General features: G+C 47.4%; 2 protein-coding genes, 1 long non-coding RNA gene and 1 other non-coding gene across 16 annotated transcripts; 1 reads left to right on the forward strand and 3 right to left on the reverse strand.

The window, feature by feature from the left end:
- Window positions 1–17,258: 17,258 nt before the first annotated feature.
- Window positions 17,259–131,864, reverse strand: Trrap (transformation/transcription domain associated protein). 12 transcript variants are annotated; one of them, XM_058582425.1, is made up of 72 exons: window positions 131,734–131,864; window positions 129,418–129,580; window positions 128,955–129,004; window positions 123,421–123,531; window positions 122,047–122,151; window positions 120,645–120,728; window positions 118,639–118,695; window positions 117,932–118,057; window positions 116,509–116,586; window positions 116,247–116,335; window positions 115,321–115,417; window positions 113,203–113,341; window positions 110,017–110,095; window positions 107,798–108,032; window positions 106,689–107,055; window positions 106,502–106,596; window positions 105,855–106,049; window positions 105,161–105,352; window positions 102,606–102,771; window positions 100,872–101,128; window positions 96,741–96,941; window positions 95,274–95,425; window positions 90,646–90,845; window positions 89,099–89,316; window positions 88,800–88,997; window positions 87,894–88,154; window positions 87,263–87,424; window positions 85,084–85,180; window positions 83,676–83,797; window positions 83,212–83,382; window positions 80,175–80,243; window positions 77,741–77,794; window positions 75,821–75,940; window positions 75,481–75,600; window positions 74,912–75,076; window positions 74,653–74,834; window positions 74,212–74,410; window positions 73,639–73,767; window positions 72,108–72,374; window positions 69,681–69,887; window positions 68,738–68,896; window positions 68,503–68,637; window positions 67,603–67,713; window positions 66,524–66,670; window positions 64,758–64,971; window positions 63,970–64,095; window positions 62,100–62,246; window positions 61,247–61,446; window positions 60,509–60,630; window positions 60,002–60,215; window positions 57,464–57,643; window positions 55,462–55,608; window positions 54,146–54,265; window positions 53,662–53,949; window positions 53,372–53,509; window positions 52,500–52,612; window positions 52,018–52,153; window positions 51,013–51,204; window positions 44,291–44,519; window positions 43,419–43,684; window positions 42,823–42,923; window positions 37,781–37,982; window positions 36,661–36,825; window positions 35,058–35,148; window positions 33,754–33,953; window positions 32,621–32,882; window positions 27,621–27,846; window positions 26,781–26,998; window positions 25,258–25,442; window positions 20,973–21,176; window positions 20,689–20,883; window positions 17,259–18,278 (listed from the first exon to the last, which is right to left on the reverse strand). In XM_058582425.1, exons 2-72 carry the CDS (start codon window positions 129,515–129,517, stop codon window positions 17,994–17,996), a joined length of 11,634 nt encoding a protein of 3,877 aa, XP_058438408.1. In that variant the 5' UTR covers window positions 129,518–129,580; window positions 131,734–131,864; the 3' UTR covers window positions 17,259–17,993. The 12 variants fall into 12 exon arrangements, with proteins under 12 accessions (XP_058438408.1, XP_058438409.1, XP_058438410.1 ...); XM_058582426.1 differs by having other exon boundaries at window positions 87,278–87,424; window positions 106,502–106,599; XM_058582427.1 differs by having other exon boundaries at window positions 44,324–44,519; window positions 106,502–106,599.
- Window positions 129,088–129,304, reverse strand: LOC131424518 (small nucleolar RNA ZL1). The gene has a single exon (XR_009227683.1). It is a non-coding gene; the product is annotated as a small nucleolar RNA ZL1 (small nucleolar RNA).
- A 7,873-nt stretch (window positions 131,865–139,737) lies between the features above and the next one.
- Tmem130 (transmembrane protein 130) lies at window positions 139,738–158,247 on the forward strand. Of its 2 annotated transcripts, none has more exons than XM_058582430.1 (8): window positions 139,738–139,957; window positions 145,159–145,464; window positions 147,157–147,316; window positions 152,157–152,323; window positions 152,889–152,973; window positions 154,348–154,550; window positions 156,374–156,486; window positions 156,827–158,247. In XM_058582430.1, exons 1-8 carry the CDS (start codon window positions 139,873–139,875, stop codon window positions 157,013–157,015), a joined length of 1,308 nt encoding a protein of 435 aa, XP_058438413.1. In that variant the 5' UTR covers window positions 139,738–139,872; the 3' UTR covers window positions 157,016–158,247. The 2 variants fall into 2 exon arrangements, with proteins under 2 accessions (XP_058438413.1, XP_058438414.1); XM_058582431.1 differs by having other exon boundaries at window positions 139,741–139,957; window positions 156,863–158,247.
- A 1,177-nt stretch (window positions 158,248–159,424) lies between these two features.
- Window positions 159,425–169,406, reverse strand: LOC124098791 (uncharacterized). The gene is made up of 3 exons (XR_006853694.2): window positions 169,267–169,406; window positions 167,296–167,398; window positions 159,425–161,390 (listed from the first exon to the last, which is right to left on the reverse strand). It is a non-coding gene; the product is annotated as an uncharacterized LOC124098791 (long non-coding RNA).
- Window positions 169,407–288,358: the final 118,952 nt, after the last annotated feature.

Genomic DNA, 288,358 nt, shown 5'->3' on the forward strand with positions numbered 1-288,358 from the left:
CCATCTTTTCTCCAAGATATTATTTTGCCACCTTTGCTGAATATCAGATGGCTCTAGATTTCTTCCTGTCTTCTGTTCTGTTCCACTGGTCATCATGTCTATTTTGATGACAGTGCTATGTTTTGTTACCACAGCTCTGGAGTGTAGTTTTATATCAGGTGTTGGGATGCCTCCTGCTTCACTTTTCTTGCTGAGTATTGCTTTGGCTATTCTGGTTCTTTTATTCTTCCAAATGAATTTAATAATTAGTTTTTTTAAATATTTCTGTGAAGAGTGTCATTGGTATTTCGATGGGGATTGCATTGAATCTGTATATTGCTTTTGTATATGGCCATTTTGACAGTATTAATTCTGCCTGTTCAAGAACATGGATTGTTTTTCCATCTTCTAAGGGCTTCAGTTTCTTCAGTGTTCTATGATTTTCATTTCATTCTTCACTTTCTATGATTTTCATTCTTTTACCTCCATGGTTAATTTCCAAGTTTTTTCTTTTTTTGGGGGGGGGTGGTGGTGGTTTACTGTGAATGGAATGGTTTTCCTGATTTCTTCCTTGACTGAATCACTCTTGGAGTATAGGAAAGCTATTGATTTATGGGTGTTGATCTTATGTCCTACTTTGCTAAATTCATTTCTAAGCTCTAGAAATCTGGTGGAGTAATTGGGTGCATCAACATGTATAGGAACACAATTGATTTATGGGTGGTTAATTTTATATCCTGCTACTTTACTGAATTCTTTGAGTTTACTATGGTTTTATCTTCTTGTTGGACTGTTCCCTTTGCTAAGATGTAATGTCCTCCTTTGTCTCTTTTATTTATTTATTTGTTCATTCATTCATTCATTTTAGTTATACATGTCTGTATAACTAGACTGTATTTTGACACATCATAATACATGAAGTATAACTTCCCATTCTTCTGGTTGTACCTGATGTAAAGTTACACTGGTCATGTAATTATATATGTGCATAGGGTAATAATGTCCAATTCATTCTACCTACCCCCATACCCCTCTCCTCCCTTCACTCCCCTCTATCTAATCGAGTACCTCTATTCTTCCCTAGTTCACCCTCTTATTTTCAGTTAGCATCTGCATATAAAAGAGAAATTCAGCTTTTGATTCTTTGGGATTGGCTTATTTCACTTAGCATGAGAGTCTCCAGGGCAATAATTTCATTCTTCTTTATGGCTGAGTAACATTCCACTGTGTATATATAACACATTTTCTTAATCCATACATCTATGGGGGGGCACCTAAGTTGGTTCCATAACTTTGCTATTGTGAATTGAGCTATTTGAACATTGATGTGACTGTGTCACTAAATATGCTGAGCCACATCCCCAGCCCTATTTTGTATTTTATTTAGTGACAGAGGTCTCACTGAGTTGCTCAGCCCTTGCTTTTGCTGAGCCTGGCTATGAACTTGTGATCCTCCTGCTTCAGAGGCCTCCAGAGTCACTGGGATTACAGGTATACAGCACTAAACCTGGCCCATGCCAGTTTTTTTTTTTAAACTATAGCTCTGTAGTATAATTTGAAGTCTGGTATTGTGATGCTTCCTGCTTCACTTTTCTCTCTGAGGATTACTTTGGCTATTCTGGGATTCTTATTTTTCCAAATGAATTTCATGATTGCTTTTTCTATTTCTATGAAGAACATCATTAGAACCTTAATAGGAATTTGCATTAAATCTCTATAGCACTTTTGGTAGTATTGCTATTTTGACAGTATTAATTCTCCCTGTCCAAGAACATGGGAGATCTTTCCATCTTCTAAGGTGGTCTTTAATTTCTTTCTTTAGTGTTCTGTAATTTTAATTGTAGGGGTCTTTCACCTCTTTTGTTGGATTGATGTCCAAATAATTTATTTTCTTTGAGGCATTGTGAATGGGATAGTTTTCCTAATTTATCTTTCAGTGGATTCATCACTGATGTATAGGAACATGATTTATAGGTGTCAATTTTATATCCTGCTACTACTGAATTCATTTATGTAAGTTTTCTGGTGAAGTTTTTTGGATCTTTAACTATAAGCTCATGTCATCAGCAAATAAGGATAGTGTGAGTTCTTTTCCTATTTGTATCCCTTTAATTTCTTTCTTCATCTATCCCAATAAATCTTAAAGTTGGTCTTTTTGGGTTATTCCATATTTCTTCGTCTCTCACACCTTTTCTCCATGGTCAACTTTGTTTTCAGGATTATTTATTTTGTCTTCATTGCCTGAAACTCTGTCTTACAAGTGACCTAGTCTGTTGGTGATATACTTTGAATTATTAATTTGGTTTAGTGATTCCTTCATTTCAAGGATTTTTGCTTGTCTTTTTCCTCCTAGAATCTCTATTGATCTTTCACTTCCTGTATTTTCTGATTTCACTCTTTATACCGTCCTTTACTTTGCAGGTCAGTTTAACTGTGTGTGTTCTGAACTCCTTATCTGACATCTCTTCCACTGTGGTGTTGATGGATTCTGTTATTGGAGTATCTTGGTTTTGGGGGGTGATTTGTTCCCTTGCTTCTTCATGTTGTTTGTGTGTCTAACCATCTCAACAGTATGGAGCTGAGGCAATAGAATTTCTACCATGGACTTATGTCCTTGAAGGTTTCTAGGACCTCACTTGCTGAGAAGCTGCCTGTCTGCTTTCTTGGTTTCACGCCTTGGAACAGGCAGGAAAGCGGCCTCCTCTATTCCGCCATCTTGAAAACATCAGCCTTTCTTTGAAATCTATCTACTTTGTCAGATATGAGAATAGATACTCTTGCTTGTTTTCTTGAACCATATGCCCAGAATATTTTTTGCCATCCTTTTTACTTGAGCCTGTGGGTGTCTTTGCCTGTGGGTCTCTTGTAAATCGTAATAGTTGGACTTTGTTCTTTGATCCAGTCTGCTGATCTGTGTATTTGATTCAGCATTATTAGTATGGACATGTGTTTGTGGTTTCCTGCCATTTTGGTTTTTTGCTATATTTTATCCTGTCTTGATTCTCACTTAGTGGATTACTCTTCTGTTGAACTTCCTGTGTGGGCTTTGAGAATTGTTTTTTCATTCCTCTGTGTGAAGTTTATCTTTGTAGTGCTGGTTTGCTACTTCTGAGTTTTTTTTAGTTTATCTTGCCATGGAATGTCTTTCCCCCTTAACTTTTGCTAGGTATAGTAACCTTGGCTGACAGTTGTTTTCTTTTGGGGCTTAGAATATCTCATTCCAGGCCCTCCTTGATTTTAGGGTTTGAGCAGAGAAATCAGAAGAGAGCCTTGTTTGTCTCAACATGTGAGCTGTTGTTTCTCTCTTGCAGGTTTTACTATTCTTCCCTTGTTAGGCATTTTGATCATGCTGGTGTCAGTGAACTTCTCATTCGGCCTACGAGCTTCCTGTATGTTGATGTCTACCTTGTGTCTGATATGGGAGAAGTTTTCTGTAACCATCTCATTGAGAATGTTCTTTACGCCTTTAGTTTGTATCTCCATGTTCTCTTCTATCCTAATGATTCTCAGGTCATATAAAGTTGCCCCAGAGTTCTGATTTCTGGTCAAGTTCCATAATTTTTTCCCCTTTACAGCCTGTCTTCAATGCCTGAGGTTCTGTTTTCTACATCATCTTGTCCTTTGTTGATACCTTCAGGTGAGTCTGAAATTTGATTGATCTTGTCTTTCATTTCCAGAAGACCTGCTTGGTTTCTCTTCACTATTTCTATTTCTTTATTAAAATGGTCTATCATCTCCTGTAATTGCTCTCTTTTCATTGAACATTTTGATAATCAGTATTTTATAATCTTTCTCTGGGTTTTTGTCTACCTCACTATCAGTGAGTTCCCTTGTTGGGGGATTTGTTTGCCTGTTTTCTCAGGTGCTCAGAGGTCTTGGTCTTGTGTGTCAACTGGATTCCTCCACCTCTTTTTTTTTAGGCACCATCTTCAGTTGCTCGAGTCCTGGAGCGATCTGGATTGTGATCCCCTTGCCAGAGTGGGATCCACAGTCTTTGTGTTATTTCCCCATTTCTGCTGTAGGCGGGACCTGGGGGCCCACCCCTGGCTCTTTGTACTTGGGGCCTGGTCATTAGTTTGGGTTTTTGTCTCTTCTACTCTTTGTGTTAAAGTACAGCTGAAGATTGAGTGTAATTAATTTGTGTGTAGAGCAGGTGCACTGTCTTTCGGTTTAGTTCAGCAGAGTTTCTACCCCATGAACTTGTAGTGTCCCTGTAGGTTTCCAGTATCTCTCAGATTAGGGGACAACGAATAACTGCAACAACCAATGCAAACAATATAAAGCATTAAACTAAATTCTTAGTTCCTTCTGATGTCCACAATGTCAATTACCAGAAAAAGCAGAAATGACAGCAATTGCCATAGGTAACCATGTATAATATGTGGCATTAAATCAAACAACGGGTGTCAACTCTGGCATCCACAGCAGTAATGATGGGGCAAGCACTATGTAAACCAACTAGTGCTAAAAGACGGCAAGAATTCAGTTGATTAAGAGAAAATGTGACAGGAAGGTAGAAAGGAGTTCAACGTCAAAAAATGAACCCAAGGAATGCAGAAGAGATGTAGGATGTGGCTGTTATAAGGAAGGAGAAAAACTTGAAGTAAAAAAGAATGAAAGAGCAATAGAATTTGGCTGTTAACAGCACAACACAAAACCAAAATATTCTGACCAAACTCTAACCCTCGCAAGACTGCATTTTAAAAATACTACAAGTGAGAATAAAAAGAAACATGTCCATGAACCAATCAGCACATGCGCGAGCGCACACGGAAAAGAGAAGATTCCTAATGAGCAATTAAGGAGCCTGTTCCACTGGGGCGGAATAAACATGATCTCTGCCCAACTACCTGAGCCCAGCCCAGCGGAAGAGTAAGGGCTAGGGGCTGTTAAGCCCTTCTTTTTGTGTAGCTCACCAAATTGCCAGTTGGAGTTCAAAAATTCTCAGCTTCTCTTCTCCCCAGTGTGAGGAAGGGTGGGAGGAGAAGCATTGCCCGCTAGTTTTGTCTGCACAGGCCAGGCCCCCACCCCCCCACCCCCCCTCCCCGTGGGGCCTGCAGAGTTCTGAATGGAGTCCCCCAGGTGGGGCTTTTGCTGGGTGGTGACCATTCTGGTGAAGTAAGGTCAGCACACCCAGGGCCGGGCAGCTCTGCTTCCCAGCAGAGATCTGGATCTCAGGAGCCTCCCTGGGATCCTACTCCCAGGGCCGGGGAGCCCAACCTTCACCCTGGTTGCTGCCCACACACAGCCTTTGCAGCCTCCCAGGCTTAGTCCCCAAACATGTCCACCCACCTCCTGTGCAATCCCCGACCCGCTTCAGCTGGTCTCCCCGCTTCAGCTGGTCTCGGGTGCTGAGAGCCATAGCCGAGTCAGAATGACGCATGGCATTTTTGCCAGAACAGAGTGGTTGAGAGGTGACGCCAGCAAGCCATTGAGATGGTGATGGTTATGTTAAGCTGTGTATTCAATTGTATATTAGATCCCTCAAGTCCGCCTCAGGCTCTGCGCTACTTTGGAGTTCTTGCGGGGATTCCTCTGGGGAGTTCGTGTTGGTTGGGGAAGTGCCGGAGGGGGGATTTCCGTTTGGTGTGTTAGTGTGGTTTGAAGGAGTTCGGAAATAAAGTTTGTTCCTGCCTTGAACCCCCTGGGTTAAATCTCTGAGCCTGTCCTGCTTTCACCTTCGAGGGATGGCAGGTCCTGCGGCAGGGACCCTGCAGGGACCCTGCTGTGCAGCAGCAGTGCAGTGTGGCTGCCTCAGCTCCCGTGGCCAGGTGAGGATGGGGGGCTTTTCACCTCTAAGGGACAATGCAGCCTCTGGGTCAGCTGTGGGCAGGCTGCTTGTCTGATCTGGGGACTTTCTGTACTAACTCTGAGTTTCTCTGCATTCTCCCTGTGCTGAGCCAGGGCCTCTAAGGCTATGGTACTCCCAGTGTTACCGCTGTTGACCGGTGACGAGTTCTTGCTTCCCCAATGTTGAAAAATAACACCAAAGAAGCACGCCGAGGCAAGGTCAGAGTAGAAATTAGAAGTTTATTAAAGGACAGCAGAAAAGACTTCTCCTGGAGGAAGAAGGGGACCCAAGAGGTGGAATCCGTGGAAGTGCGGTTGTTTCCCCTTTTTATAGTTTTGGTGATGGAAGGTAGGTTGGAAGGCCCAAGGGGTGGGACACAGGTGGGCCAAAGAAGTAATCTGGTCAGGAAGGACTTCTGAGTCAGCACCTTTTTGCTGGGGGCTGTTCATTAACATTTCTTTGAGGTGGACTTTGGCCTAGGGCCTTTTTGGGACTTCATTAACATTCCATGAGTTGTCCTGTGTTTTCCCTGAGTCATTCTCCGCACAGCCTCCATTTTAGATTTCACTCGATATTAGACCCGATTTACCTAACTACACTGACTACCTAACTTTAAATCTGGCTTCACCAGCTGGGATCCAATGGAGTCTCTCTGTTTAATGTACCCAAACTCCCGAGTCTCCAAGACACTGTCCAAAATTGAGTATTAGTGAAATCCCTCTTTCACCCACCTCACAGAGTAGTGTCCCCACTGCCTGAATCCCGGCTCTCCAGCTGGCTGATGGTCACCTCGACTAGGAGCCCTAGGCCGTATTTCAACCTGAGGGTCTCCATCATGTCCTGCAAGGAAGCGCTAATGGACATTAACTTAGGAATGTCTTAATTTCTCATTTTCAAAGGACAGTTTTGCTGGGTATGAATTGCTGATAGTTTTTTTCCCCTTCAGCATTTTGAACATGATCAGCTTGTTGCCACGGCTCCCAGTGTTTCTGATGAAAAATATGCTGAATTACCCTGCAGCTGCAGCCAAGGCACAGCCTGCCTTCCCGCTGTGACTGAGGGACCTGGCCTCCTCCTGCTTGTTGGCTGGAGCCACCCTCAGGTCACAGAGGTTGCCCACACAGTTGCTTTTCATTCCTTAAATGTCTGGCTCCCAAACAAGGGAGGCCACTCCTCTAGACTGGGAAGCCACTTCAGGCTGGGGCGGGGGAGGTGGCAGAGCCTGCCCGTGTCTGCTCCTGGTGATCAAAACACCAAGCCTCATATTCGTAGGATGAAGTCCTTATTGCTCACCTGGCTGCTAGCTGGTCACCTCTGGGGACCCTGTCAGTCTACGCTGAAGTGGTGGAGAGAGCTTTGGTGCCAGCTCTGCCATCTTTCTGGTGTCACTCTGTGCCACAGTCTGGCTGGGCACAATTCAGGAGCCACTTGTCAAAAGAAACGAACTTTATTTTTAGAACCACACAGGCCAAACAAAACAGCTCCTCAGGAAAAACTTTCAGAGCCCAACTGCCACCACCGGCTTCCCACAAGCCTCTCAACCTCCCCCACTCCTCCTGCTCTTGAGGCCAATTGGCTGGGTCGCGCGGGCAGAGCCAAAAATGTCCCCCAATGAGCAGCTCCGTAGTCTGAAAGGGCGGGGAAACAGCCCAATGAGCATCACCGCAGAGGAGCCAATCAGCTAGAAGTTGCTGGGGCCTTTGTGAGCCAATCATCAGCTGGCAGTCTGAAAGTTTGCTGGGGCCCCTTTGGCTGTGGCTCTCAACAACTCTGGTCATGTTTATTTTGATCTCCCTCCTGGGAACAGTCACAGGAACACAGTGTATCCAGACTCAGCGGACTAGTCCTGTGCTCCACTTCTGAGGGGACACTGTGCTCCAGATGACAGACAGGTGTCTGGTTCATCACGGTTTTTACAATTCAGAATATTTTCAGGTTTTGATCCCGGTGTTGTGGGTGCTCAAGTTTTAAACAGATGCTTGCTATGAAGAGGCCACATTCCGACACGCACATCCTCCACTGGAAATCCCCAATCACCTCTCCCCAGCCTCACTGCTCAGCACCACCGTGTCTGCTGTGCTCCTGGTGGTCGTGTCGCTGGGGAGCGGTGGCTCCTGCCTCCTCTCAGTGTCCCAGGAGGGCATCACTGTACAAAGGACCAACAGGCAGTTTCTCCCAAGTTCACTTTTTTTTCCTGTGAAGTCGGCCCCTGTTGCCTGCCCCTCACTTCCCGGCCTAGCTGCCAGCTATCCTGAGACATCGAGTTTGTTCCTTCACCCTCTGATCTCCCAACACGAGCTTTGTGCCCCTGAGGGCAGCTGCACTAACAGCTTCCGGCTCCCGTGTTTTACCTGATGATCACACCCAGATCCGAATGTGGACAGATGTTTTCCACGTCTATGTCATGACGTTATCAAAGGCAGAGCTGGAACCTGGGACCAATTCCTGGCTTTGTTACTTGACCCTGGACACATTATTTAACTGGTGCCTCAGTTTCCTTGTTTGTAAACTTGAGGCTCGCCCACGTAATTCCCAGGGCTGTGTGTTCTATGGGAAGGGCCTGTCAATCACGGCTGTCACTCTCATACATGCAAGTCCGTGCTCCTTTCCAAAAGGAGCAGAACCCGGGAGGCTGGAAAGCAGCAGATGTTTTTGTTACAGTTCTGATATCTGACAAGTCCAAGGTCAAGTCTCCAGCAGGTTTGGTGTCTGGTGAGGGCCGCTTCTTGGGTCATGGTTGGTGTCTTCTCACTGTGTCCTCCCCTGGAGGGGGTAAGGGTTTTTCTGGGCCCCTTATCTAAGGGCACAAACCCCGTTCTCAAGGACTCCTATCATAATCCAATCACCTCCCAAGGCCCCATTTTCTGAGACCACAGCCTTGAAGGCAAGGGGCTCACCATGCAGGTGAGACATCCTGAGGGAGTCACCAGCTCTCTGTCTCTAAGCCTATTGGTGCACCTGTGGTCAGAGTAGCAGGCAGGGCCACTCAACTCCACCACGTCTGTGTCTCTTCTCCATGGCAGAAGCTCTTGTGGGAACCGGGTGATGGCTCAGCATCTCCACCCAGCCAGGCGGCCCCTGGGGAACACAGGGGACCAGGCAAGGGCTCTCAGCTGCCCAATGGCTCTCAGCCTGGTCCTGCTGGCACCTACCAGAACCAGTCTCCAGACACAGGCACGGCCATGCTCCTGAGCCCCCAGGGATGGAGGCTCTGTCCTTGGCGACTTTGTGGGAGCAGTAGAGTTGGGAGGGTCTTGAATCCAGTCCACAGGTCACAGCTGGAACTCTAGGGCATGACTGGGCCTCTGTTGTCTTACCTACAAAATTAGATTCACATAAATAAGAAGGGGGAATGATACAGGAAGCAAAAGTTCTAGAAAAACAAGGTTGACTAGAGAATGAGACCCCAAATGACCTCCTGCCCTGGGAGGTCTGGTGATGCTGGACAAGCAGCCCAGGCGCAGACCACAGCAAGTCCAGAGAAACACACCTGCCCTGCAGAGAAAGGCCACCGGGACATGTGTCCTCACCCTGCCCCTGCCTGACCAGGCTTTCTTGCTGCCCGATGCCCTGGACACAGGCAGTGCTGGGTGACTTGGACAGACCTTTCTGCTCCTGTGTTGCATTTAGTCCCCCTTATTATTTTTTTTTTTTGTAATACTGTGGATTGAAACTAGGGTCTTGCACGTGCTAGGCAAGCCGTCCACTCCTGAGCTACGCCCCAAATTTAAGACAGGGTCTAAGTGGCCTCGGCTGGCCGTGAACTTGCAATCCTCCTGCTTCTGTCTCCTGCGTCACTGGGATCACAGGCCTGCATCCCTGAGTCCTCTCCGAAATTCTGTAACATGAGCGAGTTGTCACTTTCCCACCCTGCCCAGGGCTCTGCTCTCCACCTCTGCTCTCCTGGGGTCCTGCAGCCTTCCCTGCTCCATGCACCTTCCTGGGCAGCCTCCTGTTCCTGAGGCCCTGCTCTGGCTCTGGCCAAGTGTGGCAGGCGCTAAGGTAGGCGCTGCTGGGGAGCGGGGCGCTGGATGGATGCTGATGACCAGACCCCAGTACATCCAAGCACCCTGGTCTCTCCCAGATGCCGCCTCGACCCTCTAACAGGGCTGCCCCTGACTCTGTCCCTTATTCCACTCACTGTGGGCAGGCACTCCTGAGAGAGTCAGGTGGGCAGCTCGAGTCCCGAATGCCACCTCTGCCTCCTAGGGGCCTGTTCTCATCCAGCAGATGAGAAACCACCACCTGCTTGTCAACAACTGCAGTGCTGTGTTGTGCTGCCTTGGGGACAAGGTTCCAGGTAGTGACACTGCTACAGGAGACTGCAGCAAGCCATGCCCTCCGTCTCACACAGTGGTGGTGACAGTGAGGGCTGTCCTTCATTTGTCATCATGAAAGTCTGTTTGCCTAGGAGCTGCCACCAGAGCCTCTGCCCTTTGGAGGGAGGGACACGCTTGAGTCCAGCTTCAAGTGAAACCGATCTGGAGGCCCCAGGGCAATATTGGGGTAGCCAGGCAGGGAGAAAGACCAAAAGAAATGTACCACGAGGCCACCAGTGGTAAAGTCCCAAATCTTCACTGGGCTTAAAGTCAAGAGTTTTGCAAAGAACTGTCGGAGTCCAGCTCCAACAGGGGGTCTCAGGAGACTAACAGATGATGAGGAGTCGGCGAAAGTGGGGGTGGAGAAACAACACAGACACCAAAGTGAAGGTGCTGAATCCCAATCTTTACTTGTGAAGTTAGTCATATATACTTTTCATTTTGGCAGGCTCACAGTGCTTTGTGGTTACAAAACAGGAATCATTATTCAAAGAAACAAAGTATTACGCAGCTACAATTAGAAGAATGTATCTTGGCTTATGCATAAGCAAGCATTTTTCCTTTCAGTTCGTGTTTTGCTTTGAGCTGTTTCTGCTTAGTTAGCTTTTAATTATAGTTAGAAATGTCCCAGACTATTGGCCTATACCTTGACTATTCTTTCTTGACTTACTGACTGGAACCGGTGCCATGATTACGGCAAGTGGTTAACTTGTTATTAATTTTAATCAAACAAGAGTAAGAACACAAACCATTGTGCACAGGAACAAGAACAAATTGCCCAGTACCAAGCACTAATCTGTCTTCTTAACATTAATTCTTCTTCTCTAGATTTTAATTTTATTTCTCAAAAACTTCCTTGACAGGAATACAAGGAGTTTTTCATTAAACATTAACAATTTACGCTCCACAGCTGAATCATTTCATTTAGAGCAAACAGATCTATTCTTTAGAAGTAGTTGCATTAATTGGGAAAGTCATGTTTTTTCCTTCATACTTAATGGTCATATGAGAAGTCGCGACTATACTTATTAAAGGAATACAAAAACAAACCAGCCCATTCCCAGAAACATACTGTGCTCCTCCAGAGGATGGACGCCTTGGGCCATCCACCTCAGTAGGGCCTTGCCATTGCCTGAGTCAGGGGAGGGGCGCAGCAAAGAACTAAATAACCAACTCTAGAAGAGCTGAAGGCGGTGTGAGAAGGTCTGGCCTTCATGAGACGCCTTCCAGCACACCCTGCAGCGACCACGACTAAGCAGCCTGTGAAACTCAGCGAAGGGAGGAGCCCAACTTCAGATGGCATCAGAAAGGCTCCAATCAAAATTCTGGACTTCAGGGAAGCACAAGGCTGCTGTCAAAAGAAGCCCAAGGTCAGGAGAGAAGAGGGGACAGGTGTACTGAATACACAGACGTGAACAGGCCCAAGCAGCCTGAGGGTGGCCTCCTGGTGACTCTGAGGCGGGTGGGGGAGTGGCCGAGCCCTGGGTCAGCCCTGCTGCCACTGAGACAGGATCAATGTATGCTGGGCCCAGGAGGCAGCAGCCAGTCCCTGCAGAGCTCCTGGCGGGAACTCAGACCTGGACACAACGGCTACTCGGGAAACAGAGCCCTCAGTCGAGCAGAAGGGTCTTCTGAAAAAACTGACGGGAGGATTATATTCTTTTTTTTTTTTCATATATTTAGTTAAAAATAAGTAACTAAATATATGCTGAAATAGCGAAGAGCAATAAAGATACTGGTGCCATTAAGGGACTGCATTAAGGAGGGCACGGTGGTCCATGCGCCTCAGGAGGCTGAGGCAGGAGGATCAAGGCCAGACTCAGCAACTTCGCAAGGTCCCATCTCAAAATAAAAAGGGCTGGGATGTCGCTCAGTGATTAAGCACCCTGGTTTCAATCCCTGGTACCAAAATAAACAAAGGAAAACAAACAACAAAAAAAACCCGAAACAAAGACCACATTAAAAGTCCACCACAAAACGTTTCCACTGTGGTCAAAACAGAGTAGGAAGCAGAACGTACCGAGTTCTCTTTTTCCATCTGGCCTCGTGCAGGCTGGGCGAGCACCTAGCACTGAGCCACAGCCCAGCCCAAAGTATTAAGTTCTGACAGAAAGTCCACCAGGTATGGGAAGGAATCTGCTGGATATTCAACCAAAGTGCGTTTCCTGTGGAGAGACTACCTGCAGCAATTTCAAAGGTCAGCCACACATGGGACAAGCTGGACACGGGCAAAGAGACCACAATTCTCCCAGACACCCTGATGGCCTCAGTAGCCACTCTCAACACCAGCTGATTTTCCACAAGAGAAATATGCGTGATAACTTAGGAGTAGAAAATGGAGATTTCACACAAAAATTACCAGGAAGGAATAAAAAGTAGAGCATTTTGAGAATTCCTGCATCCTGGGTGTTCCAGGCGAAGCCCTGGCTGGAGGCGGAGGTGGCCGTCAAGGAACCCTGTGGACACCAGGCTCTGGAGGGGAAAGAGCGTCCATTACTGCCAGGGTACAAGGACACGGTGAGCTGCTGGGCCCAGCAGTGTCCCCACAGGTTCAGGCCTCCAGAGAAGGTACTCTCCACCGGCCACGGCCACCTCTGAGTGTCAGGCCACGCCCATGGGCAGGGCTCTGGTCCTCTTCCTTGTCTCTTCCCGAGCAAGAGAGCCCAGTCCTGCCCACATTCTGGAAAATGAAGACAGTGCTCCCAAGGACTCTCCTCCAGGGGCCTTGCTGGCCCAGCACACCTTGCACTGGCCACGGGAAGGTCTACACCAGGCAGTGGAGTCTACCTGGCGTTCGCACGGCCTGGGCCAGAGCCACCACCCTTCCCATGTGTTGCCACCTCTCTGCTAAAGTAATCGTGGTTTCTGTCAGTGCCACTGACTTTACATCAGGGACCTCCAGTGGTTCCAGTTAGGATCTTGGTAGACGACTCTCAGAGCCATGATGAGCAACTGAAGACACTTACGCGTGAACCTGTAAGCTCACCACGTCTGTGTCCTCCTGTTGGGGGCAGCTCAAGATACGGTTTATAAGTGCACATTATGATAATGTGAATCTTTTTTATTTTTTTAAAGAGAGAGAGAATTTTTTAATATTTATTTTTCAGTTTTTCCGTGGACACACATCTTTATTTAATTTTTATGTGGTGCTGAGGATCGAACCCAGCGCCCCGCACATGCCAGGCGAGCGCTCTGCCACTGAGTCACAACTTCAGCCCCAAAATGTGAATCTCTCTCTCTCTCTTTTTTTTTTTTTTTTGTATAAGAGATTGAACTCGGGGGCTCTCAACCACTGAACCACATCCCCAGCCCTATTTTGTATTTTATTGAGAGACAGGGTCTCACTGTTAGCGCCTTGCTAAGTTGCTGAGGCTGACTTTGAACTCCTGATCCTCCTGCCTGGGTTACAGGCCTGTGCCACTATGCCTGGCCTGAAAATGTTGATCTTCATGCTGACTTACCTCCGTCTTACTTCTAGCATTATGATAATATTTTGTTTTGCTACTTAATGAGTTTCTTCTATTGACTTAGAGCAATTTCTTGTCATCTCTAAGGTGATTTTGGATTTTCTCTTTAGTCCAACGTACAGTTAAATGACTCTCCAAGTGCTTAAATGAAACTTGACAACAATTTTAATTCTTTGGGGCTTACTTTACAAATAGACTTTATTTAAGGGGCCTGAGGACACGGGGCCTGGGTCACCAAGGAGAGGACCGACTGAGGAAGCACTAACCCATGAGAAGCAGCCAAGACGCAGCTGTGCCTGTGGAAGAATAAAAACAAACACAAAACCACAAAGGCCGCAGGAGGAGCCCGGAGGAGCCACCTGCAGAGACAGGTAAGGTGGCGGTTTCCTCAAGTACCCAGCTGTCAACGAACGATCAAAAGATACAGACAAGAAAACCAGGGGAAATTCAGGGGAACAAAACCTATCTACAGAGATCGCCCCTGAAGACAGACACACAGCTTTAGCCATTCCACAATTTACCTCATAACCCTGGGCTGTACACAGATACACATCCATGAACAAAATGGCAACATCAACAAAGAGATTGTGATAAAGAGCCATTCAGACATCCTGGAGCTGAGAACTGCAGCACTGAAGCTGTGACATCACCACGGGGCAACAGCAGTTCTCAACCAGCAGGAGGGACACCAGTGAGCTCCAAGACAGCACCTGAAATCACTACGCAGGGGAGGAGAAGGGGAAAGGAACAGAGACAAGCGAGCGAGCCCAGGGGATTGTGGGACACACGAAAGTCAGAGGCTTGATAAACTCCAAGAGACCCACGCCAAGGCCCACGCCGATCATACTGCTGAAGGACAAAGAGGACATCTTGAAAGCAAGAGCTGAGAAAAGCAGGTCACCCCATGTGAGCGATCAATAAGACCATGAAGATTTCCAAGAGAAATCCTGCAAGGCCGGAGGCAGGGGAATAAGAGTTCTCTGCTGACAGAGAACAAAATGGCTCTTCACTGGGAGGAAAAACTGCCAGGTGCGGTGGCCCCTGCCTGCTATCCCAGGGACTCAGAGGCTGGCAAGTTCAAGGCCAGCTTCAGCAACTCAAGGAGACTTTACCTTAAGATAAAGAATAAAAAAGACAGGGATGTGGCTGATTGGTTAAAGCACCCTGGGTTCAATCCACAGTACAAATTATATATATATATATATAAATAAATTTTTTTATTTGCACAAAAAGGAATACTACCAAGAGGGAAAAGGTGGTCCATGCAGTGAGCATTTCCAAGTCACGTATCTACCTGGGGCTCATTCTCATCCCTAGTCCTTCGAGACATAGAAGATATATAATTAACTGGCTAATAAGCACATGAAAGTTGTTCAACATCATTCATTAGAAAACGCAAATCCAAACCACCAGAGATACAATTTCATATCCATTAGGATGCCTTCTTTAAAAAAAAAAAAAGTCAAGCCAGGCAGGGTGGAGCACGCCTATAATCCCAGCAAGCCAGGAGGCTGAGGCAGGAGGGTCTCAGGTTCAAGGCCAGCCTGCCAACTTAGTGAGACCCTGGCTTAATAAAAAAAAACAAACAACAACAACAAAAAAAAACTGGAGATCAGCTCAATGGGAAAGTGCCCCTGGGCTCAATCCCCAGAACCACATCAACAAGTAAATAAAATACAGACAAAAACCAGAAAATAACTGTTGCCAGGGGTGTGGAGAAACGAGAACGAGAAGCCTCCTGTATTCCTGGAGGGAACATGAAGGGCACAACTGCCCTGGAAAACGGTGGTCACTGCACGATTACGCAATTCTGCATATGTGACCACAAGGATTAGAAGCAGGGACTTAAACAAACACTCCCACCTACATCCCTAGCAGCATTATTCACAGTGGTCAAGGACGGAACCAACCCAAGTGTCCATCAATGATAAGCAGATAAAAGAAATGTGGCTTAAGCAGCCAAAGGACACTATGTAGCTTTTCAAAAAAAACCTCGCCACTGTTAACAGGATGAATGCTGAGGACGTCATGTGAGATCAGTCAGTCACCAACAAGACATGAGGTCCCCAGAGTGGTCAAGTGATGTGACAGAAAGCAGGTGGTGGTGGTGAGGAGCTGGGCGTGGGGAAGACAGGGTTGCAGTTTCAGTGTGGGAGGCTGAGGAAGGCCTGGAGGGGACGTGGCGATGGCCGCATAGCAGTGTGAACTACTCAAAGCCAGTGGGCTGGACACTTAAAGGTCAAAATGATCAACTTTGTTGTGTATATTTCATCACTATAAAAACCAAAAGCTTAGCAGTACCTCAAAATGATAGTTGGTGAACCTTAGAACACATGTGGGCCTGTGACTGAGCCCTTTACCGGGCTGTCCCCAACTGGGTGAGGAAGCCGACTCGTGGTCAGGAGGTGCTGGCTCCAGGCCTCCCAACTCCGGGTCCTCACTCCTTCCTCTTCTTGAAACACAGAAGATGTGTCCCTGGCAAGACTCTGCACTGGCTATGGTTTGGGTGTTGCCTGGGGCAGATTGGCTGAACCTGGCAAGGAACCCCGGGTGACTCTGGCCCTCCAAGGTAGGGAGCCAGTGCTCCTGCACCCCGACAGCCCGGGTCCTCTCTGTGTACACCTCACTGCACAGCAGGCTCAGCGAGGGCACAGGGCGACCGCCCCAGTGAGACACCTGGGACACCAGTCCTCAATCACAGCTCCTGTCACTCCAAAATCCGAGACCTGGTCTGACGAAGCCAGCTGTCACAAAGAAATGGGAAACACAAATTAGCTGCTAAGACAGAGAGGGAGAGTCCCATCAGACGGCAGAGTTGGCCCTCAGCCCCTGACTGCGTCCGGGGTACAGCTTGGTACGTGGAGTCAAACTGGAGGAGGTTCAAGCCTGGTCTCCTCTGTTGGCTCTGGGACCCTGGACAAGCTACTCACCCTCGGAGCTGGAAATCCCTTTTCTCAAGTGGACGGACAGTCCACCTATCTCCTGAGGCCTGGGAACCAATGTGGACTTCCAGGGTCGCAGCTGCGGCCCCTGCTGCAAAGGAGCCTGCACCTAGGTCACATCCAGCAACACAACCGCGGTTGACACCTGCCTTGGGGACAGCAGCCATGCTCCCCAGAACCCAGGCCAGTGAGGGTCACCAGGGAAGAGAAGGAAGGCTGTGAGAATCCAGAGTGCACACAGGGTGGCCTTGCTGACTGGCCACAAGGCATGCCCAGAGTTGCGTTTGTTCCTCGTGGGGACCTTGTACTTCAGTGGGAAGCCCTCCTCGGCCGCAGTGCGTGTTGGAATGGAGTGAGGCCTTCTCCCCGTCCCATGGGTGTCACCGCCTGTGCCAGAGACTGTCCCGTGTCCGCCAGGTCAGGGGCTCTGTGCTCTGTCCATGCTGCTGCCCTGGAGTGACTGGCCTGGCCAGGTCCACACCAGATGAAGGGGTGGGGCTGGTGGAACCAAGCAGCTGAGGTCTTGGCGAGCTCTGTGCACACCACGCAGCAGCAGCAGCCATGAAGCATGGGAACTGGGTGCGCTGCCAACGTCAGGCACAGACTCCCGCCCCTGTGACCACAGGGTCGCTGCGCCTGCCCAGGCAGCTTGTGCCTTCACCAAGAAGCCACACCCCTCACTGTTCCTGGGGCCCCAAGTCCCCGAGGAGCTGAGGGATGTCAAGGCAGAAAAAACAACTCACAGAAACAGGACGACAAACCCTTTTATAAAATATTTATTCTAAAAAAATCACGCTGTACAAATTTAGAACAATGCTCAGATTTATAAAAATGTGAACATAACAGAAGACTAAAGGGACAAATTTTCATTGCTGTTTTCTTTTTAAATTAGGAAGAATGATTTTTTCAGGTACAGTGATAGTAAAGATCTAAGAGACATTGAGCCAGGAGTGAAGAGCCCAAGACCCGCTGCCAACCTACAGGGTTGGTGTCCACTCCGCCGAATCCAAACCTGTGCTCAAGCGGGGAAGGGCCTTCCCCACAGTGGACACCGCGCAGATTCCCCAAGCTGGCGGGGATGGGCGCTCTGGCTCGGATTCTCTGGCTCTCCTGCACCGCCAGGGTCTCTTGCGCAGGAGCAGGGCTGCATGGCGCTCTGGGGAGCTGCGGGAAGACAGCGCTGGCTCCTGCAGTCCAGCTGCCGCCCACAGGGAGGGGCTCCGTAAAAAAGAACTCACAAAAACTCCAGGCCAGGGATCCTGGCTCCTTAAAAAGGCGTTTAAAAAGCTTAGGTAAGTTTGGCTCCGTCATTTCTAGTGGCCCGAGCCACAGTGTGGCTCCCTTCTTTCACACACACACTTCCAGGAAAATAACTGCAACTCAGCAAACCTGCAAGACTGTTGTAAGATGAACAAGGCAGACAGAGGCCACAGCAGCCAGCGGCACAGAGCCCGAGAGGCGCCTTCACATTCCAGACGGTGGGGCAGCCCAACGGTCACAGCCATGGGTGCCAGGCGGGGTCCATGCGGCACAGATTGTCCAGGCTGTTTGCAGCGGCCACCAGGGTGTTCACCTTGCTCTCCCCGCCTTCAAACTGGGCCAGGTTGTGCAGGCGGGTCATGATGGCGGTGACAGCTTTCTGCACCAGGGTGACCAGCTGCTGGCTGTCCATGTTCTCAGGCTGTCCGGCGGCCGAGAGAGGAGAGGAGGTGTCCTCCTGGGTTTTTTTGTGCCAAGCAATGATCTCGTCCCGGAGCACAGTCTTCAGAATGCCGTCCACCTGTGCGAAGGAGAGAAGGCAATGACTCCTGCTCACCAGGGACACCCAGGGCAGCTCCACAGCAGGCCACCAGGGCCCTGCCTAGCCTGGGCACCACAGCCCCTCCTCTACTGGGAACCGTGGCCACACACAACACTTCCAACCAGTCTCCGCAGCACCAGGCAACAGCGTCCAGGTGGAACGTGCGGCCTTGCCTGACCGGCTCTACTTACCACATCTGCAGGCCGGCCGAGTGCTGGCCAAGAGTGAAGAGGACAGAAAACCCATGTGCTGGCTTATGGGCTCCCACTCCAACCAACTACACATCATGAGGTGGGGCCATGGGCATTGCGGAAAGCAGGGCAGGGTGGGCAGGAGGGGGAGAGGTTCTCCCAGGAGCACCAGGAGGCTCTCACCCAAGACCAGAAGGAAGTGAGGGTGCCACAGGCAGAGCAGCCGAGCGAGGCCGTGGACGCCATGCTGCCCTGGTTAGCTTGGAGGGTCAGCAACAGGTGGCTACTGCCTGGGTCTCACTCAGCACATCAGGTTGGTAGCTCAGGTCCATCACCTCCCACCTGGTGGCCTTGGGGAAGTCACTTAGACCCTGTACCTCAGCCTCCCCATTTGTGAGCAGGGCTTAGTATTAAGTTCCCTCCCCACAAAACAGGCAAAGGTAAAGGAGTTGGCAAGCGTCAAGGGCAGAGACCAGTGTCTGCCAGGCTCTGCTGGCCCGACTCGTCAGTGGCCCTTACTCTGACCAAGTCCTCCAGTGACTTACAGGAGGGTCTTGGGAAGAGTGGCAAGACCTGGTTCCTGTCTAAAAGGATCACTCCAGCTGCCAGTGGGGAGCAGGGCAAAGGTGAAGGGCCTGGCCAGTGGAGCTTCGTCCCCAGGCAGGCACTTTCAGCCGACAGGTCGCAGGCGTTATTGCACCTTACTCTGGTGTCAACAGAGTGTGATTTTTAGCACAGCCACTCACAGCTCCCACCATGGCCTGCATCTGAGCGAGACTTAAAGGCACTCACTAAATACAGATTGTTAAGAAATCTGAGCCCAGAGCTAGAGCTAAAATCCCATCAATGCCACCACGTTCTGCAAACTCCCAGGGTGGTGACAGGCCCTCTGGTGGAGAGCCCTCTTCCGACTTTCCAAATGAAATGCCACCTAGGGATCATCCTATGGCTGTTCGCAGAAGCGTAACAGTTCAACCCGAGCAAGCGCTTCCTGGTCCCCGAACCAGGCAAGAATTCGCCACGTCAGAACAGACCCCCTCCTGGAGCCGCCCATGGCCTGGAACCTTCTCTCAGTCCTGTAGGTGGACGGCTGTGGCCAGAACAGCACGCAGCACCAAGGGATGTGCGCGGCTGGACACTAGTTAGAGCAGGGGGTGTGCGAGGCACTTGAGAGAACTTAAAGCCTTCCAAGGCGCTGCCTTCTGGACAGCAGTGAGTTCTGAACCCTCCCTGGTGGACACTGCTGAAGGAGCGGAGAGCGGGAAAGGCCACGCACAACAGGCCGAGTCCTCCCACCAGCAGTGAGGCTGCTGGTTTTGATTCTCCCGAGGCCTATAACGTGCACCACCTACTGCTGGGCCTTCTCTCCCTGTACTCATGAGAGAAGGTGAGGCTGGGCTCAGCCCCCGCTTTTTTTTTTTTTGTACCAGGGACTGAAACTTGGGGTGCTTAACCACCGAGCCACACCCCCAGCACTTTTTTATGTCTTATTTTGAGACAGGGCCTCACTAAGTTGCTGAGGCTGGCTTTGAACTCACAACCCTCCTGCCTTAGCCGCTGAGCTGCAGGGATTCCAGGTGTGCACCGGGGTGCACTGGCTCAGCACTATTATCAAGAGAGCGGAGCCCTTGGGAGTGACGCTGGACAGGCTGCATCAGGAGGGACCCACTTCACGTGCAGCCTCCACAGCCTCGCAGCTCCTGGACCTCTGCTGTGCCTGCTGCCCAAGCCTCAGCTCCGCTTCCACAGGGCTAGGAGAAACTGAGAGCCCGCTGAGGCAGCCAGTGCACTGCCAAGCACAGGGATGGCACCCTGGAAATGGCAGATTTGGCTGTCCTGTCCCCATGGACAGAGCTGCCAGATGCTCTCAGGTGGCTTCACGCTTGCCAGGGTGCCCGGGGTGTCCTGCTCCCTGGAGTCTGAGCAGTCTGAGCAGCCTCACTCCAGCCCCACAGAGAAGCTCTGCCCTCTAATGCCAGGAGGGGGTGCCAAGGGGGAAGGGAGGGTGACAGGCAGCAGAACTGCTAGGGAAGGCATCCCACAGAGGACTCTAGACTGAGAGCCTTGACATTCTGAACACGTCAGCACAGGGAATGTCCCAGGGCCTTTCCACAGGATTCTACCTCAGCACTGGGTCCTGTTAGCAGCTCAGCAGGAACCTGAGGCCTGGGTTCCCACAGGACGACTCCATGACCCACCTTGAAGTTGGGCTGGGCGAAGCACCGTGCAACAGCAATCATGGAGGCAGTCAACGGGCCAGAGACGCCGATGGTGGTCAGAAACTCAGAAATGTTGGGTGTGAGGCGGAAAGGGACGGGACGGTTGGCATCTAAGTCCCCAGTTGCATCATTTATATCAAATCGAAAGTAGGCAACATTCAGCTTGCCGGTGTCCTGCATTTCACAGGAGGAGATGCATTAGGGACTCAGCAGCGGAAGGGAGAAGTTGGAAGAAGAGGGTCTGGCGGTTCAAGCCACGCTACCTGAGCGATTTGCAGCATCTCGGGGTTCAGTCTATTTAAATGCAGGACGAACTCAGCGAAGCCAATCAGAGCCAGCTGGATGGTGAACATCTTCCTGAAGGTCCAGTAGTCCGTGGCATTGGGGAACGTGTGCAGGGCCCACTCCTTGAGCATGCTGCGGGGCACCATGTTGCTCTGTACCTCCTTGAGAATGTCTCGAAGGACCTGAAACACATCACTTCATGACTCCTCCATCCAACTGGCTTATTTTTTTCCCCCTACAAATTGCAACGGTTTATTTAATAAGAACCCGTAAAGAGGACTTTGCTGCCAATGTTATTTGACTAAACTAAACACAAGGATATACAAGATTGCTCCATTTCCCTCTGGGGCTCAATGTCTTGTGGTCTAACTGCCAATGGGACTGTCTGAATAAAAGCTTTAGTTATGTGATGTGTGGTTATCTGTCCTACAGAAACGGAGGTAATGATCTGAAAACTTCCACCCATGCCAACTGCAGAATGTACCAGGCCATTAACAGGAAGAACAAAACAGCTGGGCCTCAACCACACCTCTCCAGCTTCATGAACTGGGGAGCTAGTCTAAGAAGAGCAGGTGTTTGGCAACGCAGAACTGAATTTCATCCTGGAAGACTCGAAAACAGGGGCTTCCAACGCCTGCTCCTGGCGCAGTAAAAAAGCTGAGAAAATCAAAACCATTTTCAGAACTTTCCAGACTCCTCCCAGTCAGAGGAGCTCTTGTTCAGGAGAACAGGCGAGTCCTGCCACCAGCAGTGAGGCTGGTGGCTTTGATTCTCCTGAGGCCCACAGGCGTGCACCACCTACTGCTGGGCCTCTCCCCACCTCTCTGGTGGCTGAGAGCCAAGAGCCACATGACCAGGCTGGCCGTGGAAACAGTAACCTGACAGCCACTGGAGTGGGCAAAATGAGTTTGGTGACCCCCCAAAAAAGACTTGCCCCCAGAGAACTGTCCCTATTTGAATTGCCTGGAAGCTAACCACAAAAAGCCCCATTCGCGGGGCTTCTCTCCATCTTACTGAACCCTGAGTTCACACGGCGAGGACAGCATTTCTGAAGCGCATCTGCAAAAACAGTCAATGACAACTGTTCAATATCGCTGGTGTCAGAGGAAAAGACACCCACAAGACTGGCCAAGCAAAAGAGCAGGGGAATGGCATGCCCACAGGGGCTCGGAGAAGCACTGTACACTCAGGGACCTAGAAGGCCACGTGTGTGCTCATAAAAAACCTCGGAAAGCTGATGCACTCGTCTGGTTGACCCTGAGACTCTGCATAAGTAGGGAGCGAAGGCAAAGGCAGAGCTGAAAACTGCTGAGCCCTGAGGAAGGCATGCCCCTCCACAGACAGACAGAGAGAGAGACAGACACACACACCCTCAAAAAAGATGCAAGATCCACTGGCTGAGACATTCAACAGAGTCTCTGTTAAACCATTAGCCAGACACTAAACTGAGCAGACATCAGGGCTGCCCCCGACAAAGCCTGGACTGCAGTTAGTCCAGGAGGTCACTATGACCACCACCAAACCCGACAGGTCTTCAAGGGAGGATGTGATGTCTAGAGTCGCCAAATCATGTTGCTACAACAACTCCCAGTTCCGACATTATATTGTAAGAGACACAGAATCAGGAAAACACGCTGACACAAAGGGGAAAGGGGTGAAGTCTTCTGAGTTTACATTAAAAACACAAATGATCCAATTTAAAAGTGGGTGAAGCACCTGCAGGCATTTCTCCAAGGAAAATAGCCAAAAAGGACATGAAAAGGTATCAACTACGTTGAAAGAGGACTTCACACCCACCAGCCAGGACGGCTTCCATCAAAAAGATGGGCAGTGGTAAGTGTTGGCAAGAACGTGAAGAAACTACAAAAGAAATAAAAGTACACACAAAGACACAGACCCCAACATTCACAGTAATGCTGGTCATACTAGCCAGAAAATGTAAATAATCTAGAAGTCCATCAACTGATGAATGCATAAATTATATGTGGATATTCATGTAATGGAATATCATTTGACAATAAAAAGGAAGTATGAAAACATGTTACAAAATGGGTGAACCCTGGAAATATAAAAAAAATTCACTGAAGTCCATATATTATAGCCAGACATGGTGGCACACACCTATAATCCCAGTGACTCAGGAAGTTGAGGTAGGAAGATCAAGTTTGAGGTAACCTCAGTAACTTAGCAAAACCCTATCTCAAAATAAAAAGGCTGGGAATGTGGCTCAATGGTAGAGTGCAGTGCCCAGTACCAAAAACTCCCCCCTAAAACAAACAAACAAATTTTAAAAATCCTGTATGTAGAATTCCATGTCCAGAATAGACAAATCCAGAGGCAGAAAGATCTGTGGTCCCCAGGGTTGGGAGTAGAGAAGAACATGGAGGGACTAGCAAACGGGGAAGATGTTTTAAAGACAGCAGTAGTGACTGCGGCACAACGCTGTGATACTAGGAACCCTTAAATGTGAACTTTAAAGGTGAGTTTCATGGTATACGAACCATATCTCAACCGAGGTGCTATCCCAAGTGAAAGATGAAGGAGCAGAGAAGCAGCCCACAAGGAGGCAGAGAGAGGACAGCACACAGCTGGGCTATTCCACATGGTCAGCATCTAGCTCAGCAGGACCCACAGCACCTTCTTCTTTTTTTTTTTTTTTTGGTACTAGGGATTTAACCCAGGGGAGCTAGACCACTGAGCACAGCCTCAGCCCTTTTTATTTTTTATTTTGAGATAGGGTCTCACTAAGTTGCCTTGGGCCCCACTCAATTGCAGAGATTGGCCTCAAACTCATGATCGCCCTGCCTCATTCTTCTGAGTGGCTGGGATTTTAGGCGTGCACCACCACGCCTGGCTCATGTGGCATTTTTAAGATGTGAGTGCACACGTGCAGACAGAAGTCACCGGTTTCCACTGTTAGAGACAAGTGATGAGCTGAAGAACACAATCCATTCCTCTCCTGTGAGTACCTCCAAGCTGTCCTCAGTCCACAGAATGACCAAGCCATAACTTGTGTCACAAAAAAATCCCTGGAGCCGGGCACAGTGGCCACACCTATAATCCCAGCAGCTCGGGAGGCTGAGACAGGAGGATCATGAGTTCAAAGCCAGCCTCAGCAATGGTGAGGCTTACTAAGCAACTCAGTGAGACCCTGTCTCTAAATAAAATACAAAATAGGGCTGGGTGTGGCTCAGTGGCTGAGTGTCCCTAAGTTTATCTCTAGCAACACCCCCCCCCCCACAAAAAAATCCCTGGCACCAGTTCACAAAGGAGGCTACACTTTTGTGCACAGAGGTCAATCAGAAAACAGGATCTGTTCCTTCTGCCTGCACACAAAGGTGGGAAGCTGCCCTGGACCACCCGGGGCCTTGCCTGTACCCCAGGCCCTGCCTTGGAGGTCAAACACACAGCTATGGGTTGACTCTTCATAAACAAGACCAAGTGCTCCAGGACACGGCCAAGTTGAAATGAGCCCCAAGCGACACCGGGCAAGTCCTGGCTTCCGCCCTTTGGCCTCCCTTTGCAATGCACAGCAGTACCACAGGGCACTTGGAGAGTCCAAAATGGCCGCCTCAGGACGCTCCTCACAAACCTAGACCAACACCTTCTCCGGCAAGGACAGGAACCTGCAAACCCCGAAAGGGCCCTCTGCCCCAGAGGGATGTAGGCGGGTCTACCCAGGATCCTGTGGTCTGCCCGGGACTCCTACCCAAGGCCAGTCACTCAGCTGGCTCCCCATCTCAGAGCTCCCCACTCTGTTTCAGGCAATACACACACAGTATAGACACGCGTGTCACCTAATATCCCAGGAGTGCACCAGGGTCCTGTCAGCAGCTCAGGACAGACAGAGACAACAGACAGTCCACACCACTTCACATGGGAACCAGCCGCCCAGTGAGAAGTGAGTCTGATGTAAACTGATTGGGGGGGGGGGGGTGCTGGGGGTGGAACCCAGGGCCTCATGCTGCATGAAAACTGATTTTTAGATTCCAGTTTCTGAGCTTTGTAAGGGAGAAAGACAGTACTTTCTCGAGGAGGAGAACTTACCTCCAACTGGTCACAGCAAACCCTCTGCAGAAACGTCCCCTCATCCAGGTCACTGGCTGATTCCTACCATCTCATAAGTCTAATGAAGTTACTTTACATGAGAGAAGTACCCTCAAAGAACGCTCCACTCATCTCCTAGGTCCCCACATCAGCCAGGACCACAAGAAAGCGGCCACAGGTGGAGGCCTTGGGCAGCAGCCTGGCCCTGCTTGGTACCTGGTGGCTGGCCTGGGTCCCCCGTGCCTGCACTGTGGCCAGCCTGTCGTAGTAACGGGAAATGGGGTTGTCGTGCTCGATGCCCTTCTTGGCACAGCGCTGTTTGTAAATCTCCACGAGGGAAAGTGAAGAGGGGTTGTCTTCCACGAGGCGCATCTGCGGGGACACAGCGACCACCCGGGGAACTGGGGGAAAGAAACAGGGCAGGTTGAGAGGGCAAAACCCGGGGCTAGTGCTCGACCCCACCTTCTGCACTGGCTGAGGGCCGAGAGAACTTGGCTGTGTGAGGAGAGGAGGAACCCTGGGTCACACCCCGGGTACTCAGCAGATGGCATCAAGCTCAGTACACATGAGCCAAGTTCTTCAGAGGCCATCTCAAAAACACAAAGTGACGACCACCCTGTTCGCTCTTCAGATGCCTTCCCAGCTGGAGTCCACAGAGGAACCCAGCTCCTGGCTCACCTTGCGACCCTGTCTTCCTGCAGCTGGAATGGCGACACTCAGGTAAATATCACCTGGGTTGTGTTCTGTTCTACAGTTCAGATAGGCCCCATGGGGCTATCTATGGGTGAAATGAGAAAATACTTCAAGATGTTAGATTTAAGTTTCTATGGAATTTGGCCAAATAAAGTTGGAAACAGCTGAGAGATTCCAAAAGAGAGAGGTCACTCCAGAAGACAACATCAAAGCCCAGACTGCCCAGTCCGGACCCCATGATGGCCTGCACTGGCCATGCTGAAAAGGCAGGCAGCAGCAATGTCCCGCTCTGGCTCTCATCTGTGTCCAGGCCACTGAGACAACAGAGGCAATTCTAACTTCTGATGAACGAGGCTGGCCGACTCAGTCTACCATCCACTAAACCACAGCTGCTGGCTGGCCACCCTGGCTTCAGTCCATGAAAAAATTCCAAGATGACTCCAGGGCACACACTTGACTGTCACTCATTGCTAACTGAAGTGTGTGGAAGAAACAAAAGAACACTCTGCACCTCATGACTGGGTCAACAGTCATGACTGGGTCAGCACTGCAGCCCATGCTGCATCCGTGAGAAAACACACACAGCTTTCTATGAAGCACTGCAGCAAGCTGGCCCCTGACCTGTTTCTAATCTACCTCCTGTCTGGAGATACTACACTTGAAGGTCAGGATGGACTGGACTACACCTGAGCTGTCAGGAGAGCACCACACAGAACTGGACGAATGCCCTGTGGCAGGCTCCAGCCTCAGGGATTGCAGCTAAAGTGACTGTGGCAACTTGGGAAGAAAAGACTTCACTCAGTGGTTGCTACTGGGGCCATTTAGAAACGAACTCTGTAGTCTTCATGGAGACTCAGCTCAGCTCAGAGCCTTCACCTCGCAGGGAGCAGTCTGAAGGTGGGGACACCGTCCATAGGAGGGCCATCAGGGCTGCTCTTCATCCCACAGCCTTTTTCTCAGTGCCGTCTGGAACCCTCCCTGGGCCAACACACACAACACACACAAGGCCTGAGCTGCTGCACCCCCAGGCATAGTTATCATGATACCTGTGAAAAACAGATGCCGCTTGGTCGTTTCTTTCCTCTTCTCCAAGCAGGGGTTCAGCAGGCGGAGCAGCTGCAGGACACGCTCCTCCCTCCGAGACTCTGTGAGGCAGGCATCATTCATGACCAGGTACGGGTAGATTTTGCCATTATGCCCACGGATGTACAGTCTGCGGGCAGCTGTGTTGTGCTTCTGGACAATTTCCACCCTGGGCATAAACCTACCAAAGCAAGCAAACAATGAAGCATGAACTCCAAGTCCTGGTTCCCCAACCTTTTCTTCGGAAGAAAACAGAGTATTCAGAATGGCCATGAAGAAGCAGGCTGTGCAGTTCCACAGTCGCTAATGATTCGTGTGACCCCGTCCCACTCTGACAAGATGTGTAGATGGGCCAGTATTTCACATTGCAGCAGGCACTGCTAGGAAGTCAGGGAGGATGGCTAGTCGGACACAATGTGAAGGAAAAGCAGTGCACTGCATCTAATTTAGAAATAAATACAAAACACCACCACCACTGCTGTCCTCTTGAACAGCTTACATGCCAAGCGAGGTGCGGCCGCTCTAGTAAGCGCTGGGCTGTCCAGTTTTGCTTGGGCTAGGAAAGCCTGGGAGACTCTGCATTTTGTCAGATCGTATGGTGATTCAGAAAAGGTTCCCCAGGAGGCAACCCAACCCTCATTCAGGACATTGGACTTTCAAGTCAGATCAAGCTCTTTCAAGGTGCCCAATTACTCTCCTGCTAATAATAATCAGTATTCTCCCAATCTAGGGAATTAATGTCTGCAATCCTGCTCAGACTCTACCCCGGAGCCCCCTCCAAATGCCAGGCCATGCTCACTCACCGAGCAATCTTGATGTAATAATGTGTTGGCTTTGGCATCAGAAATTCCCCAGGAATTTCTACTTCAGCTGTTTGTGCTGAGAAATTGCTTAAAAATCGGCACTTTTCTTCTATGAGGAAGAATTTTGGAAGTTGCTTTGTTTTAGCCTCTAAGATTTTGATCCACTTTTTCAATTTGGAAATAAGATTATGAAGTTTCATGGATCCTGGAACACTGAAGTCAAAATCTGGAAAATAAAACATGATTAAAAACATTTCAATCGCCACTACAAAATTACCACTCAAACATCTACCAACTGCATTAGGCATGCTCTATATGTGATGAGGAGCACAGAACCGTAAGCCCACATGCTCTTCAAAGTGAAGGTGTAAACCTGAGAGAGCAGCTCTTGTCCAGGACCTCTCACAACATTGAGAGGAGGAAGAAAGATGAACCCAACATCAAACTGCATCCCCCGTCACAACAGGCTCCTTTCAGAGGGCTGAGGCCACACAGGCCCCTGCATGTCCACCTCACAATGACAGCCTGTGAATACCCACAACAGCTCGGGAGCTCGTGTCGCCAGGACCTAAGGATTACATCACAAGGGCAGCCCCACTTCTGAGTATGAATGTCAATCACACCAAGAAATGAAGTCCCCTGCGATAAAAACAGAGTGATTGATGTGACAATAAGGGTGTACCCAGAAGGCACTAAAGGATGAGTTCTCAGAAGGATCATGGCAAGAAATCTAAATGACAAAACAGAAAACATTTTCACTTAAGCAATTTAAAAAATCCCTGGGTCACTGGTACGGGGGTACATGCCTGGAGTCCCAGTGGCTTGGGTGGCTGAGGCAGAACTCAAGTTTGAGGCCAGCCTCGACAACTTAGTAAGAACCTATGTTCAAAATAGGGTCTTACTAAGTTGTCGAGGCTGGCCTCAGTGGCAATGTGCCTCTAGGTTCAATCTCTAGTACCTGACTCAATAAAAATCAATCAACCAATCCCTGGGTAATGTATTTGTCAGGTTTTACTGAGACTCAATAAATTCAAAAAAGTTCAAATAAATTGTCCTTTAAAAGCCATCAATTTCCTTCCAGATTAGCACCAGTGCTGGGAGAGACCCCTCTGTCACTCTAAGTTACCCTTTTTGTGTGTCAAGTAAGGACCCCAGGGCAGGCATAGGGAGGCCCTGTTCTAGGCCTAGGGAAGTGCAGGCTGCATGATGGTCAGAGACCACGGGGAGGCCTGGGTCTCCACAGCACCTCCTACCCAAGATGCTCTCGACATTCCCCTGCATGATCACTGGCTTGTGGGCCACCTTCTCTCAGTCCCACTTGGTCCGAGTCTGCTGTGGGCTTGGCAGAGACAGCCTCTTGCCCACCTCTCCCTTCCCAGGGCAGCCACATAGCAGGAGCTACCAAGTCAGACAGAGTCAAGCCCAAGAAAGCGACTGAAGGGCGAATAGCAGGAGTTTGGAACCAAAAGCTGGCAAAGGCCCACTGGATGCTGAGCTCAGGTGCCCCACATAGGAAAGGCTCCAGAGGGCATGGCTGGCCAAGGGCAGACCTGCCCTGTCTCTTCCCACACCAAGTATCACTTTGAACCTGCCCAAAGTCAACTCTTGGTGCTCAGCAAATAAGCCCAGCAACATCCCATCACATTCTCTGTGCGAAACGGCCTCGAGGAACAATGGCACTAGATGGTGTTCAGCCCAGAAGTGACTCAAGGCTGGGGAAACTAATGAAGAGCAGGCACAGTATGCAGGCTACCCTGGAGACCGTATTTCACAGGCTGGTTCAAGACCGCCATGGTGCGTTTTGTTAGGTGGTATGAAGCTGGCTGTGTGGTGCAGCTCCTCCCAGCCGAGGAATTCCCCAAGTTCAGCCCCAGCTCCAGCCCTCACCAGCTGAACAGCTTTACACCCACAGACCCTCCACCTCCTGAGGCCTCAGATTTTTCACCCACACACTGGAACACAGAGGTGCACCCCATCCTGTAAGGATCAGCTGAGCTAGCACACATAGGCACCCCGGCACGAGACCTGGCAGTTCTAACTGCCCAGTCCTCACGGCCCGCCTATGAACTTCACTGGGGTCAATGTACTTACTTGTGCATGTGCTTTCTTCCCCCGTGACATTTCCCCCGGCTTTCTTTTCTTTTGTTTGTTTCAGAGTTGGGGTGGAGTAGGATTTGGGAGTGACTGACCCCAGGGCCTCAGCATGTGCTCTACCACTGAGCTACACTGCCAGCCCCTGATTTTCCTTTCATTTTAAGCACTGTCATGTCCTTTCTCAGAATTCCCCACGGGGCCACAATTTCACACAAACAGGTAGCCAGAGAGGCCAGCATACATGGTGCAAAATGAGAGACTCCCTAGCAAGGCCGGGTCGGGCTCCACCGTCCAGGACATGGGCAGCTTCACGCAGGGGCTATTCCTTCTCCACTAGATCAAGAAGGAGCTACTGGGCTTGTGTTTCTGGTCTACTCCTTTTTAAACTGTTGCTGTGGAATAACCAGACTTCCAGCAGGTTGCAGAAACATACAGGAAAGCCTAGCCCCCCTCCTATGCCAACATCCTGCACAACCACAGTTCTACGCAGAACCAAGAGTGACACTGGCATAGTCCACACAGCTGACGCAGATCACTGGCCATACGTGTGTGTGTGTGTTGCGGGGGGGGGGGGGGGGGGGGGGTCCTGTCCTGTGAGCAACTCTGCATGACCTTTGACCTCTACTATCAAGATGCTCAACTGTGCTGTCAACTCCCCTCTACTACCCCTTGATAGCCACATCCACTCCTTAATCCCTGACACCCAGCCACCACTAATTTATTACCCATCTCTATAATTACTTTACAAATATTTCATAAATCTGCTGGGTGCAGTGGTGCACACCTGTAATCCCAGCGGCTTGGGAGGCTGGGGCAGGATGACTGTGAGTCCAAAGCCAGCATCAGCAACAGTGAGGTGCTAAGCAACTTGCTGAGACCCTGTCTCTAAATAAAAAATATGAAATAGGGCTGGGGATGTGGCTCAGTGGCTGAGTACCCCTGAATTCAACTCCTGGTATCCCCCCAACAAAAAAGTTTCATAAATTGAAACAATGCAGTGTGTATCCTTCTTGTATAGTATCTCTGAGGTTCATCCAAGTTGCTCTGAGCATCAATACTTAACTTTTTATTTTTGCGGAGAATGAATAAATTATACCTTGTTATTCAAGAAGGGGGTATGGGTGGTTTCCAGTCTGGGGATAAAAATGGCTATGAATATTTGTGTATAAGTTCCTATATGAAAATACTGTTTTACTTCTCTGAAATACATCAATAGACTCTTTTAGACTCTTCCTAAACTTTCTTCCACCTCCCTATGGGTATCTGAGACTAGAAGCACATTCCATAGAAGGAGTCAGAACCGAGATCAGAAATGGCCTCCCCAGGAGCAGGGGAAGGAGGGCAGGAGCTTGATCTACACATCTGAAACCTGTGGGGGTTTGAGGGGGGCTGGAAGACTCACAGCAACTACTTTTGAGTTTACATCAAAATCCATGTGTTTCATCCCATTTCTAATTCTATATTTCAGACTTTATTTGATGAAATGAGCTGACGTTTTAAGATGAAGACATACTGAATACCGTTTCTAGTAAAATACGGTTTCCACAAGACTTTCATCCCAGGCGCTTCCTTTTTCAGAGAAAGGGGAAGGCACACAAGAACCCCACAAAGGTAACAATCAAGATGATGAAAGCTCCCAGCACGAAAGGCAGACCTTGTACTTGATTTTCCTGGTGCAGGTCCATGGTGTGGAAAGCTCAACCTAGGCCGGTCGTGTTACCTTAAATGCCCAACCAACATACCAAGAGCAGAAGCCCCGCACCGGGGACCATCTGGATGATGGAGGGTATGTGCTGCACTCTGATGGATTCAAGGTAAGCCATGGCTATCCCTGCAAAGTATCCTTTATGATTAATGGGATAGGATCTTTTACATTATTTCAATCTACGTATCTGTATGTGTGTTTGTATGTGTATTCTCAATTGTATTCTCTAAGACACAATTAGTCTTTTCTTTACCTGGGGCTGGGGATACAGCTCAGGGGTAGAGCACTTGCCTAGCAGTATGAGGCCCTGGGTTTGATCCAGGCATAGGACGGTGAGCGGGAGAAGATACTTCTAAAAATATCTAAAAATGTGGACTATTTATGCTAACCTATCAATGAAGAAACAATGTTTTAAACAGCTATAAAAACAGGAATGATCAGGCAGAACTCTGTCCTTTAACTCTGGAAAATTGTATATGACAAAACTTGCTTTCACATGAAAAATCACTCAGGCCTGTAGAAGTCATTAGGATGGCTAAAGTGACTTGTTTGGAACCAAGCACTCCTGGTGGGAGTGGGTATGCAGGAATGACATTTGTGTGTGTGCAAAAGCACAAATGTGTGTGCACTGTGAGGGCTGGGGAGCGTCTGGCAAGGGTCGCTATTGGACACATAAAAACACCTGGGCTACCAGAATCCGCAGATCCCTTCAGATCACGGGTAAGTGGCTAAGCCAGGACTCGAACTCCTCTGGGCCTAGGAAAATGCACTCAGCTAACTCGGGACACAGTGCTGAAGACACAGGCTCTCAGTTATTCTGCCTTCAGAGTCTAGTTTGTACTTGTCACTGTAAGCCTTGCACACTTAAATCTAACCACTTCACCCAACTCTGTTTCCCACCAAAACCAAGTAAGGTAAAGGCTGAGGGAAGGGTCAAAGGAGAGGATTTGATCTGAAAATCTCCCATTTTCTAATCCCTGTCTCGCAGCTCAGAGTCCTGAGCATTCTGTAGCAGGAAGGAGGCACGAGTAGTCCCACACTGGTGGCAGTCTTGGGTTCCTCATGTTCTGAGGTCTGTATTTTTATACAGTCTAACGAGTATCCTGGGTTCAGTGATAAGAAAATGAATGAATACAATCAGCTGATATTAAAGACCAAGGGAAAATAGGAACTTTACTCGGGAAAAGAGAGTGAGACTCACCCGTTGTGAACTGCCCTTTCAGCTTCTGGAAAACGGGGTCCTGCGCTGTGGCCTGCGCCCGACGGGCCAGAGACTCAGAGGCGGCACTGGAGAACATGGTTGAGACATTGGACACATTCTCCAGGCCCACTCCAAACGTGCTCACCAACTTCTTGACAAAATTGAGAGTGTGGGGGGTGATTTTGGCATCAGACACTGCTCCGCTTTTCTCAAAGGCGACGGAGTAACATTTTGCCAGGCCCTGTTGGAGCTGTCTGAGCACCTAATAGGAGAGGGATCATCAAGGAAGCCAGGAATCATCAACCAAGCAGAGCAACCAGCCAGCCAAGTGGCTGCACACACAGCTCCTTGCCCCAGGGTTATCTGCACCCACGGCACACTGGCACATGGTAGGTGTAAATCAGCATGCACAGAACAGATGAAGACCCGTGTGCGTGACACTGTGAGCTGGTGTGGTTTTGTTTTGTTTTTACCCATGAGTAAGGGTTCCGAATACTCAAACACAAACAAAAACCAGAGAACCCCACTGTCTCAGGACGTGCACATACTGCCTCCTGATTAACCATGAAAGCCTGGTTTTCAAGCGGTTTGGCTGTTATCACTATGTTCACCTTCACACACAAAACCTGCGCATAAATTCCAGCTAGCCCCAGGACCCAGCCAGGTGAATCACAGACAGTCAAGTGGGTATGACTTTATCATCCGCTGAAGCAAACCTCAAGGAGGTGGCCCAGCTGCTGAAGAGACACCTGGTTCAGTGATAAGAAAATGAATGATTTCCTGTTTCTGGAAATCAGAACTTCCTGCTGCCTATGCCACCACTCTTGCTCACACACACAGCTGCCACCAGGTCAACCAGTGGCACTTAAGTAACTGAGGTCATTGAAGTAGAAAAAACAAGTATTTTAAAAGCAAGAAATGGCTTTCTTATTTCTTCAGAAGTCTTCTTCAAATATTTGAGGCTGACCTAGTGTGCAGAGATGAACTCTTCACCTGGTCCATGGTTAAATTCAATAGCCAACATAAATCGACCAGGCAGCTAAATATGAAGATGATGAGACAACCACAGAAGCATACAGAACGATTCATTCCCTCCACAAGTAACCAGCAGTTGCAAAATGAGATCCAAATACCTCTTCATGCCAGTTTTCTCTGAACCAGACCATCTGATCGACGATGCCTTCCAGGGAAGACAGAAGAGTGGGGTGGAGCTCTCGCTGCATGTGCATGATTCGGCTGCAGCGCCACATGGGTGCTGTGGCTCTTATGGGCCCTGGATCTGATGCAGAATGGGACTGGTTACCCACTGAACTTGGCTGCTGCTGTCCAGAATCTGAGAGCAACACACACAACGCCATTGTCAGCGCAAAACCGACCGATGCCGAGCTCGGAGCTCTACAGGACCCACCGGGCAAAGGAACGCTGGTTCCTGCCGGTGTGGGGACCTCCAGGAGACGCTTCCCCACGGAAGATGGAGAATGCCCTGGTTCTAAGAGTAGCTGTGCAACTGATTTAGGGACAGAAGACATGGTGGTCTACAACTTGGCTTCAGATGGTTGAGAGAAGAAGCCAGTGTGCGAGCTGAGTGCCAAGGCAAGTTGCCCAGAACAGCTGGCGAGGGCAGGAGGGGCCCACAGTGTGCTGGTGCTCCTCTCACCTTCTCTGTAAGTTTGAAGGTTTATAAGAAAATTTGGGGGGAAACGTTCTCTGAGCTTGCTATTAAAGCTCAAAGAATCTAAAAGTAGATGATAAGCAAGTCTCCACTTTTCATCTAGAAAAGACAAACCTACGTTTGTAAAATGACATTACAAGAAAATATATTTATTTACCCTGTGAGAAAACACATGGGAACTCTCACTGTGCACGGTCCTCATCTCACTGCCCTGTGATGCTCCCGTGGCCCAGAGAGTGAATCACTCCCTTAGGAAGACTCTGGGTGTTAGGAACACTGTGAAGCAAACGGACCTTTAGCTGTTTACAAAGGTACCGTTAGTTATTTCTTTACATGCCAAAGAGTCTATCCAATTTAGATTAAAGTCTTATGCTCTGAGTCAAGTTTTTGAAACAACTAATAAGACTGACTCGGATTCTTCTGACAGCTGAAGATGTTCCTTCCAACCTCAACAACACACATGCACAGCAACTGACAAACTGCTCACAGGGGTGTCTTTATTACCAAGATGGAAGGTAAACTTCATAATTCTCTGTAACTAAAAATATAGAACTTTTCTACCTATGGGTCACTCAGATGAACACCCTACCACACTGTAACATTAATCAGGCCTCAGGCTTTGACCTTGGGGCCCTGATTAAAGAAAAGACCGGCCATGTGCGGAGGGATTTGCAGGGCGGGAGAGGGTCCACAGCAGTTGAGACACAGGACTCTCCAGGGAACAAGCCCTTCAAGACCAGCCAGCCAGCCCCACCCAAGACGTACCACTCTTGTAGCGTTCCCGCTGTTCTATTTTGAGGGTCAGGTACAAAGTCCGGATGGGAAAGTAGACCGCTTGGGGATACACTCGTCCAACCTGCTCAGAGATAAGAAATCATAAACTACATGCTGTGCTTTCTGAATAAAGATAATTTATACTGAAAATAACTGTTGTCAAGTTGGAAATGGGTTTCTGATCCGCATTTGTTCCAAGGAAGCAAGTACTGTGTCACTGATCTAATGCACACGGCCATATTAAATAGCAGGTGAGATATCCTGTTCACCTTTTAAAGACCCAAAATAGCCAAGCGTGGTGGCACTTGCCTGTAATCCCAGCAGTTCAGGAGGCTGAGGCGGGAGGATCTTAAGATCAAAGCCAGCCTCAGAAACTTAGCAAGGCTCTAAGCAACTCAGTGAAACTCTGTCTTTAAATAAAATACAAAACAGGGCTGGGAATGTGGCTCAGTGGTTAAGTGCCTCTGGGTTCAACCCTGGTATCAAAAATAAAAAAAGACCCAAGACAAATCAACATGTGAATTTCATCAATTTTGTCAGAGAAACTACGCTTCTGAGGAAAGCAAAAGATATCTGTCCCTGGATGCCTCTGGAAGAAATAGAATTGTAAATACCAGATAATCATTACATTGGGAATTCTTTATTTGCAGTGAATTGTTAGTTTATCCCATTATCAAATAGTTTTTATTCTGTGTAATTGCAGGAAGAAGGAGATCGAGAAATGCCTATTTAGGATGAGACCCATCAGCTTTACCAAACTGGAATTTTGTGGCCAAGCTGACATTATCATGAAGAAAACAGTAATGTTTGACTCTGCCACAGGCCAGTGGTGCCTGGCTAACACCATTTTAAGAGATGTTCTGTGAGTGTCAGTATCAAACAGGCTGAGTCTGTATCCTGGCAGATAACTATAAGCAAAACGCTAGGACCCAGGAAGACAGCAACACCCTCGAGGAAAAAAGAAAGTCCTTTCTGGGCAAACATGAATGATGTCCACACATAAAGAGCAAGTAAAATGAGCATATACTCCAAAACATGCAGCTGCTGTGCTATTCTTTCACAAAAAGTCCCTTAATACTTTGACAGTTATGAAAGAGCCATCTATGGGACCAGGGTCTGCCCAATTCCCAGCCTCACCCCCAGACAGCAAGAACTGTCCTCGCTTACAGGTGCAGCTTAACTGCACGAAGGAGGAGTGTCACAAGCAAGTGCTACTTTCAAAGGAGCTCTGAAGGACTCCTAGGACAGGACAGGAAATCGGATGCAAAATTCCAACCAGATTCTCATTTCACTATAATTCTCAGAGAAACACTAACAATCTTGCTTAACTTGCATCCTCTGTAGAACAATAACCAAGCAAAAAATTTACAATTTTAATACTGTACTGTGTTATTAGCTATTTCATTTCAACCCTGATGTGTTCTTCTGCAACTTTTAATTATGCTTTATATTAAGTGACATCTAAATGTTAAAATCTTATTGCCTCTTGGACTATCTTCAATACTTTTGAGCATTCAAACATGCTTTATGGAAGAAAAGAATGTAAAATAAAGACAAAATTATTTTGTGAACACAAACAACTTCTGAAGCCCACCTGGCTGATGAGGTTCAAAAGCAGCTTGCCCTCAGAGCCAACCAGGCAGGTGAGGAGCTGCGGGATCCAGGCCAGCCACTGGATGGGCGGCACGCCGATGCAGTACTTGTCAATAGCATCTGCCAGGGTGTTTTTGTCATCGTCAAAGCTCAAAAGCCACAGCACCTAATGCAGAGGGGAGGGGCCTAGAGGTGAGCAACAATCGAGGCCCTCAATCAAATGACTTTTTTTTGCCCAACTTTAAGATTCCACATTGTATAGCTTTACTGGACATGTGGAAAAATATGGAGGCCAATACTATGGCTAAATATACGCAAAAATCTTATAATTACGTAAACCCACAATTTGAATAGTATATTTTTTCTTGACTTAGCTTTAATGACAATTACTAGCTGATCCAATTTCCTGGTTAGCAGTGACCAGTGACTACAAGGCCGTGACAGGCAGATGGTCAGGGCTTGCCAACCTGCTAATTCACCACACAAGCAGATTTTTACTAAAATCTCAAATCAACATCACCCTAGCCCTGGTAGGACAAAGGCTGGCAGCCTGGAATCCACAGATGCCTTTCTTTTAGATATAAATAGTTATATCTCAGAGCAAGCAATCTCAGAGTCAGGTATTTAGGTGTTTGGGTGTCCATGCACATGTGCTGAGGTTCATTCCAAATGTTGATGTTAAATCAAGAAACTGCACATGCCCAATAGCCCCCTGCACTCAGGGCTATGGTGGGCACTGTGTGAAGAGACTACCAGCAATCAAAGGACACAAGCCTTGCAGCTGCTGGAGAGATGCTAACATTAGACAGGTGTCCAGGAGTTAAGCCCTAACTCCAGTGCTCTTCTGCAGAATGGGAGTCTCAGTCTCACAGAAAGCACTGGACTCTAAGTGAAGCTTTGTCATTCAGAAAGTCCTGGGGCCCTAAGGATGTCCAGGCCTCGATTTCCTTATTTTAAAATGGAACTGTGAAAGACACTTGAAGGAGATAGGGAATTAGGAGTTAAGGCATGAAATCAATCCTCTCAGACCCAGCATGAATCAGTGATTTAGAGCTAGATTTTGATCCAAACTGAAAGGCTACCAGATGGTCTTTGATCAAAGACAATTCCTTGGATCTCACCTTGGCCAAGTATTTCCTGGATTTGCTCTCATTCTGATGCCGGCAAGCGTGCAGGTAACAAGTAATGGCAGAAACCCCAAGATGCAGCTGTCGCTCCTTCACAAAGATATTCTCCAGATAGTCACCCCACATGGCCCAGGCTTTCACCAGCACATCATGCATCTGCACAGCTGCAGAAAAAGCTTTGTTTGCTTCCTCAGACCTGTGAGGAGATGCAAAACCAAATCATAATTCACATTGTAAAATTAGCCTTTTTTTTTTTTTTTTGTACCAGGGATTGAACCCAGAGGCACTGAACCACTAAGCCACATCCCCAGCCCTTTTTTGTATTTTATTTAGAGACAGGGTCTCACTGAGTTGTTTAGGGCCTTACTAAGTTGCCGAGGCTGACTCTAAACTCATGATCCTCCTGCCTCAGCCCCGGAGCCACTGGGATTGCAGGTGTGCGCCACCAAGCCTGACAAAATTAACCATTTTGAAGTGAATGTTTCAGTGTTATTTAACATATTCATGATGCTCTACAACCACTTCCTAGGCAGTCACTCTGAACTCCCCAAATCCAAGCCCCTGAGGACCACCAATCTACTATCTCCATTGATTTACCGACTCTGCATATTTCATAAAAATTAAATCATATATCCTATGATATTTTGAATCTAGCTTCTTTCATTTAGCATACTATTTCTAAGGTTCATCCATATTGGAGCACAGGTCAGAACTTCATTCCCTTCTTATAACTGAATAATATTCCACGGAGTATAAAGATGACACTTCCCTTATCAATCCATTTGTGTTCTTTTCATGTTCTGGCTATCGGAACTAGTATTGCTATAAAAATTTCTGATCAAGTAACTGTTCCAATTCTTTTAGATAGATACCAAGGAACAGACTCACTGGATCATATGGTAACTTTTACTTTCTTGTGAACGGTCAAATAGTTTTCCATAGCAAAGACACCATTTTTATATCCCACCAGAGATGAACAAGATATACAAGGAAATCTATAGGCCCATCTCCTTTATGAATATAAATGCAAACACCTCCAACAAAAAACTGGCAAACCAGTTCCAGCAGCATATGAAAAGGATTATACACCGTGACCATGGGGGATTTACCCAGAAATATATAGATAGTTCTGCATTAAAAAAAAAAAAAAATCAGTGTGATACACATTAACAGAATGAAAGAGAAAAACACGATCACCTCAGTACCCTTGGAATAAAAGGAACATCTTTAACCTGGTAAAGGGCATAGACGAAATACCCAAAGCCCACACTACTTAACAGTGAAAGACCAAAAGCCTGTCCCCAAGATGGACAAAGAGACAAGGGTCTCATCATTCTAACTCAACACTGTACTTGAGATTCTAGTCAGGACAATTAGTTAAGAAAGTAAATGCCTCTGGACTAAAAAAAAAAAAAAAAAAGGATGTAAAAACTAGCTCTATTTGCAGATGACATGATTTTTTTTTCTTAACTTCATGAAATTGTTTTTTTGTGCATCAAAAATATAAGAAAGTCAAAAGACAACAGACACATTGGAAAAATTATGCGAATCACATAGGATTATTTTCTCTTTTTTTGGTACCAGGGATTGAACTCAGCCACAAAGCCACATCCCCAGTTCTATTTTATATTTTATTTAGAGACAGGTCTCACTGAGTTAGTTGCTCAGCACCTCACTTTTGCTGAGGCTGGCTTTGAACTTGTGTCCCCTGCCTCTGCCTGCCAAGCCGCTGGGATCACAGCTGTGCACCACTGTGTCCGGCCTTTTTCTCCTTTTAATTAGAGTGTGATATTTATATAATGCTCTGACAAAATCATACATGCATGGAACCTGACCCACTCCATCTCAGTTCCCATTCCTCCCCCCTCTTTCCTTTGTCCCCCACTGCCTCCTCCACTGCACTATTCCTCCCCTGCTCATCCCTTGTCTATCCTTGAATGTTGTCTTCCACACACACAGAAAGGTGAGATTCCCTGTGGCATGTCTATGTATGCACTTGACGTGCCTTTGTGATTTCACTGAGCATTTCCTTCTTCTTCCTGTCCCTCCTCCTTTTCCTCCACTGATCTTCACGGTTATCTGATCTTCCCCTACTTCTTTTCCTTATTTTGTTCTAGCTTCCACAGATGAGAGAAAACATTCAACCCTTGATTTTCTGAGTCTGGCTTATTTCACTCAGCATGATGTTCTCCATTTCCATCCGGTTACTGGCAAATGCTATAATTTTATTCTTCTTTATACTGAGTAAAATTCCATTGTGGTGTGTTCTTATATTCAGAAACCCCCCCACACACAAACACCTCTCTCTCTCTCTCTCTCACACACACACACACACACACACACACTACAGCTAATAAATTCAGCCCAGTTGAAAAATAGAAAATCAATAGCCAAAATCAACTGTATTTCTATACATTAGTAACAAACAATCTGAAAATGAAATTAAGACAAAAACTCATGAGCCAGGTGCAGTGTCACATGTCTGTAATCCCAGAGGCTTGAGAGGGGGAAGCAGAGGGATCGAAAGTTCAAAGCCAGACTCAGCAAAAGTAAGGCTGCTAAGCAATTCAGTGAGACTCTATCTCTAAATGAAAATATAAAATAGAGCTGGGGATGTGGCTCAGTAGCTGAGTGACCCTGAGTTCAATTCCTGGAATAAAAAAAAAAAGAAAAGAAAGAAAGCAACTCAAAAAGGATCAAATGAAATAAAAATATTTAGGAATAAATTCAACATAAGAATTGCAAGGTTTGAGCCCAGGGATATAGCTCAGTAGTTAAGAGGGCTCGCCTAGCATGTGTGAAAGCCTGTGTTCTATTCCCATCATTGCCTCCTCCACACTGCCCCCCCACAAAAGGGTACAAAACTTATACACTGAAAACTATAAAACTTGTGCACTAAAAACTATGTTTGGAATGGTTTGTTTTATATTTGAATAAAATTAAAGATGACCTAAATTACTAGAAAGACATCTGTGTTCATGAACTGGAAAACTTAATATTGTGAAGATGGCACCCCCCCCCCCAAAACTGACCTAGAGTCAATGCAATTTCAATCACAATCCCACCTCCTTTTCCCTGCCACAGAAATGGTCAGACTAAAATAATCTAAAATTCACATGAAAGTATAAGGGACCCCAAATAATAGATCAACAGAATAGAAATGACAGTCCAGAAACAACAACCCACACATGTCTGGTCAACTGATTTGACAAGAGTGCCAAGGCAATTCAATGGAGGAAGATTAGACTTCTCAAGAGATGCCACCAGGACAATAGGACGGTCACATGCAAAATGAATCTGGAAGCCTACCTCACACCACATACAAAAATTACTCAGAATGGACAAAAGATAAGTGTAAGAGTCGAATCTATAAAACTCTTAGAATAAAACCTAGGAGTAAATGTTTGTGACCTTGTATTAGACCATAGTTTCTTAGGTGACACCAAAAATTTGGGCAGCATGAGAAATAAAGATAAAAAGTGGACTTTGTCACAATTAAAATCTTTGTGTATTAAAGGACACTATCAAGAAAGTGAAAAGGCAATCCGCAGAATGTGAGAAATACTAATATATCTAAAGGAAATTTTTATCCAGACATATCATGAATTACAATTCAATTATATCATTAGTCATTATGGAAATGCAAGTCAAAACCACAATATGATGTAACTTTACGCTCATTAGGATGGCTATAATCGGCTAAAAGATAAGAAAACAACAAGTGCTAGTGAGGCTGTGGAGAAACTGGGAACCTCAAACATCATGATGGGAATGTAAAATGGTACAGATAGCCACTGGGAAAAACTGGTATTTTCTCAAGAGGATAAACGTAATACCACATGTGATCCAGCAATTCCACTCCTAGACTTATACCCAAGAGAAATGAAAACATGCTCACATGAAGCCTTGTATGTGAACGTCCAAAGCAGCATTATTCATAATAGCAAAAAGAAACAACCCAATTTCCATCTATTGTTTAATGGGTAAAGAAAAAAAAAATATGGAAAAATGATGGAATTATTCAGCCATGAAAAGAAATGGGTACTAATGCATGATTCAACACTGAAAAAAGCCACAAAAGGTCACACATTGTATGAAATGTTCAGAACAAGCAAATCCATGGGGACAGAAACAGGTGTCAAGGGAGAGGGAGAAGGGGGGCGCGGGTAACAGCTAATAGACATGGGATTTCTTCTGGGGATGACAGAGTGTTCTATAATTCACTCTTGGGGATGATTGTACAACATCATAAATACACTAAAACCCATAGACTGTACACTTTCAGATAGAGTATTTTGTCTTGTAAATGTAAAACATCATTTAAAAAAATGACAAAACTCTTTATCATGACAAAATTGCTTCCTTATTTTAAAATAAGCTAAAAACGCAACCCATATACGCTGAAAATGTGGAAGTGGGCGTGAGAGTTTACACAGCAATCAGTAGCATCTTGTAAGGATACCTCATTTGCATAGTATTTACAAAATTTCATTTGATGTTTATTTCCTTCTTCTGCCAGGAGCCAGATAGTGAATTGTTTGAGTTTTGCAGACCATACAATTTCTACAACATTACTTAATTCTGCAGCCACAGGGTGAAAGCAGTGATAGAATGGTCAGTGGGTATGGAAGTGCTCCTATACAACTTAATTTCCAAAACCTGTCTACTGTATGGATTTGGCTTACTGGCCATTACTGAATGACTTCTGCTCTAAATCAAGAATCATTCTCATGAAAGGAGCCAACTCTGTTCCATCCCGGCAGGCTAAGGAAGTATCAAAATGACCCCCTGTTATCAGCAGTTCCGTGATCAGCAGCTCATCTTTAATAAACTTTTTAGTTCTACACATCGAACTGGCTTATCAATCCGCTGCAAGTTACTATTTGTGCAGAGGTATACCACCCCCCAAAAAATCATACCAAACAACTGTCATGAAATCAAATTAACTTCTAGTTTGCATTTCCCACTGGCATTAAGTTCTAAATATTTGCTTTGGAGGGCTTTCCTATTACCCTATTCCAATATAAGATACATACTTGTTGATCTGAGCCAAGAACATTCCCTTCAGTGCGTAAAATTCAGCTGTCATCTCTTTTGTGAAGTATTTTAAGTTTGTAGATTCAATAACTTCAAGGCCCTATTTTAAAAAAGAAAATGAAACAAGTTGAAAAGAAGCTCTTGAAATTCTAGATAATATAAAAATGTCATGAAAGTATTTATCTAGGTAATAAGTCTTAAAAGCCATTGACAAGAGTGGATTGAGAATGGAATTGTCTACCTCGAATATTTTGATTGATAAGTAGTATTTACACTGACTCATGAAAAGCCAAACTTAATCTTAGACATTTAAGGGTATTCTTCTCAACATAGCCAAAAATCTAACTCATGCCCTTATAGTTCATAATTCTATAGTTTTTTTCTTTCCTTAAACACACTAAGCATACATCATAATCAAGAACGTAGAATCATAACTCAAATACTCAAGTGTTTTTCCTTCAATTTCTTGTTTTGGAAGGATTGTCTCCCACTATTAAAGCTATTTGTAAACTCTAATCCTTCTCCTTATTATCTGACCTAGGAGCCCTCACCTGAACCTCCTCGACGGGAGGGAGAGTGTCCCTTGGAACCCTACCTGCATGCACTCATTTTTGCCCATCACTCCTGCCAGCTGAAGATAGCATTTAACTTGCTGTCGAATCTTCTGGAAGCAATCCACAATAGGAACAGTGGGAATAGTATGAATACGACTTAATATGTCCAGTGCTACGTTGACCAGTCCTTGTTTTCGAGCAATTTTTCCATATTGGATGATTGCTGAAGCTGACGCGTGAACCCCAAGCATAGCATTATTTGAACTTGGATCATGCTGGGAACTATTTTCATATGCAGTTACAATAGCTAAAGAGCAAAGAAATGAATTATCAGTCCCTGTCAAACATTTTTCAAAGTATTCCACAATAAGGCTTAAATAAAAAATGAAAACACACAAACATGGTTATGAAAACAAGAAGCTCTGTGATAAACCCTTGTTGCATTTCCTTGTATTTTATGTCACAAGTAAGTCATAAAAGGTGCTACAGAGTTTAGTGTTGCTGTGTTAGATATCAAATCATAAAATCACAAAGTTTGTCCTAAAAACAGGTGGGTGGCAGGTTTGGGTGGTAAGCTGGGGACCAGGAGAACCAGATGGCTCAACAGAGCCAGCCGAGAGCAGCCATTCCTGGCAAGGGCACTGAGATAGAGTGCCATCACTGAAGCCCCGGCTTGCCCCGCTGGTGCAACAGGCAGTGTCCAGCAGCAATTCTCTTCTAACTAGAAAAAATGGAACAGGTAGGAAAAGACAAACAACAAAAAAAGTCCCACCATCCTTCCTACCTTCATCTACCCTCACCATTACCACCACTACCTGTCTTACCCATTCCAAAACAGAAAATCTGGAAAAGGGAAAAAAACCAAACAAAACAAAGACATGAAACCAGCACAGCGGGGCGTCTGGAAAATTACATGATGAATGCATGCCGGACCAGGTCGGTTTACCCTGGTAATGGTGCTGCCTCCACATGAAGATGCTGCTCCAGTGGGACAAGTCGTCAGACACGATGGGCAGCCGGTTCCTCCAGGTCTTCACCACTGTCTTCATGTCGTGCAGGCTGTTGTTCCTCCCGAGGTTGGTTGGCTGCAAACCTGCATTGATCTGTGCAGCCTCCTGAAGCTCAATGATTTGCTGGGCTGCCTAACACGACCAAAATAAGACATTCCACAGTAAGCACTCCTAACAACCAAGGAGAAAACCAAACCACCGAGTCAATCAAGAGTCTGACCACTGGGAACACCTCCTGACACCATTACCAAGGGAAGCACCTCACACAGGCACCAGAGATTCCACACTCAATTTAGTCTTCATCCAAACATTGACCTGCTTAAGATTCCCCATGATAGGAGATTGGGAGAACAGAGTGCAGACAAGACGCCTTGCTGTCGAGGGGTCCCTAAACCTCTCTTCCACTTTTCAATGCCCTTTGGCTGCCCACTTCATTTGGCTCTATCTACCAATGCAGAGCAAACCCACCTCCCCTGACTGCAGGCCCTTCTTCACCAACTTCGGATTCAAATCCCCAAAGATCTAAAACATGGTTCTTAAGATCTCTCTAGGCAGAAAAGTACAAGTTTGCCACATCCCTTCAAAGTCTATCCAGTTTTCCATCCTAAACCTCAGGAGTATTGCTGGCCCCAAACTTCTGAGGCCCTCCCCTTATCTGTACCACTCTGGCCACAATTCTGAGCCTATCCAAACATACCCATCAAATTCTATCTCCACCGTCCCCTTCCCTCTTCTCTTATGGTCCACATGGATTTCTCCTTCCCCAAATCTCATTATTGTTCTTTGTACTAGGATTGAACCAAGGGGGACTTTCCCACTGAGCTACATCCCTTGCCCTTTTACTTTTTTATTTTGAGACATCCCTCAGATGAGAGGCTCCTTTGAGGAAGAATCTATTAGTTTTGCCAGTCTCTCACAGCATGTAGTTCAGTATTCTGAATCTTGTTTGCTCTTTTCAAAATTGCCTTGAAGAACTTGTGCTTTTTATCTACATTTCAAGTTTAGTTCGGAACATTCAGATTTCCAGAACCTTCCTTAAGTCCTGCCTTGCCACAATAAAGAATCAAAGCTTACTAAAACATAGGTCAATAAGCTGTTTTATAAAAGCTTTACTAAGATGTAGTTAAAATACCATTAAGTTCACCCTTTAAAATATGCAATTCATTATTTTGTAGCATATTCCCAGGATTGTACAAACATCACCATTAGCTAATGAGAGAACATTAACATCACTCTCCAAAGAAACTCTATATCCATTAGCACTCTCCATTCTCCCTCCCCAGCCCCTCAAATCACAATTTACTTTCTGTCTCTACAGATCTGCCTGTTCTGGGTATTTCATATAAGTGGAATCATACAGTATGTCTGGTTTCTTCACTTAGCATAATGCTTTCAAGGTTCACCCATGCTGTAAGTTATCAGTACTTCATTCCTTCTGATAGCTGAATTATTTCATTATGTGCATGTATCACATTTGAGCTATCATGAATGCTTCAATCAACAATCCTGGGCAATATTTGTGGTCATGCTTTTATTTCTCTTAGATATACACCTACGAGTAGAAGTGCAGGATTATAAGGTAACTCCATGTTTAATACCTTGAGCTGGTAGACTGTTTGCAAAGAAGTCACAATATTTTACAGTACCACCAGCACTGTAAGGATTCCAATTTCTCCACATTCTCATCAATGTGTTGTCTTTTTAATTCTATTCAACCTACTAGGTACGAAATGATATCTTGTTATTGTTTTAATTTGCATTTCCAAGGCTTAATGGTTATTTGTATATGTTCTTTGGGGAAATGATCATTCAAATCTGTTGCCATTTTAAAACTGGGTTATCTTTTATTGTTGATTTTTATAAGAGTTCTTTATATATTCTGGATAAAATTTCCTTATTAGGGCTAAAATCTACATTTTCTCCCATTCTGCATAAGTTTTTTTTTTTTTTACTTTGATGTTGTCCATTGAAGCGAAAGTTTAAATTTACTTCTAAATATTTCATTCCTTTTGACCTTATTATAAATGGAATCGGTTTATTAATTTCATCAGATTTGGGTAAATTTTTGGCCACTATTTTTTTCAAATATTCTTTCTGCCCTTTTCTTTCAATCTACTTTTGGGATACGTTGGTATACCTGTGGGGTCCCCAGGTCCCTGGGCTCTGTTCATTCACCTCACTGTTCTTGCTTTGTTTCTTGGACTATATAATGTTAACTAACCTATTTTCAAGTTTGCTTATCCTTGTCTCTGCTTACTGACAGCTGCTCTGAAGCCCTTCTAGTGAATTTTTTCATTTCAGTATAACTCTTAAGCTCTGCAATGTTTATTTGGTTCCCTTTAAAAAAATAATTTCTGTTTACTAATATTCTCTATTTGGTGAGGCATCATTCTTGTATTGTCTTTACATACAATTTCCTTAGTTTTTGAACATGATTACAAGAGTTGGTTTAAAGTTAATGTCTGTTAAGCTCAACATCTGGGTTTTCTTTAAAGACAGTTTATACTGATTGCTTTTCTTTCTTGAATATGGGACATATTTTCTTTTCGTGTCTAAATTATTTTTTAAAACTGGACATTCTGAATATTATAATATGCCAGTTCTGGAAATTATGTCTTTCCTCCGAGGTTTTTTCCTTTTTTTCCCCGTTGTTATTGTTGCTATTTGTTAAATAACTTTTCTAAACTAATTCTATAAAATCTAAATTATTTGAAGACTATAACCACTGAAGTCTCTACTCAGTTAACTTAATGGTCAGCTAATGATTAAACAGAAATTCACTACCTGAACCAGAATGTCACATAGCCTGTGCTGTGGGGCTGTGTGTGCCTGTTGGCGCATGCCATCAATACTCAGCTAGGGAGCCTACAACTCTACCTTAGCCTTCACTTCCTGCTTGTGCACAGGAAGGTGAGAAACAAGAGGTGAACACTCAGGGACTCCTCAGGTTTTTCCTGAACACGTACACAGGCTGTGCATGGCCCTCAAGATTCTCAGGAAAAGGTAGAGCTTTTAAGATATTCTTTATTGATACCTTACCTTTACCTGTTCTAGTCTCTCTTGTGTGTCAGCTGATATTGCTGCTTCAGGCAGCTTTGGTGTTAAACAACTGCTGCTAATTATTTCTGACAAATGCATTTGGAAATGGCTTTTCCCTAAGTCAAGTCAAATAAGAGACAAAACCTATGAATAGGGCTTGCTAGAAAGCTTCAATGCTGGTCAAATAGTTCTAATTCTCTGGGACCAGGATGTTTGGGGGTTTATAAAACTGTTCTGCTCTCCATAGTTGGCTCCTGGGCCAAAAACTGGGTTTTGATATCAACTGCAGGATTGGGAAAAGGGAGAATAGGAACAGGAAAACTAAAATGGTATACAGCTTGCTATTCTTTCTGAAATAAATTTTTTCTTTAATAAGTAATGCTCCTTGGGTTGCTGCAAATCTTTTGCTTAATGTTTGATCCAGGAAAACTGGTGTTTCCAGTATGCCAATGGAATAGGCCATCACCTGAAATCTCTAGCAAAATTCTGGGGTCCACAAATCAGCATGAAAGATAGTTCTGAATAAGAGCACCAAGACTGTTTCTTTGGAGATTTTCTTTTCATAGAGTAGGAAAGGGTGGAGGGGTCCCACTACAAGCCATAATTCCAAATACGTATTTTAAAACAGTGTAAAACACTATAAAGATTTTGTTTAAAACTTAGTAATTGCTTTTAAAATTTGAATGTTTGGAAAAAAGGTATGTACATCGTTTAACTTTTTTTAAGGAAGTATTTCTCTCTCGTTTCTTCATTTTCCTTTTCTCAAGTTCTATAGAAATTTACCTTTAAACAAGGAGTAGTAAAAAGGACCCAAGTAGATATTTCTCAAAAGAAGCTATATAAGTGGCCAACAAATATATGAAAAAAAAAGGTGTTCATCATCATTAATCATCAGGAAAATACAAATCAAGACCACAATGGGTTATTACCTCACACGTATTAGAATGGCTATGATCTAAAAGTTGATAACAAGTGTTGGTGAGAATGCTGAGAAAAGGAAAGCCTTATGCGTTGTTGATGGTGCTCATATAAATTAATATAGTCATTACAGGAAAAAAAAAATGGAGGTTCCGTGGAATCTAAAAGCAGGATTACCATATGGTCCAGCAATCCCACTGCAGGATATTCAGCTACAGGACTGAAATCAATATCAATGACACATCTGCCCTCTCATGTTGACTGCAGCATTATTCATAACAGCTACTGCATATAAATACCACATTTTCTTTAGTCATCTTTTGATAGACATTTAGGTTGATTCCCTATCTTGGATATTGTGAAAAATGCTGATTTTATGACTTCACTTACAAGCAGAATCCAAAAAAGTCAAATTCATAGAAAATAGAGCAGTGGTTATCAGAAGCTGGGAGAGGAGATGGGAGAGGTTGATCAAAGGGTAGAAAATTTTAGTTGGAAATTTTCTATCAGGAAAAATAAGCTGCACTGAACTACTGCACAAAAGGGCAACTATGATAAATAATAATGAATTATAAAAAGTTTTACCACAGACACCCATAAGTATGTGAGGTAATGGATTTGTTAACTGATACAATCAATCACTTCCACACTGTTAACATACCAAAACATCACACCCCATAAATATAAAATATATACAATTATCATTGGTCATTTAAAAAAAAAAATCTAGTAGCTGGGTGTGGTGGTGCACGCCTGTAGTCCCAGCTACTCACAAGGCTGAAGCAGGAAGATCACAAGTTTCAGGTCAACCTCAGCAACTCAGTGAGACCCTGTCTCAAAACAAACAATTAAAGGGGCTGGAGATGCAGCTCAGTAGTAGCGCATCCCTGGGTTTAATCCCCAGTACAGCAAAAAAGAATTTTTTTTAAATCAAAATGATTAAAAAGATGAAGTGCTGTTAAATGGCTTCCTTTTAAAAGGAAGTTTTCTTTTAGATTTCTTTATTAGGTTGGTTAGCAGTGCTACTGCGAGGTAGAAACCATCTGGAACAAGGAAGTCACATTTGTCCATAACCAAACTAATTTACAAATGCTTAGATTATTAACCATAAGCTAAGCAGTAAAAAAAGAAATAAAACTGCCTTTAATTATACCTACATTATACTTGAGTCCGAATTATGTCTGAAATTCTGCACTTTATACTTCATGTTTTAAATATATATAAACTGCATAATAATTCCTATTTATTCATAATCAGCTTATTCAAAAATGATACTTGTATGTATTTGCACAATTAATAGCTTATAAATGCAACCTTTTTTTGTTTTTATACAAAAATAACTTTTTCCTAACAGCTATACAAATAGGCGACACACTTTTGCACTTTTATAGGAAAGTCTACTCTTAAAAAGAAGCTTTAAGATATTTTAATGATCTAGATTAAAAGTACTATGTATTTGTGAAATCAATATTACTTTAGGGTACAGTTTCAAAAAGCAAAAACATCAAAATAAACAATTATTTCACTAACTTTCTGGCCCACTGTGACGAAGACAGGAAAATCTGCTATGGCTTTTATAGCCATAAGTTGCTTTTATAAGCAACTACACTACTATGGTATGAATATGGTTTGTTGCCCCGCAAAACTCATTTTGGAAATTTAATCCCCAATGTGAGGTATCAAGAGGGCGAAAATTCAAACTACTACAGCACTGTGGGGTAGGGTCTTTGGGAGGAGACTGGGATTAGAAAGGGTCATCAGGTGGAACCCCATAAGTGAATACAGGTGCACACTTGCACACTATAATCATCTGATGACCCACACCTCATCAGGACTCTGCCAGCAAGAACCCCATCAAAATATGTGGTCCCTCAATGTTGGACATCCAGAAATATGAACCAAAATAAACCTCATTTCTTTATTACCTCCCAGGGTGGTGTTGTGTTTTCAGTAACAGAAAGCAGACCAATCTATACATTATGATAAAAATCAATGTATCAGATAAGTTTCAAAACTCCTCTTTTAAGAGAAATAAAAGTGAGACCCTGTGGAATTACTGCTGTAACATCAGCCTCATTTCACTTGGGTAGTATTACAGTAACACCAGTAGCCGCTCTGTGCCAGGTACCAGGGGACAAAGGATGGCAAAGGCCCGGGGATGCACACGCTGTGTGTGTGTGTGTGTGTGTGTGTTATGCAGGGGACACCCTGAGATTTGAGAAGCTTAATGGTCGCTAGTGTGGCTAAACAAATTGTTAGGAAAAGAGCAGATGACACACAGAGTGTCAGGAAGAGAGTCAGGCGTGGCCACTGATCAGCAGTTATGAGTCTCAAGTTGGGATCTTTGGGGGCCTAATAGTCGTATCACACCCATGATGGTAGACAGGGGCACCAAAGAAAATTTCTAAAGCAAAAAATCAAAAATCATCACACTCATTTGTGAGAACATCTTCAGTTACTAGGACCTTAGATCCTCCAGCAATTCCCAAATGAGAAGCAGTATTTCCCACCCTCCTTGAGTTTTTGAACCTAAGGATGAGTTTAAGTGGAAAACAAGAAGAAGAGAAGGTGCTTCCTCTGCCACCGGCTCAGGCTTCAGCTTGGGCCCAGCTGCCCTGCTGTGGTGGCCCTGAAGCCGTGCACAGAGGGCAGCACTCACTGCACTCACCTGCAGAAGGGGCGTGTGCACGTGGGATACCACATGGGGCAGCCGCCGCCACTCACGAATGGCTAAGCTGCTGGCCATTTCCACCAGGCGCTCAATGAAGCTGAGCTGCTGCTCCTCAGGGTGGCAGATGGCCAGGTACCCTCGATACATGTTGACTTTCCAAGCCATCTCTTTTGGGCAACTTACTTCTACCTATAGTTAAAGAAATTACAGAGACAGTGATGGGTAGTCTTCTCCTAAATGTAAAGAAACAGGAAAAAGCTCACTTTCTTGTGGCCAATTATGCAAAGTAATAAACAGAAATTTGCCTATAAGGAAAACTATAATTTCTTTACAGAAGTCATTCATTTAAACTACCTTTCTGGATACTCTCCTTTCCTGAATTCCCATGAGTGGCCAATCTCTCTAGCTATAAAAGTATACCACAGAAGCTTCCTAGTAGGAAAAAAGGAGCTATACTCTGTATAGCTTCTCCCATTGTCCACTAAATTCTTCAGAATGAAATTAATTTAGTTTTTTTAAAAAAATGTGCAACCCAACCAAGTTCATGACTCAACCTCAGATAACACTACACATTTATAAATTCCATCACACACAACAGATTTTGAATAGGAGACCATTTCACTCAATTGCCTGATGGACAATAGCAAACACACCCCGTCCTGGGCTGGCCCAGCTCACCCTCTCATCTCTGTCAGTCAGTTCTAGTGTTTCTGACAACACCATCCAATCTGTTCTTTCAGTCTCTGTGGAGATTGAGGACTCCACATCTGACACTCATAACAGAATAATGAACTAAGACTTGGTTTATAATTTCATTCAAATTTAGGGGAAAAAAACCAAGAGGAGTATTTCTTTCCCAAGAGCTATCTTTCAATTGTCAAATCACCCAGCTCGGACTACTTGAAAAGAAACCTCCAGGAGGCATAAGCATGTCCAGTGAAGGAAGCCCAGTGGCCTAGTCCTCACTGACATCACAGCCAGGGGGATGGGAGGACAGCTCACCTGCACCAGCGCCTCCTTCATGGCGGTCCAGTTGGACACCCGCCAGGCACACTCCAAGACGAGGTAGGGGTTTATGTGGCCTTTGGACTGGCCGTACTCGGTCAAGGCCTCCCACTGGTTCAGTTCCTTGGAACACCTAAAGGACAGGGGTGTGAAAGCCAGAGCTCAGTCACCAGAGCACTGGTGCGTTGCAAAGACAGGACAGGATTTTCAGTAGCATATTTTCACTACAAACGAAATGCAACACCATGTGGGACAGACTGCTGCAGGATGCCCGGCAGCTCTACAGGGTGAACTCCCTATCCACGGTCACCAAGAGCGACTACCATGCAGACAAGAGCCCATTTAATTACTCAAGATTTTATACACTGTTTTTGGATTTTGGTTTTATAAAAAAACACTCATTATAAGGAACTCTCAGATTTTTTCCCTTTTTTTGTTTAACCAGCCCTTGACTATACCAAATCCTGTGTTCATCTTACCGAATCCAGTGGTCTTCCCAGAGCTGGTACTCAGGGAAAATGGCAGGGGATGCGTTACTCCTCTCATGTTCTTTTTTGGCCTTATCCATTGCCTTTTCATAGGATTCTTGTGCCTAAAAGGCCAATAATACTTTTTTACCAGTGTTTAAGACCAAGATCACGTGATGCCATGCCCCCAACTCACTATTCAGATAGAACAGGAGTCAGCAGGAGAGGAAGGAGGTAGGGTGGCCCCTGCACAGAAGGGAGGGGAGGCCATCCACGCCTGGAACTAAGTCTCTGACCTTTAGTAACCTCAGCCACAAGGCAGTGCCTGCACTTTTGAGTTTCTGTGCCTTGGTGTCCTATACAGCACTCAGATTGTGATCATGCCCCTTGCCACAGGACAAACTTCAGGACTGAAATTTTAGCACTAAAAGCAATCCACCTTCTAGCAGATAAAAAGCACCCATATCAGCATCAGGACTGTGATCAGGACTGTGCTTTTTGGTTATGTCACCTGGGCACAGGGGCCATGTCTCGTCATCCCAGCTACGCAAGAGGGTGAGGCAGGAGGATCAAAAGCTTGAGGCCAGCCTCAACAACTTAGTGACATTTGTCTCAAAATAAAATAAAAAGGTCTAGGGATGTAGCTCAGTGGTAGAGCAACTCTGGGTGCAATCCCCAATACCAAAGCAGTAAGATAAAACAAAATGTGTGTCATATATGTAGGTTCCTCTCGAGACTTCAGTTGAAGGACTTCTATGTAGAGGATTTGAATTCTTCAAATAAAACAGTAAACTTCTTGTTCCAATGTGAATTCTAACTTGAGAACCCCTAAAAATGACCTCTTTGCAATCACGCATCCAGGCATTTCATCCAACAGTAGCTACCTGTTCAAAGAATCCGTGCTGCTCATAAGCAATGGCAGTTGCTGTCTCTGAATATTTGCAACGCTTCTGCCATAAACCAGCCCACATGTCTTCCTCTTGTAGCAGAGAATAAAGTTCAGCAAGAGAGTCCAATATCTCCTGAAAGCAGATCACAGTTTCTAAGTGCTCGTGACAAACTTTTTTCCAATAAAGGGACTTCATGGTACTCTAATTTAAAGTCTCTTGGGAGATGTACTTACTGAAAGCCTGACATCACTGACAAGAATTAACAAAGCAAGACAGGTCCTTACCTGCTGAGGCGGCGTTATGCTCTCTTGCTCATAGAACTCCGTAGTCTGCTTTGGCTTAATCTGTAGGCTCAGACCCTTTTCAAAGGCCTGGTGCTCCAACATCAGTGTGGAGCGGAACCAGAGGTTGTGGGTCTTCCCCAGGTACTTCAGAACACAGGGTCTGATGGGTATCGGGGGGACGCACTGGGACATGGCTTCCACGAAGCAGTTCAACGCGCTGGGCTGACAGTCCCGCTGTACCTGGTGACTGCCACTGCACAGGAATGGGCTTATCTCACCTGCAAGGGCCTGGAACCCAAGCACATGCTGTTTTAGGTCTTTTAAAAAATTGGCAAGTCCTGTTCTTTCTCTCAAGGCATCTAGGAATGAAACAGCTAGCAATTTCCTCATTCTCTAAAATTTAAAAGACTATATTCTTTCATGAATGCTTATCAAGAATTAAAACTATACTTTTCCAAAACAGGATTTTAAAAAATATACTCACATGCTGCTGTCTATCAGATAGGATTTTCCACAATCTGGGAAAAAGTTGGACCCAGGTCTTCTCTGCTAGTGTTGTAGAAATGTGGCATAATTGTACAAAGGCACTGAGCAGTGCTCCAGTCTGGGGACAGAAAAGAACAAGCTTAGATGGCTGTGGTCCAGGATTCCTGCATCTGTGCTCAGAAGACACCAGTCAGGCCAAAGCAACTAGTATGTCAGTTTCCATGTGGTACCTATCACCACAGAAGGCCTCTGGGTTTGGGGACATGGACAGACAGTCCTTTCTGGCAGTGGTATCAGAACAGGGGACTATAAAGGTGACTAACCTATGATGAGAGTGTCATTTACATATGTAAGGATGCTCTGCTTCCTGCTCTATCCAACATAAGACCAAGCATTTTATGCTTATCTTAGACAACAATGGTGTCAGACACAAGTTTGAGGATTGATTTAATGCAGAAATTCAGGATCAGTAAAAAAAAAAAAAAAATTACATAAAAACTATTTATGGTACATAATTTATGGTTTTTCTTCACATAGGTCCTGCAATGAATGTGATGTGGGGTAGGGGGCCTTGACAGCTTCCTTTATTACATGAAAACGATCACGCCCATGGCGACTGCAAAGTGTGTGGAAGCCAGACTTTTTATTTGGGTAAATCTCAAAATGAAGATGCATTTGGGGTCCCTGACCCCACAGAGGAAACTTGATTTACCATATTAACTAGTTCTTCCTTCTTTCTTTCTTTTTTTTTTTTTGGTACCAGGGATTGAACCCAGGGGCACTTAACCATGGAGCCACATTTTTTTGTTTTAATTTTATTCTGAGACAGGGTCTTGCTAAGTTTCTTAGAACTTCAAAGTTGCTGAGGCTGGCTTTGAACTTATGATCCTCCTGCCTCAACAACTCAAGTTTCTGGGATTACAGACATGCACCACCATGCCTGGCTATTCTTCCATAGCACACGGAAATAATTCAACACTATGCCATCGCATACTCTTAGTAATTATTTTTACCATTTCTTCCAAGGAAGAGTAGCGGAGAAATTGCCTCTTTTTTTGTCCCCCATAAGATACTGTAACTCCTTTCTCAAATATTTATATTAGATATCTGTTTTGGAGTCTCACTGCACTATAAAAGTTTCAGTTGAGATAGGGAAGAAAATTATTAGATATTTTGGAATCTCACTGCACTATAAAAGTTTCAGTTGAGATAGGGAAGGAAATTAAAATCTATACTGCAATGAGATAACCCTGATTTAGGTTTCAAAATATTCAGGAGGGAAAAATAACTTCCCTCCTAAACTCACATACAGACCTTCACTTCACGAAGCGTATCAAGAAATTTGTCATGTCTGTTGGTTAACATGTGCAGCTGGTTTCCAATGTCCTTTTCAGAAAGTTCTTTGGTTTTGGGTGTGCTGGTCTGATCCCCAGGAGCTAGCTCAATATCTATTTCTACATCCTAAAAAACAAAAACAAGCAAAGCCAAAAAGCCAAAGAATTAAAAAGCAACAAACACAATGCCTAGCCACACTTTTGGCAAGTAAAATTTGTACTAGTTTCCTAGAAATTTGCAAGTACAGGCTAAGAATCCCTAATCAGAAATTCTAAAATCTAAAGTGCTCCAAAATTCAAAAATTTTTTTAGCACAAAGCTTGGGATTTTGAAGCATGTAAGATTTTAGAATTTTGGATTTAAGGATGCACAACCATGGTGAAGTTTATTTAACTATTTCAACATCCCCAAATCTCCAAAATCTGAAACACTTCTGTCCCAAGCTCTTCAGATAAGGAATACTAGATTTACACTTAAATAATCTTAAATTTTGAAATAAACAAAACCCAGATTAACAAGTCCTTTTCTTTCTCTCAAGGCATCTAGGAATGAAACAGCTAGCAATTTCCTCATTTACTAAAATTTAAAATAACTATGAAAATATCACCATTTTGCTTTCATATTTAGGTTACAGAAAGCAAAATAAAATAGTACAAACTTCAAAAAGTAAAAACAATAAAGACTATTAAGAGTCATGGCCCCATCATTTCTCAAAATGCACTATAGATGCCTAATTCATTCAGATTAATACTGTTAGGGTCACCATGTAGGATGTGGTTGGTACAATGTTTTCTTTCTTTCTTTCTTTTTTTTTTTTGGTGGTGGTGGTACTGGCGATTGAACCCAGGGCCTTGTGCATGCGAGGCAAGCACTCTACCAACCGAGCTACATCCGTCCCCTGGTGCAATGTTTTCTATGACTCGGTTCCAAACAGGAATGGACCTTATTTCTGTGGGAAGCTTCTGGAAACAATCATCAAACTATTCCTACAAAGCAATAGATCAACAATTTGATATATGCCCTTGAGAACACAGAATCCATGACAATTTATTTCACACAGAAGATTGTAGTAAAGAAAGAGAAAACCACCAAGATTTCGTGTTTAGCAGCAGTGCAGAAAATTTTAAATTCTTCTTTGTTAATGTAGGATATCTCCTCCTTTCATTGGGGGAGGGGGAAGAAACTCCTCCTTTTAGAGCATGGAAAGTCAGTGCTCAACCCTTCACTGCTGAGTGACTATCTTCTAAGACTCCACACAGACTGAGCTTCCCAAAGCCAACAACCTGAAGGAAGCAGCATCTAAAACTCCTGCCTGCAGCCAGGCATGGTGGCACACACCTGCAAGCCCAGCAATTCCAGAAGCAGAGGCAGGAAGATGGCCAAGTTTGAGGGTGGCCTCAGTAACTTAGTAAGACCCTGACTTGAAAATAAAAAATAAAAAGAGCTGAGGGTGTAGTTCAGTGATAAAATGCTCCTGGGTTCAATCACTGGTACAAAAAAAAAGTCTGATGTCATGACAGCCCCTCCCCGAGGGAGGATCAAAAGCCATCAAGACTAAAGCATCCGCCTTGGCGGAGAGATTCCTGGGGAGCCAAAGGCTCCACACTGCCCATCCTAAGACTAAGTTAAGCAGAGACCCGGAAGGTTCTTAGCAGGCGTCTGGTGAGACCAGTTAGAGGAGGGTTCCTTTATGGCAGGTACCACTCCCCCAAGCACAGCTTTATAGTGCAACACACTGCTGACATGGGGAAAGAAGTCGCAACGGTGAAACATCCTGTCCTAAGCAGTATAATAGCTCATGAAAAAGTGATCTATCCCAAAATGAATGGCAATACAAGATGCTTCTCAATTTTAATCTAACTGAATGTAGTCAGGCGCCGTATTTGGAGTTTTGGGGTGGAAAATTTTTAATATACTGCTCTCTCCATTACCAAATTCCCCAGCAGGATTAGAAATTCTGCCTGTGGAATCCAGAGCCTCACCTCCTCTTTGGACTCGCTGTTCTCTCGCTCCCGAGGCTCCTGCTTGACATGCGTGACCATGGCGAAGGCGGCGCGGTCATGGCTGTCAGCCAGGTTGATGACGTTGGTTATGGATGGAAGCATAGCTCCCTGGCAGCTAGTCCCAATGGGAGTGCTCTTCTCACACACCGCCAGGAGGAGCTGGAGGGGTTTGTGAAAAAGGAGATCAGCCTAAAGTAGACACATGGTTAATACCTGATCATCTCAACAGGTGCATGTGGTTAGTGGGGGTCTAAATCAGCAGGTCCAGGGCGGCTCAGCACCCTTCACCAGTTTCCACACTAGACGGATTCCATCTTCTTCCAGACATAGAAACCAGAAGCCCTGTGCTTCACTGTCTGCTTTTTGTTCTCTCTCATTGCCCACATCCCATCCACAAGCCCTGCCAATGTCACCTACTACAGGATAGAATCTCCTAACTCATCTCTAGACCCACCCTCTCAAGCCCATCTCCTTCCACTCCCCTGGGATCACTGTAATCCCACCAGGGCCATGCGCAAGACCTCTGTGATGGGACTCCTTACTTGCTTCTGTACTCAGACCACGTCCCACCTGCTCTTAGCACTTCCAAGACTGTTCTCCATACAGTACCACCTCACGCTCTTCACCACAGGATGTCTGCTTAAGTTGCACAGGACCAAACCACTCTTGCAATCTGCAAATTAACTGAGCACCCACTGGGTACTACAGAGGCCCTGGACATTCATCTACTTCAGAGATAGCAGCAAAATCCTCATGAAGCTGAAGTGTCAAAGGCAAAGAGAAGCCTGGCCAAATGCCCACTGGATAATGCAGCCAAAGAACAGGCAGACTGACAGAGAGCAGAGGGTGCCAGAGTGGCAGGGAGTTTTCTTGAGATCTGCGTCACATGTTGAATGCAGCTAAGAATAGAGTATTGTATATTTCAAAGTTGTTGAGTGTGCAAATTTCAAATTTTCTCACCACAGAAAATGTTGCTCCTTAGAAGTTGTGGATTTTACTTTGCATTGTATGCAGAAATTATGATATCATCCTGTCCTCCACACGTCCAATTATTATAAAATTTATCAATTTATAATTTTTATTAAAAGGACCAATAAAAGTGGAAAGACTATGAAAGTCAAGACTAATGGGGGAGGGAGCGAGGGGCAGGATGGGGCTGGAAAGGGAGGCAACAGCACAGTCACTTGGGGCACATGAGAACTAACCTGGAGCCTGGGTTTTATGTCAAGTACAAAATTGTTAGGAACAATTTTACAGCAACAGAGGAAACAGAGGAAGGGTAGGGGGTGAGGAAACTGACTACAGCATGGCCTTGAACTGGTACCTCCAGGGACAGACCAGATGTGGGGAAGGCTCAGGGATCCTGGCTGAGCCCTTCCTCTAATCAATTCTTGTGTACCTGTCCACAATGTCTTATTCATCTTTGCATTTTTATTACCAGGCCCAGTGCCTGGTGCCTACTCAGCAATTGACAGACCTCCAGAATGAAGGAGGGGCAAAGCAAGAAACTTTGCTCACTGTGTTGCCATTAGCAAAATTCCAAATCCACGCTGCATTTGGCAGTGATAAAACTTCCTTTCAACCAAAGAGAACCCAATGCCATAATTCCTTTCCTTTGCATTAGAGAGAACCTAATGACCTCTGTCTCAGTTTTATTAAAATGGTTTCATTCATTCTAGGTATGCAGACGAGGACTGGTTACCTGCTATAGGAGATTCAAGTTGCTGGTGCCTTAAGTTGATGAATAAGCCCAAGAGAGGAGGACAGCTGATTCCCATGACCAACAAACAGGAAGTCTCGCTGTGATCCTGCTAAAGCACCACGAATGTCTTGACTTGCCTGCCACTGCAATCAATGCCAATCCTGCTCTAGGTCTGGACTTCATACACTGACCATTCGACACCCGACTGCTCCTACTACCCAACTCCGTGTGCTAAAGACTCAGAACCAAAGGGGCTATCAGGCTGCTCTTTCCTTCCTAACTGCAAAATGAGGAGGGCTAACAATCACAGCACATGGCTAAATTCTCAAAGCACAGAGAAACATTTATATTTACAAATGTATACAATGTTTATATTTGAAGAAAAAGAAATCTTTGCCTACAAATTAAGAACTATTATTCACTTTGTGTGTGTTTGTGTGTGGTGGAATCCATGGGCACCATCCCCAGTGCTATCCCCACTTGTTGAAATTGTTTGAGACAGGACCTACCTAAGTCGCCCGGGTTGACCCCAAACTTACAAACCTCCTGCCTCAGCTTCCTGAGCTGCTGAGATTACAGATGTGTGCCAATGTGCCCAGTAATTCAACTTTTTGATAGAGGGATTAAATCTACCAAAAAAGTTTTAGATGAACACTCAACCTTCAATCCTTGTTTCTTCCTAGAAATTAACAGCAGGTTCAGGTTGGAGATGTCCAGTTCACCTGGGCATACGTGACCATTGGCTTCCGCACCCTACCAGAAAACCCATGCATGGCCACCTCTCATTTACAGATGCCGAGTCCAGTCCAACCTACCTCGATGCACTGCTTGATCCAAAAGTGGTTCCCCATGGCTTCCCAATTCTGGGAACAGGTCACATACAGAAGACGCTCATAGACCCGGCGTTTCATAGAGTTATCAAAAACCTCAAAAAACTTTGCTCTGATGAGTGGCTGGGCACAGCGCAACCCCGAGAGAAAGGCGGGCTCCAGCTTTGCAGTCAGCTCGCTGCCGGACAGGGCCTCATCCCTGCAACCAAAGAGGTCACATCAAGATGGAAGAGCAGGCAGATGGGGATGGCGCAAACCACGAGCAAGCGCACAGAGAACGGTGGACACCATCTTTCTGAAATGCCACTATGACGGCTAAAGGGGTGCCACCAATTGTGACATGCTTAAGCAGCATTCTGCAAAAGGATTGTTAGTGAAGCCAAAATATGTTGCGTGATTTAGTATTTAAATGAGTATCTTAAATTACACTGTTTGGTCGGAGAACACATTACAGCCCAATATATGCAATATTTGATTAGTTGCTCTAATTACCTGTAGACATAGTTAACAAGGTCTAGAAACTGTGCATTTAACTCAAGGTCTTCTGGGAAACGCTTTTCCACATAGGTCATCATTTTCACAAGCAAAATGGACTTCTCCCGGAGTGTGGGTGTCTGTACAAAATTGTTTTTTAAAAGAAAAGGTCAATTAATTCTATTTGAGAAAACACATATTTTAAGAGTACTTCTGCCATCTGTTTCCCTGCTTTTTAAGTTACTACAATTTAACCACGTATTAAAAGATAAGGCTATTTCTAAACAGAAAAATCAAACATGACTTCAGTTATCTCTGGGTGCTTAAAAAAGAAATGCCAATATGATTTCCATGAGGGCTACAACTCACTTTGAAGAGAAAGCAACTAAATTAGACGATAAATCAGGAAGTTAGCAAACCCTCATTAAGTGGAAAAAAAATTTTCCCTTATTATTACTATTATTTTCTGGATTCCCTCCACCCTAGAAAACGGCAATAAGTAAAGTTCACTGAATGTCTTAACAGGAGAACAGCCACAGCAAATATTAAGCAATGTGTTAGTTCCAATTTTCTACTTGACATACATTGAGTGAGCTGAGTTAACTTCATCCCAATCAAGCAGATACTATGAATGCAAATATAGACAAGAAAATATTTTGCTTCAAGAAGTTTCAGAGGAATGAGAAGGTGACAATTTTTTTCTTGCATTCAAAGAAGGGAAGCTAGGCCAGGCATAGTACCCTCCTCCTAGCTCACCTGATTGGCTGCCATTGGGGAATTATTCTTCACCCATTCTTCCACAATTTTTACCACAGCCCGGAGGATCTTGGCATCTGGGGACTTTTCAATGAGGGACGTCAGAATGGCCTGAATGAAGTTCTTGCGCATCTCCATGCTCATCACGGCCAGCCGCGTCTTCACCAGCTCCAGACTCAGCATCACCAGCTCACTAGTTCCTGCTCATGCACAGACAGAACACACCCCAACAAATTTCCAGACATAGTTAAAAGGGCCTCTGTCCTGCATGACTTGACGTGTTGGGTTCCACACGTTCCCCCAACCACCACCACCAAGTCTTTACCAATCAGAGCTCAGGGAACTCATCAATTACTTACTGCTATACCTTGTGAGAGTGGCTCTCTAGGAGCCCTGTCCAAGAGAGAGACGAGGGAGCTGACGGGAACTGTGTAAGGACACCCCAGACTCTCCACACCGTGCCAAAAGCACAGCCACAGTCCTGAGGTGCATCCAGCAGCCATGCCAACCACGGTCCCCTGCCAGCTGCCCCTATCACCTAGATTCCTGGAGCCCACGGCTCATGTCTGGAACCCGTGACTTAATTTTTCAGAAATGATACTCAAACATTCTCCAACAGCAATCTAACGCCTCTCACTTTAAAATTTTCCATTATTACATCCACAAATTTTAAAAACAAGATTTTTATAATGAGCTAGTTTTGATTTTTTATTTCTTCATTATGGAGTGGATAAAACAAATTTCAAGTAAAAGAAGGACTTCACCTTAACCCATTTATACTAGAATTTAATCACAGAGCCTGAAGCATTCAGGTACTCAATGACTGAGGAAAACCCGGGCCTAAGGTTGTCACCTGCAGTTGCCTCAGTGCTCCCCGAGGCTGCCTGGGGATTTAAATGCTCTCGGACCATCTTCTGTAGGGAGCGCATGAAGACGGAGATCAGCCTGTCGATGTAGCTTGGGTTGTTGCTGCAGGCTGACTTAAGGATCATGAGAGTCCCTGCAGGGAGGAATTACGGTTGTTTCACAGAAAAGTTCCATAACTGAGTAACAACAATGTGCTTTTAAAGCATTCTGTTCTGACAGGGTACAGGCTGGTACCAAATTCCAAGAGGGAGCTACATTTGGAGCTCTGCGTCTTCTGAGCTCTTGACAATGGTCATTCCCACTGAGTGGCACTGACATCTGTGCTTTGGGACAAACATCACCCTTCCCTCCAGTTCTGGAATTTTACATTTTGGCAAACCGCCCATGGTAAAGCTTTGAAGATAGTTTGGGGGAAAAGGAAAATAATCCTTTCTTTTTCATCCAGCCTGTCTCAACATGACAGTTTAGAATTTGATTTGGTATTTCATTCTGGAAAACTGCACAACTTCAGTTAAAATCAGCCAAACCAACACAGAACATGCACACTGAGTATTATGAAAAAATTTCTTTCATAATTGATATTTTTATAATCATGACTCTAACTTAAATATTAAATTTTAAATTTATGATTATAAATTGATCACATCACTGAACAATCAAAGAATATTTGCCATCTACAGGTGCGAGTCTCCTAGGTTTGGACAATTTCAGGGTTGTCTTATTAAAAGGCCAATTCTCAATAAAGCAGTCAGCATATGCCAGCCTGACTCTAAGATGACAACCTGAGACACTGGTGATGTCGATGATGAATTCAGACTCTGCCCTCGCCCACAGAGCACATGTCAGTGACAAACCTGGGTCTGTCACAATGAGGGCAGTGTGGCCCACCTCACTCTGTGCTACATCCAGCCCGCTGTCACCCCCACACAGGAGGGAGACAGGGCTGATGGGGAACAACTCGTCTCTATTAGTCCTTTGGAGAACAAGAAACAAAGAGACATTCATCTCTCCTGTGACGAGAGCCAGGATCAATGGTTGACTCCACTTAAAGTCACAAACCTGCCTGGTTCCAAAACAGAGAAAGTGTGTACATCAAAGTGTACCATTTAAACCAAATGTACCTGGCTCCTGAATTTCAGAGAGCAAAGAGCCAGAGTTTAGGAAACAAAACATTTACACAAAAACAGTGAATTGAGATTGCAAAATTCAGACCAAAAAAAGCATTTACACAAAAAGGGCTATCTGTGTGCACAGAAAAATGACACATGCCAAACTGTTAACCGATCATCGGAGCAGCTTCCAGATGACTCTGATACAGTTTTCCCTCGTATGGATTTTCAAAGAACCTGAGTCTAATCCTAATCAAAAGATGTGTGACAAGAAGTAGAGAGCACCCACACAGCTGACCTCTAGGGATCTGGGCCCAAGGGTACCCAGCTACCCGATCACCTTCTACTTCACCTGGGCCAGGGACACCCTAGATGACTAGAAAGGAACAGTGTTTACTGCAGGGGGTCACTGGCAGGTGGATATGGTAGAAGAAGTCATTCTACATGAGGACACAGTGTGAGCAGCATCTCTTTGTTTGGTGTGACACTGACTGGGTCTGTGGGACCTGTGTGCCACGGAGCTACTCCCCTCTCAAACAGAGTGCATCAGATGCTGGGACAAAAGGAGACACTCAGGTGGCTGGGGGTCATTTAATTCTCAGAGTCAGAGGACAGTGGCCTCGTGGGCAATGGATGACACCTGGATTAGCTGCTCCTGGTAGCCTGAGGCATTCCCAGAGGGCATGTGTAGTGAGCGGGGCTGATGCCCAACTGAACCACTGCTAGGAAAACCAGACACACACTCACCAAAGAGCTGGGAAGGATTGGCGTTGGTGGCCTTCTCATAGTTGGTAAGTCCTTCGTAGATGACCTTCCCAACTGCAGCGTACAGGCACTCCAGCTCTTCATACTTAGAGGCCACACTGGAAGTACCTGAAGCAGAAGTCAGGAACTGGGCACTGCAGTTGGCCACAGAGCCACAGAGCCCTCACCTGGGACTGAGCTCTAGTTCTGATGTATGCAGCACTGGTGTGGGCACTTGTCTACCCCTGCAGGACAGTGTGGGCCTCATCTTTGGGGTGGCCCCATTTCACACAGGCAAGGACAGCTGTTCTCTCTCCATACCTTATCTCAATGTGCTCTAAACACTTCTGCACAATATGTGAAACTTTGATCTCTTCAGCTGCTCAACATTTGCTATGATACTTTAATCTAACTTCCCTTTAATACCTGAAGGAAATAGGAATATCTGGCAGACAAAAAAGTGAATTACTCTCCAAAGCAGAGAGAAAATAATGCAATGCTTCCAAATAGTTTTCATGTCTTTTTTTTTTTTCAAAGAAAGGTCAGAAGTAAAAATGGAGTAACAGGACTGGGTTGTGGCTCAGTGGTGGAGTGCTTGCCTAGCATGCATGAAGCAGCACATAAAAATAACAAAGATACTGTGTCCACCTAAACTAAAAAATACATTAAAAACTAAAGGGGGTAACAAAATGCTCAACATAGCAATGGAGAATGAGCCCTCTCAATCAATAAGTGGTATGTCCACCTGTCAACTCCAAAAGAAAAGCAGCACAAATGGGAGGGTCACCTACTTGGCTCTGTTGGGAAAATACTCATGAGGCGAGAGAGCAGGCTGTGGACGGCTCGCAGCACTTTGGTGTTTCCACACGTCATACAGGCAGCGATGCCACGCTGCAGGGGCTTGAAGCTACTGAGGATGGCTGGAGACTGAAGGACGGTCAGCAAGAAACTCAGCACTTCCAATCCCGTGCAAATATTTCCATAGTTCACTTGATTCGGCTGCTCCTGGGGTGCAGAACACAGATCACTCTCAGACGACGAACTGGGGTCCAGTGAATTTCAGAAACAAATCCAGCGAGATATAAAACTAGGCCATCCAGGATTCAGAAACTAATAAGATGCCACTAAAGAATGAAGTCATGGTGCTGCGGCTATAGCTCAGTTGATAAAGTGCTTGCTTTGCATGCACAAAGCCCTGGGTTCAACACCCCCCCGCCCCCACACACAAAGAACGAAGTCATGGGATGATCATATAGAGCAGAATTTCATGACTGTGTCTTTTATAAATCTGCTTTAGTCAAAACTTTTTTTAAAAAGCTTATGATATTAATATTTAATATTAAATAATATCAGTATTTTAAAAGTCATTAAAATCTGGACTGAAAAGTTACATGATGAATTGTGCTTTTCTCCTCCCACATTTTTACTTAAAAATACAAAAATCCATCCAAAGAGGAATCTTTCAAACTGTCTATCCAACTGACTATTTCAAACTGACTCAATCCAACAGATGATGGCAGCAGTAATAAATAAATAAAAACTGAATAAACTAAAAAATACAGAGCCTGGTTTGTAGGAAGGATAGGTAATGTTTCATGAAGTTTTCACTTCTGCAGTTTACACACATACATGCCCTGTGTATGCATTCCGTAGGGCAAAATTTTACTAGCTTGTGAGGTAAAATCTTTCATTATGAATTACAGAAATCAAGGCAGAAAGCCACTGTTACCAGGGCCCACGCACTGCTTCTTGAAGACACTAGCCTATGAAGTGGCAGAGACTGCCCACTACGGCTGAGCTTTCAACCATGAATGCATTTGAAGGGAAAGTCATTGAATCCTTTAGAGACAAAGAGAAAGAAATCTACAGACAGTCCAGAAGCTCTGCACCAGAGCAGAATCAAAACATGTGCTGCAGTCTTCAAGATTCTTTACAGTTCTGCTTCCCAGCACAGGACTGCACTGTGTGACTTTTCAAAAACCTAGGCAACAGCGTCAAGGTTTGCAATCCAAAATGACAAATGCCTACAACATGTTTTATAATTCTGATTGTGAAGCTTTCAAACTTCATCAAAATATGGAACCTGTAGGGGCACTGAAACCTGTGAGGCAAAAGAACAACACTAAGCACCAAACCAACCAAGAGATTGGCCCAAATGCTGCCAAACTGCTTAAAGCCTTCAGCCATCAATAAAATCTGTTCAAAAAACTCATGCTTATTTAAAAAATATTTTTTCTCAAATCAACTTAGGACAGTTAAAGAAATATGTCTGCAAATACAAGTCAACTGTCTTGTTTCAGAAAGCACCCCTAAGTATATTTGGGGCTGGGGTGAGCGCTGAAGTGGTAAAATCATGTTCAGTGAGTCAAACCGGCTCCTCTTCCTCAGCAGCCAGAATAGAAAAGTAGAAGAGGCAGTGCCTCTGGGGTCTGGAAGATTTGGGTTTTCAGGGTCAGGTCCAGAAGGGATCCACAAATGCCCACCCCTGCACCCAGGCAACAGCATCTGATTAACAGCTTGGCAGCCTGGCTGCGGCCTAACAGACCTGTGCACCTACCACAGTCATCAGCAGTTTGTCAAACCACTGCAGTTTGAGCTCCGACTTGGACCACATATCCGGGCGTAGCGCGGTCTTCAGAAGATTCACACAACGCCGAGAGAGCACCTCCCCAGGAGACCCGGCTGTGTTGGTGTTGTCATTAACCTGAAAATGCAGCCACACTCAGCTGGCATGTCTCAGCGTGTGTGTGTCCATCATTCTAACAGCACCGCTGACACAGTTTCTCTACTGCACGTGCACCCTCGCACCCAGCTCTCTGCCTCGTGGCCACCTTCTCTGACTCGGACCTTCCCCTACTGGGTCCCTTGCCCCTGCACTCCTCTCCTTTGCAGCATGTCAGTGGGACTGATCTGCAGCTCTGTGTGACTGACAGGCCCACGCTCCTCTCCGTGTGGCCTCCAGCATACTGCATGCCTGGAGTGCTGCAGGAAGTATTTACTGGTTGGACAATTCAGAAGATTCTTTTTAATTCTTGGAAATTCTCAACAGTATTACAAGATACACTATTTTAATAGTTGTAAGAACTTAAGACCCCCAAATTAAAAAAAAAAAAAAAAAAAAAAAAGGTTAAAGAGACTAGAAAGATTTCATTTATAATTATTTTTTGAAATATAAAATGAAGTTTCCGGAATGGAATCCAAACAACTCCATAATATTATAAATTGATATGAATGATAAATAAACTTAAGCTATAAAGTACTTAAATAAACTTTAAGTAGACTGATCAACAACATAATGGTTTATGCTCTGTTCCCATTTTAATGATTTGGGGGGAAAAAAAAAGTTGAAAAGTAAATAACCAGCCCAAGAGCACTGAGCTACCGTATCTCACCAATGCCAAGATGCTGTTAGTTATGGCACACCATTATTTTATTAGTACAGAAAAAGGACCCATAACCAATTATACCAATTTAAGACACAGGCACATTTTAGAAATATTAACCTGGCATGAAATCAGCAGAATTTGGCAGGAAAGTTACACAATTAACCTTAGGTCTGGTCTATTTCTGACTAAACTGTCACAGAAAACATTCTATGATGTCACTAAATGACTTCTGTTCTTCAGAGTCCCATACCTGACAAGCCACTCGAATGAGGAAGTTCACCACGGTGTCTGTGTGCTGCTTGTCGATGGGCTTGGCGAGAAGAGAATCAGCTCCAGGCAGTGACTGGCTCCTCCCAAATACCTAGGAAAGGGTTGTCCTTTAAGGCAGGAAGGGAATTCTCAATGAGAACTGCCCACACAAGGTGCTGACTTGTTCAGCCAGCTGGCGTTACAGGATACTTCCCAGAGACAGACAATGTTCTAGGCATGGGGAAAAGATGTGGCCTCTGCCCCTCTAAAGGCCACAGAGCCAGCAGGTGAGCAGAGGACTATGTCTCATGTGATGGGGATCCAAAGGGAGTAGGACCCAGCAAGTGGAAACCAGAATGACTGAGAAGAAGCCTGACACAGGAAACAGGGAAAAAGAAAAGGCTTCAGGCAGAAGAAAAAGAGCCAGCAGACTCCCGCTGAGAGAGAAAGGACCTGAAGTCTTTGCAAAGTGGAGGAAAGGCCTGGGTGGCCAAGCATAGTGAAACAGGGACAGCTGTGCTGCTCCTGCCTCAGCCGCCTGTGCCACTGGGATTACAGGGGTACACCACTGCACTCAGCACTCTCTCTCCTGGTTTATGTGGTGCTGGGGATGCAACCAGGCCTCACGCAGGTAGACAAGTGCTCTACCATTGCGCTACACCCCCAGTCCTCAACAGTTTCTCCTGATGCCTTCCTGAAAGCAATTAACCATTGTTCACAAAACTCTAAGAAAAATGTGTCTGGAAACTTGGGAAATACCTTAGTAGGTGACATGCCATGGAGCCTATTGGAGCTAAGCTGCCTCTCCAGCTTAGCACTTGGCCACACTCAAATGAATTGAATAAATACACAAGGTCCCACAAGGACACACGGCACATATTAGGAAAGAGTGAGCTCTTACTGCACTGATGGCTCCGGTGGCCGTCCTGAAGCGCTTCACTTCCTGGGCAGAATCTACGGACAGGCCTCTCTTAATAGAGGATGAGACAGAATTGACTCCTTCTCCACTGGAATTTGGGTCCATATCTGAATCCGGCTTAAAAACACACACATACACACATGACTTTACTGACTGGTTTCCAGGGAGATATGTAAGGAATATAATCAGGGATGACACCAAGAGTTGACATTCCTACCTGCTGGTCCTTGATCCTCTGCAATTCCCACTTGATGACAACCTCTGACAGGTCCACAGCCAGCCTCCTCTGCTCAATGGTGACACTGGGCGTAAAGCCCAGCCTCTGCATGGCACTGACCATGTGCTGTACCAAATGGTGCCGTACAGGGTAGTACACCTGTAGGTGCAGGGCCAGCATCATGTTAGGGATAATGGACGTGCTCCAGCACATGTGCAGACACCTACTCGCACACTCATGCTCAAAGCTTCTGAACCCCAACTTTATCAAGTAAATTCTCATTTACCCATGAATGTGCTTATTATCCCTCTGCCCACATAATAGCGTATTTCAGCCTGTTAATAATATCTCTAAAATATGCTGAAAATCTGAATTCTTCTTGGACAAGTAGGTGAGTTTAGTCACATGTATAACAACCTTCAGACTTGATATCATAAAAGTTCAAGACATATCAAGAAGTAAGTTTCCACATCTAAAGAGCTGGCTGTAAAAGAAAAGAGTTTCATCTCAAACCTTTCTCTTACACCTAAAATCTATAAGAAACATTCAGATAAAACTAAATCCTGGAGTACTGACATGGCTGTAGAAAAAGAGGATCAGCACTACAAGTAACTCTTCCAGCCAAGTCAACAAATTCCAGAATCACGGACAATTACCTCTCACCTTAAAGTGACAAAAGTCATCTATCTGCATTCAGGGTGGAGGATTTACAATAAGGCAAGCAAGCAAACAGAAAGAGGCAAATGCTAAGAGACATTCTCTACACTATGGCAATTTCCAGGTTTGCAAAGACTGACACATGTACACACCCCAATCAGTGACCTGGAAGCATCTTTCCTGAAAGATGAATGACTACCTTATTGTTGTAGGAAAAAAAAGAGCTAGAAGTTCAAAAGCCAATGTCTGAAAACACACTACACACCAATCTGGTGTTCTTACATACCTTAAAATGCTGTACAATCAGATGCAAAATGTGCACCAGCTGCGGGACAGTGTGCCCCTCCTCCACGATGATCTTTCTGGTCCAGTGTGTGAGCATCTGGTGCCCATCCTCCATGCGGGCAGGCACTGCTGGGGTCAAGATGGCCATTGCCTGTCTGACAATCGCTCGGGCTTCCATTGCATGAGCCTTGAGAAGACTGTGGAAAACCTAGAATAGGAAAGAAACTCTAATGTAAGATGAAAGTGAAGGCTTTGAAGAATAAGCTATTAATACTCAGAACTAAGGTATAATATTTTTGCAAAATAGTTTTTGAAAAATTCCTTAGAGCCAGGCATAGTGGAACACGTCTGTAATTCCAGTGATTGAGGAGGCTCAGGCAGGAGGATCGCGAGTTCAAAGCCAGCTTCATCAACTTAGCAAGGCTCTATGCAGCTTAGCAAGACCCTGTCTCTAAATAAAATACAAAAGAGAGCTGAGGATGTGACTTAATGTTAAGTGTCCATGGGTTCAATCCCTGGCACTAAAAAAAAAAAAAAAAAAAAATTTTCTTAGGACTGCTATTGAAACAACTTCTTTGCTTTAAGTTTTGATCAATAAATACAATCATTCTAATATTTACTGAGCTCTTATGGTGTGCCCTCACTGGGCTAGGCCAGTCAAAATGAGTGAGGACCAGCACCTTGCAGAACCCTTCTGTCTAGCCTAAGTGGCTGGAGTTAGTTGAGGCAAACCGATCATTTCACTACGGCTACAGCATGAAAAAAAAGAATCGGAAGGGACCAATATCAGAGGCAATGACGGCAGCAATTTCAATCCTTCAAATGAAAGGTGCCAGGAACCCAAAGAAGACAATCCCATTAGTACTGAGGGTGGAGAAGGCAGGAAGGACATTGGAATCAACAGGACTTGCAGAGATGCATGGGCCCTAGGGAGGACTAGAGGGTATCAGAAATGGCCCTAGCTGGAACAACTGGGGGAAAGTAGTGTCTGCCACAGAGCCTTAAGTCACATTTCCTCCCAAGTGCCTAAGGGAGGTGGTGACTGGCTTTCTGGGTCTGGAGTTTAACATCACAAAAGTGAGAGGGAACAGTTAGGGAAAAACCACTCAATGCGGCCTCAGGGCAAGAGCTCCCACTGATCAAGGTGAACAGGCAAATGTATCATTGCATTTGATTCTTTTTTTTTTTTTAGATTTATTTTTCAGTTGTAGTTGAACACAATACCTTTATTTTATTTATTTATTTTTATGTGGTTCTGAGGATTGAACCCAGGGCCTTGAACATGGTAGGCAAGCACTCTACCGATGAGCCAGAACCCCAGACCATGCATTTGATTCTTAAGCACAGACACTGATTCACCCACGGGACATGGGAGTGGAGAACATGAAACACAACACAGGGCTGCCAGGCATCAGAGCCTACACCATCGAAGCTCAGGATGAAGTTCTAAACCCATCAAAACTACAGAGAGGTCATAAAATGCAATTTCGAAGTGCCCACATGTTTTGGGCTAGGGAGAGCTGGGACCCTTGACAAAGGCACTTTCAAATAATTACAGTGGTGTATATCTATAGTCCCAGTAGTCATGAGGCTGAGGCAGGAGGATCCCTTGAGCCCAAGCGTTTGGGGCCAGCCTGGGCAAAATGGCAAGACCCCTATTTTAAAAAACTTTTTTTTAAGGAGCTGGGGTTGTGGCTTAGTGGTAGAGCGCCTGCCTAGCACATGTGAGGCACTGGGTTCTATCCTCAGCACCACATAAAAATAAATAAAATAAAGGTATTGTGTCCATCTACAAATAAAAACATATTTAAAAAAATTAAAACTTTTTTTCAACGTAATACCAGTATTGGGAAGCCAAATGCAATGGGTGGAGGAGCCTGAAGTGTGAGGAGGAAGCACTGTTTCAAAAATAAGGCTGTAAAGGAACCAGAGGGCAGAGGAGTAACCAGGGAGGAATGGGCTGGAATTCATTACTAAGGAGGGCTCACAGGATGGTCTTGCCGCTCCCCAGTTCTTTCCGTGGTAAAAGACACATAAGAAAGGCCAACTTTGTTAGGTGCACAGCCCAAGAGCAACGAGCTCATTCGTCTGCTGTGCAGTCATCACCTCCTCCATCTCCAGAACGTTCTCATCTTCCCAAACTAAAACTCTGTCCTCGTCCAACACTGACCTTGCATTCCTCTTCTCCCCAGCCCCTGGGAACCTCTATTCTGTCTCTGTGACTGTGGCTATTCTAAGCACCTCATGAGTAGATAGGTTTTTGTTTGTTTGTGGGTGTTTTTTGCAGTTTTTATAAAATAAATGAGTTCTTTTTTTTTTTTTTTCTTTTAATTGTATTGAAGAAAGACAGCAGAAAAGGAGAGGCTAAGGCTGCATAGGTGTGGGGATAGGAGTGAACCGGGGGCACACAGGGAGCCCTGCTAAGTACCTGGAGGACAATCTTCTTATGTATTGCAAATTTGGCAATGATGTGTGCCAGAAGCAAGTGCCCGCTGTACTTGCACGCTGGGTCCACACAAGCCTTCGAGAGCAGGCAGGGCCACGCGAAGGTCATCAGGCGGCGCAACTTGCTGTTGCGGTTCTTGTTGTTGTCGTGGATGTGGTGTGGGGCGTGCTCCACCAGCAGCGTGGCATACTGCAGAAGGTAGATCCTCAGGGAGTCCAGCATGTCCGCCTGCTTCTCTGGGTCCAGGACCTGCCAGGAACACAAGAAGGAAAAGCTCATTTCTGGTTTTGAGCTGTATTATTGACTAAGGGCCACACATCAAGTTTAAATCTTAAAAATGCACGCATGCGCACACACATACAGACGCTCTATGTATATGTTTATGTCACAATAATTTTCCTTTTATGTTTAACTTATTTCATTGTTTAAAAAGAAAACCAGAAATGAGAAATATAATGCTGAGTCCACTCAATTCAACTAAGTACGTTAAACCACCTTCTGTTCATTAGCTCTGCCTAAAGCTGGAGTACAGACAGGCTAAGGTCAGTTCTCCTCTTCCCTGATCTCCTGCTTCTTAGCAATACCTCTCCCCCTTCTCAACACTCAAAACCCAACTCTTCATTGGTCCCAAGACGATGCTCTAGGCACAGACTAGAGAAGGTGGCACAGGGAAGGGGCTGTGTCAGGGTCCCTATTTGCCCAGAATAACACAAGTATCAGTATGTAGATTAAGAATAACTTCTGGGCTCAGAAGAGGAAGGAGGCCTGTCCTAAAGGACAAAGACTACATAAGGACTAGTAACCTGCCAACAGGAACAATGACAGTCCCTTTTGCCTTGATCCTGGATGGAATGGATAAGAAATCTAGCCCTGTCCCTTCCAAAGAACATTAATATGTATGTGGTGGTCCCCTCTAGAGACCACGAATTAACACTGCAAATGGAGAATGAAGAGCACCCAGCATTCCAGCAAACAATCTGCATTTAAAAACTCTGTTCAACAATCTCAAGATACAGAAGACATCTGACCCCAAAGTTCAACACAATGGGCCTTAAGCAAATAACACAGTGCAGACATTCCAGTACAAATTTCAGATATCACTATTGCTACACAGCACTTGGTGAAGATAGGTCCCAGGTCCCAACACCAACCGAGTCCAACATAATATTCTCCTGCCTTTTACTAGTCTCTTTTATAAAGCTAAGGACAAAAACAGAACATCAAACCCCATAATAGGCGCTTTTACAAACTAACCCAGGTCTGGATTTTAAAATATTTTGTTTCTGACTGGAATCTATTAATGCAAAAACATTAATTCATTCCCAAGTGTGGTGCCTTCAACAATTAAATAATAAGAATTTTAATGGGATGCTGTGATGTGCTATTAATCAATGCAATCACGAAAAATAAAAGCCTTGCAGCAAACTTATTCCAACAAGCCCCTCTCCATGCTCCCGTACAGGTTCACTCATCTGCAAGCTCTCAACATGCTGAGGCACTGCTGGGGACACACCTTGGTTATAAACACGCTGGTGATGCTCTCAGGGTTGTCTCCTTCTGGATTGGGAGGTCCTAAGAGCTGCTCTCCTTCCCCCTTCTCAAAGCTGTACAAGAAAGCAGGATTCAGGATATGCTGCAGAACCTACAAAAAGATTAAAAATGAAGGAGGAGGAAAACAGTCATGCTGCTTATTTGTTTAAAAAGGTGGGGAGGATAATACTTTTGGTCACCCTAAACCATCACGCCAGAACTCAACCAAGGCAGCGAGCGACCCCTCATCTAGACTCCTAGCCCAACAGCAACTGCCCAGCTAGGTTAAAATGTGAGGAAGAAACCCAGTGTCAGCCTGTGTACTCTTCTCACTTCAAAACAAGTCAGCTTCTGAAAACAAGGGATCTAGCGATCTACTTTTCAACACTGGTCCATGGCAAGATCTGCTGTGTGCCTTCTCAGCAATGGCATTTCATGTCCACAGTCCAGCCTGCCACCTGAGCCTCAATAGAGACACAGCTGAAGGGTGAGGCAGTGTTCCAAGGGCACCAACCATCGAACCTGTGGCCTTCTGCTGCATAATCGTAGAGCTTACCTTTGCTTTCAGTTCATCTCCAAAGTTGGGGTCATTGAAGTCTACAAAGCGAAAAAACAGGGCACGTTTTTGAGCAATGCTATAATTTTTGGGAATCTCTTCTTCCATATACTCTTTTAAGAATGTCATATTGCAGAGAAAACGACCAGTGAAAGCTCGGAGCAGCTGGAACAGCAATTCTATGTCTCCATAATTCCTCCTAAAGAATCAGAAGGAGAAAACATGTTGACTTCAGGCAAATTCCATCAGGTTGCATCACCTAACATGTCTTTTAAGCAGCAAGTTGTAGCCCATCCCCTACAACAAATCTGACTACAGGCTTTCAATGAGCCTATGTTTAATTTGCATATCCTTGTGCAAATTAAAAAAGAGGCCCCAGTTTCTTAGCTTATCCGACAGAGCAGCCTTGTGGCACAGGCCAAGCTTGATGGATGCACCCACTTGCAGTAGTTCAGCAGACAGAAGGCCAGCAGCTTGGGCTCCTTCCAGTTGGTGGCAGCCATGTTCTCCTTCCGGTGTCTTTCTTGAAAGGTCTCGCTTACCCAAACGCGTCTCAACTGGCTTACCAGTGAGTGCTGGCTGGCCAGCCAGGAGTCGTCATTTTTAACTATGATGCTGATAATCTGTCAGAGAAGAAACAGTCAGGGATGTGCAGCTCGACCAGAATGGGGACTGCAGGGGCCTCCTGAGAAGACGTTACCTTGATGGCCTGGAACTGGAGGTCCAGGCGCATAGTGCTGGTGCTGGGTGAGCCAGGGCGCACGGCAGTCTGCGCACCGCCCGGCAGCAGCAGGGTGATGAATCTGTTGGGGTTAGCTGCCAACACATCCCGCAGAGGCCTGGCATCTTTGTGTTTTAAAAAACTCTAGAAGCAAAACAAATAAATGTGTTTTAAGATAAATCTAACTCACAAAAGGCTAGAGGACGTGAATTCTAAGGTTCTTGCTAAGTCTCTGTAGGCAGGCTAAAAACAAACAAATAAATAAATAACACAGTAAACACCCTTTTCAAAAAACAACGCTTTTAGACAGTAATCATTTTTCATGATTAGGACTTTATAATCCTAGCAGCATACTCATTTGTTACCACCAGCAAAATCCAATGATTCCTAAGCCTGAGCTTTTCATGGAGATAACCAAATAGCAGTAACATCTCCAGATTCAAACGTCTCTGAGAAACATGAAGCCAGAACAAGGAACATTAACGTCCTAGAGCGTACTGGCCAACACAAATCTGCAGAGACCTGACTGCAGTCACTTTAGCTCCTACCATGAACATTCGGCTCCACTGGGGATCATTGAGTGTCGCCTCCATCATGAACAGTTCTACCGTCTGGGAGGGGTGCCGGGTCAGGAACTTGATGAGCGGCTCTCGGAAGGGACTGCCCGCCTACAGAACACAGGGAAGCTGCAGTGGTCTCCCTTTCTCAGGGCATACCCACCTGTCAGCATGGTTAGCACAAGCACCCACCCTCTACCTGGACTGCAAATGACCACAAACAAGTATTAATATCTAGCATCTTTATGTTGTCAGCTGACCCCATTTAAAACACGAGAATGAAAATATTCCAAGTGTGAGAATTAGAATCAACCCTCAATCCAGACCATACCTCTATCAACATAGCCCGCTCCGTTTTCATTACAACCTCTAACAAAGGTTTGACCAGAGTCTGAGGTGCAGCTGGGATTAGATGAAAAAGGTTTATAATTGCAGAACAAATCTTCATTTCCTAATAAAGAAAACCAGAAATCACAAACAAGCCAATTAGTTTTATGAGCAAGAGAAACATCACTACAGACCCTACCAGTCTAGCTACATTTGCAAGGCTGCCACCAAAGCAGAAGGTTAACATGGAAAAGCCACAACTCACCAGTCTTAGACTACCACTGTGTTGTGTACTATGCAGACTAACTGCACCTGGCTCATCTGCTATGTGTGTGAGGGGGTGACTATATGGTATGATTGTGCGCTTTGTTCTCAGGCATACTAACAAGGGTTGGAGGTGACCTTACAGGTCATATGTGCTAGCCCCCTTCACAGAGGCAGGGACAATGGATCATACCTGCAGCCATGAGAACATCAGGACTGACCCACCTTGTGGTGGCATCGTGGGGTCTTCATAACACACTAAGTTCTGAGAGCACAGGCTTCTTTTGCCCTCAAAACTTAGCCAAGGGAGGTCCTCAAAAAACACTTGAGTATTTATCCTGGAAACTGAATGTCAGTGTAAATGAACGACTGATGATGGGACAAAGCATTTGTCAACCAGGCCCAAAAACAAAGCTGACGAAATGCTATGTTGAACTAGGTGAAAAGTGTGTGCAAGGCCAAGCTCCACACTTTCCAGCAGCTCAGTGGTGGGCTGCTGAGGGTTCTTCCAACGTCTCAATGGCCCATTCTAGGAGGTCACAGTTTTACTTCTGCCATTCAAAAGACCTCTCTGTGGCCACAGGTAAGGAAAGAGCCTAAGACACAGCACCCCGCATAGTGCACAAGGTGGAGTTCGTGGCTCTTGAAAGGTAAAATGGGGATGATAGACACTGGTCAAGAGGGACCACATTCCCAGCAGTAGTTCAGATACTTTTCAAACTTTCTCTTTCAACCAAAAGGCAAAAGGGAAATGTGCAGGAAATGGGGAAAACAGGTTCAGCATCAGCCCTGCCCCACCTCTAATTTTCAAATCCTTAAAGTAAATTCTATTCCCAAATCATTTCATTCTGAGAAGGTCTTGAATGCCATGATTTTTTATTTTCAAAGCAATGTCATAAAGATCACTTCTTCTGATTTTACAACATCATTGGAAGACAGAAATGACAGGTGTTATTATCCCCATTTTACAGAGGAGGGAAAGATAGAGTTTGACTGTCCAAAGCCACAGTATTCTCACCGCATCTTTGTGTATATGTGTGAGGAAGAGAGAGGGGAAGGGGACTGGAGGGGCATGGGACCATAAGGTTGTAAATTAAGGCAGTCAGCGAGCTGGCAGTGTGGAAGGAAATATATCACTCCCAAGTTCTAAGAGATATACTGTATCTCTATGAAGGTTCTCAGGATCTTGTTAGATATATGAGTTCATATGAATGTTATGACAGAAAAACCAACTTAATCTTCAGTAGTATTGAGATATTGCAATTCTAACATGTAGAAAACAAAAGAACTTAGAATCTTTTTAAAATGTCCTAATATAGAACATGCGTGGCATCCGGACAGTTCACAGCAATGATACTAATACAACTCTGCCACAGACAGACAGCACAGGTCACCGCACTCAAAGGCACAAGGCACTCTGTCCACTACAGAATCACAACACAGCTAACGAGTCACAGCAAAACCAAATGCGACAACAACCCCCTCCTGCGGCTCCACTGAGATTCTCACCTCTACCCCTTCCATGGCAGGCTGAACCAAAACAAAAATCACAGCATGAAAAAAGGCAACAAAAAGGTAAAAAGAAACGAAAAGAAAAGAAAAAGATAAAGTGTTCTTCACATTGCAAGTCATAAACTGACTTTTAATAGGTTGTTCTCACCTCAAACTGACAGAATGGAGACAAGGAACATCTCCCGCACTCTGAAATGCTTTCCTGAGGATGGGGAGGAAAATCATCTTTTTCTATTTATGTCATTTACATAAAACTTCCCATATACTCAAACACAGTAAGGGTTATTTGGGTTAACAAGACAGTAAAGACACAATTATCAGAAAGCAAACGATAATTAACAAATGCTCAGCAGCAAAAAGCAACCTCCACCCTCAGATGTCAACAACCCTCTGACGGTGTCTCATAGTGAGTTTCTTCTCTAAGTCAAATTTTAAACCAGGGCTTCCTATGTCAGGGAGAAATGGTAAGACCTTGTTATATGCAAATATATTTTTAAAAGACTTCTTTTACTGAGTGAATATTTCAAGATTTTTATGTGAAGCACTAAGGCATTGAAAAAAAAAAATGAGGGGGAAAAAAAAACTCTTTCCCAACTAGAGTCAGAAGAGAACCAGGTGGTGCAAGCCCATCAATTAGGCATATCTGAGCCCCATCCCACCAAGAACAAGGCCATGACACCCCCCACCAGACAGTTGGGTTATCTTGTGTGGTGAAGCGCAACCTTCGGCAAACTATCTATGAGTCTACATGTGTATACAGAAGTGGCAATAACAGGTCCTATGTATCGTACCCCATACAATCCATGTCAAAAGGGAAGCTTTCCTAAACACGGTGATAGTGCAGAGCTCTGATCATCAGGGATATCCCAAGTTCACTGCTTTACTCAACTACTTAATGTTTTCAACATGGTATCTCAACTGAGCAAAGTTATCTGGGAATTCTACCAATAGGAACCAACTACTTTCCATTAACTGTTCCCTTTCCTGTAACACGATCTCTTAAAAAAAAAAAAAAAAAAAAATCAGAAAACAGGGGCCTGGCCCAGGGCTTAGGTGATGAAGCCATGGCTATGCTCTCTTCCTACAGACCCAAAATGCTAAGGCCCGAGGTTCAGACACAGGACCAACCTCAGGAGCCTGACCCCTCCTCTGATCAGGCAGTATACTCAAGGGATGATAAATACGTCCCAAGAAGAGCCCAGAGACCTATCAACACCCCGCACAACTCCCCCCATACAAAAAAATTTTCGATGAAAGTTTACAGGCTCATTTTGATTTAATGGAAGCCATTCACCTCCTCTAGAACTTTTTTAAATGTTTATTAAAGATCTTACGATGTGTTTCAGAAAAGGCATAAGTTATTATAAAAACAAATGTAAACTTTAAAGCAAAAAATCCCTCAGAGATGAGGGACGGGAGGCCAGGCACAGAGGCAGTGGCAACTTCCCAGAGCAGCGTCTCTGCCGGTGTGCTCTGCTCTCCTCCACGAAGGTCCTCATTTATGTTTTGCATATATAAATAATAAAATCTTCCAAGGGTCAGTAATGGTATAAAATGTCTTTTAAAAATTTGAATTCCTGGTTTAGTTCTGCTTAGTTGGCTGTTTAGAAGCGGCAGGAAACAAGATACAAAACAAAACGCCTTGACACAGAATGGTCAAAACAAAGCATAATAAAGCGGAAAAAAAATCCAAGTCGGGATGAAACACAGCATCCAACAAATAGGCACAAGAGGACAAAAAGCCACATTAATTATGCTTCTGAAGAACTATGAAGAATTCCCTAAGGGTGATACAGCTATAAATTTCACCAGGGATCACAGAACTTAAGGAAAATATACTTCCACTGATACATCATCAACTTAGAAAATACTTCAAAAAATTAGCATGTACAATATTAGATAAGAAACAACAGAAAGCATGCATTTTTAAAGAGACAAAGTCTTTAATGACCAACATCATATACTTAAGATTTAACTATAGCAGTCTTCCCTCAAAACCTTATAAATTTGCTTTAAATGCTGGTCATTAATTTTTTTGGCAAAATTAGGGTAGGGGATTTAGACCTAGAAAATATATAAGCCCATATTTATGTGATGCTTTACTATATTAGTTCTATAAGTCCTAAAAAATCTCTAGTTGGTTGTATCAAGCAATAATGATTAAACACGAACGTTACCGACCAGCAAGTGATGGAAAGCAATGGAAACAAGAGCGGAGGAACGCACCACCATGTAAACAGCTGCTGCCAAGAACAGTCTAGAAAACACGCTGTTTAAAGCAAAACTAGTAAAATTGAAATACTAACATTTTCCAAGCTTCCCAGAATTCTCATAAACATATATGTCATAGTAAAGTGAACAAAAGGGAGATTTTAAAGAAACAAGAATGAATTTTTAGCCATTAAGAGAAATAAAAGCAAGATGTAGTGCTAATAAAGTGATTAACAAATTTACATGGACTTAAAATTACATAAAATCAGATTTCTGACCAGCATTTTAATTGAAGCACTGCTCTGGTATTAGCACTGATACCAGCAGTGCACAACCTGGGTGCCCTTCCCAGAAACAAGCAAGTCACTCACGTTTCCGTCGCTCCTCTGGCCCCCTTTGTGGGTGATGACCACCACTTCCATCCACTTGCGCAGATGTTGCTGTTGAAAAAAACACACCCTTAGATACAAATTCTTCAGGGTAGAAACATTTCACTTGCAAATACTGCTTTCTTGATGGACACTAGCAATCTTTCATTTCCCTTGTATTTAATGTGATAACTGCAGTGCTTCCATTACTACAATAGCCCAATATCAAACTAGTGATGTGGACAACCGGCATTTGTTCTTATTATTTACACAGAAGGGCTAAATTTGCTGCTATGACAAAGTATCCTGAAACCTGCTCATTCCAAATCCAGGCCCTGCCACTTTCCTTCAGTGTTGATTATATGCAGTTGTTCACCTGTGTCAGATATCAGGGAGGGGATAGAGAAGTGACCCACAGGCCTCATCCCTGCCTAGGGGAACTCATAGTCCAGTGGGAAAATAAGGTAAAACACAAGGTGCTTAAGGCACAGGAACCAGCTTTAGGCCACTGTTCTACCTTGAGAAATGTACAAAATAATATACCTGCCTTCAAAGAACAGGCTAAAACATTTTGTCAATAAAATTCCCTGAAGGATAATAACCACTAGACTATAAATGCACCTGATCTATACCTTACTAGAAAGAGAACTGAAGGTATCAACAATGGCCAGCCATGTCACCATTCTTACTTTTAGATTTTCCAAAAGAAAAAAAATGATATTAACTAGTATATAAAATCATTTTCAATTTTTAGTTCAGTGAGGAAATATCCAAAACAACAAAACACAAAAGATCTTTCAAGATCAAATGTCAAGCGGTTCAACTGAGAGAAAGGAACAGAGTATCACACATAACAGAAGGAAGCTGGGCCCTTATCTCACCCCATCCACAAAAGTTAATTCAAAATGGATCAAAGACCTCAACATAAGAGCTAAAACTAGAAAACTCCTCTCAAAGAAAGGGAAAAACTCAGGGTTCTTTCCATGAATGCGGACCCTACAGAGTGTCTTATCTCTGAAAATAATGCCAACAGCCCAAGCTGCGAACCTCAAAAGGGCATCATGAAGGAAAACAAAAGCCCCGCTGGTGGCTGGGCGCAGTCTGAGAATGAGCCACCCACAGGTGGAGTGTCCCGGCAGAACCCAGCAGGCCTGGGTATCAGGACAATCTGTGCCACTAAATGCAGAAGCACTGCCATCTAAAGTCAGTGTGTGGGGGAGGAAATGTCTGGGTAAACAGCAGCACAATCATTCTCTATCCAAGTATGCCAACACTCTGCTTCTAGAGGATTTTCAACCTTTTGGAAAGCCAGAGAAGGGGGAGACAAAATCTCCTGAATGAAACAACACAAAACTCACATATTTTATTATAGGGAAAATGACACTCAGCCTGCATCAGAAGCAACTAACTATAAGGCAGTTCTCCTCATGCTGCACAAAAAAAAATGTCTGGATAATAAGGAACTGCCAGCTCATGCCAGATGTGAACAAACACCCCCCAAAAAGTTACTTCAACCAGGCATATAAAGGAAGCAAAAAATGAGAGCTGAGAGCAGAGACAGTAATTTTTTAAAAGAACCAAATATAATAGCATTAGGGCATTTAGAACACGAACACACACACACACACACACACACACACACACACACTCTCGCTTCATATATGAAACGTGGGAGAAGTGTGTACTTGATGTGTTCTGCCGGGAAGCATACAGATCACCTATTTTAACCACTCATGTCAACGTCTGTATGCATGGAAACTATTAAGTACTAAGTACATTAACATGTGGAGGCCTAAGGGGAAGTACCCTACGACTTGGAAAGTGCACTCCATGTAAAGCTGAGTTTCCCAATTACAATCTATTATTAAGGAACTACTCATACTTTCAGTGCTGTGGTCATTATACATTATTTAGTTATCTAAATATATGAAAAAAACAGTACATGAGGTAAACGACTTTGTGGTTTTCATACATGAGCTATCTATCTATCCCCCAAATGCAATACATCCACACATACATAATCTGTCTGCTCATTCCTACTTACAGCTTATACCTGTAAAATACTTCCAGTATCATAAAGTGTCTAAAGTGCTACTTAGCAAACAAGCATGAAAAATACATGCAGTTACAATGAAGTAAGGTGACAAACAACTCAAGAAACTGTTTACATTAGAAGCAAAAGGTAATGCAAAAAGCTGACACATGAACTCTTCCATCTGCCTACACTTACTGTTAGACAAACCCTGTATTTGAAGTTATTTCTCTGATAAATCTAAAATGCAAAAGATTTCTGAAGTTCTTGCTCTGGGTTATATAGGAGATGTTCCTTCTATTTTGTAGAAGGAAATGTAAACTAACAAATGTCTTCAGAGAGAAATGTGACAACACACTGGAAGATTAAAATCCATACATTCTTTCTGAACTAGAAGTTCTACCTCTAGAAACTGGTGCTACAGATAGACAAGGGAAATTACAAACAAATTTTTTGCTGCATCATAGACTAATGGTAAAAGATGAGTCCAATTAATGAAATATTATGTAGCCAAATAACACAATGAAGAAGCACTTTGTGCAATCACATGGAATGACAGCATTAGTGGGAAAACCAGGAACTGTGTGTATATGAGCCTCCTTTTGTGGCAAACAAAAGAATATCCACATATTCTATGATACATGTAAAGTATCTCTAGAAACATCACAGGACACTGTTAACGCTGGCTGATTTCAGGGACGGATACCCAGCAGAAGACGGCCAGGGAAGGAGACTTGCTTTTGCATTTTGAGCCAGACAAACGTAGTGTTTATTTAAAAATAATACATTCATAAGAATTATTCATAAATTTTTCAAGTTCTATAGAGTACTGTTGTTTTTGTTTGTTTGTTTGTTTGTTTTAGTTACTGATGGACTTTTATTTAATTTATTTATATGCGGTGCTGAGAATTGAACCCAGTGCCTCCCATATGCAGGGCAAGCGCTCTACCACTGAGCCCCAGCCCCAGCCCCAGCCCCTAGAGTACTGTTCAAACACATTTGACTTACCATCATCTGATCACAAAACTTATCATTGAAGGAATTTGGGAAGAGCCTCGTAACCGAAGTCAGGCGATTTACAACATTCAGTGTCAAGCTTCGATAATCTCCTAGCATCATCAACAGAGGTCGCATATGTGTATGAATTTGATCTACTTCTATGGTAGCACCTTCTAAAAACTGTGGGAAAAAAAAAAACAGATGTTATAACAAAAAATAGGCAACAGAATACTTCACAACAGAAGGGAACTCACATTCAATTCTGCATCATCTGTTTTCCCTTGGAAAATGGAGAACCAGTCACATATCTAACCATGTGTCCTACAGAAACTGATGATGGAATGAAGACCCAGCTGTACTACACTGTGACTATGAGACTGGAAGGACACGACCATCTAATGTGCAGTAATCAGACAGGCTTCCTTCCAGGTGTACAGAACAAGGTACACATGCATACTCTCACAAGCACTCACCTTCCTCATACAGGCCTCTCCAGCCTCCTGGAGCTCACTGTTGGTGGAATTAAGGGCTTTGAAGAGTGCAGCAATGATTTTCTCCCTGGACTGAGGAAGGTAATTACAGGCAGCAAGTGCATCTGTAGGGAGAAAAATCAGTACAATTTCATTATTAATCTGAAAAACACTGGAACAATTTTCTTCTGTAAAGGATCCTACCAACTATGAACCACTAACCCTCTTTCCTAGTATCTGGTCTCAAGAAAAACAAAGGATACATGGTCTTCCAGCCACATGGTCATTGCTGTCTAGGAGTGAAGTTAACAGCCTGCCTGAAAGACCACAGTAAATCTTCTGCCTCCAGATACCCTGCTCCCAGTCAGGCATGGTGGTGCAGCCTGTGATCCCAGTGACTCAGGAAACTGAGGCAGAAGGATCACGAGTTTGAAGCCAGCCTCAGCAACTTAACAAGGCCCTTAATGAAATCTTGTCTCAAAATAAAAAATAAAAAAGGACTATTGATCCCAATACCAAAACCAAAAAGCAGATACCCTTCTCCCAAAACATCTTCAGAGTTTCAGTGCAGCTGTCACATCTGAGTTTCAGAGAGCATGGCCTCCAGAGCATGGGTGACAGGGAAGAAACGCACATGGCCTGACCACTCAACTACCAACGTTTAATCAGGCAGCCTCTGCTCCCTGCCCCAAGTCTGAGGGTTAAAAGCTTTAAGCCTTTGAAAATGGAAATATTCTTAGAAAAGAGGACACATCTCAACACATAAGAGGCATCCTGACAGAAGTGAGGAGCTGCCAAACAGCTTCCCCAGAGTACTCCATTACCTTTGGTGATTGCCAAAGGGACAATGGCAATATTTTACTAAGTCCATAAGAAGCAACAATCAATCAACTTTAAAAAGCTTATATTGTCTATTTATTCAACACACCCCCAAAAAAAAAAAAAGAAGAAATAACTGTTTATATGTACAATGGTCATTCGGTACTGATCTAGTATGTTTTCCTAATACTTGTACTAAACAACAAAAACTCATACTCCTGGTGAAAACTCTGAAACTATAGGATTCTTAAATGCTTCATTAGAAAGTCTATAAAGGCAATAGGGTACCTTACTATTTACTCTGATTCTGATGAAAATGTCACTATGGACAGTATGACAATTCTTTTAAATGGAACATTTGATTCTTAGGAGAATTATAAAGAGTCTACTGCACAGTAAAATCCACAGACTATTTGATTACAAAGTTTCTTAAATCCTAACAATGCATGCAATCTTAAGATATCTCATAATGTAACTTGATAAACAGATCCCATCTTTAAAAGACCCCAAAAGCCAGAAGCATCAACAATAAAGGCCATTGTCCCCATTCCTTTTATACCCTGTAACTTGTTTCACATTTATATTCACTTACTTAATGCTGCAATCCGTAAAGGTACAAGTGATGGAAGGCTTTTATAGCAGGGCAACTTGGTTAAAGCTGAATCCTCAGCCTCACACAAATTCAACAGCTGGAAAAGGTCAAACAATTGAAGTGAGCCCACTTCTCCTGGAAAGACACGGTGACCTCACAAATAACTGAACATGGTCTGCCAAACACACCAAAATACAACTAACGATGGACTAATCCTAAAGAGGCACTAAAATATGACTGAGCTACTCTATTCTAAAGCAAAGCTGAATTAACCTCATGAGTGAAATAAATTCTTAGACATGTCCTCACTCACTCTGATACCATGTTTTTTTGTTTTTGCTTTTTTATTTTTAAATAACAGAGGATGTTTATCTAACTGCAAATCCCAGATGGCAGGTTCGTCTCCCCTTGGTTCAAAGCTGCCTCCCCTGGGCCCTGGGCAAGAACTCAGAGACATGGGAAATAATGCAAGCATTTGAGTGGTCACTTTTTTTTCTTTTCCAGCGCAGAAGAACATAATGAAGGAGGCTGAATGTCACTGGGAATTCCAGCAGCTATCCTTCCAGACATGTTGGCATACAAGTATATATTTATGTATCTAATATTTAAAATAACATATATGTATATATTGTTCTAATACTATTTCTGCCCTCTTTTTATTTACATCTTAGAAAACTAATATAGGTTTTTATCATATTTTTCCCTTTAAGATTCCTACCTGGTAAAAGAATGAAAGCAGTAGGAAAGAACACATAGTGAAACACTTGCAGTCATCCACCAAATTCTACTCCCCAGAGGAAACCACCAAGTCCTTGTATGACCTTCAACAATCCTCTCCCATATGAGCGTGTGCATGTGTAGGTGTAGGGGCAGACGTTGAATGTGTGTTTTGGGTAACTACAATACAAACCAGAGTTCCAGACATGGTCATACTCCAGGATCACTTGGGAGACTTTTAGAGAGCAAATTCCCAAGTCTCACCCTGATCTACTGAACTTGGGTCTCCAGGGAGAGGAATCAGAGCCTATACTTTTCAAGTGATTCTCCCATATTCTGGTGCAGCTGGAGGACTGATGAACATTTAGAAAACTAATTTAATGTCCTCAATACTACCAGACTCTGGTTGTAGGTTTAGTGAGTCTTCTATGAATGTTATACTATGTCTGAATCCAGAACAGGCAAGGGAAGTTGTCCTCCCACTTTGCAATAACTCTTTTATGAAGGATATAAAAAGGTGTAAAAGACCACAGCCTCATGCCCAAGCAAAAACAGAGAGCTTAAAAAAAAAAGAAAGAAAGAAAACCAAGAGGTAAATTTTTATAGTTGGACATTCAGGTTTAGTATCAGGAGGAATTTCTTTCCTTAGGATTTCTGCCTCGGTTTACTCTATAATGCCTGCAAGAGCAAAATTCATGTCCCATGAAAATTTCAAATTGGGGCTGATAACCAGACTGTTATTATACTCTAAGAATTAAGTCTTATAATTTGACTTTATCACAGTTTAATTTCTGTTCATTACTAATTCTCTAATTATCACCTCACAGTTGAATGTTTACATGACAAATATCTAGAAGATGCATGTCTGGAAACCATGCTCTGAAATAAGACTCTTAATTCAAATCTAAGCTTCGGAGCTCACCTGCTCTGTAGCCTTGAGCAAGTAACAAACCCTCAGACTCAGCGGCCATATCTTCAAAATGAAAATCAAAAGCATCTATGCCTCCTAGGGCACTGTCAGAGCTAAGTAAGGGTGCTTATGACATTCTCAACAGCATATGGTACATGGAAGTGATCCCTAAGTTTGATAATTTGGCCCTTGCTCTGGCTGGCGTTATTCTAGGAACCAATGCTACAAGAGTGATTAAAGCAGGGGATACAGCTTTATCTCTAAAGCACAACTGCAGAGGCCCTAAATTAGAGCAAGGTTCCCTATAAGACTGAGTTCTAAGGACTCAGGGAACAGCACCATTCTGCTGAGCATCTCTGGGCACAGTGCCTCTTTCCTACCAGATCCCAGCTTTAACACACCTGCTCCGAGTGTGGTGCCAGGCTAGGGCTAGTTACCTGAATTGCTCTCCGAGCCTTCTCTGAAGGCTGCCTGACCAGTCTCTGCTTACAAAGACAGGCTAGCAGACCCATGTCATCACCATCTACACCACTCCGCACCACCACCCCCTACCTCTGTGTAGAACACCTTATGCTCCACCACGTTAAGGTCCATCGTAAAGAGCCGGGGCTGCAGTGTGGTACAGAATGTGTTCCCTTCCATCAAGCCAATCTGTGCATTGGCAGGCTGGTGTCGGAGCAAGTGCTTCTTGGGTGGGACCATGTCCTGGAGGACCTAGGAAAGCCAAAGACAGGGTATCACTAACCAGGTGCCCCCTGAAAAACAAAGACGTCTTTTCACCTTTTATCATTATATTCCCCAATGACCACTTTGAAAGCCATGGCAAGGTGAAATTACTACAGGTGCCCTTTACTGAGTGGGAGAGGATGTGTTTCACGTTGTTAGAGCTGGTCACAGACCAGAGCAGGTCTAGTACCTCAGGCTCCAGAGTGACCCCTCTTAAAACAAAACTATCAGATAGTGCTTCACAGACTCAGGAAACAAGCTTTCTGTTCACTTGACACTAACAATTACTGATACAGTCATAAATATTAATACACCATTATTTGCATACATCAGATTAAAAACAACATGTGCAATAATAGTACTTTGTGACAAAGATACAAAATTATTATAAACTGAACACTATCAACAACTCAAACTGAAAAAAAAATTATGCTGGTTCCAGCATCAGAAATCTTACCTCTTTATGGGGTTCCATTATCACTGTCACACTTTTTCCAGTGACCTGGGCCAATACCTGCAGTGAATGCATAGCCTGTTTTCTCACTGTGGAGTTTGGAGAGGTGACTTCTCGAACCAAATCGTGGGTCACGTGGTGAAAAGACTTCTCCTGAGCTGCCACAATCTCTTCCGCTCTCTCCTCATCTTTTAAAGGTGTCGCACACCTCATCAGGAGCTGCTCCAGGGTGGTCTTTGCCATGGCAACAGCTCCATTGGAAACCTGTGGATCAAGAAGGCCTTAGATACAGAAGAGAGTGATGCTGCCCACTTCCCCCACCTTCTGCCATAAATGCTGTTCCTGGGGGGTCTGCCCCTCACACCAGCCGCTTTAAAAGAAGCTTCTTCATGTCATCCATGTTACCTCCTTATAGGCAATTCCTACGTGTCATTCAGAACAGAAAATAGGATCTAGATAGGACCCTCGTGTTTAACAAAGAGAAGCTGCCAATGCCTGCCACATCCTGTCTGCATGAGCTAGAGTGCCCTAGGGTTCGTGAAGGAAGCAACACCTGTGGGAAGCTGCCAATGCCTACGATCCCATCTGCATGAGTGAGAGCTGCACGTGGGCTTGTGAAGAAGCAACCCCCATAAAAATCTCAGAATACACAGGAAGCCCATGCTCCCCCTTTCAGAGGCACTCTGCTCTGTGCTATTCTTAATGTAGCAAACAGGTATCTGGATACCCAGAAATAGCCTGAGTCAGAACAGTCTCTTTATTAAAGATGCTGTAATGAAACTAAATATCTAAGTTCCTACGTTGGGATGAGAGCATAATGCACAACTGTCTTAGACCAACTGCACTCCAGGCAGACAGCTTCTTGAAAAAGAGTATGACGAGTTATCTTTGGGGCCACCCATCACCTACCTCTCCAGTTAAGTCCATCATGACAAAGAGGAGAGCCTTGAGGAAAGTCTGCTGGTTTTGCAGAACCCACGTGAGGGGGAGCCGCTCCATGAGGAATTTAATAGACACCACGCCCCCCAACTTTGCATACCAGGCCTGTTCATAGCAGCAGGCGCACAAGCGCTCCACAATATAAGAAAACAGGGGCAGCTGACACGCCTGGAGAGAGAAGCAAACAACCCATAAGGTGTCAATGCAATTCTTAAACCACCAGTTTCCTGAACCTCCCGCCAAATCATCGATACTCGGTCCGTGCTTACCCTCTCTTTTGAGCCTAGGATAATACTTGCAACATCAAATATCACAGCTAAGGCCACTTCCCCAATTTTGCACAGTTCCTTTTCTTCATAGGCCATGCAGATAGCTATCGCGTCAATTAGAACCAAAGGATCCATTCCTTTGGACCCATTCTCTTCACTGTGAAACATAGCCGTGCTCGGCTGGCTGCCCACCTGGTAGCAAGGCAGCAAGAAGGGACCTGAAGGAGAGAGGGAAGGCGTGAGAACACATGGGAACACTCTTGGCCCTTAAACTGCAAAAGGACCTCATTTCCCTCTTTTTTTTTTTTTTTAAGTTGTAGTTGGACACAATACCTTTATTTTATTTATTTATTTTTATGTGGTGCTGAGGACCAAACCTAGTGCCTCACATGTGCTAGGTGAATGGTCTACTGCTGAGCTACAAACCCAGCTCCTCTCATTTCCCTCTTGACATTAAGAATTCAATGAAAGCCAGCATGTACCTTAAAACAATCTCCTCTGAACTGCAATTATTTGTCATTAAGTGGTCTAATTCACGCGAAGACTATCTTTCTAAATATTTTTCATGATACACTATTGTATTCCAATTTTGTCAATCATGACTCAGAAAAGTATTAGTTTAAGATGAAGAACACAAAAATTTTTTAAAAGTCACCGAAAGACTAATGGGCCCAGCCTGGGAATGATTGTGCTGTGCTGTGGATACTCCTGACAAGTAACAGAAAATCAACAGCACTCAGCTGTGCCAGAAGATACACCTACTCAGAACAGTCTGCCAAAGTAACTGGCAGTTAACACCTGGTGGTTACTCCAGTTGCTAACTTCCAATACTAGGCAAGATCAAACTCAGCAAGACTTGTTTTGCTGGAAAGACAATGTAAACAGAAGAAACCCCGAGAAACAACTGAAGTGTTCAATTGTGTCTTACTGACTGTTCCAGCCAAGAAGGGAGAAAAGGGGGAAAGTTGTGCAGCGTTCCTAAGAAAACTGCTGGTCAACCTCAAGAGGAAGGGTTCTGAGGACCGACTGAAGTAATGCTTGGCCTGCAGACTTAATTACTACTTGTGGGAGGAGATTAAAAAATAATTGAGTATGTTTTCAGAAACACAACAACTGGCAGAGCCAGAACATTTCACTGTCATCATCTATAATGGATCAGAAATAAAAATGATAAACAATCACTCCTTCGCCACCAGGTATTTGAGAGCCACTGAAGCAGAGGTGAGCAGCCATTCCAGGTAGGAGAAGCAGCATGGGTGCCCGTGGGGACCAAAAGAAGCACCCAGTGGGAGAGCATGGTGGGAGAGCAGGGTGGGTGAAGGCTGGCTTCAGCCTCCACTTTCCACCAAAAACGAAGGGTCTGAAGATTCAACTGGATGTATTTTACACACAAAATCTGGCAATGCCTTTAAATTGTCATGGTGTCCACCACCAAAATACCAATAATCTTTACCACAAAAAACAAAAGCTAAAAATTGATTACTCAGCTTCTCTGAAACAAAACATCCTGACCAATTTTTTCTGTGCCAGCAGCTCCCTACACTCACCGCACTGCTGGGCCACTGCCACCATGGTATAGTGGCGAATCAAGCTGGCTACAAAGGGCAGGGCACTGGGCCGCAGGTCTTTGATGACAGCAGACATGAACGCCCCTGTCAGAGCCTGCTCAAACGTCTTCCGGGCTGGAGTGTCTTGTGCTTTGTAGCGGTGCGAGATGATGACATTGGGTATGGCTTTTTCTGTGAAGCTGAAAGACAAAATTAAATCCATCATCACAACCTCCAGCTCATTTTTGAGTTGATGAATCCACTATCACTAATTTCTTAATTTTCAACCTGCCCAATTCCACCTTCTCTAGATAGGAGTGGTGAGTTAATTTCTTTCTTTGACTTTAGCAACACCTGGAATCAAATGTGAATTTCATTATCAATATTATAGTCAGGACAGGCATGGTAGCACACATCTGTAATCCCAGCAGCTTGAGTGGCTGAGGCAGGAGGATGGCAAGTGCAAAGCCAGCCTCAGCAACTTAGAGGGGCCTTAAGCAATTTAATTTTTTCTCTTCAAAAAAAAAAAAAAAAAACTCAAAGTCAATGCATCACAGACATATATTCTACCTAATATGAGCACAAGACATGAATCAGAGGCAAATTAGAAAATGACAACATATTTGCTATTTTCTATTTTAAGAAAATCAATGTTTTGATTTTGAGCTTTTATAATTAAAAGTCAAATTCTAAAAAGTAACTCAAATCAATGATCAAATAAACATGAAAAAAAGTCATGAGTTATGTGTAACCACACAGCTATTAATGTGTTGAAAAAATAAATAAATAAGTAAAAAGGGCTGGGCATGGAGTACAGTGGTAAAAGTACTTCTGGATTTAATTCCCAGCACCATAAATAAATAAGCCAGCCAACCAGGATCTAAATGCCCCAGTTGCCTGAGTCCCATGATTGCCCCCAACTTGCTTTTCCCTAATATTCCTAAAAGTCCAGTAAATGGCAACTGTGACTGAAGGCAAAAGAGCCTATGGTGAGCCAGAGGAAGCTGGAAACCATCACCTATCCCCCATAACACTAGCAGCAAATGCTAAGGCCCTGTCTGCTCACAGCAACTTTTAAGAAAGTCAATGTTTGATTTTGATCTTTTTTGATCTTTTATAATTAAAAAAGTCAAATCTTAAAAAAGTAACTCAAATCAATGATTTAAAAAAAAAAAGAAAACATGAAAAAAGCCATGACTTATGGGAAGCTCAGCCTGGCCCACCTAGCTCTCCTCCTCACCCTGTACCTCCCTGCTGGGCCCAGCTGAGGGCTTCTGTCCTGCTTCTCGAATCCTAAGGTAGGCTTCTCCTGGACTTTTTCACAAATTTCTTCTTCCCAGTTACTAAGTATCCCTGACAAAATATGGAGGACCATCCAATATACAATGGATGATAATCTATTACATAAGAATCCAAGAGTCCACACTGCTATAGATAAGTATTAGAAGAGGAGGAAAAGTCTAAGATTAATCACCACTTGGAGTGGGGGGAAGAAACGGGGGTAACCAAAATGGGCACAAAGGATCTTAATAGGGAGATGAAACTAGTCTAAGACATTTACATTTGAACTATTCACTAGCTAATAAACTCATAAAATTGTTCACTTGGAGTTGGTGAGTTTTTGAGATGTGAAATAAATCTCAACTGAGGAAAAAAAAAAAAGAAAGCAAAACCATCATTTTGTAATCACTGTAATAATACTTGAATGGAGGAGGATCGTCCATGAGTGTCATTATAACCAATGGGTAAGTCTGATGAGAAACAGGTTACTCACCTCTTCTCATCATCTCAACATCTTTCCCATTGATTTTATATGTAAAAGAGTAAAATAATACCCTTAGTAGAGAGCCAGGGTAACACCATTTTCACTAATGGGACAGGTCACCAATGGTGCCTGCCAGGGTGTGTGAGAACTTGTGTGAGGTTTCTATTGGACATGCATGACCTGACTCCAACCACTGTGGGAGGCCAACCTTACACGTGACTGAGTTACACTCCCTGGCTGGGTGCTGAGGCTCTCAGTCGCAGAAATGTGGCACCCTTCTTGGGTGCGAGGGTCAGTGTCTCGTGCATGGGTGTGTCTTGCTACAGCCCCATGGGTGAAGCTATGCTCACCTGTTCCTTTGTAATATAACCCTTTGCCCGGTTTAGGATAGAATCTTCCATGGAAGTGCCTTGTGTGTGTCCCTTTCTCTTACTGTGCCCTTGGGTGTGGCCTACCCAGGTGTCAGTCAACCTGCTGACAGTGGACATCATGAAGATACTCAACCCCCTGACCCCTTGCATCATTTGAATAGCTTCCCTCAATAAAAGGGATCAGCGCGTGCTCTCACTCTCTTTCTGTGGACCCTTAAGGTCAGCGGAGCCGTCACCACGACCCCAAAGAAAAAGGTATTTGTGTCTCTTGTGTGGTTATTTCGTGCAGCCCAGTTAGCCCAGTTTAACTGGAGTGACCCCTGAGCCTTTTAGTTGCGAGAACAGAAACCCAGCAAACTACAGAGACCCAAGCAAACCCACAGGGAGGCTCTACAAAATAGCTGCTTCTATTCCCCAAAAGTGTCAATGTCAGAGACAAAGCCAAATAGTATCTGCAGATAATTATCTATGAATTAATTCTTTAAAAATTTATCAGGAAGGCTATCCATGACACCACTATCCTTTTGTTTTGTATCTGAAACAGAGAGAGTGCCACCACCTTCTTGATACTAGACACTTAGCTTCTTTAATCCAAGTCAGTCTTCCCAGAAGCTTTTCAGTTTTACTATTCAAAGAACCAACTTTTAGCTTTATTGTACCACTTGACTGCATGCGTTTCTCTGTTTTGTTCATTTTTTTTTTCTTCATTTTTGTCATTTTTTTTCTGACTTTTGAGACGTAACATATATGCCACAGCATTCATTTTAATTAAAAGTTTTAGTAAGTGTACAGTCACACAAACCATGATGATGATCCAATTTTAAAACATTACCCTGTCAATCTCTACTCCTGCCCCTGGGTTACCACTGACCCGCTCTTGCCTTTTCTAGATGGTTCACACAAATGGACTCACACACATGCTATCTTGGGTTTGGCTTCTTTCACTGAGCACACTGCTTGTTGAGGCCTGGGGTAGTATTTCACTGGGTCCATCATCTGCATTTGGTTATCTATTTGCCAGATGATAAACATGCATTGTTTATAGTCGACTGTGATCTTTAAGGCTTCAATTTTCATATCAGCTGCATCCCATTTACATTTGACTACATATTATTATTTTCTTAGTTCTATTCCTTCTCCCCTCTCAGATCTTTCAAAGGAAACTTTCCTTCTGCCTTTAGAATGTGTCCCTTATATACAGTATTGATAGAAGGCTTCCACTTTAATTTGAAAACACCCTAATTTCACCCTCCTTCCCTGGTTGTGCCCCACCAGACACGTGACTCTAAACTGGCAGCTGCTCTCTTCCAGGCTGGAGCCCTGTTCTGGGGCTTGCACAGATACCAATCCAGCATTCGCTTCAAGGTCATCATTTTGTTCTGCCAGCTTTTAGATCTTCCCTTTGTTTCTCATTTGTAGCTGGTAATGTATCTGTGTGTGGCTTTTTTTTTTTTTTTAATTCTGTTTTGGATGCACTCATCATATTGAGTCTGTGTTCACTGTTTAATTTTTCATCAGTTCTGAGAGTTTCCCAGCCATTAGTCTCTCCCTTCTTGTGAGACTTCAAGCAACTCTGCTGTTTCACTCCATATTTCACGTCATTCTTCTCTTTTGAATTTCCCATCTTTTTCTCTTTGGCATGCACTCCAGGTATCTTACTTTTCTATTTTTGTGGTGCCAGGGATCAAACCCAGGTCCTTTCACATGCTAGGCAAGCATTCTACAGCCCCCAGACACTTTTCTTCTTATCTCAAGAGTCTCTCAATGTAACTTGCGGTTTATGCCTTTTATCATTTTAAATGTCTTGGGCATAGATATAACCTAGTTCTCATGACCCTAACACTGATGTCCCCACAGTTCTATCTCTGCTTTAGGTGAAGCTTACTGGTGCTCACTTATGTTGCTGTATTTCCTTCTACACTTGCTTGACTGCTCTCTCATCGATGCCCTTTTACAACCAAGACCTTTTATATGTTCAGCACTACTTTTGATGCTTTAAGAAATGTGAAAACATATGGGAAACTCTGTTCCCTGAGAAAGACAATACACATCCAACATCTCAAAATGTCTTTAAGTAAAGGTCACTCGAAATCTAAAGTGATAAGAGCAAAATACAAACATCAAAACAAGTCTTTGGAGAAGGATCACTATGAACTAGAAAAGTGGAAGGTCCACTGAGAGCCTCTCATACACAGGTGCTATGGATACAATCGTGAGCAAATGGGAGGGAAAAAGGATCTGCCCCTTGATTTCTTGAGGTTCAACCCACTGTAGGTAGCAGTAAGACCCACAATGAAAGTGAATTAGAGCAGAGATCAATTCTCATTCCCAGAACCCAAATTCTTTCCATTTTCTCTACAAGCCAAAACAAGCACTGCCAGAGTGCTTCCTGACTTAAAGATGCATGCTCCCAACTTGAGAAACCTTGGAGGTCCCCTCCATCCCAAGTCCTTGCAGGAAGATAACTTTGTCACAGCAAGCAACACACTTACTTAGGATGTGCAAGCAGCTGGTAGAGCGCGTGCTTGTTGTCCTCTAGGCTCATCATGGCCACCAGGAAGCACTTGATTACCTCCCAAGCCTGCCTCCGGTAGTAGGGCTCCGTGTTTGCACTTTTCAGGCAGTCCAGGGCAGTTTCAATGGCCTATGACAAAGCAGCACAGAAACTACCTTTTGTACTGAAATTACATGATTCTGAAAAGCTTTCACTGAAAACACTGGCAGCACCCAAAATTACCTTAGGGCTTATTTCTTTCTTTGAAAGAGAGCACAGTGGGCTAATATAGCCTAGCAAGCACTAGCCAAATGAAAGTTCTGGAAATGGTGAGTGTAGTAGTATGAAATAAGGAGTTGCTTGGTTCAAACTAACATGTAAGATGGAGTTTAATGATTTCACGTCATTGGGAGATTACAGAAATTTTAAGTGAGCTTGAAATCTTGTGGCAATCTGCTGGGTCAAACTAGAGTTTGTGCCATCTGTACTTGTTGAGGTCCTAATGAAATTCTTTTTTTTTTTTTTTTATTTTTTTAAAGAGAGAGTGAGAGACAGAGAGTAAAGAGAGAATTTTTTTTTAATATTTATTTTTTAGTTATCGGCGGGCACAACATCTTTGTTTGTATGTGGTGCTGAGGATCGAACCCGGGCCGCACGCATGCCAGGCGAGCGCGCTACCGCTTGAGCCACATCCCCAGCCCCTAATGAAATTCTTGAACCTTCTACAAACCTTCTCCATGTCTACGTTCACACGTGAAAGATGGCTTTCCTAAGCTTTTACTTTACTAAATTCCCTCTTTAAAAGAGAAAAAGGTTGCATCAATGTTTTCTCCCAGAAGAACAACACAGACAGCTACATACACATACACACACACACATACACACACACACACACACACACACACTTTAATTCCAAATCATTTCAATTAGGCTGTCCAAGAATTTGGCAGCACAATCATAAATTACTACTACTACTACTAATAATAATAACAGGCAAGACATTAACCTTAATGATAATTACATACACGTGAAAGCCAGTAAGGAGACAGCACAAGCTATGTTTTGGATAAAGAATGGGAGAAAACTAGGTACTAGGGATGACAGACAAGTATGGAATCAACTTGGTTCTCAATGGCACTTGAAATAAAGCTGGGGGGAGAGTCAAACAGGCCAAGAGTTCACGGGAAAGGTGGACTGGGTTTCACTTCCTGGTCTTCAGGAAAGATGGAAGTGCTCAGTGGTCCGAAGTTCCTGAGGCAACACCTTCTATTGGCTTCCCAAAAACCCCCTCACCAAACAAGCAGATCACCACATCGATCTACTCCAAATTAGAAACTGCCCCCTCCCAAAGCATGTCTTATTCACATATTTTAAATAGAAGATTGTGGTTTACATATTTTAAATAGAAATCAACATTCTTAAAACATAGTACTTCTGTAAAGCTTCCAAATACTTTCAACTTTACCTTCTCCATAGGGAGCTGAAGAGATGCTTTACAATCAGAAAACTCCACGGTAATGCTGGGTCCTTGAACTTCGGTGACAACATAGTGCAGTTTCTGGGATTCCTTTAACATCTTCCTGTTACTGCCACCAAATTTACCAAGTACACGGTAGGCCACGTGGGAGATGCTGTCGGCAGGGTTTCGTAAAGTGCGCCACAAAGCCTAAAAACCAACATGTTTCATGAAGTCTTTGAAGGTAACAAAATTCCAAGTCAGAAAACATGACATGGCAATAATTCTGACCCCTCAAACATGGTGTCCCCTTCTTGGGGGAAATCAACATTATTAGTCTTATATGTCCTCCTAGAAAATTCTGTCTTTAAAAAAAGATACATATATAAATATGCCTCATGCTCCTGTATACACACAGTGGGGCAGTATGAACACTCAGGTGCTCAAGCAAGACAGTGAAGTGACACACTATCAGGCATAAAGTGGGTGAGCTCTCAGTGTTTTTCTTTGTTCTTACTAGACTTTTATAACTTATAAATAAATGGATAAATTATTTCATACATTTAAATCTTCCATTAGGAAGGTAAGGAAGAAAAAACAGATCAGAAGGGTTCTTAAGTCCCAGGACTACAGGGAATAAATTCAGGTGCACACTTAGAACACGTGCACTTAGCCAGGCATGGTGGTGCACACCGTGATACCAACAACTCAGCAGGCTGAGGTAAGAAAAGCCAAGTTCGAGGCCAGCCTGCACAACTTGGTGAGACCCTGCCTCAAAAAAAAAGAAAAGAAAGGGGAAAAAAGGGCTGGGGATGTAACTCAATGCTAAACACTTGCATTCTAGGTGCGAGACCCTAATTTCCATCTCCAGGACCAAAAAAAAAGAGGGATAGAGAAAGAGAATATCCACTCAACTATCCCAAAGCATTCAGTAAATTTCCCCATGTTATTCTCACCTAAATTATCTAAATCCCCAAAATGACTACAGTTCACAGTGAAAATATTTTTCTTTTTTTTTCCTTGAGACAGGATTTCACTAAGTTGCCACGGTTGGTCTCAAACCTGGGATCCTCCTGCATAATTGCACCCAGCTGAAAGTCTATTTTCTTAAATCACTTACTGTAACAATGACAAATGTTAGAGTCTAGCTACTCAAATTCAACATAAAATTATGATACATTTCTCTACATAAAACAAAATTCTAATTTCCCTCGTGTTCCTATAGGTCCAAAGAGGTTTATCCTCAGTAACTGCTGGGAATATGAAAACTAAGTTCCCTCCCCTCACTCACCCTCCTTCTGGCCCACAAAATCCTCAGGAAGCCTCAGGAAAGAGTTCTGCTTCTGTCACCAGAAGAGGCAGCACTGGGAACTCATGCCCTGCACCTCTGTACTCAAGCAGTACCATTTGTCTGGGGTGGGGTTTAAATTATCTCCAAAAATATGAAATGACCTTGACTCCATCTCTCTACAGGTTTGACTGACTCATGGTGTGGCAAGAAGTAGCCCCAATCCTCTTTCTCAGGCCCTGGAACAACCTCTGCCTCCTCTTTTATCATATGCTAACACAAACTTGAATCAGAACAGACTCGGCCTTCTACAACTAACAGTGCTTTTCTTGAAACAGGTTCTTGTTCAATCCTCCAAATGACCAGCAGGGAAAGCGGACCTCAAGGCACCACCTCAACCCCTATGCCATCATCTTCCAGCCTAGATGAAGCCCAAGTTCTAAACCTCAGGATCAGCAGGGAGAGTCTCCCAACCTTGACCTCTAGTCTAAGATGAGGTCTCCAAGCCAGGGTGTCCAGGACCCCTATCCTCAGAAGTTCCTGAGCCTCCATCACGTAAGGATGGTACCATGACCCCTAACTAGGGTCAAATACCCCACCTAATGGGGCAGAGGAGTAAACTGCAGACAGCCCAAACCTCTAACAATTACCAACCACACATAATTACATCAAAACACAAAGGAAACGTAACACCAAAAAAACCACAAACTATTCAATCAATAAATGGTGTAAGGAGCTGAACAGATACTTCTCAGAAAACATAATCAATCAACAAATGTGAAAAAATTTTACATCTCTAGTAATTGGAGAAATGCAAATCAAAACTACTGTAAGATTTCATCTCATGCCAATCAGAATGGCAGTTATCAAGCAAGAATACAGACAACAATAAATGCTGGCGAGGATGTGGGGTAAAAGGTACATCTCATACATTGCTGGTGAGACTGCAAATTAGTGCAACCAATCTGGAAAGCAATATGAGATTCCTTAGAAAACTTGGAATGGAACCACCATTTGACCCAGTTATCCAACTTTCCGGTCTATACCCAAAGGACTTAAAATCAGCATACTATAGAAATGCAGCCACATCAATGTTCACAACAGCTCAATTCACAATAGCTAAAGTGTGGAAGCAACCTAGATGCCCTTCATTAGATGAATGGATAAAGAAACGGTGGTGTATATACATAATGAAATATTACTCAGCATTAAAAGAAAATAAAATTATGGAATCTGCAGGTAAATGAATGGAGTTGGAGAATATCATGCTAAGCAAAGTAAACCAATCCCAAAAAACCAAAGGCCAGATGTTCTCTTTGATAAGTGGATGCTGATCCATAACAGGGACCAGGGAGGCATGGGGGAAAATGGAGTAACTTTGGGCAAAAGGGAGGGAGTGGAGAGAGGGTACATGGGGGCAGAAAAGATGGTGGAATGAAATGGACATCATTACCCTAGGTACATGTATGACTGCACGTATGATGTGACACTACATCGTGTACAACCATAGAAATGTCAAGTTGTGCAACAATGGTATACAATTCGACAAAATACATTCTGCTGTCATATATACCTAATTAAAATAAATAAATGAAACCACCATTTGACCCAGCTATCCCACTCCTTGTTTTATTCCCAAAGGACTTAAAATCAGCATACTACAGGGCTGGGGTTGTGGCTCAGCAGTAGAGCACTCGCCTAGCACGTGCGAGGCCCTGGGTTCGGTCCTTAGCACCACATAAAAATAAATAAAATAAAGGTATTGTGTCCAACTACAACTAAAAAATAAATATATTTTTTTTAAATCAGCATACTATAGTGACGCAGCCCCATCAATGTTTAAAGAGTTCAATTCACGATAGCTAGACTATGGAACCAAACTAAGTGTCCCTCAATAGATTAATAAATAAAGAAAATGTGGTATATATACTCAATGGACTACAACCCAGCTTTAAAAAAGAGTAAAATTATGGCATTTGCCAGTAAATGATTGGGGGTGGAGAATATCATGCTAAGCAAAATAAGCCAATCCCACAAAACCAAAGGCTAAATGTTTTTTCTAATATGCAAATGCTAATTCACAATAAGGCATGGTCGGGGGGCAATAGGGAAGAATAGTGGTTCCTTAGATTAGGTAGAGGAAAGTGATTGGAGGGAAGGGGAAGGAATGTGGGGATAGGGAAGATAGTAGAATGAAACAGATATTATTACTGTGTGTGTGTGTGTGTATGTGTGTGTGTGTGTATGACTACATGACCAATCTGATTCTGCAACATGTACACTCAAAAAAATGGGAAATTATATCCCATCTATGTATGGTATATCAAAGTGCATAAATGCATTCTACTGTCACATATAACTAATTTAAAAAGTTGAAAAAAAATAACACAAAGGAAAAAACCTAAGACAGTTAATATATGAGCTTCAACAATGTTTAAGTCTTTAAAACAATCGCTTTTCTTATCTACTCTTTGCTCCCTGGGGTGATATAGTGGGGAATACCCATGCCTCCCTTCAGAATGTGTACCCCTTTACTATGAAACTGAAGGGTTTCTGCTGGAAGCAACAGCAGCCATACAGCACCCACCACATTTGCCTTCACAGTTATCAGCCTGGTGAGAATGTAACATTGTGAAAGCTCAGAAACGGCAGCAAGATGCAAAGCACCATCTGTATCTACTGTATTTCTGTATATTTTCCACACACTTTAGAATCATAAAGCACATGTGAAGGTATGCCCTCCACCCTGCAGGGAGCTGCTGCTGAGGACAGATAACCAAGTGATGGCGAATCCTTGACATAAACTAGATGTGTGAGGAAGAATATTGGCGCTGAGACGAAGGCAGACTAACCTGCATGAGTTCAGCACGCACAGGCTGAATGTGGTCATAGAGGAAATCAGGTTGCAGGTTGTCCACGCACAACTCCAGGGTCCTCAGGCCTTGGCTGACCAACGTCTGAGACCCATTGAGGGCAGACACCAAGGGATCCATCAACATGGGCAGATAGGGCAAGAGAGAGCTCAGCCGCACTGGGACTGTGAGACACAGCTCCACAAAGAGGTCCTTCATGTGCTGCTTATGCAGGCCACTCTGCAACATGTTCAATCCTGAAAACAGGGTATGAGGCCATCAGAGAAGGAATGTCACTTTCCAAACACATGTTAAAGTTAGCTATACAAAAATCTCTAGTCCACCTTTCATTATAAACACTAAAATTATAGGAAGACATTTTGTGCCCCTGTAATACACTCTATTAGATAAATCTGCTCTGTAACTGCAGCTCTCACAATATCTTGAGTGGTATCAGCAGGCTACACATGATGATTATAAATTGTATTATGATCTTATTATGCAATATCATAAACCATTTTTTAAAGTCACATATCCCTCTAATAAGCCCAATTTAAAGACACATCCTATATTATGTGTTCATTTCAAGTTTAAGGTTTACAACCTTACATCTTTTTTCAGGCTTCCTGTAGGTCACAGTTGAGGTCAATACTTTTAAAAATCTACTCCTGTTCATTATAAATGTAAAGGAGCCTCCTCCTTACAAAAATCAACCTCCACACCCTTGACAATCATTACCAAATACTGACTCCTTTCTACCTGAGATTTTCTCACTAAGAACAGAATAACTAGCTGAAGAGAGAAGCCTGCAGCCCCCAATCCAGGTATATACGAGGGACAACAGAAGAAACTCGGGAAGGAGTTAGCAGGGAAGAAGACAGCAACAGGGAAGCACCAGAACCAGTTTAGAATCCAGAAGGCAGAGGAGAGGGCAGAGGTAAGTTCCCAGAAGAGAGTCAGCTTTAATAAAACCAGAAGTGGAGAAGTAAGCTCGGGACAGCAGAGACTGCATTAGGAAAAAATGAGACTAAGGCTAGGGACCAGGAGATGACTGGAGATTTGGCTAAGTAGGGACAATGGAGCCTGATTATGGGCCACTTGAAGTACCTTCTGTGGGAAGATTTTTTTACGACCCTTTTACATTCAACATACTCAACTACGTTCCAGTTATCACCTGAGGATACTGTTGTAAATGGTTTCTCTTATGGAATTTGTAAAGAAGGTATATGAAAAGATGATATCCCTTGCAAAAAGCTCACCTACCAAAAATAAAAACTCCTAGAAGAATGTTTCCAATCATAAACATTCAATGGATCCAAGATGCCCTTTAGCTATACATCGTGAAATACTCCTAATTATAGGATTCTGGTTATGCAAATTAGAAACTACCTAGGAAATATAAACTAATTGTAAATCAGCTGTATACCTTGCCTTTTCCTCTTAAAACCACTTTCTTTCTGGATCTGATTAGATAAATATTACAAAAATGAAACAAAGTCACAACCAAGTAACCAAAATCTTCCAAATCTGGAAGGGCGCATCCCTGAACAGGGATACCGCCAAAGCCCCACTGCCTTTTAAGTAGGGAAGGGAGGCATGCACACAGTTCCCACCCCACCTCCCAGAACAGTGAATGACCTTCCCAGGTACAGAGGACAAACCCCAGGAATCCGGAGCAGCTAGACACATGCACACACATAAGACCAAGAGACAACCAAAAACCACTACTCTAACCTTGCAGGAGGTTTGGGAGAAGAGGCAAAAATTCCTGATACAGGAGATCATGGCTACCTCCGCCAATAGAGCGGAACAACGCCCGAAGCAGCAGGAAGTAGTTGTAGGGCTCCTTGGCAGTCTGCGCAAGCTCCATGGAGCTATTCACAATCTTGTGCAGGTGAGGCTACGGAGGAGAAAAGACCAATTAGTGGGCTCTAAAAAAGGATAGTTTACACCTTCCAGACTCCAGGTGACGGGTCACTACAATGTGAGAGTAGTCAAAAGCAATTCTGAGGAGTGTGTCACAAAAGAAGAGCTTCCCAACCCTTATATGACTCAAATTAATTTCTCTTAACATACATGAGGCAGGAGGGTTCCAAGTCCAAAGGCAGTCTCAGCAACTTAGTGAGACCCTGTCTCAAATAAAAAGATTAAAAAAAAAAAAAAGGACTGAGGATGTGACTCAGTGGTTAAGTATCTCTGCACCTCTGGGTTCAATCACTGGTACCAAAATACACACACACACACACACACACACACACAGGATATATAGGTTTCCACCAGTCTGGCTATGAAAAAATCATTTAGACGGTTCCTATGCTAACATGTAGTTACATGACATTGGCTAGTAGGAACCAAGGGTCTACCAGTTCTGCAGTTCTGGTAGATATAGTCCTTTAAAGGACTACATAATCATGTAAGATGAAAGAAGCTTATTTCCTCTAATACTTTAAATGCAAAAAGTAACCTAAAGGAACTGAAACATAACTACTAATCATTACCAAATGTGAAAAAACCCCAAAAGACAGGGTTTGGAGGCTGGGGATGTAGCTCAGTGGTACTGCACTTGCATAGCATGTGCAAGGCCTTGGGTTCCATCCTAGCACCTCAAAAAAGAAAAAGAAAAGGGAAATTAAAGATACAGGATTTTGGAAGACTTAGTTGAAAAGATGTGACCATGAGGGTTTTCTGTAATTTGGAAAAAAAAAAAAAAAGATTGGCTTATAAGAATTTTAATCAACATTTTAAACCAGATTAGCTTTTTAGTTTATACTTCTAATCTTGCTTTTGACATGTCACAGGCAAAATTTAACATGAAATCTTTCTGTATGCATATTTTAAGTGAACAGCACTGACACAATTACAAACTTCTTATATATGGCATGGATATTTATTTTACAAAATAAACCAACTACATGTTATTCTCTTGACAAAAAAGTTTTAAGGAATTCATTCCTTGAATATTTTTCTTGAACGCTAATCCAACATCCTAAGGTTAAGTTTCTCCTATTAAGTAGGATTCTTGTTTTTTGGGTTGTTGGTCTGTATAGTTGTATGTAATATTGGCAAAAAATTTAAATATTTGAAGACACTGAATTACAATTGAATATTTTATAATTAAGAAAGAAGTATTTTCCTTTTATGTTAACAAAAATAACATTAACGTTACCGACAAAGAATTACTATATAACTGGAAAAAAGCAAGGAAACCATCCTGTAAAGCTAATTATCCCACACTTTATATCTTCCTGTCAGTTTACTTATTTACTCTTCAAAATTCCCCCTATAGAAAACATCACTCTTTAGACACACTTGGTAGTAATATTCAACTTTCTACAGGAACTAAAATATTTTGCCATAAGTGGAAATTTTTTTCCAGTACCAGGGACTGAACTCAGAAGCACTCAATCACTAATCCACATCCTCAAGAGCACTCAATCACTAATCCATTTTTTGTACTTTATTTAGAGACAGGGTCTCACTGAGTTGCTTAGCACCTCGCTTTTGCTGAGGCTGGCTTTGAACTCACGATTCTCCTATCTCAGCCTCCCAAGCCACCGGGATTACAGGTGTGCACCACTGTGCCAGCAGAAGTGAATTTTTAATGAAATTTTTTCTTTTACCACCTGCTCTTTCAGCAAGTGACATAACTATGGATAGATTTTAGCATTTGCAAGAATAAAATAATTGATAAGATTCAATTACCTAGGGTTAGTCATTTATTTAAAAGAAAAAAAAAAGAAGTTTGATAAGACAGATTTCCTGTGAGATAATCTTAGAAAGGAATAACCTAGAAAGAATTCTTGATCTAAAGTGTGTGTGCACGGAGAGGTGGTACAGCCCTAAAATGTGCTATATACATACTGCCACAGACAGCTAAAGAGAAAATACACAGAATCTAAATAACACAGTTCTGGTAGATATGATCCTTTCCTTCCATATTCTTTTGCATCATTTGACTTTTTAAAAATAAAAAACACACTCCTATTTTACTAGTGTAATCCAGAAAAAGAAATTGAGTTTATAAAAGAAAAATAGGGGTAGCAATACTAACACAGTTGCTTACCCGTAAGAATTCTTAATGTTTCATATTAGGTCACCAGATAAATACACTAAATTCTGTTTAGAAGCATATGAATTGTTTTTCATACCTGACCTTATTTGCTGAAAATCTTTATTAACCCAAAGAGTACTTTATACATATAAAATAATCACTGTTCAAAAGTTTTAGCATTAAAAAAAAAAGAAAGGACCCTGAACAAAACTGTTAGTCAGATCTAAATAAGAATTACCTTCAGCATTTGCTCATTTTCAGCTGCAAACAGGGAAACTGAGCCAAAGACCAACTTAAACAGTTTGAGGTACAGGTTGGAGAGCTCCACGTTGGAGCCCATCTCTGGCAGGCGATCCAGGAGGTATTCCACCAGAATCGTGGCAAACAGAGCCGAGGTAGTAGGATTTGCCAAAAAGGAATTGGCAACAATCTGTCCAAACAAGAAATACTCATGACAAAACAAAAACAAAAACAAATACCACCCTTCCAAAGCAGCTTTAAGACAAAGTAACAAGGTTTCCAAAAACCAAAGCCAAAGTTAAACCTGTATCTGACAGGCCAAGAAATTAATTATTCACCAAAGGAAACTAAAGAAACAACTGGCTGAGCCTTCAGGAACCAGCTCACTCTGAGCATTCACATGTTATTTCACCCTCACTGTCAATACCAAGAGCTTGTATTTAACACACAATTTCTTCTTCTTCTTCTCTTCTTTTTCATTAAAAAAAAAAAAAAAAAAATTAACTTCTAATGAGAGGAACTCAGATCTTCTGGAAACTTTTTTCAAATGTATAGCTTAACATTTCTCCGAATTTGGCTCTTAGGTAGTACTTTATTTTTTAAATCCTTAACATAAATGAAACAAAGTATTCAACACATAAACAAAATACTTTGAAGTGAATGTTGGAAGAATGCAAAAAGGAGCCTTATACCTGAAGAGCATAATTTTTTGAGATTCTTTCCACCATGTAAGGGACTGTAGTTTGAAAGATTTCTTTAAATGTTAAGGGATTCATCATGGTGAAGACGCCAGCAAAGTGTTCCAACACTTCCTTCTCTTCCTTCATTCTAACAGTCTGGCAGTTCGCTACTCGAATGTATGTTTGTCCATTTCCTGCTATCTGAACCTAGAATAGGGGAGAATCACTCACAGGCATTAAAACTGACTGAACTTCCCCAAACATACTTCATTACAAAATCATATAAGCTACATACTTAAAAGAGGGCACTTGAATTAGATAATAAATGTCCTCCCTTAATTCTTTCTCTGCATAATTTTGGAAAATAATTTCAAAAATAATTTAGGTTTCAGACCAGAAACTAAAAAATAGTAAATAAAAATAAATCTTATGTTTCTACTGTATTCTATTTGAACCATCCCCCTAAAAAAATGCAACATTCCGATTCTTATACACAAGAATTCTCACTAAAAAATGCAACGCTAGCTTGCACAACAAAAGCAAACCTGGGCATACAGACACCATGGACCATCCAAACAGTCCCCGTTCCATCACCAGCACCTCTAATCCTAAGAGGCGTATTCCACACTCAACAGCCTGCTAGGTGGGCACTTCCTTACCTGATAGATATCTAAGGCCTGCATTGCATACTTCACAAGTTTTATATAAATCTGAGTCTCTTTGGGTTGTAACTGCTTGTTGGGAATGAACTGAGCTTCTGGAAAAGAGAGAGCAAATTAAATTAACACGAATAAAACCTATCTACTAAAAATGTCACTGGTCCAAATAATTTAAGAGCGTAATTACCACCAGGTGCTTTACACGAAGTTATGCCCCACGTGATCGTCTTGACACCACAGACTAAGGTTTTTACCAAACTTCGGCAATCTGTAACCTGGAACGTCTGTTTGTCTTCCTTGTCCTTTTCTCCTTGCTTCTCAAAGGGAGGCACAGGGGCCGGGGTCACAGGGGTGGCTGGGGTAGGGGGTGGGGGTGGGGGTGGGGCAGGGGCCGGAACAGGGGCAGGGGAGGGGGCAGGACCAGGGGCCGCAGGGGCAGTGGGAACCCCAGGCAGAGCTGCTTCCACAGCTCCAAGTTCAGACTGAGGCTTGCACTTCTTAAAAATGGCAGAGAGCTGATACCGAGCAATGGTGTGGAATTTGAGAACAAAAACCTAAGAGAAAGAGAAGCCAGGTTAAGACAACAGTCATTAACAGGCCACACGATCACTTTGGATGACAAGAAAAATAGAATGTCACTGAAACACCTGAAGTCATACCTCTTGTCCTCCTCACAAAGGAGGCTGAAGCCTGGTAGTCTCTGAGCACTTTTGTGCCAGTCACAAAGGAAAAGAGACGTGCTGCGTCTTCCCTGTGATTACTATCTTTGTTTTACCCAGGAAGAGCCTGGCTCAGGAAAGTGAGTGAGTGGTCTGGTGAGCAGCACCAGGATTTGAGCCTGAGCGCAGGACTTACCCTCCTAGGGTCATACTACCATCTGCTGGCCTCAGGGATCATTTTTCACCCCTCACCAAGGCACCCACTGAGATCTCCCCAGAAACGTCCACAGCCGAGTTAAGCCTTGGCTACTCTGTCCCACAAAATAACCCTGCCAGGAAATCACCTGCCAGGAAGTACATTCAGAGCTTCATGAGCTGCTTAACATTCACAGCAATCATGAGGAGATTCCAAGATTATGCCTGGTTAGAAGATATTAAACTGCCACAGAGAAAGCAGTTCACCCAGGCACACTTAGCTAATGGAAGGAGGAGCTGGGATGGGAACCCAGGCGTTCTAACCCATGCGACCAAGCTCGGCACTCAGCTGTCTCATGAACTTTCCAGTAGAGCACTTGTGTTAAGTTTAGCCATGTGCAAGACAGAGCACAGGACAGACACTGCCTCTTAGAACCAGTACCTCCAGCATCCGCATGAGGACATCCCTCCCATTGCCACTTTCCTGTTCGCTCTTAGACCGAATGCAGTCCACCAGGTTTAGCAGGAGCTTGCAGGACATCGTCTGGATGCTGCTGGGCAGGGACTCATCATCGATGTTCTTAGCAAAGAGCTGGACGGCGAGGGAGAGATCACTAAGGGGCAGGTGCTGTCGAACGTGGTGCACGAGGTCGGCCAGCGTGCTGTAGGCAAGAGGCCTGTAGGCAGAGATCCCCCCACTAGTGCTTATTCCCCTTTGCCACTGTGTACATCACTGTCTGCACTGGCAGCACCACCACTGAGACAGCACAGCAAAGCAGAGAAGGTCTCCCACAGCTCCAGTTCCCCCACCCACTCTCCCAGCTGACTAAAAGGTGCAAGTATTAACTCGATGCTTAAATTATCACTTTCCAAGTTAAATGGTTGACTTTTATGCTGTCATAAAGTTCCTAGCAGACACTGGCACATATGGTGAACCCACCAGAAACAATAATCACATGACCTGCATCTGTGTGGGTTTTATATGTGAATTAAATAGTGTATGTGAATTAAAACATATATTATGTCCATATTGTAGAAATATAATAATAATGGTCAAGCTATTAGTTCTTTTTTTTAATATTTATTTGTTTTAGTTTTAGGTGGACACAATATCTTTATTTTATTTTTAACATGGTGCTGAGGATCGAACCCAGTGCCTCATGCATGCTCCGCGAACGCTCTACCACTGAGCCACAACACAATCCCAGCCCCAAGCTATTAGTTCTTTACTCACTAAAAATGTGGACTCCTGCCACACGCAACTCTGGGCATGAGGACTAAATAACACAGTGACCCTGTCTGGTAAACAGAGCCCCCACCCTCATGGAAAGGAACAAATAAGAAATAAACTATACAAGTGTTGGGGGAGTGGGGGGTGTGCCTGAAAGGGGCACTGTGAGAAGGACCAGTTGGGGAACTATGCTGGGATGCCAGGGAAGGTTCCTTTGAGGAACACTGAAGCCAAGACTGTGAGGACAAGAAGGGACCATAAGGCAAAAAGCCAGGAAAATTTCCAGATGAGGAAACTAGGCAGACCAAGGGCCTGAGGAGAAGTGCCCACACTAGCCAAGGAACTACAGGAGCCAGTGTGGCCGCAGGAAGTCGGGGAGAGGAGTTACAAGGCCAAAGCCGCCACCGCCGCCACCACCGCGGCAGCAGCAGGGACAAGTCAAGGAGGGAAAGAAACGTGAAAACTCTGTAACAAGCGAGCAAAGCCAAATCTGAACTCCTGTGCGGTGGTCAAAAGTTGGGTTTTTTCTAGGGACAAAAGAAAGTCACTAAAGGTTTCAAGCAAGAGTAAAATCATTTGTTGCCCAACTCAAGGCAAGTTCAACCCCAAACTGTAAAAGAATGCCTTACTGGGCTGGGCTGTGGCTCAGTGGTAGAGCACTTGTCTAGCATGTGTGAGGCACTGGGTTCGATTCTCAGCACCACATATAAATAAATGAATGAAATAAAGGTCTATCAACAACTTAAAAAAAAAGGAATGCCTTACTTAATATTTTTTATAAACACTATAAGGAGTCTACGTCATATTCAAAACATCCTGTACATTTCTCAAAGATTCATCACATATCCCTTACTGGAGGCAAAAAAATAATCATATTGATGCATTTTACACTGTAAAGATGATTGTTAATTTTCTCCTTAAAAACAGTGACTATTACCATAATAGGTTACTTTTTCTAAAGTGTAATAACATACACATGTATTGAAATAACACATTAGGTACTAGATAATTATTTTCATGTATCAGTTAAAAAAGTCAATTTAAATTTTCAAACAAGTATTAGAAATAAAGACTAGAAGAAAATAAACCAAAATATTAGCAATATTATTTTAATTTCCTGTGTAAGACCAAAGACATTTTTTCTTCTTTTTTCTTGGTAGGTTAAAAATACTCTTCTTAACAATGTGTTATTTTAAAAAAAAGAAAAAAAACCTAATAAAGTTCTACCTACAATTTAAATGAAGACTCTGATTTCTACTTTAAGCAAGGGTATGAAAAACAGCCTAGGCCTTTCCAAAATTTCCTATTATTCAAATTCAGTAAGTCAAAGCCTAATAGCCTACAATTGTTGAAACACTCAGAATACTAAGTGCCAGTACTTGCTGCCCCTGGCATTTAACCTTCCAGATATCATGGGTCTAATTTCATACCTCAGAGTTTCTCGAGCAGTATATCCTGAGCCAATTAGTATGGATTCATCAAACAGCTTGTCCATGCAAGGAATGAACTCTAGAAAACAAATATGCATTGTGTATGTCACCAACATGACCAGTTAAACATCAAATTATCTCATAGTACTTTCACAGCAATCAGTGGGCAAGTGATCTGGACTTGAAAAGGGCTAGAAAAGGGACCAGAAAGGCACATGTACCATTCCAGGTAAAGGCACTGGCTCTGCTGGGCCACACAAGCCACCTGTCCCTGAAGATGCAGTCGGGTCATGTTCAGAGAATGAACTAAGAGTAATTAAAAAAAAAAAAAAAAAAACCCAAAAGGATGTTGCAATTCTGGAACAAAGCCAGCCTCAGCTTCAATAAGTAAAATGAAGTACATATTTCACCAGGAAAAAGTTAGTGCAGGTCAAAGTAGTAAAAGAAATGTCAACACGGAAGGACACATGCACATCCCTGGTTAACTTTCTAAGCAAGACAGCACGAGAAGTGTTAAATGAAAACAGCAAGAACAGTCCCTTCTGAGGTCAGAGGGAAAATGTGGCTGAGAGGCAGGAAGGCACACAAGGAAAGGAGCAAAGGCTCAGATGCCGAATGCTGGAAGACTGGCTAAGGAACGAGTAAAAACTGAAAGCAAAGGGAAAAGGTAACAAGAAATCAAACTGTGCAGCCAAGGGCTTCCAGATCCTCCCCGCGGCCCCAAATCAGAATCTCTAGAAAATAAAGAACTTTGTTAAACAGTGAATGGTGGTGTCTTCAAACCACTGGCTCTTCAGAATCAGTGCAAACGGGCTGCCATTTGATATTGTTCCACATGTCAAAAAAAAGTAAGGCAAGAGTAAATGTTGGTAGATGGGGAGATCTAACTATGACATACTTTTTTTTTTTTTTTTAATATTTTGAGAGTCTTTAAAAGTTTCTTTCAATCAACTTTTTTGAAAAGAGATACTGTTTCCTATTTCACTTTTAGAAATTACTATCATCGGCTTCGTATAACCTGTCATATAGTATCTTGCTTAGGGAAAAACAAAACAAAACCTAGGTGCAGCAGCTTAGGTAGGCCTGTAATCCTGGCAACTCGATGACACTCTCAAGCAACTCCACAAGACCCTGTCTCAAAATGAAAGGGATAAGACAGACAAACTGGGGGTGCAGATCAGTGGTAAAGTGCTCCTAGGTTCAACCTTCAGAACCCCTCCCCAAAAAAGCCTATCAGAAAAGAGACCCCCCCACATACCTGTTCCCAAAAAAGGAAGATTCTAACAGCTAAATTCCACGTCTCACAGGATCAAAACTTGGAGGGTGGCAGCTTGGAAAAACAGTAATCCTGGCAAATAGGTGTTACCAAAGACGCCAAGCTTTAGGCCTCAAAAAGGCCTGCTTCAGCAGTGTCGGATCAGGGAGTAGTTATCAGAAAGCACGAGGACGGCACTGACACAGTGGAAACCTCCACTACCCAAGTCCAAAAGCAGCTCCCAAATCCTCATTGACATGTAGCACGGATACTGGAGAGTGAGTAATCTGAGAATGGCACTGAGACAGAATTTCTCCATTTCAGTAAATGGATTAAAAAAAGTTCCTCTTAAAGTTCTTCCATTGTGGTATCATACAGAGAGGAACACACTAAGACAAAAACATAAATCACAAAGGAAGTGTCACCAAGCAAAGGATGTAAATGACAGCAATGTTCTATTCCTCCACCTTAAGCAGGTGTATATTCTCTAATTTTTAAAAAAATCGCATTTCTTTTGTGATCTTTGCTAAATGTGTCAAATTTAAAAAACAAGGGCGGGGGGGACGGTTAAAATGTGTATATTTTGTGAGTGTGACAGAGAGAGGCTGGGGATTGAACCCAGGGCTACACATGAACTCTTATCACTGATCTACACGTCCAGGTCCTCCTGGAAAAGGTGAGTTATGTGCTTTCCAGCTACATCCACATACATTCATCACTATAACATAGTTTCGTTTTTCAGTACTGGGGAGCAAATCCAGAGCTTGTACATTCTAGGCAAGCACTGTATCACTGAGCTATCTCCCCAACCCTTTTTAAGTTTTACTTGAAACAGAGGTCTCATTAAGTGGCCCAGACTGCCCTTGAACTTGCAGTATTCTTGCCTCGGCCTTTCAAGTTGCTGGGATGACAAGTGTACACCACCACACCTGGCTATAGTTTGAATTTAACAGCACACAAAAAAACTGCACCTTACTATATTAACTGGCAGACAAGCACAGAGACTGTACCCTTCCTTTCTTGTTTACCAAATACATAAGGAAGCCAAGTCTTGGTTTTATGCATGGCCTGATTTATAAACTGGTGGCACATAAAACATTAATGGGGAAAATGATTACCATCTCTAATGTTAGGATATAACTTCAATCTAACATTTCAGGCATATCAAATATGCAAAAATAGTAAACTTATAAAAATCTATGGTAATGAGAGAAACAGTGTAATTACCAGATTAGCAAAAAGCAAGAACAACTCATCATTTTCACAACATGGAGAATGGAAATACTGTATTTTGTTCGACCTTTAAAGACTGATAGCTGTAAGAAAGCAAATGGATGTTGGCTATTTCAAAAGATTTACAGCCAAAGTCAGAAAAGTACCAAAAAAATATTCAGAATAAAAGCTATGCTAAGGAAGTGACTACTTTAATTATGATATATGTATTTTTTTATTTTTTTGTTTTATTTTTGAAGTACCAGGGATTGAACTCAGGGGCACTCGACCTCTGAGCCACGTCTCCAGCCCTATTCTGTATTTTATTTAGAGACAGAGTCTCACTGAGTTGCTTAATGCCTCACTTTTGCTGAGCCTGGCTTTGAACTCACGATCCTCCGGCTTCAGCCTCCCAAGCTGCTGGGATATCGGCATGCACCACTACACCCGGCTAATTATGATATTTTTGAGAAGATAAAGGCAAAACTCTGGCACCAGGCAAGAAGAGAGAGAGGCAGAGAGAGGGAGGTGATAAGGGGAAGGCAATCACAGATAGGAAGGTAGAGAGGAAGAGAAAACAAGAAAAAGAATAAACCAAAGACAGCAGTAAAGGAGAAAGGAAGAGGGATGTGGAGATTCAGCAGCACAGTGTCAATTACGACCAAGCCCCACCCCCAAAGATGGCAACAGGGTCACAAAAGCACTCAAAGACGACTTACGGTTTCTCAGTTCTGTGGTGAGGATGTGTTTTGCAGCAATAAGAAGCTCCTTTCTGAGGTGTGCAGTCTCTGCTGGACAATTTGAAAGTAACTGTAACATTCCTTTCACCATCTGCTGAGAATACTTAGTCACCAACTCCTGTGAAAGTAAAGAGTAAAATGAAAGTTACACTGCTGGGGGGTGTTAAGAAAAACCCAAATTCTATCAGCTTTTTAAAAATTCAGAAAGACATAGCTTGACTCAAGGGACACTCAAAGTAACAGGCATACTAAAAAAGGAATATCCAAATGTTTCAATTGTGTGCATGCACACACGCACGCGATTGTGTGTGTGTGTGTGTGTGCCCACGAGTGCGTGCACACACACTGCCTTTCGGGAAGCCATGTATGGCAATACAAACAGCCATTCTTTTATAGAGTGGGACTGTGGATGACACCACTGTACTTTCCTGTGTCTTCCAGAGTTTCAACAATGTGTTGCTTCCTTATTGGAGGAAAAATAAATGCTAAAAAGTGTTCCAAAAGTACTCTTTACTTGGTCATTTCAGGACGGGAAATTGAGAATGACACCAGAGATAATGCTAATAACACAGAATAGCTCTAATCACAGTCTCCCCTTGAGGGGTCACAGAAGTCTATTCACCAAGGGAACTCAAACACTAAAGGATAAAAAAAAAAAAACTGAATTAAGTAAGTCAAATGTTCTATTTTCTTATTGTAGGTTATTATTCTCTAGTTAAATATATGAAAAAAGAAAAAAAAAAAAAAGCTTTTAAAGGTAGTTTTTATTCCTGACAATTTAAAATGTGCTTTTTCATTTTCCTAAAGTAAATCTACCAAAAAAAAATTACAATTCCATTGCTATAGATCGGAAATAAATTTATTCCGTACTTTGGAGTAATCATGACTATTTAAGTATTTTATCCAAAGGAATTTTATGACTGATGAAAGAATAAGATCTATTTTTTTTCCAACCCTTACGACTTAACTAAGACCACAATGAAAACAAAACAAAACAAAAACACTCTACAGGCTCCTTGAAAAAGTACCTAAAACTTCTATCATGGTTTGATTTGGTAACACCCCGTGCAGTTCCAAGCTCTCCGGCACCTATTTGCCTCAACCATAACTTCTAACGACAGAAGGTCAGTGAACCACATATGGCCACATGAAAATCTGTGTGCAGATGTTTATTTCTAAGAGCTTTATTCACAATAGCCAAAAATCACACACACAAATCCAGAAAGACAAAAAAAACCTTAGTGGTTTGCCGAACTAGAGTGTGGGGAAAAATAAAAGTGACTCCTGAAGGGTATAATTTCTTTGGAAGGAAAAAGGGTTGTACCAGGAAAAAATAAATAAATAAATAAATAAAAATCTGTAAGTAAATTAAAAACCATTCCATTTTACAATGTGTAAATTCTCAATAAAGCTGTATTCATATTAATGTCCTAACTCTCAATGTGATAGTAAGGAAAGGTCTTTAGGAGATAAAGTTAAATGACATCCTAAGGGTAGGAAACTAATTTGACAAAAAATATGGGCATAAGAGGGGAAAAAAGATCTCTTCACCATGTGAAGACCCAGCAAGAAGGTAGATACTGTCAAGTAATAAAGCAAGGTCTCACTAGAAACCAAACCCTTATCAGAACCTTGATCTTGGACTCAGCCTCCAGAATTTGAAGAGAGAATACGTTATATTGTGTAAGCCACCTAATTTATGTGCATTTTGTTAAGAGACAGCTGAGCAGACCTACTCAGCAATAAAAGTATTTCAGCCTTAATAAAATAAAAAGGACAAAACCCAGCATTCCTGCTAAGTGAAAAAAACCAGATTCAACTAATCCCACACACTACCTGATTCCATTATGAAGACACTAGAAAAGGCAAAACTACAGGGACAGAAACAGATCAGGGCTCGCCAGAGGTGGGGATATGAAGAAGAAACTAATTACAGATGTACATGAGAACATTTTTTTGGGTGATGAAAATGTTCTGTATCTTGATGTGTTGACAGTCACCAAATACAAACAAATATCAATTCAAAGAAGTATATATTCACAAGTGGTGAATTTTATTGTATGTAAATTATAGCAAAACAAAAGTTAAGGAACTAACCTGGTAAATTCTGATGATATAAGCTAAAAATGACAATGTTTTAATCTGGGCAGCAATAAAGTCAGCATACAATTCCTTGTTGTAAAGCTTATGTTGCCTGAGGAAAGTGAATAAAATTTACAATATGAATTAGTTCTTATTCTTTAATTAATAGGTTAATAGTTAATTAACTATATATAACAATTAGTAGGCTCAAAGTCTGTTTCTACATAGACAAGAAAAACACAGCAGCAACATAAATGCTTACACACTTTTATGTAGTTCCAGGTAACACAAAGGGCTTAAAGCCCCAAACCAAACATTTGGACAAGTCAGTCCAAACAGTACCATGAATTTCATAAAGCCAACACGGGACCATCCACTCCAACATGGAGTATTAGTGTACCTACTGGCTCACTGCAAGCCCTATTCTGGGGCCCTGGGGGTTGTTAGAGGCAACTCCTCGTTAGATCCTGCTCTTACACACCTCTGCCAGACAGGCTGCAAATCAAGACAGGTCTAAGGAGGAATGCCCCACAGCTTGAGACAAGCCCCTGAGGATGAATATGGCTGACCTATTCACAGATTTGGGGTTTCAGGAGAAAGGACACCAGGAAGTAAGGAATACTCCAGTTCTCATGCTGAAGTCTTCAAGGTGAGAAAGGCTGGGACATCCACAGTTACAAGTGAGTGCAGTAATGCCTAATCATACTTCTAAACTTACAGGATAACAGAAACCAAAACATCTCATCTTTTCAAAATAAGGAACTAAAAAATATGATTATTATCACTGAAACACAAGTTCAAAGTCAAAAGCACATATAATTTCACCAAAATGTTAATGCCACAAATTTTCACATCTTAAGAATGACAATGGCGAGTATATTATTACTTGAAGGTAAAGGTGCTGCTGCAGTCAGCTACACCGCCATCAAAAGACATCTCACCTGGCTTGTGCAGATACCTGAATTGCAATGGTATTCATGATCAAGGGCACAAACTCAGCAACGACATTGTGGATATTCAATTTGTAGAGCTAAAAGCAAAAACATCAAATGTTCATGCTTTTGCATTGTTACAAACAAATTATTTGGCATACCAAAGAAACTGCAGAATTCAGTACATTAGCTAGTACGTCCGTCATATACATCTTTCTGTTACAAAAAAATTTTGCCAAAAAACCAAGATACTAATATGCAGTACACATACCTGGTACATTAATACAACAATAATGGGCAATTCTGCCAACACTTTCAAAGAAAGTGATCCTCTTGGAATGATGGAATGCTGTAAGACAGAAAGAGAAAGAACTGTGGTTATCACTGTGGCATTTACAATAGCCTTAATAAGCATCACAACATCGAAATAGAGAAAACACAGACACATCTTTTTGTAAATATCTATAACAAAAGATCCAAACTATTTTGAAAATAAGGTATATGGAACTATCATTAATATAAAGGTTTTTTATATTTTCGCCATAATTACTTGTAGTAAAAACGTCAGGAAAATATGTCAAAAAGAGATTCAAATAACCTAAGAAGAATTTTAAGCCAATATTATTTTACTTAAAAGAACAGCAAAAAGTACAATTTATTCAGCAGTATTATCCAAAGATATTTAAAAACAGAAGACATTTATAATAAATAAAGGAAATAATTGAGTAATCTTATTAAAGTCTCAGAATAGATAAATGTCAGACCCAAAATACAAATGTGAACAGACAAGCAAAGAAAATTAAAAGAAATATAAAAAGAATGATACACAGAAAAGTTTCTAACTTAAGAAGTGCTAAGGAGTGAAAGCTTTATTTTACTTAGTCTTTCATTCACCCTAGCACAAACTGAAACATTCTACACAGTCATTTCAGTAAAACAAACACAAATATTAAAATATTATTGGGCTGGGGATGTGGCTCAAGTGGTAGCGCGCTCGCCTAGTATGTGTGAGGCACTGGGTTCCATTCTCAGCACCACATTAAAAAAAAAAATAAACATTTTAAAAAAATAAAAAATAAAAAAAATAAAATATTATTAATTCAATCATATGAACATAAGTCACATTAAAGACCCAATACACACTACATATGTGGCACTACAAAATAAGAGCCTACAGACAATATAAGCAATTCACAAAACCCTACAAGACAGGTTTTTCAGATAAGCAAGAAGAGCAGAACAAAGGTTCAGGAACTTTCCCAGAGTCAGAAAACTTGAGTGCTTATGGTGAGACACCAACTGGTGCTTTCTGCCCCCTGAGCCTTTGTGTTCAGTTACTGAACTACAATTTTATTGGGACTTTCAAAGGACTTGATTAATGTTAAAAGACTCAAAGCTAAGGACAGGCAAAGTCCCTTAAACCTGGCCTGCTGCTCTTCCCAATATGAGAGTCTAATTTTCTGTGACCACTTCCTGGCATCAGTGGTACCCAATGGTTCACTTTCACCACATCCAGGCTCCACAGCAGAACCAGTGATGCTCTGCCAGGCACAGTGGTTTACGTGTATTAAATGCCTCTAGGTGATTAATGGAAAAAAAAAAAAACTTAAGTGGCCTAAAAGATTAGTATCTCATTCCTCTAAAGTGGAGGAGCCCCAGGTTAAAACTAATCCCAGAAGGCTGAGAAGACTCACCGTCCGGGTCTCACTGTCCTCCCGCTCAGGGTTGACCTTCACAGCAATGGTTGTGATCATACCAACCATTTCTGGGGGAGGCACTGTGTTCTCGGGAATCACCTGAGGGTTCTCAAAATAGCGGTTCTACACAAAAGGAACAGAAAATGTTTGTTCTAAAGTCAAGTATAAAATGCCTCAATAACATATGTCCAATACTTAGTGGAAGAAAACAAAATGCTTATGAAGTGTTCTTAACATATATATATATATATATATATATATATATATATATGTAAAAATTCAATGATATACTAAAGTACTGAAAAGCCATATCACCTCCCCAAGGCTTCAAGACTAGGAGCTCAATCACAAAATGCACAAAGTAAAAAATAAAAACCCCAATGTCAAGGGTTGCTTACAAGTGAAAATAGTGGATGATTTATTTGCTGCTTTTTTTCCAAAATTTCTACAATAAGAATATACTGCTACAATAAGAATACATAGAATGTAAAAAAATGAAAGTATTTAAGCTAAATAAGATCAAAAGAACTCCTTTTTTGAATGGTTGACTTATCAATATAAGTTTTAACCATCACTAAACATTTCCCATTCTAAAATTAGCATCCCCCAATTATTTCTCCAACCAAACTACTCCAAATTATCTTTGGAATAAGGAAACAACAAACAAATATGACTAATAAATTCAAACCATAGTAAAAACATACCACTACTTTTGGAAGCTCCTTATAAATCTGTTTCACAAAATCCAAGAAATGATGAATCTTAAAAAAAAAAAAAAAAAGAAAAGAATACATTCATTATAATTTATTAACAAAAAAATGCTTTCAATAAGAAAAACTTTAGGGCTGGGGTTGTGGCTCAGTGGTAGAGCGCTTATCACATGTGAGGCACTAGGTTTGATTCTCAGCACCACATTAAAAATAAAATTAAATTAAAGATATCATGTCCAATTACAACAATTTTTTTAAAAGAAAAACTTTAATAGTTTTAATGTATAAGAACTCGTAAAACAGGTAAATAAAATGTCAGACATGATATAAAGAGGCAATGGATAAGAACACACACAATAAGAAATATAAATGCAAAGGACAAATAAACAGAAAGTAAGTTTCTGTTTCAGAGATTTGTTTCTAAAAGAGCAAAGAGATTTTGCCCTTCAAAAAATAATACACTACGCTTGAGAAAGACTCTCATGATACTGAGGGAATCATAACTCCTGAAAACTTTCTAGAAATCAACTTAGCAGTTTCCAAAATTAAAATTAGCAGTATACATCAGAAGCATTAAAACCTTTGACTTTTATAACTCTACTTCTACAAACTTATCTATAAGATAACTCCAACCATAAACAAAGATGCTCAGTAATGGTTAAGAAGTAAAAGGTAAATATGCCTTAAATATCTAAAAAAAAAAAAAGGATACCTATAAGAATATTATGCACACTTTAAAAATTAACTTTATAGCCAAGCATGGGGGCAAATGCTTGTAATCCTAGCAAGTTGGTAGGCTGAGGCAGGACCACAAGTTCAAGGTCAGCCTCACCAACAAAGGAAGACCCTGTCTCAAAAAACTTTAAAAGAAGGATTGAGGATTTATGTAGCTCAGTGGTAAAGTACCCCTGATTCAATCCTCAGAACCAAAATTTTAAAATTAAACAAAAAACAAATTAACTTTTTAAGTTGGGCATAGTGGCACACACCTGTAATCCCAATTATTTAAGAGGCTAAGGCAAGAGTCTCACAAGTTCAAGACCAGCTTGGTCAACTTATCTCAATCTGGGGATATAGCTCAGTGATACAGCATCCCTGGGTTCAATCCTCAGTACCGAAAAATAAATAAATAAATAAATAAATATCTCTATAAAAAAATTTTTTTAGTATTTTTTTTAAGTTATAGATGGACACAATACCTTTATTTATTTTTATGTGGTATTGAAGATTGAACCCAGTGCCTCACATGTTCTAGGCAGGTGCTCTACCACTGAGCTACAGCCCTAGCCCCAAGAATTTCTTATGATTGGGAAAATGTTTACACATAATATGAAAGTAATAAATCGCAACATAAAATATTCCATACAGTATTATCAGAATTCTGTGTGAAACATACACATAAAGTGGGAAAGAGAAAAGAAAATCACAAAGATATTAAATATTGCTAAGATGTCAGGAATTCTATTTTATCTTTATGCTTTTAATTTCCAAATAATCCACAGAGAAGATATTCTCTTAAATATGGCTAAGACAGTGTGTTTATTGCTTACTACTGTAGGTAGGTACCAATCACTGAGCTAAGAACTTTAATTTTATACACAAATCTTCAGACATTTGAGAACATGTCTCCATGTTATGGAAAAGGCTCTAAAAGACAATGAGTTCACCCAATGTCACTCAGCTGCAGAGTTGCTTGGTTTAGATCCAAATCCAGCCCGGACTTCAGAATTCCCACCTTGTCAACATCAGATGTGTATGTACCAGGACAGTCCACACAGACCTGCTAGCGTGACTGGCTAATACATTTCAACTACTGAGCAAATTCAGCAAGATATTGATACATACATTTTTTTAAAAGCCCCTGATGAATCCACAAATAATTGCCTCCAACTTGGGCTATATTTTCTACATTGTCCAATCAACTTTTAAGAAGTAATAATTTTACACAGTAGAAGGAACTTGCTGACACTTTATAAATGCTATCAGGATAAACAACTTACTTCTTGTGTGATTGGTGGCCTGAACTGTTTGTGTAGCTCAATAATTATTCTTAGACAGATAAGAACATTTTCTTCATTTTCAGTCTTTAAAAAAAGAAAGACATTTTTAAAAAGTTATGCTTCCAAAGAGTTTTAATCTCAAGATAAAAAACAATTTTCTAAGCATTTTATGCAGACACACACACCCTCTGTCAACTAAATTACATATAACTTGCTGAAAATTCATAAGCCCATAGAATTCAGCTGTCCCAGACAGAACTGTCCATGGTCTTTGGTAGATTATCAAGGGCATTCCACTTGTAAGCTGCATGAGAATGACACTCTACCATTAGATACACTGGCATATTTGGCAAGTCACAGCATAAACTAATGTCTTAATGGCCAAAGTTATCACTGTTCACTGCTTGGAAATACAGGTTAAGTACCCCTAATCCAAAAATACAAAATCCCAAACTTTCTGAGCATTTGACCTGATGACCCAAGCAAAAAAGTCCACACCTGATCTCATGGGATGGGTCATACTCAAAACACAGGTGCACTAAAAATATTGCATGAAACCATCTTTTGGCTACATGTATAACATGTATATGAAACATACATGAATTTCATATTTAGACTTGGGCTGTATCTTTAAGACTTCTCATAAAGTATATGAAAATATTCCAAAAAAAAAAAAAAAAAATCCCAAATCCAAAACACTTCTGGTCCCAAGCATTCAGGTAAGGGACACTTGTACTGCCCAAAGACCTGGAAAGGACAAACAACTACCAGTTCACCATGGACTGGACCCTGGGCTGAGCACTTTATGAAAGTTCTAAAAATGAGGGGTACCACTCACATTTTACATATGAGGAAGTAAAGACTCAAGAGAAGTTAAGCAATGTGGCCACCATGGTACAGCTAATAAACAGCAGAGGCAAGATACGAATCCAACTCTATCCCTCTCCAAAGATCATTTTTCCAAGGAGCCCCAAAACACAATAAACTGTAAACACATCAAGACTAAGAGGAGCAAGAAAATAATATTAGGGATTCATTCAACAAGCATCAAATGGATTCCGGAAGAGTTCATGACCTTCTTCATAAGCACCCACTATCATAAAGCATTGTGCTTGAAATACAAACTATAAAAAGCACTGTGCCAACAAACCCTGTGCTGAATATTTTGACCACCACCCAACTTATTTTCCACCAAGTCTAGTCAATTCCCAGCGACCAAAAAAAGTTCAATTAAGAAGTCTGTCTTAAAAAGAAATGGGGAAAAGTGAACATACGACACATTTTTATTCACATAAATGAGAACTTTAGTGAAAAGGAAATCGTTGTATAGAAGCAAATTTTACTTAAAAAACACACTGATACCTTTGAATATAGCTATATAATAAGAATTCTTAAATATTACCTCTAAAAAGCGAAACATCACAGACAAAACATTTTTTGTATGAGGACGAAGATGTTCATTAGTTGGTATTCTGTGAATTATTTCAAGTACTAGCTTCCGCAGTTGCTGGCAAAGAAAAATAAAAGTGTAAAGATAAAATATATGCAAGATATCCAAATTAATTGTCTCACATTCTATAAGTGTCACACAGCTATCGGCATAAAATAAGATGGATCCATAAAATAAGATGGATCTAATTTTAGAAGGAGTCCTGTAAATTATTTACATGTAAGCCAAAGTGTGTACTGAAAACTTTTTATTTTCAATATTTCTACAACTGTGTACCAAATCAACTAAGTTAACCTTTCCTTTCACAATGTATCAGTATTTCTAGCAAAAGGACACAAGCAAGTGAAGATGGAGTATATCTAAGACGAAAGAGCAAAACGTAAACTGAACTTAGTTTAGAACCTCCCCTCATCATCTCCGTTTAGCTCCCATAACATGGTACAATCTTGTCACCTTGCGCCTAAGGAATATTCCCCACAGGCTATACTAAGCTTTCATAGTTCTATCTATGGAGCTGACAACTAGGCAGGTCAAATATGTAAGTTCTTAAATTGGTAAAATACAAAAATGCTCCCTCTAGCAATGAACTTCCACGAATATTATGGCAATATTTTAAGTTTATTTTTAAGAGCTAAATAGTTCTAGAAAAAGTGGCATAATGGGAATGTTCTAAAATTATCAAGTGGAGACAGGGTGTGAAGAATGGGACTGCAGAGAGAAAACGGAATTAGCCATGAGTTATAAGAACTGAAATTTAATAAGATTAGCATTGGTAATAGGTGTGGAAATTGGTATCATTCAATTTTTTTTTTCCTTGATACATGTTTGAACTTGTCGGGGACATAGCTCAGTTGGTAGAGTGCCTCGCATGCACAAGGCCATGGGTTCAATCCCCAGCACCACCAAAAAAACGAAAAATAACAGTGAACAAATATACATTACCAACTGGCAAACAAAAATAATTTAAATTGTAAAAGAAATGGCCTGGCAGAGCACAGTAATCCCTATAACTTGGGAGGCTGAGACGGGAGGATCACAAGTTCAAGGACAGCCTCAGCAACTTAGCAAGGCCCTAAGCAATTTAGTGAGACCCTGAGGATGTGGCTCAGTGGGGAAGCACCTGAGTTCAGTACGCAGTTTAAAAAAAAAAAAAAAAAAGCCTAGACAAAACCAAACCTGAGGAGGAAATGGGCTTGACCAAATTATCCAAAAATGACAAAACCTTTAATTTTCAGTGGAACCCTAAGTTTTCTGAATTGTTTTCATTCATAAATGTTTGCAAGCCCACAGCATGACATTTTCCTCTGATACTTTTTAACGGGTTACCTGGGCTGGTTTCTCCTGAAGAAACTGGACTTCTCCGTCTTGGAGAAATGTAAGAAATCGAGGGATGATATGTTCTAGGAATGTAGAATACTGAGGAGATGATGTTACATTCTAATTAGGCAAAAATAAAAGAAAACTCCATTAGTTATAAGCTCATATTGCATTTCAAATTCACATTTTATAATGATCTCAAAGGAATACAAAACATTTTCACAGAGCCAACAATAATTCTGAGTACTTTAGATGTTTTTGTAGTAATAAAGTTTTAAATAAATTAGGATGATTGTTACTTCTGAAATCCAATTTAAGAGAACAAAATTTACTGTTAAAATTAGAAGTACTGAGCAGGGCATGAGTATAAAAAAGGGCGACAAAAAAAATTCAGTATGATGGGAGAAGAATATAAAAGAAGGGGGTTAAACTTTTACCATCACAACAAGCTAGTGAGCAAGGCATCTGGGCAGTTAAATGCAGGGCAGAAGATAAAGTTTGGGGGTCGTTGCCAGGCAAGGGGCACAGGCGTATAATCTCAGGGACCAGCAGGCTGAGGCAGGATGACTGCACAGCCTCATCAACTTAGTGAGGCCCTAGGCTGTTTAGCAAGACCTTGTCTCAAAATAAAACAAAAAGGGCTGAGGACGTGGCTCAATAGTAAAGCATTCCTGGGTTCAATCCCCAGTACCCTCCCCCACAAAAAATGGAGTTTTGACTATCATGTATGGAAATCTTAGAAGACAAGTCTATAAACAATGGGACAGAAAAACTGTCGAAAATCAGAAAGCAGAGTGATGCCCCAGGTGAGGAAAGGAACTACTGCAATTCCTGGTCTATGCAATAGAACATCAGTCTCCCAGAGCCAACTCCAGGCACACAGAATACCACATGGGGGGCAGCCCCCAGCACAGTACAGCACCTAAATAGTTTCTCCCAAGTAGACTGTCACCTTTCATTGCAAAGCTCAGGGCATTTTATGAAACATTTGGATTCAAGGAAAATCAAGAATCAACAAATGGAATGGTATCAAACGAAAAAGCTTTTTCACAGCAAAGGAAACCATGAAGAGCGAGCTTACAGAATGGGAAAAACTTTGACACCTGCACCTCAGATACAGCATTAATCTCCAGGTATACAAAGAATTCAAAAACTTCATACCAAAAAAAAATAGTAATTAAAAAAAAAAAAAGCCCCAATCAATACATGGGCAAAGGAACTGAACAGGCACTTTACAGAAGAAATAAAATTAGTCAACAAATACATGAAAAATGTTTTAACATAGCAGTTAGAGAAATGCAAATTAAAACTACATTGAGATTCCATCTCATTTCAGCCAGAACGGCAATTATCAAGAATACAAATAACAATAAATGGTGGAGAGGGTGTGGGGGAAAAGCTATACTCATAGACTGCTGGTCGGACTACAAATTGGTACAACCACTTTGGAAAACCTGGAATAAAACCACCATTTGACCCAGTTATCCCATTCTTCAGCATATACTAAAGGACTTTAAATCGGCATACTACAGTGATGCAACCACATCAATGTTATAGTGGCTCAATTCAAAAGAGCTAAATCTATGGAACCAAAATAGGTGCCCTTCAACAGATAAATGGATAAAGAAAATGTGGTATATATACACAATGGACTACTATCGAATAGTAAAGAAGAATCAAATTATGGCATTTGTTAGTAAATGGATGGAACTAAAGGCTATCATACTAAGTGAAGTAAGCTACTCCCCCAAAACCAAAATCTGAGAATGTTCTCTCTTACTAACACACAATGCGGGGGCAGGGAAGAATAGAAGTTCGTTTGATTAGTCAAAAGGGAATGAAGGGAGGGGAGCTGGGAATGAGAAAGATAGCAGAATGAATCAACATAACTTTCCCTAGGTTCACTTATGAATACATGACCAGTATAACTCCACATCAAGAATGGGATCCTAGCAAGTTATACCCCACGTATGTATGCCAAAATACAGTCTACTGTCATGTATATCTAAAAAGAACAAATGTTTTTTAAAAGCATTCAAGGAAAAGAGAGTCAAGATCTAAATTAGAATGCAGAACTGCCTTGTTATCAGAAAGTCAAGCACATCCACGTTATACCTCACACTAACTACTGATCACAGAGTTTTCAAATATGAATTTCTCTTTAAAACAAAAACAAAAAACACTTAAGGCTAGATGACTAGGTATGGTGGCACACATCTATAATCCCAGCTACTCAGAAGCAGAAGCAGGATAATCCCAAGTTTAAGGATAGCCTGGATAACTCAAGTGAGATTGTCTCTCAAAATAAAATTTAAAAAGGATGTAGCACAGTGGTAAAGTGCTTGCTCAGTACTCACAAGGCCCTGGGTTCTATTCCCTAGTACTGGGGGGGTTGAGGAGGGGATAGATAAATGGACTGATACACACACACACACACACACACACACACATCTTGTCAACTGCTGATGATAATTCTACTATTTAATTCTTTGAAGAACTCAGTCAACTGAAATTATTTAAATCAAGTATTTATATCACACAGATTTCAAGTCACAATTTAAAAAAGTTCTCAGTACACTACTTCACTTACTTAACCGTGTTAATTTAATCAACGCATCTGAGACCAAAATGCCAGGAACTCACTAACTGTCATACATTAAAAAGGAGAGTAAATCCTCAGAAACTCAAAAGGGCCAGACCTTAATCCAGCTCACATCATGCCAACATGTGTCTGTTCCTGCAGGTTTAGAGAATGCCACAGGATTTCAGCCTCTCAAATAAACTTGCCAGACTATGATTCTCCCATAGGGTTCCCTCCAATAAAATGTAGAATGCAGACTTATCCTTTTCTACCTTCCACCTCTTTTTATAAAGTTTTTAACACCTTGCTTTAGTAGCTTGGGCAAAAGAGAAATCTCCTGGGGTTGGGGTTGTCTAAAATGTGTCAGGCACTGGGTTCAATTCTCAGCACTGCATACAAAGGTCCATCGACAACTAAAAAATATTAAAAAAAAAAAAAAAAAAAAAGAAAGAAAGAGAGAGAGAGAAATCTCCTTAGCTAGATCTCTAAATATCTCACAATTCTGTTCTCAGCTCAAAGCTAAAAGTTCTTCAAAATTTCTATTAAAAAACAAATACAAACTAAAATACTATCCATTACCATAAACAGAAAAGCATAGAATTCAATCTTACTGGTGTTTCTTTTTCTGTTTTTGTATTACTGGGGATTGAACCCAGGATCATTTGATCCCTGAGCTACATCTCAGCCCTTTTTATCTTGAAGCAGGGTCCTCCTAAATTGCCCAGGCTGGCCTCAAACTTGTAATCCTCCTACCTCAGCCTCCTGAGTAGCTGGGTTACAGGCATGCCCCACTGCCCCTGGCTTCCCACTAGCATTATTTAATCTTTATTAGTCCAAAAGACCAAGTAGTAGCCAGGCACAGTGACGCAGGCCTGTAATCCCAGCAGCTCAGGAGGCTGAGGCAGGAAAATCACAAGTTCAAAGCCTGCCTCAGCAAAATCGAGGTGCTAAGCAACTCAGTGAGACCCTGTCTCTAAATAAAACACAAAATTGGGCTGGGGATGTGGCTCAGTGGTAAAGGGCCCCTGAGTTCAATCCCCAGTACAAAAAAAAGAGAGACCATGCAGAGGCTAAGAAACATAGTATTTACTGTTCTTAACCTTATCAACTCCCAAGAAAGGTTTTATTATCCACACATTAAAATAAGACGTAAGACTTTCTCATCTGTTTATTAGACTAACCCAGATGAACCATAAAGTTAGGCCAAATAGGAAATAGCTTTCTTCAGGTGTTGGACAAGAGGTAGTACTAGACCATAATTTCTAGAGAAGGCAAATTCTCAAGTTGAGCCCCATGAACACTCAGACCTCTGCCCAGGTACAATTTCCTGATGACACTCAGCAAACTCGGACCAAGTGGAGCCCAGATCTGCTGAGCTGTGGAGGCAGAGCCCCAGAGAAAACTGAACCACTGGATGGTGAGGGGATGACAACCTTCTGTGAGTCCTTGAGGCCTTAACTGAGGGCTGAACTGCACAAACAGGGTAATACTACCTAAAGCACGGCTTTAGGATTGAGAAATAAATGGAAGCACTAGAAATCTAACAAGGTTAGAATGTTGGAGTTCAAGCCTCAGGAGAGTGCACAAACCCACTTAATACCATGAGACCATCTTAGACATCAGAGATTCAGCTGAGGAAGGAACATGCCCTAAAGCAAGGCCTCTTCTAGACCAGCCCAACAAACAAATGAGATCAGCCTAACAACTGAACTGCCTAGGACAACAAATACATCAACACTCTTCAGGAGATAACAGAATCTAGAATTCCTACGTCATTTCACACACAATGTCCACTGCATAATAAAAAAATACTAGACATGCAGAGAAAAAGAATGTGAAATGACCCATAGGCGGCCCAAATGTTGGATTTAGAAGACAAAGACTTTAAAGCAGCCATTATAAATAGTCATGTACCAAGTAATGTTTCAGTAAATAATAGGCCACATACATAATGCTGGTTTCATAAGATTTTTTTTTAACATTTATTTTTTGGTTGTAGTTGGACACAATACCTTTATTTGATTTATTTATTTTTATGTGGTGCTGAGGATCAAACCCAGTGCCTCATACATGCTAGGCAAGTGCTCTACCTCTGAGCCACAACCCCAGCCCCTCATATAAGATTTTTTTTTTATATATATATATATATTTTTTTTTAGTTGTCATGGACCTTTATTTTATTTATTTATATGTGGTACTGAGGATGGAACCCAGGGCCTCACACATGCTAGGCAAGCACCCTACCACTGAGCCACAACCCCAGCCCCTCCATTAAGATTTTAATGGAGCTACAGCTGGGTGTGGTGGCACACCTATAATTGCAAATATTCAGGGGACGGTAAGAGAATTGCAAGTTCAAGGCCAGCCTGGGCAACATAGCAAGACCCTGTCTCAAAGAATGAAAGGGACTGGGGATGTAGCTCAGTAGTAAAGCTTTCACCTAGCATGAGCAAAGCCCTGGATTCAATCCCCAATACTACAAAACAAAGAAAGAAACTGAAAAATTTTAAATATCAAGCAGACTGGATATGACCAAAAAATATTCAATGAACGTGAAGAGACAGATGAATGGATATTTTCCAATCTCAGAAAAAAAAACAAAAACAAAGGCATGCAAGGTGGGGCACTCCTGTAATCCCAGCCTCTAATCCCAGGCTCAAGGTCTTAAGCAACTCAATGACTCAGTGGTTGAGTCCCCTTGAGTTCAATCCCTGGTACAAAAAACAGTAACAAAACAAAGCAAAACAACAACAAAAAAAAAACAAAACAAAACAATATTCCTCAAGAGAAATGAGCAATTCATTATCAATAATGTGAAGAAAATGAACATTGTGTACAAAGTTTCAAATTGCAGTTTTGACATACAATAAGTTAATAAGTTACAAAGACAATGATTTTTGAGTTACTAAAAAGATTTTCAGCAGCAACAGGAGAGTAAGAAATATAAAATAAAAGCTCATACCTCAAAATTTTCACTAACTTCTTGCATCATTTTTAACTTGGTTTCATCAGCTGTAAGTGGCAAAACAAACCATCAGATAATTGAAATTATGTTAAGGGATGTTCCTAAAGTTCCTGGATTTAATAATTTAAGAGAAGCAATCAGATCTTATCAGTTTGACTGTCATGGCCCAACAGAAGACACATAGCTAATTTCCTATGACCAGCCACACACATTCATACTCCCAGACATATGTGTGCATGCACAGATAAGAATACAGGTATACACACACACACCACACACACACACATACACACTCACACGTGCCTCTTTGGGGCTCCAGCTAGTACTACTCATCATTTTGCTTCTCCACCAGGCAAAAAAAAAGAAAAACCAGAGTAGATGTTACTATTTATCTAAATGTGCACATCATCTGAACTGAAATGAATGATGCATTTCTTAATGACAGAAAGGGTCAACTTACGAGTATTAACATCTGTAAGAGCTGCCACAAACTGAAGGTATTTTTTCATCAGAGTGGTTTGGTCAACCACTGTGGCCCCTTGTGTTGCAACGAACGCCATTTTTAGTTTTGAGCTGGTTTCTTTTTTCAAAAGAAAAATTTAAGGTCCATGAGTTCACCCAGCCTACAAAAAGAAGTATATAGTTAGCCAACTTATCAAGGGCACAGTCTCACAACCTCGGAAAATCTTACCCAAATGCCTGTATTCATCTAAACACTTCTGTACTAATCCAGAATGAACACTAGTCCCTCTGCTCTTTTGAAAATGTTACCCAAATCCATTTTGTCTGAACATGGTTTTTTTAGCGATAGAAGCTTCTCCTTCCTACCATAGTTTCTTCTTTCCCTCAGCCAGGTGTTGGCAAACACTTTCTGCAAAGAACCAGGTGGTAAATATTTTAGACTTTGTGGCTATGCTATGCAGTCCCTATACAACTACTCATCTCAGTTGTAGGCAGCAGGGAGTCACAGACAACATTTAAATGAGTGAGAACATCTGTGTTCTAATGACTATTTATGGATACTGAAATTTGAAATTAATACTCATTTGTCATGAAATATGACTCTTCCCCCCTTTTTTTTCCTCTGCCATCCACTTAAACAATATAAAAACCATTCTTAGCACCAGTAATGTAGCTCAGTGCTAGAGTGCTTGTCTAGCAAGCACAAGGCCCTGGGTTTGATCCTCAATGCAAAATCAATCAATCAATCAATCAAAAACCACTCTTATTTCAAGAGCTATATGAAAACAAGCAGTAGGCTGGATTTGGTGTGCTGACAGTAGTTTCGCAACCTCTGCCCTAGGTGATTGGCTCTCAAACTTCAGTGTACATTAAAATTTCAGCATACATTAAAATCATCAAACCGACAGCTACCCCAGAAACCAAGAGGCCTAGTAAGCTGTAAATTTTATCTGCACACCAGGCATTCAAAAACTGCTCCTTGAATGAATAAATGCTTCGAAAAGCACCTCTGTGAGTGGGAAACAGGTTGTTGACCAAACTTTTGAGAACTCCTGCTCCATGGCGACTGGTTTCCATTTTAAGAGCTGTCACAAAAGCATGCAGAGAACCTGGTGAAACTGCCTTTACCCATCCTCCTTACATAACTTCACCCTGCATAGGAGGGGGTTTCCTGGTTGGTTTCTTTCTTCAACAGACCAATAATCCTTCTGCAGGCCTTTCCAGCTCGCTGCCCTGCCGGGTACACTCTGGCAAGTGACAGATGGAGATGCACACTGGGACACCAGGGAGCTCCTCCTGGCCACTCAGAGACAGCAAGCACACTTCTCCGAGGCCGAAAGGAAGCCTTTGGCTACGAACGGCCCAATCCCCAGCTCAGGGCAGGAAACGTCATTAGGGGCACCAAGGCGAGGGGTCTGTCAGTCCTGCAGGACGACTCAACAACCGCTGGCCCCTTTCAGGTCGCATTCCCTCCTCCAAACACCGACACCGCACATCCCCATCCCCGCCCCGAGAAACCCCAAACTCTGTGTGACGCCCCCTCCTGGCCTACGAAGCCCCCCCGGTCCTGCCCAGACTTTCCAAAGTTGCAGTCCCTTCTTTATCACAGAAGTCGTCAACCCTGCCATTTCCCAGGTCCGGGAGGGAGACCCTGACGTGGAGGAACGCCTGGAGTTGGGAGGCTCGGGAGGCTCCGGAGGCCGGGGGCCCAGACAAGAGCCAGGTGGAAAGCGCAGGGTCGACGCCGCGCCCTCGCCAGGGGCAAAGCAGCGCGCGGCGGTGCGCTCCGCCCCGCCCCGTCCCGCCGACGACGCTCCCGCCGCGCCGGGCCTGAGGCGGCGCCGCCGGGCCGGAGGGGGCGCTGTGGTCGCCGCTACCTTCGCTCTCCGCGTCGGGCCCGATGCCTGCGTGGAGGCCCGGAGGTGCCAGGCTGGCCGGGAGACGCCTCTGGGGGACACTGCCCTAATCTCTTGCCCGATCTCTGGTCGCAAACGGCCCTTGGGTTCCCTCTTTTTGTCGCCGTCCCCGGACACTCAGCGACCGCCTTCCAGGCCGCGCTACGGCGAGCGCCGAGGGCCAATCCCCGCACCCGCTAGTCCTGCGCCTCCCACTGCCTGCTCCAGGATGGGCCAGGATCGGTTGGGGCCTGAGTCGCCCCGGGCCCTGCCGCCCGGGGTGGGCTCCGCGGGTCCCGGAGAAGCCGGGCACGTCCCGAGCCCCCTCCGCGGAGTCGCCGCGCCGCAAAGGCCTCCCCCACGGCCACGGAACGCGTGCGCTTCCCAGGGCCGTTCGTCCGCCCCCCGCGAGCACTTACCCCGATCCCGGCGGCGGGCCTCCGGCAGCCGGGCCCGCGCCCCAGCTAAGCCCTCGCAGCCGCCGCACGGCTGCTCGCAGTCCCGCCCCCGCTTAAAGCGGCTGCCCGGCCGACGGAGAACTGGGCCTCGGCGCACCGCCCCCAAGTGGGTGCGGCCTGCGAGCGGGGTGGGGCGTCCGCTGCCCCGGTGGGCCCTCCGGCCCTTTAAACCTCCGCCGTGGGGCGGGGCGGGGCCGCTAGCACGGACATAGGGGCCGCCAGGTGCAGTTTCCGTGGGTTCCGTGTGTCCCCAAGCCTCCTCGCAGGAGCCAGGCTGTGGCTTGGGGGATGCTCCGCGGCTGCTGGGGCGGTGGGACCCCGAGGGGCTTCCCGAGTGGGCAACGGTCGTCCCCCGTAGAATCTACCGCTGGAATGAGCGTGGCAGGCAGGGCGGGGTTTCCCCATCCCCCTCCCTTCCTGGGATCCTTCTTAACGCACAGAAGTGGGAGGAGGCAAGGAGGGGCTTTGGGAAGGTTGGAGCTAGATGGAGACTGTCAGCAAAGGCAAGCCCTAGTGTTTTTGCCCGCAGGTGTTCACCAGGGCCACAGTAAGGCCCATTTGTTCTGCAGCTGCGTCTCCTTGAGCTGAACTGCAAAGGACGACTTTCTATCTGCTCCTATTTGGTGGACAGATGCACTCCACCCAGGGCAAAACTGGAGGGAGAAAGGCTGTGGGCCAGGCCAGAGAGTGGGGAGGAACAGCTTGATGCCCAGGTGAGGTGGCATGGACCAGACCAAGAGGTGCCTGGAAGGGGAAAGTTCTGTCCAGTCTCACTTAGAGCCTCCACCTATGAGAGAGGTTGAACAGTGAGCTGTACCTGGTAACCCATGTTACCCATGTTAGATGGACAGATTGAAAGTGATGACCTGAACTCCACCACCTCCAATCCCCATTTTTGTTTCCTGTGCCTACACTCTCCCTACTGGTTTACCACTCCCCCAGGGGAATCTTTGTGGTCCTTGCCCAAACTGATAGATTTCACATCTTGTAGTAATTAGAGCTTGCAAAGCCATCAGACACCTTGAAGGAAAATGTCCCTTTGAAAGCAAGTTCTTTTCTAGTTTATTATTGTCACAAAACAAGATGCAACTGAAACCTGAACTGTAAGTGAATGTTTTGGAGTTAATTATTCCACTCTGCACCCCCAACCCCACCCCTGTATTTGCAAGTAAAATCCCCTATGCTCCCTCCACCACTACCCCTCAAAGTAGGAGGTTCAAAGTTGGGGAAAAAAGACTGAAAAATCTGAGGGCCTAAAATTTAAGGCTGTTTAATATTTTTTACCAGATAGAGAGAAAAATCTGGGCAGATACACCCTTTGATAAATTTCAGCCTAATTGCATATTATAAAGACTCTGACAGAGCAGAAATTCCCTCACTTTCCTGAGGCCTGAGTTCTATCAAAGTACCTATCACACTGTTATGATTTTTGTCAGTTTTCTTGTCTGTCTCCTGAATTGGAGGTTAGGGACAGTATAAGCTGCATCCCTATCAGGTAAATCACGTGACCCTTCTGCTTAACCCTTGCAAAGGCATTTCAGCTCCTCCCTGTCCTTAGCCACTGTCACCTCCCATCCCAGTGTTCCTGCATCACTGTGGAACCACTGTGCAGCCACTGTGGAATTGCTGTGCCTCACACCCACCCACACTGTTCCTGCCTAAAGCCTTTTGCAGTTAACCTGCCTGACCAGAATGTTCTTCCCTCAAAGGCACAAAGCTGGCTCCTTGTGATCCTTGCTCAATTCAGAATCCATCTCCTCAGAGAGGCCTTCCTTAAGGGCAAATATAAGGAAACCCTTCCCACTCAATTGTCTCCCATAATACTGTTCCCCTCCCCTCCCATAGCCTCACAATCTGAAATTATCATGTTTCCCCTCCTGGACAGTAAGTTCTTTTTCTGTCTTTGTTTACCATTGTATTTCCATTGCCCATTCAATATTGTCTTTCATCAACTAGAACTATCAAAACAAAATATCACAGAGCAGGCAGCTTAAACAACAGAATTGTATTTCACACCATCCTCTGCTCCAAGTAGGAACAGAGAAAAAGTGGTCTGGAGATTGGCCCAAGATTAAGGTTCTAACAGGTAGGCTTCATTTTGAGGCCTATTCTCTTAGCTGCCATCTCACTGTGTATGCACTTGACCTCCTCCTTGTCCTCTGGTGAGAGAGCGAGCTCTCTGGTGTCTCTTCTTCTTTTAAGGACACCAGTTCTATCAGATTAGGGCCCTGTCCTTATGACTTCATTTAACTAGAATTATCTTTTTAGAGGTTTTCTCTCTCTAAACACAGTCACACTGGGGTTGTGTCTTTAACATGTGAAGGGGGGAGTAACACAATGCACTCCATAACATGTGCTCTTTTGTCACTCTAACAAATATCTGAGATAACCAACTTACATAAAGAAAAAAGGTTTATTTGGGCTCATAGTGTTAGAGGTTTCAGTCCATGTTCAGTGGGCCCTTGTTATTTTGGGGCCTGTAGTGGGGCAGCAGATCATGGCCAGAGAACAGGGAAGAGCAAAGCCACTTACCTTGTAGCTAGAAGGCAAGATAGCCCAAGAGTCCTGGGTTCCACTGTCCCTTTCAGAGGCACACCCCCAGTGACCCAAAGACCTTCCACTAGGCCCCACCTCTTTTTTTTTATTGGTTGTTCAAAACATTACAAAGCTCTTGACATATCATATTTCATACATTAGATTCAAGTGGGTTATGAACTCCCATTTTTACCCCAAATACAGATTGCAGAATCACATCGGTTACACATCCACATTTTTACATAATGCCCTATTAGTAACTGTTGTATTCTGCTACCTTTCCTATCCTCTACTATCCTCCCTCCCCTCCCCTTCCATCTTCTCCCTCTACCCCATCTACTGTAATTCATTTCTCTCCTTGTTTATTTTCCCATTCCCCTCACAACCTCTTATATGTAATTTTGTATAACAGTGAGGGTCTCCCTCCATTTCCATGCAATTTCCCTTTTCTCTCCCTTTCCCTCCCACCTCATGTCTCTGTTTAATGTTAATCTTTTCTTCCTGCTCTTCCTCCCTGCTCTGTTCTTAGTTGCTCTCATTATATCAAAGAAGACATTTGGTATTTGTTTTTTAGGGATTGGCTAGCTTCACTAAGCATAATCTGCTCTAGTGCCATCCATTTCCCTGCAAATTCCATGATTTTGTCATTTTTTAGTGCTGCGTAATACTCCATGGTGTATAAATGCCACATTTTTTTTTTATCCATTCATCTATTGAAGGGCATCTGGGTTGGTTCCACAGTCTAGCTATTGTGAATTGTGCTGCTATGAACATCGATGTGGCAGTATCCCTGTAATACGCTCTTTTAAGGTCTTCAGGGAATAGTCTGAGAAGGGCAATAGCTGGGTCAAATGGTGGTTCCATTCCCAGCTTTCCCAGGAATCTCCATACTGCTTTCCAAATTGGCCGCACCAATTTGCAGTCCCACCAGCAATGTACAAGAGTACCCTTTTCCCCACATCCTTGCCAGCACTTATTGTTGTTTGACTTCATAATGGCTGCCAATCTTACTGGAGTGAGATGGTATCTTAGGGTGGTTTTGATTTGCATTTCTCTGACTGCTAGAGATGGTGAGCATTTTTTCATGTACTTGTTGATTGATTGTATGTCCTCCTCTGAGAAGTGTCTGTTCAGGTCCTTGGCCCTTTTGTTGATTGGGTTATTTGTTATCTTATTGTCTAATTTTTTGAGTTCTATGTATACTCTGGATATTAGGGCTCTATCTGAAGTGTGAGGAGTAAAAATTTGTTCCCATGATGTAGGCTCCCTATTTACCTCTCTTATTGTTTCTCTTGCTGAGAAAAAAACTTTTTAGTTTAAGTAAGTCCCATTTGTTGATTCTTGTTATTAACTCTTGTGCTATGGGTGTCCTATTAAGGAATTTGGAGCCCGACCCCACAATATGTAGATCGGAGCCATAGGCCCCACCTCTTAAAGTGTCCCCACAACTTCCCAATGTCACCATGCTGGGGACCAGACCTTTAATACATGGACCTTAGAAAGACAGTAGAGATCCAAACTCACATTTAGTAAGCAAATGTGGTCCCTGTCTGGAACGATGCCCTCTACAGGGCAGGGATCAACTGAAGCATTAAAAAGAAGAAATCAAGAGGCAGGGAGCAGAACTCACTATACCTGCAAAGCACTTGCCTAGCATTCGCAAGGTCCTGGGCTCAAGCCCCAACTCCACAAAAAAAGAAAAAAAGAATTTCAGGAGCCCCCAAATATCTACTCCAGTGGGCACAATCTGCACAGATGGTCTCTACGGTGGAGTGAGTCAGAGCAATAGCCCCTGCCCACATTTTTAAGAGCCACTCAGCTAGGGGCAGTGGTGCATTCCTATAATCCCGGCAATTTAGGAGGCAAGATGATCACGAGTTCAAAGCCAGCCTCAGCAAATTGGCAAGACCTTTTCTCAAAATAAAAAAAAATTAAAAGGACTGCAGATGTAGATCAATGGTAAAGCACCCCTGGGTTCAATTGCCTGAACCCTGCTGGAGTCTCCTGTTACCTTTGCCTTACATGTTTGGTTTCCTGGAGGCTGGCCATTTTGAGGTTCACCTCTGCAAAGAACTTTGCACTGTGATGAATTCATATTCCAGCACCCTGTCCTCCAAAGATCTCTTAGGGGTTTCTTTCTTTCTTTTTTTTTTTTTTTTTTTTTTATTTGGTGCTGGGATCATACCCAGGGCCTTGTGCATGCAAACCAAGCACTCTTATCAACTGAGTTATATCCCCAGTCCTTCTTATGGGTTTCAACAGTGTAACTGGGTGGCCTGAGATCTGACAAGTCCAGCTGCCATGGGAGAGCTGAGGCTCAGACCTAAAACCATGCTAAATTTAACAAAGAAATCTCCTGGAACCCCATTCCAAGCTGTTATCAGATTAGCTCCAAAAGCATCCCTCAGGAGCTGATCTGGGGTCATTGTCACCAGTGCACTGGCCCCCACCTCCCACAGCTACATTTCCAGGAGAGGACAATGAGGATTTGTTAGGAATGTGAACCCTAGGGCTACTGTTCTTCCAATATCAAAGGTGAGTTATAGCAGCTCACTAGAACCAACAGGCTGTAAGTAACCTTCTTCAGGAAGATTCTCATCAACAAGAATTGCCATCCTCACTCTGGATATAAAACTTCCAAATATTTGTCTAAAATGTCCTCTGTACTTATTGCTGGGAGATAGTGGAGACAAGCTAAGAGATATGTGTGAGTACGTATGTGAGTCTCTCACTGTGTGAAGGGGGGAAATATTTTAAAATGTTGAACAATTTATAGAAATCTACTTTCTACAAAATGCTTGACTGTAACCTGTGAAGCAGTTTCTGGACACACTTCTTTTTTTTCTGTTTGTAAGTACTGCCTGACCACATTCCTGGATGGAGTTCTCCAAACCTCTCCTCATACTAAGTGATTCCCAATTTTGAATCATTATCTGCTCAAATAAACTCTGCTAATTGAAAGAAGGAGGAATTGACATCAAAGAAGTCAAAGAACTTTCCATAACCCAGAAATTTTAATGAGTCAAAACAGGCCACAGCTACCCAGACCCAAGGGAATGAGGTTTTACTGCCCATAACCTCTAGTCTGTCCAGGGGTCTGTGATTGCTGTTGTGGATGTCAGACCCCAGGGGTCCCCCATTAAGTTTGCTATCAGTGTCTGTTCTGATCAATGCTCACTTTGCCAGGGAAGAGGATATCCCACCTGTGTGTCACCGTGGGGGTCATATGAGATGGTCTCAGAATAGAAAACCAAAGGGGCCAGCATGTGGGAGACTCTCATGGTCATCCAAATGAACTTTCACTGGGTCATGCTCAAGGCTTTGGGAGATGAGCAAAAGGAGCATCAGCTTTTGCTTTCAGCTATTCAGCAAGCATCTACTTGGCACCAAACTATAACCATTAGGCATACAGACACATGCTCTAAACGTAGGCAAGAATGCTGCAAGGAGGGACAAATTTACCCTCACAGGATATAAATATGGCCTGTGCAGGGTGGGGATGGGGCTATGACTCTTAGGTTAGCAAGATGCATTTGTATTCAGACAGTTTAGAACTGTGCTTTCAAAGCCTGTTGTGGTGGTGCAAGAGGCTGAGGCAGGAGGATCACCTGAGCTCAGGAGTTTGAGACTTTCCTGGACAACATAGCAAGACACCATCTCAAAGGGGTGGGGCAGGAAGATGCATAGATAGGTCAGTGATTCCAGGCAAGCGCCACTGTATCCACCTTGAAATGATATTTTGTATATATTGAATAAAATAAAATATAGCAATAGCATTAATTTCACCTTTTTTGTTCTTTTTAAAATGCGGCTACTACAAAATTTAAAATGACGTGTGACTATATTTCTGGACAACTACACTTAAAAGTTGAAAGACTGGCTCTCTGAGAGGACTTCCTGTCCTTTCTCTACAGACTCCCCCTGCAGGCCTGGAGAAGAAGCTAACTGTGCAGCTTGTATGAGGTGGAACAAACAGGTCCTGAGAGAGCCCAGAGAGATGCCTGTGGAAAATACTGGCAAACAGGGAGTTAAACAAAGGGTTGCTTCAATTTCAGCTTCAGGGTGGCCTTGAAGGTGGCCACTGTAGAATTATTAAAGTTACATATATATAAAACAATAAATCTTATTCTGTTTAGTATACTTTAAAAGTCACAACCAGACCTTTGTATCATGTTAGTTTTAAATATCTGAAACTGTAGCCTTACCTTTATTTCCTTCTCAATCCCTTCAAATTCCTGATGAATAAATGAAACTCTCCCAAGCCCTTAAGCAATTCTGAGGATGACAGCCAATACTAATTGGATGCTTACTGTGTTCCTAAGCACTGTTCTGTGTTTTGCCTTACAACACTCTCATGGGGGTCAACACTATGACTATCCCTAATTTAAAGAAAAAAGAGACTGAGGTACAGAGAGGAAAGTGACTTTTCCAAGATCATCCAACCCCAGGGAGAACCCAAAGTCTCCTGATTCCTAGGCTTGATGTTTGCAACCAGTGTGGCCATTAATGGTACAGAGGAGTGACATCTAACAATTTTGACATTTTCTAATGGGGCTTCCTCAAGTTTGTACCCCCTCCATCCCTCTGAGATGGGGGTCCATCCTCAGGGGAGCCCACAGCTGTTCCAGAGATGGCCCTTTGTATGCCTTGATGCCAAGGCAGAGGATCATGCAATGATTATCCATCGGTGCCTGCTGGGCCTGGGAGGCTATCCACTCACTTCACTGTGTGTAGGGATCTCTTCTCAAGTGTAGGGATCTACAGCAAGGTAGAGGCACAGCTGAGACCACGGGCCTGTCAAGCCCCAGGGGGCTCCCAGGAGATTTGTTCTGCCCTGTGATGGTAGAGGGAAGCACCTACTTAGGCTTCAAGAGCATAGGTCGTGATCACCTTTTATGGTGCATGTCGGACCCTCGCAAGGCTTTCAATGACAACGAAGTGATGGGAGATCCAGGTAGGCATGAGCCCCGCTTTACAATAGGAGCAAAGAGGGGGTACTAGACCAGATGCAGGGTCTGTGCGCTCAGGCCCCTCTCTCAAGAGGAGTTCCAGGCGGTTCCAGGCCCTGTGCCCAGCGCTGACAAGCAGCAGGCGACGTTTTCTGAATGAAGAACGATCTCTCCAAAGGCGAGTGTGCGGTAGGTAGGCTCTTGGGGAGGCCCGCGGGGCCCGCGCGCGGCTTTGCTGCGCGGTGCGCGCCTCTGGGGACGCTGAGTCAGAGTGCGGGGGCGCGGACTCGGGAGGAGAGGATGCGGGGAGAGGACAGGGAGGGAGGGTTGCCGCGAGCCGACTGGGGAGGGGCGAGGACGCAGGGAGGCCGGGGCGCCGCCGTGGGGAAGGACGCGGGGAGGGGGCGCGGCGCCGAGGACAGGCAGACGGGGGCCGGGGTCGCGCGGCGGATGGGCGGTGGCGCGCAGCGACACAGCGTCCCGAGGCGAGGACGAGCGAGCGCGGCGCCCGCACCTCTCAGCACAGCCCGTGACGCGCGCCCAGAGGAGCGGCTACCGAGCTCGAGCCCGGCTCCCTCCTCGTCCCCTCCGCGCTCCTGCAGCGCCAGGCCTCGCCATGGCCCCCGTGGTCTGGTCTCACGTCGGTCGCATCCTCTGGCTCGCTTGCCTCCTGCCTTTAGCCCCAGCGAGGGTGGCGGCAGGTAAGGAGCTGGCCCGGACGTCCCTGTCCCCGCAGCCGCAGGTCGCCCGGGGCTCGGGGCGGTCCCTAGCGGGCCGGCTGCCCGAGCCTGGGCTGCGGAGGTGGTGCCGTGCGCCCTGCGCGCTCCTCCCTCCTCCCTCGAGGCCACCGCTGCTGTCTGGGAGTCTAGGCCGGTAGGGCGCCGGACTCTCTCCCCTCTCTCCCTTGTCCCCTCTCCCCAGAAGTCTCCCGGGCACTTGACGGGACTCCCCGTGCCCCTCAATTCTTGCTTTCACCCTCAGGTCGGCCTGCCCTGAGAAGCGCTCGCTGTGGCCGGGGCTTCCATCCATCCCCGGGCGTCACTGAGCGAGGGGGAGCGGAGGACGACGCCGGGAGGCCGGAGTGGGCCCCGGTGGGCCGGGGTGGGCCCGGGCGGGCCCGGGCGGTCCTTGCGCCACAGCACCCCAGGGAGCACCGACAGATTGCCCACAGGGCTGCGTCTTTCCCTTAAGATGCCACTTTGATCTAGGGAGGTTTTCACCTTGCTTTGTGGGTAAAGGGATGATATTTTAGAGCCCAGGAGGCCAGTCTGCCATTTCCTAACTGGGAGTGATTTCTAAAATGGACCCCCAGCTGACAGGTTCCTTCGGGGCCCACCATCCAGAGGCCAGCACCAACCTTCCAACATATTGTGAAATCAATAAAAGGACCCAGATTGGAGAACTGAGAGACAGGTGGAACGTGGGCAGCTATGGGGGTAGGGCGCCACAAATGGAATACCAAGATTTTTCAGTAGCCCTTACCCATAAAAGAGTGGTAGGGAGAGGAAGGAATCTAATGCACATTTGTAGAAGAAAAGCCAAAAGGTAAGAAGAACCTGCGTCTTAGGCATGAATTAGGAGAATTTGGGGAAACTGTGCTTGGACAGGATCACTTGCTTCCCCTTGGAAATTCATACAGAAATCGAGTCTCTTATCCACTCGGGCTACATGTGTCTAGAAATTGGACACATTTTTTTTAAAAAAATAAAATGAATTTTGATACAAAAATAAAATAAATTATTTGGAAATACATATGGTTCCTAGGCTGGCCAATTGCATCCTTGATAGAATCAAAATTAACAGTAGCTGAGGCTGGAGCTGGGGAACGTACTTTCTCCTCCACCCATTAGAGATCAGCTTGATGGATGCATCCAAACTAGGATTTGTGCATCAGAAGTCCATGTATTGGACTGGTAATCATGACAGGTTATTGGTCTTAGGGAGGTATTTTGGCTTGTCTACGTGTGATCTGTGAAAGGGCAGATATAGCCATTTTCTGGAATGTTCTGGGGCCCCACATGCTGTATTGTGGGAAAATGTACACCCCCCAAGTGGAGGCCCTGGATAGCTGGTGGGTGAGGATTTCTTCCAGGGCCCAGCTTTGGGGGCAGTTGCCCCTTTCATTTTTGCTTTGGTCACTTTAGCCATGGATCACCTGGGAACTAGTGTCAATCCCAAGCCCTCTCCTGGCAGTTCTGTACTCAAACCAGAAAAGATGGATTTGGATAGGTCAAGCAGCAGCCCCTGGGCTTGGTTTCCTTCAACTGTGCTTGGCTCAGCCTTCAACAGACACCTCCAAAAGCCCTGGCAGAGATGGTGGGGGCTGCTGTGAGTTAAGCCAGTGTTTGCATCCATGTCTGCAGTGGCTACAGCCCCTCCCTGCCCCCCCCCTCCCAGTCCCAGCCGGCTGCCCTCCTGATTCCGTTGCGGTGGCAATGGATCTGCGTAGTGTGCTGACAGGCACCCATCTCACTGCAGACGCAGGATGGCCATTAGCATGAAGCAGAATGTCCCTGCCACCTGTCAGTCTCTCCCTAGTCTGTGCTTCTCAGGCAAAAGATGGGGGGTGGCAGGAGCCAGAGGGAGAAGGAAGGAGGTGGCCTCCCATCTGAGCTCCCTCTGCACCACTGGGCCTGGCTGCCTCCAGCTAGAGAGAGGGAGACTGGAGCCCAGCCCCGGGGTGCGGATTTGCTGGGTGGTCCTGGGCAGTAGCGTAACTCTCTCGAAGACCTCTGATCCTCAGTGTAATATTCACACTGTATTTTCTTGGGTAAGTTTCCACCACCATGCTTGGAATTCTCTCTTTGGGGTTAAGACAATACTGGTCTCCTTTTCAATGCCAGAATTTCCTTGGACATGACCTTGGCATCTTGACTCCAGTGCCTTTGTCATTCAAGAAATGGCCCTGAAGGAAAGAGACTCAGAAAAGGGAATGTGGGACTTGGGTGAGAGGAGAGGTTGGAGCCAAAGTCCCCAGTGGAGGCAGGTAAAGTTGCTATGGGAGTGACTGGGGCACAGTTGAAAACAAACTCACCTCCCAGTTTTGCTGAGAGACCAACGGGGGTGATTTCCCCCAGGCCAGGCACATGTCCTGCATTTCTGGGTCCTCCCAGCACCTTCGGAGGTAGCATACAAAGAAGGGGCTCAATTGGTAGCACCTGGATGAACAGTCCTTGGGGGCAGTGCCAGGTGGGCTGGTCCCTGTGTCGTACCTACTCAGTCAGTACTTTGCTGAGCACGGAGGAGTTGGGGATGACCCCTGCTCTCAAGGAGTTCAAAGTACACTGGGGGAGAAGAAGGAACCTTCATTCATTATGGTGTGTGACAGCGATAAGCTCAGGCTGCCCAGAGAGTGCTGGGGCCCAAGGGTACACAAAGGCTTCCTGGAAGATGTCGTGTCCATCTGTGTGTGTGTGTGGGGGGAGGGGTGTTTGCAAAAATTAAAGTGCCACAGTACAGATGTTCCAAGATGTGAATCTGGAGCCATGCTGAGGCTAGCCTATGAGCATGTGGTCAGATTGTGCAGGAAACTGTCACTGGGGTGGTCCTGGACACTAGGGACCAGGGACCAGGGTGGAGCAGGAATCCAGACAGGGCTGCATGCCAGCCTTAAGCAATGGGATGGAGTAGGGATGGAGAGGCCAGGAATGTGCCAGATGGGAGAAGCTTGAATGGCAAAGACCTGGGATCCATTCTAGGGATAGCTGGCTCCTCCTCCCCCAGGAGAGTGAGGGGAGAGAAGCTACAGGGATGAGGCCAGGGCTGGCCAGGAGAAGTTTGGCCAAGGATACCTGTACCTGAGCTGAGAGTGGCCAGTAACCACAGATGACGGGTAAGCGCTTGGAATGTGGCTGGTGTGACTAAAAAACTGAACTCTTAGTTTTAACTAAATTTAAGCAATCAAATTTGAATAATTTAAACTCCATCCAAATGTCCAATAGCACTATTGGTAAGAGTGAGGTGGTGTGAAGTAAAATAAAACCTGCTGGAGGAATAATCATGCAAATATTGAAATTGAGATTACTGCCACCACGGACATGCTTTGGATATACTGTCCTGTGAAAATAAAAGAATTCAAAATTGCATGCAGAGTGATTATGACCGGAAAAACTTCCATGCGTGAGAAAGATACGCGAGGACAACAGTGTGACAACAGCTATTGTCTTTGGGAGGCAGGATAAATAATGGGACATGTCTATTATTCTTGATGCCTATGCATTATTTTTATGATGGAGGCAAAGCTTACTTTGAATATCTTACCTGTTTATATAAAATATTCTGCAACTGTCTAAAATACATGAAGAAAAATGACTCGGGACAATGCCCATGAATTTCACTCAACTTTGTTTTCCAAATTTGAATTTTGTTCAACGTTAAAGTGTGTCCAAAGAATGGAAATGTAGGCATTTTTGGGGGGTGGGGGGAGGGTATCAGGAATTGAACTCAGAGGCACTGGACCACTGAGCCACGCCCCCAGCCCTGTTTTGTGTTTTATTTAAAGACAGGGTCTCACTGAGTTGCTTAGCATTTGCTTTTGCTGAGGCTGGCTTTGAAGTTGGGATCCTCCTGCCTCAGACTCCTCAGCCACTGGAATTTCAGGTGTGCACCACTGCGGCTGGCAAAATGCAGGCATTTCTTGGCAGCAGTTATTCTACAGGGGCAGCTGTGCTGGCCCCTCCTGTGACAAGCAGTGGCAGTCACTTTGTAGGTATAATAAGTCTGCCCTGGTTGGGCTGAGCCATCCACATGCTTTGTAAGCCCTTGATTGGCACGAAAGGAAAATGAACTTGGAGATGCTGTAAAAAGCCTGGGATTTGGAGTCAGTTGGACCTGGCTTTGAATTCCAGTTTGACAACGAATGTGCTGGATCAGGCAAGTCATTTGAGCCGCCTAAGCCTCAGGTTTCCCACCTGTAAAATAAAATGCAGTAGTCCCCCTTATCCCTGGTTCCGCTTTCCAAGGTTTCAGTTCTCTGACGTTCTCCTGCATGGTCGTTTTTCAATAACCCTCCTTCCGATGAGATGATCATCAGATCAACAGTAGCCTGATCCTATGTCATGATGACATTCAAATAGGCATCGCGTCATCTCACATCATCACAAGAAAGGTAAGGACAGTATATTTTGAGAGCAGAGAGGCCACATTCATATAACTTTTAGTATGTTGTTAAAATTTTGTGTGTGTGGAATGGGGTGGTGGCTCAGTGGTAGAGCGCTCGCCTTGCATGTGTGAAGCCCTGGGTTCGATCCCCAGCACCACATAAAAATAAATAAATTAAATAAAGGTATCGTGTCCATCTACAACTAAAATATATATAAAAAGTTCTGTGCGTGTATGTGGTACTGGGTATTGAACCCAGGGTTTTGTTTTGTTTTTTGGTACTGGGGATTGAATCCAGAGGCGTTTAACTACTGAGGCACATCCCCAGCCCTTTTTTATATTTTATGTAGAGGCAGGATCTCACTGAGTTGCTTAGGGCCTTGCACAATTGCTGAGCCTCTGGGTTTACAGGTATGTGCCACCATGCCTGGCCATGAGACAGGGTCTTGTGAGGTTGACCAGGCTGGCCTCAAATTTGTGATCCTCCTGACTCGGCCCCCAAGTGGCTGGGATTACAGGTGTGCACCACTGTCCCTGGTTAATTCTACTCTATTGTTAATTTCTATTGCTAATCTCTTGTGTGTAATTTATGCATTGGTTTATCATAGGTATGTATGAATGGTGGTGGGGGGAGAAAGCATTTGTGGGGTTTGGTTCTGTCTTCAGTTTCTGACATCCACTGGCAGATCTGGAATATGTCCCCTGCAAATAGCGGGGTTCCACTTTGCGAGCATGGATGCCCTCCCAAAGGTAGCTGAGGGGCTCCTTTGCCTACCTCCATAATCTGTTTCTTGGCTCCTAGGCATGTATGAACTCAATCTGACCACCGATGGGCCTGCCAGTACAGGAGCAGAGGTGACCATCTCAGCCAGCCTGGTGGCCAAGGACAATGGCAGCCTGGCACTGCCCACTGATGCCCATCTCTACCGCTTCCACTGGATCCACACCCCACTTGTGCTCACTGGCAAGATGGAGAGCGATCTCAGCTCGACCATCCGCGTGGTGGGCAATGTGCCTGGGGAGTTCCCCGTCTCTGTCTGGGTCACTGCTGCTGACTGCTGGATGTGCCATCCAGTGGCCAGGAACTTTGTTGTCCTGCCCATCACAGGTGAGGATCTTTCCTGGAATATGAATTTGCCTTCAGGTGTTTGGTGAAGAGAAATACATGCAACCTCAGTAGTATACCAATTATACCCGTGGATTCCTTCTCTATTGTCTGTTGAGTTAAAAGGGGTCAGGAAATACTAATACCCTCTGCAGGCAGAGCTATGCTGAAATAGACACTCACAGCACATATTACTCCTGGAGAATTATTAAAACAATCCTGTGGAGAACAGCTCATCAATATATATATATATATATATATAAATGGTTATAAGCTCTTCTTGTCTTGCATTCAGTGATTTGTTATTGATTCTTCTCACTACACCTCTCTCTCTCTCTCTCTCTCTCTCTCTCTCTCTCTCTCTTTCTTTTCTCTCTGTCCAAGAGATTCTGGGCCTTTTGCTCTTTTGCAGCTTATAATCTAATAATAAATTTATATTCAAGAAATAAGCCTCCATTTGGCAATGTTTTATGTACTCAGATGTTCATTGCAGTAGTGTTTATAAGAAGATATAAAGGAGTTAAGTGGGCAACCGTTAGGGGACTGGTTAAATGTATTGAAATAATGACCCTTACAGTAAGTTTGCAGTGTCATGGGTAAATCTGCATTCTCGTAAAATTACATAGAAAAAAACAAAGCACAGAATTGTAGAACCAATCCAATAAGTGGTATTTTTTCTTATTCATATTCTTTTTATTTTTATTATTATTATTATTTTGGGAGGTACCAGGGATTGAAGTCAGGGGCACTCGACCTCTGAGTCACATCCCCAGCCCTATTTTGTATTTATTTATTTATTTATTTTTTGGGGGGGGTACCGAGGATTGAAATCAGGACCACTAAGCCACATCCTCAGCCCTATTTTGTATTTTATTTAGAGACAAGGTCCTACTGAGTTGCTTAGCTCCTTGTTGTTGCTGACTCTGGCTTTGAACACTTTATTCTCCTGCCTCAGCCTCCCAAACTGCTGGGGTTACAGGCCCAGCACCTTAGGTATGGAGATGCAATCTGTAGAATTATGCATTTTTCTAATTTCATCTAACATTTTGAAATGCATTTTCCCTCCAGTATCTTTGGGGGAATTTGTTCCAGAACGCCCATGGATACCAAAATCTGTAGGTGCTCAAGCCCCTTATATAATATAGTTGGTATCTGCACACAAACCACACACATTCTCCTGTATACTTTAAGTCGTCTCTAGATGACTTATAATACCCAGAACAATGTAAATGCTATGAAGTGTGCGTCTGTATTGTTTAAAGAATAATGCAAAGGAAAGAAAAATGCCATCCATCAGTAATGATGCATTTTTCCCCCCAGTATTTTTCTACCAGAGTTGGTTAAACCTGTGGATGCAGAACCCCTGGATACAGACAGCTGACTATATTTCCCCAAAGTTTCTTTCAAAGCCTGAACTTCCCGGGCATCTTTTGTGCCAGGAAGTTCAGGGTCCTGGTGAAAGGGAAACAGGAGTGCAAACTATGTATGTAGCATATATTGTGAGTATCCATACATCAGGGGGATGACGTGGATGCCTGTGTGTTCAGGGACCTGTGAGGTCCCCTCTTCCCGCCCAGCTCTGAAAGCCAGAAGGTCCAGGTAGGGAGAGGCTGCCTTGCTTGCTAACCATGAGCAGCTCCCAGTCTCCTCTTTCCCAGTCCCTCTATGGACTCACCTTTCCTCTGTTTCTCCCAGAGTTCCTCGTGGGGAACATCGTGGTTGCCCAGAACACCTCCCTGCCCTGGCCCAGCTCCTACCTCACCAAGACAGTTCTTAAAGTCTCCTTCCTCCTTCATGACCCAAGCAACTTCTTCAAGACAGCCTCCTTTCTCTACAGCTGGGACTTCGGAGATGGGTAAGTCTTGATGTAGCCTCTTTAATGTCCCAAAGGCATGGGTGGTAGCCGGGGTCTCTTAGTGCCTGCCCTGCTATCCCTCCTGTGCAGAATGCTCCTTACTCATCCACCAAACCTTTCTTGAGCACCTGCTCTGTGTCGGGCCTGGGGTCCCAGGGATATTCATGAACTGGTTGCTGGTCCTGCCTTTGACATGTTGCAGCCCAATAGAGGGGGGCCATCTGTGCCCAGCACAGCCCTTAAGGAAGGTCAAGGTAGGTAGGATTTTTCTTCATTTGATTCTGATGGGCTCCAAGACTAAATAGGGCCTTCTTTATATATTTTGCAAAGGCTCAGGTCTGTAGTGTCTTCCCTGAAAATTTATTCTGGGAGTATTGCAGCATCAAAATATATAAGAAAGAAGGTCCTGTTGGGGAAATTACCCAGAAAGAGGAGAATAAAGGAAAACACACACACACACACACACACACCATAGATTTTAATATTCCACACTCTGACTTTGATATTTCAGAGACAACTGAGGTAGCAACAGAGGATTTTCATAACACTGTTTGAATGAAAAAAAAATATTGTTTGTTTCTATGCAGAACTTTGGACCTAAAAACAAAATAATGTATGAGTATTTACAAATATGTAAAATAAAATCACATTCTAGAGCCTAAAATGCCAAACATCCCCTAAAAGAAAATGTATAAGCTTCGTGTTCCAATCACAGTACAGACCAGAAGTTCACAAATTTTTTTTTTTTTTTTTGCTCACAAACGTAATGCACAAAAAGTTGTAGACCAGCTTGGAGGTTAGTGAACTCTAAAATTAGAAGGAATCATCATCCGCAAGGCTGCCCTCACTTCTGAGACTGACTTGCTCAGCTGGAGGGAGCACCGCCCTCTGCAGGAACATCGTCTCTTTTGCTAGAGTTTGAGTCTGATATGTCCCTCAAAGGTCCCCAGCATGTGCTGTTGGGAGGTGGTGGAACCTTTAAAAGGTGGAGCCTAGTGGGAGGTCTTAGGTAATCAGGGGCATGTCCTTGAAGGAGACCATGGGATCCTGCCCCTTCTTCTCTTTTCACCCCATCATGAGTCAAATGGGCCTTTTCTGCTGTGTGCTCCCTCCATGATGTACTGGGCTGCCACGGGCCCAAAGCAGTGGGGCCAACTAGTCATGCTTGTGAGCCAAGAGGAATCTTTTCTCTTTATAAGCTGATCATCTCTGATATTATTTGATACAGTAACAGAACACTGACTAATACAACCTCTGACACCAATTGCAGGTTTGATGATGGAGGGTTCCCAAGACCATGCTAAGGTTGGATAATTGCCCAGAAAGTTTCACATGACCTATTGGTCTCAGAATAATGGTTTAATATTAGATTTCATCATGAGCTATTAGACTCATAGGTATGGTTTAATATGGGATTATGGTCTCACCCTGTGATTCCATTTAACCATAATTACCTCTTTAAAGGCTCTATCTCTAGATATGGTCATACTGGGGGCTAGAGCTGTAGCATATGAATTTAGAGGGGACACAGTTTATTCCATAACAGGGCTCTGTTGCATAGGAATGACTGACTACCCATGTGATTGACCTCAAGCTCCATGTCAAGTGATACCATGTGACTCAAAGCCTCCAACCTAAATGTGTCTACAGCCCTCATTGTGCCTCAAGGGCTTGAGGTCACCCTAAATGTGCCTCAGCCAGGGCTTGAGGTCAGCTGGCCCATTTCACAGATACAGAAACTGAGGCCAGGGAGGGCAGGAGAAGTCCCAACTCACCTCCATTCCTCTGGGTAGGGCTCTGATGTGAATGAAAGGCCGTGTGTACTCCAAGAAGGAAATGGGGGACAGACACTTGGCCTCATGCTGCGCAGGGACAGCTGGCGGGACCTGAGCACTTCTATCTGCCAACCACATGAAGCCTTCACCAATGAAACTCCAACTAGAAGCCCGACCCCCAATGTCCAACTGCAGATCCCTTTTCCTGCCAAGGGCCAGGAAATCCACAGTCCAAGTTTCACCACTCAGTATCGTTAGACTATCCAGAAGGACCCTCAGGCAAACAAAGATACCCCACCAATTCGACATTTTAAAACATGATTCTTGGGGATTGGAAGTTTAGCTCAGTAGTAGATCATGTGCTTAGCATGTTCAGGGAGGGCTCTGTTTTGATCTTAGCATCATCACTATCAACAACAACAACAACAACAACAACAAAAACCTTTTAGGTCGAAAGAAACTGTGATGAGATAATATTAGAAAATAGTGAGGAGGGGAACATTGTGCATACAAACCTAAGAGAATATCTGTTTCAAGGCTGTAAACAGAGGCAAATGCATAGTCTTAAGTGTTTTCATGATTATTTTTAAGGAAAAATGAAGATTAAAAAAATTCAACTCATGGACTTAGAAGGGAAAAAATATACAAAAAGTGAAAGAATTGACATTTATCAAAATAAAAAAGATAAATTACAAGTAGAAAACCAGAATTGATAAATTCAAAAAAATTTTTTTTTTTTTTTGCAAAAGATGGGGCAGAGAAAATAAAGTGTGGAGATCTCCAGCTATTATTAATTTATTGAAAGGAGAAAGTGTGCATTTACACACGAATTTAAAATCCTATCAAGGATTTGAAAGTAGCGATCACTATGGGTATAGTAATACTATTTTTTTAAAGTGTAAGGTATTATTTTGTTTAATTCAAAACTCCATGCTAATCTATTTTTAAATGATAGTGAATGGAATGATATCCTAGGAAAATGTAAATTACTAGAATGACTTGAAGAGTTATCTCTAAGAACCAACAAGTCAGGTGACTTTATTAGCAAGGTATTTTAGGCTTTCAAAGATCCATTAAATATCCTGTTATGATATAAATTCCTCCAGAGCAGAAACCAAGATAGAGACTCTCTTGATTTAGTCTACAAAACTAACACAGCTCAAACTAAGAAACTACATGCCATTTTTTTTTGATCTTACATCACTTCATTAAATTAATAATACACCAGAGTCAACAAGAGTCATGCATGTCTGAAATTGTCACCAAATCCTTTTATCTTCAGAGGAAAGAGACAGCAGTCTTCAGACCCTTACAGAGGTCCAGCCCAAGAGTCACCTCTCCTTCCAAGCTGTAGATTTCATGTGAAAACAGTTGCCCAGTGTATATTCTACCCCATAATGTATCTGTATTTCTTTTTCCTTTTGGTACTGGTGATTGAACCCAGGGGCGCTTAACCACTGAGCCACATCCCCAGACCTTTTTATTTTTTGAGACAGGATCTTGCTAAGTTGCTTAGGATCTTACTAAGTTTCTTTCTTTTTAAAAAAATTTTTTATAGTTGTAGATGTACAGAATACCTTTATTTTATTTGTTTATTTTTTTGGGGTGCTAAGAATCAAACCCAGTGCCTCACGCATGCTAGGCAAGCGCTCTACCACTGAGCCACAGCCCTGGCCCTGGGTCTTGCTGTTTCTGAGGCTGGTCTTGAACTTGCAATCCTACTGCTTCAGCCTCCCATACTGCTAGGGTTACAGGCATGCCCCACTGTGCCTGGCTCTATCTGTATTTCCTTTAATCAAAATATAACTATGGGGGCTGGGATTGTGGCTCAGCGGTAGAGCGCTCGCCTAGCACGGGTGGGACCTGGGTTCAATCCTCAACACCACATGAAAATAAAGGCATTGTATTATGTCCATCTACACCTAAAAAAATAAATGTTAAAAAAAAAAACATAACTATGGGGGCTGCAGTTGTAGCTCAGTGGTAGAGTGCTTGCCTAGTGTGTGTGAGGCACTGGGTTCGATCCTCAGCACCACATAAAAATGAATAAATAAAATGAAGGTATTGTATCCATCTATAACTAAAATAAATAAATAAATAAATTTATTAAAAAAATCCATGCCAGGCCCGGTGGCGCATGCCTGTAATCCCAGCGGCTTGGGAGGCTGAGGCAGGCAGATCGCAAGTTGAAAGCCAGCCTCAGTAACGGCAAGGCTCTAAGCAACTCAGGGAGACCCTGTGTCTAAATAAAATACAAACTAGGGCTGGGGATGTGGCTCAGTGGTCAATTGCCCCTGAGTTCAATCCCCGATACAAAAAAAAAAAAAGTAACTATGGCCCAAGGTTATGTTATCTTTTGTACAACCTAGTTTGAGAAGCATCAAAGTCAACAGTACTAAAAAAGGAACTGTATTATTTTAGTTCATCATTTTAATATGTCAAAGGGGAGAGATTATGGGATCATCTCTTTAGACATCAAAGAAGTGTTAGAAGGAGCAGGATTGGACGTTCTGTGTGATCTCAGTAAACTGGAACAGGAGTTGCTAGAATCAACACGGACATGGTACCGAGTGGTGAAACTTGGACTGTGGATTTCCTGGCCCTTGGCAGGAAAAGGGATCTGCAGTTGGACATCGGGGGTCGGGCTTCTAGTTGGGGTTTCATTGGTGAAGGTTTCATGTGGTTGTCGGGTGGAAGTGTTGAGGTCCCAACAGCTGTCCCCGTGCAGCATGAGGCCAAGTGTCTGTCCCCCGTTTACTTCTTGGAGGACACACGGCCTTTCATTCACATAAGAGCCCTACACAGAGGAATGGAAGCGAGGTGGGACCTCTCCTGTCCTCCCTGGCCTCAGTTTCTATATCTGTGAAATGGGCCAGCGGACCTCATGCCCTGGCTGGCTGGGGGTGGAGGAGTAAGGGGCTGCTGCTGGGATGACCGGTGTCCTCATCAGTAGTTACATGTCACCATCGGCTGCCCCCACTCTGACAAGCCCACGAATCTCCTCTGAGTTATAGGAAGGGGAAAAGACCCTCCATCTTCTTCTTCTCTCCTCCCTGTCCTTCCAGGACCCAGATGGTGACCGAAGACTCCGTGGTCTATTATAACTATTCGATTATTGGAACCTTCACTGTGAAGCTCAAGGTGGTGGCCGAGTGGGAGCAGGCAAAGCCAGACGCCACCAACGGCATTGTGCAGAAGACCGGTGACTTCTCTGCCTCACTGAAGCTGCAGGGTAGGTCCCCGAGGAGCCCTGGACTCCGCTGCCTTCCTGATCACAGTGACCCTCGCTGTCGCTGGCCTGAGCTTGGATGCACATCGCGCCTCCTCATGCCCTACACCCCCTGAGCAGTCTCCACTGGTATCCCCCGCTTAGGCGAGGGCACCCAAGGCTGCATTTGGGGTTCTGAGGCTGCTCAGTGGCAGGGCTGGCATTTGAGCCCAGGTCTTCCTGCTCCCGGAGCCTGATTGTGATCAGACGTCTGCTGAGAGCTGGAAGATCCCCTCTGCTCCCTGTTGCCTGATCACATCGACTTCCAGTCGATTTCTTGGTTTTGGATGGTGCTTTTCCCACAGCACAAGTGACAGTTCGGTGGCAGTGAGCAGGAGAGCTGGCCTGCGCCTGCTTCTCTGAATTCCTGTCTCCAAGCTGGCCTCAGCACCTATTGCTGACAGGGGAGGTGTCCTGGACAGACCTGTGACCCTCCCTTGGGACACAGAGGAGAGGAGAGGGTGGGTCTGGGAGCTCCTTGACAGTAGTGCTCAGCTTTTGAGTCTCACGGGGTCCTCTTTCCTTACAGAAACCCTTCGAGGCATCCAGGTTTTGGGGCCCACCATAATTCAGACCTTCCAAAAGATGACAGTGACCTTGAACTTCCTGGGGAGGTGAGTGAACCCTAGAGTGCACTGCCAGTGCCCTGTGACCCTTTTGCACTTTGACAGAGGCTCCATCCCCTGAAGGCCCCAAGTCTGAGGGCTTATGGAAGGATGGTTCCACTCTGCCCCTTAGCTGTGCTCTGGGGACAGCTGTGGGCACAGCTCCTTTCTTGGAGTTCTAGGAATGAGCAACAGACTCCCAGAAAGCCTGCTGCACCCTCTGGCCTCAGGGATCTTGCACCAGCCAGCAGACGTGGGCGGAGTCTGCTTTGCACCAGGCTCTGTTCTGGAAGCTGTTGGGAGAGTGCATAAGAGAGCTGTTACTTCCCGCTGTTTGTCTGCAGCAGCGGACAAGGGGGGACCGGAAACGGAAGTAGATCATCCCAGCAATGTGTCACGAGCAAGCCCCCTCAGGGGACCCAGCAGGGCTCTTGGCCAGAGCAGAACGAGGCTGAGGCTGTAAAAGTGAGGAGATGTGGAGATGTTGAGTGTGTGTTCTCCACAAAGCTGCCCTAGGGCCACTGAGTGAGAGAGAATGGCAGAGGTCAGTGATCAGGACTCAGCCCTCCGAGCACTCTTGTGCCCACACGGGGACATATCAGAGGTATGCCAGGCCAGGCAGAGTGAGCAAAGTACAGAGAGTAGGAAGCCATTGAGGTTGGCATTTGGCAGCCTTTTTTTTTTTTTTTTTTAGTACTGGGGATCAAAGCCAAGGGTGCTTTTACCACTCAGCTACATCTTTAGCCACTCCCCCATTTAAAAAAAAATTGAGACAGGGCCTTGCTCAGTTTCTGAGGCTGGCCTTAAATATGCGATCCTCCTGCCTCAGCCTCCCCAGTCACTGGGCAGCCCTGACCTTTGAGGGGCTGTGAGTGTGCTTTCCTCAGGGCCTCCGTGTGTGAGCCGGGAATGTTCTTTTGACATTTCTCCAATAGGCTTGCGTTCTCTAGTGTCAGAGACGGTGCTATGCAGATAAAGCAGACTGGTCACATCCTATTCAAAGGCCTGCTATGCCTTAGATCCTGCTTAAACACCACCTCCTCCAGGAAGTCTCCCCTGACCTCCTAGTTCAGAACGTGGTGCTCCCCCTGTGCTTTGGAAACAAGCTTCCCGTGCCACTGTGCTTCCGGAGCATGCCCGGTTCTGCCTCACTTAGCATTCGGTGCAGGTCTCAGCTCCATTAGCCTGAATCCCCCTGGGGGTCCATGGCTTCTGCATTATCGTGCCCCCCTGGTGTGGAATATGGGATGTTGGGACCAGGATGGCTTGGCGTCCTGTCCTGGAAAGGACATTGAAGTTCATGCCCACCTGGCTTTTCTTGGACTTGGTCTGTGCTCCTTCTTTGCTGATCCTTATCTCAAAACCTGTCCCCTTCCCTTGCAGCCCACCTCTGACCATGTGCTGGCGGCTCAAGCCCGAGTGCCTGCCCCTGGAGGAAGGAGAGTGCCACCCCGTGTCTGTGGCCAGCACAGCTTACAACCTGACCCACACCTTCCGCGATCCTGGGGACTACTGCTTCAGCATCCGGGCTGAGAATGTCATCAGCAAGACACATCAGTATCACAGGATCCAGGTGTGGCCCTCCAGTAAGTGACCCCTCGTCTCCTGCTGCAGCTACAGGCTGACCTTGCCAAGGTCATCAACAACCAACCACACCCTTGTTGACCAACATGGCCAATACCAGCACTACCACTCTACCCTCAGCAACCAACTCTACCAATCTCAGTACCAGCACCCATCCATCTACCAGTACCACCGTCAACACCTGCACCACTAAACAAACCAAGCCAACTGCCACCATTACACACACGCCTAACAATTCTTCCAGTACCGTCATCATCATCATAGGAACAACCCCATCAGTATTCCCACCAGATTGCCTCAGGCATCTCTGCCCCACCCACTTCGGTGAACACCAGTCTGCATGGTGTTTCACCACTGACCACTGGACCAAGACCATTTCTACTGGGCCATCCAGGACCCCTCAATGTCAACTCTCATCACCACCATTGTCAACACCCCTCCCACAGGTTACCAACCACAGGTGTCCCTGACATGAACGCTCCTGCACTAAGTGGACCCCCACCATCCCAATGTTCCCTCCTTCTCCCCCACCCCCTGCCCTGGTGCTATTGCCACCACTAAAATCAGCATCCCCCACAGCGACTTTGCCCAGCACTCAGGGCTGTGGTATCTTCCAGGGAGTATGAGTGACCCAGAAAGTGCCAAGTGTGGTTGAGAACTATGGGACCTCAGGAAAGTACATCCTTACACAGAGGGGACAGTAGGATTCTAGGACCCTGAGGGGCGGTTTTCAGATGCCCACCTGGTTCCATTGTCAATACTACAAAAGGGAAACCAGATCTGGAGCTCAGTGTGAATCTGAACACAGGTATCCAGACTCTTGCTCCAGTACTCTTCTGTGGGGGTAGGAGTCTGTCTCGGGACTTCTGAGCTCGTTCCAAACTCTGCCAGCTATGCCTGTCCCCAAGGCTGGCCTTGTAGGTCTGTTCAACACTGTCACTGCCTGCTCCAACCTCCCCAGGACCCCCTGAATCCCTGAGAAGATGTAGTGCTCAACTCCAGGCCCTGGCTGACCTGTGGGCCTCACTGGGTGCCTTGGGCCCTGCTGCCTGCAGTCACCTCTGGGTGCTCCCCTAAGTTCTGTGGAGAAGATGGTGGTATAGGAAATCACGCCATATTTTCCTGGAAAACAGAGCCTCATGGCAGGGTGGGGGAAGAGTGAGAGGGAACCCGCACTTCCTGATGACCTACTGTGTGCTAGGCACATCCTTGCTTCTTACATTGCTACATCCTCACTGTGGCAGCCTCAGCAATGAGCATTAGTGTCAGGTATCCTGGGTAGAGCCAGGAATCAAACCCAAGACTACCTCTGCAGACACTGGGTTCTTTCTACTCTGCCATCTGCTTCCCAGCAATAGACTTGGTAGGTAAACCCAGTACTTCCAGATGGGACAGTTTGCAGCAGAGGTCACAATGCTGCTTAGAGGTTCCCACAACATGGTGCCCCTTCCCCCAAGCAAGTCACCCAGGAGATCAAGGAGGAAGTGGTGATGTCTCTTATGGCTCAGACTTGGGAGTCATGTGCTGCATTCTGTCCTTGGCTATACACTAGGAGCCGGTCCCTGAGTCCAGCCCAACACTCAAGGATGGGGAATCTATGTTACCCTCTCAGAAGTGACCTGAATAACTTGTGGGCATATTTTAAAATCTCCATGCATCTCAATATGTTTTTTTATCATGTCTTAGATTTGCTCGTTGAGGTTGTGTAGTTGGGATATGTGTACGTAAGATCACTATTGGAGGTCAGCTCCTCTCCGCGTTATGAGAGAACTACCATTTCAGCAGCAGCTACCCAGCCCCATAACTTGTGCTGTCTCACTCCCAGGCATCCAGCCGGCTGTCTTTGCATTCCCATGTGCCACACTTATCACTGTGATGCTGGCCTTCATCATGTACATGACCCTGCGAAATGCCACTCAGCAGAAGGACATGGTGGAGGTGGGTGCTCAGTAGACTATAAGCTGAACCATTAGCCCCTGCCTGGGAAGGATCTCTGGAGTGGGCCTGGGGAGCCAGCAGGATGCCTGGAGCGGGTTCTGATATTAGAACAAGGCCCTGGGGTTTGGGATGATGTGCCAAAGAGGTATCTACAGATTGGGCAAAATTGGTGAGTTGGTGTCCCACCTGACTTACCTCCTTCTATGCCCACCCTTTGCACAGTATATGTAATGCCAGACGAGCATGTCTGTGCACATTGCCGCTAGGCTGCTGAGCTTTTAAGGCCACCTAGGGACTCCCAGTGGGTGGTGATTGACCCGTGGGGTTTTGTTCACTATAGGTGGCTGATTTTGACTTTTCCCCCATGTCTGACAAGAACCCGGAGCCGCCCTCTGGGGTCAGGTGCTGCTGCCAGATGTGCTGTGGGCCCTTCTTGCTGGAGACTCCATCTGAGTACCTGGAAATTGTCCGAGAGAACAACGGTCTGCTCCCACCCCTCTACAAGTCTGTCAAAACTTACACTGTGTGAGCGTCCCCTGCCTATCCTGACTCAGTGTTGACCGATTGCCAACTGGGAACTTCAAGGAGAGTGGTGTGCGTCACAGAGCAGGAGGAGTTCATGTGTGGGGGGCAGTTTGCCCAGGCCAGCCATCCCATCTGTATAGTCCAGCTATTGCTGCAAGCCCCTCTCAGTTACCCAACCCCCAGCCACTCTCCCATCTGTACAGTCCAGCTACTGCCATAGCTCTAGTCACCCCACCAACCCTCTGCCAAGCGGGACTCTTAACACTTGGCATGTTCCCTTTTGACTTTCCCAGGTGGATCTGGTTACCACTCACCCATTCCTCTCATGTTGGTACATCTACCTTCTTTCAGGAATTCATGTTTCCCTTCCCAGGGCAGCCCGGCTGATGCCAGAGGGCTAGGAAGGAGGTCTCAGGTGACTTAGGATACACAGTGAAAGATCATAGCTGGGTACAATCACGGAGAGGAATACATACACAGGGAGAGATACGTGTCACATGGGCATCACAAATAATTTGCTCTCTATTTATTTGTTCCACTGCTGGGAGGCACCTGAACTAGAACTGGAACCCAGGTGAAATTTGAACCCCCCCACTCAGCCCTTGTAGCTCCTGGATCTGGCCTCTCCATTTGTGCTGTGTCTCTGAAGCTCCCTGATCCCATTATGAGGCCATGTTACCCTGACTTTCTTGCTGGGGATGGAGTAGGAGAAGGAAGAACACTTCCGGAGCACAGAATGATTTATAAATTCACCTTCTTTTATTGAGACCCATAAGTTCAATGTCCATTGAGGGAAAACCTTGCAGCAAAAGGAGAGAATGGAGCCAGTGGGGACTTGGGTTCCCAGTGTGTGTCTGGAGAGGGTGCACTTTGCCTATCCAGCTGCTCCCAAGGTGACCTTGAGAAGGAAGAAATGGGAGGGTTACAGCCCCCCTCTCCTCCCCTCTAGCCTAGTGACCTGGGGGACACAGAACAGGTACCCAGGGAGATGATGATCAGGCCCAGGTGCAACCGTCCAGGTGTGCCAGGGGCAGCCTGCACCTGTTGGGGAGAGAAGGGCAGGACCGTGGGGGTAAGGCTCTGTTGCTGTGACCGTTTGCTCTCAGACTTCCATGCTGAAAATAGCATTCACAATGTCATGCAGCTCATTCCCATGAAACACTGCCATCGTCCCCAAATAAAGCTTAAGTGCTCTGAATATCGCCAAGCACACCGGGTGTGGCAGAATCTCTTTTTCATGCGTGGATGTTGGGGCCTTGCAAATGGCCAGGGGGGTACTCAGATCCAGTGGTACATCCCATTCCGTTCTGTGGCGATGGGCAATGACTGGAGCTCATTAGGATCCCTGGAGGGGGGGTCCATGTCCTCTGGTGACACAGTCCGGTCTGAGATCCCAGGTGGATGCTAGAGTCTGAGAGGGAATTTAGGCCACCCCTGGGAAGTGGCTGGAAACCCAGATCTCTGGGCATCACTGCACACCTGAATCGGGACCTAGGAAGGGGAGCTGCCCCCTGTTTTCATAAGTCCCAGGGACTGCATAGCATGGGCAAGTGTCAGAACCTCTGGTCTCTGTGATGCTGTCAGTTGGGATGTTCATAGTTAATTGCGGGAGCTCTTGTTCAGTGACAGTTGCATTGAAGAGCTTTGGAGTGGGACCTGGGGTTCTGCATTAACAGGAAGTCCTTGGGTGCTGCTGATGCTGCTGGTCCTCAAACCATACGTATAGCTGCAGAGATCTGAGTCTAGATGCTTCCTTTGCTTTGTTCCTTCTGTAAGAGGTTTGGAACTTTCCCTCAACTGCCTCGTCTCCCACCAGCCAACAGCCCCAAGCTCCAAAGAATTTGACATGGGTGGGAGTGGCCCCTGAGGATGGAGGACTGTCCTTTGTCCCACTTGTGTACCACCATGAATGAGCAGAGTCACCTGGAATTTTCCCACCTTCAGCATCATTTTTTCAAATTTATTTATTTATTTATTTATTTTGGTACCAGGGATTGAACCCAGGGGTGCCTGACCACTGAGCCACATCCCCATCCTTTTTTATATTTTATTTAGAGACAGGGTCTCGCTGAGTTGCTTAGGACCTCACTAAGTTGCTGAGGCTGGCTTTGAACTCGAGATCCTCCTGCCTCAGCCTCCCCAGCTGCTGGGATTATCGGAGTGCCCCACCAGGCCAGGCAGCATCATTGGTATTTAAGGGAGGTGCTGCCACACCACCCTTCCCCCGAGCCCCAAGCAGGGATCCTTGACTTATTTTAAAGTATTTATGATAGACAAGAGCCAGGTGTCATTTCGGAACAACTCCCTGCTCCTCCTTACCCTGCACCTGTTTCCGAGAACCCAGAATAAGAGAAAGCAAACTCCTCTCAGGGATTTAAGGGGGGGCTGCTCCTACTAAAAAGGAAGTTACATCTCTGCACAAAATCACACAGGTGTTTTATTTTTATTATTGATTTTAAAACAAATTATCAACCCCATAAAAAGGTTAGCTAGAGGGAGCCATTGGTGGAAAATGAACACGGTCGAAAGAAAGGTCACTTGGCCAACCTGAGATGCTCACAGCTGTGAAAGGATTCAGTAGGAAGGTGTTTGGTTTGCAAAATTCGGGGCTGCCGAGGCCCTGGGTGGCGGTGGGGGTCTCCTTGTCTAGGCAGGCAGAGCTGAATGCTGAAGGTCCCTCTCTGCCCTGGGAAAGGCAGGTCTTTCACGGTGCCCCCCAGTTTGTTCATACACTCTGGGAGCTTTTCTCTGGGCAGGGGGCAGGGTTGCAAGAGTAGGGCATCATGGGGGAGGTTCAATGCATATCTTCCGAGTAGCCCCTGGCCCTGCTCTGGCAGGCCTGTGGCCCCTGTCTAGCACATCAGCCTCTCCCCGCCACACCCCCCCCCCCATGTCCTCATTAGCAGAATTACAATCCTATATCAGTTCTCCTCCCACACCACACCCCTGGATGACAGGCCTGGAGGACAGGAGGGACTGGAGCATCTATTCCTATCACCCTGCAGTCCCAGGAGGGACCTGATTTATCTCTGATGAGAGAGACTGAGTTCCCACGACCAAGTTCCATCAAGAGCGTATCCATTGATTTTTATTTTTTCTTCAGTGCTGGATGTGGCACCCAGGACATGAACATGGTAACCACTGAGCTCCATGTCCAGCCCCAATTGATACAATTTTGCCCAAACTAATAAAAATCATATTTTCCGCCAGGTGTGTTGGCACACCTCCGTAATCCCAATGGTTTGGGAGGCTGAGGCAGGAGGATTGCAAGTTCAAAGCCAGCCTCAGCAACTTAGCCAGGCCCTAATCAACTTAGTGAGAACCTGTCTCAAAATAAAAATAAATAAAAAATAAAAAGGGGCTAGGGATGTGGCTCCGTGGCTAAGCACTGCTGGGTTCAATCCCTGATACAAAAATAAATAAATAAATAAAAATCTTTCTTTTAGGAGCCTTGCAAAGGCTCAGTAGAGTCCCCTCTCAACCCCCTGGACAAGATGGGGCATCTTGGGAGAGTTCTTAAGCCTGATATGATTAAAATGCATTTCCATGAAAATGTAGACAAACACACATGGACTGCTTTGAACAGTATCCCTGCCAAATCCATGTCCACCTGGAACCAGTATATATGACCTTGTATGGAAAAATGGCCTTAGCCAAGTTAGGTTGAGTTCATTCCAGACTGGGGTGGGCCCTTCTCCAATGACCAGAGTCCTTAAGAGAGAAATGTGTTCAGATCCAGATTCATGGGTAGGGAGAAGAGCTATGTAACCATAGAGACCAACTCTAAGGTTGCAGGGTAACCATGGAAACAGAGATTGGAGTGGTGCATCTACAAGCCAAGGGATGCTAAGCACTGGCAGAACCCCCAGGAGCCAGAGAGGCCAGAACATGTGGCCTTCCAGAGGGAACTGTCCTCGCTGACACCTGGATCTCAGATTTCCAGCCACCTGAGCTGTCAGAGAATACACTTCTGTAATGAGCCACGCAATTTAAGGCACTTTGTTACCTCAGCCATGGGAAATGAACATACTCTCTTATGTCCCTTTGGGTATCTCACACCCGCTATATCTATCCAAGAGGAAATTCTTCAGATGAAACCCAGAACCCAGCCACTTCTCCCCCCACCCCCACCCCCACTGCCTATCCCTGGTGGAGCCTCCACCCTTCCATTAGGGGCCACGTGCCCCTTGTCCAATGCTAAGTCTGTCCTCAAAACTGCAGCACATCATCATTGGTTTTGGTTTTGGTTACCAAGGATGGGGGAGGTCAGTGACATGCACAAAGTTCTCGTGTTCCTTTGCCTGGTACAGTGAAGGTCCTGAAGAACAATGCCCTGTGTATTTCAACCTCGCTGGAAGAGAGGGTTGCAGATGCTCTCACTATAAGGAAATTTAAAAAAAAATATGTGAGCAGATTACCCTGCTCTGAGTATTGCACATGGTGGAATAATTGAAATATCACACTGTATCCCATAAATACACACCATTACATGTTAGTTTAAATTCTTTTAATAAAGAAGGAGGTGGCACCAGAGCCATATCCTCCTTTGCCCCCAACCTCCCATCTTAGAGTAAAGCCGATGTACTTCCTGTGGTCCCCAAGGCCTGCACATCCTGTACTGTGACCTCACTGACTTCACCCCTACACCTTGTCCATTCCCCGGGTGGGATGCTTTTCCCTAGAGACGCACAGTGCTCCCTCCCCCTCCTTCACACATTCCCCAGTCTGTGAGGTCAACCGCCCACCTCCCTGTTCTACCTGCCTCCATAGCTTTTATCATCTGCTTTACGTTCTACTCATTTAACTTACTTATTCAATCTCTTTCTCCATAGACTATAAGCTCCAAGAAGGAGAGAAAATTGCCTTCTCTGTTTATTATTTCTATTTCCAACACCTAGAATGATACCGAACACATAGTAAGCGCTCATTAAATTTTGGTGACAGGGCAGGAAGGGGCTACTCCCTGAAACTTATGTTGTAACCTCATAAAGTCTGGGATTTAGGAAATAAAAGACTCAAAGAAAAGGACTTGATGTCTCCTTAGGTTGTACAGAAGGACGAGGTTTGGGCCAGGTGGTGATGTCCAGGTACGAGGACACAGAGGCCTCCCCGCCTGTGTCCTGGAGAGAGGCGCCGTTGTCTGTCTGAAGGAGATACAGGGCAGCACAATGGTATCTCAGATGGGCTTGTCCATTTTCAGAGCAGAAGGCTGCTGGGTGGACCTCAAGGCAATGCCTCTGGGCTCCACATTGAGGGCAGGTCAGAGTGTGGAGGTGGGAGACAGGGCGGGGGGCTGTGCTGGAGGATCAAACTGGGCTGTGACCTGCTTGGCTCCTGAGCAAGGGGCTGAGGAGGTGTTGGGGCCACCAGGCAGGGTCTGGGCCGTAGGCTCTTAACCTTAGATGCGAATCCTTGGAGAGAATTCACAAACTTGGAGGGAGAAATTACATATTTATTGTTATAAACTTTTTTTGGGGGGGGGGTACTGGGCATTGAATTCAGAGGCACTTGGCTACTGAGCCACATCCCCCAGCCCTGTTTTGTATTTAACTTAGAGACAGGGTCTCACTGAGTTACTTAGTGCCTTGTTTTTGCTGAGGCAGGCTTTGAACTTGAGATCCTCCCGCCTCGGCCCCTAAAGCCGCTGGGATTCCAGGCATGCGGAATCATGGTATGTCTTCCCATCACAAATCTAGGCCCCCAGATGACAGTGCTGTTAGTAGTATCTGTGACTTTGTGATCTCATAAATCACAAATATTTTCTACAACATGTTCCAATAATGCCGATCTCTCAAAAATACCATTTACAGGCCCAGGTTATGGCTCAGTGGTAGAGCGCTTGCCTAGCATGTGTGAGGCCCTGGGCTCCATCCCAGAAACCACATAAAAATAAACAAATAAAGGTATTGGGTCCATCTACAACTACAAAAATATTTAAGAATATATCATTTACATTGATCATGGTTTTAAAATGATGGCTTATTGGACCTGCTTCTGGGCTCTATTTAAAGGATGACATATATTACTGTGACCATTTGGATAACTGTATTTCAGTATAATGGCTTTCCTTTGACATCCTATTATTTTATATCATATGCTTTTGAAAATGTTATTCTAAGCCCACTTGACCAGACGTAAGGGGTTCACAATGCCAAGGTTCTGAAGTCCTAGCAGCTGTTCCCTAGAGAGACCTATGTGGGTACTAGGGGTGGTGGGGGACGCTGTTTTCTGCAGGACAGAGGAAAGAATAAAGGACCCAGGAGAACAGGCTCCGTGTCCCAGGGTCTACCTTCCTGCAGTACCTAGTGTGTCCAGCAGGTGGCAGCCCCTGCCCAGCCATGCCTCCTGGCAGTCTCTGGCACAGCCTGGGCCAAGTCCACATGGGGAAGAAGAGCGCCCCATCCTGGCAGCTGCAGTACCTGCACACGTGTGCACACACCTGCTCACATGCATGAACACTCACATACACGCCACATGCACACACATACTCACATTCACAAAGGCAAAACAGCCAACCTGGCAAGCAGCTTTTGCAATATTTAGTCCTTCCAGGACAGGTATTTTGGGGACTCTGGTCCTTGGGAGGTCTTTCAAGAAGAAGAGCTCTCTTGGCAGGGGATGTGGCTCAGTGGCAGAGCACTTGCCTAGCATGTGTGAGGCTCCGGGTTCGCACTGCCAAAAAAAAAAAAAAGTCCCTTTGTTCTGCTTCTTTTTCTTGCCCTGTAGCTTTTCTGAGGCCTCCACAGGTCAGCACAAGCCAACGGCCCCAGCCTCAAAATAATCTGCTCTCAGCAGAGGTGGGGAGTGGGGTGAGCCAGTGGGGATCTGAATTGTAGCCTGACTCTGTGACCTTGGGACAGTCAATCTGTCTGAACTTCAGTTTCTTCGCATTAAATGATGTATATAAAGGAGTCCGTAATCCCAGCAGCTGGGGAGGCCAAGGCAGGAGGATGGTGAGTTCAAAGCCAGCCTCAGCAAAAAAGGTGCTAAGCAACTCAGTGAGACCCTGTCTCTAAATAAAAATATGAAATAGGGCTGGGGAGGTGGCTCAGTGATTGTGGGGCCCCTGAGTTCAATCCCCGGTACCAAAACAAACAAACAAAAACAATGTGCATTTGGACAACTTCACAACTAAATGGGCAAAGAGCTTGAGTAGACTTTTCTACAAAGAAGATGCATATCTGGCCAATAAGTGTGTGAAAAGCTGCTTCATGTCATTGATCATTAAGGAGATGGAATCAAAACCACACGAGATATCATTTCTGTACCCTCTGGGATGACTATAATAAACAACCACAAACAACAAAAAACACCCAGAAAAAAACAAGTCTTGGTGAGGATGTGGATGAAGAGAAACCCCTTGATCAGTGCTGGCAGGAATGTAGCATAGTGTAGCTGCTATGGAATACAATATGGCGAATCCTTGGAAAGTTGAACACAATTAACGCACCTGGCCATTTCACTGATAGATATCTATGCTTAAAGAACTGAAAATGGGGAGTAAAACAGATACTTGTTCATGAATGTTCATAGCAGCAGTATTCACAATAGCCAAAGCACTGACACAACCAAATATCCATTAACTGAAGAATGGATTTCACACAAAGAAAAATTATTTAGCCATGAAAAGGAAAGAAGGCAAGACACATGCTACAACAAGAATGAGCCTCAAACATGATGCTAAGAAAAAGAGGCCAGTCACAAAAGGTCAGGCATTCCATGATTCCATTTATATGAAATGTCCAGAAGAGGCAAAGCCATACAGACTGGATTCAGGCTGGTGGTTGCCAGAGGACTGGATTGGGGACTGCAGAACACTGAGTGGCTGCCTCCTGAGGATGCTGTGTTTGAGGAACCAGGTGTGGGACCAGACAGTGGTGGGTGTGCACATGTGTGCACACGCTGAGTGCACTAAATGCTACTGAATCGTTCACTTTCAAATAGTAGTGTTGCGTGTTATGCAAATTTCTCCTCCATTAAAAATGCCAAGCAGGGTGGGGAATGCCTGTAATCCCAGCAATTTGGGGAGCTGAGGCAGGAGGATCACAAGTTCAAGTCCAGCCTGGGCAACTTAGCTAGACCTTGACTCAAAATAAATAAATAAATAAAAAGGGCTGGGGGTGTAGCTCCGTGGTAGAGCACCTTTGGGTTCAATCCCCAGTACTGGAAGAAGGAAGAGGAGGAGGAGGAGGAGGAGGAGGAGGAGGAGGAGGAGGAGGAAGAGAAGGAGGAGGAGGAGGAGAGGGAGGAGGAGGAGGAGAGGGAGGAGGAGGAGGAGAAGGAGGAGGAGAAGGAAGAGGAGGAAGAGCAGGAGGAGGAGGAGGAGGACGGGGAGGAGGAGGAGGATGGGAGGAAGAGGAGGAGGAGAAGGAGAGGGAGGAGGAGGGGGAGGAGAGTGAACAAACACATGCATTTTTCCAAGCATCCAGAGAACATTTTAGAAGTATCCACAGCCCGCCACAATCCACCCAATTCAGCATACATTCTCCTCCTTTCCCTGCTTGCTGCCCATGGCAAATGGCCATCATAGAAACCAAAAGTGTTAGATTCTGCAGGGACAAGTGAGAGTGGAGATCAGAGAGAACGGCCAACCCTGTCCCTGAGCTCAACTGTCCTCCCCGACCTCTTCAAGATCCCAGCTGGACTCACACAGTCCCCTCACCCTGGCGGGCTCCTGGGGTGAGCACATTGTTGGAAGGGAAGTTCCCAAGGGAACGCCTCGCTCTGGGCACATCTTTCTGACCTGCCGTGTTCCAGGTATCAGGGACACTGCAGCCCAGGTGTGGGAAAGCCCTGCTGGGGCCCTCACCAGGCCCGGGCAGTCCCCTCGCCTGCTAACCAGGGCCTTCGCTCCTGCTATGCCTTCAATGTGCTCCTCCCTCTGGGAACTCATGTTGACATTTGATCCTAGTGGTGAGACATCAAGATGCCACGAGGTCTCTTCTCGTGAGTGGATCAGTCATTCACGCAGCTTCCCGATTCCTGGGTTCACGGGTTAATGGGTGATGGCCAGAGCACATCTGCTGTAAAGCCAGTTTTCCTGGGTCTCTTTCAAGGTCCTGTCTCTCACCACCTTGGAACTCTGCCCGCAAGAAGCCATTCCCCACGTGTGGCCTCTGGACCTTGGACCAGATCCAGGAGCCCCAATAAAAACTCTTTTCTTTATTATAACAACCTGGTCTGTGGTATTCTGTTGTCAGTGACAGAAAATGGACTGAAGTATCTGCCCTGGGGATACATCTAGGCCTGGGGAGGCCTTTAGAGATCCAGGATGCATTGACCACTGGGTTCCACGGCCATCACTTTGGCTCTAGTTGGCTGCTGTCCCCCCCTCCCCCCCTTAGGCCGGGTTGCCTCTACTGACCACCTTGTGTTTGCTCTTCTTCTCTGTGTACTGCACATGTGTGCATGCCCCTGTGTGGGGGGGCATGTGGACCTGTGTGACTGCTGCACAGGGCACATGGTGGCCTCTGGGAGTGATGGGCTGGGACCCTCAGATAGCAGCAGGTGCTGGGGCCCAGGCTCCAGCAAGGGGACGTCTCAGTGGAAGCAGGACTTTCAAGATGGCAGAAGGTGAGGGAGGACCCAGGTGGGCAGGGCAGCTCTAGTGGGGCCTTGGGTGGGGCCAACTGGCCATGTGTCCTTCACCGTCTTCCCGTTTGCAACACAAGAGGTTGCAGAAGCCCGGTGAGGGTGAGGGCGGTTTCCACCTTCTCTGGCTTGACCTTTGAATAGAAACTTGGGAAATGCACAAGCCCAGCTTAATTCTGTGCTTCAGATGGTGGGAGATTCTCCTTGCAAAAAGCCCCACAGGGCCCCACAGTTCATGTTCCCTTTAAATGGCCCTTAGTCTTGGTCTCCAGGTCAGACCACATTCTGGGCTCCAGATGCCTATGTCTAGTTCTCTCCTTGACTTTGCCCATCTTCCCTGTCCAGAACTGGACCCAGGTTTCCTCCCGCAGGACTGTCCTCTGAGCTGGAACCTTGCCCATCTGGGGAAACCTCATCTTTGCATTTTCTTCCAGTCATTCCCCAATCCCTGGTGCATTCCCAGGAATGGTCACCAGGGGGTGCTATAAGCTCTTCGAAGAGGAAGACCAAAGCCTGGTCCCCCATTCCCAGGTCCCAGAGCACAGGACACTGTCAGACAGGAACCACAATCCCTGGCCTGGCTCTTCCACTGGAATGTTTCCCAGGCTGATTCTCAAGGACTCTCTAGAACCTTCAGCACAAATCCCAACTCCCCTGTCATTCAGGTCCCACTCCCCGCCCCTTTGGTCTTACCACACTGTTCACTCCTTCGTCATGACCCATGAGGTCTAGGCTGGTTTCCCATCACTATAATGAACTGTCTGAGACCTAGCAGCACAAACTGCTCATCTCATGCCTGGGAAGCAAAAGAAGAAGAGATGGGGGTCCCACAATCCCTTTTGAGGTCATGTCCCCAGTGACCTAATGAACTTCCCTAGGCCCCTCCTCCTAAAGCTCTTAGCACCTCCTCGGGGAACCAAGGGTAGACAGACCTTTTAAATCGGGCTTTTGGTGATACTCAGCATCCAAACTATAGCACAGTCCACATCACACCCACTTTGGTCTCAGGGTTCACCCTCACCCATTCAGTCAACAATCAGAATGCTGAACACAGCCCGAGTCTCGTGTGAGGCACCTTGGCACGTTGCATATTCTAAGTGGAAGAAAATTTGAGGCACAGAGGGTGCAGGGAGGACCCTCATCTCCCCCCACCGGAAGCAGGTCATAGACCATCATGTGAGCCCCACCCCTATCCCTGTATCTAAAGACCGAGGGAAGAGGGGGAGAATCTGGCACACAGCCTTGCTGAGTCCTCAGTTAACAAGGGTTGGCTCTACCTCTTGTCCAGCCCCATTTCCCACAACTACACCATCGTTCACCAAACCTAGAATAGAAACACTCCGGTTTAACTTTTTCTTCATTTCCTTGTGAAAGGCCCTGTGTCATGTAAAACCCACATTAATTACATTTATATGCTTTTCTCCAGTGGATAGGATTTTGTGTGTGTGTGTGTGTGTGTGTGTGTGTGCCAGGGAGTCTGGGGGAGAATTCAAAGAGATAAGAGAAAAAGATATTTTTTCCTCCTGTGTACCCAGCTGGTGCCTCACTATACTACAAGGACAAGGACAATCAGCTGTGCCCAGAGTGACTGCCAGATGTTAATAGTTACTAGAAAAAAGATTAATGACTGCTTTCTGTTTATTCTTACATTTCACAGGCTTTTTTTTTTTTTTTGATACAGGGTCTCGCTAAATCGCTGACACTGGCCTTGAACTTGAGATCTCTCTGCCTCAGTCTCCCCAGTTGCTGGGATTATAGGCGTGCGCCACCACACCGGAACCTTCTTGTCATCTTCAAAGTCAACCAATTAATGAGGGCAGTGTTCTTAGGCCACTCTTGGTGTTCTGGAAAACAGCTTATTGCAAAGATTCGCCTGCCTCCCCTTCCCTCTAGGACTGAGAGAAGACTCAGGGTGCTCCCTAGTTTACCTAGGACAAGACAATGTTATGCACAGACCCTTAACATTCCCTTTCTTTGCCTCAAAAATGGTCGACTGAACTTCTTGTCCCCATTGGTCCAATCAGAGCAAAATGGTGATTAGCCTAACTTGGATTCAGCTTCTGTGAAAACATCCTCCAGACAGGGCCGACCTTCTACCCATGTCCTCACACCTGAGTTTTCCTACCTGCATTTACTCCATTCTATTAAACATAACTCAAAACATTCTTTGTATTTACCTCGTGTGTGTGTGTGTGTGTGTGTGTGTGTGTGTGTGTGCGCGCGCGCGCACGCCCGACCTTTGAGCTGCTGGCGGACATGGTCAGAGGCCCCGCCCCTGGGGCCAAGGTCTCTTTCTCCCTCACTGGCAGGAATCCTTTGGATAAAGGGTCTCCTTATTACTAAGCTGCAATTTGTTGTTATTTGACACTCCTGTTGTTGGAGATTGTTGTTGCTGACTCAAGTTTCAGGAGGTGCATCCGGTAACATTGGGAGTCTGTTTATCCCCCTCCCCCAAGCTCCCAGGAAACAGAGGCACAGGATTTCTATCAACATGAAGATAACTCAGTTGTCCATCCTGACAGTCAGATGGGGTGGTTCCCCTGGACCCCACCTCTAGACCCAGGGAGAACCCCTCTTGTTCTGCATTCCAGATACAAGAGGGGAAGCAGTGATCCTCTGATACAAAGAGGCTCAAGAACCTAATCGCACAGTGATTTCACCTACCAGAGAGGCATAGCCAAGGTCACAGAGCTGGGGGCGGTGCAGCTGGGATTCGAACCCTCAGCCTGCTGGATTCCTTGCAAGCAAGCTTCTTAGGCTTCCGAACAGAGCCACTGGTTCTCAGGCCTTCAGGTGGCCTGCCCATGCCTGGATTGACCAAGCGGAAGCTGGGCAAGGAGTTTGGGACTGAGCTGCAGTGGTTGCTCTGACCACTAGAGGGCACCCAGGCTCCAGCCAGAAGGGCTGGGGCCGAAATCCAGGTTCAGGACCCTACCTCCCCTGTTCCTCTATCCTAGCAACAGCCCTGTGCAGGTGAGGCCAGATGGGCTACCTGGGCTCGAATCCCTGCAAGCCCTGCGACCTTGGACAAGTAGTTTTTCAGTACTGAGCCTCCCTTGCCTTATCTCAGCTGGAAGCAATTATAGCACCTGCTAGCATTGCAGCACCGGCCATGCGCCACACACTGAGGGCACAGTAAACATCAACAACTGCTATTACTACCATCTACCCCAATCTACAGACAAGGAAACGCAGGCCCAGGGAGCCAGGGCTACCTGCACACGTTTTTGTGCACAAGGATTGAAACTTCCCCACTAAATTCTGAATAAAAATCTGTCTGGCAGTACTGCTCAGGGACGCCTTAAAGCAAAGTTCCAGAACTTTCCAGATCCCCTGAAACAGAGCTCTATAGAGGAATAGAGAGCTCCTTGCAATGTAGAAGGCTGGAGATGTGGTGACAGAGAGAACCATAGGTTTGATCCCCCAGATTGTCACACGTAGTTACACTGATATCTCTTAAGCCTCAGTTTCCCTGAAACTAAAGTGTCATGGAAATGGTTGAGCATTAGCTTGTTCCCAGGATCATTGGTCCCCACTTGGAGAGCCGTGAGGATAGGACCAGTGGCCAGCAATGTGGTGGGGAAGGGGGAGGAAGAGAATGGGATCATAAAATCCCTGGGTCAAGGGGATAGGGCAAGGGACACTGCAGAGATGGAAGGCCATTGCTACTCTGGTCAGTTCAGGGAGCCTGGGCCATCGTGGGCAAATGCTTTCACGGCTCGCAGCCTGCAGGGCCCGGAGGGGGCCCCACTAACTCTGGATTTTTCCCTAAGTGCCCGGTGACCTTCAGGAGCTCACTCTCGGTGATTTTCCTCCCAGCCTACCCTGCAGCTCCATCTTTAAAAATAGTCGCAGAAGAACCCATTGCTTATTCAATGAGCTCTTTTGTTAAAAAAAAAAAAAGAAAGCAACAAAACCTGCAGCTTCGGTTTGTTTGTTTAGTTTATAAAATGTCCACTGCGATGATCAAAGAGCCAGCTTCATGAAAGAAAAACAGGAGCCCGGGTAAGGAGAGAGGGCAGGGGTGGGGGTGTGCGGCGAGGCCCTGCTGGGCTGTGGGTAGGCTCACGAGCAAGTCTCTGCAAACCAAGGACAGTCATTCTACTTCCTTGACCTCGGTTTTCTCATCTGTATATTGGGAATGATAATCATCATGATAGTAATGTTGGGTACTGGGATTCAGAGTTGAATAGGGCATGTGCTGTCCTTTCCTACCCAGCCAGACTTCTGGAAAGTATTGCACCCACCCACCCTCTCCCCGGGCCCTGCTGTCCAGTGCACTCTGGCTCCCCACATGCCTCTCTGAAATTGTTCCTTCCAAGGACATTGAGAATTTTAATGTGGCAAACCTACGATATTCAACAAGTATGTGTGGAGTATTTCCTGTACGCCCTGCCCGGTCCTAGGCTCATCCTGCCCGGAGCTCAGTGAGGCTGGGGCTGGGCCCACAAATCTGCTGACCTTTGTCCTTGCCCTTTCCTATCTCTGGTTGTGCCTTTGATTTCTTTGCTTGGCCTTTCTCTCCAACGTCCTATCTTGGGGCTCTATACTGGGATCTCTGCCATGTCACCTGCCCTGAATGACGTCACCCTCTTCTGGAGGGCTCCTCCTTGGTGACCACCTCTGGAGAGCCATGGCTTCCTCTCTGCTCTGCAGGCCCCTGAGCACTGCACCCAGCAGAGTGGGGTCTGTAGGTCCCTTTGAGGCTCAAAGCCACTGGGGTGGTTGATGGTAGGTGTCAACTTGCCTGGATTAGGGAGCGTCCAGGTCAAATGGCCCTGCTGGGTTTGTCTGTGAGCATGTCCCTGGAGCAGACTGGCATGTGGGTTGGTAGACTGGGTGGGGAAGAGCTGTCCCCAATGTTTGGTGGGCTCATGGAGTTGAGGGGGGTTCCCAGAACAATAACGAAAAGCCACGTTCCCTCACTCTCTCTCTCGGAGCTGGGATGCCCCTTCTGCTGCCCTGGGATATCAGATCATAGGCTCTCTGGCCTTTGGACACCTCGTGGACCCCAGGTTCTCAGGCCTTTCCTTGGACTGAGAATGACACCATCAGTTTCCCCAGTTCTGAGGCTTTCAGACTTGGACTGAGCAATACTACTCAGTCTCCAGGACATGAACGGTCTCCAGGCTGTGGACGGCCAGCTTCGGGACTTCTCAGCCTCCATGATCACATAAGCCAATTCCCTAGACAAATCCCCTTTCATCTGTCTGTCTATCAATCTATCTCTCCATTAATCCACTAACCATCCATTTACCCCCCCACTCACCCTTTCACCATCTATCCATTCATCCATGATGAATCTCCTTTCATGTATCTATCTTTACCTCTGTCTGTCTATCTATCTATCCATCCATTCATCCATCCATCCTGTATCTCCACCCCCTGGTTCTGTGTCACCTCCCCAGAACTCACTATGCCACGGCGAGGTTGCTATCTACCACCCCACTTATTTCCATTCTTAGGTCTGGAGAGCCAAGAACCCAACTGGACAACTGCATTTTCCATCCCCCATACAGGGGTGGTTGATGAAATAAAAACCGGTTTGGGGTGAAATTTCGACAGTTTCTTTAAAAGAAAGACAGTTTCTCTCCATCCCTGCGGCTGCCATACTAATCCAAGCCACTCTGGTATGCAGGGAGCTTGATGTGATTATTGTGTTTGCCAATTGGCTTCCTTGCTCACTCCATTCCCCCTAACACTGCCCGAGGGATCCTTCCAAGGCAGCAATATCTGACCCTGTCATTTCCCCAAAACACCTTCTGTAGCTCCCCATTATCCAGGAGGTTCAAACTCTACATTGAGCCCATGAGACTTCCAGAACTTTCCAGCTCACCCTCTAATCTTCTTCCCCTGACCCCACGAAAGCCCTATCTTGACACTGTCTTATGGAAGTCTGGTTTGCTATTCAGGAGGCTGAGGCAGGAAGATTGCAAGTTCAAGTCCAGCCTGGGCAACTTGGCAAGTCCCTGTCTTAAAATAAAAGCATCTGGGGCTCTAGCTCAACGGTAGAGCGCCTCTGGATTTAATCCCCAGTCTCCTCCCACCACTACTACCCCTCCCACACCACCACCAAAAAAAAAAAAAAAAAGAAAAGAAAGAAAAAAAGAAATGTATTTTGAATCCTTGTGTAATTTAAAATTTTCTATTGGCTACACTAAAAATAAAAGGGAAAACAGCCCAGATTATCTTTTATTTTCATAACGTGTTTTCGGGAACGCATTATATCCAAAATATCATCTTATCTTGTAATCAATACAAAACTAATTAATGAGATATTTTATCTTCATTTCTTTCATTTTGTGTCTTCGACGTCTGGTGTGCCTGTTTTTCTTCTTCCAGTGAATTTCAACTTGATCTCTATTTGGATTCCATAAAATGTAACAGTTGAAAAAAGTAGATATACATACCCAAGTTATTTTCCAAACATAATTACGTCTTCCAATTACTGAATGAAAGGGCCATTGAACAATTTAATTTTAATGAATTAACATGAAATCAAATTTGAAATTTGGTTCCTTGGTGGTTCCAGGGTCCAGCCGTTACTGTGGCATCTTGACCAGTGCTGACCCGCCAGCCTTCCGCCACGGGGATGTTTGGTGCACGCTCTGCCTAATGCAGAGTGGCCTTTGAGCACCAGGGGACTGAATTTTTAATTTTGTTTTTCATCAATTTGAATTTAAGTAGCCACATGCAGCTGGTGGCTACCCTCCTGGGCAGGGCAGTACTTAGCACCCGGCTCCTGTCATGCAGTGGTCCTGTCCCCACGCCTTGGCCCTCTCTGTTCCTCTGCCTGTCCCACTCACACCTGCCCCTGATCTTACTTGTGGCTGAGTCAAAAATATCATTTGGGTGTTGGTTTCTGCCTGGTCTCTTGGTCCTCTACCACCCTGCTTTTTTCTCCCACCCAATAATTACACGTTTATTATGATAAAGGGCTTAATTTCTCTTCTCAGTGGAGGGTGAGCTCCAGGGGGCATGGACTATGTCTGTCTCTCCCCCCGCCCCCTATTCCCAGTGTCCTGGGACCAGTACCTAGAGGACGTGCCTGACGCCATGATGAATGTTCATGAGTGAACGCAGTTACCTCACTGTCTGGAATTCCACCGTTAGAGACTTCTTCTTTTGTGGTTTTCTCTCAGAAAACACACACCTTTTCAAGCCAGCAAACTCAATGTCATTGTAATATTAGCGTTTATTGACCACTTACAGCCCGTTAGGCGTTGTTGGGAATGCCTCACACCTATTAACTCATTTAATTCTCACATCAATCCTAGGATGTGAGTAGTAGTCTTAGCTGCATTTTAAAGACATGGGGACTGAGGCACAGAGAAACTTGGTAACTTGCTCATGGTCACACAGCTAGCTGGGATTAGGCAATCTGGTTCCAAAGATCACTGTCAAACCAAGTACGAGAAATCGATTTCCAACTCTTTTCACTGTGACTACAGTAAAAAGTACGTCTAACATTCACACACACACACACACACACACACACTCCTAAAAAATGTTTCGTCAAGTATTAATTATATTAATTCAGGTAATGCATTCTGGTGGGTTCTATTCTAGACTGTTCTATTTTCTTCGATGTTGTTTCTAATGTTGGTCGTGACCCACTGAATTGATTTCATGACCTACTCCACTATATATTTCTATGAACATTCTTTTTTTTTCAGGAACACATAAAAACAAAGAGAACAAAATAATGACCCCCACCAGGAGCCCATCGCTCACATTCGACAGTTGTCAGCTTGCAGATAACCCTGTTTCCTTTGTACCCCTGCCCATTTCCTCCGCTGTTATTATTTTGAGGAAACTCCCAGACTTGATATCACTGAGTCTATAAATAGTTCTGATCTCTTTTTCTGTCGTGGCTGCTATAACACAATGCCACAGACTAGGTGGCTTAAACAGTAGAGATTCATTTTCTCACAGTTCTGGAGGCTGTAAGACCAAGATCGAGATTCTGGCAGGGTTGCTTTCTGACAAGGGCTTTATTCCTGACTACAGTTGGCCTCTTTGCTATGTCCCCACAGAGGAGAGAGACACTGGCCCCCTCTTCTTATGAGGACACTACTCCTACTGGAGCAGGGCCCCTCCCTTATGACCTTACTTGACCTCAGTTACCTCCTTATGGGCCCCTTATAGCCATACGGAGGGGTAGGACTTCAACATAGGAACGAATTTTTGTCCAGAATGCTCTATAATGGTTTTAGCAAAGATGTTCTTCCTCAGTGGAGAGGAGGACAGAGCTGTCCTGTACTCTGGGGACTGGAGTGGAGAGGAGGGACAGAAGGCAGTAAGGTCTGCCCACCTCCCAGTCTAGCGTCCCTGAACCTGGAGAGAGGGAGGGCTGGAGGGAGGCACCCCGGCCTGCCTGGCACAGATTTTCTACTGTATCCGAGCCCCAGCTGCAAGAGGGAGCTGTCTGAGGACCCCTTACCCACAGCTCTGTGCCTGGAGGTGCCCTCAGGCCCTGAGAGCTGGGATAAGACCTTAGGAGGCCAGGTTCCCGGTTCCCAGGACACTAACTCGCGGCATGATTCGGGCAAGTGGTTTCTGTCTCTGGCCTCAGTTTCCCCTCCGTAAGACACAGGGCTGCAAGTCAAGCTGCACCAGCTCTTGCATTTCTGGTGTGCTACCAGCTCAGCTCGAGGCCAGGGCTTGGACATGGGTACTTCTCTCTGGCTTGGGTTTCTAGAAAGATCCAGAAATTACTTCCCTGGGGGAGAGGAAGGGGTTGTCTAAACAGGGATGGGAGGTAGATCCGTCTAGCAGATTCCATTTAAGGTGGGGGTGAGAAGAGGGAGGAGAACCTGTCATGGGCCACTCTGATGGAACTGGGGCTTCGAGGCCAGGTCGGAGGGTAGAAGGGCCAGGCACAGCTCCAAGAGGCAGGACTGGCCAAGGGACTTCGAGGGCCAGGGTCTCCTTGTTTCAGTTTAAGCATCCGAGGATGTGATGGAGTCTGGAAAAAGCCGCTTTCAGGCAGCGTTAGGTCCCTGACCGTCTGGATGTGACGCTTGGCCAAGGAGGACCGGCCAGCCCAGGACACACCGCATCCCAGGGCAGATGGAGAATTCAGAGAAAGCCAGAGCCCGGTGCCAGACGGGCCTGAAGCCATGTCAGCCTGCAGAGAATTCCCAGGGAGTCGAAGGGACCTGGCGTCCCTCCCAGGCCCTGGATGGGTGCCAAGCCGGATTTTGTTGAAATGTAACAGGACGAGGTGACCCCAAACAGCCGATGGGCTTGGGTACTGGAAGAGGCTGGCAGATGGGCAGACACTACAGGTGGGTCTGTGCTGTGACCCCTGCCGGGTTCCCCAAGCCCCTCCCCTCACCCCCAGTGCCAGCAGGTAGGCCCCAGGTAGGGGTGTACACCTGTGCACACAGTGGGTGCCATCGCCGAGGCGCCTGCAATCCTCCCCCTCCAGCTCCTTTCCTAGAGGTATGTTGTCCTGGAAATCCCTGCCATTCGAGGATTTCTTGGATGCTGCAGCCAATTTTCATTCCTGCCATGAAGCTCCTCGGCAGACCCTGCCAGGAACAGCTCTTTCTCATTTATTTCAGGCTCAGGAGAGGCAGGGAGAAGAGAGCCCTGCAGACTCTCCCTGGTGTTTTCACCAACAAGACAGCCTCCTGCGTGTGTACTGCCTGGAAGCCAGGCCCCGCTCCAGAAGAGTCAGGAATAGCTCCAGAAATGCCAGGGCCCCCTCCAGAAGAGGCAGGCTGGCTCCAGAACAGGCAGGGCCCCAATTTCAGAAGAGACCAAGCCTGTTCTAGAAGAGGCAGAGACCATTCCAGAAGAAGACAAACCTGGTCCAGGAGAGGTAGGGCCCACTCCAGCCAAGTCTGCTCTAGAAGAGGAAAAACCTAGTCCAGAAGAGGCAGGGCCCACTACAGAAGAGACAGGCTGGCTCCAGAACAGGCCGGGCCTCACTACAGAAGAGAACAGACCTGCTCTAGAAGAGGTAGGCCCCGCTCCAGAAACCTGGTCCAGAAGAGGCAGGGACCACTCCAGAAAGAGACCAAGCCTGCTCTAGAATAGGCAGAGACCACTCCAGAAGAGGCCAAAGCCTGGTCCACTAGAGGCAGGGCCCACTCCAGAAGAGGCAGGCTGGCTCCAAAACAGGAAGCCCCCCTCCCACACTCCAGAAGAGTGTGCTCTAGAAAAGGTAGGCCCTGCTCCAGAAAAGGCCAAGCCTGCTCTGGAAGAGACAGAGACTGCTCCAGAAGAGGCAAAGCCTGGTCTAGAAGAGGCAGGGCCCACTCCAAAATGGACCAAGCCTGCTCTAGAAGGGGCAGGTCCCTCTCCAGAAGAGGCCAGACCTGGTCTAGAAGAAGTGGGCCACTCCAGAAGAGGGCAAGCCTGCTCCAGGAGAGAAAGAACCCACTCCAGAAGTGGCAAGGCCAGGTCCCAAACAAGTAGGACCCAGCGGAACAGAGGCCTTCACTGGGAGGACAAGAAGCAGGTGGAGGTGAGTCTCAGGGCACCCCCATCCTCAACCTGGCCCTCCCTGCCTGTCCGATTCCCAAATCCCCTGTCCCGTGAGGCAGGGGCCACATTTGTGGTAACTGTCCTGTGAGGTGGGCCTCAATTGTAGCTCTGATGTTTCACATGGTCCCACCCACGGAGGTGTGTTGGTTCAGGTTCACCAAGAGTCAGACGCCAATGCAGGGAAGCACCAGTGTAGTGTCTCTTCAAAAACTCCTGTCCCCCAGGCCTCGGAGTGCGGCCTGATTTGGAAATAGGCCCTGTACAGAGACAACTGTTTAAAGATCTCAAGGTGCCGTCATCTTGGGTTACGAGGACTCTGAAGTCAATGGCTGGCGTCCTTATAAGCAGAAGAGAGGACACAGAGACACAGAGGAGAGGTCATGTGACCATGAAGCCAGAGGTTACAGCGACGTGTCTAGAAGCTGAGGAGCTCCTTGGATTTCCAGAAGTCACTGATTTCCAGAAGAGGCAAGAAACGGCCTCTCCTCAGAGAGTCCAGAGGGAAACACCTTCCTGACACCGGGGTCGGGGACTCCTGGTCTCCTGAACCGGAAATACATTTTGCTGTTTATGTGACGTGAAGATGGTCATTTTCATGGTGTCTCTGGGACATAGACACAGCTTATAATAGAGAAAATGGGGGTGGGCAGGCTGGGAGAGCTGCTGGATTGGTGCGGAGTCTGACCCCAGGGAAGGAGAGAGGGAGGGAAGTTTGTCCACAAATGTCTTCAGCCACTGGGCAGCCTCAGGTGGACTCAGTGAGCCTTCTGGGGAATACTGGAGCCAGAAATGGGTCTGCTGCAGGAAGTCACTGACATAGACGGGACCACAGGAAGTCCAGCCTCAGGGCCAAGATAGCTTGGGACTTCAGGCACTGCTGGGGTCCTCCAGGGGATCCTCATGACCACAGTGTTGAGGGAATGAACGGACAGCGGAAGGAAGTTGCTTGAGGAAGACTGGACACTACTGGAGGGAGAGGTCTTTCTTGAGGGATTGAAATCTGAGACCCGCTGCCACAGAAGCTTCTGGAAGGGAGAAGGCCTGTGTTTGTTTTGAGAGCCGCGACGACAAATCACATAAGCGCACAGCCAGTGAGTCACGCTGCTGCGGAGGCCGCACTCCTGCGGCTCTGTTCTCTTAAAATGAGAGAACTTGGTTCCCTCACAGTTTGGGAGATGTGTTAAGAAACTGTCCATGTGGTGCACGTCGGTTATCCCAGCCACTCGGGAGGCTGAGGCAGGAGGATCGAGAGTTCAAAGTCAGCCTCAGCCACTGAGGGAGGCCCTGTCTCTTAATAAAATATAAAAAGGGCTGGGGATGTGGCTCAGTGGTTAAGCACTCCTGGGTTCAGTCCTGGTATGAAAAAAAGAAAAAGAAAAAGAAGTAGTCCATGGGATCTCACTTTCTGACACCAACCCTCATTTCTGACACTGATTGCATATTTGAGGGTCCCCAAGATAAGCCCCCAGTTACAAAATTCACTAGAAGAACTCACAGAGCTCATTGAGAGCCATTAGACTCACAATTATGGTTTATTACAGGAAAAGGACAGGCTGAAAATCAGATCAAGGAAGAGGCCCGTGGGGCAGAGTCCAGGTGGGCTCCACACGTGGAGATTCTGGCTGTCCCTTCCCATTGGAGTCAGGGGCGGTGCTACCATCTCCTAGCAATGATGTGTGACAAGGTACAGGGGATACTGCCACCCAGGGAAGCTCACCCCAGCCTTGGTGTTCAGAGTTTTTATGGGAGTTGGATCCCATAGACATGGTGGACAGGCCATGAGGCTGAGAGCCTCCATTCTTTCTAGAGGTCAAGTTCATTTTTTATGGTCCAAAGCCCCCCACCCTAAATCCCACTGTTAAACTATTTGGCAAGGCCCAAAGTCCCCAGGTAAACAAAGACACTCTTAGGTCTCCAGGGAGGACATTCAAAGGACTTAGAGCAGATGGCAAAAGCCATACCTCTCTTTGGACAAGATTCATTCTGTACTACACACCAGTCAAGGGAACTTGGACAGCCTGTGAAAGCTCTTGGTACCTTAGTTTCGACATCTGCAAAATGGACACGTGGATATCTTTCTCGTGACATTGTCAGGGAGATTATGTAAGACAGTGTCCACATGAACTTCCACTGCCCAGGACACAGCAGGCACTTAAGGAGAGCTTGTTCGGTGAATGAATGAATGAATGGGAGCTCCCTGCACGGCCCCTCCCTGCCCGGCTGGTCCTCGGGAAGGGGAGGGCCTTCAGAGGGCAGGACTGGCTCAGCCCCAGGCCTGACTCACAAGTGAATCATCCCCAGCCTCAGGGACCAGAAGATCTGAGGGTCCCGGACCAGGGAGTAGGCTTCTTAAAAGGTGAGCTGGCAGTCTGGCTGCCGAGTAAGAGCGGAGCTCATTACGTGTGGCCTTTTTGATGAATTATAAAGGCCCAGCCTCACGCTGAGAATGTAGAAAGAGGGAGGCGAGGCCACGGGCAGGCATATATATTTTATTTCTGAAGGGAGAGGAATTTCTGACTTTTTCCTGGGAGAACCAACCTTCGTGTAGAATAACCAAATAGGACCAGGGCTGAGAGGTTCTGTGCCGGAGACAGGAGGGCTGGCTCCTCAGGGAGGACGCTTCAAGGCCAGGTGTCAACTGCTTCTTTCTGAGCCCATGTCCAGGGCCATGTTATCTGCTGGAGGAGAGAGGGAGACGACTCCGATCTCCTCCCTGAACGTGTGTATGTGTGTGTGTTTTTTGTTTTTCTCTCTCTCTTGAGAAATGTGCTGATAGGCGTGGACCTTTGGGGGAATGGAGGCCCTGACCTTCTGGATGGGACTCTGCCACGCAGCCCTCAAATGGGTGGTGGTCAATGGGTGGTCCTTGGATCGCCACTCGTCTACCGTTTACTCCTCTCTCTGTCTCCTGAAACATGCTCTCAGTGGGCTCCTGGTGGGCCTAGTGGCCCCTCTCAGCTCTAGTTCCCTCCAATTTCCTCCTTCCGGCCTTCCCATCTCTGTGGATGGTGACTCTAATCTATTCGTGTCTCAGTGCAAACCTTGGTGTCACCCTGAATCTATTTTTTTTTCAAACCCCACCTCCAAACTCTTGACAAATCCTGTTGGTAACCATCACAGTTCATCCAGAACCATCCCACTTTGCCCCACTTCTATGGTGCCCACCCTGGTCCAAGTCATTCTCATTTCTTGCCTGGATCATTGCGGTCACTCCTGCCTTTGTCACCTCAAAGTCTAGTCTCCGCACAGCGGCCTGTTAAGATCTAGGTGGGTCATGTCACATTCCTACTCTAAGTCTTCCTGGTCTCCTAGTCTCCCTCAGAGTCCTGAGCTGCTCCCTGACTTCACTGCTTGCTCTTCCTTCTGTACTGTGGCAGGGGACTTCAGGGACAGCAGAGGTCAAGGGTGTGGGATAAAGATGCACAGACAGGTCCTCCCAGGCTGGAGATGCACATCCTGTGATCAGGAACTAGAGTAGCATCCTGGACTCTGAAGGTAAGCAGGGGCCCCCCTCTGCCAGTGTACCTGTGAAGAAGCAAACATCTCCCTGTTGGAAATATATTGACCGCCATTTTGTTTCATGATGGCAGCCCAATCCCAAAGAAAACTCCTTCCAAACACATGCACCCACTGTTTGGCTCCAGGTTCTTTATAAGTTTTGATTCATTTCACCTGCACAATAGCCCATGAGACGGGGTACTACTATTGTTTTCAAATGTGTGCATTTTTACTATATTCTCTTTGGCATCATTGCAAGTATGGTCAGCAACAGGTAATTCTTTGGAACTTCTTCCTGGGACAGGCAGACAAATGTGAAACCTTAGATGTGAGCTGGAGTGGAACATAACCCTCAGTTTGTTTGATCCAGAGGACTTGACAGCCACTTAGCCTCAGAATGAATTTGGATGAGTTGCTATCCTATCCTTTCCTGGTTGGGTGTGGGGGTACAACCAATCAGCAACTGTGCAAGCCCCAAAACTTGCTCATCATGGGACAATATCGTCGTTGTGACACTCACAGCAGCCACGCCAGGCCCTCTGCTCAATGCTTCGTGTGATTTGTCTGCTATAATCCTGCCAATGACCCAGCAACTTGAAAGATGCGAGCTCTGTTTTACAGATGAGGAGACCAAGGCTCAGAGTGGCTGAATAGCTCACTCCAGTTCTCTCCGCAGCAAAGCTGTAGAGCTGACCTTGATCTTGGGAGATTCACTTTGATCCCTTTCCCACTCATCCCCACGGGGGGCTTTCTGTCCAATGCAGGGAAGATGTGCACACTCATGGGTGAATCGGGGATGTCCCCTTCCCCTCTTTCCCTGGTGAGGAGCCCAGGCACTTCTACGTGGCTCTGGTAGATGATTCTCACCCAGTTCAGCCTCTTGCACCTGTTCCCTTCTACGTTTTTGCCAAGCTCTGTGCCCCCAGGTCCCCCTGTCACAGTCTTCCAGTAGCCCAGCCACCCCTTATCCTGACTCTCCAGGCTCTGCCTGGGGACCAGTTTCCAAAAATAAACATTAACTCTAGCACATGGCTGAAGGGCAGGACAGCTGGGAATTAGGGGGGATGGCACTGCAAGAGAGTCAGCAGGCAGCTCTCAGGGATGGAAAATTTTACCCGGACTTGCAGAGATGTGGCCCAAACCCACTTCTGACTCCTATCTGGGGATGGGCGTCTGGGACATCTTGTCTCCCCGCATCCCACCTGTAACCTCTGAGCGGTGGTGAGAGGCTCTTCTCTTTGCAGAGGTAGATCTGTGTGGGGTCATAAAACCTAATACAGTCGCCTCCAAGAGGCTATTTTAATAAAAGTCATTCTACACCCTTCTGAAGACAGGCTTGTCTGATGAATAGCTTGGATGAGCCTAATAAAGTTATAGGTGAATGGAAATTAGGTCTTTAATGGGTCCAGTCGCAGCAAGGGGTGGTTCGTGGAGCCTTTTTATGAGACCAGAATGGAATTCCCCCTCCTTCTTCATTCCTTTAATTCCACCTTGGAGCAAAGTTTCTCACAGCTAAGGCTAGAATATTCTGCAAATCTCCAATCCTCTGATCATCCACCTCCTTTTCTTTGGGGGGGGGAGGGGGTACTGGGGATTGAACTCAGGGGCACTCAGCCACTGAGCCACTTCCCCAGCTCTATTTTGTATTTTATTGAGAGACAGGGTCTCATTGAGTTGCTTAGGGCCTCGCTTTTGCTGAGGCTGGCTTTGAACTTGCGATCCTCCTGCCTCAGCCTCTAGAGCTGCTGGGATTACAGGCGTGCTCCACCATACCTGGCACAAGCAGTCTGTTTTCACAAGGTTTCCAACTTGCAATCTTGATCCAGACTGGGTTTTCCAGCCTCCCACCTCCACTTCCTCCTCCACATCTCCCTCTTCCACAGAGGGCAGGTCTAGTCTGTGTATGGGGTTTGCAAATATCCTAAGCAGTGGAGTCTCGTGCACCAGCAGGGGGTCCCTTTTGGTGACTGCTGGTTTGCACCGAGCTTCTCCAACATCCTGTGGAATATCGCAGATGGAGGTCCCCTGGAAGTTTCCAAGTCCCAGGCAGCCCTGGAGCAGGGTGGGTGGTTGTGCCTTGGCAGAGATGTTGCCCCAGACCAGAGAACTAGGAGTTTGCACAACCAGAGTGAGGACCTCAATCTCTCCACCCTCCCTGCCTCCCCAGGTTGCTACTCAGCTTGGGAAGATGTCCTGTGATGATTGGGGTCCACTTGCTGCATTGGGGTCCTCTTGAGCTGTCCGTTGAGTACCTGACGTAGAATGTGCTGTTGGGTGAGGCTGTGGCTGTTCACTGTCTTTTGAAGACCCAGAAAGCTCATTCTGCGTAAGTTAGAATAAGGGAAAGTGGAAATTTTTCTGAAAATGACCTGAAGGTAGTTACTCATAGTTTTCAGAGTACAAACATTCACAGGACTTACTTCAAGTCCCCACAGGGGCTGCCTCCCAGGCAGAGGGTTTCAGAGCTTCTACAACTATGACATGTGAATGACTGGGCAAATGAAGCCAAGTTCTTGGCAGAGATATCTCTGCATGTCACATTCATTTCTCAAGTTCATCTGCCCGTTATCATCTTCGGGGTTGCTGACTCACACATAAAGCTCATACTAGGGATTGAATGTTCCCACCAAAACTCCGGTTGAAAGTGATCCTCATTGCCCAGGGTGTTGCTGCATGCCTGTGATCCCAGCAGCCTGGGAGGCTGAGGCAGGAGGGTGGCAACTTAGTGAGGCCCTAAGCAACCAAGTGAGACCCTGTCTCAAGATAAAAAATCAAAAGGATTGGGGATTTGGCTCAGTGGCAGAGCAACCCTGGGTTGTTCCCTCCACAAAAAGGGATCCCCCTTATGAGGTAGTAAGAGGTGGGACTAGCTGAGCCCTCTAAGAGGCGATTAGGTCCTGAGGGCTCGGTTCTCATGAATGGTTTAATCTATTTATGGATTAATGGATTCATGATCATCTCAGGAGTATGTCTTTAACAAAAGTTCTTTTGGCAGGGTCTCTTAATGTGTCCCTTTTGCTGTGTGATGCCCTGTGTCACCTTAGTCTACAGAGTCCCCCATCAGAAAGAAAGAAGACTCTTACTAAATGCAACCCTACAACCTTGGAAAAGGTCAGCTTCCAGCACCAAAAACTGAATAACCCTTTATTTATTTATTTATTTATTTATTTATTTATTTATTTATTTATTTTTGGTACTGGTTATTGAACCCAGGGTTCTCTATCATTGAGCTACATCCCTAGCTCTTTTTATTATTATTATTTTTTTTTTCATTTTGAGACAAGATCTCCCTAAATTGCTGATGCTGGCCTTGACCTTGAGATCCTCCTGCCTCAGCCTCCTGAGTCACTGGGAGTACTGGTGTGCACCACCGCGCCTGGCAACCTTTGTGTTTTAAATGTGATGTTCAGTTAGAGCAACAGAAAATGGGGTGAGACACCTCAGGGTTCTTCCACTGGCTCGGAACAGGTCTGGGGATTCTAGGATGAGTTACAAGTGGAGTAACGGCCAAGGGCAGGAGGCAGACGTGATGGAGACACAGGTACTCAGTGTCCAGGCTGGGAATACAGCCAGGAGGGGCCTCGGGGCAGCCGAGGAGAGCCAGAGACTAGACCTACAGGAGGGGAACTGGGTGAGACTTGGGGGGTCACTCAGCAAAGGCTGCTCAGAAGGAGGATGCTGAGGGTTCTCTACTTATTGAAAACTTGTGATCATTTCTATTTGACCTTGGAACCATCTATACAGAGACAGTCTGCCAAGACCAGATTGCATGGAGAGAGTTCAAAAGGTGCACATTTGTAATTCAATAACGCAGCTAAAACTTGGTGTAAATTCTCTCTCTCTCTCTCTCTCTCTTTTTTTTTTTTTTGGTACTAGGATTGAACCCAGGGGCACTTAACCACTGAGACACATCCCCAGCCCTTTTAAAAATGTTTTATTTAGAGACAGGATCTCAATAAGTTGCTTAGGGCCTCACTGCTGAGACTGGCTTGGAACTTGCAATCCTCCTGCCTCAGCCTCCTGAGCTTCTGGGATTATAGGTGTGCGCCACCGTGCCTGGCTAAATTCCCTCTTAACTTCCTTTCTTGGCTTAAAGAATGTCATTTATTCAGTATGAAACCTTTATACTATGTGTTCTGTACCTTAAGAGTAAATGTAATTGAATATTGGTTTAAAAAAAATAAACAGCCAAGTTTTCCAATACATAAGAACTTATGTCAAGCACTTTTGGGGCTGATGGATCAGTTGGGGAGTGGGCTGGTATGGCCGGGCGGCAGTATAGTGGTCCTGACTGCCCGATAAAATCACCTGGACCTGGACAAAATCCCAGTGCCATGATCACTACCTCTGCCACCTGTCACTAAATGCCCTGACTTTACTGGCCTGGATGGGACTTGGGCATGGGGATTAAAAAACAGGTCTCATGAGGATTTCACTGGCAAAACCTCCAGAGGCTGGTGTTGATGCTGAGACAGTTGGGTTCTGCTTCTAGTTCTGCCCCTGTCTTGCAGGGTGACAGTGAGTTTGACAGGGTGCCTTTCTGAGCCTGTTCTCCAATAATTCCCTCCATGGAGTGCATTTTGAGGAACACTGGTGACCAGTCACCTCCCATCAGCAAAGACGGGCATTCAGGTCTGCATGAAGGCCACCCAGGAGGAAAGGGTCCCCCCTCTCCCTCTGGTCCACGGCTCTCCCTCTGGTCCCCGGCTCTCTGGGACCCTTTTGACTGCGTCTGGCTCTCTCGGCCCTGCACTGCGAGGCCAGAGACCTTCTCAGAGTTTCTGGTCCTTTCAAGAGCCTCTTCCGGTGCTCCAGGAGGGGGCAGGCGGCAGGGTGTGCAGGCCGGACTCCTGTGCTTTGGCCTACTTTCCTGGCTGGCTCTGGCTCTAGCTGCAGCCCAGGGGCCTAGGGAGCTTGTGATCTGTCTGGTGCCATGAGCCACTTTTGACCGTGCCCCAGTTTCTCCAGCCTGGGGGTTCAGCTGCCCTCCCGTGGCCTGGAGAGGCAGAAGCGGTGGAAACCCCTGGTGGGGCGTGGGTTCGGATACCATGGTGATACTTCATCTCTCGGCCCCCCTGCCTCCTCCCAGGATGGGGCTGGTCCTGCTGGGCAGAGATCCAGGCTCGGACATGGACCCTGCCGGGAAAGGGAGCCTGGCTGGGCCACGACAGTCACAGTGTCCCACGGGTGTCGACTGCATCTTCTGGTCTGGGCTGCCTGTGGCTCCCCTGTGGGCGGAGGGGAGGCTGGACAGTCATCGCTGTAGACAGCTGGGGACGCTGCCCCTGAGCACATTCACTGGCCTGATGGTGACGCACTGTCAACGATTTGTCACGTGAGACGTGGTCCTGGCTGGTGTCAGAAAGGCTGTGTGGTCATAGTCTGTGGGGTGGGTCTGGCTCGGAGCCTTCCGCCATCCGAGAGGGAAGCAGAGCATGAGGAAGGTGACAGACAGTGGTCCCTTGTCTGTGGGTTCACTTGTGCCCCAGATCTGGCACCTGTCCAGTCTCACCTGGAGCCTGGCTGCCCTGTTCCGCCTCCACACACCTCCCCCGGCGTCCACCACAGCCTGAGCTCCCACGTGGGGCAGCTGAAACAGAGTGCTGAGTGGGCTCAGTGACACCTGGCCACTCAGGAGGTGATGGGTGCACACCCTGGGTCAGAGGACGGGGAACAACACTTTGCACAAAGTCAGACCGGTTTGCATTGGAGAAGCGATCCAGGTGTTGATTAGCTGTGTTACTTTGGGAAAGTCACTTGACTGCACTGAGCTTCATCTTCCTCCTCCAGATACTGGGGCTGGTAGAGACAGAGCCCACGTCCTAGGATGGTGGTGGAGAGAATGAGCTGGTGCAGTAAAGGGGTGGGCGCTCACACCTGCAGTGATATGTGTGATTAATAATTCCGTGTTGATGGGTACATGTGGCTTCTGGCCCCAGCTGGTCCAGTAAGGAAGGCAACTCAGGCCTGGAACTTGACTTAGGCCTCTGCAGTGAAGATCCTGCATCAGTTGTGGCCAAGGGGAGGGCCTTTGTGTAGAAAGATGAATCCTCTGATTAGTCAGTGGGATCCGAGCTGGGAGGAGTTGGTGGATTGGTAGGAGCCTCCATCCTCCCACAAGGACTCTCTTGGACTGAGGTTTAGCACATTGATGATGACCTGGGCTTTGGCAAAGTTGCCCTGAGTCCTTATTCTGTCACTGTATCAGCTAGAAATTTTCATAGTAGTGCCATGTAACAAACTAGCCCACCTGGTGGTTCCCAATAGTAAGCTTTTATGTCCATACTCATGGGTCTGCAAGATTAGCTGTAGGTCCCTGGACCAGGCTAGGTTTGGCAGGGTGGCTCTGCTTCAGGCAGCAGGTGTGGCTCAGGTCTGCCCTACTCCAGGGGAAGTGCTTCTCATAGCAATAGCATAAGAAGAAGGGGGCCAGCTCAATCAGGCAAGCACATTTTGAGCCTTTGCTCCTCTGACAGGGGCTCACATACACTTGGCAGAGTCACCTGTGTAAGCCCAACACCAATGGGGAGGGAGAACTAAACACAGTAATCCCCCTTTATCTGTGGTTTTGCTTTCTATGGTTTCACTTACCTGCAGTCAACCAAGTTCTGAAAATATTAAATGGAAAATTCCAGAAATAAACAATTCAAAAATTTTAAATTGTGTGCCATTCAAATAGTATGGAGAAGTGTTACACCATCCCACTCTTCCCCACCCAGAACGCGAATCATTTCTTTGACCAATGCATCCACGGTGCATATGTTATCCTCCCATTAGTCATTGATATCAAGTGGTGCACTATCACAGAACATGTTAAAATAACCCTCATTTTACTTAATAATGTCCCCCAAATTCAAGAGCAGTGATACGAAGGAGGTACTGGGACATCAAACGTGGAAGGAGAGATTAACTCTGGTACTGTGGGACAGCACTGCAGAGCACATTAGAAAAAAAACAGCATATACAGGAATGGGTCCACTCGGACCTCTAATTATGAACCAAGGGGCCCCCTGGTTTGCTTCCCGGGTGGGCTTTCCTCACCTTTATTTCCTCCCTATATATCCTGGCTGGATTCTGTTGACTGTGGATCAAGTTCTCTCTTCTTTGCGCTTGTGTGGAAATTCCCTGCGCAGATCACGTGCATTGCCACCACCATGCGAACCCCTCTCCAAACGCGCCTGTTCCCAATGCTTCCACAAGTTATTTCTTTCCGAAGTGCTGGGAGGAGAGTTATTGATCCCTTAGGCACTCATCCAACATGGTTGCAATTCACAATCTATAATTAGATGCCCATTGTTTACCAGGACCTGCCTAGGTACCAGGGGACCCAATGTCCCATCAGATGCACCCACAGGAGTAGGGGACACCTGGGCTGTTGGGGGAAATCCCACCTGCATTTCTTGGACAGACCTCTGTCCTGGCCGGTAGCTCATCTTTAGAACCACCTGTATACATTTTTGACACCTCGGCCAGGGGGCATTCATCTTTCTGGTATCCACAGCAAACAGTTGGCATCGGTGCAAGATTCAGGCTGGAGCCAAGCGGCAGCTTTTCCACAGAGCACTGCCACCTCTGGGGGAAGTCCAGGGCCTGGCAAGGCTTCTTGGAGTGCCCGGAAAACCCCAGTTTCATAACCGGAGCCAGCCCCACACCCCACGGAGCCTCGGTCCTCCCAGGCTGGAAAATCAGAAGTCGGCCTTTTTTTTTCCCCCTTAACTTCTGCTGACAGCCCGAGAATCCTGTGATTTATACGATTAATATGAGAAGCAACATCATTATTCTGTTAATATATTATTCATTTCACTGGTGATCTATTCTCCCCACACCCAGCTCTGTGAGTCAATTTTCCCTCCCTGCGATTTTAATAGAGCTGCATTTTAAATGGGGAGAACAGTACATTAAACATGTATAAGATGTAATCTCATTTAGAATGCTCTCTTCCAGCCGATCCGCCTCATAAGCATAAAAAACAATGCTGCTTCCTCTTATCGGGACCCACCCGGGTGGGCGGGAGGTGGCTGAGAACAAAATCCTGTCTCTAATTAAGGTATGTGCTGAAACTTCTGATGTGAGCCTTCTCCTGGGTAGGGGGAATCAGCTTTGTCCCAGAGCATGGAGATGAGGGAGGCCCCTCTCCCTCTTCAGGTGTCCCCTCCCCTCCTGCCAACCACACCCTCTAGGGCATCACTGCAGAGAAAAATCACAGAAGGGGTCCTCTCTAAGAGAGAACTGGACCTTCATCTTTTGCTTAATTAGAAAGTATATTTGCGCCATTAAGCCTCTTTTCTTTATAGAGTACCTAGCCTCAGTTATTTTGTTATAGCAAAGAAAAATGGACTAAGACAGGCTGCGTACCCAGCCTTGTCTAGCCCTGTCTGTAATTTAGGTGCAGTGGCTCACACCTGTAATCCCAGTGGCTCAGGAGGCTGAGGCAGGAGGATCTCAAGTTCAAAGTCAGCCTCATCAATTTAGTGAGCAAGACCCTGTCTCTAAATAAAATATAAAACGGGGCTGGGGATGTGGCTCAGTGGTTAAGTGCCCCTGGGTTCAATCCCCAATACCAAAAAAACAAAAAAAAAAACAAAAAAAACAAAAAACCCAAAAAAGTATGTTTGGTGGCTTTAGCCTCTTTTCTTTGGCAGTACTAGGAGTTGAAAGCAGAGCCTCACACTTGCTAGGTAAGCACTCTACAGCCCAGCTACATCTCCAGCCCTTTGAACAAATTTTTATTTTCACACAGGGTCCAGGCTGCCCAGGCTGCCCTTGAACTTGGGATCCTCCTGAGTATCTGGATTACAGGTGTGCACCAACCACCCTAAATCCAACCGGGTCCAGCACAGAGCTGTCCCAATCAGCCGACGCCGGCGAGATGCAATCCTCACGCAAGCTGAGGCGGCAGGCCTATGGGAGTTTTGAAAGGTCCCAGAGCGTCGGGTCATTGTCCTTACTGTGGTGATGGTATGGAGGAGCTACTGAAGAACCCACCCAGTGTGTCCTGACCTTCACTGACTCGCCCAGTTTGCCGCCAGGAGGTGACCTACACTCTGGTGAGGGTGCTCTCGAGGCTCAAAGACAAAAGCGTTTATTTTTTTTGTTTCTGTCCAGGGTAAGACGGGGTAGGAGGGTGGCAGTCCTTTGGCCGGAGATACTTCAAGACCATGTTCAACTGGCCCTGTGCAGGTCGTGACCGAAGGACAGCCCTGGCTCTCAGAGAGGATCATGAGAGCAGCAAATGATGATTGAGAACAAAGCAATGTCTCCGAGGAGAATGGAGGCCTGCCTCGGTTTGGGTCCACATAGAAGCAGTCCCCAAGAGAAGGAGTCTTGTGCAAGTAGTTTATTTGGAGGTGCCCAGGAAGGCCAAGAAGCTGGACCTGAGACACGAGAGACTCGAGCTGGAGCATGCTCTGTCTGGACTTGATCTCCATGTGTTTCCCAAGGGCTCGTGTACTGGCAGCTCCATCCCCAGGGTGACATGTTGAGATGGACCAATGTGGGTCCGGAACCCTTTGGAGGTGGGCTGAGTACTAGATGCTTAGTTCATCGGGGCTGCTGTCCTTGGAAGGAATTAAGTAGTTCCATGAGAACAGGTTGTTAAAAATGGTCCTCCCTGGGTTCTGGCTTCTTCTCTCACCATGTGATCTTTTCCTCTTGCTGTGATGCCATCTGCTAGGATCTGATTGAGTCCAGGGGTCTTTTGCCAGAGCTGGTGTCATTGCTGTTTGAACTTTCAGCCTCCCAAACTGTGAACTCAATAAACCTCTTTTCTTTATAGAGTACCCAGCCTCAGTTATTTTGTGATAGCCAGGAAAAATGGACTAAGACAGGGTGCATGTCCAGCCTTGTCTAGCCTGGTCTGTGATTTAGCTGTTACAAAACTCTTCTCTGCTGGGAGATTAGCCTGTCACAGCCATCCGCAGGTCAGCTGCTTCCTTTCTTCCTCTTCAAGCTCCCACAGCTTCCCCCACCATTGATTCAGCCTGCGGGAATCCTCCATGCTAGGAAAGGGGATCCCAGAGGGTGAATGTGAGCGTTGGCTCCTGGAAACATGGCAATGACATTGGAGATGGTTTCTCCATCTTCTTCCCACAGGTCTGCTTCTCTGTGTGCCTCTTAGTTCCCAGTGTTTGGGGATGCCTCTCCTCCCTTTCAGGTCGGAGCAGACTCTATAGTGTGGTGCCACCAATCCCATCTCCCAATCCCCTCTTCCCTGTTCCGTGAAAATGAGCTCCTGAGTGAAAGGAGATTCTGGCCTCAGAACCCAACCCTGGGCCCATCGTGGAGTGTCCAATGGATGGTGGCCCCTCCCCAATGCATGGACTCATAGGGGTGACATCACCCATGGTTTTCCCACCTCTCAAGGCTGAAACTTCTCGTTCCTTTGTCTTCTCACTCGAAGATTTATCGCTCTATGTTAAAATCGTATTTAAGAGAGAGTCCCAAGCCACTGCTTTGAGAAAGAGTGGCTTTCCTAGAGTGACTCTTCTGGGACGTGAGGCACGCTGCAAGCACAGTGGACACACTTGTGTTTTTCTCTGATTAATCTGCCTTTTGTTCACAGGAATCCGTCCCAGCTAAAAATCTAGATGATTGAGCAAAGAGATTATAGTTTTCTTCCCTTTGGTACCAATCCTCACAGTTCTGGCCTTGGGGAGAATCCTGGGTTTGGAACCCTTTGGAGGGGGCTGAGTACTAGATGCTTAGTTCATCGGGGCTGCTGTCCTTGGCCATCATTGTCACATTTGAGGGTCTGTGGTTATCACAGAGAGGCTCAGAGAGTTTCAGAATGCAGGGGGACTCGGTGATCCCAGATCAACCCCGGGTCTCCGCTGCCTGGCTCCTGCCGTCTGGAGTGGGGGAGGGGCCGAGACCACGGGAGCTGCAGGGTGTCCCCACCCTGGCCTGCAGTGGCAAAGCCTATTCCCAGATCTTCTGGCCCTCTTGGCACCCATGTCAAGCTGATGGAAGATTCCAGGAGGGGGAGATTTACATCTCTAGAGAAGGTAGAAAAGCCTTTTACCCATGTAAATCTCTGCCCCGCCATCAGCTATATAGAAGGAAAGGGAAAGTTTCCCCACACATTTTAACTTCTTTAGTTAATTTAAGGGGAATTTGTTTTCCCCTCTCAGTATCATAGCTTCTTACAGATGACTCAGCCTGTGCTTGGTGCCAGAGTGTTTCACCATGCTGTTCTGCAGTTCACAGGGTCCTCGATTCAAAGCCCATTTCTTCCTCTTGTCAGCTATGTGGCTGTGTCAGCTTGCTGTTGCTATAGCAAAACACCTAAGATAATTAGCTTATAAAGAGAAAAGGTGTATTTTGGCTTACGGCTTCGGAGGTTCCAGTTCATGGTTGATTAGTCCTGTTGCTTTGGGCTTGTGAAGAGGCAGCACATCGTGGTGAGAGGACATGGTGGAGAAAACTGCTCACCTCACGGTGGCCAGGAATTCAAAGAGAGAAAGAAAGAGGAAAGCCTCAGGTCTCAAAATCCCTTTCCAGGGCATATCCCCGATGACCTAAGACCTCCCATTTGGGTCTCACCTCTTAAAAGTTTTCACTGCCTTCCACCAGTTCCAAGCTTGGGACTGAGGGTTTACCACATGACAATTTGGAGGACAAGTCACAGCAGGGGCCTTTGGCAAGCTACTTCCTCTCTGGAAGGCTGCTTTCTTTTGTACAGGACGGGGCCATTCATAATATGACCCCTTCCTCAGAGGGTTGTCTGACGTGAAGCACGTGCACAGTTAGTGGAACCGGGCACCCAGAGAGTGGCCCAGTAAGACATCTGGGTGACGTGGCTTATAATCCCCCCTTTCTGCTTCTAGCTCATGAGATGGTGCAAAGTGTAGGCTAGAAGGGCGGGTGCTCCCCAGGCTGCAGATTGTCTCCTCTCAGGAAGCGATTAGGCTCTGGACAGAAGGGACCGCGGTGGGATGTGACCCTGAGGTTTGTGTGGGCTAGCCTGGGAACCCGGCTGTCCGCATGCTGAAATGCCAGCCGGAGACTCACCCATGCCCAGGGGCTCCTGGGGATGGGACTGTTCTCTGATGGGCTTCCATCAGGGGCTCCTGTGAGACGTCCTCGCCCAGCCAATGAGTGATGGCGAGCTGAGAAGAAGTTCATGGAAGAAAAAGTTCTCCCTTCCTGCCTTCGTGGTCCCCATGTGGACCTGCTGCGTCCCCAAACCTCCCTGGATCCCTGAGAAAAAAGCATCTCTGCTGTGTGGCCTCTCGGGCTGCAGCCCAGGACCAGAGGCTCTTGGTTCCTCGTTGTCTCTGCAGGGCTGCGTCTGGGGTCCAGCCTGGGCTCTGGTCTCCTGGGCAGGTTGGTCTCTTGGGTTCTGCGTGTGGCAGATGTGGCTACTTGGCAGGAGAGACCCCTCAACCCTTGTGATCTGGGCTTGGAAACCCCCGAGTCCTTCCCAGGCCCATATAGTCACCTGCCTTCCTCCTCCCCTCTCCCCTCCACCGTCTCCCCGTCCTGTCCTCCCCACCCCCCCCAGCACCTCCACTCCACTCTGCTAATGAGTCCCAGGGAGATGTCACTGTGCCTGGCTCTGCCTTTCTGATTGGTGGACAAGAGGCCCTGAGAGCCCTTGGCGTGTTTGGCTCGGCTGAGTGCGGCCCTGACTTAGTGTTTCCATAGTGATGTCACCTGAGGCAACAGCCCTGGCTCATTGCCAGGACAGATGACAGCCATGACAGCCAGTCAGAAGTGCATGCAGAAGCACCTGCAGCTGCAGGGGACAGGGACACCGAGTAAGGACAGATCTCCTGCCCCTCTCTGCTCACTCAGGGTCCGGCCTGGAGTGCTGTGCCCCAGTGGACTCTCCATCCGACTTGCCTGGACCACCCCAGCAGGGGACATAAAGATGCAAGAGGAGTCCTAGTTGGGGACTTAAGGTGGAGGGGCAGGTCAGGCCAGGACGCTGCCTTCCGGAGCAAACTTGGACAGGACTATGTCCCCTGTGGCCAAGTTGAGGGCTCTGGGCTACCTCATGGAGCTGTAGGGCCACTCCGTCTCCTCGATAGCAGGTGTGAGCTATCGAGGGCTTGGTTCCTCTGGGGACAAGTGCCATCACTGTGCTCCCTGGGTCTTTCCTCCCCACAGTCCAGGACATGGGTCCTAGGCCTTCCCTGGGGCTCTCTCAGGGTCTGGACCAAGGTCCCTGTGCCAAGTGGCTTCTCTGTGTGGCCGCTGGCTTTGGTGGGGAGAAGGTCCACATCGCAGCCCCAATGGCCCTTGTTGAACTTCATCAGAAGGGCCTGCTGGGGTCACACGGGGACCCCCGATCTTGCAGCTTCCTCAATTCTTAGTTCCAAACAGTGCAGACAGACCCCAGAGCAGAGGCGGCTAGAGACTGGGAGCTCCCCCAAGGGCCTCCTGCGCTGTACCATCTTGTCTCACTTCAATATGCTCCTTGAGGTCACTTCCTGCTGACCTTACCTATAAGATTTCCCTTGCTTCCTTCCTCCCTTCCTCCTTCTCCTCCTTCTGAAGATTTTAGCCTCGCGAGAGGTAGAGCATGAATGACTGCTCTTTTGCTTACTTATCTGCCACGGAGCAAATGACTTCCAAAGAACCATGTAACTATTTCTCCTGGTCCTGGGGGCCGGCTGGGCTCGGAGGGGGCAGTTCTGCTGATCTTAGAGCCTCTCAGGTGCTGTGGTCAGATGGTGGTCGGCCTAGGTCCCTGCTAGGCTTGACCGGGACAGCTGGGCTTCTCTCTGGGTCTTGTTTCTCCATGTGGTCTTCCTGGAGAGCCCCTGGATTTTTTTAGAGAGTGATTGTGGGGGCTTGGTAAGGGTTTGAGTGTGTTCCCCAAAGGTTCACGTGAGGAAAGCCTGGTCCTCACTGTGGGCGATGTCGGGAGATGGTGGAACCTTAAGAGGTAGGTTAATTAGGTCATTGGAGGCACCTCCTGCAAAAGGGATTTACGCAGTTCTCGTGGGACCCCAGTTAGTCCCTGAGAAAGGCTGATCATAAAAAGGCATGACTCCCTTCTCTCTGGCTTCCTGTTTAGCCATATGGCCCTCCCTCCCAAAGGAGTCCCGTCTTGATGTGATTTGTTATAAGGCCCTCACCAGAGCAGGCACCTTGCTGTTTAGACTGTCTGCCTCCAACACTGTGAGCTAGATGAACCTTTTTAAACAAAATGACCAACCTCAAATATTTTGTTATAAAATGGAAAAATGGCTGGGTCAATGGCTCAGAGCGTTTGGCTCAGAACCCCAAAGTGCAGGTTCCAACAGGAAAGAAGTTGAAGGTCAGAGTCCTGGATTTCTAAAGGCTAGACCTGAAATATTCTGCCACAGACTAGTCACAGGGTCAGTTTGAGGTGAAAATCCAATACATCCCAGTTAAATCTCCTGGGCCCCAGCAAGTTGGTCCGTCAGGGGTTGGAGAAGTGTCTGGGTTAGTGGCTTCCAGTGTTCACAGAGGATGTGCGGGGACTGCCTTTCAAGCTGTCAAATACCTGTCCCACTGATGTGCTGTCCTGGCTAATTGGGGTTTCTCCCAGGAGCACACGCTATTCCCAGCCACAGGGTTTATGTGGAAACGCCCGGCTCTTCCACTCTGGTCACAGCCCCTGTTCTACACCCCACCTACCTGCTGTGTCCAGGTGTGGTCAGTGCTGGGCAGGGCAGCAAGGGGGGTGCGGCCCACTTTCTCCCTCTCCTTTGCTTGGGCAGCCACAGAAGTGGCAGCCCCTTGGTTTCCCATTTTAACCAACACATCTCTATAAAGTCCCTCGGTAAAGCTTTACTCTTGCTGACGCCATAGCCTGAGTGGACTATGTGGTGCTGTGCTCCACGAAGTTACTCAGGGCCCCAAGCTCCTTCCATGGAATAGTGGCAGCATTGTCCCCAGGGCCTGGGAATCCACAGAAGGGAGTAAGTAGGGAGGAGGGCTTCCTGGGCCAGGCCTGCAGGGGATCCGCTTCCCTTCCACCCCCAGGAACCTGACTGCAAGGGATTCTGGGAAATGTAGTCTGGCTGAGGGCCTGGAAGGAGACACACCGGGCAGTCTGCTCCAAGCACTGCCAGGCCACAGCAGACACCTGGAGGGAGAGCTGGAGGTGAGACACAATCCTTATAAGAGAGCAAGATCTTTGGCCTTCCGCCCCTAGCCTGTGTTTGTGCTCAGGGTCAAGCTCAATTAGCATGCAAATCTTTAATTCCAGGACCCCAGATTGGCCACTCATTTACACATCTTGTCCCTGGACCCCTCCAGCTTCTCCTCCCTAAGGCTCCTGATGCAGCTCCCACCAGCCACCTCACATGCCAGACCCCCCTGATCCTGGCCCCTTCCCACCTTGCACCAGGAAGGAAGTCAAATTCCTGCCCTCTCCTGGGCACCGGTAGGCTTCCAGCTCTGGATATGAGCCCTGGTCTGTTTGCTCAGCGTGGAGGCTGGAAATGAACATCCCCAAATAATAACAGCACAGCAACCTAATTCAAACTAGGCCTGCGCCCGCTGAGAGTTCCCTGCACCCCCTGAGAGGTCTGGAAACTGGGCAGGGGCCTGGCAGAACTGAGCCGCACCAACCCAGCAGGACTCAGACCAGGGAAAGATGGACTCAGACCAGGGAAACTAGGAGCAGGGGTGTATAGGGGGCCCAGGGAGCCAAGGGAAGGCTCTGACTGTTGGGGCTGCACACTGGAGGAGAGGGTGTGCCTGTCCGGGGAGATAGCGCCCTTCCTGACTGCTGGCCCACTAACCAGGTGGCCGCTGGACAGCACAGTATCCGGATGCTGAACTCTGTGGTTATATCACTGTAGGCTCCCTCTGAGGCTGAGCAGCTCCTGGGCTTTCAAACCAGCCATGTTACTGAACCCAGCTGCGGGGAGTCTATCCGTGGGGACCCTCCCCGTACACCCGGGACACCCCAGCTTCTGCCATCCATTGGGTCCCAGATCTGGGACTGGACTCCCACCTCAACTCCAGACCTTGTGGTCCTACCTCTCACCTGCTGTGAGACCCTGAGCCAATCACTCAATCACTCTGAGCCTCGATTTCTCATCCATAAAATGGGCACAGTGGCAAGGTGGCCTGGAGGGATTCAAAACCACCCCTTCAGTGCCCACATCTGGGATGCCTCTGGTGACTGGCGATGAGTGATGACATGGTGATCAGGAGGCTGCAGAGGTACATGGTGGCTCCCAGAGCTTGTCCCTGGGGTGAACCCCTCCCTCACCCCCTACTGGGTCCTGGCCAGCTAGATGCCAGGAAACGACAGGAACGGTCCTGCTACTTCTTGATTATTTGTTTCTATAATTTTTTTCCAGGTGCCAAACTCATCTTTCTTGGGCCTCATCTGTCTAGGGAGGGTAGCAGGGGGTGTATATTCCAAACATCAAAGAGTCTTTGATGAAGACCCTCCAAGCTGATCTCAGTTGGGCTTTAAAGTACCAGCAGGTGACAGCCCAGGGGCTGGCTGACCCCAACATCCCCCAGCTCAGTTGTGCTGCCCATCTGGGACATTTTTGCTTTTTAAACAGACTGAAAATGTCTGCTGTCCTTGGACAGCCCTTGATGACATCCCACCCTTCTTTTACAAAGGAGGAAACTGAGGCTTGGGGGGATGACAGATGTACGTGAGGTCCCTCCAAGTCACCATTAAAAAGGCTCTGTGAGGAGGAGCTGTTCTGTGTACCTGCAGCCACACGTGGTCCCCTGCCTTGCTCCTTCGGTGTCCACCCCCACTCTGCACAGCTCACACCCTCTGAGGGCCAGTCTCTGGCAGAGTAGGACACAAGGAACACCCCCAGTTCCTTGGTGTCCTTGGGTGGCTTTTAGGATATGATGCTAAGTGCATTCCTAGGGCCCTTTCCTCTGAATTTAATCTCATGTGACAAGTGCTCAGAGCTGTTCTGCCTGGTGGTTTAGTGAGACGAAGTCGGTTGTCTCTCAGACCCAGGGCAAGGCTCATCAGCCCCCCAGCACCAAGGACAGCCAGGTCTGGGTTTGCCCAGGCACACAGAGGATGAGGCCACTGAGGAGGGCACAGCCCCTGGAACCTCTTATGTTTACTTGTGTTTATTTTTATTGCAGTGAAATATATATATAACAAAAGCTAAAAATTAGTTACTGCTTTTTATTTTTTATTTTTAGCTCTGAGAATTAAACCTAGTGTCATGCATACAAGGAGGCAAGCACTCTACCACTGAGCCACATCCCCAGCCCTATTCTGTATTTTATTTAGAGACAGGGTCTCACCGAGTTGCTTAGTGCCTCACTTTTGCTGAAGCTGGCTTTGAACTCATGATCCTCCTGCCTCAGCCTCCTGAGCCACTGGGATGACAGCGCCGTGTGCCACTGTGCCTGGCTCGAATCATACAATATTTGTCCTTGTGGTGGCTGGCTTATTTCATTTAGCGTCACTTCCTCTGGATTCATCTGTGTTGTAGCATGCATCAGAATGTCAACCTTCTTCAGGTTGAATGATATATTTTCCATTGTCTGTGCATATTATACTCTTATCTCCTGAGGGACACTTTTTGGGTATTGTGAATAATGCTGCTATAAACATGGTGTGCATATATCTGATGGAGTCTCTGCTTTTGGTTCTTTTATGCATATACTCCAAAGTGCAATCATTAGATCACAGGGTCATTCTAGGCTTAACTTTTAGGGAACACAAGGGTCCACCTGCAGGATCCAGGTGAAGTTTCCCACAACCTGGTGAGTAGAAGGTTTATTTTGACTTGAATAATGTTCTGGAAACCCAGTGTCGGGCAATAAGTGCTTCCTCTTTCATCTTTCAAAACTGATGGTAAAAAAGACAAAGCAAAAAAAAAAAAAAAAAGAAAAAAAAGAAAAAAATGACCAGTCTTCACCATTTTGAAGTGAACGGTTCTCTAAGTTAAGTCTATTCACATGGCTGGGGAACAGAGCTCCTGGATTTAAATTTTTCAGATTTGCAAAAGTGAAACTCTACCCAATAAACACAAACTCCATGCCTCCCTCCAGTCCTGGTGCCCAACATTTCACTTTCTTTCTTTTTTGGTACCAGGGATTGAGCCCAGAAGTGCTTAACCACTGAGTCACATCCCCTTTTTTGTATTTTATCTAGAGGCAGGGTCTCTCTGAGTTGCTTAGAGCCTCACTAAGTTGCTGAGGCTGGCTTTGAACTTGTGATCCTCTTACTTCAGCCTCCTGAGCTGCTGGGAGTACAGGCGTGCACCACTGTGTCTGGCCCACTGTCTCTGTGGATTTGACTACTCTGGGGACCTCATATAAATGGAACCCACAGTACTTGTTCTTTTTGTCCTTACTTGTCCTGCTTTATTTCACTTAGCAGAATGTTCTCCAAGTTCATTCATATGGTAGCAAGTGTCAAGAATTTCCTTCCTTATTTAAGACTAATATTCCATAGTATATAGACCACCATAGTCAGCCTGACATTGACATGTGGATGGATGTTTGAGTTACTTCCTCCTTTTGGCCTTTGTGAATGATGCGGCTATGAACACGGGTCTACAAATATCTCTTTGGGAGCCTGTTTTCAATTCTTTTGGAATATATAGCCATAAGTGGAATTCCTGGATCATATGACAGTTTTGGTTTTAATTTTTTTCTTTTTTTTGGGGGGGGAGGTATACCAGGGATTGAACTCAGGAGCACTTGAACACAGAGCCACATCCCCAGCCCTATTTTGTATTTTATTTAGAGACAGGGTCTCACTGAGTTGCTTAGCGCCTTGCTAAGTTGCTGAGGCTGGCTTTGAATTCACGATCCTCCAGCCTCAACTTCCCTAGCCGCTGGGATCACAGGCGTGCGCCACCGCGCCCAGCAGAAAAGAGAAGTTTTGATGGCTAGGCAAGATGACTCAAAGTCTCTTCCAGAGGAATTTCATGAGTGGAGGAGGGGAAAGAGGTGGACGGGTGTTGTCTCTGCTCCATTCTGTACAATTCAGGTTCTAAAAGTTTCCCTCAATGCTGACTTTGCAGTTATTGAGATCCACCAGGCAAGGAAAAAAAATAAGTCCACTTATTCAAAAATGTAGTTTAGCAGGGTTAACAGCCCTGTTTTCTTGCACAGCGAACAAATGCTGGAGATGGCATCGTATTTCACAACACACTGGAAGCATCCCTACCAAATGCATCAACTCAAAGGGCCTGGACTCAAAATCACTGCCTCCCCCCCATACACACACACACACACACACACACACACACACACACACACACGGCCCCTGGGGGAAAGTCTATTGTAATCCAATTTTTAAACGGAAAAGAAAAAAGAAAATCCCCAGGGGCGCTTCTGCTACAGAAAATACTCCTCAACTTGCTTATGGCTTTAGAGATGATCTCTCAATCGATGCCACATGTCAACCTCGCAGGGAAGATGTTGGTGGCCCCATGGGGTGGGAAGAAGGACCAGCAAAGCAAAAAGGACCTGTGACTCAACCACCCTGGGACAGCCTGTCCCGACTTAGGGAAGATTGAAAGAAAAGATCTGTGGGGAGAGCCTGGGTCTGCCAGAAATTCAGCTGGGAGAGATTATGTTCAATCTTTTTTTTTTTTTTTTGCCTTGATATCCATGTGTCAATATGGTGCCTCGTTTTCCCTTCTGACCCCTCTCTCTGGCTATTGGGAGCTCTTGTTGCCAGGACTTTGCCTTTTCTGGATTAGGTGGTCCTGGGGACATCTGGGAATGTCCTAGGAAGAAATCTCACCAAGAGAAAAGTCCGAGAAAGAAATCATTGGGGTGGGTGCAGAGCTCACCTCTGTCCATAACCCAAAGGACTTAGGCATGAGAAGGAGCCCTTAAACAAAGCCCCCCGGGAGCACTGTCCCCTCCCACTCACTGATGTCTGTGTGGAACACCATGGGGACAGAGAAGTCCCCTTGCCCAGAAACCTGGATATGGGCCAGAGGTCCTAATGTCTTATCGATTGGGGTCCCTGCGTTGGGTGGTCCCTGCGCGGTATCTCTTGTTAAAGTCTGAATCCTAATGTCCAAATCCTAACTGCCAGCGCCCCAGAATGTGCCTGTGTTCGAAGACTGGGTCTTTCAAGAAGTAGTGAAGTTCAAGTGAGGTCATCAGGACGGGCTCTCACCCATGAGGACTGGTGTCCTGATAAGAAGAGGAAATTGGGATTCACAATTATGGGGTGGGGAATGGCCATGTGGGGCCCCAGGGAGAAAGACACAAGCCACGGAGATCAGCCACAGAAGGAGCCCAGCCTCCCAACACCTTGATCTCAGACTTTAAGTCCCCAGAATGGTGAGAAAATAAATTTCCATGGTTTTTAAGTCCCTCCGTGGTCCTTTGTTACATCAGCTTCGTCAAGCCAGCACCTCTAAAGCCCAGGAAGGGTGGTCACGTCCTCCATGAGGGGGACGAGGCTTGGTGAGGTCAGACCCTTGTCTATGATGACCTGGCAGAGCCAGCTGGGGTCCGGCGCTGCTGCTCTCCTCCTGCAGGCTCCAAGGGAGTCCATTTCTTTCCGGGATGCTCCAGGCTGGAGAGCCTGCTGCAGAATCAGCTGGGGTGCCTGGTGCGGGTCAGTTTTTCTTTTCTTTTTTTCAATTGTGCCCAAAGGTGCTGCCTACACCCTCAGTTACTGTTTGGGCTGGACGGATGCCTTTGCCTCCCAGCTGATGAACCGCAGGCCCCCTCAATGACAGCAGGGCAGCTAGACCAGAGCCAGGTGCAATAACATCATCGCTCAGGGCAGGATAGCACAAGCCAGGGAGTCCCCGGAGAGTCTTGGACTCTTCACGGTGACCAGTGGCTTGGCTCAAAGCCTAAGGACTGATGGCAGCCGGTCCATGTCTTTTCACAGTGTGTGGGTTTGCACAACACTGTGATACTATGATGACGTATATAGGGACCAGCTGCAGTCTGGGCTGAGTCCTCTTTCGGGGAACGCCAGACCTCTGGCTACTCACACAAAAAGATCCTTCTACCATCTTGTTGCATTAGCTGTAAAAATTTTGAGTGCTTTAAAGCCCTCCCCAAGGTTTTTATTAGTGAAATTCGAAGTTCATTTCAGGGAACCCAGTGATCACCCCACACCAGCATCCTGAGTCTTAGCTTGAGTCAGAACCCCCATAGAACCTTCCTCCCCAGGAGTCCCAAACATCCGTGTCTGCTAGAGTTCTTAAAACCCTATTAATAATCAATACCTCTACATGTTGCCGAGAAAGCAGGGGAACGTTCTCCCTTCCCAGGTCAGGTTATTTGCCATCCATTTCCTTAATTGTTCTCCCTCTCTCCTCCTGGAGACAGAACCATGATGCACACGATCAATATGCGATTTCTTTCCAGGGCTCCGGTGCTGGTTGGTAAAATCAGAGATTGGTGTGACTTCCCCAAAGAGAAAGCCATCAGTTGAATTGTCCTTAGATTCTATTGTCACATCAGGCTCTATTTCCTCGCTGCAGTTTTGGAGTAGGAAAACAAAACAACAATAAAAAAAGAACCCAAAAAATAACCAGAACACTTACACATTTGTATTTCAGTCAGTGCAGCCTGTACCTCCATCTGTAACGTCATCCTCAAATAAAAAGAGGAGAGTCGAGTGTCTATAAAACACACACACGCACTCACACACACACACACACACACACACGCACGCACATGCACGTATGCATACAGACTCGAATTCACGTGGCAGGTGGCAAGATAACAGAAATGCAATGTGCCGGGCATCACCAATATCAACATGTCCACCCTGGTCCACTACCTACTTGCTATATGTTTAAAGTTGACTAGCGTAAAACTGACCTGGTAATTTGCATAAGGGCAAGAGGGGCTTATGGGAGGGAAGTGCACCAGCACCGCACTCCCCGCCCCCACCACCCAACGACATGCACAGGTGACTTCGACTGCAGGAGCTGGATTAGCAATGACCAGGAGCCAGGATGTAAGGGCTGGTTGCTGCTGTAGCTTGAGGCTCCACTGACCAGACCCATGAGGAGCCTAGATAGTCGCTGATCCGGGGTGGGGCGGGGAGGATCCAGCGCCACCAGCCCCTGCAGTTCTGTGGCTGCGTGGAGCTCTAATCTAGGGGTGCAGAATCGGGGTGCATGATGGATCTCAGAAGTCTGCAGAGGTTCTGTGTGCGGTGGTGTGTGTGCCCTGCAAGGGCGGGCTCCCCGCCCCTGCCAGAGCTCAGAGTCATTGCCTGAATCTCCTCCGCAGACAGCCTGGCCTCTCTGCAGCGTCCCTGTGTGTGGGTGGCTCTGGCAGCAGCCTCCTGACTGGCCTCTCTGGACCACTCCTTCTCCTCACAGCAGGCACAGAAATCCCTGGGAAAGTCACAGACCTCGTCACGCACCTGCGTGGGATCCTCCTGCGCGGGATCCTCCTGCGCTGTCCCTTGCTCTTAGCCATGAGCTCTAAGACCCTCATCTTCTTCAACAGTGCCAAGACCCCTGACCATTCTGCCCCATCTCAGCTTCTCTCCACCCTTTGCCTCCTGCTCTCCATCCCAGCCACTGACGAATCCCCCTGGGGGCTCCATCTCGGCAGAGTGACCATCTGGCTATCTGGCCTTATGGGGTTTCCCGGAACTTTAAATGCTAAAATCAGGACAGTCCCAGGTAAGCCAGGGCCCCTGGTCACCTGAACCCCATCCTCACTCCCATCTGCCACTCTGCTCTTTCCTCATTTCTGACCACCCCTCTTCGTCTGCTCTCCCACAGGATCTCATACTTCCTGCTCTAACCCCACCTGGCCAGGACCATGGGCTCCGCCTACTGCCATTGCTAATGCATTCTCTCCAGTCTGTCCAATGCAGCAGCCCACACCACACTTCCTGCCTAGATTAGCCCGGCGGGGTGTGTGGTCAGGCAGGAGCGTGTGGATGATTCCACCCTGGGGATCCCCCTGTATGGCATTGGCCCAGCCCCCTGCCTGCCTGGACACCTGGGTCACACGGGGCACCTCTGTGGTTCTGGCATTAGTCAGGAGTACTAGATTGCAAGTAACAAGGGAAAAAAAATTCTAAATACACTGGATCTCCAAAAAAAAAAGCAATGAGGCAGCTCTGGGTATAGCTCACAGTACTGGAGTGGAGGGAGGAGGGGAAGTTCCCCATTGGAAAATCACCCTGGGGCCAGGCAGGGCCTGGCTGTGCACACTGATGGCCAGGGGAATTATATTTCAGGGGCTGGGCATCTGGTGGGCGCCTTGGCCAGGCAGATGGAGAGGGACGCCCCCACTGTGTTGGTTTTCGGGGCTGCTGTAGCAAAGTCCCCCACACTGGGTGGCTCTGAGGACTGGAACTCCTTGTCTCGCAGTTCCGGGGCCTGGAAGTCTAAAGTCAAGCTGTCGTCAGGGCCAGGGGAGGGTCTCTTCCAGTCCCTCCCTCCAGCTTCCTGGAGTTTCTTGGCTTATGGTGGCAAAAATGCAGTGTTCGAGTGGCATTCCTTCCAACGGCGTGTCTGTGTCTCAGTCTGTTTTTATTTAGTGTGTGTGTGTGTGTGTGTGTGTGTGTGTGGTGGAGACTGAAACCAGGGGCCCGTGCCGGCTAAGCACATGCTCTGCCACTGAGCGACACCTGTGGTCTCCTCTTTTTATAAGGGCTAGGGACCCACCCAACTCCTGTGCCACCTCACCTTGACGAATGACACCCTCCTTGACCTTATTTCCAAATAAAGCCATGTGCTAAGACATTGGGACTTAGGACCTCCAAGATGAGTTTTGGGGGGACACAATTCAACCTTCAGTGTCCACCAGAACCATAGAAGGAATCGGAGGCCCCTCAAAACAACATGAGGGATCCTCTCCCGTCCCTGCCCCACCTGCCAGAAAAAGGGAGAAGATGAACCAGGCAAGGCAGACCTGGCTGCCCTGGTGGCTGAGAGGGACTTGCTGGTGACCAAGCTGTGCTGGAGCTGTGAACAGCCATGGTCTAAATGAGCTACTAGTTTGCTCCTGATACGACCTCACTGGGGCTGTAAATACCAGACTTCAGTCTAGCCTTGGGTGGGGAGAGTCCTCTACTTAGCAGGTGTTTGCTGAGCGTCTGGTAGGGCTACAGCAGTAACAGGACAGATACAATTCCTGCCTTCTTGGGACATCTGTTCTGGCAACAGCTGGATACCTGTGTCCCCTCCCAGGAGGAAGCATGGCGTCACCTTTCCTGCCCCCAGGTCCTTTCTGCTGTCATTCCACTGCTTGGCAACAGGATTCCAGCAACACTGGTCCTGGGGTACAGGGACAATATCTCCTGCCCACCTACAGTTCTGGAGGCTGGGAAGTCCAGGTTCAAGGTGCTGGTAGGCTTGGTGTCAGCGGGGGTCTGCTGTCTCATTGCTGGCCCCTTCTTGCTCTGTCCTGACATGGAGGAAAGGGCAAACTAGTTCCTCTGGCCTCTTACATGGCCATTGACCCATTCCTGAGGCTCTACCTTCTATTATGTGTGTGTGTGTGAGACCCCCATTTGGGGGTCAGGTTTCAACACAGGAATCTGGGGTGACACATGCATTCAGACCACGGCCCGGTGAGTTTATCAGACGCAAATTGTTCGAGAACCTCATTCATTTTGTGCAGTAATTAAATAGAAGCTGTTTGGAAATATGATTATAGATTGGCCCATCAAAGCAAATTAAATCTTTGAAGAGTAATGGCCTAATTAGCTTCAGAATTCTGCCATTTAAAAAAAAAATCCAAATGCCCTGTTGTCCCGAATCAGGAAATACTGGGGCCCAGCTGTAAAAGGAATCAAGGGACATTCATATCAGAGGGTTGTGGGTTCTGAGAGGATGGGGCACTGCTGGTGAAGACACGTTGTCAAGATGGTTCTGGCTGGCTAGGCCGGAATAGTTCCTTATTTATTTCTTCTTCGCAGGGTCTTCTTTTTATTAGATGTTTGGGTATCAACTATCCACTCCTGTGCCTCTTGGCTCAAGGTCTTGATCATACCTCTTCCTGCCCAGCCCCAGGATTCAGTCTTTTCCCTCCTCTCTTCTGGGAGCTGACCCTGCACATCTGTCCTCTGTGTCTTCTGCTCTCCTACCCCAGATCCTTTGCATGTCCATAGCTTTTTAGATGGCCTGAGAGATAAGGTGGTCGAAGTTCTGGAAGGTTCCAGAATCCACTGAGGTTTCCCCATTCATGCCTGGGCCCTGACTCTGCCCATGGGCCCTGGGATCTCTTTACTCAGCAAGGGTAGGACTCACCCTGCAGAGTTATAGACCTTGCCCTTGGTAGTCATAATTCACTTTTCTTTTCTTTTCTTTTTTTTTTTTGTTGTTGATAGACATTTATTTTATTTCTTTATATGTGCTGCTGAGAACTGAACCCAGTGCCTCACACGTGCCAGGCAAGTGCTCTACCACTGAACCCCAGCCCTAGCCCCTCACTTTTCTTTCAGTAGCAGCTCTTTGATTTTTCCTGGGGATCCTTTCTCCACTGGGGTCCATGCAGTTTGGGCTTGTTAATCCCAACCCTCTAGGCCCAGGAATGGACATTGATCTAGGCCAGACAGATCAGAACCTGCAAAGCCCCTGAATCAGCTGTTCCCAAACCTCCACTGTGTTGACAGAGCATGAGTCCTGGGACCTCTGCTGACTACCATCAGTTCTGAGGTCTCCTCTCTTCCTTAAACACCTGCTCAGACCCAGTGTAGGAGCTGCGTTTGAGCAGGTGTTTAAGCAAAGTGCACACCTAGGAAAATCTGCAAAACTGGGCCTGGCCTTACTCTGCAAGTGGAGGTCCAGGAATGTACACTTGGTAAAAGTCCCCTGGGTCATCCTGGTCTGCCCTGGACGGGGTGACTCTTGAGCACCCCCAACCTGGGAATCCTCTGATTCTCCAACACCCCCAAGTCCCTCCCCTGCAAGGCAGCTGGAGCTGAGAACATTTGATTTATTCATGTTCATTACGGGTGAGTTTGCAGAGTTTGTGGGACTGATGGGCCAGCAGGCCAGGCTGCAAATGAAAACCAAACACGTTCTAAATTATAAAATGCACAAAAAAAACCCTCAGAAACCGGGCTTTTTCCATTCAGATTCTGAGGACCTGATGCCGTATCCTTAGCAACACAAATACAAGTCTTTCTCCCACCGGCCAGCCTCGGATGAAGACGAGGAGGCTTCGTCCCAGGATGGAAGGCTGGGCCTCTCCAGCTCCTGATACCTATTGATTGGTTGGGCCAGAGGGAGGAGGGAATAACTTTGTAACTGAAGCCACTCACGGGATACAGCATGAAAAATGCAGACCTCAGGGTCACGTCGGCATCATTTGTGGAATTGTTGCAAAAGCAATTCCCGTTCCTCCATTGGCTTAGTCTTTTTGATAAATGGGCCCTCTAATTATACCTCCTCTCGAGATGTCCAGCAACAAAAACTCTAAGCCTGGAAGATAAAATAGTTGCTTTGTCATCACATTATGCCAAGGCAAGGAAGAGCACATTCAGGATAAATTCAGCTTTGTGTTTAATTTACTCCATATTGATTTTCATCAATGAGATTGAAGCAATTACCTCGAAGCTAATTCTTAGTTAAGAAACAGAAGTTGTAAGTTACACGATGCAGGCTTCAAAGTCTTGGAGCTCTACAATGTTCAGAGCCTGAGGGGCCAGGTGTCTATCTGGCACTTGTATCCGTTTTTTGCAGGTACCACTGGCACTAGAAAAGACATGTCTCTGAGCCAGGAGTTCCCAGAGAGAAGGGGACCCTACTCAGGTTCAGCCGGGATTCATTCATTCTCATTCTCTCTCTCTCTCTCTCTCTCTCTCTCTCTCTCTCTCTCTTCAGTACCAGGGATTAAATCCAGGGGTGCTTAACCACTGAGCCACATCCCCAGCCCTTTATATATTTTATTTGGAGACAGGGTCTTGCTAAATTGCTTAGGGCCTTGCTAAATTGCTGAGGCTGGCTTTGAATTTGCAATCCTCCTGCCTCAGCTTCCCAAGCCACTAGGATTAGAGGAGTGCACCAGCGTGCCCTGGCCAGCCGGGATTCTTGGCATACAGGATGGAAAAGAATATCAGCAGAGGCCAACGGCATCGACAGAGGTTTATTTAGGAAAACAGGTACACATTCAAGGGAGAAGGGGGCAGTCTTAAGGGAGTAGCCTTTGGGGTAAAGCAAGAAATACATACTCAGGGAAGAATGCAGGCTGTCTCCAGAGGGACAGACAGCAACCTGGTGTGGGATGTTACTATTTACCGCAGGCTGGTTGCTAGGGTCTGGGCTAGAGGTGGGGCAGGGTGGACCTACCCAATTTCCCATCAGTTTTCCTGCCCATACGCATTGCTTTCTCGAGTTACAAGGGCTTGGGTCAAGGGCGAGTTGCTCAGGAGTTGCAATTATTTATGGGTGCTCTCTGAATTTCAATGATATGGGCACTTCCTCCAAGACCCTGTATCTTTTCCTTTATTTCCCAATTTCTATCCACCACCTGCCACAACCATTGGGGTGGAGATGGGGATTGCAGAGCTCCTCTTGGCAGGAGCAAGGAAGCTGGATCCTGCCTCCCTCAATGAGGTCTCCAGGTCAGCAATGGAGGGGGCTTTCCCTGGGCACTCAGCGGAAGACCCACCTCCTCCTGAGCTCTGCCGGTGTTTATTAGTACCTGCAGGGTCTGGCCTCAGGCTGATTCACTCTTTGACAAAAGGGTCTCTCTTTGCTCCCTTTTTTTTGTACCAGGGCTTGAACCCAGGAGCGCTTAACCACTGAGCCACATCCCCAGCCCTTTTTTTTTTTAAACATTTTTTTTTTAGTTGCGATGGACACAGAATCTTTATTTATTTTTATGTGGTGCTGAGGACTGAACCCAGTCCTCACATGTGTGAGACAAGTGTTCTACCACGGAGCCCCAGCCCCAGGGCCCACATCCCCAGACCTTTTTATATTTTATTTTGAGACAGGATCTTGATAAATTGCTTAGGGCCTGGCTAGGTTGCTGAGGCTGCCTTTGCATTCTCCATCCTCCTGCCTCAGCCTCCCAAGCCGCTGGGATTACAGGCGTGTACGACGATACCCAGGTTCCCCAGGTTCCCTTTGCTCTTCCCCCTGGGAAATGCATTGGTGTGGTGGGGAAGGACGCAGAAATCTCCAGAAAAGGACAGACTTTCAAACAGAAAGACTTAGAACAAAAGTACGTTGAAAACTGACGGGGAGACAGAGGAGAAGAGGGCAATCAGCTTTGGCAAGGCCAACCCAGGGCAGCCTGCCTTTCAGGTGGGGCGAAGGTCTCCCAGCTTCTACTGGGGTACCCCGCACCCCCACGATCGTGCGGGCTGGTGGAGCAGGTCCGGGGTCCTGGGTCCCTGGAGTCGTGTTCAGTAGCTGCAGCTGCAGCGCGTGGTGAGGAGAGACTGGAGTAAAACCATGGTAACTCTAGTACTACACAGGGGAAGGACCTCCTAAAAATGGGCCCTGGGCCTGGAACGATCCTCACTGAGAGGAGGAAGCCCACACAGCCTGTGCCGGGCGCAGCGCCTTGCGTGGGAATATCTTTCCTGCGTGTGCACATTCGTCCTGCTTCAGTGCGTGCGTCAAAAACTCCCAGTTTTCTTTATTTTTGACTCCACAGGTCCACGGTGGCCCCACCGCCCAAGCAGGCTATGAGGTGGACCCACTGACTGCAGAGGACAGGGACATTGCAAGGGGCTGGATCCTGGGATCCTGCGCTCTCCTCTCTCCTGTCTGTGAACCGTGCTCTGCGGGAAGCTGGGCTCTGTGTGGTCTGTTCTCAGCCACCTGGAATCACGCACCTGTCTCTTCCCTGGGGTGGTAACATTTATTTGCCTGTAACCTTGTGGAAGCACTTATTTTTATTGTATTCTATCCTGCAACACTGACTGGCCACCACGGAAGGGTGAGATAGACCTGGGAGCACAGCCGTGGTGTGGCCTCAAGGCAGATGCGGTCTCCAGAGGGTGGACAGACACAGTTGGGACCTGCAGAGAGGTGCTTGCCATAGCCGGGGGCAGAGACAGATCAGTAGAAGGCAGGTGTGCCAGGCAGGGGGGGTCTCTCCGGCCTAGGCTTTGGACTTTTGTTTTGATGTCCTAATCTCTGGAATATTCTGGAGTCTTAGAGGAGGCTGGAAGGCTAGGGAGGGTCTTTGCTGACCTCCACCCCTAGGTCTCTTGGTCAGAACTGCTACCTGACCCTGCAGGAGTCCGATTGGACAAAGCCTAGGTCACCTGAGCACAGCCCTGGGAGTGGACACTGCATCCCTCTTCTCCCAACCTGAAGAGGCGTGTCACATGCTAGCGTTAGCCCCTGGCTGTGATAGAAAAGGCTCACGGGGCTGGGCCAGCTTTGCTGTCTTTTATATTTTTTGGTGGGGAGGAGGTACCAGGGATTGAACTCAGGGGCACTTGGCCTCTGAACCTCATCCCCAGCCCTGTTTTATATTTTATTTAGAAACAGGGTCTTGCTGAGTTGCTTGGTGCCTCACAAAGTTGCTGAGGCTGGCTTTGAACTCGGGATCCTCCTGCCTCAGCCTCCCTAGCTGCTGGGATTACAGGCATGCATCATTGCACCCGGCCCACTTTGCTTTCTGATTAAGGACAGCATATGGCTCCCTGGGCCACACTTCCACTGTCTTCAGGGGACATCTTCAGGCCAGGAGAGGAGTCAGGCAAGGGAGAGGGAGATGTTTGATCAGCCAGGTGTGGAAGATATGGGACCCTGGGCTACAGTATTTCTAAGGCTGACAAAGTTTGGAGAGCCAGGGAAAGCCAGGATTGCCTGTGAAACACAGACTGAAACTTGCAAAATTACAATCAATACGAGTTTAATGAAACATCTTCAAATGTCACATCACGACCGCTAGTCAGAAGACACCTGGCTCAACACTTAGGCTGCTGGTTGGAAATTGTATTTAATGAGGGACACCGGACATGAAAGGAGCTGGGGGCGAGGTGGAACTGGCCTCCAGATTCATTTCCTGGAGATACTGTCACACATTACCATTAATTGGGTGGCTTAAAACAACAGAATTTTTCTTGTTTTTTCTTTTATTGCTCTGGAGGCCGGAAGTCTGAAACCGAGGTGTTGACAGGGCCATGCTCCCCGGAAAGCTCTGGGGAAGTTCCTTCCTGCCTCTGTCTCTGGTTCTAGTGGCGGTACCCAGCGTTAGAGTTCCTTGGCCACCTTCTCTGTGTACAGGGGCTTCTCAGTGTGTGATGGGGTTCTTTCCTGATAAACGTATCTTAAGTTAAAACTGTCATTTGTGGGAAAAATACATTCAATACATGTCACCTATGAACCCCACGGCTCAGCCTGGCTGACCTGCTCAGGACACCTAACTTTGGCTCACAGTTGGTCAATCACCTAACAGAAGCCTATTTCATACTAAAGTGTTGATGGTCTCATGGGCTTTATTGAATGCTAAGTTGGAAGTGAATGGGGTCTGGGGACACTTTCCTGCCATCATAGAGACAAAACATCCCACATGAGGGACTGCCTGTGTCTTTTCCTCTTCTTATAAGGACACCCGTCCTTGGGTAAGTGCCCACCCTCATCTAGAATGAAATTACCTCAATGACATCTCCAAAGACCCTGTTTCCACACAAGGTCATGGTCTGTGGTTCTGGGTAGATATAAATTTTGGAAAGACATTTATTTCTTCCTCTCTCTTCAACTTCCAAAGTTAGAGTGTCTGGGAGTCAAGGAGGACTTAAGAGGAGGGTGAAAAGATTGTCCCTCAGCTTCTCACATGGGGACAGGGGATGGTCCCAACCAGAGCCCAAACCCACCCAGCTGTCCTTCACTCTGGATGCCCAGCTGGCCATCACTCTGGGTGCTGGGACAGGAAATCAAGGCGGGGACAAGAATGAAGACTGGTGGCGGCTTGATGTGGTTCTGCGGGGAAGGACAGTGGGGACAGAGACAAGGAGTGTCTTTGGAGTGATGAGGCAGTACCATTCAGGACAATCCTAACCACCACCAGTCTTTGGGTATTGGCTGTGGACCTCGAGTGGCTCTATACATGACAGATTTGGAGTCACAGAATTCTCTGCAGGAAGCAGCGATCGCCACCTGAAGGCCACCTCTCCATGGTGGAGGTGAGGAGGAGGCTCTGAGAAGTCAATCTGCTCAAGGTCATGCGACTGGTAAATGGAAGATTGGGGATTGGAACCCAGAATCCCTGCCATCTGGCTCCTGGGGGCTGCGGGCATCCTGATGGCCAGATGCTCACAAGGATGACACAGAGGTGGATGGCTTTGTCAGCTTGGCCAGATCCTGGTGGGGGGAATCAGAAGCAGCCCTTGGCTGTCCTGCTGGGAGTCTGCAGCCCAGGGGCCCCATTGTCCGCGCATACGCCCTTCCCCTGACACGGCGTCCCTCCTCGGCTCTCGGGGACCACAGCAGCCTACGACTATTCCAGGACGCGCCTCCTCTGGGCGTCATCGCCCCTTCTCCCACCGGTTCTATCCGCATCGGTTGTTTGGCACAAGCCTTTGAATGGTTGATTTTTTTTTTTCCTGCGCTAAATTCATTTCCCAGAAAATGTCAAGCATCACCAAGGCCACCGAGGATGGGACATGCGCTGCTCTCGGTCCTTTGTTCTGACTCTCTTCTTTTCATACACAAATGCGGTATTTTGCTTGGCAGCTCTCGAACCGCTGTACCTTGAACTGAGCCAATAGCTGGGGCCGCTGTCCCCCCCCCCAGGCTGCCCCCCCTCCTGTCCTCCCTCCCACCCGCTGTCCTCCCCCTGGGCTGCCTCCTGCTTCCGAGGCCCTTTGCAAACAATGGCTTCAGGTATGATTCCCGGTCAAGTTTCTCCAATCCCAGCTGAATGGTGGGCCTGACCTGGGCAGATACAGGACTCTGTGTGAGTTTTGTCATTGCTCTGATCCCCCAAACACCCGACAAGAACAGCTGAGAGAGGGGAAAACTCATCTGGGCTCATGGTTTCAGGGGTCCAGCCCGTGGTGGGTCCAGAGGCTGTCACAGAGCAGAGAAGCAACCACAGGGAAGATGGAGAGTTCAGGTGACCGCCTCTTCCAGTCACACCCTACCTGCCGAAGTTCCCCCGTCAAGTCTGTCCATGCAAATGAGGGTGGACTGATTAGGTCACAGCCCCACAGTCCAGTTGTTTAGTGACAGGGGTCCCCTTTATGCTTTGAATATGGCCATTGCTCTTTGGCCATGGTGACTTAGGTTTAAAACAGACACTTTTTTTTTTCTCCTCCTCTCTCCCTCCTGGCCCTAATCTCTCGCCATCTCTAATCTTGTCCTCCCAAATCTGGCCTTGGAGGGGGCAGGATGACCTTTCTTCCTGTCTAGGCATTATGTGTCCTTGAGCACATGCACAGGAACCAAGTAATTCAGACCTCTCTGATCTCTGGGATGGAAGACCATCTAAGAAATGACTATTTCCCAAATCAGCAAGTGCATTACAATTCGGGACAGAGGGCGCCTGAAATACAGCTGTTAAATCACCTCTTTGCCACCCTTCCTGCTCCCCTGGTGGGGAGAATCATGAACTCGGAAACAGGAGTCCCCCCTCTTTCTCCTTTGCTAGCAAAGCAATGAAACTTCTTTTTTCCTGTCTTCCCAAAACCTTGCCTTCACTATCCAGTTGGCAGGGGGCTGAGGACTGAGCTTTGAATAACAATGTCATCTCCTGCTTTGGGGGGACACCTCATATCCCACCTGTAACCGACCCTGGGTTCTTTGCAATAGGAGTCTGAGTGGTGCCCAGCTCCTGGGTCGGAAGGGGCCTCTCCTCCCCGCCCCTCCCACCAGGCAGACCTCTGGGGCAGCGCCAGTCTCCACTCCTAAAACGCCCCCATCTGCTCCCTGGGGGTCCTATTGAAGCAAACCCCTGTGAACAGCTGGAACACTGTGAGGCAGCCCTGGAGGGCTGAGAATTTCATGATCACATCAGCAGCAGAGCACGGAGACCACTGGCATTTTAAAAGTGAGATCAGCTTTGCATTGGTGGGTTTTCTCTTTGGCTTCATCTTTTTCTGGACCTGTCCCCTTAGGCCCCAGGCTTGGTGCTGGGTAAACAGCTGTGTTTGAGGGTGGGATGAAAGATGACTGGTAGGTAACCTACCGGGATGGCATCAGCTCAGGGGGTGTCCCTAAGCTTGGAGACCATGCCTCGGGGATATAACAACAAAAATACTGATCCTCCATATTTTATGTTCCATCCACAGTTGTTAAATTTTTTTTATGTTTGTTTGTGTTTTGGGGAGTACTGGGAATTTAACCCAAGGGTGCTCTACCACTGAGTTATCCTAAAATCCTTGTTTTCCTTATTTATTTTTAAATTTTGAGGCAGGATCTCACTCAGTGGCTTAGGGCCTTGCTAAGTTGTTGAGGCTAGCCTCAAACTTTCGATCCTCCTGCCTCAGCCTCCGGAGTTGTTGGAATCACAGATGTGCACCACCACTGCACCCGGTGCTTTTTATGTATTAATAGTTAGTCTTCGAAACAGTCCTACTGGTTGCCAGCAATACCTTTTTCTAAGGTGGCTCATAGCAGGGGTTATGAGTTAAACTGTGTCCCCTCAGAAGAGGTTGAGGTTCTAACTGCCAGTCACTGAGGGCTGGATTCGAATCCCCACCGTTTCCAGCAGCTCCTCATATTCCTTTCGGCAAAAAAAAAAAAAAAAAAAAAAAAGAAACAAAACACCCCTCCTCCGAGGCTCAATGTGCTGATCTACAAGGTGGGGGCTCATTCATCCTTCAAAATCTATTTACGGAGCACCAACTACGTGCCACCTGTGAAAAGTGATCTTATTCAGAAACAGGGTCTTTGCAGGTAAACAAGATGAGGTCATTAGGGTGGGTCCTAATCCAACATCCTGGTGTCCTTGGAAAAGGGAGGGATGTGTCCATAAAGATATGCACGGAGGAGAGACAGCCATCTACAAGTCTCCGGGACAGGCCTGGGACAGAGTAGCTTTCACAGCCCTGGGTTGAAGGAACCAGCCCTGCTGACACCTGGCTCTTGAACTTCTGGCCTCCAGAGCCGTGAACCAGTGCATTTCCGTTGTCCTCCCGAGTGGGGGACTCTGTCGTAGCAGCTCTAGCAACAGATAAAACGGCAAGTGATTTATGAAGGATCCACTCCCATGGGAGACGAGAGAGGAAGTGGGGGAGTAGAGGGGAAGCGGAGGAGGAGGATGAGGAGCGGCTTCAGGTCCTGCTTGGGAGGAGGCGGGCATGAGAGCTGGAGCCACAGAAACAAACTGTGGCTCATGTTTGCAATACGAACTTATGGTGTATAAATTGTGACCTGAGCAGAAACATCTGAGTTGACCCTGTTTCCGAATAAAATCACTTTTCACAGGATCTCAGTCCTTGTTGCTGCCCTCGAATCATTCACTCACTCACTCAAAAAAGCATTCATGGAGCCAGGCATGAAGGCGCACACCTGTAATCCCAACTACTCACCCAGGAGGCTGAGGCAGGAGGATGGAAAGTTTGAGGCCAGCCTTGGCAACTTAGTAACTTAATGAGAACCTGTCTTAAAAAAAAAAAAAAGGACTAAGGATAGAGCTCAGTGATAGAGTGTCCCTGGGTTCAATTCCCAGTACCCCCCCCCAAAAAAAAGATATTTATAGAATGCCTATTAAGAATTAGAGATGAGTTTTGCCAAAGAAGCCTAGAATGAATTTATTTCTTAACATTTGGAGTAACTATTGTTTTGAAAATCTCTCTTCTGTATGGCTCATTTATCAGTTTCATATATAGTTAGGTTCATTTTTAAAATTTTTCTTCATCATTTTAGGCACCCCATACACACACATACCTTGTGGAGTTGATTTTTGATGTTCAGGTGAAAATTGTATAAAAAGTATTGCTATAGCCCAAGAAGTACCGAATCCCCACCTGTCCTTTGTGAAATTAACCAATTTCATTAATTGTGAGGTTTATCCTCCAATATTTCTGTTTTCAAACATTAGTAGTTACAGTGGATGTGGGAGCATACACTTGTAATCTCAGGGAGGCTGAGACAGAAGGATCGTAAATTCAAGGCCAGCCTCAACAACTCAGCGAGACTTTGTGTCAAAATAAAAAGTTTAAGGGCTGGGGATGTAGCTCAGTCGGTAGAGTGCTTGCCTCGCACGCATAAATAAAATAAAAAATTTAAAAGGCTGGAAATGTAACTCAGTAGTCAAGCCCTCCTGGGTTCAATCCCTAGTACTAAAAAAGTTATTAGCTATATATCTTATTATTTTCTTTTATACAGAACAAAGCTCCACATTAAAGACTTTTTCATCTCTCTTTTTTTTCAGTATGTAGAGATCCTTTTATTTTTAACAACTGCACAGTATCCAGTGTGGATGTACCTGTTGTTCACTGCCTTCCTTTGGGTGAGGGTTTATTCCACGATCCTCCCACAGCCCATCTTGGAAGTATCCACTCTGTGTTGTTGGAAGTGGATCTTTGGGTAGATTTTTGGATATGGATTGCTGGGCCAGGGGCAAGTGGTAGGAGATCAACAATGACCCTCTTTCTGTGATGCTTTTCCACCAGCAGGGAAGGGTGGAGAGCAGTTTGTGTTAGTCACCTTCGCATCACTGTGACATAATACCTGATAGAATCACCTTATGAGGAATAAAGGTTCATTTGGGCTCCGGGAATGAGCTTCAGAAGTCTCAGTCTGTGGCTGCGTGGCTCTCTTGCTTCCAGATTATGGTAGCTCAGTACATCATGGTGAGAACTCATGGCAGAGGAGGCCTGTCCATCTTAAGGCTGCCAGGAAGTGAGAAAAAGAGGCTGAGGTCCTAATGGCCCTTTGAAGGCCACATTCTCAATGACCTAAGTTCCTTCTAACTTCATTCATCCATTCATCCATCCACCCAGCTAACCACCCATCCACCCAGTACTTCTGGTCTAAACGCAGTGAGACCACCATGCTGGACCCGGGGACCACAGTCAGTTTTTCCAATGATAATGCTGTGTAAGAAGTTACCCAGAAACCCCAGTGACTTTCAACAAGAAATATTTATTTTTCTCGTGCCTGACTCTTCTGGGTTCTTTCTGAGCTGGCTTGCCTCTGCTGCATCTGATAGGTTTGGGTCAGCTCCAGGGGTCTTCCTTGTTCTGGAACCACAAACAAACTAGCTACCAACTTCTTCTCAAGTGGCATCTGCTGGAGCAAGTCAGAGGTCAAGATCAAGGTCAAGGAGCCCGATAGTACCCCACCCACGGCAGGAAGTGTTTCCGGTAAGAGAGAGCAGACAGGTCATCTAGTTACAGGATGTCTGACCGGAGATGGGGATTTCTGACCTCTGGAGGTCAAGAGGAGCCACTCTGGGGTTCCAGCCACGTTGTCATGGCAACCGCTGTTCCGGTTACTGATGAGTTGGGGTGGGGGCGGGGCCAGGGCGCTGCCCTGGACAGAAGCAGGGCCTTTGCCTGTGCTCCTGGGTAGGTCCTGGGAACTCCCAAGAGCCTCTGTCACATTTTCTGGGTTTCAAATGTTGGGGGCACAACCGGAAGCAAGTTCCCTTCTGCCATGCTCTGCAGTTCTGACACAGAGGCTTGGATTTAGGGTCTCAGCGTCTATCCTTAGCACAAGGAGCTTTCATTTCTAAGCTTTATTGAGCATTGTGGATTTTTTTCTTTGCTTTTTAAAAATAATGACCCATCTAGAACTTCTGAACAAAGTGTAATAAAAGTGACAAATACTGGTACACGGTACACAGGTTGTCACTTTGGATTTACTGTCCCCCAACTTTTTTTCCTGGTAAGTCGCACTAAATTTACGCTTTGGGTTCTAATCCATCACTCTATCTTTTAATGCAATATCTAATCTCACCGCTTCTTTCTTCCTTTAATACAGTTTCTCTTGAGGTGCATTTGCGGGCCTGATTTTTATCATTTGCAACGTGTTTAAAATAATGCATTAGCTATAAATCAGAGACCTTTATTGGGATGCTTGCAAACTCGCTTAAAACACAATAAATTTAGTGCCTTTGATTCACCCTGGGAAATCTGACAGTAGGAAGAATAAGCGAGGCCCCTTTGAACTCTGGGGACTGGGGACTTCTCTCTTCAAGGTGAAAATTGAATATCTTCTTCAATGAAGGAAATGTTCAACTTTAAGACTTCTGTGGAACCAGGATTCAGGAAATGATGTCATATAACCCAAACCACGTGGGCTGGTAGAATCTGCTAGGAGCCAGATAAATCTTGGTACAAATCTCAACTCAGGCACACACTGTGTGTCCTTTGATGAGTCACACAACCTCTCCCACCTTTAAGCTGGAAACTGATTGTCTCCCTCCAAGACTATGATGAGAATGAATAAGGAGGCCCACTTGGGCATGCCTAGCATAGAGGAGGTGCTCAACACAGGTTTTGTTCTGAGATGGCCCCTCAAGGACTCAAAACTTCCTTCCCTGTTCCTCCTGGAGGTTCCTCTGGGAAGGAGAGGGCAGGCCTGCAAATGTATTGGGTAAAAGTCTCTGGGGCCCAGGGCTGGGGAAGTAGCTCAGTTGGTAGAGTGCTTGTCTCATATGTACAAGGCCCTGGGTTCAATCCCCAGCACCACAGGAAAAAAGTCTCTGGGGTCCATATCTACAGCCCTTGCTTTTCTCACAGTGTAGAGGAGGGTCCCTAGTCCACCTCAGAACCTGCTGCTGGAGATGGCTGGGCTTCCAGATCCCTGTCCCTGCCTCTAGGGCCTTCACCAGGGTGACCCTGACCCAAGTGTTTTTTTTTTTTTTTTGGTACTGGGGGTTGAATCCAGGGGCTCACCCCCTGAGCCACACCCCAGCCCTATTTTGTATTTTATTTAGAGACAGGGTCTCACTGAGTTGCTTAGTGCCTTGCTTTTGCTGAGGCTGGCTTTGAACTCGCAATCCTCCTGCCTTAGCCTCCTGAGCCCCTGGGATGACAGGCACCACCACAACCAACCCTTAGTTTTTCTGGAAGGAAACACACCCTGGGCTCACCACAGAGTCAGGTTCCCTGAGATCTTTCCTCCTAAGTCTACTTCTGACCTGGAACATTTCACCCAGCCTCCCAGCCAGCCTCCCATCTTACAGAAGGGGAGACTGAGGCCCCTCCCATCTTACAGAAGGGGAGACCAAGGCCCCATGCTCGGAGTGGGGGGCCTGGTGTGAGGCAGGCAGGTGCCAGGAGCCTGGGTCATAGTCTGGTCTCATGCCAGCCCCTGACAGTCTTCAGAGGACCCAGCAGGACAGAGGTAGGACTCAGCAGCCATACCCAGGCTCATGGTACCACGCAGGACACGGTGTCCAGTCCACAGCACAACATGATCCAGTCCCACTAAATCTTGCAGAGGGGTCTTCTACCCTCAGGTACATCTCCCTCTCTCTCCCCCAACTCCACTCATTCACCCAACATCCTTAAGGCCCTGGCTAGATGCCAGGTTGGAGGCTGAGTATGAACCATCTCGGTCCCAGGCCCTGCCCCTCCTCCTGCTTCTGGACCTCTTGCTCTTTTGAATGCACAAAGCATGTTGGCCTCAGGACCTTTGCATTGATTGTTCCTTGTCAGATGGTTCTTCTCTTAGACACCCTCACAGCAAGGAGTGTCCTGTCCAGGGGAAAGGCCAGTTGCTAGTCTGGACATAGATGCTCCCAGCCCAGTGTGGACAGGACTGGGGTCAGGGAAGGAGGAGGAGGCTGTTCTGGCCCAGCCCTCTCTTGCAGCCTCTCCTCCCAGCTGTCTTGTGGATGGACCTGCGTACCTCCTACCCAGATGTCCCTCCTGGGAGCCATGTCAGCTGTGTGCCCTTCCTCGGGCGGAGAGATGGTCCAGGAGTAGGAGGCCCACATGTGGTTCTCCTGCTTCTGGGGCTGGAAACGAGGCCACCCCAGCCTGGGAGCTCCTTCTAGAAGCCCCGCAGCTGAAATCAAGGGGATAAATGTCTCTGGGCGTCGTTACCAGCGAGACATTTGGGGAACATAAATTTCACCAGGAATTAGTCATTCTAAATGGCTCTGTGTGGTTTTAACTTAGAATAGCACCTAAATTATTCAGCTGGGGAGGGGGAGGGAGGGGGCAGGAGTGAGCTGCCGGGCCTGGTGGCAACCTTGAGTCAGGGGAGGAGAAGCTGGACATCTGTCTGGGGGTGGCCCTGGGAGCTGGTGGGCCGCCTGGATTCCTTCTGAATTTGGCAAATGCCTCTGGGATGTGAGACGGGGAGGCACGACTTGGGCAGCTTCCAGTCCCTGCTGCGGGGCAGGGAGGATGAAGGACCCCATCCCAGGAGCCTGGCACCCGCCCCGGCTCGCTCCTGCCACCTCTGGCCTTTCTGCTCTGCTTTGCAACCAAGCTCCAGGACGGCTCCAGAACTCTCCGGCCCTCCCTGTGTCCTTACCCCACTCTGGGGAACCCAGGGCCCCCAGGGCCTGACCTTGTGCACGGCCACCCGCTCTGCCCTCCTGGGGGACTCTCCTCCCTCTGCTCCCCAGAGCACCTCCACCTCCGGCTCTGCCTCCTGCCTCCCTGGCCAGTCTCTCCAGGGTCTCCTCTGCTCCCCACTGACCTCCCATTGTCTGGGCCTAGGACTGGGACCTGGGGCCTCTGTGCTGACCCCTCTCCCCGCCACTGGGAAGGCCAGTGGGTGGAAAGGCCTCAGAGCCACGGATTCATCAATAACCACGAAGTCTGTGTCTCCAGGCCAAACCTCCTGGAAACCGCAGCCTCAGGCGTGGACTTGACTTTGGACTGCTCTGTCGGGATGTCCAGTCAGACACCTGACCCTCCCCAGCCCCCAGACAAATTCCTATACCACCCCCCACCCGCAGGGGACATCTCCACCCAGGTCACAGCAGCTCCACGATTCCAGCTGCTCAGGCCCAATCCTTGGAGACCTCCTCGATCCCAGTCTCCCCCAGACCTCATCTGTATTGTGTCTGGAGGGTCCCCCCAAGCCTCACCCTATGGCATTGAGGGGATCCCACAAACCTCTCCCAATGGCATCCAGCAGATCCCTCCGTATCTAAACCATCTGCAAGTTCCACTGGCTCTACCTTCAAAGCACATCCAGAATCCAACCTCCTCTGCTCCTGCCCTCACCCAGGGTGCCACTGTTTGTCCCTTGGGTCACCATATGACTGTTCCCTGGGAGCACCCCAGCCCTCCACTCTAATCTCATTGGAGCAGACTGAGGCCCATGGTGGGTCACCCACTTCCTCCTCTGTTCAAAGCTCTCCAAAGGCTCAAGTCACAGAGCCAAGTCCTTCGAAGGGCTAGAAGGCCTTCATCACTGACCTGTCTTCTCTTTGCTCAAGCCACTTCTGTTACTGGTCTCCTGGATGTTTGAGCATGAGAAGCATGGTGGACCCCAGGGCCTTTGCACTGCTGTTCTCTGTGCTGGATGAATAGTCTCTCAGACACCCATGTGGCTCTTCTCTCAACTTCTTCAAGTTTCTACTCTCTTCTCAGAGAGGCCAACCCTGACCACCCCACTTAAATTCAAATTTCAAACCCCTGAACTCTGTAACCTTCTTTCACCAGTCTGGTTTCTGTTTTGTTTTTGTAATAAGGATTTAACCCCAGGGACAATTCAACACTGAGCCACCTCCCCAGACTTAATTTTTTTTTATTTTATGACAGTGTCTCACTAAGTTGCTTAGAGCCTCGCTAAATTGCTGAGGCTGGCCTTGAACTCATGATCCTTCTGCCTTAGCCTCCAGAGCTGCTGGGATTACAGGCATGCACCACCAGGCCTGCCACCCAGTCTTTTTTTTTTTTTTAAAGAGAGAGAGAGAGAGAGAGAATTTTTTAATATTTATTTTTTAGTTCTCGGCGGACACAACATCTTTGTTTGTATGTGGTGCTGAGGATGGAACCCAGGCCGCTCGCTAGGCGAGCATGCCAGGCGAGCGCACTACCGCTTGAGCCACATCCCCGGCCCCCAGTTTTCTTTTTAATAGCATTCATACTCTAACATACTATATAATTTACCTAAATATTATGTGTGACTTTAGTTATCTCTTTCCCCCAGTAAAATCTAAGTTCCATGCTGCGGAGGATTGTCTTTTTCTTCCTGTGTATCCTCAGTGTCTAAAACGGGTGCCCGGCACATAGTAGGTGCTGGGTGTAAAACTGTTGCTCAGAGGCCTTTGTTTGGATGTAGGAGAACTTAGGACCGGGTTCAGCTTCCAGTTCTGCAGGCGGGTGGCAGAACCTTGGAGCCTCTGTCCTGTCTGACACAGTGTCCTGCCAGCATAGGGACGTGGAAGGGGCAAAGGGTCCAGCTTTGGGCTTGGGATGCAGCGATCATTTTAGAAATGCGAGGCACAGGACGGTGTTGGCAGAGTGATTCATCCCGAGGAGGACAATCTTGCTGGGACGCCGTTCCATCAGCTACGAATTCATCCTTCGTTCACCTCCGGTTCTTCTGCCTCCAGCCTGAGGGCATTGCCAGATGACTGGATGAATGTCCCGCCCAGGAACCGTCAATTCCTCCCCCAGATGGCTACCTGTCAGCACAGGTGCTTTACGGCCTCTCTTCAAGTCCCGGCGTTTGATCCAGGGTGCTATAAAATTCAGTCACCTGCCCGGTTCCCCTTGACAAGGGCCAAATGCGAGGGCTCTGTCGCCCACCCCTGAATGGTTTGGCTGTGTTCATGGGGCCTTGGGCGACAGCCTGTTGCCGCTGGGTTCTGCTCCTTCTTTTGATGGCATCTGCACCTGTGCAGGGAGGGGACATCCAGGTCCCCACTAATGAGGAGGTTGGTGAGGGTTGTGGGCAGGAGTTGCTCCAACTTGGAACTATTTTTTTTAATTGTCTGTTCTGAATAAAAAAAAATAATGACAAAGATCGCAGCAAAATGCAAAGTCTGGTGGAGAAAAATGAGAACTTACAAAAGGAAAAAAAGAACACAGACAGGGAAATGTGATCTGCTCTGTCACCAATACTGTGGCGTCTGTCGGGGAACCCAGGTTAGGACAGTCCCTGGGTATGATTATTGTGTCCCATGCTCCCTGTTTTTCTGCATCAATTTCCAAAAAACCTGATGGGGCTGTGGGGGTGGCATTAGGATTTGTCACACTCAAGCCTCAGTCTCCTTTTTCTGCAATAATAGCCTCATTTTCAAGTGAAACAAGCTCAGCCAATCAGCACACAGCACATCCAGAGCTTGTGACCTATCCGCATTTAGTATAGCCCATAGAGCTTGAGACACGTGACCCAGGATTAGCCAATCAGTGCCTTCTGTGCCCCGGGCTGCAGTGATTGGCTCAGAGATGGGAATCATGACTCAGTTGGTCCAATCAGAGCGAATCCCAGGCACAGCTCGGGTCTTCAGGTCCTAGTCGCTCTACCAGAGCGCTCTAGGGGCACAGGAGCGAGCTGCCCTGGCGCCAGGAGGCGGGGGCTTCGGGAGCAACCTCAACTGGGCTAGATGGGCGTTGGATTAGGACTCCAACATCCTCAGGCAGAACAGCAGCCCTGCAGGATTTCCCAGTGAGTTAAGCGCTAATTACCCCATTGCACTTAAACTCTAAGTGTAATTACCCCACATCGGGGTAACTGCATGCTAACATGCCGTGGTACCACGTCCTCCCAACTTTCACATTTCCCAGAGAAGTAATGCACCCTCAAAGAGTTATCTCAGGCTCTGCTGTCAGGGAATGCAACCTCAAACACAAAGAGCAGAGAATGCCCATCCAAACGAACCAATGCGGAGGATATCATAGCCAAGAGAACGGGCCTGGAAGCCAGCGCCCGTGCCCTTGGTCCAACCGTGCTTGAAGTCCTCACTCAGGATGTTTCAGTAACTGGAACTCATTTTTCCCTTATTGCTTAGGTCAGTATGAACTTGGGTTTCTTTCATTTGCAACCTATAGAGGACAACTAATATTCACATAGACTCTTTTATTTTTTTTTAGTTGTAGATGGACACAACACCTTTATTTTATTTATTTATTTTTTTTAACGTGCTGAAGGTTAAACCCAGTGCTTCAGACAAGCCAGGCAAATGCTCTACCACTGAGCTACAACCCCAGCCCTCCTATGTGCGGTTATGAGAACACTGAAATGGGGTGGGGAACCAAGCAGATTCCTGCTTCCCAAGGGAGGGCAGCCAGGTTCCCCTGTGCTGCACACCCTGGCTCATAATGGGAGTGGGTAGGGGAGGGGTCCACAGAAACTGCAAGAAGGGAGGGAGGGGTGTCACTGATGGGGCCCTACTACTTTGGTTGCTACAACAGCATATCATTAACTGGATGGTTTATAAATATCAGAAACTTCTCACATGCCAGAGGCTGGGAAGTTCAAGTTCAAGGCACTAGCAGCCTTCATGTCTGGCAGGGGCTTGCTGGTTTCTGGACAGCTGTCATCTTACCGTGTCCTTACATGGACGAAGGGATGAAGGTTTCTTCAGGATTAAGGGCACTGAGCCTTCATGAGGGCCTAATCAACTCCCAGAGGTGATACTTCCTAACACCTTGGGAGTTGGGATTTCACCTATGAACTTGGTGTGGGGAGGGGGCGCAGATTAAGAGCTCTTTGGCTTTGGCCTGCCCACTGTGGAGTACTTAAATTCTTCCCCGTCCTGGGGTGGGGGGGAACAGTTCCAGAAGCTGCTGTGTCACATGCTGTCCCCAAGTCTCAGCCCCTGGGAGGGCCCCGAAGCTGGGCTAAGCTTGTTAAAGCTGTCCTCAGTCTGTAGGCAGCGTTGTCCCCTCCCTTGACTGTAGCACTCAGTTTCTACCAGTGGCTCCCATGCCCTATGTTGAGGCTGCTGGTGAACCCTGGTTCCAGATGGAGCTCCATGCTGGTATCTTGCAGTGTCCCCAGGTGGTTAGGGGAGCTGTTGTGGATGGAGGTGCCTCATGAGCCCCTCCATGAGTGCATCAGCTTGCTGTTACTGTCACAAGTAACCGAGATAATAATCAGCTTAGAAAGAGAAAAGGTTTTTCTTGGCTCACACTTGGGGATGTTCCCTTCTATGACTGGTTGGCCCCGTACTTGGGGCCTATGGTGCAGCCACACGTCACAGTGACAGCTTGTGGCAAAACCATTCACCTCACGGCTGGGACTTGGAAGAGAGGATGAGGAAGGGGCTGGGGTCCCAAAATTCCTCTTTAAGGGCCTGCACCCAGTGACCTGAAACCTCCCCCTAGTCCCCACCTCTTACAGGTCCCACCCAGCCCTAATAGCATCCAGGACTAGGACCAAGACTTAACACATGGGTCCCCGAGGATGTTTATCCAAGCCATAGAGTGAAGTCCCCTGCTGAGTCACAGCTGGCCAGCAACCGTGGCCCGAGTGTCTGCAAAAGGCCATCCCGGGGCTTTCTTGTCTGCCATTGGCGCTTCATGCAGAACTCTGAGTTCCTGGTCTTTCACGGGACTGGAGCAGCTGAGATGAACCCAGTCTAGTTCTAGGGGGGTTCCTGACCCCCTAGGGGTGGGCACTGAGACATCTGGGCAAGTGAAGAAAGGACCTGGTGACACCTGCCCCTATGTTGCCAGGAAGGAGGCCACTCTTGGCCGGGTCAGAGAGGGCTTACCCAGTGAACTGGCTCAGCACGAGGCTGCGTCACAGAGAAAGGGTTCAGTTGGGTGGACAGGGCAGCCAGGGGGGAGCAGAGGATTCTGGGAGGAACAGAGAGTCTGACATTGGCCTGAGGAGCCTGGATTGGCCAGTCTGGCCAGGCTGGGGCAGTGTGGGGACCGGGCAGCCTCTGTGCAGCCTCAGGCAAGAGCACGGGAATAGGTCCCTGTGTGCCTTCCCTTGACCTTCCCAGTGTGGCAGTGCACTGGGGGTACAGAGCCCAGAGTAGCCACCGGTCCATTTGGTTTGTGAAGACAGACCTCATCCGGGAATGGCAAAAGGGGCCTGGAATCGAGAACCGAGGGTGGATGAGTTACTGATGATTTATTTTAGTACCTGGTACAGCTAGGCTTGAAGTCAGTCCTACTTCTAAATCCTCAGTCGGGTAAACCAAGGGATTCCCCCACCTGCCTGGAGCCCTAGTTTCAGATTTGGTCTATCGGTTCTGTATCTGCTGTCAGAAGGATGCTAATATGTCTACCTGTTTCATGTGTCACTTTGCTCCTCTCTGAAGTGGGGGCAACATCTCTCCTTGAGGATTCCAATAAGCTCATATATAAAAGTGTTTGTAAGGCCGAGAGCAGTGGTGCTCACCTGTAATCTCAGAGGCTCGGGAGGCTGAGGCAGGAGGATCGCCAGCCTCAGCAACTTAGCGAGGCCCTAAGCAACTAACGAGATCCTCTCTCAAAATAAAATATAAAAAGGGCTGGGGGTGTTGCTCAGTGGTTAAGCACCCCTGGGTTCAATCCCCAGTACAAAAAAAAATTAACAACAACAATGATAATAATAATGATAATAATAATAATAAAGTGTTTGTAAACTGTGAAGTGCTGAACAGTTACCCTGTGGATGGTAACCGTGCAGGTCTCTGTAGCAGGGGGAAACTGCTTAGGACTGGCATTAAGCCAGGAGTGACCCTGCTGGGGGGTGGAATTTCAGGAAATGGGTCTGGACCAAAGCCAGGAGAGCCAGTACTTGTATTGCTATGGGGACCTTGGGGACCCCTGCATGCAACACTGCTTGCACACAGTAGGCGTAAAGCACATGAGTAGAGCGGTCCCCCCAGACACACGAGATGTGCTTGCTGCAGAAAATAGTCTCAGAACACAGTCCCTCTCTACCATACGCCTTGGGTTTTGTGAAAATCCCTGCCCAGATTACAGCTCCTTCTGCCAGGAGGCCGTGACTGGATTTCCTGGTTGAATGATAAATAGTGGGTTCTGGGATAGTTAGAGAGCCCCCAAGCTGTGTGGGAGTCAGGGATACCCCAGGGCCATGGGAATCCAGAGCAGATTCAGGAGGCGCTTCCTGCAGACGCCTGATCAGGTCTTCAAGTTGGCAAGTAATTAACTTGCCTAATTAAGGCATGCAGGTGGAGGGCTCCTACGGGGGGGACATGCTGGGGAGCTGTGTGACACCCGCCACAGGAAGGGTCTCATGCACGGTTGGTACAGCTCACCAGGGACTGCTGGGAGAGAATTAATTAAGACGCAGGTTGGGGAAACCCAGAGCCCCCAGGAGTAGAGGCCTTACCATGCCACCAGCTTGGCAGAGGGGCTAGGGCCCCAGGGTACAGCAGGCGGTGAGGGGAGCTTCTGGGGTGCCCCACCTATGTTTGTTTGGAAATGGGGAGTGAAAGAGCTGGCGGCGCCTGCCAGACACCCAGGATTTTGAATAGAAGCCCCAAGGTGGGACCTGCCCAGTGCCTGCTGTCCTAGGTGCTGTAGATGGCATCAAGGAAATCCCTGCTCCCTCTGAAGGACATCCAGCCTCACCTGTCAGGTGGCACCAAGTGGTACTGCCAGGTAGAGGTTCAGGGAAGACCCTTTAGAGGAGGGGACTGTTAAGGGCTGAATTATGTCCCCCAAGTTCCTATGTTCAAGTGCTAGCCCCAGTACCTCCAAAGGTGGCTGCATTTGGAGACTGGGGTTTTTATAGAAGCAATTAAGTTAAAATAGGATCCTGATGGTGAACCCCGATCCAATATGACAGGTGTCCTTTCAATCAGAGGAGATCAGGACACAGGCACACACAGAGGGACGACCGTGTGAGGACATGGGGAGAATTCAGCCTCCGGAGGAACCAGCCCTGTCCACACCTGGACGTTGAATTCCTAGTCTCCAGAACTTCGAGGCAAAATTTTTCTGAGTCCCCCAGTTCATGGCGCAAAGGAACCCGGGGACCTTGGAGTCAAGACCTAGGAAAAGGGGAAGAGTCAGGCTGCCTGAGCAGGGTTTCCAACAAGGCCCTGGGTGGGAGCTTGCTGGGCATGTCCAGGGTCCAGCAAGGAGGTCACTGAGACCGAGGCCCTACGGGGTGGGAGGAAGGGGACCCAGTAGGGGTCTTCTGGTGTGCTACGAAGGGGGGAGGAGGGCCAGGACCTGCCTGGATGTGTTCCTAGCTCCTGCTGGACGTTGGCGGCCAGGGTCCAAGCGGGGGGCGGGGAGACAGGCTCCATTGAAAGGGGACAGTATTCCCAGGAGACTTCCAGACAGGTTTCAGAGAGACAGCTGGCCTTGGAGCAGCCATGGCCACCCTGTGAAGCTGAGTTCTTCCTGGAGTATGTCAATCTGCACACACGTGTCCTGCCATCTCATGGAGTCCACCTGCTCGAGGTCCCAGTGTGTCCTGAAGAGCAGAGGCCCCAGTGGAGACTCTGTTCCCACAAAGGCCCAACGCGGGTGCAGCTCAGAGCCCTGGGGAGCCGAGCACAGCAGAGCATGGGACAGAGGGAGCCGAGCCAGCCAGACGGGCAGTGCCTTAACCAGACCAGATCTGCCTCCACTCCCACCCGGTGAAGGGCAGCCACTGGCCCCGGCCTGAGGTTCAACACCTGGCCACGCTGGAGTGACATGGGCCACCTGGATCCACGAGGCTTCTATCTGCACCCAGGGCTCCTTCAGATGCCCGTAGACAAGTCCACAGAACTTGCCCTGAGAGTGTACTCCCAGGATGCTCTCTGCCACGCTGGCCTTGGGGACCAGGTCCCCATGGTGTGCTGGAACTGCCTGGGCCTGGGAATGGTTCAGACCCCTCCTCACCCCCCACCTCAACTCGCGAAGCTTCTCCTTAACCTCCCACGGAGAATTGGCTTCCCCCAGGAGAATCGACAGGTGACTTCTCGGGAAACGGTGGCTCCCGTCTCTCTGTACCCAGTTACACCTTGTCTGGGGCCTGGCTCTCCCCTTTCTGCTTCTCCTTGGAGCCCACCCTGGGCTGTTGCCTTGCTGTCCTGAGTGTCCCAAGAGGTTGGCCAAAGACAACAGTCTCCTCCATCCTTCTCAGGGTCACCTCCCTGCTCAGGCCTAGCCACTTGAGACCTCTCCACTTCACTTGGTGGAGAGCTTCTGAGTAGAAGCCTCATTTCCTATACCTCTGGGGGCATGGCCACAGCCCCTGGGCTGAGGATTTGTGTCAGGCTGGCTAGAGCTGGTGTGTTCCTCAGCATCCGGGGAGTGTCTTGCTCCAGCCAAGATCTCTTCCCCTTGAGAGGGGCCCTCATGGTGGAGAAGGCCCTGGGCGTACCTCACAATGAGGCCAGAGGCACGAGGGGTTCCAGGAGGGAAAGTCTGGGGGAGTTTGGGGGCTTCCTCAAGACTGAGGCCCTTAGAAGGTTCTCCCCCTAACCCTAGTCCACGCTCGACTTCCCACAAAGATGAACACTCCCGTGGCCACATTCCTAGCAGTTGACGGCTGCAGCGGAGCTGAGCTTTCCATATTCCTTGTCTCTCCAGACTTGGGGGTGTTGGTCTGCTCTGCAATCTCGGTTCCCTGAGGGGTCTGAGAAAAGCCACTGATTTTCATTTCACGTAGGTTTTTCTTCTGGTAGGGATGGGAGGATCCCTTCCAAGCCCTCCACATGTCAGAGCTGAAGCCAGAAGTTCTGTAGAAGCTGATTTTCTGCTAGACTTATTCCGTGCATTTGATATATTTTGGGTTTGATGCGATTATAAATGGCATATTTTTTTTTAACAATTCAATTTCATTCTCGTTTTTCCTCTCAGCACTTGTTACCCTCCACCACCAACACTCTCTTCTTTGTTTCCTGTCAGTCTTGGCCCCTTAAAAGAAATTGAATGAAGAGATGATGCTCCCTGCACAGACATGCTCCCTGCACAGACGAAGAGCCAGAAGGTCAGAGAGGAGATGGTAACTCGCTCACAGCTGCACAGGGTTAGAAAAGGCAGAGCTGGGATCAGGTGTGTCTGACATCAAGTGCCACCCTTCTCCTCCCCCCACCAAACATTTCCGACACCACTGTAATGGGTATGGATCCCACATGGCACCACGGGGATTTGAACCGTCAGCCTTAGGGGTCCTGGAGGAGGAAGTCAGGATCTGCCGGCACAGCCTGTTCAGGGCCCACCTGGTTCAGCTCTTCCCATAGTCTGGGTGGGAAGCTGTGATGCAGGACACAGGCAGGATAGGAGTTGGGCTGGGTGGAGTTGAATGGTAGCTTTGACCTTGACCTTTGACCTTGAACTTAGGCAAGTCACCTAACTTCCCTGAGTCTCTGTTCCCTCCATTCCCACCTTACACCTGATGTAAAGTGGTGGTGATTAACAAATACTTGCGGGGCATTTTGTGCAAAGTCAAGGGCAATGTTGGGGACAGAGGCCTCAGCCTGATGCAAAACTGCAACTTTGATGATGATTACAGTAATTTTCAGGTCTCTCTGTGTCACACTCCTGCTGTTGACCCTTGATAGCCGTCCCTCCCGCTACATGCAGAAGAGCTTCAAGACTGGGTGCCCTGAGGCTCACATTTGCCCTTGACCTCATACTGGCAATTGCCGGGGTTTTGTGTTTTTTGTTTTTATTTTTTTTCCGTTTTTCTCCAACTGACAGCTTTTCAGCTTCATCGGCTTTATCCCTTGTCGGCCTTGTGACTTCGTCCCTGGTCATAGCAAGTCCTCGGGACCCACAACCTTGGAGAGGAGCCCTTTGGGTGCACCCAAGCAGCTTGGCTTCCCATGCACAAGGCACACTCATTTTGTCTTTGATTGGAAAATGAGCAGTCTGCTGTACCTTAACTTAATTTAGACACGAGTCCACAATTTGTCAGAGATAAGTGATCACAGGTGTCCGAGGAGCACAGTGAAATGCTCTTCAGGTCTGTGTTGTGAACAGATGAGCCATTCCTGGCCCTGGGAGCGGGCATGGGTTGCAGGTTACCCACTTTGCATAATGAGAAGGAACCAGGCGGGTGGGATACACCAGGGCATGTCCTCTGGAATCTTCTAAACCACCTTCAGAAAACGCTCTGCCTCAGGAGAGTGACAACTTAAGGTGTCACAGGCTGCTGTGTGCCTCCAGGCACGTCAGAGCCCAGATGTGGGGTTGGTCACCTGATGCCTCTTCCTGCTCTGTCCATGTGCCCCTAAACCACCCCCGGTCCCAGTGGCTCAGATGATTACAGATGCTTCCCCTTCCCCCCTCAGCTGGCAGCTGACTGGGCCCCTGATTACAGGAGACTCGGGGCTGGGGTGAGGTGGGGGAGTGGGGGCATCTGAGAAGGTATTAAAACCCAGCTTTTCCACACACCATCTGTACCCACGTCCTGGATAAAGCCCTTGCCTCTCTAGCACCAAGTCAGATGCTTTGAAGGGACAAAGCAGTCTTGTAGCAGAGACAGTCCCACAGTAGCAGGGCCCCGGGCTTCACTGGGGGAGCTGACGACATGGGCCTGGAGACGGCTGGGTACTTGGGTGCCCCTAAATCCACACATCAAAGTCCTCCACGGTGGTACCTCAGCACATCGTGAACTGGTTTATAGACAGGGGTCTTTGCAGAGTTAATATGAGGTCATGAGGGCAGGCCCCAGTCCAATATGACGGTGTCCTCATAAAAAGGGGACATGTGAGCAGAGAGATACAGACACATGGGGACAACACCAGGTGACTACCACAAAACAAGGAACTGCCGGGGTCCAGGATAGAGGCCTGGAGCAGATCCTTCCCTCTCAGCCCTCAGAAGGACCCAGCCCTGCGGACACTTTGCTCTTGAGCTTCAGGACTCCAGAATCATGACAGGATACATTTCTGTTCTTTTGGACCTGCTTGGGGTACTTTGTTCTGGCAGCCCCAGCACATAAATGCATGCTGGATGGAGGGAGAGGACATCCGTGACATGCTAGGAGAGGGGTAGCTCATGGGGATTGGAAGATTAGCTGCAGGATGAGGCACCTTTGATGGGGATCTTCTCTTCCTGTCTTGAGAGGCTGAGTGAGGTACAGTCCCTCCTGTAGGAAGGATTCCTGCCCCGTCCTGCTCCCAGGCTGCTCCAGGCAGAGTGGGGGGGGGGGGCGGGGGCATTGCCTTGTTTGTACAAAGTAAAAGCTACAGAAAACCAAAGGAAAGATGAAAGTAATTAAGAAGAACTTTCCTGGCTGGGCGAGTGGTGCACGCCTCTAATCCCAGTGATTTAGGAGGCTGAGGCAGGAGGATCGCGAGTTCAAAGCCAGCCTCAGCAATGGTGAGGCACTAAGCAACTCAGTGAGACCCTGTCTCTAAATAAAATACAAAATAGGGCTGGGGATGTGGCTCAGAGGCTGAGTGCCCCTGAGTTTAATCCCCAGTACAAAAAAGGAAGCATTTTCCTAAAATGTCAGTAGCTGATCTCCAAGTGAAAGTGTTACTGGAGTCCCAGGTCAGAGGCCTGACTCTGGGGATCCCCCAAATCAGGTCTGATCACTAGCTCCACCCCCCCCCCCCCAACACACACAGAGAAGGCAGCAGTGAAAAGCAGGAAATGGACTTTAAGCAGGAAGATGAGGGGACCCTCGTCCCTAGCTCTGTCTTCCAGGGGCTGACAGTGACTTTGAGATTTTATTAAAATGGAGAATGAGGGCAAGTTTCAGGGTTTGCACAGGTGGAGGCTTTTCACAGCTGCCAAAGCAGGTGATCTTGGGCAGGTGTGGTCTGTCCGTCACAATCTCAGGCTTGGTCAGGCAGAGCCTCATCCAGGACAAGAAAGTGGCTGCTTCTGAGGAGTAGCTTCGCTCAGCACAAGGCGTTTCTCCATGAGACCTGTCGCTCCTGGAATCCAAGGTGGTTCAGAGACCGAAGGAGACTACACACAATGGAGGCAGAGATGCCACACCTTCAGCCCTGCCCTTAGCCACCTAGGGGACACTCGCAGGCAAAAGTGAAGCATCTGAGTCCTTGTTACAGAAGTGTGGCCTTTTCTCTGAGGTCCCAAGTCAGCCAGCCTGTACTGGTTGTCACTTCCTTGGGGATGTGTCCCCCAGTGGAGAAGCCTCCAGCAGAGGGGCAGCTTACCTGTCCCTGCTGTGCGTGATCTTCCTGCCACCCCAGGGGTTCCTGGTCTGAACAGTTACCCCCCACCCAGGAAGCCTGGCTCCAGTGCAGAGGATGAGGTCTGCCAACCACAAACATGATGGGGAAGCCCGCACTACAGATGCCAGCTGCCCTGGAGTGCCTTTCTGGGCTTGCAAAGTTAGGGAACCTGAGGGTGGTTTGGGGAAGCCCTGGAGCCTTCACGATTTAACCGTAGTTGGCTAATTGTGATTACAGCCCTGCACCACCAGGGGGCAGTGGGGAGAGAGCGGGGCTGGCTTGGGGGAGGGGGGCGGGGGAGCCCCCTCCTGTGCAGCAAATCAGTGTTTTTGTCCCAGAAGACAGAGGGTCGCTCCAGACTCCTCATCATTAGCTGCTCCTTTCCTCTGTGGTTTTAGAGTAAGACAAACAGCCCCCCCCACCCTGTTCTGCCATAGCAGAAGGTGGATAGAGACAACACCCATCCCCGTGGGTGTGAACCAAGCTTCCCCATCCCGGCAGGTTCTCCTGCACCTCCTTAATGATTCTTCTGCAATATTTTCGGAAGGAGTGTTTTTAGACCCAGAGTGAAAGTCTTTAGACTTGAAGATGCCCTCATAATCGAATAAGTCACCCCATAGCCAAGAGTCATTAGAGTTAATGAAGCCCACACAATGATCCATCCCTGCTGCAAATCCACTGATGAATGTCATGTTCAGGAATTGGTCTTGGGGGAAGGACATTTTTTCCTGCATGGCCTGGACATCTCGCCGTGATATGTGCACGATTCCCTTTTATTGTACCTGTGCCACCCCTGGGCTCTTATGATTCTGTGGTCATTCAAATGACAGGCAAGAAGAATCACACTTCAAAACCACCACCTTAGAAAATTAATTTCTCCCATTTTTTGGGGAGCCACTTGCCGAGTGTTTTCTCTGTCAGCGTGGAGCAGGCTCAGGGCCTCGGTTGGTTTCATCTGGATCCATCTGATGGATTCTTCTGAGGATTCCACTTTGAAAACGTAATTGACCGTACACAAAACAAAGGCGGCTGATAGGCTTGGCACGAGAGAGAGTGTGTGTATATATACAGTATTTGATGGGCTCATTTTGCCACGTTTTAATTACAACACTGAATGGCATTATAAATTTGTGTCCAATTAGGCCCAAGCCATCAACCGCTGAATACATTATAAATTTTGTTAAATCAGCCCAAGCGATGTTATAAGCTCGGCCGTAACACCAAACAAAGATGCTGTCGTCGGGTAAACTTAATCCTTCAGCCCTTATTCCAACACAGACACGTAGCTATAAAATTGGCAAAGAAATAGCCACCTGGTCATCAACATGGGCATGGATACAAAAGCAAAGCATAGATATTGGTCAGATTATATAGTTACATTGTGTGCATGCAGGACAGCAAATTCCACCATGATGTTCAACTCAGGCACCAATAAAAATATGGAAGAAATGTGAAGCATAAACATGTCGCAAAGTCCCACACGAGATCCGTGGTGTTCTCTGCCTGCAAGTCTGTGAGCTGCAGAAACAAACAGGGTCATTCAGGCAAAATTGAGTGCCCTGTTGAAGGAAAGAGGAGGGATCAGAAAGGTTTAAATGGATTCTTGACATCTCCCACCCACCCAGCGGCAGCAGGTACTTGGAATGAGAGGCACTGGCTAATTACATCTCTTGTCTTTTTGTTTACTTGTTAGAAAAAAAAGGGGAGGATGAAGACCTGGGTCCGACATCACTGGAGTTCACGGGTGTCTTGTCCTCCTCTCCTTCCCAGCTCCTGGGAGTAGCACTCCTGTCCTTAGGCCAGTCTGTGCAACCAGATCTTGGCAATGATATGTAAGTGGTGGCATGTGACATTTCTCCAGTCTCTCTTCTTCCTCGGCTCAGTGACTGAGAGGACCTCCCTCTGCCTGAATCCCTGAGTGACTGAGCGGAGGAAAGCACAGCCAGCCCCTCTCCACACCCCCCCTGCATGTGCTAGACGGATTCTGTGCGTTGGAAAGAAGTCCTTGCTGAGTGAAGTCACCAGGATGTTAGGGTTACTGATGTGCAGTCTCTCCCGTCATCACTAATACAAGATTTTGAAAAGGATGAAATGCGGTAGAACTCAGAGAAAATGCTATTTTGGATCAGCCGCTTATTGTGTCTCTGATTCGAGACTTTTGATGAAGGTTGAGACAGTCTCTTGGAGGTTTGGGGTCATTATTTTGGCTCACAGTGGTTAATGTACAAATCTGAACCTCAGATCTATTCCTTGGCTCCTGTGTTACCCTAGGGCATAATGTTAACCCCAAACGTCTTAAGTCCAATGCTTATAAAAGGACCCTAGGACTTCCTTCATCTATACATTCTGAACATCAGGATGTGTTGGGGACCGTGCTGGGAGTTTCAGGGGGACACTCATAATGGCAACAAGACTTAGCCCTTTTGGAGAGCTTGCTGAATGTTCTGTGTGCAGGGAGACGCTTCAGTCCCTCCACCCTACGTGAAGCAGGAACCAGCCTACCCCAGTTATATCGTTGACCTGGAGCCTGAGCCCCAAGGAGCTTGTCAAAGTCATTACCTCTGGGAAACAGCAGAGCTAGGATCTGAGCTTGGCCTCTGCACTTGAGACCCTGCACCTTAGCCACCGTCCAGTGTCGGGGGAGGGAGACCCCCCCACCAGCCGCTCCTCTGAGTGCCGATTTATTCCCTCAGCTCTTCACTTAAGCCCTTCAAAGAACTCCCTATTGCCTTTAGGATAAAGTTGTATATAGCCAGCCTGGCTTCAAGACCCACGATCAGCCCTGTGTCCACCTCTGCTGTCCCACCCCGGCAATACTGAGTTCCCTCCGTATCCGTGGAGGATACCTTCTAAGAACCGCCAGTGGACGCCTAGAACCACTGATGGTACCAAGCCCTGTGTATATTGGGCTTTTTCCTATAGATACAAGTCTATGCTAGTAAGAGATTAATAAAAATAACTAGTAACAAAATAGAACAATTATAACAAAATACTGTAATAAAAGTTATGTGAATATGGTCTCTCTCTCTCTTTCTCTCTCTCCCCTCTTGTCTCGAACCATCTTATTGAACTTCATTTTGGGCCTCCATTTTTGGCCTCCGTTGACCACAGGGAACTGAACCTACAGGAAGTTGAGGGGGGGGACTCCTGTGGATGAGGGGGTGACAATTCTAGCAGATCCAAAATGGTCGTCCGCTCCCGCTGGGGCAGTCACAGTCTCAGCAGTGACAGCCTGGGTTCTGAGAAGTGACAAACCCACACATTCCTAATTATGGGGCTGGCGGCTCCCTGGAGGCCCGTTCCCCATTAGCAGAGAGTCATGGCTGCCTGCAGCCCACCGGGAGCCTTTTAATCCTGAAGAGCCATCATTAGCTCTCCGCGTGTCCTTTGTCGTTAAGAGGACGCAGCTGAAGGCAGCACCACTTCTTTCCACCTGAGCTTGGCCCCATTCCTGGCCCCCTGCAGCCTGGACCTGTGCAGGTATCCAATCCGTCTACACTGAACTATCATTTTCCAGGTGCACCCGAGGAGCTACGGGATCAGAACCTGGAGGGGACCGTGTCATTTCAAAAGGTTCCCCAGGTGGCTGGGGAGGTGCCCAGATTGCTGACACCCAACCCAACTCTGTGCTGTCTCTCTCCTTTCCAACGCTACCTGCCCCCAACACCAAGAGGGCGGGGCGTGTCCAGGTTGATGCAGCTGCAGCCTGGAAGTGACCTTCTCTCTCTGGGACAGCTCTTCTCCATCCTGGCTGCGCATTTGACTCCCAGACCTTGTGGGCTGGGCCTGGGCACCAGGACTTTTTGGAGACCCTCTGGGAGGTCCAGTATGCAGCCCACTTTATGAACAGCTGCCTGAGGGACATTGGGGGAGCCTAGTCTCAACTCCCCTCTCCCCATTCTGGCTTCATAGTGATGTAGAGAAAAGGGCCCCAGACTTGGAATAAGGTCGTCTGGATTTTAGCTGGATGGTGCCTGCCCAGTGGCTCAGGAGGCTGAGGTAGGAGGATCCCAAGTTCAATGCCAGCCTCAGCAATTTAGCGAGGCCCTAAACAACTCAATGAGACGCTGTCCATAAATAAAATATTAAAAAAGGGCTGGGGATGTGGCTCAGTGGTTAAGCACCCCTGAGTTCCATCCCTGATACTATCAACCACAACAACACACAACTGGATTACCAGATTTGTGATAACGGGAAACTTACAGAACCTCTCTGGTCCTCAACAACCCCGTCTGTAAAACTGGGATCATAATATCTCCTTCATTGGGCTCAGGCAGGACTCAGGTGTGATCAGGTTGCTGAACATGCTCAGAAACGACAAGGGACAGATTCATAATTGTATCAGTCAGCTTTCCATGACTGTAACAGACACCTGAGATAATCAACTTTAAAAGAGGAAAGGTTTCGTTGGGCTCACAATTTGGGAAGTTCCAATTCATGGTCAGTTGGCCCTGCTGCATTTGGGACTGTGTCGAGGCTCCCACGAGGGTGGTGGGAGTGCATGGTAGAGGAAGCCACCCGTCTGATGGTGGCCACAAAGCGAAGAAGAGAGACAGGAAGAGACCAGCACCCTGCAGTCCGCTTCAGGGGCAGTACCTAAGACCGCCCACCATGCCCTGCTTCTCAAAGGTTCTACCACCTGCCGATAGCACCAAGTTGGGGACCAACCTGTCAACACATGAGTCTTTGGGGGAACATTCCAGATGTAAACAGTTGTGGTCACTTATTGCTTGTTCATCTGGCAAACATGAGCTGAGCACCACTGTTGACCAGGCACAGAGCCGATGACTGTGGGGGATTCAGAGTCACCAGCTCCTGTCTGACAATCCACCATGACTGCTCTCTGTGAGCTCGTGGGGTCTTCTCTTTCCGGGTCACATTATCTGTGGATCCGCTGGGGGAGGCACACCAGAGACATCCCAGAAAGGTGCGAATTCAACCTGGAGGAACACCTAGCATTTAAGAGGGGCTGAGGGAAGGGTGCTTCTCTGGACTTTAAAATTAAATCATTGAACTTTCACCTGTTTATTTTGGGGACATGCCCCAGGCAAGCGCTCCCCCACTGAGCTCCATCCCCAGCCCCTGAAGACTTTGAGCTCTCACCCCTCCCTTCTCTCTTTCTCCTCCTCCTTTCGGCCTCTTTGAAGTGTTTCTTTTTCTCTCTGTAAATACAGACACCATTTTCCTGTATCAGGATCATTTCTTATTCACGACTTTTTTTCCCCCCTCCAACAATAAAACCCTCCTCGGAGTCTCCATGTATGAGGATATCTGGAGTTATTTGCATTCTGACAGTTTAAATCAAATATTTTAAAACCAGTCATGGGGAAGGCAGTAAATCCACGCCCGGGCTTCCAACCGAACAAATAATAAAGAAGATCTCACATCCAAGTAATAAACAGCGGCGACGCCGGCGCCTCATTAGGGTTCAGGATTTGTGATCATGATGGACAAGTATTTTAATGAAAAGGGAGAGGGTGGGGGGAAAGCAAAATGTTTGTTTTTCTTCCTCTTTATTCAGCCTTTTCCTCTTTATTTGAGCCTCATTGTGGTGACTTCTCGATGATTAGCTCTTGGGGTGAGGGTGTTCCGAGGCGTTCTGGTCTTGATGAATAAATATGGTCAGAGAATGTACTTGTAGGGGCAGCAGGAGAAGGGAAATAGATGTCTTCGTGAGCAAGCACCGAGTCTGAGTCACAGCAAGGAAAAAAAAAACTCCCACTCCTTTTTCTCACTGGCCACCCACCTTGTTTGGGGCCAAATCATGCCCCACTTAAGGAGAACTTCCATCGTCCAGGATGGATCCAAGTGTCGCCACGGCGCCTCCTTCCATGGGCTCCTTAGCAGGTGTGGCTCTGGGCACTGCATCGGTGACCAGAGGCTGTCACAAATGATAGCAGCCACCCCCTTGTTCATAGTTTTGATTTCTGCAGTCAACCCACGTCCAAACGTATTAACGGAAGATTCTAGAAAGAAATGATTTGTAACTTTGTAGCTGGGATACAGGCAGTTCTTCTGCCCAGTGTGCCCATCTTGATATGCTGCGTGTCCCCCTGCCACTCCATACCCATCCTGATGATCAGATCTGCTGTCTCAATGTTATAACTGCCTGTGTTCAAGAAGCCCTGACTTTAGTTAATAAGGGTCCCAAGGTCCAGAGTATCGATGATGGTGATTCAGACATGCAGAGAAGATATGAAGTGCTTTCTTTCAATGAAAAGACAAAGAGTTTGGTAGGATGCATGGTTTCAAGCATCTGCTGGGGGTCTTGGGATATGTCACCAATGAATAAGAGAAGAACCATCGTATCTCAACGTTTGGCTGCTTAAAACAATGAGCACTTATCATCTTGCACAGTTTTTGTAGATCAGGAATTGGAGTGTGGCTTACTTAGGTGACTCTGGCTTGGGGTCTCTCATGAGGTTCAATCAAGATACCAGCTTGCCATCTGAAGGATTGGCCAGAGATGGAGCATCTGGCGATTAAGCACTATGTGAGAGGAGGACTCCATTCCTTACCATGAGAACTCCCCTCAGGGTCGCTTGGGAATCCTCATAGCATGACAGCTGGATTTCCTGAGTGAGGAATTCACGAGAGGGCAAGGCAGAAGCCGTGCTACCTTTTATGACCTAGTCTCTGGAGTCACATGGTCATTTCTGCAATATCCTATTGGTTACACGGTTGTATGTAGCGTGGAGGGGATTACACCAGGATGTAACCGGGGCAAAGATCACTGGGGCCATCTTGGAAACTGTCTACTCCAGATACAGAAGGTCTTCCCCAAGAGCCCGCTGAGCAGGAAAGGAAATACTTTGAAGAGCATCATGGAGAACCACGGCCAAGCCTGTTTTCATGTTTTCAAGGAGGTCTTTATTGTTGTTTTTTAACAAAATAGGAAAGAGGAAGGCAGGACAGTACATTCTATCTTGCGGGCTTTTACTTATCAGTTGGTAGTAGCTATCTAGAAAGATGGGGAAAGAACTCCGAGTCCCAATTGAGGCTCAGTGAAGAGCGTGGCAGTTGATTGGTGACGTCTGCCATATGTATGCGTAGGGGAACTGGTGACACATGCCAGATGAGCCTTTGTTAGTCTGACTTACCATGTGGGGCTCTGCAGGGGTCACAAGAGCAGTAAGACATGGAAACAAGCAATGGGCACTGGGTTAATTGTGATACCGGGGGAGTCACCATACCTAGGACCAGACAGGTGTGGTGGTTACCATCACCTGCAGCACAGCTGGAGGGTAAAACTGACCCACCTAACATCTGTTCTAGGTCCTGAAGGCTTTAATGTCAGAGTTCCGTGGGCCTGAGACCCTGGATGGTCATTGCTCAAGTGCCGGTGTTACCTGGGGAGGTAAAGGTGTGGCCAAGAGCTGGGCCTGGCTGACAGCTACCTGCCAGATGCACGGGCTCAGAAGGGGACTGAAGCCCCAAGGGCCGGTAGCAAAGTGGGCACCCTGGGTGCATGCGTGGGCACCCACACCTGCGCAGAGCGCGTCCCAACTCGCAGGACAGCGTGACATCGGGGATTTTTAGAGCCTGATGAGGAAGTGTTCCAAGTGTGCCATTACCTTTTCCCTTCTTTGCGGAGTTAAAGTACCAGGCCCGGCTTCTGGCACAGCTTCCCGCCACGGGCTAATTTAGCTGTGATTTGTGGTGAACATTTATGGTTTAATAAAGTGACTTTCCAGTTGCTGTGTTTATCACAACTCAAGCGCGGCATCTCGCTGGAGAAGCATCTGGGGCCGATTATGATTAAAATAAAAAACGCTTTTCATGAGCTGTTTTGTCAAACGCCTTCAAAGTGACTCAACCTCCCCAAGCCCGAGTGGCAGAAGTCAGTAGAGAAAGTTCAGGAGAAGAAGGCTGATATACCCAGGGAGGGGCTCTGTCCTGAAGGGCTGGGGTGGGGCAGGGCAGCAGGGAGGAACCGGCCTCTGCAAACAGTGTTCATCCCCCTTTGGTGGGACACAATAATGTGTTACTTTCTAGTGAGTTTCCAGAGAGCCAGAAGCCTTGTCACTGTCATTTTAAGGGTGGGGGCTCCATTCAGCAAACAGGGACCTGTGTATGACTCTTTGGAAATCAGAACTTTCCATCTATAAATTGACGGAAGGCTGAACTGGGTCCCCCTAAAATCCATGTGCCCAAGACCTCAATCTCAGTCCTTCAGTAAACAACTGTATTTGGGGACAAAGCCTTCAGCTGTGACACAGGGTGAATGCATAGGTCACGTTATGTCATGCTGATGGTAAAGTTAGAATGAGGTCGTTAAGTGGGCTGTACTCCAATCAGGCTGGTGTCCTTATAAGGAGACTAGGACATAGACCCAGGCAGAGGGATGACCACTTGAGGATTCAGGAGGAAGATGGCGTTGACACACCCAGGACAGAGGCCTCTGGAGAAATCCATCCAACTGACACCTTGATCTTGGATTCAGCCTCCAGGACCCTGAGAAAATACACTGTGGCTGTTGAAGTCACCCAGCCCACGGTACTTTGTTAGGTTGGCCCCAGCAATGAATTAACAAACAACGGAGATCTTTAAAGCAGAAGGTTGAGAGAGATCGATCAGCCCACAAAGATGCCCAGGGTGCTCTGCCCAGGAGAATAGCCCCTCGGTCTAAATTAGCAAAGGCTTTAAAAATAATACTGAATACCAAGTTGTCCAGTCCCCTAAGGTCAGCAAAAGGTCACTGCTAAGACAAAAGTGCCTTTCTGAGAGCTGTTAGCTTCCTCACTCAGGGCAGGAAGAGACTGGGGGAGAGATGTTCATACAGCCTCAAATTCATTTCCCTCCCTCCCTCCCTCCCTCCCTCCCTCCCTCCCTTCCTTCCTTCCTTCCTTCCTGGGATTGAACCCAGGGGTGCTTAACCACTGAGCCACACCCCCAGCCCTTTTTTGTGTTTTATTTAGAGACAGGGTCTCACTGAGTTGCTTAGCACCTCGCTTTTTGCTGAGGCTGGCTTTGAACTTGCGATCCTCCTGCCTCAGCCTCCCGAGCCACTGGGATTACAGGCTTGTGCCACTGTGCCCAGCTCTTTCTTTCTTTCTCTCTCCCTCTTTCTTTCTTTCCTTCCTTCCTTTCTTCAAACACTGATTTAGCTCCAGTGTGACAGCCCTGCTCCAGTTGACCATACCCAGCAATGCAATTCCCTCTTCTCAAAGTGTGGCCCTCAAGTCCCTGTGAAAAATTCAGACCCTCAGACCCAGGCCCCAGGCCTGCTGAGTCAGTCTTTCTGAGAATCTGCATTTTGAACACATTTTTTGTGCAATTCCGGTAAATAAAGCCTGGGCGGTGCGGTGTCCCTTACACTGGTTGTTTGGCCCCTGCTTGGACCTGGGGGGAGGGGGGTGGCCCAACACAGAAGCAGTTCAGATTGAGCTGTCATCTTCCTGGTCTTGAAACTGCAAATTGAATTCTTCAGCTACTGTCTCTGGTCCTGGCTTTGCCTTGAGGAGGATTAAATTGTGGAGGCTTATCTCTAAGAGAGGTCCAGCCTCAGCTTCTCAGAATGGCTCTTGAGAGGCACACAGCAAAGATTCCTGTGACAGCCAAAATCATTGATTTGTGAGACCCAGATCTGATCAGCCAAGGAAGGCTCTGGGAGAGTCTTCCCCATGGAAATCAATGTGTATGTCATATTAAAGCCCATGATAAATATGTGAGGGATGTCTCTAATAACTGTCTAAAAGATCATTTCAATATGGGGTCATTGTTAAAAAAAATCATGATCGAGATACTTAAGATTATTTCCCTTGTAGTAAGTCTTCAAATCCTGGAGTGTGCTTTATTTACATTTATAGACATTTTTCTGCTGCTTGAAGCCTCACGTGGCCAGTGGCTAGTGAGTTTGAGGACAGAGCTCTTGATACCTTGACAGGAAGGCCAGAGAAGCAGGACAAGGAATATTGGCTGTAGTATATGATCAGGGTGAGCAGAAAGGAGATCCCCCACCTTCCCACCTCTGTGGGCCAGGGCAGAGGCGGTGACTCGGGCTTGGGGAAGGGATTAGCTCTGACCACAGAGGAAGACTGGGACAAAGGGGAGGGGGAGGGGGCATCTGCCTTGGGAGCCCAATTTAAGGGGGTGCCAAAAACTCACCAATATTTTAAAAGGATTTAATAAAGCAAAAATAATTCTGCAATGGAGAAAGTATCAAAATTGTCAATGAAGATAGGATGGGTTCCCACATCTACACCTGCTAATTCCTTGTCCCCCCAGTGAGCTCAATCAGATCCATCTGTGTGACAGTCCTATTTATTCCCTTTCTTCCAATCCTGTCATCTGCACAGGATGGACCCCAATCCTGGCTTGAGGCTGAGTTGGGGACCTTAAGGACTTTCCAGTTAAAGTTATGGTTTGTATCAGTTATCGGTTGCTGCTTAGTGGCGTAAAAGGACACACACAAAAAATCCATTATCTCCTGGTTTATGTGGGCCCAGCATTCTGGAGTTGTTTAGCTGGTTGGTTCTCTTGGAGTCTCTCAGGAGGGTGCAGCCAAGTGGTCCACAGGCCCATCTATGCCTGAGGGTTTAACTAGGACTAGAGGAGCCACTTCCAAGATGGCGGCTCCCTCAAGTGGCTGGTGTTGGTGCTGGCTCTTAGTGGGAAGCCTCAGTTCTTCTCACATGGCCTGGCCATAGGACCACTCAAGGTGGATATTTTTTTGCCCAGGGTGGGAGATGCAAGGGCAAACAAAGTGGAACAACAATGTCCTTTCTGATTGACCCTCAGAGGTACACTCCATCCTTTTGACCACACAGGTCAGTCCTTTTCAGGGAGAGAGGAACTCCATGGAGTGAACACCAGGAGGCGAGGAAGATCGGGAACCATCTTAAAAGTTGGCTACTGCATCATTTTAATTACAGGGATTTGTGCGTGGCCCATGATGGTTCCAGAACTTTCTGTGAGATCCTAGGAAAGGGGGAGTCTCCTTTGCAGCAATGATGGGTACCATCATAACCTTGACTCAAGGGGGCTTTCTCCGGCCTTCCAAATCTTATGTATTAATGTACGCACCAGACCCTTTTCTAATTATGAAAATAATGTCGGTTCTTGACAAGGGTCCTCCTGATGGTGTAACACTTGCTGAGGTCTTGGAGCATTTCCTCTCTTCTTCTTGGTCTCTTAGCTGTCTGTGCCTGCATTTCTCTCTCTCCCCCCCACCCCCACCTGTCACCCTTTTTATAGCAAGGCATTTAAGCTGGTCTCCTACTGCACATCTACAGTGGCATTAAACTAAAAATAAAAGCTAATGAGTCACAATATCTCCAGGCTCTGGCTCCCTAAGGAGTCTGGAGAGTTGGGGGGCTTGAAGCAGCCTCAGTGACACCTCCTGAAGGTACCAGGTTCACCTGCTCCTCCAGTAGATTGGCCCCTGTGGGGAGTCGGTGGGGTTAGCTGGAGGCCCCACTGAGCACTGCAGTTTTGGAGAGTGAGCTGCTTGCTTCTAAGTCTTGACCTTCTGGTTGCAAGAAGCCTGGGCTAGGGGGCAACTGTGGACACTGTGAGCCCCCGGGCCTAGCTGGGAGGAGGGTAGAGGTTCATGCTTTCCCTTCTTTGGAGTCACAACCGTGGGGGACCCCTGGTCCGCACTCTGTGGCCCTCATCCCCAGCACATACCCCTTCACTTTCTAGAGGATTAGGAACAGCAGCAGAAGGAGCCTGCCGGCTGGGGCGGGGCCTGCCTGCTGGGGCGGGGCCTGGGCACTATGCTGGCCTGTTGCTTCCTCACCAGGTCTCTGCCCAGCCAGCTCCTCTCCCCTCCTCTCCCACTTTTGGTTCCCAGGCCCACACTGCCTCAGGATCCCCGCTCATGTCCTCATGCCACCATCCTCCCTCCCTGCAGTCACCGATGCCTGCACCTCCAACTTGTCTGGGAGCCCTGGTCCCTAACTTCCGTGATCATTGCTCTTGCCACCAACTCCCACGGAGAGCCTGGGGGCCTTGGCATCTGGATGTTAGAAACAAGGATCTGGGCCTGGGGGCGCACACCTGTGATCCCAGCAGCTCAGGAGGCTGAGGCAGGAAGATCACAAGTTCAAAGCCAGCCTCAGCAACTGAGTGAGGCCCTAAACAACTCAGCGAGACCCTGCCTCTATATACAAAAGGGCTGGGATGTGGCTCAGTGGTCGAGTGCTCCTGGGTTCAATCCTGGGAACCAAAGTGTGTGTGGGGGAAGAACTTTTAATGCTTTTACTAACTCCACGGATGATGGATGAGTGAGGAGTCCCATTTCACAGAGTGGAAGCTGATGTTAAGCAACTTGGCCCACTGAGCATCCGAGCCTGAGCCCCAGGGTCCATATCCACGTCAACCTGACCCCCACATGGATGCTCTTTGTTACACATCACAGGACGCCACCTGCTGCAGGGTCCTAGTGCCCACCTCCTCCAAGAAACCAGTTCGGACTCCTGGTCCCCTCCTGTGCTGTCCTGGCTCAGGCGTTCGCACCCCTTACTGGCCTCTGTCTCCCTCTCTCTGTCCCTTCTCCTCCATTCCTTCCTTGCCCCGTTTGGTGTCGGGGTCTGATTGTACCCCCCAAATTCACATGTTGAAATTCTAACTCTCAGTACCTCAGAATGTGACCCTTTTTGGAAATAGGACCTTTAAGAGGTGCAGAAGTGAAAATGAGGGGGTTAGGATGGGAAGAGGGGACCAGGTTAGAGAGGCCCAGAGGGGCAGACTTGACCCAGGACTTCCAGCCTCCGGGACAGGGGTGGGGAGATAAACCTGGGGGTGGAATCACCCGGTAGTGGAAGCCTGTCATACAATAAATGACATATCTGGCCTTGTCGCTGGTGCCCGGCACAGATCTCCTAAAAGCCCTGGAGTTCCTGAGTGAAAGGAATGGCTTTGGTTACCACAAGGAGTCTCTTTCCCACCACTCCTGCGATGCTGCCAATCAGGTGACTAGGGGGTGGGCCTGGGTGGCTTCAAGTGCCAGGTGGTCACCCCAGAAAGACCATGTCTGGGATTAGAGGGTGGAAACCTTCAGCACAACCCCCCCACCACCACCACCCTTCAGGGGAGGGGACAGTGGCTTGGAGACTGAGTAACTTGGAAAAAGAGATCGGGTGAGTTTAGAGTTGGTGAACACATCAGGTCGCTGGGAGGGTGGCGTGGCTGGAGATGGGACAGAGTCCTGGGCACCCTCCCCATTCCCGTCCTGCACATCCCCTCTCTCTGGCTATTCCTGTGTCCTTTAACAGACTAGTGAACAGGACTCATGTATTTTCTTGAGTCCTAGTGAATTATGGAGACACGAAGGGGCTGGGCTGTCCTTTGGAAATATAAGCGATCCCTGGGACTGGCACCTGACTTTTGAAGTGGGGTTCGTCTTGTGGGAATGTGTCCTTAAATAGTAGGGCCCCTGCTAACTCTGGAAGTTAGTGTCAAAATAGAATTGCACTGTGGGACAGCCGGTCTGCGCAGGAGAATTGGTGCATTGGCCGCCACATACTTGGGGTCAGAAAGGAAAAATGCCCCGGATGGACAGCACCAGCTAACCCACATATTTGGGAAGGGATGTAAGAGCAGTAGGGAGATTTGGGGGGCTTCCACTCCCACTCCCTGCTGCTCTGGGGGGTCTGACTTTGGAATCTCCTGGTGCATCCCAGGAGGGAGCAGGGCCACTTGAACTGCAGAGGTGGCGATGTGCTCTGTGAGGGACAGTGCTGGGGACTCTGGGTCTTTGCAAGTGTGTTGAAGTTGGATCCACCCAACCTGCACCACAGCCCTGAAGCAGCCCGAAGCCACCCGCTCTCTCATGCCCTTGATGAGATTCCGACGCTAGCGCTACAAAATGTGTCTCGCGCTGCACATATTTGGAAACTGGCTTTTTATGTTGCTCATTTAGAGAAGAATGAAGCCTTCCTTGGAACACAGGTTGCGATTATTAAGTCACAGCCAAGGAAACGTGGCCAATATCTCAAGTTTGCAAGGAAGCAGACGCTGAGCTATTAATTTGGAGTCTGGGCTATGGAGGCTCTCCCTAACCTCACCCTATGTTCTCGCCGTCAGATCGCAGGCCTGCTCTAGTGGGGGACCATTTTTCATCCAAATAATTCTTGGCTCTGTCAAAATAATAATATACCCCTGCCCCCCCATCTCCAGATCTCCACATGAGTTCTGGCCAGAAAAAGCAAAGAAATTTCTGTTCTCCAAGTCTCCCCCTAGGCGAAGCAGGCTAGCATTCATCAAGGAGTATATATGGAATTTGTTTCCTTAAAAAAATTTTTTTTGGTTTGCCTTCTTGCTTGTTCATTTCAAGGAAGAACTTGCCGCCAAAGGAGAAAGAAAAGGACAGAGGAAGGGAGGAAAAGAGAGGGAGGGAGGGAGGAGGAGAGGGAGGAGGGGAGGGAAGAGGGAGGAGGGAGGAGGGGAGGGAGGAGGGAGGAGGGGAGGGAGGAGGGAGGAGGGGAGGGAGAGGGAGGAGGACGGCACTGGTCTGGGCAATGCATGATTCTAGCGACCCAGAACAATCCTGTGGTTGCCAGGGCATTGGAGGGGGATCAACTATACAGAGACGAGGGGGGATTTTTTAGGATGGAAATGTTCTATATCCCGGCCGTGGTGGCACCTGTATGCATTTGTCAGAACCCACAGAAATATCCAGAGAAGGAGTTTATTGTATATACATTATGCCTTAGTAAATCTGATTCCCCCTACCCCTGCAAAATAAAAGGAAGAAGGAAGAGGGGGGAGAGAGGGGAGAGACAAAGACAGAGGAAAAGGATGGAGAGAGAGAGAGAGAGAGAGAGAGAGAGAGAGAGAGAGAGAGAGAGAGAATATGAATCACACCACCAAGGCAACAGTTGTTTAAAAGTTAAAATCAGGGCTGGGCTGTAGCTCAGTGGTAGAGCACTTGCCTAGCATGTGTAACACTGGGTTTGATTCTCAGCACCACATAAAAATAAATAAAGGGCCACCGACAACTAGTAAAATATTTTTAAAAAAATTTTTTTAAAAAGTTAAAATCATCAGGGTCTTAAACGTAGAGGGACAGCTGGTCAGGGACATGGTCTGGCTAGGCTCATCATTAGGGAGAGGAGCGGGGACAGCCACCTGGGAGATCCAGGCGACCAGACCATTGAGGGGTGAGCACTTGTAATGGTTAATTTGAATCGTCACTTGATGGGAGTAAGAGATGCCCAAGGTTAAGAGGCTTCTAAGGGTGTGTCCATGAGGGTGGGTCTAGGAATGATTGGCACGTGGGATAGCCAACTGAAGTGGAGCGCCTCCCTGAGCGTGGGAGGCACGGTCCCATAGGCTGGAGGCTTGGGTGGAAGAAAAGTTGGAAGAAGAAGGAATCAGGCAGAGGCAAGCTCTGTCCTTCCTGAACCGGTCTTGGTTGCTGCTGGATTGTCTGAGGATTTCAGACTCTTGCTTCTTCACTCTTCCAGAGCGACTCTGCCAGTGATTCTGCCGAAGTTTCTAGAAGCCTTTGGTCTTGGACTAGGGTAACCTCCTTGATCCCTCCTGTTCTGAGGCTTCAGCCTCTTGGACGGCGCAGCTGCTGGTTCCTCCGCCTGCAGATAAATCCCCTTTTATTATCTTAAGTTGGCTCTGTTCCTCTAGAGAACCCCAACGAATACAGCACCCTTCTTCCCTACCCTGAAAACTCTCCTGACACTGTGTCATGGTGGCAGAGTCCTGGAAGGAGAATGTCAGAGGGAGTTGGAGATCCGAGCAGCCCCCTCCTCTGCCACCCATATTCCAATGGGAAAACGGTGGGGAGAGGTTGGGAGGTTGTCCAGAGTGCACGGTATGGAGGGTAGACCCCAGAGGCCTCCGGACCCTGAGCCTCTTTCCTTGCTACGTCCAGCGCTTGGATTCCCATTTCAAAGGGTGGAGGTTGTCTCCCTCCTTCCCTTCCCCATGGGGAGGCCTAAGGACAGGAGGCCCTACCTCCTCACCTCTGTGCCTTGGTTCAGACCCTGGTGTTCAGGCAATGGAAACCCAAAGAATGGTTTTCCCACCACCCAGTAAATGAGGCAATGAACGCCCACCGAGTTAATCAGGAAATGAAATGGGTTTCTGTGTGGCTGAGACTCTCCTGGCACACCTGGAATCGCAGTGACTCAGGAGGCTGAGGCAGGAGGATATCGAATGTGAGGCCAGCCTCAGCAACTTAAGGAAACCCTGTCTCAAAATAAAAAGCAAAAAGTGGGGGTGGGGGGCAGGCTGGGGTTGTGGCTCAGTGGTGGAGTGCTCACCTAACATGTGTGAGGCCCTGGGTTCATCCTCAGCACCGCATAAAAATAAATTAATAAAAAATAGATATTGTGTCCATCTACAACAACAATAAGAAAAAAAAGAAAGAAAGAAAAAGAAAAGAAAAAATATTAAAAAAAAGAAAAATGGGGGTGGGGGGTAGCTCAGGGGTAGAGTACCCCTGGATTTCATCTCTAGTACTGCAAAAACAAACAAAAAAGACCAAAAACCAAAACAAAACAACAACAAAAAACCAAAAACAAACAAACAAAAAAACACCAAACAAAACCAACTTGAAGACTTGAGCAGAGTGGCCTCTTGTGGCCTCTCTGCTGTGGACCAACCCTTGGTCAGCACCTCCAGGGCCTGAGCCACTGCCACCAGCTGTCCACCTCTGTAGTCCTGTGGATGTCCTTGGGGCAGGCCCTGGGGACAGAGGAGGGAGAAGACCAGGCCAGGCCTTCCCCAGGGGGTGACGTCCTTTTCCTGATCTGTGGTGTGGGCTCTTTTCCAGGATGCCTGCCTGCCCAAGGCCAAGTCCTCAAGTTGGACACGTGAGGGTTCAAGGGCTTCCGTTTCCTGGAGCACATCTGTCTGGACCAGCCACCGTGGAGACATTCCCCAGCAGCCGGTCTTCTAGGGATGTCTCCTCTCCCACGTCACAGAAAATAATGGTGATAACATAAAGTCTTCCTGTCCATCACTGGAAACCAACCGGATGCACAGGGGCGGCAGGTATCATTCTGGGCCTTTCCAGTACTTTCTGTACAATTGAGAGAAGACCTCTGGGAGCATTTTGCATGATGTATCCATATGTGGATTTGGGGACCGACCCACAAAGGAGGTCAAATAATTGCGGGGTGCTGCTCTAACAAAGCCCTTTCCACTCCCATTGACGTGTTTTACGAACCAGTATTTTTGTATCCTTATATTTTAAAATAAAGAAAAAGAGAAGGGAAACTGATACTGAATTCTGGCTCCTCGTGGCAAGAATAATTCGCAGCCGTAGATTCATGAACTCACGGCAGGAGAAAAAGACAGCTCCATCCATCTCATGGAGAGAGGCAATTCTAACAAAATTTTATTTTCATGCTTAATAATTATTTACAAAAATGAGTTGGCTTTGATAAATTGGACACTCATAATTGTACTGTTAGTTCAAGCCAGGAAAATTTAATTCTAGAGTTTTATAGTCACAGGTAATTAAAAAATGTAATTTTAACTTATATACTTTTTGTTGAGAGAATTATGATAGGGTGATTAATAAAATACTTTCAAGCATAAAAATATATTGCATTAGAAGACCATTCTGCCCGGGAAATGGAATGGAAATATGAGTTCAAGAGAGAAAAGAAAATTAAATTTTGTTTAACTATTCAGAAGAGCTTGTCTATACCTTCTAAGTGATAATAGATCTCAAATTACTATCGCCTGTAGATTTCATTGGATGCATTTAAAAGAATTATATGACAGCTTTATTTTTTTAAATGCTAATATTTATAGTAGATCAGCCATATTATCCTTTGCAACCATTTAAACTTAGGGAAAAATTTAGATGCCAATTAAACATAGATACAAAGTATTCAATGCCAATTAAAAAGACACAAAGTATTCCAGTTCTTTGTGGTGGTGGAGGAGGGTGTGAAAATCAGTCAAAGTGACCATAAAGACCATTGTCCTCAGAGAATCCCCCAGAACCTTACCTTGCAGTGAAAATTTTCAGGACCATAATATAGAACTCTAATAAAGAAACTTGATTTATTACATTACATTTTGACTGTCTGGAAAGTGGGTCATTTTGCCAAAAGGCCATATGTTGGTGAAAGTATCTAAATATCATCAGGTGAGGTGACGCATGCCTGTAATCCCAGTTTTCTGGGGAGGCTGAGGCAGGAGGATGGAAAGTTCGAGGCCAGCCTCAGCAACTTGATGAGGCCCAAAGCAACTGAGCAAGACCCTGTCTCTAAATAAAATTTTTAAAAAGGGCTGGGGATGTGGCTCTGTAGTTCAAATCCCCAGAACCAAAAAAAAAAAAAAAAAAAAAAGAAAGAAAAAGGAAAGAATCTAAATGTCTCCATAATTTGAAATGATGTATGATGGGCTGATTCTGTTACTTTTGTCATGTGAATCCAACCAGAACATAAAAGTCATTTCTTGAATTTTGAAATGCTGAAAACTTAAAACAGCCATTCATATCTTTAATGAATTCTCTTTGCTGCGTGACAAGATTAGGCTTCAGTAATTGTAACATCCCTCCATTTATTTAACTTAAAACACTTAACTACATTTTTCCCTTTTGAAATGGCTAGGACCCCATGAAGGATCTCTTTGTACCAGATATGACTAATTTCCTGTCTTGCTATGAAACACGAATCCCAGCTCCTAACGATCTGAAGGCACCAGAAAGAAATCACTAACCACTAAGTGAAATTGCCATAAGAGGATGGGAAAATCCTTTCTGGACAGCTGGATTCTCCAAAAACACAAGTCAGCAAAAGTGTTCTTTTTCACGGTAGAAAAACAGCATCGGGCATTAAACAGTATTTCCGACACTCACAATTATTTCTGTAATTTTGAAGTGGCATCTGGAGTATTCCATTAGAAGGAAATTAGCCCTTTCCCATAATTCGCCATGTTTAATGTAAAGTGATAAACTTCTATTCCAGTTTATTATAGAGTGGCTAATGGGTGCTCGGAGCCACCAAGATGGATAATCACCCAACCAAGTGAAAATTAGTCTTTTCCTACTTAAAATATGGTTTTTGGCTTGACATTTTTAAGTACATTTGAAAAGGAAGCTCCCATCTACGAATAACATTTCAGCTAAACAAAGATTCAGACTTGCTTACATTGGAGGGAAGGTAGGCTGGCCGACTTTCTGTGGGCTAAGATTGTTCCAGAAAAAATGTGCGAGGTTCCAATGGCAGGGTGTTGCTAAAAATTCCCAGAACGTGTTGCATTCTCAAACATGTGATCAGTGGCAAATTGCACATATCATTTCTAGTTTGAAATGCAGCCAACTTTTGTTGATCAGGAGCTCTGGGATGCGACTTCCTCTTAGCTAAGATGTAGCCAGGGCGTGCAAAGGTGGGCCATCCTTGAGCAACCGATTTGGTACAGCAGGAGACAGAAGAAATGGTCACCAGCAGGAATTGGGACTGAGGCTTGGCAGCAATTGTGTACTGCTTTGCCCATTTGGCCACCTGTGCTCCAGGACACCTGGCACCTGTTGTCCCCACCAGGTCTGTCACCTGGGGTGCCTCTCTTTGCACCCATCTGCTCATAGAAATCTCTGTCTCTGCTTTTGAGCAAACTGGTGGCACCCTGCAGTCCTGGTGCTTTTTAATTTTTTTAACCATGAGGAGTCTGTGCTGTGTTCCTGGGTAATCTGGTCCAGCGAGCAGGCCACAGGTGTGCTTGGCAAAGGTGGACATTGTCCTCCAGTGTCTCCCAAAGATGGAAAATTAGGTCATGTGAGGACCCAGCTAGAAGGTAGCCATCAGCAAGCCACCAAGAGATCCCTCACCAGAAATTAAACCCCAGTGGTACCTGGCTCTTGGCTTTCCAGCCGTTTGAACCATGAGAAAAAAAATTTCTGCTCTTTAAGCCACACGGTCTGTGGTATTTTGTTGTAGCAACCTGAGCCAGCTAATCCAGAGCCCACCCGGGAAGCAATCCAAATTCCCACCAAGAGCCGAATAAATGGGTGAATAAACTGCGTTATGTTCAAACGTCATAAAAAAATAGAAGCAAAAGCATCAAGGTACTGTAAATTTCCACTTCTGTGAAGTTTCAAAACAGGGAGGACTCATCATAGGCTGCAGAGGTCAGAACAGGGGTTACCTTTGGGGGTACTGAATTGGGGAGACCCATGGTGAGGGTCTTTCTGGAGGGACAGAATTTTCTCCATCCTAATGTGGTGACAATTACATGAGACATGGACACAGAAGGTCATTGAGCTGTGTGTTTTGTTATAAGTTGTATCTCAATTAAAAGTGCATAGGAGAGAGAGAGAGAAAGCGAGGGAGAGAGAGAGGGACTGAATACACGGGAGGAGGAAGAGAATTGTGTTGCTCAGAATCAACTCTGCACTTCTGGAGGGAGAGCTTGGGTTTTGTGCAGAGCAAGCCTGTGTGTCTCATTTCTGCATGTCGGAGGCTCAGCTGACCCATCTCGCAGGGACGGTACAATTCCCTCTTAGAACATGACACGTGCCCACCTTTGTCCCCTGCCTTGTAGGCAACAGAACCCCCGAAAGCACTTTGGGCTTGTAACACTTGAAAGAAAATAAATTAAAATATCAAGGCAGCCGAAATGAGTAGTTAAAGCACGAAGTGAACTCAAACATCAGTTTGAGGCTGAAAATCAAGTCTGACTTTCTTGAAAACTGATGTTAAGAGCTCCGGTAGTTCCCTTTCATGAAAGGGCCATTTAAATATTGCATGCCGGGCCCCTCTCCCCGGGAATCGCAGCCGTCCTGCGTTTCATCTTCTGCCTCCATCAAAGGCGGACCGGCTGCATCACGGAGGCAGGGCGTGCGTGCGTGTTGCCGGCCTCCTGGGGACGAGCTCCAGGATTAGCATGTGCTCCACGCAATGCAACGGAGGAGGAGGAGGAACCGTGGAATAAAATCAGGCAGGCAGGATGAAAAGAGGAGGAAGGGCCCCAGCCAAAGCCACAGGTGACCCTGGTGGTGGGTGCAACCAGGGTGGGCTTCCTGCAGGAGGCAGGAGATGAGAGGGACCCACTTAATACTTCTGCTGCTGCTAGTTTGGATTCTCACTAGCAGCAGCCCTTCGGCGGGTCTTCAAGTGCATGAAGTCTGTTTGGGAGTCGCAAGGAACATCATTAAAAGTGTGGGGGAATCAGACAGGGAAGGGATGATATCCAATTAAGGGCCTGGCGACAAGCCAGCATCTGCCATGAGCCGCAGGCGCTTCCTCCTGCTGCGAAACTCAGGAAGCTCTTGGACCGTGCCCCTGGGAGTGACCCCACCCAGGTGGGAGCAGCTGGGCGTCTACACTGTTGGCCAGGGGACCTTATTCCCAGCACTTCCCTCCTGCCAAGACCACCAGCTGCCCGCACAGGTGCCCGTGCCAGGCAGGGAGATGCAGATGGCGCCAGGTGGAGGCAGGATGGTCTCGCTCCCACGACTGCCAGACACCAGGTGCCCGATCACGGCCCAGGTGCTGGGCTCTCCACCTGGTGGTATGATGGGAGGAGACGGCGATCCACCAGGGGAGGGACTCGTCCAGGTGGAGCATTGAGAGGAGCCCCGCATCTGTGCCAGACACACGCCCCAGCGCTGGACCAGCCCTCTCCACCCTCCATCTCCACCCCCCTGCTGTTCCTCCTGGTCCCACCCCTACCCTGGGCCGTTTGGAACATCCCTGGACCCATTCTAAGTCCCCGCTCTCCAGGTGTTATGCTAATCTTGAATTTCCTTAAGGAGAGCCCTTCACAGCTCCACTTCAGAGGCTGAGACATCTGAATCAACCCACTGCCGTCCTGTAATGCATTCAAGGCTGGATAACAAGTCCGCTCTCTATCACTTGGAAACTTCCAGCAATCCCTGAAGGAGGTGTCTTTGAGAAGCCTGCAGCTGTGCTGTGCTCCGGGAGCTTTTATTGGCTGGTTCTTATTTTGTTGGGGGGTGGGGGGGCAAGGTGAGTGAAGGGGAAAGAAGTTGGGAAATGGGAAAACATATTTGCATGCTATCAGATTTTTCAAAAATAAATACTGATCATATTGTTTTGATTTCCCAACTCCCAATGCAAATGGTGATGGAGATCCAGGCCTTGGAAGATGCCCTCCCCCACCTTTTTTTTTTTTTAAAGCAATTACTTTATGAGATTTCACTTTCCACTGTGTCTTTTCCTGTGTAGCCCTTTGGCAGAGACGTTGAAAGCAAGCCAAGCTTTCAGTGGCCGCGGTGACAAGCAGACTGTTCATTCATCAGTGCTCATACTCAAGAGGTCAACTCTCCAACCAGGAAAAGCTCGACCTTGGGCATCCCCTGAACACCAGCAGCTCATCAAGTTCATGTCTCCCCACGGACGGATCCACATGTGCAGGGCCTTGTCCTGATTTTGAGGGCAGAAAGGGACTCAATGGTGTCACTAGTGTAACCAGGATAGGAGATTACTAGGTGAGGCTCCTGCGGGTGAGGACATCCAAAAATCCGGCAGAATGGGCTTTACTTCAACATTTGATGTAGGTCGCTTGGCCAGTGGATATTGGTGGCTGGTCCCGTGGCGGCCACTGTGCCTGCTGATACCAATATGGCCTCTTCTGGCCCTACTTATTTGAATCACAGCTTCCAATTTAAGCATCTGATTGGCTGAGCCTAGATCACATGACTGTAAGATGGTTGCAAGGGAAGCTGGGAAAGTGACTATTGGGCACTTTTAGATCACATGACTGTAAGGTGGTTGCAAGGGAAGCTGGGAAAGTGACTATTGGGCACTTTTTTTTTTAAACATGGAAGGCAGACTCCAAAGCATAAAGGGTAGGCAAAAGATCTGAACTGATGCTTCATAAAACAGGTGCAAGAAAGCCCAGTAAGTGCAGGAAAAGATGATGGACATCGTTAGCCATCAAGGAACTGCAAATTAAAACCACAGCACTAGCATTGGCCTGCTTGAACTGCTAAAATTGGAAAGTCTGACCACACCAAGTGTTGGCAAGGAGGGGGAGCAACCGGAACTCCCAAATGTTGGCTGGAGAGTAAAGTGGCTCAACCACACTGGAAAAGCATTTGTGAGTTTCTAAGGTTAAACATACACGGACTCCATAAGAGAAATGAGAATTTACATCCACACAAAAACTTGTTGCCCAAATGTTCCTAGAAACTATTCAGAATAGCCCACACCAACACATGGTGCTATATCCATAAAATGGAATATTACTCTGCTTCCTAAAAGCAGATGAAAACATGGATAAATCTCGAAAACATCACTGTGAATGAAAGAAACCAGCCCTTACAGGATGATTCTAGGTTTTTAGGAAACTCTAAGAGAAATTTTCCATAGGGTGATAAAGAGCAGATTGATGAGGGTGTGTTTGGACAGGGAAGGGAGCCCTCTGCAGGAATGGAAATGTTTTGAATCTCGATTGTCGGATGGCTAGATATGTATATATGATCAAAATGGGTGTATTTGATCTAAGCAAATTGTACCTCAATAAAATGGATTTTAAAGAAGCATTAGAACATGGGACCCCCTTTTAGATAACCAACTTTTATGAGTATGTACAAGGCCACCTGCCAGCAGTCTGAGGTCCCACCAAGTTGGGGGGCAGGAGATGAAGATAGTAATTAGCAGCCATGCAGTGGGAGGAGCCTGTGTGGGTACAGGAGTCGAACTGGACGGACTTGGGGGAGTTCCTGAAGCCTCAAAGGTGAAGTGAGAAGCCTTTATGGATTTGAAAGGATAACCCAAGTGTGGGGGGCTCCCAGCTCTTCTGAACCACCTGGGGACTGATCATGTCCATCATGATCAAAAATAGCGAGAGCATCTATTGAGCACTTACTGCATGCCAGGCATGTGATAGGTTATCATGGGGCTTAATCCCTCGGTAACTCTTGGGCTGTTTTCTTCTCCCCTTCTTACGGATGAGGACGCTGAGAACCAGTTGCATTTCACAAGACTGAAAAGTGGCAGGGCGATGAATGGAAACCTGATTTGTCTGCTTCTTTGCATTTCCCAGTGACCACGAGGGCAGATTTCTCCTGTTGGTCCTCCAGGGCTGCTGAAGCTGATCCTCGATGGTGCTCCTGCCTCATCCTGGAGGTCTCGGGGAGACACAGCCAGGAGCCGAGATGCTGCCTTATACCCAAGAAACCATGGTTTTCATTACATCCTGCTCACACCTTTGACAAGTCTCTATTAAACTCTCCTCAAATTGTCTGAACCTTTTCTGTTCCTAAACTTAGTCAGTTTCAACACATTCCTCACACACTAAGTTCTTCTTTTCTCCTGGTGTAGTATCTTATTTAATACAGAGGTGGATCATCTGCCTAGACCTATCAGTTGTTGGCCAGGTCAGTCCAACTGGAGCAGAGCTAAGGACTCTGATGGTTGTGTAGAACTATCTTCTTGCTCGCGCCTTCCCTCAACTCTCCTCATCACCACCATGAAAAGGAAGATGCCTGTAGCTGCAGGTCTCCTGGCAGCCATCTTGTAACCATGAGGAAAGCCAGCACAAGGACCAAGCCAATAAGCAGAGGAAGGAAGGTGAGAAAACAGCAGAGAAACCGAGTCAGAGTCTGCTCAGATGGCTGTGCCACAGGACTTCAGTTCCTCAAGATAATAAATTGTTTTTTTATGCTCCGTGTGTATTGACTTTTTCCACCATTTGCAAAATATAGCTTCAAGAGGTTTAGTGAAGACAGTGGCCCCCAAACCCCTTTCCGTTCCCTGTTTTTTTTTTCCCTAACGAATTCTGCTTTATTCTTTGCCCATTTGCATTTCTCTCTGCGATACACAACTGATCAGATCACCTCTCGAATGAAAATCCGGCGCTTATCTTATTAAAGCAACCGCTCTCATTTCAGGCCTTTGCAACCACGTCTCTTCCTCCCCTGGAGCCTGGCTCCATTTTCTATTAACGTGTCAGCATCGGGTTCCCTGAAATAAAGTACCGGAGCACAGTTGTTGAGTCGGGCTAATTAAAGATGTGTATCATTGGTGGAATTGTCTCTTTGGAACCGAAAAATTAATTATGTTTCTTTGGCCTGGTGACCAGATGAGAAAAACAAACCAACAGATACCCGTGATTGTTTGCTATCTCCAGTTCTCCCCGCGAACCGTCTCCAGTCCCGTTAGGTTTTTCCAGATCCTACAGGTGCCATGTCCCATGGGATCGAAAGAAACCAACCTCAGGCAGTCGACGGGACCTTGGGAATACTCGCTTGGCTCCCCAGACATGCAGCTTTCTGTCATGTGACAAAATCAACTTAAAGGAGAGAAGATTTACTTTGGTTCATGGTTTCAGTACATGGTCAGTTGTCTCCAGGACTAAAAACCATGGTGGAAGGGTACAGCGGAGGGAAGATGACCAGAAAGGAAAGTGGGGGAGGGGGTCTAGGGACAAGATAGAGTCCCCAAGGATCCCATCCCTTCAACTAAGTCTCACCTCCTGCAGTTTCTACCATCTGCCAATAACCCTTTCTGCCGTGAATTCACGAATGAGGTCACAACCCCCTCATGACCCAATCTCTTCCCCAAAGCCTGGACATTTCTGCACGGGGGACCCCCCCAGCCTTCAACGCATCCATACGCCTTTGGGGAACATTCCAGATCCAGAGTTTTAACAGGACTAGAACTAAACAGTGAAGGTTCACGGGGCCCCATTCAAAGATGGGCTCAGAACTCTGGGGATCACCAATGGGTCTGTGAGTTGGCGTCCGGAGGGGACCTGGGAGTTTTCTCTGTGTGAACCCCCCCGGGGGCGCAGGACCCGAGTTTCTGGAGAAGAGAGGCCTTGGGGAAGGTCCTCAGCGATGTGGGACACCATGATGGGGTATTGGCATCCACAGAAGCCACCTGAGCCTGGGGTCTTGGTCATATAGACGCGGCTGGTGGCCTCTGTGGCTGGTGGCCTCCGTGGCTGATCTCAGTCTCCAGCCCCTCCCTCGAACCCAGAGCTCCTCCCCTGAATCCCCTTGTTCCATTATCCGGCTGGCAGGAGACACTCATCCCATGGGACATTCTGAGGGCTTGTAGGGCCTCTCTCAGAGCCAAGGGCTAACTCTTCTCTCTATATATATCTTACATTTTAATTTGCTTTTTGTTTTGATGCTGGGGATTGGACCCAGGGCCTCATGGACGCTAGACACGGGTCCACCCCTGGACTACACCTCGGCTCCGGATCTCTCTTTGGGCAAGGTAAATTCTTACCACACACCGTTCAATTTTCTTTTCTTTTTCTTCCATTTGCATCAAGGTTTAACTCACATACAGTAAAGCACACAAACCCAAGAGAACAGTGAGATGAATTTTTGCATGTATACAACCCAGGTTGCTTCAACCAGGTCCAGAGAGAGCCTTTTCAGCCCCCGGAAGCTCCTGGTGCCCACCCCAGTCAGTACTGCTTCCTAGAGGTAACTGCTGTCCTGACTTCCTGTCGCGGACTAGTTTTGGGTTTTTTTGGGGGGGATCGATCCCAGGGGTGCTTAGCCACTGAGCCTCATCCCCATCCCTTTATAATATTTTATTTAGAGACAGGGTCTCACTGGGTTGCTTTGGGCCTTGCTAAATTGCTGAGGCTGGCTCTAAACTCACGATCCTCCTGCCTCAGCCTCCCAAGCCTCTGGGATTATAGGTGTGTGCCACTGCACCGGGCCACGGACTAGTTTTTCCTGCAATTGAACTTCAAATAAATGACAGCAAGTGGCGATATGGATGCCATGTCCCTGCTCCTGGCTTCAGCACCTTGCCTGTGAGTTTCCCCTGGGCTGCCGTGTCCAGCGGTGTCTCATTCCTTTCTGTTGCTGTGGGCCGAATGGAGTCCCTGGGCCACGGGGCTGGGTAGATTCTGGCAGGTTGGGACAGTTCTCCTAAGTGGGCGTCCCCATTCATTCTTTAGGAGCTGCTTGGAGCAGGGTGTTGTCAGTGGAGACAAACAGATCTTGAGTTCTGCAGAAGTGGATTCGTGTGCTGGGACAGGTGTGGCTCTGCAGTGGGGGGAGGCACACGCCTCTGAGGGTCAGGACACCAGCTTATTCTATGGCTCATGTCTGTTGGCCTCTGGGAGGGAACAGACAGGGTCCCCTCCAGGATGGCCAAACCCAACATCTTGGGTCAACCCCTGTGGACCGTCCTCTCCTTCCTTCAGTTAGCTTAAGGGAGGTCCAAACCTAGAGATGTGCCTCAAGAATGGTCACTTAAGAGGACTCTCTTCTCCAGCAGGACCCGTGGGCAAGGGGTTCTAGGCCCAATTCACTTGCCAGCTTCTGTTCAGGCTGCTCTCCCTCCCCAGAACATCTTGTCTCTTTCTATCCATCCCACTGTTCTGGTTCATTTTCTGTTGCTATAACAAAATGCCTGAGGCCAGGTGCTTTAGAAAAGAAGCTTAAACTTAGCTCACAGTTCTGGAGGTTCAAGAGCATGAGGTCAGCATCTGCTCAGCTCTGGTAAGGGTCTCATGGTGGATGGCATCACAAAAAAATGGTAGAAGAGGGATTCAGGGGAGGTGCCAGGCTCACTCATAGCAAACCAGTCTCGTGGGCACTAATCCAGTTCCAGGAGATCTGACCAAGTCCAGAGACACAGCATGAATCCATTCATGAGGGTGGAGCCCCCATGATATAATTACCTTCATGGGGACCCACCTCAAAGAGGTCACCCTGGGGAGCCAGCTTCCTGCACAAGGACTTTTGGGGTCACACACACCATATCCAAACTATAGCACCAACCACATCCTACCAGCTGGTGAGGGTCCCCCACCTCCCAGAAGCCCTCAGAGGCCCCCCTCAGCTTGGCTCTCCTAACCCCAGGGGACAGCTGACCCAGGGACAGCTGACATGGTGTCCCTCAGCCACCCAAACACTGCCTGCCACTCTGGTGCTCCTTGAAGTGCCGTGGGGCAAGTCTGCCTTGGGGGTGAGCTGAGGCGTGTGGGTGGGCCTCTGAGCCAAGGCCTTTGTCACCGAGTCAACCTGACCTGGCCTATGGGTCTCCCTCCCAGAGTCAGGGGAGCACACAGTGGCCAACAGACCCTGGGTGTCTCTCAGCCCTTGTCACTAGATTCTGGATCCATTCAGGCCAAGGGGCCCGAGTCACCATGGAAGTCAGACCTGGGGGAGTAAGTGAGGGGTTTTGAATTGGTGAAGAGACCAAACTCCTCGCTTGTAAAGAAATAAGTGTGTGTCGGGGTGGGGAGGGGGACAGGCTCCCCCCCAGCTCCTCCCGGCCCACGAGCATCCCTCTGCAGGTAGAATGGGTGGTTAGAGGTTTCACAATTAGTGTAATGAATGTCACTCCGCAGGCACCCTGCAAAATTGCCAGCTTAGAAGGGCTAAAGTGAGATCTTGTCTGATCGCATTTTAAGCTCCGTGATTAACCAGCGACATGACTCGAAGGCACAAGAAGGCCAAGGAAGGCTGTCAGCCCTCTCTGAGCGGTCACTGACATTTGTGGCTGAGATGTGGGGACAGTGCCAAGCTCTGGGCACTGCCCAGATTGGAGGGGAGCAGGACAGTATTGAATGACCCAGAGGAGGACCCCAGATCCCTGAGTCTATGGAAACAGACTGGTTTTTTGTACGGCTGGGAACCCCTCACCCCCCCCCCTTTTTTTTAATGGCTCCGTTAATCTTTTGCATTTGCAGCTGAAAGCCTGCATTCGGCTTTGCGTCCAATTTATGGATGTGCACGTAAAATCACGCTGGTATTATATGCCCGCACATAAACCTGGCAACCTCAGAATCTCATTAGTTTTCGCTTTGGTAAATCCCCATCCAGGATCAACTCCACAAAGAGAAGTGGAGTGTCTCCGAGAAGCCACTGACCTGCACATCTGCCCGTCAGAGCATCATCTAATTATGAAACACAATCAAGAACTCGTTAGGAGATCGCACCCCATCCTCTTCATCTCCAAAAAAAGCAAGCACCTTGGTTGGATGCAGAGGCTTTGATGAATCATTCATTCATTCCGTGGTCCGTCATTCATCCGATACCAAATTGGAGAGGACCAGCAAGGGACCAGTCCCCCCCACCCCACCTGCTCATCGGTATAAGCTAATGAGGTATAATATAGTAGCATTTCAATTAAGGGACATCTCAGCCTGTCTTCCCGTTCAACCTGTCCTTAGCTTTGAGGCAAATGAGTTCTGTGGGTTCAATGTCACACAACGGAGAGCTGTTGTTGTAAACATCTGTCAGGGTAAATTGGACACCTGGAGAATGTAGCCTCAGACATTTGAGAGCTCCCCCCAGGGACACCGAGGCAATTGTGTGGAATCAAGGAGTGCGTCCGTGTCACCAGGATGCCCAGAATCCCCCATGGGAACGACTGGCCCAAGCCTACTGTCTCTCCGACTGTCCCTGCTGGTCTCAGATTCCTCGCCTCTTGCCAAGTCTCCTTTTGAGGTAACTCCAAATGCATTTTCCCTTTGCTGTCACATGGATTCTTCAAGAATCAAGTTTGGATCATGGCCCACCGCGGCTCCCAGGTAAAGTCCAGACTCTTGCCTGGACGTGCCGGGCCCCTAATGCCCTGGCGCTTGCTCCCCTCTCCAATGTCACCTGTGTCCCTCCCCCTGGGAGCATGAGGTCCTGCGGCCCTGCTCCCCCTTCAATAGCCAGCGGATCCTGATGTCCTTTACCAAGACAGAATGGAGAACGTGAGTCTCCCCCATAGCACCCCGCACAGCTGTGAATCTGCGTGGTCCCCGAGGAATGTCCCTCTCCTCCCATAGGGCTACGTCCTGAGGACAGGGACCCTGCTTGGTGGTGGTGGTTATTTGGCATCTTTGTGAGTGCCAGACACATAGTAGGTGCTTATTAAATGGTGAAGGAAAGAAGGAGGGAGAGAGGGAGAAAGAAACGGAGAGGGGGGTCTTAGTCCATTTGGGCTCCTGTAACAGAATGCCAGAGACCAGTGGCTTATAAACAGCAAAAATGTCTTGTTCAAAGTTCTGGAGGCCAGTAAGTCCAAGATCAAGGTGCCAGTGGATTGGGTGTGAGGGCCCACTTTCTAGTTCCTAGATGGCTTTCTTCTCCCTGTCTCTTCACATGGAGGGAGGGGAAGGAAGCACTCTGGAGTCCCTTTTATAAGGACATCAGTCACCTCTGTTCCCAGGACTACCCTGGTCCCAGTGTTTGAGGACCGGTCTCCAGGAGCCTTAAGGCTGCAGGGGAGCAGATGATCACCCAGAGGACCTTTGATTGGGAACTTACTGACAGATGCATGATCCTAAGTGGCAACAAGACCATTTGGATCCGGGTAGTTTGGGTCCGAAGGCAGGGTGTGTATATTGATCAGGACAAAAAGGACGTCCTCCTACTTGGGATGAACCCGCTTCACCTAATCAAGGACATGGAACCCATCCCTGGCACCGACAGTGGTCGGAAAGCTCCGCTTTCTATCCCAACAGTTTGGTTTATTTATAGTTTGCTGAGAAATGATGCAGGAAAAGTCCCCCCAGGGTCCCCAGGGGAGTCGTGACGGTTACAATCAAGATGGCTGCGGTCATGTCAAGCAGAATCCCGCCACCATCCCTGAGCTCCACCCCCAGGCGCCTTCATCCTGGGAGTTAGACTTCCACACGTGCATTTGGAGGGGAGGACAGGACGTAAACAGGACTTGGGGTCTCCTGGGGTCCCCTCTCCCCCCATCTACCCATCCTCACGACTCTTCCCCACCCCCCTGCTGCCAGCCTCTACCGTCCCGTGAGCTCACTGAGGACCTGCTGCACTGAAACGCTCCTGAGCATCTTTTTAATGGGGTTTTAATCCTACTTCTGACCTGAATTCCCAGGCCAGGCCGAGGCCGGTTCCTTTAAGGGGGAGACCAATCCCTGGTCAATGTGATCCTTCCAGATGGGGCCTGACCTCGGGGTGGCACAGAGCGGGCTTTCCCGCCAAGGCCAGAGTCCCCACTGAAGACCACAGCTGGGCGCCAAGTCCTGCAAATGAGGCTGTGACTTTCACAGAATCATAAATATTCCATGGCGCGTCCCTCTGCTCGGCGGCAGCAGCAGCAGGTGTCACCTGCCCCACGACACATCATTAGGCAGACCCGGCCAGAGACCAGCTTCTGCAAGAAAAGCATGTCCCCCCCTCACTCCAGACCCAGGGGAGGAGCAGGAGGGCCAGCCCAAGGAGACTGGGCCTGGAGGAAGTTGTGCCCACCTCCTAGGAGCCCTGTGCTAACCTGAGGCCAATCATGGCCGCATCAAACCCAAATTAAATACATATTTTAGGGATTTTAATCTAAGCTGTAGCAAATGTGCCACTTGGGGATGAATTATTTATTTGGCTGGAGCTGAGAGGAAATCCGCATGAGCAGGCAGAGGGGCTGGGAAAGCGGTAAATAAACCAAACAGGAGGCTGGGCCCCGGCTCCAGGAGCTGACGGGGACATAGCCACAACCTGACCTGTCACCCTCGGGCATGCTGAGCTGGGAGGGGCTCTGAGTTTCCTTTTTGGCATTGGGGACTGACCCCAGGGGTACTTCACCACTGAACTATATCCCAGCCCTTGATTTTTAATTTCTTTTCTTTTCTTTATATATATATTTTAATTTTGAGCAGGGTCTCCCTTTGTTTAGAGGCTCCCTAAATGGCTGAGGCTGGCCTCCAACTTGCCATCCTCCTGCCTCAGCCTCCTGAGCTGCTGGGATTACAGGTTCAGGTTTTCTCACTTGTGTTGTCCGCAGAATTATGTTGGGGTTTTGCATAAGTATTACTAGTTCCAAATGGGGCACGTTGGGGCCACATAGAAAGTGACCACTGACTACACGTCCTTCAGGGATGATGGAATCTGCATTTGTGTCCAAATGAATATTAAAGACCCTGCCCAGAGGACGCAGAGGCCTGGACTTGCAGCGTCAACGGAACCTTCAGGAAATGCTCTCCACACACCCAGCCCCAAACCATGGCCACTGGCCACAAGTGGCTACTGAACACTTGAAATTTCAAGTGGCCAGTGTGACTCATCAATTTTATTAGCTTTTCAACTTTAGAATGGATGCTTTATACAGTTCTTGGAAAACGCCACGGGGTGTTTGGAACAGGGCAGACATTTCAACACGTTCTGGTCTCTAAATACAGATCAAACATAGCTGACGAACATTTAGGGGTCTGGATTAGGACAGGCAGTGCCTACAAACCACACACACCGGGTTTCCCCACAACTTACTGTACCAAAAATGTAGGCAGTTCCACCAATAATTCTCCTATCGATCCTCTGCTGGGATGACAAATGTTTGGGTGATGTTGGGCTCAATAAAATATATTATTAAAATTTATTTCATCAGTTTCCTTTGTCTCTTTTAATATGATTGTTAGAAAATTGAGCCCACAGGTGGGGCTCATGTCTTGGGGCTACGCATGGCCAGGCCCCAGCTAGGCACTGGGCACAGTAGGGGGACAAAGTCTCAATGTTTATGAGGCCCAGGGATAGATGAAAGAGAGCCCTCAGGCAAGTAAACAGTCCAGAAATAGCCGGAACATAGCAGGAACATGGAGGTATTCTGAAGAAAATCCCATGTGCAATGACCCCTCTGAGAAATTCTGTCCACAACCTGCACAACCATATAGGGCAGACCTGCCGCCCTGCCCCCTCCCATACTGAGACCAGAGCAAAAGGACGGTCGGCATAAGTTGTCCAGGGATGCGTGACGGGGTCAGGAAGGTGGGGGCTGATTCAAGAGGAAATAAGAGCCAAAGAGACCTGCCTCCAGGGAATGGCTCCCCCCCACCTTGTTCACCAGCACCCCCGGACGGCTGGCTCTTCCCCGCCCTTGGTCACTGTACCTTTTATCCCTTCAATAAAACTTTTTGCTGTGGCCTCAACATTTCTCGGGTGTTTGGTCTTCAACACCAGGGTCCCGGGACCTGATCTCCAAGGACGGTGTCAATATCAGTAACTCTGTCCCCAAACGCGAGCAGGGAGGTCAACAGTCCGTGTCCAGGGGGACGTTCACAAGGTAAAGTCACCAAGGCCCTGGGGACCTCGTTCTCAGAATGAAAACCAGGCCCCGGACCTCATATGAAGACCCTCCTCGGTCGGCTGGCCTCCTCTGAAGGAGCTGGACATGGCCGTGAGGCGACCTGGACCAGGAACACCCTCCCCTGCTCCCATGCTCCTTCCCGACGGGGCACTTGGCACAACTGTCACTGGGCATGCAGATCATCGCCACCCGGGTCACAGCCTCCGTTGGACCAGGGGTCTCAACCTCGTTCGTTACGAAGCCTGAAAAATTCCTGGAGCCGAGAGTGGCCTTGAGACACCGGTGGAGGTGACCGAGAGTGACCTGGATTCATGAAGGCGCATTTTTGAGAGCCTCTGAATGCCATTCATCACAGGGGCACATGCATCTGAAAATGCGTCCACTGTGTGTGTGGGGGGGCTCTTCTGGGTAGCTGTCCGGGGGTGGGGGTGTGTGGGGGTGTGGGGGGCTGGTGGGATGTAGATTTGGGACCCCCTGGAGGAGCCGGGGTCCCCGGCTGGGAGCTACGGGAGGCTGCAGACGGCTGGTGGGAGGGGTCCCAAGGTCCTGGGTTCAGAGGGGGCGTTTTCCTGCCCAGGAGGCCCAGGAAGTGCGAGGCCTGGAGAGAAGAGGCCCAGGGCTCAGCCTCCCGGGGCTGATGAGCTGGGGCCAGATGGCCCCCGTGCAGAGGCCCCACCAGGCCCCACCAGGCCTCAGGGACCCCCAGGGGTTTGTGCCCTTTAGGAGCATCTGCTGTCACCATGTGTCATCCTGACACTGAGCATGAACACGGGTCCCCATGGCCTTGCTCTGTGCTGTTGGAGCCTGGGGGTGACATGGCCCAGTGATTCCGGCTCGGAGTCCCCCAGGAGACTGCAGTGATGGGACCCACTGGAACGCCTGGCCGGGACAGGGGGCTGTGCTTCCCAGGTGGCCTTGGGTGGCTTGTGAGCGGGCTCCTCACCACATGGCCCTGTCATGCATTGCTGGCATGTTCCCCAGCGTGTCCCCAGGGGACTCCTGAGTGTCTCTGCCCACGAATCCAGGAAGGCTCCTCGGAAGAGGTGGCTGTGTGCAGGGGTTTCCACGGGAAGGAGAGGAGACAGGCCCACCAGGGGACACAGTCCACCACGGATGGACCTCAGGACCCTGCCAGGGGCTGCGGCAGATCCCACAGAGCGTTTGCCCATGGTCTAAGATGGGCAAGGTCATGATCACCTCTGGCTTACAGGAGGGGAAACCGAGGCACAGGAGCTAAGCGGCCGTGCGCAAGGTCAAGTAGCTGTAGGTGGCGGAGCTGGGGTCAGCAGGTGGCCTGTCCTGCGCATCCTCCTCCGGGAGGTACAGGGCTTGACAATCACAGTAGCCGTGGCCTCTTCTCTCGGGTCCCAGGGGAGGTGAGTTGGGGTGGAGAGGGACAGAGACCCGATGGAAGGAGCGCAGGAGACCAGGTTTGCATCACGATGCTGACCCAGTGCTGTGGCCTGGGGACCGTCAGTCCCCCGGGGGGCGCCTGTGCCAAGGCCTAATATCCCATGGCAGAGGTGTTAAGAGGTGGGGGGGGGGGCTGGGGCTGGGGCTGGGGCTCCCTGGCAGTGCCTTCGCCTCGCACGTGGGAGGCTAAAAAAATAGGTCAATAAATAAAATATAGTTTAAAAAAACTTAATAAAAATGTGAACTCCTTTCAGGGGAAACTCATGGAACTGACCTCATTAAAAAAAAAAGAGGGTGGGACCTGGGATCTGTAAGATGTGGGCCTGATGAAGGTGGTTAGATCACGGGGGGCACTGCCCTCCGAGGGGATGAATGCTGGTTTTGAGGAGTGAGTTCTCCGGAGAGCAACTTGTTATAAAAAGAGCAAGACTGGAGGCTGAGGCAGGAGGATCACAAGTTTAAAGCCAGCCTCAGTGACTTTGTGAGGTTCTAAGCAACTTAGTGAGACCCTGTTTCCAAAATAAAACTTTAAAAAAGAGCAAGACAGGCCCTTCCCGGCTCTCTCCCATCACAAAGCCCTCATCAGAGCCAAACAGAGGGGGTCCCCTGACCTTGAACTTCCAGCCTCCAAAATGGAAACCTCTTTTCTTTATATATTATCTGACCTCGGATATTGGTTACGGCAACAGCATATGGACCAACACACCCATCCTGTGGACTTGGGCACATCGGCCTCTGGTCTTCAGACATCTCATCTGTAAAATGGGTGACTTTCAATTACCCAATAATATCACCTAGGCACCTGCTATAGGCCATGTTATTATCTAGGTCCTGGGGGACCTGCCCCTGATAGGAGGAGATGCATAAAATGAGACAATGTCAAGGTCAGTGTCACTAAAGACTAAGACACTGGAAAGTCCTCCCTCAAACCCACCTCATCCAGGGATGCGATTCCCCAGGAGGCCTGGCTGCCCCGAGTCACTTAGATTTACCCTCAGGACACTGAGACTCCTAACTTAATTTTTCCTTTGTGTCTCTGGGAGGCAGAGACAGAGTCTGAAACGACTCTAAGAAAAACAAACTGGGGGGAGGAAATCAGATTTAAAATGAAAATCAAGAGCCACCTGCAGACGGTGCACACAGTTGGTGCCCCATGTATGCTCAGTATGTGTGGGTGTCGGGAACACTGGGTGCTGGGAAGGGGGCAGCCAGTCCCCGGAGGCTCTAGGACAGACACACCTGTGTCCTCTGAGATGGAAGCCCTCACTAGGCAGAGGGAGCTGCAGAGCTCAAACCAACTCAACAGCATCCGCAGGGGTGGTACCTGGCATCTCCGGTCCACTGTGGGGCACCTCTCTTGGCCCAGACGTTGCACCAGCCAGTGACCCTCAGCACCTACAGAGTCTGGGGCTGCCGGCTCTACAGGACACGGGGATCTGCCACATGATCTCCCCACAACTGGGGGGCTGGCAAGGCTGATCAGAGCATCCCCAACTGGAATGACCTTGGGTAGCCCAGTGGTCTGTCTGGTCCAGTTTCCCCCCAACTGGGGGCGTGACGAGGCTCTCTGAGGTGCCCGGGCTGGAGAAGAAGCAAGGTCCAGATCCTTCTTCTGCAGGAATTCTTTCCATCTGGTCTTCCCAGAAGCCCCCCCCCCCCATCTCCTGTTTGTTCGACCCCCCAAAAATAATGCATTGCACCAAACGGGCCTGGTGGGGAGAGGGTCTCAGCTCCTCCAGGGAAAGGAGCAGCCGCCGCCATCTAAGTGATGCCATGCACCATCCCTGGCCCCTCCAGAGCCAGGGCCACCTGGGCCACCTGGGCTCCCGGCTGTGACCCTGGGGCTCCTGGTCCACCTCCCTCCTCCCTCCTGGGCCTCCTGGTCCACCTCCCTCCTCCCTCCTGGGCCTCCTGGTCCACCTCCCTCCTCCCTCCTGGGCCTCCTGGTCCACCTCCCTCCTCCCTCCGGGGCCTCCTGGTCCACCTCCCTCCTCCCTCCTGGGCCTCCTGGTCCACCTCCCTCCTCCTTCCTGGGCCTCCTCTTCTCCCCTGATGTCTTGGAGGAGAACAGCCTGGGGTTCCTTCCCCCTCAGCCTCAGGTCTCTTCAAATAAAACTCCCAGCAACCTCTGCGGGGACCTTTGGAATAGATTTCTATGTAATTTGGGATAGTTCAGTAATTTTCCAGGAATACAGTAACCGGGCCTGCTGCCTGCCTGTTTTTTATGTAAATATGGCTCCCATTATAATAATGATAATGATATTTACCGTTTATTAAATAGTCGCTGGATTCCAGGAGCTGCAAACCGGGAAGAGGGGGAGGGAGGGAGGGAGGGAAGGAGGGTTATTGTTCTCATTTTTTCAAATGAATAAACTGAAATTCAAATAAATACCTTGTGCAAGGTCACATTCCAAGTGATGTTGACAGATCGCCTGTCCCAGGGACACAGGAAGAAATCGGATGCCCAAAGCCACCCCCAGTCCCCCTTTCTCTGCCTCTCTCTGCTAAGGAGGATGAAAAGCTAAATGTTGACTTGCCAATAGATCCATATGGCCAAGTGACCAGTTGGGGCCCTCAGATGTAAATTCAAAGGATCAAGCCCGAGGTTCTTAGAACAGATTCAGCCACTCAAATCTCTCCTTTTATTCTGCCCGGGATACAAACATGATACCCGGAGGCACAGCGGCCATCTTAGGACCCTGAGGTCAGATTCACGCTCCCAGGACGACAGAGCCGGAGAAGAAGTAATCTGGATGTCACTCATGACTTCAGTGAGCTCCCTCCCGGGATCATTATTTCATGAGATAAATAAATATATCATTTGTTGGGTTTTTTGGTTGCTCGTGGGCAGAGAAACCATCATGGCTGAGTCTGACCTCCAAAGCCCACACTGTCTCCCAGTTTGAGGCTGCCCCTGAGTGAGGAGGCTTTGGGACGGGGTATTTGGAATGAAGCCTGATTTACCGAAAACCCAGGATCCTGACCCACAAACACCACTAGGAGATTCAGGGGGTGGGAACTCGCATTTCCTTCGTGAGCCAGTAATGTCACTCCAGGGATCCCCATGCAGAGAAGCAGCTTCCCCCAGGGGGTTGGAGGGCTCTTGTTTGGAGCAGCCGGCCCAGAAACCTTGTCCTGGTTTCAGCCTCTGCCCTCCTAGCCTCCTTCCTCTCTGTCTCTCTGGGGGAAGCTGAGAGAGTGGCCCAGGTGCCACAGGCATCAGGCAAATCCCGCCAACTTCTCAGTCAAGATAAGGCTGCAATCTAGTTCCCGGGGCAGCTCCGTGAGAAGCCGAGAAGCTTGGCGAGTGCACCCTCTGTCCCTATCAGTGCTGTTTGTCTGAAGGGGGCACCAGCTGGATGGCTGTGCAGGCCTCAGGCAAATCATTTCTCTGAGCCTCAGTTTCTCCATCTGTAATATGGGCATGAAAACGACGCCCACCTCCTAAGATTGTTAGGAGGGCTGATCAAGTTCACACTGGTGCAGTGCCCAACGCAGCACCTGTACCATGGTCGCCCCTACGAAGGGGCCGGCTATCACTGTGCCGATCGATCTGCAGCAGCGGGAGGCATCCCCTCGGCTCCCCAACACCCAGCTTTCTTTCCCGTCTGGACCTAACAGCATCTCAGCTCCCTTTTACCTGGAGGTCAGATACAGATGTGCGGAATGTCACAAAGCAGACAGGTGACTTAGACAGTCATCACGACTAGCAGCAGAATTTGTGTGAACAAGAAATACACACCAAGTAGGTCTAAGCTGTGAGATGGGAGAGCTGTTTGTTACAGCAGCAGAACCTAAGTCAACCTAACTAATGCACTCTAGTAACTACTGGATTAAACCAGGAGGGGAGGGACCAGGTACCACAGCCAGACTGCTGCCTGCAAGGGGAGGATCTAGCACACAGAGTCACCAGCAGTGACTGTAGATCTCATGGTGCTGGGCATTACACGTTCCCAACTCCATTCTACAAATTAGGACACTGAGCCTCTGAGAGGCCAAGTCTTTTGACCAGCGTCCCAAGGGCCATTTTAGTGGCTGGAGCCTGCTAGACTCGAAGGTGCCCCTCCTTCCGGCAGAAGGCTGGCGGAGGTCTAGGCAGGAAGCAGGATGCACCAGGATGCACAGCTGGGAATCTCTACCAGGGGACCCAGGACCTTGGCAGGAGGTTCAGGGAAATGACTGTGGCCTCTCAAAGGCTCCGGAGGGAGACTGATGGATTGACTGACTGATTGACTGACTGACTGACAGATGAATGAATTCGTTGCTGGCGATGGAACCCAGGGCCTCACGCATGCGCAGCGCTCCCTCTACCACTGAGCTACAGCCCAGGCCTAGGCCGGCCGGCGGTGTAGACAGGAGCCTGACTCCACAGTACCTCCCCTCCCCCAGGGAATCTCCTGGTGAGCAGAGAAAAGCCAGGAACAGAGTTGAACAGACACAACCAGGCTCCCCACCTCCTCCCCAGGGGACCCTCCGCTCAGGTGCCCGGCTGGCTTGCGTGTCCAGGTCCTTCCATGCCTGGCCGGTCAGCGGACACCCGGCCCATCTCCCCAGGCACCTTGGCATTCAAATAGTGTCCGCGTATCGGGGGGAATCAAAGCCCCTTTTCTTCTTTGGCGGTTTTAATGACTTAATATGCAGCAAAAGAAGAACTCTCCTCCTGGGAGCTCCTGCCAGATGTTGCTGTTTGGGCCTGGGCTGAGGCTTCCCCTCCAGATGGCCCTCCCAAGGCACGTGGGTGCAGGAGCAGGGCACCCGGTGTCACCACACAGTCGGGGTGGGGGGGCTTGCTGGGTTCCTCCCAGAGTGAAATAACAACCCGTCAACAGGGAGGCAGCTCCCAGGGCCTCTCCAGGTCCCTTCTGGGGGGAGAGAGCTGCAGACAGCCTCAGGCCCTGGCGGCCTCCCCTGCAGCCTCCACCCCCACCCCGCACAGGAGGCAGGAGCGGGTCTCTGTTCACATGTTGGTATCGGTAATAACCTCCCTCGAGTCCCCTTCATGCATTAGCAAATATTTTCTTGCAGAGAGAAAATCTGACTGTGCAGAGGCTGGGAAACACGCGTACGCAGGCTCCAGGTCCTGTTCTGAGGGAGCAAGGGTGAGCTTCCCACGCACCCCGCGTTTCGGGGCCTCAAGGTCCCTGGAGAGAGGGCCCCTCCCAGGCCCAGACAGTTGCTTGGTGGTGAAATAACTGGCCCCCGGCAGGCTTCCCCCGTCAGGCCACACTCCACAACTGCCACCCTTAGGGAGCATGACACCCTGGGCCACTATCTCCACAGCCTAGTCACTTGGGCCAGGTTCCAGAGAAGAGGGACAGCCCCTCCCCCTCCTGGTCCCCCAAACCACTAAATGGTTCAGACCAGCCAATCCCAAGCCAGCCTGCTTTATCCCCACAAGACATCCCTGCCCACATGTCCCCCTCTCGGGTGCTTCTCCACGTGGCCTCCCAAGGCAGGACACTCCGTAGCCCCCGCTCTTGGGAACTGCCTTTGACCTTACCATATCTGAATAATAAGAAAACCTGCATTTAAAAACTGCTCTTTAGCCACCTGGACCTCAGATTCTTCACCTTTAAAAATGGAAATAAAAACACTCTTTGCCTTCCGGGGTTTTCATTAGGCGCCAACCAGTTAACACCTGTGATTGCTAAATGTGAGGCCCAGCCCATAGTAGATGCTCATTAAACGTCAGCAGTGAGGATGGTGGAGATTGTGAAGAGGGTGACTATTTGGACAATCAATCCCTCTGGGGGCACAGTAGGAAGAGCAGGAATCTGAGGCTGAGGCTTCAGTTCTGACTCCCTAGCGGGGCGACTGGATTGCTCAACCTTTTGGAATCTCAGTTTTCTAATAGGAAAAATGGAGTCTAAAAACGTCAACGGCATGGTGTTGCCAACAGGATTAAGTCACGTGGAGCCTTAATCTGGGCTGCTGGCACCCAGAGCCACTCATCAGTGAGTGCTATCCTGGGAACAGGATCTGGTTTTGGCAAAGACTGAAGAACAGGTTTTGAGGCCAAAGCCTTGATTCAGAACTTCTTCGGATCTTGGCACACGGGGAAAAGTCATGGGTCTTTCCTTTATCGCCGGCCTCGGTCCTGCCTCCCGAGAGGTCAGAAAGCCTGGCTGAGGCCTGGGGTGGCTCACACGGGACCCTGTGTTATACTCAACGGGCTCCCCTTTCAGAAGGGGGACACAGGCTCCCCGCTCCAGAAGCCCGGGGTCTGGGTTCAGAGCTGCCCCTCACCAGGGAAAGCAGCTTCATCTCAATGTGCCCCGATTTGCTCACCTGTAAAATGGGCTCCAGGGAGGTCGGCAGGACAGGGTCCACGCAGAGTGCTCCGTGGGGTGCTGGCCTGCGGCAGACTCTGGCCAAGGGGTCGCTGGGTTCCTCCTGACTTCCTGTAGTTCCTTGGAAATTCTGAGTCAGAGAACTAACTGCCCAGGGCCACCCGGGAGCCCTGCCGGCTGCCCTAAGGAGCGGCTATAGGTACTTAGCCTAGTAGAGAAGAGGCTCCTGGGGTACACGTCCTGCCTCCTATGATCTGGATATGGCTTGAGGGTGTCCCCAAAGGCTGTGTGCTGGAAGCTTGGTCCCCAGAGTGGGGGAAGGGGGGACAGTGGACCCTCCAAGAGGCGAGGCCCAGCGGGAGGGCATGACCCTCTGCAGAGGTTAGTGTAGTTCCCAGGGGTCCTTGGTGGGTGTTATAGAAAGAGCAAGCCTAGTCTGTCTGGCTTCCTGTCTTGCCCTAAGCTCTCTCCCTCTCTCCAGCCGTGATGATATCTGCCATGTTTGATGTAACCAGAGGGGCCTCACCAGAGCAGAGCAGAGGCCAGCACCATGCTCCTGAATCTCCAGAACTGACTATGAGCTAAAGAAATGTTTTTTTTTGCAGGGCTGGGGTTGTGGCTCAGTGGTAGAGCACTTGCCTTGCACACTTGAGGCACTGGGTTCAATCCTCAGCACCATATAAAATAAACAGATAAATAAAACAAGGATATTGTGTGAAAGAAAGGATATTGTGTGAAAGCAAGAAAGAAACATTTTTTCTTCATAAAGTACCAACCTTGGGTATTTTGTTACAGCTACAAGAAACAGATTAATACATTGTTCTCTCACCTCAATTCACAAATAGTAATTGGGCCTTCTACTGTGTGTCTAATGCTGTTTTATGTGCTAGTGATACAGCAGGAAAGCAGAGAAGTCCAGGTTCTGCTCACATGGAGGAGAGATTTTCTAGTCCAGGGAGACAAGTAATCAAGAAATATGAGAGAAAGTGAAGGGGTATTTTTGGACAGTGAGATTAGGGCAGAGGGTGACCTGGGAATGGAGTTTGGGTCCCTGGTCCACATCAGGACCCTTCATTTTATTCTGATCTTGTTCCAGGAACACTGCAACTTCAGGCAGGCTGGGGCAGGGAGGTTGGAAGGCCCCCGGAGAGGGCAGAAGCCCCTTAGAGTTGTTTTAATTGAAAGATCGCCTCTTCTCTGTGCTCTCTGTAGGCAGTGGGAGCTTTGAATTAAACATGAGCAGTAATTTATTTATCAAGCCTTTGAAAATGTCTCTCTCTGACTCTGATTCCGTGCACTGCTCTGGTTAACCCTTCCCGGCCTCTGACCAGGGGAGGCTGAGAGAGTCCAAGTCCATTGGTCTGGGAGTCCAGCAAGGGAGATCTCAGAAAATCGCTCCACTCTGGGGTTCTCAGGTCCTTCCTCTGTGGGCAAAGCTCTACTGAAGGATTGCACTAGGCAAAGCTCTTTAAGGGGCAAAAAATGGAATCGCAACTCGTACTTCCTTAAACAAGGAGGGTCATTGTTTGTTCACAAATCCAAAAAGTCCTGAGAAAGTGGGCTTCGAAGTTGGGTTCAGCTCAGCTCTCTGACAGTCCCCAGGACCCACTTCCTTCTATCTCTCCACACTTCCTTACCAGTGTTGACTTCAAGTGTGGTCGGCTTCCCTCGTGGTTGCAAAATGGCTGCCATTGCTATGGGGACTTCACTTCCTTCAAGCCACATAGAATCTCTCTTTGCATCTCTCTGGCCTGAGAGGGTCACAATCTCTATGGGTGGACCAGGAAAATTTAATGGATGAATAGATGAGAGAGGGTTCTTGGAGCAGAAATATTTTTATTAGAGTATTTTTATCAGAAGAACAGGGATACAGGCTGGACAGCATTACCAAAGAGATCTTGGATGTCCCCAACTATTGGAGGCAAGTCCAAGGAACCTCAAAACGGCTGGGCCTGGCTTCACAGGTGTCCCACTGTCCACGTGCCTCCTGGCGCTGCCCGTCCCTTGACTGCAGCGGTAACTGGTGGTCTGCCCCAGATCCCATCATGGGTACAGAGGGGGGTCAGCCCGCCAGGGACATGGAGGTGGCTGGGGACCTGGGGTTGCTTGGACGGGGGCCGCCCTGTCAGTCCTGGCTTTGTTAATGGAACAGCAGCCCGTGAGAGCCGGGGACCTCTGGTCGGCCTGGAATGGTGGCAGAGCAGCCCTGGCTCCGCCATCGGGGGTCCCTGAGTCCCCTCTCTGTCCCTGAGCAGGTCCAGAAACAAGGCCCCAGAGAGCTGGTGTGTGGTCCCCACGGAAGCCACCCCTGTCCAGGCGTGAAGGACACTTTCCAGAGCTCCCGGGGGGCCCTGCCAGGCCCTTGGGGCACCTGGCATGTCAGTGCTGTGACCTCAGGGGACCCCCCACTCTGAGCCCCCCACACCTGGAACCCCACTGAGCGACGGCCGGTCCAGCCTCCCAAGAGCAGCAGGACGCGGCTGGGCGATTTGATTAACTTGCCTAATGAACTCTGAATCCACTCCATTTTTTTTTTCCATGACAACTGTATTTTCTCCCTAAAATTGTTATTGATTCCTCATATGGGGACACGTGGGGGGGGGCAGGAAAGAGCGTCTGCACACCGAGTACCAGAAACCACGTGTGGGGGTGGCGGGAGGCGGGGGGTGACTCTGTGTTTGTCTCCAGCCAGGCGGGTCCTGCGAGGTCCCTGGCCACAGGAGCAGCAGCAGATGGAGGGGTAGCCGTGGGGGGCGGGGCAGGTCCTCAACCCTCCCACAGCATAAGTATATCTCACGCCTGTGTGGGATATACTTACACTAGGGGATGATTTGCTATTTGAAATTCAGATTTTTTTCTTCCTTGGATGTCCTCTGCTTCATCTGTCAACTTGAAGAGCATGAAAGGCATCATGTCCCCAGGCGCCAGAAGCTGGCTCCCCCACACCGGCCCCAGCAGGATGGTCACAGGCAGGAAGGCCCCACCATGTCCCCCTGAACTGCAGCTCTTGCCCCACCCAGGCTGTCCTTCCCCGTGAAGGGGGGGGCTCTTGTTTGCTCCCCGGGGTTTCCCCGGGCTCCCCAGGAGTGGAGGGCAGCTCGCTGGGGAGCGTGGCTGTGCCAGGCCACCTGGTGGGCGAGGCCGTGACACAGGTGCTGCCTTTTGTCAGGTAGAGAAATGGCTCTGAGCAGGGAGGGGGTTCCCCCAAAATGATGCAGGACCCTCCCCACGCACTACATTGAGGTCCCCTCTAGAGATCCCCCCCAGGGTCACTAGTGTCCCGCTCTGATGGTCAGGGACAGAGTGGGACAGAGGGGCCCAGGCAGAGTGACCCCAGGGCCTGGCCCAACCGGCTCAGGACGTTCCAGAGGGTGGGCTGGGGAGCTGGGGGCTCCAGGACCCCACCTGTGCTCACTCTCGAGCCACAAAATCAGGTGGCTCCCAATGACAGAGGTGTCCCCTTCATGGTTCTGGAGGCCAGAAGGGTGAATGTGCCACCCTGGGGGGCTGTGGGTCCTCCAGAGGCTCCGGGGAGGTCCTTCCCCAGGTGTCCAGTCTCTGCTTCCTCCTCATGTGGCCTTCTCCTCTGGGTCCCTCTGTGTCTTGTCCTGGTCACCAGGGGGGCTCACCCTAAGCCACCAGGACATCATCTGAACTCATCTCACCTGCAAGTGCCCCCCCCAAGCCAGCGGTCACAGGAGGCTCCCAGGAACGGGGCAGGGACGCCATTCCTCCTGGGTCCCATCCAGCAGGCCTTTCCCAAAGCGCTCCTGGGGCTTTCCAGGTCTCTGTTCTCTGCGTGGCCCTCCTGTCACCAGCCATGCCGCTTGGTTCCTGGGGACCCACTTCCAGCCCAGGGATGTCCAGGCCCACGGCCTGCCCTCTGCTCCCCGGCCGGCTCTATGGCTTAAATTCAGCCTCTGTCTGGGCCTGTCACGTTCCTGTCCCCAGCCCGGACCACTGTCCCCAGCTCCACGCCCAGCAGCACCTGTGCACACCTGTGTACCCCTTCACCTGGGCACCCCTCCACCTGTGCACACCTGTGCACCCTTCCACCTGGGCATCCCTCCATCTGTGCACATTCCACCTGCGCACACCCCACCTGGCACCAACCCCCACCAGGACACGCCCCCCAAGGCTCCATCTCAGCCAACAGCTCCCCGGGCTCCGGCCCAAGCCCTGAGTCATGCCGGCCCCTCCTCCTGCCACTCCCACGGCCCATCTGCTGGGAACCCCGTCAGCTCTGCTGTCAGAACAGACCGCAGCCCAACCCACCTGCCGCCACTCTGCTCGGCCCCCGCCTGTGCCCCCTGCATCACAAGAATAGGCTCCCCACCCCCCAGCTCCCTGGGCCCCACAGTCTGCTCCTGCAGGAGCCAGGGCGCTGCTGTGAGGACCCAGCTGGGTGACATCATTATCTCCACCAACCCACGGGGAGACCTGCATCCCTGGCCCGGGACCCCTGCCACCTCGTGCCTCGCCACTGTACCTCGGAGACCCTCCACAGGGCCCCTGCTACACCAAGTTACCCTGAGAATGTCCATCCCGGGGGCTGGCGTTTGAGATGCCCTCTGCTTAGATATATCTTATTGGTTCGGTTTCTCTGGATAACAGTGACACAATCACCACTGACATTTTATATATGTTACTATTCATATATGAATATGTATAGTCTTATGCATGTGTCCAACTATGTTATTAACATGATTGATAAAAACTTTCTACGTATTACTAGGTTACTGAATCAAACCCATCCTGATATCCACTCACTTCTAATATTTCCTGATTTGTAAGTCAAACAATCTCCTTTACTGTTTGTACCAGCTGTATTATTATTATTATTATTATTATTATTTGTTGTTGTTGTTGTTGTGTGTGTGTGTGTGTGTGTGTGTCTGGTATGTATAGCAGGTTGGTTGGGTTTAATGGGAGCCAGTAGAGGTAGTTGGGTCGTTTGCCTCTGGCTATTCCTCTCGTGGAGGCAAAACAGTTGCAGCAGCTCCAGGTCTCATACTTGTATCCCCAAGGTCCAAAAGAAGAGTAACATGGCTCATGTTCCAACATACGGTGCTTTGCCCAAGGTCATGCATGCACTTCATACCTGCATTTGGTGACTGAACAGAGGTCCAGAGGATCTGACCATTTCAGCCTGAGTTGGGATGTTCTGACAGGTCACCCTCTGTCCCAAGCCCCGTGGGTCAACTCAGGTTTTGCTGGACTGCAGCTGAGATTCCTCTTGTCCTGCCCCCACTCCTGTTCCAGCCTCCTTCCTTCCACAGGTGTGGCTCCCTAAGCAATCGTGGGTTCATGGAACTCGGTCTGCTTGCAGAGAACCCACCCTGCCCCCAAACAGCCTTCTTTTTCCCCCAGTTTGATTGAGGTACAATCTTGACAGTGAAAACTGAGTGTGTTTCAGGTGCACAACTTGATGTTTTGATAGGTGTGCACACTGTGAAGTGATCACCCTGACCGAGTTAATTAACATCCATCCCCTAATGCAGTTCCTTGGTTCTACTTTCCATTACGGCTGCAAAATACCTGAGAAAATCGACTTATAAAGAGGAAAGGTTGACTCTGGCTTATGGTCTCCTAGCTGCTTGGCCCACTGGCTTTGGGCCTGTGGCAGCTCAGTACTTCACAGCAGGAGCACGGGGTACAGGAGGCTGCTCACCTCATGGCAGCCAGGAAACAAAGAGGAAGGGGCGGAGCCCCAACATCCCACGACCTCACTTCCTTCCGTGAGGCCCCTAAAGATTCCATACCCCTCCCAAAGAGCCCCAGGGGCTGGGGCTTCAACACACAGGCCTTGGGGACATCCCAGATCTAAATGACAGCATTACTGTTTTCCTTTCTGGGATGAGACCACTGAAGATCAACCTCTTGGCAAATTCCGAGTTCCTGCTTCTGGATTGTTCGTCACAGTCACCACCAGGCTGCATTTAGGTGGCCAGAACTCGTCCGTCCTGCAAGATGGAGACTCTGTGCCCGTGACCAGTGTCGCCCCATCTTCCCCTCTTCCAGATCCACTCCACTCTCTGTGAGTCTAAAACATACGCGTCTCCATTCAGGTCTGAGGGAGCTCCGTGCAGAGAGGTGGGGAGAGAAGAGGTGAGGGGGGAGGGGGAGGGACAGTGTGGGGGAGGGGGAGGGATGCTGCGGGGGAGGGGAGGGAGACGGCATCTCAGGACCCTTCGGAGCAGCAGCACCCACCGAGCCCTTCTTCGTGCTGTGAGGTCCTGTGATGGCTCCTGGGACCACCATTGGTCCATCCCAGGGGCCTGGTGATGGGGTTAGACCTTTGAACTTGGACTTGGCATTTGCTGCCTCCTCTTCTCCTCACTGGAGACGGAGTGGACTCAGTTTCCCCGAAGCAGGAGAATGTTCAGAAGGTGGAAGTTGCCCAGGATTGGTGGACGTCATGGTCATCTCTGTGCAAATCAAGGTCGGAGTAGAGAAGGGGGAAGACGCTGGGGGTGGGGGCTTGTTATAGTTTGGATCTCGAATGTTCCCAAAGGCACGTGTGTTGAAGGACTTGTGCCCAGCCCTTGGTGCACCTGGAGCCTTCAGGAGGTAGAGTCTAGTGGGAGGAAGTTAGGTCCCTGGGGTCATGCCCTTGAAGGGGGGATATTGGGACCCTGGTCTCTTCCTCTGTCTCTATTTCTCTTTGCTTCTCAGCTGCCATAAGGTGAACAGACCCCCTCCACCACATGCTCTTAACCACCATGATGTGCCACCTCACGCCAGGCCCCAAAGTGATCAGGCCAGCCACGGACTGAAACCTTTGAAACCATGAGCCTAAATAAACCTTTCCTCCTTATAAGTTGATTATCTCCGGTATTTTGTTACAGCACCAGAAAGCTAACACCCCAGTTAGCATCTGCTAGGTCCCCTTTTCCACTCATGCCTAGCATGCATTGAGTCACCGAAAGGAACCTGAATAACTGGTTCAGTGAGTGTGCATGAGATGACCGGGGGCTCCCAGGGCGGGTCATCGAGGTCGCATAGGAAGATCAGCCATCCTAGTAAGAGACTCCCTGAGTAGAGAAACTTCGTGCAAGAAGAACCCAAGTCTTTACAGTGAACATGGGAGATGATTCCCTGGGCCTCAGAGTTCTTTATGACAATATCTCTGCAAAACGACTGAACTTCTCTCCAGGGTCGGCGTTCTACGTCCACACCAAGATCTCCCACCGCGGGGATTCATTGTCCAGCAGCCGAGATGCCTGTTCCAAAGTCCATCACCGAGTCCACCCCCAGCCTGTGACTGAGCGCTCTGGGGACGCTGAGGCAGCCTGTCCCTGAACAGCTTTGTCTCCCGCATGCCCCCTGCCTGGGCGAGACCCTCTTGACCTAATATCTTCTCCTGCTTCTGTGGATTTCCCGGGGCTGATCCAAGGCAGGAGGCTCCAAGTCTGAGGTCCAGCCGTGGACGGGTGGGGTCCCTCTGGAGGCTCTGAGGGAGAGTCTGCTCGGGCCTCTCCCCAGTTTCCGCGGCGCCAGCCACGCTGGGTGTCGCCTTGCGGTGTGACTCCAGCTTCTCCCTCCACCTTCACACCACCTTCCCCCTTTCTCTCGGGACCCACCCCAAGCCCAGATGATCTCATCTTGAGATCCCTGGGAGAAGGCTCAGCAGAGAACTCATTTCCAAATAAGGTCACGTTCACAGAACCAGGGATTTGGACTCGGGCACATCCACTTCCTCCTCATTTTGTCCTAGGAGACTTTTTCTGCAATGAATTTCTGGTGCGTGGAAATGTCGGCGTCTGTTTTTCAGAGTCACCGACACAGACTCTTGGACATGGATGTGGTTTTTACATAAGCACAATTGCACATGTGGTTCTGCAGTCTGTTTGTGTCTTATCTTGGACACCTGAGCCTGCGCATCGCATCTTGGACACGTTCTCTTGCCTTGGGTGAACTTCCAGGTCCAGGTATTCAAGGCCCCCGGAGTGTTTGGAAGAGTTGCAGAATAATCTGTCTTCCTTTATTTATAACGATTTCTTTCCTTCTTCCTCTGAGTGCATCTTTGCTACCGTTCCGATGTGAAGCCTGTGTGTGAAAGGCTTGGTCTCCAGCTTGGGAGGTGGTGGTGGAAATTTTTAAGAGGTGGGGCCTGGTAGGAAGCTTTGGATCATTGGGGTGTGCCCTTGACGAGAATCCTGGCACCCTGATCTTTGCCCTTCTCTCTTTCATGTTTGGTCATGAGGTGAATGGTTTGGCTACTCCATGGGCTCGATGTGCTGCCACGATGTGCTGCCTTCTCCTCCCCCTTTCTCTTCTAGAGAAAGCAATGGGTTCAACAGACCATGGACTGAAATCTCCAAAACCATGAGCCAAAATAAACCTTTCATCTTTATAAGTTGATGGGTCTCAGGTATTTGTTACAGTAACAGAAAGCTGACTAACATAATCTTTGCCTAGTTTTTGTAATGGTTGTTCAAAGGATGACAATGCACCTATGTAGTTTGTTCCAATTCTCTGCTTTTAACATAGGACCACTTCATATGAAGTGGGAAGACCTCATTTCCATTTAGGTCCCTTTCCCCTTCCCACTTTCAAATGTCAGTCTTGAGTATCGGATGGCATTATGATTTGTGTTTCAATCATCAAACATGATTTATGAAACTCAGTAGGATAGTCTATTGTTTGCTGCCCACATTCCAGCTCCTTCTCTTGTTCCACCTTCCTTCCTGATGTTCTAAGCCTCTTCATCGTTTCCTTCCTGGTTCAAGGACTCCCTTAGCTAAGCCAGGCACCGGTGAGTTTGCAATGCATTCTTCTGATTTTTATTTCATGTGAGAATGCCATTATTTCTTCTCCTTTCTGGAGGGATGGTTTCACTGAATATAGAGTGAATGGTCCCTCTCAGACCCTGTAATTATTATCCGTAGAAGCCAGATTCCGTCTTTTAAAAAATATTGTTCATATCTGTACTTAACACGCTCTGTCTTTGCTTTCGCTTCATAAACATATGTGGTATTTCTTTTTCCAGCCATTTGATTAGTTCTCAATGTCAATTGATCTTCCTTTTTATCATTGGTCATATTTTCCTGCCCTTTTGAATGTTTGGTTATTTTTTTATATTTATTTATTTATTTATTTTGGTGCTGCAGGTTGAATTCAGGGGCACCTAACCACTGAGCCAACATGCCCAGTCCTTTTTATTTTATTTATTTTTTTTGTTTTGAGACAGGGTCTCACTAAATTGCTTAGTGCCTCACTAAGTTGCTGAGGCTGGCTTTGGACTTGAGATCCTCCAGCCTCAGCCTCCCGAGCTGCTGGGATTAGAGGCGTGCGCCACCGTGCCTAGCTGGTCATTTTTTAATTGGATGCCAGACGTTGTGAATTTTACTTTATTGGAGTCCAGATGCTTTTGTATTATTAAAAATAGTCTTGAGTTTTATTTTGGGATACAGTTAAGGAACTTAAGAGCATGTTGATCCATTGGGGTCTTGTTTGTTAAGATTTGTTGGGTAGGACCAGAGAGGTGTTGCATCTAGGGCCAGTTTTCCCTCACTATGGGGACAAGACCCGCTGGACACCTAACACGGAGTGAATTAGGAGGATTTTCACTCCCGGCCGTGTGCATTGTCCTCTCATCTCCTTTCAGGTGGTTGTTTCCCCAGCTCAGGTAAATCCCCCGCTCACACTTGCTGATCGATACCTGCAGACGACTCGCGGGGACCTGAAGGTCCTTGAGTCGGTCTCTCTCTCCGCTTCCCCACCTCACTCCCTCCCACCTGGTGCTCTGCGTCCTCCACGGAAAGACCCACTTGTCCAGGAGACAAAGGATGGCCCTTGGTTGCCTTTGGAACCAAGAAACTGGTTTTTAACTGGAACAAAAAGTGAGACCAGGGCAGACAGAGAACTGCCATCCGTCTCAGGGCCTGGAGCTTATTTTAGGGAGAGAAAAGCCAGCTCTGGGCTTTGGATTTGCCTGGCTGCTGGGTCAGGGACAGAGGTGAGTGGATGAGGCCGGGGACACGGAGCACACAGTGTTCCCCCGGGGAGATGGGGCTGCAGAGGACAGAGCTGGGGCCCGAGCCAGAGTGGCCATCCCAGAGCAGCTGCCCTCGGCTGCATGTCACCCTTCAACCTCAGAGTTCCTCCAAGCAGTGTCTGGTGGCTTCAGCATTAGTATCACCTGGGAGTTGATGAACCAGGCAGAGTCTTGGGCCTCCGCAGGTCCCCTGTGTCACAGTACCCAGGGCGAGGCCTAGGAATCTACGCGTAGGTCTGTTGTATGCTGTGTTTCAATAACAGCTGGAGCTTAGCCAGGGCGCTTTGTGCTGTGAGAGAGCTAAGTCCCAGGCCCAAGGTCTCCCAGGAGGGACTGGCTATATTCAATTCTCAGGGCCACCAGATCGAAGAACCGTGGACCAGGCGATTTCAATGACAGAAACGTACAGTCCTACAACTCCGGAGGCCAAGAGCCAGAGACCAAGGCCTGGTCAGTCTCTCCCGAGCCTCTGTATCAGTCAGCCTTCCGTCACTGTGACAGATAACCTGAGAAAAACAACTGAAAGGAGGAAAGGTTTGCTTTGGCTCAGGATTTCAGAGGTTTCAGTCATTGGTTGGCCTCTCTTTCCCTGGGCCTGAGGGAAGGCAGAAAATCATGGTGTAAGAAGCGGGTGGCTATGAGGCCGCTCAGTTGGTGGCAGCATGTTAAGAAGGGCTGGGGAGAAGACAGACCCCTCCAGATGGAGGCCCCACTTCCAAACACATGAGACTTTAAGGAATGTTCTAGATCCACCCCTAGCAGCTTCTCTGCTTGGCTCGTAGACAGCCATCTTCTCCCTGTGTGCTCACATGGTCCTCCCTCTGTGTGTGACTGTGTCCTCTTCTCTTCTTGTAAGGACGCCAGTCTTATTGGCCAGGGGTCCACCTTCGTGACCTCACTTAGATGCAGTCACCTCTGTAAATGGCCCGTCTCCTGGCGCAGTTCCACCCTGAGGCTTGGAGGTGAGCCCTTCAACGTGCGAATTTGGGCATCAGCCAGAGCCCATGCCTGGACATGTGTGTGCCCTGTCCCCCCGTGGAGGAGGGATGGCCAGCCATGGGTGACCACAGTATCCAGCACATACTCTATGGACCGTTATGCAAATGCAGGTAGGAACTCAGCTGTGTGGTCAGGGACCCCTCTGGAAGGAGAGAGAGAGGAGCTGGGGTCCGAGGACAAAGAAGGACAGACGTTCCCATCTGGCCACAGCCGGAGGAGGGGGCTGACATTTTGACGCACTTCCTGGGACCTCTTCCAGGGCCTTGCAAACAACAGGTGCCTAATAATTGCACAGCTGTCAATGGTGCCCACGTGGGCGGGGGGGGGCCCTTCCCCCTCCTTGCTGAGTCAAGCTGCTTCCCCACATTTACAATGGATCGCCCACAGCCACCCCACGGAACAGCCTGGAAACTCAACAGGGCTTCCAGAAAAGACGGGAACATTTCCATGTGAATGCAGAAGACGTGATCTACATTCCAGCTGGGCTGGTGGCTCTTTCAGTGTTCTCCTTGGCTTCCCAGCTAATTGGGATTTAATGTTTGGTAGCCACCCCCCCCACTTCCTGTCCCCCCACCCCACCCGACGCCGGGAGTGATTCTGCATCTGGCTTGACCCAGATGAGCCGAGATGAAAACTGGGTGCGCTCTTGGGTGATTAAAGGGAATCACAGCCTGGAAAGGGTCAGCCAGATTGTCCCTGGGGGGTCACCTTCCCATCTTCATTCACTCGCAACAAAGGGAGGCAACAAAAATCCAAGCACGTATCACCTTCCTCAGGGACAGGACGGGCCCAGGGTCCAGTTGGCTTCCTGACCACTGACTGACCCCCGCTTCCCGGGCTCTGACCTGGCACCCGGCTCCTGCTGTCTGGTCCCCTTATTGTAGTGGCCCTTCTGCACCTGGCTCTGAAGGGCTGGTTGCCAGGTCTCGGCTGGCCCAGGGGAATGTGGCTCCAGGGACCCTCGAGTCCCCGTTCTGGGTCTGGTCTCCTTGATATGTTCCCTCCTCCAGCCTGAGTCATTCCTGGCCCTGGGTCTGAGCCTTACATAACGGTGTCACCTCTCATCCTCTAAGAATTGGTGGTGGGAGGGGCACCCGAAGGGCCCTTTCATCACCGGGGTGGCCAGTCTCCAAGATGGCCCCACAGTGGTTTCTTCTCCCTGATATTCATGGCCTTGAGAAGACCCCCTCCCACCCGCTGTAACGGGATGGGTCTGGGAACAGGGAAAGATAGAGGACATGATGGCTTGTCACCTCCAAGGTTAGGTTACAGAAGATACCATGAGCTCTCAGGCCACCTGAGACCCAGCTGCCAAGCCATGAGCAGCCCTCTGAAGAGCCTCCACAGTGAGGACCTGAGGCCTCCTGCTGACAGCTATTTGGCAAGTGGCTCACTCCGCTCCATCAAGACTTCAGACACTGTGGGCCTGGACAACAACTTGACCATGACTTCACAAAAGATCCCAGACCAAAACTATCTGGATTCCCAACCCACAGAAACAGTGAGGCCGTAATTTTGTTGGCTGTCTTCCTCTGCTAGGTATCGGGGTAATTTGTTACGCAGCGAGCGATAGCTACTACACTCCTTTGAGTTCTTTCGGTTCTCAGAATGACTCTCTGCTCTACTTGTTTCCCTTGGGCAGGGAGGAAATGCTGGTGTAGAGACCTGGAATCCCTGACCCCAGATCGCCCAGAAGAGCTCTGCCAAGGAATTCATGCTTGGGCATTTGCATCTGCTTAACCAGGAGCCTCACTAGATCTCTGGGCTTCGTATCCATTTACTACCACTCTGTCTTCAGCATGTTCCTCAGCTGAGGCCTTTGCTCTTCAGAATAAGCCCACCAGACTGGCCCAGGTGGTGCACGCCTATAATCCCAGCAGCTCGGGAGGCCGAGGCAGGAGGATCTCGAGTTCGAGACCAGCCTCAAAAACTTAGTGAGCTAAATTTTAAAGAATTGTAGAAAGGGCCTGGGGACGTGGCTCAGTGGTACAGTGCCCCTGTGTTGGATCCACAGTATGACAAAACAAACAAACAACAACAACTAAGCAAAATAAGCCAACAAGGGCTCAGCTCCCCATTTTACAGATGGCCAAACACAGGCTTAGACAACTGTAGCTTGCTCAGGGTCTCACAATGGCTATGAAGGGACGTCCCGGCCCAACTCAGCTGTATACTGCATAGGGTCATTGGAGGCTGGGAAGGTCATTTCCACTGCCCTGGAAAGGTGCCCCTTCTGGGCAGGGGAAGGCTGGGGAGTTGCCCAAGGGAGTCCTGTGTGGTCTCGGCTCTTCTCCCATCACCTCCAGGGCTGCGGGGTCCAGGGAAACCCTGAAACCTCCACCCCCTTCCCCTTTTCCAACTTCTTGGCCCACAAATGGCTTGCAGCCTAGGCAAGGGGACACTGTCACCTGCAGGACGGGGGTTTGAAGAAGCAGCTGTTTACTCTGGTCTTGAATTTTAAATAGGTTTAAAGTCCAACTTGGACCCTCAGCTCCTGGGATGCTTGTAACCATGGCAGCAGCTCACGGAGCAATAGCAAATATTTGCAGGAGAGAGAGTGAGTGGGGAGGAGAGAGAGAACCGGAGCCAGGGACAGAGGAGCGGGACTTTGCCCTGGGCACCTGCAGATTGCCAGGGGCTGTCCCTGGGCTCCCAGGGGACACTCAGATGCTTCCAGTAACAACTCCTCCTCTACTGGCCACCGGGGCGGGGCGGGCAAGGGTGAGGACCAGGCCCCACTTCAGCCCTGTTCTCCCAGGTCTCTGTGCGAACTGGGCCCTCGGCCCAGCACATCCAGGGCCAGACCCCAGGGCCGGCCTCCTGTTCCCCCACTGTCCATGCAAATCTACACAGGCCCCCTCTTCATCCTTGAAATGAAAAGGACTGTCAAAAGCTGCAGGCCACACTTCAGATGACCGCCCAAGGCCACACCACGAGCAGGACTGGGCCCAGACCCCCGCTACCTAGCTCTGCTGCCCTCTTAGGCCATCTGTCACCAGCTGTGCAGTGGTGAAGATGATCACCATGAGCTTCCCTGGGGACACATGGGGGCTTAACTGCAATCTGGGTCAGGGCCCGCGGTGTGCCAGACACAGGGACAGTACTGGCCGAGTCTCCACAGAGAGAAGACGGGGAAGCAGAGCCCTGTGTTCCCAGCTGCTTGGAAGGGGCTCAGAAGGAAGGACCCTGGCTCTCCAGAGGGGGGTCCCCATCAGCACAGGTTTCCGGGTTAACTGGTCCCTGCACACACCTTGATTGGTAAATAGGCCGAATTCTGCATTTATTTTAAAATCCCATCTCGGGGGTGCGAAAGATGGCATCTTATTAGTAAGAGAATGAGGCAGGCGGAAGGAGCGGGCAGAACATTCTGCTTGAGACACGGGCGGAGTCCCTGCTGTGCCAGAAGTCCAGGGCCTCGGTTTCCGCCCCCGTGAACGGTGGTCTCCATGCCCTGGCCTGCGCCCAGCTGGGAGTGAGTCTGAAGATTCTCCTGCGAGTCAGGAACTCTCCAGGGCGCATCTCCACCCTGCCTTCGCTCCAGGGGAAGCTCACGTCGATTTACTTGTTCCACGAGGACAGGTCCCCAAGGTATGACCCAAGGCTGGGAGTCAGGAGGCAGCAGAGCACAGGATGATGGCACTTTGGCCTCACCCCTTGGCACCCAGGCCCCATGGAGACCTGATCTTCATCCAGGACTAAGTGACCCATGAGCCCAGGATGAGTGGGATGTCCTGCTGTCCTGTGCCGTGGCTGGATTCCTCAGCTGGCCCCCAACTAGTGATCAGAAGCCACAATAAATGAAAAAAGTCTAGTTCCTCCAAGTTAAAAGCCAGGGTTGTTTTGTATGAGCGTCCTCCAAGGGTCCATGATAATTGAAGTCTTGGTCCACTGAATGGTGCTTTGGGGAGGTGCTGTGGACCTTTAAGAGGTGGAGTCTTATGGGAGGTCCTTAGGTCATTGGAGGAGAATCCTTGAAAGAGACTGTGGGGCCCCACCCATCTTTTATCTCTCTCTTTCTGTTTTGGCTCAAGATGGTGACCATTTGCTCCTACACAAGCTCCTGCCATGATATGCTGTCCTCACCAGTGGCCAAATGGTGCCACCCAATCTCAAACTTGAACCTTGAACATTGAGCTACCCAAACCTTTTGTCTTCATAAGCTTAGTTGCCTCAGGTTTTTTCCTTGTAGTCATGCAAAGCTAACCAATATTCATACCGTCGGGAATAGAAAGATAGCATACCATACTAACCACAATAAAGCTGGAGTGGTTATATCAACATAGAAGTAGATTTCAGGGCAAAAAAATTACTAGAGATAACGAGGGCATTTCATAATGATAAAAAACCTAAGAGTTCATCAAGGGAATGTAGCAATCCTAATTATTGATGCACCTAGTAACAGAGCTTCTGAAGCAAACACTGTTACAGCTTCAAGG

Source organism: Marmota monax, unplaced genomic scaffold (genome assembly GCF_021218885.2).
Source record: "Marmota monax isolate L192 unplaced genomic scaffold, Marmota_monax_Labrador192_F-V1.1 WCK01_AAM20220418_F8-fsc00148, whole genome shotgun sequence".
Taxonomy (NCBI): domain Eukaryota; kingdom Metazoa; phylum Chordata; class Mammalia; order Rodentia; family Sciuridae; genus Marmota; species Marmota monax.

Excerpts from the sequence above, each read along its gene's own strand:
- Tmem130 (XM_058582430.1), top strand. The coding sequence starts at position 139,873 with ATGGCCCCCGTGGTCTGGTCTCACGTCGGTCGCATCCTCTGGCTCGCT. Across the intron at positions 145,465-147,156 it reads TGTTGTCCTGCCCATCACAG|AGTTCCTCGTGGGGAACATC; the intron begins GTGAGGATCTTT and ends TGTTTCTCCCAG. Across the intron at positions 156,487-156,826 it reads AGCAGAAGGACATGGTGGAG|GTGGCTGATTTTGACTTTTC; the intron begins GTGGGTGCTCAG and ends TGTTCACTATAG.
- Trrap (XM_058582423.1), bottom strand. The coding sequence starts at position 129,517 with ATGGCGTTCGTTGCAACACAAGGGGCCACAGTGGTTGACCAAACCACT. Across the intron at positions 64,096-64,757 it reads TATTTTCCCAACAGAGCCAA|GTACTTCCAGTGTGGCCTCT; the intron begins GTAGGTGACCCT and ends CTTCTGCTTCAG. Across the intron at positions 35,149-36,660 it reads TTTTGAACCTCATCAGCCAG|GTTGGACGAGTGTATCCCCA; the intron begins GTGGGCTTCAGA and ends ATCTCTGAGCAG.